The sequence below is a fragment of the Calonectris borealis genome, chromosome 5 (genome assembly GCF_964195595.1).
Source record: "Calonectris borealis chromosome 5, bCalBor7.hap1.2, whole genome shotgun sequence".
Lineage (NCBI taxonomy): Eukaryota > Metazoa > Chordata > Aves > Procellariiformes > Procellariidae > Calonectris > Calonectris borealis.
This window is the reverse complement of record NC_134316.1, coordinates 7326395-7614752: the sequence shown is the minus strand read 5'-3', so window position 1 is coordinate 7614752 and position 288358 is coordinate 7326395. Positions and strand designations below refer to the sequence as shown.

The 288358-nt window shown below is 42.9% G+C and overlaps 5 protein-coding genes and 1 long non-coding RNA gene across 17 annotated transcripts; 3 read left to right on the top strand and 3 right to left on the bottom strand.

The window, feature by feature from the left end:
- Nucleotides 1–54656: 54656 nt before the first annotated feature.
- Nucleotides 54657–60511, bottom strand: LOC142083237 (uncharacterized). Its single transcript, XR_012674000.1, has 3 exons — nucleotides 60469–60511; nucleotides 56842–57216; nucleotides 54657–55596 (listed from the first exon to the last, which is right to left on the bottom strand). It is a non-coding gene; the product is annotated as an uncharacterized LOC142083237 (long non-coding RNA).
- A 3738-nt stretch (nucleotides 60512–64249) lies between these two features.
- On the bottom strand, nucleotides 64250–108927 carry SLC38A6 (solute carrier family 38 member 6). Its single transcript, XM_075150868.1, has 16 exons — nucleotides 108772–108927; nucleotides 107845–107966; nucleotides 107012–107085; nucleotides 102726–102778; nucleotides 99583–99622; nucleotides 88667–88745; nucleotides 83790–83872; nucleotides 83264–83322; nucleotides 78398–78463; nucleotides 78150–78203; nucleotides 76527–76606; nucleotides 75731–75831; nucleotides 72281–72405; nucleotides 71278–71422; nucleotides 71057–71151; nucleotides 64250–69907 (listed from the first exon to the last, which is right to left on the bottom strand). The coding sequence occupies exons 1-16, from the start codon at nucleotides 108910–108912 to the stop codon at nucleotides 69827–69829; spliced, it is 1398 nt and encodes a 465-aa protein (XP_075006969.1). The 5' UTR covers nucleotides 108913–108927; the 3' UTR covers nucleotides 64250–69826.
- A 77-nt stretch (nucleotides 108928–109004) lies between these two features.
- TRMT5 (tRNA methyltransferase 5) lies at nucleotides 109005–115547 on the top strand. Of its 3 annotated transcripts, XM_075150867.1 has the most exons (6): nucleotides 109462–109787; nucleotides 110288–110289; nucleotides 110861–111513; nucleotides 111902–112026; nucleotides 113579–114233; nucleotides 115215–115547. In XM_075150867.1, the coding sequence occupies exons 1-6, from the start codon at nucleotides 109710–109712 to the stop codon at nucleotides 115277–115279; spliced, it is 1578 nt and encodes a 525-aa protein (XP_075006968.1). In that variant the 5' UTR covers nucleotides 109462–109709; the 3' UTR covers nucleotides 115280–115547. The 3 variants fall into 3 exon arrangements, with proteins under 3 accessions (XP_075006966.1, XP_075006968.1, XP_075006967.1); XM_075150865.1 differs by lacking the exons at nucleotides 109462–109787; nucleotides 110288–110289 and adding an exon at nucleotides 109005–109082 and having other exon boundaries at nucleotides 115215–115546; XM_075150866.1 differs by lacking the exon at nucleotides 110288–110289 and having other exon boundaries at nucleotides 109467–109782.
- A 2475-nt stretch (nucleotides 115548–118022) lies between these two features.
- Nucleotides 118023–247037, bottom strand: MNAT1 (MNAT1 component of CDK activating kinase). 10 transcript variants are annotated; one of them, XR_012673769.1, is made up of 10 exons: nucleotides 246899–247037; nucleotides 209741–209893; nucleotides 208008–208081; nucleotides 199119–199222; nucleotides 194699–194839; nucleotides 188935–189060; nucleotides 178926–179039; nucleotides 175019–175151; nucleotides 158512–158633; nucleotides 118751–119239 (listed from the first exon to the last, which is right to left on the bottom strand). XR_012673769.1 is itself a non-coding variant. In XM_075150872.1 (9 exons), exons 1-8 carry the CDS (start codon nucleotides 246985–246987, stop codon nucleotides 138594–138596), a joined length of 822 nt encoding a protein of 273 aa, XP_075006973.1. In that variant the 5' UTR covers nucleotides 246988–247037; the 3' UTR covers nucleotides 119150–119239; nucleotides 138564–138593. The 10 variants fall into 10 exon arrangements, 6 of the variants coding, with proteins under 6 accessions (XP_075006972.1, XP_075006970.1, XP_075006973.1 ...); XR_012673770.1 differs by lacking the exons at nucleotides 175019–175151; nucleotides 178926–179039 and adding an exon at nucleotides 118023–118257 and having other exon boundaries at nucleotides 119053–119239; XR_012673772.1 differs by lacking the exon at nucleotides 178926–179039.
- A 685-nt stretch (nucleotides 247038–247722) lies between these two features.
- Nucleotides 247723–259588, top strand: LOC142082639 (homeobox protein SIX4-like). The gene is made up of 3 exons (XM_075150864.1): nucleotides 247723–248864; nucleotides 250539–251227; nucleotides 253693–259588. Exons 1-3 carry the CDS (start codon nucleotides 247987–247989, stop codon nucleotides 254487–254489), a joined length of 2364 nt encoding a protein of 787 aa, XP_075006965.1. The 5' UTR covers nucleotides 247723–247986; the 3' UTR covers nucleotides 254490–259588.
- Nucleotides 259589–281509: 21921 nt separating this feature from the next.
- Nucleotides 281510–283653, top strand: SIX1 (SIX homeobox 1). The gene is made up of 2 exons (XM_075152476.1): nucleotides 281510–282069; nucleotides 283077–283653. Exons 1-2 carry the CDS (start codon nucleotides 281510–281512, stop codon nucleotides 283363–283365), a joined length of 849 nt encoding a protein of 282 aa, XP_075008577.1. The 3' UTR covers nucleotides 283366–283653.
- Nucleotides 283654–288358: the final 4705 nt, after the last annotated feature.

Sequence of the window (288358 nt, the reverse complement as noted above, 5' to 3'; positions counted from 1 at the left end):
CCCTTTTCCTGAAGTTGACAGAGATCCTATCTATAGAGCATGACCAGACCTAAATCCACTAAAACTTAGGGAAATGCTGAGATCATGTGAGGATCTTTTCAGTAATAGAGGCTAGGAAAATACCAGGAGAATTGCCATAGTTTGCTTTGTCACCTTTATGTTTAGAGAAGTTTATACAAGTTGTAAGCCTGTGTCATTGACTTTTGCTTTCAGAAAATGCTAAAGATTTAAGCAAGCTTCTTTCTAGAAGGGTAATCACATGCCTCCAAAGGTCACTTGTCCTTATGTTTATTTAATAGCAGCCTATGTTTGCCATGTCCTGTACCACATAGTTATCTGTGGCCTGTTTTTCAGGCCAGCAATGTCACTGCAACTCCACCATGTCTTATTAGTACTGCTGCTGGTCTGCCCATGAATGCCAGCTTTGAGAGATTTCCCTATTTATACAGCAGCTGGTATCTGTTCTAAAGGCTATGCCAGTATCCACAGCTCACAGGCATACTCAGTAGCAAGTAACACCAATCCTGTCATTTTCTCTGAACCACGTTGTCTAATTTATTCTAAATTATAAAGGTAAGTGACTTAAGACCCATAATAAAGAGGTATCAAACCTTAATGATCCTCTTTTCATATGAAAGTTTCTGTGGATAAAGAGTCTGCTTGTGCCCAGGTCAGACTAACTTTTTATAGTTTGAATTTAAGGGCAGGAAGCAACTTGCGCAGCATGTTGCCTCATGGGGGACCTTAGCCACTTGACAGACCTGTCCAAGGGCCACCCGGCATGGGACACTGGAAGTTATAAAAAGAATGTCTTACCAGCCGTTTTAGGGAGGGACAGGTACTGACTTCATTTTCTGGAGGAGAAGACAAGGGGATTTATCCTAGAATTAGAAGGCTCTGAGCGAAGAGTATGTGAGAGGGGTGAGGAAACTTAAAAAAGCAAATATGCAAGAAGTGTTTATTTTTTTAAAAATCTAAATTTCTCTCAGAAGCTGATGTAGATTAGTACCATTATTAATTAACAAAATTTAAAAACTTTATTCATCAATTGTCTGTGTTTCAGCTACTATGTGCCTCTGAAAATATGACCTCTAAGAATAGAGAACGTGAAAGCTTGGGTCTCTGCAGAGGATATTCGTACTAGCTGGAGTGTCTTCGAGGCTTTGTGGAGATTTCAAGTGAACAATAAGGTCCATTTTTGCAAGAGACAAGATAGAAAAGGCACCTTAGGAAGCATGCCAAATAGAGGAGGACTGAGGTCACGTTATGCCCAATCCATACCAAGGGAAGATTAAGGCCTTTTGTGGTGAGACCCACACATAGGAGCCCGTTGTCTGTCCAGCTGGAGAAACTCTACCAGGGCCATGTGACACACAATGTTCAGTTTTTGTTAACATCTGTGTGGTCTAATTTTCTATTACTGTCAGCAAGTTATTTCTAGGAGTGCCAGGTTATTTTGTCCATAAACATTGTCCCCATCACACATTTCTAATTTTAACCCTATTTGTCTCCAGTTGATTTACATTTGGCCAGAAGCAAATTACCTATTGGAAGCATTTATTGAAAATTAATTAGGTGGCTAAAATACCTCCAGCAGATTCTGTTAACAGTGTCTGTTCCTTGTGGCTCTCCAGAATTCAGCATTTTCCAGTTAAAACACCTAGCAATTAAAAAAAATCCATAAAGTAAATTATATAATTAGTTCCAGAATGGAACTTAGTCTCTTTGAAATCAGATGCTTTCTTCTAAGGCTACAGTGCCATACAATAGCAAGGGGTTTATAGTGCCAGGGGATTTTTGATAGAGGAGAAAGTAAGCAAGAAAGAAAAGCTAAGTCACTGCATGAAGCAAAATGAAGGTGTCCTTGCTACCTTAAAATCGGCCAGGCATACAGGATAACTGTGCAAATACTAAAGCGGGGAATAGGAGAGCAGACAAGATGTATGAAGTGAGATTAAAAGGAAAAATAGAGGATTAAATCAGAGGCAATCACAGCACCCAAGAACATGGAAAAACACACTGCATCTCTCTAAAGAAAAGCCAGGATGTTAACATGATTTACTGCAAATAGTTCCACAACATTAAAATGAGTTTTTATTTTCTGTGTGTGCTGCTTCAAAGAACAACTCTGTGGGCTCATAAAAATGCAGAGAACAAATAGGGGCCTCTAAGACCAATTTATATGCCATGCCCACTGTGCACTGAGACACATATAATCTGTAAAATGTCAGCTTCAAAGTTCCACAGAGATTGGTGTTAACCCTGACCCTCGACCTTGCCGACTCTAGCTGGGCCCTCATGCTCTCTTAACCAGCTGTTTTAGATAAATGTGCTCCATTTTTAAAGAGATTGTCTCAGAGTTTTACGTGAATAGTAGTAATATTATTAACTCTCGCTGAAAAAACCACCTTAACCGAGAGTCTTTACAGATGGGCCAATCAAAGTCTTACCCCATGCAGAGAGTGGTGGGTTAATAAATATGTCATTGGACTGAAAATATTTAAACAACACCGGGAGAAAAGAGCAAGGCATACGACAAAAGGAAAGCATATTAGTACTGTTTCCTGTCAAAATACACAGAGGAAGCACTTTACTTTGACCATTTTCCTCATAAAGAGACACGGTAGGCCAAAACAAACAAAGCTAAGGAATCTGGTTTATCCCACTGTTGGATACCGAGGACTATCAACTTAAATGAAGTAAGGTTGAGTGACCAAAACCAGGTTCTCCTTGACAAGACTGTTAATTGAACATATCAGCAAAGGTAATCACACAAACTGTGGCCCCATCGATCAATACTTCATTTTATAAGGCCTTGTATATGTTTTTCATATTTTACTTCATGTATCTCTCTAAAGGTAGATGCGGGATTAGCCACTCGTGGTCTGTCGGAAGTCCAAAAGTATGATACAGCCTGCTGATTTGGCAAACCATGGACAAAGTCTAAATCATCCTTTTGGAAGGAAAATGTCAAAGTTCAAGGGCAGACAGTATATTTTAGACAACAAAGAAGCAGCTGGTGTCCACTCATAATAAATAAAAATAAGTTGGGGTCAGAAATACAAGTCAACTGGCTCCCCATTCACTGAACATGAGCCAAAGACAACTGGAGTCAAAGGGAAAGCCCAGAATGATTTCACAAGGTTTTGATTCAGACCCACTGTGAATCCAGACCATGCTTTTCATGTAGATGAGGTGAGAATATATCCACAGATTTCCATGGGACTTGGGTCTGGCTCTTCAGCATTGCATTCAGAAACCACCCACCCTTCTTTTTTTGAAACTGATGTGTTCAAAAACTTTCTGAATACATAAAAGAATACAATGTAACTCCTTAGAAGCCACAACAAACACAAAAATACTGCATGTAGGTTAAAAAAATAGAAGATTTACAAATATTCCTGTTCTTTAATAAATAAAAAATTCTTTCAATTCAAGCCACTGTTTAAAACATTGCAGCCAAATTGTTTTCACACTGTTTACTTTCAGGGACCACAGTACAAACCGATCTTCTCACTGCGCTTCTATACCCTCATTATAGTTTTTCTGGGTTAGCAGATAACCACAATGTTGAGAAATCAAATACACAACTGTCAGAACATGGAAAGTTAGAACTGAAAGCTCAAATTTTGCTTTTCCCTTCAGTACCTTATGACTCAAAAAAAGAAAACCTCCGTATCGTTACCAGTTTTTTGGTTGTTACTGTAATACAAACAAGAATCTTATTCACTCACATTCACAGTACGCTGCCTGCAAAACTGACTCAGTTTTAAGCATCAAAATGAGATTAACAAGAAAGGGGAGTTTGAAGAATAACTCACGATCATCCAAGCTTTAGCATATTTAAACATTTGCTTTCTCAGCTGTCTTTACCTTAAAGTTTGAAGTTTTCCAAATTCTTTGACAATGCCAATAAATTAGGTTTGAAAGTTATTTTCCACATTATTGGATTCATGTTTTCTAAACAGAGCATAACCTCCCACTAGAAAATGCAACACACACACACACACATGCACTGGTGCGAGAAGTTGACAGAGACACAACAAATGGAAAGGGAGAGAAACAAAGTCTTCAATAGATATAATAAATACAAACAAAAATACAGATAAATACAAACAATAAATATAATAAATACAAACCTATAATTATTGTTATTTCATTTATATAATATATGATTTAATATTTAATGTAACATAAAAATCTAAAATATTTTCCAACAGAGGAAATATTGCGAAGTCTGAGGACAGGACATAGAGAAATCCTTTACATAGGACTGATCTGTGGCTGTTTTTCTTTTGTCAGCCTTCTTTAATACATAAATTGGCTCCCTAGAAAATCTGTTTGTTTTTGAAATGTAATCTCCTTAAACAGCATAGGAGAGAAAATGAGTTTAAATTACAGGCAAAACAAGTTTGTGAAGGTAAACGTTTTGTTTTCTAAATCCCCAGAATAGGTTAATAGCTTTGATTTCTGTGAACTTCAGGAGGTTTGCCTTTCCCCACATGAAATACTTACTTCCTCTTCCCACTTGTGTCAACAGAAATTCTGTTGACTAACAGGGAAGCAAAAAAGGACATGAACACGTGAACCAACCTAAATAAGAAACATGTTTCTCAATGCTTGTTTATGGTAAAAATCCAATTACGGTTCCTCAGGATGTCTGAACAGTATGACAAAGCCCTTGGGAAGTAGCAGATTGTCTTGATTTCAATACAGCTCTTTCGAGGAATAAGAAGCTGTTCATCCTTGAAGTTGATCCATTTTTTTAAACCAAATATTGTTTCTACTAGAACCATGAACCCATCTTTGCCTCTCAATAGGATGCTATGAACTCTATATGGAAATCCAACAGGAAGCACATCATGGAGCAGCAGTAACCCTCTTTGTTTGTGAACCCCCCACGGATTTGTAAATCTAACCTTACATTTCTTTCTGCACCACCTCTATACTTTGCACATCCAACACAGGACTTTGTCCTCCCCCTCTTCCCCCTTGGCACAGCCTGCTTGTTGGTAGCACTCCCATGTTAGTAGTTCCCTTTTAAAACTCTCTGTGGGAAAAAAAAGCTTCTCTTGCTCACCTTTAATGTGGTCATTGCCTCTCTTGTGTTAATAAAGACATCACAGCCCTGTGGTTAAGGTACTGGCCTCGTATTTGGGGAACTCGGGCTCACATCCTTTCTTTACCAAGGACCTCCTGTGTGGCCTTGGGTGAATCACAAAAGGCTTAATCATAAAGCATCTTTTGGTGCCCAACTCACAAACACAGATCTTCAGCACCCTAGATGCAGTGCCACTTGGGCCTATATATCTAGATTACCACTCTCACAGTCTCTTGTTGTTGGGCATGTGTACAACTGAGGGGTATTGGTCAACAGCCGGCTGAATATGAGACGGCAGTGTGCCCAGGTGGCCAAGAAGGCCAACACCATCCTGGCCTGTATCAGAAATAGCATGGCCAGCAGGAACAGGGAGGTGATCGTGCCCCTGTACTCGGCACTGGTGAGGCCGCACCTCGAATACTGTGTTCGGTTTTGGGCCCCTCACTACAAGAAGGACATGGAGGTGCTGGAGCATGTCCAGAGAAGGGCAACGAAGCTGGTGAAGGGCCTGGAGCACAAGTCTTGTGAGGAGCGGCTGAGGGAACTGGGGCTGTTTAGTCTGGAGAAGAGGAGGCTGAGGGGAGACCTCATCGCGCTCTACAACTACCTGAAAGGAGGTTGTAGCGAGGTGGGGATCGGTCTCTTCTCCCAAGTAACGATAGGACAAGAGGAAATGGCCTCAAGTTGGACCAGGGGAGGTTTAGATTGGATATTAGGAAAAATTTCTTCACTGAAAGGGTTGTCAAGCATTGGAACAGGCTGCCCAGGGAAGTGGTTGGGTCACCATGCGTGGAGGTATTTAAAAGATGTGTAGATGTGGTGCTTAGGGACGTGGTTTAGTGGTGGAGTTGGCAGTGCTAGGTTAACGGTTGGACTTGATGATCTTAAAGGTCTTTTCCAACCTAAACGATTCTATGATTCTAAGCACTCCAACACTGAGCACATGTACACCACCTCTGACTGCTCAGCCACAAGGAAACATTTACCAGATCCCATGCAGCACAAAACATCAAGAAGAGAGATGTATGGAAAGGTGTTGCTTTTATGTATCCAGTAGAGAGAAGGTGGCAACTTTCCCCACAGATGTGCTAAGCTTCACATTTTTTCCTGCCCAATTCAAACCCCTCACCTTCCTAGAGATTTTCCTAATTACTCCACTATAGGATATTCAGAGGTAGGACTTTTTCAGTCTCTCCTGTTTGTACAAAATAATGAAATGCTTACTGGAGCAACTGCTGTTGCCTGAGTGATTGTGCTAGCCACCAAGCTAGAATAAGTCACCCTCTGACCCTTCACACATAAGCGTTTAGAAAAATTACTCCTTGTAACATTATGGAGCTGCAGTTTTCAACAGTTTTCAATTTACAAGCCCCCTAATTTTTTTTTCCAAAAGAGGTATGTATCCTTGTATAGAGAATTTAAACCAACTGACAATAGGCTTGCTTCTGTTAATTGTTTTTCATGGATCTCTTGGGGTATTCTACAGAATCCCAGAGGTACATAGACCACAGGCTGAAAAACACTATTGCAAAGGACAAAAAGCACAGGTTTAATAACATTGGCTCATTCTCCTGAGGCCTTAAGACTGCTGCTTTCATAATGCATGTTCTGCAGACCTTGGCTCTGAGAAGACGGAATATGAGACACAATCTAGATGTTCACCTGCCAAGTGAGGAAAACCCTTTCCCTTCCCAATGAGACACAAGTATTGGCACAGGAGGTCACTAAAACCAAGTGTTTGCTGTTGTGGTGATGTGAGTTCGAAAAAGACATATGTGTGTGAAACAAGATCCTCCGTTCCATAAGATCCCACTGTACTATAAGAAAGTCATACGGGAACAATTGTGTGAGGTTCAACAAGGCCAAGTGCCGGGTCCCGCACTTGAGTCACAACAACCCCATGCAACGCTACAGGCTCGGGGAAGAGTGGCTGGAAAGCTGCCCAGAAGAAAAGGACCTGGGGGTGTTGGTCGACAGCCGGCTGAACATGAGCCGGCAACGTGCCCAGGTGGCCAAGAAGGCCAACACCATCCTGGCCTGTATCAGAAACAGAGTGCCCAGCGGGACTAGGGAGGTGATCGTGGCCCCGTACTCGGCACTGGTGAGGCCGCACCTCGAATACTGTGTTCAGTTTTGGGCCCCTCACTGCAAGAAGGCCATTGAGGTGCTGAAGTGTGTCCAGAGAAGGGCAACGAAGCTGGTGAAGGGCCTGGAGCACAAGTCTTGTGAGGAGCGGCTGAGGGAACTGGGGTTGTTTAGCCTGGAGAAAAGGAGGCTGAGGGGAGACCTCATCGCGCTCTACAACTACCTGAAAGGAGGTTGTAGTGAGGTGGGGATCAGTCTCTTCTCCCAAGTAACAAGCAATAGGACCAGGGGAAATGGCCTCAAGTTGGACCAGGGGAGGTTTAGTTTGGATATTAGGAAAAATTTCTTCACTGAAAGGGTTGTCAAGCATTGGAATAGGCTGCCCAGGGAAGTGGTGGAGTCACCATGCGTGGAGGTATTTAAAAGATGTGTAGATGTGGTGCTTAGGGACGTGGTTTAGTGGTGGAGTTGGCAGTGCTAGGTTAACGGTTGGACTTGATGATCTTAAAGGTCTTTTCCAACCTAAACGCTTCTATGATTCTATGAACTCTGACACAAGTGGAGACTGTTAAGTTTTGAATTGCAAAAGACAGGATTTGCTCCCCTTCCCGCTCCCTGCAAACAAAAAGGAATGGCAGGAGACATGTCCCTACCTGATGTCGATAGAAAGCACACTTCAGCTAATCTGGAGGCATTTCTGAGCTACAGCTTACGGTAATAATGTCACAGCTGCAAGACCTGATTTTTAGAATCGCCCTAAGATATTCATGACGAGTAGGAGCTCAGCCTGAACATGGTGAAAAAAATGCAATAACGAAATCAACAAAGTTGCAGACATTCTGACATTTTATTTCTCTAAGGAGTTAGACTGGATTTTGCACTTAAAGGTCTGTTTTGTAATCACTTTATGCTCCCTTTAATCACCGGAGGGAATGAAGACGAACTAGACCACTTCCAGGTCTAGTTCATCTGAATTGCTTCAGACATCTTTAATAAGATAAATCACACACTCCATGTGCCTCTCTCTCCATGGACTATAAAGAAATGCAGCATATTAGCACAGTGCAGAGGATTACACTGTAGGCAGTTCCATTTGGACAAATGAAACCCACCCCTCACATTTAACTACTGCTTCAAACTTTCTGGTGGAATAGCAAAAATGCAATGTCTTCAGCAAAGAAAATATCCATTTCTGTAATCAACTTTGTAGACACATTTTTATTTTCCTGTTAGGAGCCTGGGATATTTACCTTTGGTCAATATTCATTTCTGCACACATGACTTACCAAAATAGGGGCTGCAGGCCAAGTACCTCAAGGCCCTGTAGATTGCCATGTGTAGCTGGACTATGTTTCCTGTGATGGACTGTGGCAGTTTTGGCAACTGGGAGAGAAAAATCCAGCTACTATTTATCTGGAGCTGGAACAAACTCCTGTAATCTGGGCTTGCATATGAAGGGGATTGGGATGAAAATGCTGAAGAACTGGAAGCCAGATGGCTGAGGAGCAGAGACTGAGCTTATTCAAAAGAAAGCCTCCTGGAAGCAAGCAGGGAACTGAAGCAGCTCAAGAGTCCAGTGACTGTGGTATAATCGAAACAAAATCCTGCTTCAAATCAATTACTTAAGTACTTTGCCTCGGGCAAAAAATATAGGCATTTTAATCAATTCCAGTGTACTTCTGCAGCACATAGACTACAGAAGAGTAATTAAGACCATAATTAAATTTTCAGTAAAAGGCTAAAGCGGGAATATGAGGAATAATGTAGGTATTGGTGGACATTGCATTGCTGTGTTTTTCCATTGCATTGGTTATGGTAGGTGTTTGCCAGTTGGCACTAAGCAGAACAGTGGTCAGTTGTCAGCTGATTACCAACCATGACATTGTCAGGTTTCCTGATTTCTAACTGCAGAACAACTTGCCCTACAGTAATCACAGTTATACTGTCTATGGAAGGGGAAATCCATGTGCTCATACTTTATAATTTTTTTCTACCTGAAGTAACACATCTTCCCAAAATAGTATTTTGAGCATAAGTTCTTCCTTAGCTACATTCCATAGCATAGTGCAGAGTTAGGAGAATGAAAGCAGTATGCTGATGGCCATAATGCGAGTATAACATAAGGTGGAAACAACCAGTTATTTGGGGCAGAGAGCTTGTCTTCCTCTTCTGGGTTTGTGCAGCTTCAACAAGGGTAGGAATAAGGACAACAACAGACAGTTACAGGGATAGCGAACAAGAAATAATAGCAGGGACTTAAGATCCTCCTGGCCATTCAAGATGCAAGTCCTGAAACTCCACAGAGGTCCAGAAACATGACATCCAAACCAGAATCAGAGTGTCTTTGTTGCCAGCTGTGGCTCTGAAAAACAATCAGTTGGAACAGAATTGAAGATTACCAGTCCATTGCAACAGAAGCAGGAACCAAGGCTGTGTTTCTCAATGCCAAAGAGAAAGAACCACATACAAAATACATCTGAAAACCAAGAACTTTCTGGTCTCAAAAGCTCCATTTCAACAATAACCTGTTTCTTCAGTAGCCAAAGCTCAGGCAGTGATACATTAACAGATTTTTAGGCCATAAGGAATCATTGTGATAACCAAATGAGATCTGCATAACACAAGCACAGAACTTTTCCCTGACACTCCCATATCCAGAACAATGACATGCAATTCACCTATATCTCAGTAATGCTATTTTGCGATTTTAAAAAGTGAGAAGGATGCACAAATCTAATGAAAAGCAAGCTAGACATATAATAAAGCTGTTAAGTGTTCATAGAAACACTACCTCTTGCATTGAACAGTATCCAGTACCAACTTCAGAGTTGGTACGAGGAGTCCAAGTGATGGAGGTTTAAGCATCCTTAGGCAATGCTTTTGGTGTGATTATCTCCTCAGGACTATTGTATTCTTTGCCATGACTTCCCCGCTTTTTTACATGGTAATTTGAATTTTTTGTTAAAGTTCTTATGCTTGGCTCTACATTTGAAAGCTTGATGTAGTTGCAAAACCACTTTGCTCTGTCTGCCCCCTTCGTTATTCTTGCAAAAAAGAAATATCTCTTTGTGTAAGTTAGGGTTGCTGGAAAAACAAATCTTCATGTTTTGACCATTGGTTTTATATTTATTCTTCCTTTGCTAGATATCAAACCCACCACCTTTTTATAGATAATTTTAGCTTTATTTCATTAAGAAAGAAGGGTTGTGCTCTCACAGTGTCTGTGGCTGTAGTTCAGTGTGCATTTAAAGCAGGCACTGACAGTGTAAAGAAAAAATACTTGCACCCCCTCACCCCACTCCTCCTGGCCACCCACTTCTGCCTCCGCAGGAAGTGTTTGTGCAGCCTTGCAGCAATCAGATGAGGGAATGGTGTTGGCTGAAAAAAAGATAAGCCATGCAGTCTTATTAACCCAAACCTAATATCCAAACCCAATCATTCACACATTTTTAAGTGAGATCAGTTCACCACCCAGCTGTGTAAATGGCTGTGCCAAGAACACTCAGAGAGGAGCAATGGGCAGCCTGCAGTGAGCACAGAGGGAGAGGGGCGCTGCATTTTTCAGTGGCCAGCTTAAAGGCTAGTCACCAAACTGCTCCATGTGTGCATGTGTGTGCGTGCACATATGTTCATCAGTCTTTGCTATTCCCTCCCTCTCCCTGTATAGCTCTTAAATCTGTCTGGCAATCTCAACCAAACCTTACAGCAGGGCTGAGGACTCAAATACGTCAAGTTCCTACTTCTTACATAGACATCGGAGTAGGGGAGAGATCGAAGCCAGAAACTCCTCAGAGGAGAAGAACCACAGTGTGAGCTCACCTCTTATCAGCCATCAGAGAATCCACATGTGCAACCACTTCAGAGACACTGGTGTTATTAGACACCAAAGCATCCACACTGGAGAGGCACAGGAAGCCTGGCTTCACAAGTTCCACTGCTCAGTGAGCAACTTGTTAGATTTACTATTTATTTAACTGTTTTGGGGTCTCCAAAGAATCTGCAGTGCTGACTGTACAAGAACAACTCACTCTGGCACCGGCAAGTAATTAGAAGGAAAAGAACCAGAACAGCCATTAAAACAGTCAAGGCAACTTTTTGATCAAGGACCCCTAAAAAAAAAAAAAAAGAGAGAGAAGAAAAAAGACTTAAACAAGGTTGCAGCATGTAGGAGGAGAAACACTTCCCAATCTGCCACACACACACACCCTGTCCCCCATCTCAGGTTTGGTCCTAGGGAGCTTGGAAAAATGTTAATAACCTTTTCAGTGTTAGGCTGAGTTTCACCATCATGTAACCTTTCAAATTCATAGCAAAGCATGGCCTGTCCTAGGGCCCAACAACCACTTTGCAAGGAGCTTTTCACCCTGAATAAAAGTAGTGGCAAGAGTTTATTACCCTTCACAACCATTCTGCACATCAGTGGGAGCAAATAAAACCCTCTTTGAGGAGGGCCGGAGCTTACACAAAAATTTCACCTGCCCCTTTCTGTAAACATACACTATAAGTTTGCCTCAAGGAAATAGGGAAAGAGGAAAGACTTTCTCCAAAAAATGGGAGAACGCTTACTTTTTATTGCTACTACTGCAAGCCACGGTTTCACTCACTCTAGTTTTCCTTAGACTTGTTTCACTTTGTCCTGTAGAGGTCGGTCTTGCCTGCAACACTCTGCAAAGCAGCAAGCTCTCTTGCTCTCCAAACAGCAGGTCTATTCCACTCTCCTAAAACACTTCAGGGATAAGGAGAATCAAAATTTGGGAAAGTTTCATCCCCAAAAAAAAAACTTTGTTGGAGTTTCTCTGTACAACAGAGATGCGTTGTTTTTACAAGAATTTATGTTCCCCTCCAAAAAAGTGATGATGATCCTCCTAAATTATATCATCTATCCCAAGAAAAGCAAAGAGCAAAGGATAAATCTTATTTCCCCCAAAACTGTGATAACTGAATAATAAACTAGTCACAGTTGATGAGTTTTGATATAAATATGCTGAATCAAGGCTTTTTATTGCCTTTTTCAGCCCTATGTTTGCACTTGCACTAGCCAAGATCTCTGGACATAAGACACGAAGTATAGCAAGCCCCTAATGCAATCAACTTTTCTTCCCTTGTCATGAACACGCACATTCCCACGTTGGGATGCAATCTTGCTCCTGAAGCGGTACCAGAACACAGTCTCAGAGACTACAGCACGCTTTAAATCCCACTCTGACTCCACAATTCTCAAATGTATGACTCTAGACATCTTTTCCTGACATTGCACCCCTTGGGTATACTGCACAAAATGGACTATCATCCTTCAGGAGGAGAAAAAAAACATCCCAGTTCCAAAGCAATGAAGCACTTGCAATTTTGCTTATTTACCCTACACAAGATTTGATGTATCAAGTGCTAAAAGCTCCTTGCCTCTGCACTGTGAGGGGGGTTTCTTATCTCCTCTGTGCCACTGAAACATGAGCTGAGTGGCAGCTCTCTGCTAAGCTGGTTTCGAAGGCGATTTCACTAACATTTTCCAAACCAATTCAACTTTCCCACCAACTCAGGACCGATCCCCAGCTAGAAGTATTTAGTGTGGCAGCTGCTTCCTGAGACATTTGGCCTCCTGAATGCATTCCTTTGGGACTAGGAAAAGGATTTGAAGGAAGCCGGAGGTAGTTCACTTTTCAGCATTTTGTGGTCAGCCTCCTTTCCTCATCTGCAGCCCTGTCAGTAGGGATCCTCTGATTAGAAGGAAAGAGAAATCCCTGTCAGCTTAAGTAACCTGGAAAGAAGCGGGGGCTCAGAAGAGAGACAAATCTTCAGCTTGCATTTGTGTGAGGGCCAATTAAGTCACGAAACTTGTTTAAGACCCAATTGCTGTCAGAGAGAGGACAATGTCTTTGCTTTTTAGTAGGAAGATTAAGAATTCATGAGTAGGAATGAAGGCAAAAGTTCACCTGAGGAAACAAGGGGGTTGTCTGGAAGGCGGCAGGGTCCTTTATTTAGACTTTATCCTGCCTTGTACATTCCTATCTATTGCTTCATATTGTCATGTGCTGGTTTGGATGAGCAGCTGGCCTGATTTAAGCAACAGCTTGAGATTACCTTCAAACCAAGCAGTCGAAATTTGTGCTACTGTAGATGTGGATGTAGACAACCTGACTCCTACCTACGACTTCTATTAACAGGCAGGATTTCCTTATAACCTCTCAATACTTTCCAGGTGAAATCACTGAATCCCTATTGGGGATTACATATAGGATGGATCACAGAGAAGAAGATTTTTGTCCATAGTTATTACGTCTCATTATTCTTGTCTGGCAAATGTATACTCTCACCTTTATTTGTCACCTTTCCTGCTCTTACACTTGTAAATGCTCCCCACAAGTTAAAAATATTTCTAAAGTGACTAGTCAAATATATAAAACAGATGCACAATTGCAACTTGGGATGAATTAATTCTGTCTGTGTGTGAGCAAGAGAATAAATGTGTGGGTAGATCAGGGAATACATTGGACTAAGCACAGCAGCTGATTTTTAAATCTCTAGATCTTGATCACTGTTTCTTTGTGTCTGTTTTTCTCCCCTCTTATTTAGAGGGGGAATCAAACAAGGACATTTTAAGAGGTAATCCCATGTCGAGTATCACATTTTAATTTAAATCAAACTACCTTAAGATAAGGCCAAAATGTATCCAACACTTTTAATTCCTGTGTTTCTGTCATTTGAAGTATAAGTTTAAAACAGCCAAATTGGCAGGAATTTTCCTCTAAACCAGTAAGGCAAGGAGCCAGCTCTGCAGGCCTTCTTTCAGATCAGTTTCTGTAACCTTCACTATCAGCAGGCAGTACAAACACTTACTGGGATTTGTAGGTGTAAATTAGGCTACCACATACACTGTGGCAGACATTCACATGCGGAGATGCAGGTTACCCCGGTGTATTTTGAACAACTGTTCTTTGTCTGAGAGTTTGACAACCTGGCTCTATGTCTCAAGTGTCAGGGCTACAGTGAGTTTTATGGCTAGGCTCAGATCTTCTCAATTACATATATCATCCTGTATTGAGAGAGACAGTTGGACATTGCTCTTTTGAGAAGGCAAGCAACATTTGTACAATTAAATCCTCACCTCTGAAAATCTGCATTATATATTCACATCCTCCATAGACAGTACTTCTTGACAGAAATACTAACAAATATATATAGCACCCAACAAAGCTATAATTAATGGCAAAAGGTATGGCTAGTGAAGGAGGTTCTGCATAACCATATGACCATCTAGGAAACTCGATGAGGCATTTGGATCACTGAATCTAATTTGGGGTACCATAAGCAAACCTGTCATCAACTTTTCCAAAAATTAAAAGCCATGTGCCCAGGACAACAGCCACTAGCCACTTTCATTAACTATGGAGCACGGCTTGCTTTCACATCATCTGCTTTGTTACCTTTAGTAGAACAAGTGTTAAAATAAATGATGGTTTGTGTGCACGGTATTGGTTTGACTCTTGAGAGAACTGAATTCATTACCTGATACCTCCTCATACAGCCTTGGGCCTGGGAAGCCCAGATCCATCAGGTAGGTAGTTAGTCCATTTATGTCAATGGAAATCGTGCACTGAACTATTTTGAGGTGGTTCAGTTTTTCAGTTTTTGGTGATTCAGTTTTCAACTTATAAAATTCCCTGGTTTTTTATTAACCGTGATCTATTTTCATGGAAGATTGGGGGGATGAATGTATGTTTTGACATATTTCATGTACGTATATTTTGCTCACATGTTATGCTGATGAGGCCAGGACAGACAAACATCTAGAAAAGTAGCAATAGCCATACTGAACAGGCAAGATCTGGTCCTCTTTGTTTATACTGTTTCTTCTGTGTTCTGTGTTAAAAAGGAGATGTGAAAGGGCCAAATCCAGTTTATTTTCTCACACGCTTATTATATAGTTGTGTGTAAATATCCAGACTCATGCAATCTAAAATAATGCATTAATGCCCTTGTAAAAATTCAGCCCTTCTACTTTTCTAAGGAGCCTGCTAAAAGAAACAGCTACAGGGTCAGTCTCAGGTATAATAGATTTTTCTTTTAGGCTTCAACAATAAAATAGTTGGTGGTCTCTAATGCTACTGCCTTTAAAACATTCCTGGGTTTTATTAGGATAACCCATAAGTCTGGAAAGTCCCACCCTAAGAGCAGCAGCAGCTTTTATTCAGAGAACACAAGTTTCTTCTTGTACAATGTTGGACTCAAGGGTGTTTGAACTATGAATGGGTGGCTAAGGGCATAATAGGCAACAGGTTTCAGACTTTTATGAGGGGGGGAGAAAGGCAGCCCTACATTGTGGTGCTAATGTATAACACTACCTGAAACATGAAAGGACTTCATCCAGCTCCTGTTATACATGGTCAGATCCTCAACGGGTATAACATAATGAAGCTCCATTGATCTCCAGGGAGCTGTGCTGATTTACATTCCCAGATCTGGCCATATATCTACACACCATATGTTGTCCTTAAGCAATCAGAGAACGCACAGTTTTCTTCAGGAAACATTTCTATGAAACCACATGCAAATGAATGTGGCTTCTGAAGTGCGTGAAACATACCTGTGCAGAGCTAAAAGACAATTTCTGAGATACACAGTCATTTGTTCCACTGCAAATGACCAAGTTGTTCCTTTTCTTTCTAAAATGCCTGGAAAATAATGCCGTGGCTCACTGTTTTTATGAAACTGCATTTCTTCTTGGTTTATTATTGCTGACTGACCTCATGAGCTAACTTTTCAGAGGAGCACATGTGAATTTATTTACATACGTGCCAATTATATTAATAGAAGTTGCAATGACTCATCACTGCACATTGCTAAAAATCCTCCCTCATCTCATCTTCACAGTGAGCTTTCTGTTCCACGTGAATTTCCTCAGCTTACCTTGCTAGAAGTTCATACATCCTTACTCTCTTGGGAAGAAAAGTTCCCTTTTCTTCCTGAGATGGCAGGCACTTAGCCTGCCGTCCCAGCGAACAGACCTGCAGCACCTTACTTTGTTGCAAGGGCCACTGTAAACTATAATCCTATTTGGTATTCAAATCCCAGCTATCTTCTCGGCAGAGAACAGCTGCTCGCTCTATCTCTCGGTCCTTGTTCAGTGATGCTTTAAGACCACACACACATACAAGCAATAAGAACATATCATTCAAATTTGAAACTCTTTTGCAGTATCATTATCATAACATTTATATAAGATCAGGCAGCTTCATAAGGCTGGCTGGACTGTTATATACTTCATATAGACAATATTTGTTAATTAATAGTTTTTCTGTATCCCTGTTTTTCTCTATCCTCGTTTTTCTCTTTCATAGCTCCCACATCTTTGTTTTTTCTCAATCTTCCTGCCTTCCTCTTTCTCAAGCCCACTTGATTTTTCTCCCTGTTCTTTCTTCTCATGGCCTCACCTTTACAAAATACAAATCCAACCACAATCACACTGAACCTGATAACCTTACAGTGTTTGCATACATAAAAGATTAAGCAAGATGCTCAGTATATGTAAACACCTGCAGGTAAGTGGGCAGCACGACTCAAAGTACTTATGGTGGGCTTTACAAAACTGCTCTGCGTTGGCCCAACACAGCTTCCAAAGAGGGCTTTTGAAAATCCCACTGCAATATTTTGAAATCCTGATCTAAAAATCAGAAAAGATTCCTAAAGAACACTGTGTTCCTTGAAAAACATAGCTGATGGTGGTGGTTTATAGGCCAGAGTCCAAACAGGGCATTCTTCATGAGGACTATGAATGTGTTCACAATTTAGACTGTCAGTCTGTCTGAGTGAAAGACAGAACTGGAGTAGCTGAGTTGTTTTGCATAAAACTGTCTTTACAGTTGTATTTTAGATATGCAGCTATGTGGGCAGCTATTTCGGTGCCCTCCTTTTAGTTAAGTAACTGCAGGTAACCTTAGAGGGTAAGAGCAGTGTTTCTCAAGTGAGTTTTGGCAAGAATTCATTGATTAGAGCTAATAGATGTTAACTGTATGGTACATCAATAATCAGATTTTTTGATGGCACTGCTGTTGACAGAACATTTCATACAATATTACTTTCGTGTAGAAAGGAATCAAATGAAAAAGTGGTCCCTGCCCCAAAGAACTGGCATTCATGTCAGACCACAATAATCATCGTTTCCACTTCTGTAGTGATGCAAAGGGGCAGATGACGGTGTGACTTTTTAGCACAAAACCAGAGGAAAGAGTGTTAAGTGTTGCAACCCAGGACCATTGTGGAGCACAGCCATGGAGCCTGAGAGAGTGTAAGCAAACTTCCCCCAAGAGCTCACAGGTCACGTCACAGAGCTGAACTGAACTGAACTGAACCCAAGTCTGTCAAGTCCCAAGCCAGTGCTTTAACCATCCTTCCACTTAGGCAGCTTTACCCAGGTAGCCTCAGAGGTCCAAGTTCTGCCCTGGGGTACATGTTGGCCTCATTAACTTACTCTAAATAAGAGCTGTGAGCAGAACTTAGCCCACAGCAAGCAAGATTTATGGACTGAAAATGCCACATACTTTGCTTTTTATTCAGTGAGAAAAAAAAGCTTGAAACAAGCCGAGCAAAGTAAATGAATCAAGACGGCATATTTTTCATTCTGCAAACAAGAAAATATATACCTGTGAACATAAAAAACACAGGTGCCCAAATACTGCAGTTGCCTCCTAAATCTGCTATAAAGCACCAATGGCTATGTTATACCTGTCTCCAGACAGATACGTAAATTACTTTTTTTTTTTGAGGGGGAAAAAATAATCTTAAATAAGCTGGGGTTTTGCATCTTTTCCCCTAAGGCCCTGTGGCCCTTTTACTTGAACTGTGTATAGGTGCCATGCTCTTTGAACATAAACTGCACAACAGTTTATTCTCAACAGGAAAAGGCAAAGCTTTGGTTATGCTGCATTCCTAATATTTTTTGCAGTTTATGGAAAACTCCCATAAACAGAGTACAACACAGTAAGCTTTCTCTGCTAATATGCTGTCTAGACTGCTTAAAATATGAGTTCTGCTTGCCTACCATGTATCATGGCTTAAACTTTTGACCTTGTTTCTTTTGCCTTTGACCACTTCATAGGTTTTGACCCTTTTCAAGTATTTAATACCCAAATGGCATGTCACCCAAGCTGCTGGGGATATAAGAACATGAACTCTTAAAACCTCTCCTTTATTGTGAAGTTGAGAAAACTGACTGCAATCTAACATAAAAAAGTTAGAAAATGTCTTCCACCTTCATACAGCCTCCAACATACGGCACCTTCCCATGCTGGGTGACATTGATGCATTATAGAAGTGACAGCAGACTATTCTGCAACACCACCACATACGTGCTAGAAGGGGCAGAGGGTTTGTCGTGGAACCATACAAACACTGGGGCATTGCTAATGCATGCCTTTGATTTCTGTTTATGGCCCCCAAGTTGAGTGATCTGTCTTGTTGGCACCAACCTGACTATTTTTAAATGATCTAGCAGCTGGCTCAACACATACTTCAAAGATTTATGTTCATGTCACAAGCCCTCTTGCTGAAAGGGAAACTCTGGAGCAGCTTCTACTAGCTTACCCCATATGCAGATATAGTCTACATTCTTTATCCCAGGCCATCATAGCATACATTTTAACTAAAAGCAAGCAGTGAGAGATATAAGGGAAGGCAAATATGGAACAACAAAGGCAACAATGAAACATTTGAGGGTTTACAAACCTTGAAGTTCCTGAATTACAAGGCATAATTCCGGAGTTCTCATGCTGCAGAGTCAGACAAACCCTTGATGGGCATTAAGTGAAAGAAATTGGTCCTTCCTATGAAATGAAAGACAGAAATGGAGTTAATTCCCACACTTGCAGAAGTACATGGATAGACACACACCCACATGAACTTAGATGTGCTAGTATTTCAGTAACAGAACAAAACAGCCACATTGGAGATCACTGTGCTGATTATTATAATCAGGTGTCAGTTTATGGAGGACATCTAGCAACCCCCATGTCTGATGCAGAGCTACAGAATATTTCATCTAAGCTTTTCACGTGCTAGCACTAACAATTACTAAAGACACTCTTTTGCATGAAGGCACTTAATATGATATTTGGCCTACAATGCCTCTCCATTACAAATAGTCTGAGTGAAATCCTGTGGTTAACGGTCGTTCCAGAAGTAGCCTTGCCTTTGCAGAGGCCTAGAAATCCAAGGGCCCATAAGGGAATATTTTTCACTACTGACTAGAAAAATGTATGTAACTCCTGGCACTATTTTCCTAGCTAACTTGAGGTGGACACTTGTATGAACCGGAGATCTGCAAAAGTGTTAACAGTGTCCCTACACAAAGGCGGGAAGCCGTCCCAGTACAATCTGTATATTTAGGCCTGTTGTGATGGGACAGGCACTTACCAAACAAGCTTGAGATGTGAATCCCATCGTAAGAGACCCATGTTGATGGGCGGGGGGTGGGGGGGTGTTCTACTGCTGTTGACTGTCACAAATTGCCCTGAGTTTATTGCAGTTCTGACACTACAAGGGAGGACGTCCCTGCCCCTACAACCTGAAGGAAGAGAAACAACGATCCCATCTGACTTGTGTATGGGTTAGCTTCGATTCAGCTGTGTCTGTTAAAAGTCACTTTTAACATAAGGTAACAAAACATGGCTACCTTTATTTGGAGAGCAAAAACTAAATGATTGAATGAAATCATGACAACCCGACCCTTTCCCCCACATTACCACACAGCCGAACTTGTAACACTGACATAAGAAAGCTGCACAGACCATGAGGCAAATTCCTGAGCCCGAGAGAGTTTAAGTGAGACAGAAGTGTGGTGTGCGGTCTCTCATCTCATTTCTGAATCCTCCCAGCAGGTGTAGACAAGGCAATAAGCTCTCCGTCCAGTTTACTGCGAGGAGATTTCAGCGCTTTGGAGCCTGCCATCGCCCTGCCTCCTCCCCACCCTCCCAATCCATCCTTCGCACCCCCCACACCCCAGTCCCTATCAGTTTTGCCCATCCCCAGCTCACACCTCTGAGCTTTGCTCCTGAGCCCACCTGGGCAGCACAGAGGGCAGCGGACAACGCCACAGGCCGAGAGCTGTGCTAGAGGCAGCTGGGAACCTCGCTCTCCCTCTCAACGGTTTGGATTGGCTGCTCTGACCGCCTGGGGGTGGGCCTGTGTGTTGGGCAGCCAATCAGGGGAGCTGTTCCTTGCTCTTCCTCCCCTCTCAGCACAGGCGGACTCTCCTCATGGCAGGCGTTGCTGGGCAGGGGCCCGGCTGCGCTGCGAGGCACGAAGCTCCCCCAGCACCGGGGGCGGACAAGGTGGCAGCAGGAGGCTGTGACTTTGCACATCCTGTTAAATCCATGCAATGTCTGCAAAGCTGCAGTTGGAAGACCTGGCAAGAGCCGCACACACAGAGGAGAAGGAACAAATCGCCATGACTCTTCTCAGGGGGGAGTCTCCTCTTTGCCCCTGAAGCCCATCCTCTCCCAAACCCCAAGCTAGACAAGCTGTAGGAGGCCGTATAGTCCTTTTTCTCCCTTAGCCTCTCCGTGTCATTAACATGGCAGCAGGGTTTAATCCTTTTTGCTCCATTTGAGAACTGAGAGGGGCTGTAAGTGGAGGGGGAGCTCCGTCCATGCCGGGACGGGGGCATCCTGAATTCAGAAATTCGCTCTGCACCGAGTCTCGCCGTGGAGGTAGCACTATGACTGCATCTAATTTTGCTCCTTCAGCTGCTCTCTAGTTGTTTCCTGTGCTGTCTGGTTTACCATCCTAAAATAAGTCACTTTTAAGGAATATTTCATAAAAATGTCCAAAATCAACTGGTGTTCAAACACTTGGATTATGGAAAAATTTTAACAGTATAAAAATTTAAACCACAGGGAACATATGCTAGGAGATTTTTTCTCCCTCTCTCAGTCTTATTATAAAGTTGGTATTGGACCCATTTGGACCTTGTGGTGAATTCCTCACCCAAGCGATCTACAGGATTTCTCAGGCACCTATGCCGGTGATCACAACTCAGCATTACTGGGTGGTGTGTACCTGAAGCTGTATTCTCTGTCCAGGCTCTTCCCCTGCTCCAAAAGCACTTCAGTTTACTCACAGGAGGTTTCTGTTAGCAGGACTAACACTGAAAGATTCCTACATACATTAGCCAAGCCCTCAGTCTGCCAGTCAGCCATAGCTTTCTCTCCTTCATTAGTGCCTAATTAATCTTTCTTTTCCACAACTGTTCAAATCTCACTGTCCTAATAACTAATCTTTGACAATATGAGCAAATAAATCTTTAGTTTCTGTTCTTCCCTGGCCACAGTTTGCACCAGGCTTTTCCTGTGGTAGAAAGGGAAATCCAGCTCCTCTCCTTTCTCATGAACTATTTTTCAGGGGCTTTATACCCTATGCAGGGACTTCTTTTTTCTTTTACAGTTTAGGAGGTCCCATATCTGAGAAGTCAAACAAGCCACAGCTCCTCATCGAAGTACCACCAGATGAGGCAACTTTCGTCCCCCGTGCCTAAATGGGCATTTAGCTCCTCCTCGGCAGCCTAGGGACCAGAAGAACACCAAGCCCATCACCCTTACTTGGGGCTGGCCGCTTGTGGGACTGGAGCACGCTTCTCCCAGGCTTCATTTCTGAAATAGAGTCTCTGGTCACATAAAATTAGAGCTAAAAAATCAAGCAATGGCAGTTTATTGGAAGGGATGGTGAGGTGATTGACAGGAAATGAACTTCATCCAAACTGGAAAATCCAGAGAGTAAGTCCGTAAAACCTACACTAAACATAGAGAGAGAAAGAGAGATGCACACACTTACGCACACACACATACACACACACTTATCATCCATAAGTGTCTGTCTCTCAGCTTCATTCAGGCCTAAGCAAAAATCCTTTTAATCTGTATCAGGCACTGTGGCTGTCACCCCTGATATTTCAGTCCCTCGCTGCCGCTAATGTTTTTTAGCTAATATTAGGAAATATTAGCCAAAAGCCTTTGAGAACAATAGGAATCTTTCCATCAGCCCCCTTGGGTTTCAGATCAGGACCTGAATTCCTGGTTTAAGCCAAAATCTGTACATTGTCCTCTCTCTTTTCACTCTGACTTTCCCATGTCTGCCACAATTCCCTGTCTTTCTTACAACATCTGGTAGAGTTTTTTATGCATCTATATCTGAGGGCTGAATTAGACACATGACTTTTAAATTGCTTAAAATATTTTGACATCTTCCAACCTACTCCTAAATCCTACAGATGGGTCAAATTATCTGCTAAGATCTGCTCAGTGGGTCTCACTCTAGTGTTTTCTTGTCCCTAAATGTGCAAAACAATTATGTGAAAAGGAAAAAAGCTTTAATTATAATTAAATTATAATTAAAGCTTAAATTTATGGTGCTGAGCTGCGGAGATAAGTTCGGCTAAACATTTTGTCAGCATGTAGCAAACCAAATGTGAATAAGGAATTTATATTCTCTGTACGTCTTTTTGGTGTTCTTGTATGCATTTTTACTTGTACACCTCAAGAGCTAACATTGTAGTGATACAGATTTCAGACATATATTGAATATGCGCACACCATAATATTGATACATTTATAATGGTCTTCATATGGAAAATTCTAGCAAGTTCAAATGATTCACTAAGGTTTTGTTTAGGTATTCATGTCTGAACCAGAAACTCTCCAGAGGGTCATTTGCTTGTTTGATAAATCAGAAAAGAACACATTTTTATACAAGTATTTTAATACAGGAAATATGAGTCTAGTCAGTATCTTTCCAAATACATGTGTCTGAGTGCTTTTTGATGTGAAATGCTGCTTAATGTCTTTTAAAGTACAATTTAAACAACTTCACATGAGCAACTACCAATCAATATGTCTCCCATTTTCTAACACTAAAAGACCAATGCTAAATAAATGCTTTTTAGAATCACATATAATGAATAAAACAGAAAGAAATTAGAAAAGGAAGAAAAGAAGACAGCAACAAGGCATTATTTAGAATATGTATTACCCCAAAAATGTAAATGGTCACCCCTAGTTTGGCTCTCTAATGGAAAAGAAATAACATGAAATTGGGCAATTACAGACCTTTTGCTGAGGTATGACTCAGCCGGCTGCATTTTGTGAGGGCTGGCAGGAATGGCACTGGGAGTACTGAGCAGTGTCCAGGCAGGCCAGAAGCGACTGATTTATGACATAAAGAAGGGTGTAGCCAGAGAATAACTTCTAACAAATGCATCTAAAAATGAGCTGTAAAGAAATGATGGATTGATAGCAAAGAGCAGGCCCCCAGGAAATGCTGGGGTTTGAAAGCTCCCATTTAACTCTGGTTTAATTCTGGGACAGGAGGCTTTTCCCAGAAACCATATTTTTATATTGTAAAGTGTAGAGCGATTCAGACAAAGAGTCCCTAGCATCTCAACAGAGGAAATGGAAGACAAAGCTGCTTGCCAAACATGCACTAGCTATGTTTGCAGAGCTTTCCTTTCAGAAAAATTAAATCTAAGCCTTTTGGTAGTATGGCTTATCAGAAGGGTTTCTGAAGAAGCATCCCTGTGTGGGATGGGAAGTGTGATCTATAATACAGTAAGCCACATGAATGGGACCAGTCACTCAATGTTTTGGATGTTGAGTTTTTGTGCACCAAAAATGCTGATCAAAGGCTGGAGAAAATGATGGAGACACTTAAACAGCTCGGACTGTTTCGATCATCAAAAACAAACAGAAGACTGAGAAGTGACTTAATGATAGTATATAAGTCTCCCCATCAAAGTGCCAAGTACTGAAGGCTCTCTAACCCAAAGAAGAATGGCGTCACAAAAACCCATAGATGGAAGAAAGAGTTAACTCTTGGAAGGAAATATTGAACAGATAGTTAGTTGCAGGGACTCATCACCAAGGAAAGTGAGAGGCTTTCTGTCTCTTTATGTGTTCAGATCAGGACACGATGCCTTTCTGGAAAAGAGGTTTCAGCCAAACCCAGTTTAGTCTTGTCCAAACTCAAATTACTGGTCTCAAAAGACAGTTACCCTTAGTAAGTGGATTACTTTTTGCTAAACTAGACTAGATAATCTAATGGTCCACTCTGACCCTAAATTATCTCAGTCTTTTAAGTCTTTATCTACCCACTTCAATGATCGTTGGTACAAATGGTAATGTAAAATTAACATGTCTATTGAGATTTGTATTAGCATATGATTTCTGGGTTGGAAAAGCCGCAATCCAGTTTAAGGGAGCACTTAAGCATATATTAAAGTTCCACCAGGACCCAATCTCACGCCCTAACGTGCATTCCTGAAGCACACTGTAGAAAATAAAGATATCCATGTAAAGTGAAATACATAATGCTTGGTAACATAGCATCCATTTTTTCCACTTTTCCAGTGTTCTTAGTGTATACACTTCTTGTTTTAGAACTTCTCTCTTCCCAAGCACAGGTGGTTCCAAAGTAAGAAAAAAAAAAGCATAATGATGTTGATGTTAATTGTGGTACATGCGGGACCAATTGCACTGCCTTTTATTACAATTGCTCAGTATTTGCCATTGTAATGTCCTGATTTTGATTGCTTATAATTTATGAAAATGCAATTGCATGCACTGAGATTTCTCATATATTTCAGAAGCCTCAGGTTGAATGTTTGGGACTTTTAAAAAGATGCATTTGTTCAAAATAAAGGAGTTGCCTCTTTCAAAAAAACAGGATTGGGAGAAACATACCGTTTTATCTATGTTAAAACAATTCTAGTGCCTTTTCTATGAATAGCTGTTGTGCTTCTTACCTTCTGAGTGAAGAACTCAAGAGCTGATAAGTTGTTGGAAGGTGACTTTTGCTGTGCCTATGAAAATCTCCTCATACAGCACAAGCAAGAAGCTTCTGAAAAACTCACAGTTCTCACATGCTCAGAAAACACTTTTATACGTCTGCTAAAAAAAAGCCCAAAACAACACTTTTACTGAGCATGTTCAACTACCTTACAGCTCCTAGTGCTGCTCAGACTGGACTGGGACCTCCCCACAGAGCAGTTACGGATGCCTGTGGGGACTCAGAAGGACTGTCTCTGTAATTATTGCTCTGTCATTTGGGTGTGAGGACATGGGCACTGAGAACAGGTCGTTGGCTCTTCTGTGGCTTCTTCCCTGGTGTTCAACCAGCACAAAGTAGAGAGCAGCCTTATTCAAATGTAGAAGGTGAAAGCTGCTCTGGGCAAGGGCAGAGGAAACGAGATGTGTGGGTTAATTTTGTGAAAAGGATATAGTTGAGTAATTAAACCATAAAGAACAATAGAATTAAGATTGCACAGGCAGCCCTGGTTTGGTCAGTTTCGGAGTTTTGTGGACCCCATTTTGCATCTGTGATGTTGTTCCTCCACTTTATTTTCATATGAGATGTGTAATGCCTCAGCACAACCAGTGTGCAGTAATGAACTGTCCCGAAGCAATATCATTCTGCTTGGCAGACAAACAGCAGACCTTACTTCCCTGAGTATTTCTCCCCCCTCATTTTACTTTATCTTTTTTTCTCTCCAGCAGTTTCCAATCCCAATGGTCCTCATTCCCACCTGCATGTACCTTTGTGGCTTTCTCCCCTTTTTCTTCACATCTTCTTTGGTCTGTGTCCCTGTACCTTCCATGTGTATTTTACAACTCTTCTTACACAACTTGCAAGTGCAAGTAGTCCCTTTCCAGATCAGTTCTTCTGTCTCCCCAGTGTCTTGTCTCATCTCACCTGCCCTTTTCCTTTGCTATTCTCTTCCTCTCTAGATCTTTTTTCTAATTTTTCTAGTTTTGCTTTTCTCTGGCAGTATTTTCTCTAGTTCCTATCTCCTGATTCCCTAATCTATTAATCTCTTCTAAATTCTCATCCATTCTCCCCTTGAAACCGCTAAACTTCTTGAATCCATAACATCCTCTGGTAGGGATTTCCACGGTTCTGTTACCACCGTGTGAAGAAACACCTCTTCTTGTTTTTAGCCTGCCTCTTAGTAGCTCCATGTCATGCCCCCTAGTTCTTGTGTTGGAAAAGACAGTGAACAGTCGATCCCTGCTCAACCTCTCCTTACCATTTGTGGCGCTGTAGATCTCCGTCATAACCCCACCCCCAATCTGTCTCTTTTCCAGATTCAATCATTTCTCATATGGAAGTCATTCCAAACCTTTGATCATCCTTTTTGTCCTTTTTTGAACCTTTTCCAGTTTACTATATCCTTTTTTTCAGATGAGGGGACAGAACAACACACATTATTTGAGGTGTGGATGAACCATGGCTGTAGAGAGTGATGAAGAGATTTTTGTTTTGCTTTCTATTCCTTTCCTAATCATTCCTAACATTCAATTTGCTTTTTTTCTGGTGGCTTCTGAGCCCTAAGCTGATGTTTTCATTCAAGGTTCACTTCTTACTGGTAATAGTCAGCTCAGACATCAATTTAGAATGAATCTAGGATTGTTTTTCCCCAAATGCATCGCTTTATGTTTATATACACCGAATTTCATCTGTCATTTTATTGCCCAGTCACTCAGCCTCATAAGGACCTTCTGCAGTTCCTCACCCTTCACAATCCCACTGTTAAAAACCAACAGGAAGCCTGTCGCTCCTTTTTCTCAGGAAAGGTTAGCAGGGTCTGAGCAATGCAGAGAGACTCATCTCTGTGCAAAGTCATCCGGACGAGCTGCTGTTATACTTTTCTCAGGACAAACTGGACACTCTCAGGGAGGCTGGGCAAGAGCCTGCAGGCAAACAAGAAGACTACCTAGCACGCCTCCACGAATGCACTGCAGTCTTCGCCTAAACAGGGCCTGAAAGCATGGGTATATGAGCATGGGGAGGAGCAAGGCAGGCTTACGCTGTACAGCTGCACATGTTGCTTGGGAGTTAGACTGGCTATGGTACAGCCACACGTCTGCTAATGTCAGCTCATAAAAGAAAAAAAAAAGAAATCGCCTTTGGTTTAAAGTTTGCCCCCTCTGTGCCCCCCTTTTTTTTCCCCTCTCTGCTTCAAAAGAAAGACAGGTTTAAGTCTGACTCTGAAGCACCCTCTGCTACAGTATGTGCCATTTACTTTAGTAAGGCTGATTAAGTCATGCATTTACAAGTAGACCTTCCATCAGAGCTAATTTAAAGCAGATGTTCTGGGTTCCACAGCCAGGGAGGCATCAATCTGAGAATTGCAAGGGTCTCTGTAAGAGCACTGTTTTTACTGCACTTTATAGTGCACTGGGAGGAGGTTAATTGGTGTAAAAGTTTAATTTCAAATAAGGATCCCCTTTTAAAGTTGCATATATGCATATACTTTTTATGGAGCGTTATATTACAAAGTCAAAGTGGGGGAGAAAAATCATCCAAAAACATTTCAGGATCAAAGACACCCAACCTGTCAAATGCTAAGATATTTTTATGAGGAAATAGGACTCACATTTTCTCCAGAAGACGCAGAGAGAAGTAAGGAGTGGAAAAATATTTAACTAGATTCCATGGTATATTAGGAGAAGGAGAAAAAAACCACCCATGCCAATATGTTGGTTTCAGAACCTTCTGGCTTGGCTTCCACTGCTGAAAATATTGGCAAGAAAATGCTCTGCGCTGGGATTATTTATTAGAAAAGCAATAGATTCGTACAGTTTAACAATAGAGGGAGGATTCAGAATCGTCCATTTGCTCCGTGTTCTAACTTTCAACTACTTTTGTTTTTTATTTGCGAGCCAGAATAACTATACTTATCCCTTGAAATTATCATCAGCGCTGGCTTAGCATAATTTTATTATTTGATTAATTGTATTGCCTATGGAGGGGTTAGGGCCTGTTTCCTACACTGAAAACCGCACCGGCTACTCCCAGATGGGAGACCAGTTTTCTTATGAATCTTAAGTCATTTGGGTTTACCTTTTATATTTATCAGAAGTTACCAGATTTTTGCCTTTAGTAAAGACAACAGCAAAAGAAACTGTCTTTACCCTGAACTTCAGTCTAGTTTTGCAGGCAAACCAGACTATGGCAGTATTCAGCTCTAGAAAGGCGCTCTCTCCATCCCTCCTGAGGAAGAATCTCATTAAATTTTGCTGCTCTTCCTGCCTTGTATTACAGTAGCACCTACGGGCCTCAACCAATCTTGCTTAGCACTTTCCAAACCATGGTCTTGACAGAGCACCTTCAAGACTACCAGGGTAAGACAGATAAAGACAGGCCTACAGTCCCTTTCTGCAAATGAGAAATGAGTGATTTGCTCAAGACTGTAGGAAAACTATGCCTGGAGACTTCATACACACTTCTTACATCCCAGCCTAGAGGCCCAATCACAGCAGGTTCAGGTTGTGTTCCTGGTGAAGACTTCTCATCAAACAGCAGCAAAACATGGCAGCAAAGCTCTCCTCTGTTACTTCTCCTTTCCCACCTGTTCAACGCACAGAGCCATTTCAGACTTGTATGACTGAGGGAGATTTTTGTGGAGTTCAGTGTAGAGGATCACTTCCGACTTTCTGGGCTGAGGGTGATTTCTGTAACCTACAGATTGAGCTCAGTCAAGTCTTGTGCCCTGAGTGTAAGACACGTACCCCTGGCCCTATTTCATGCTTCTCCTCTTCTCCTTGACAAGGACTGTATTTCAGGCACCTGTAGTGTTGTGCTACAGCAAGACCTCCGTGGTGATGTTCAGCCTCGTGTTTGAATCTGCTACATGGGATCCATAGCACGTTAGCCAAAGTGCCCATCGAGTTCCTCACCTCTGTCCATGGGTCCATAACTGGCACTGTCAGCTGCTATGGGGAGGGCACTGTCTGAGCTCTGTGCAGCTAAGGAACAAGGAATGTGTGGCACCTGAGAACGGGAAGGGAGGAGTTTACTTTGGAGAATTCCCAACAGGAGCTGAACACTGGGCAAGCTGGAGGTGCAGACATGCAGGACATTTCCCAGACAGCAGAACAGTGCAGGTGTGTAACTACACCAGCTGAATGGGCACTTTTATCATGGGCAATGTGGTGAAGGGATTGGCAGGATTTCATTGTTTTTGAAAAATTCTTTTCCCAAAATTAAGGGTGGCAGTGTAGAAGGACTCAATCCTCAGAGCTTTCATGACTAGGCAGGGCACACCAAGCCCATCACTAAATATGTTATTTCAAAGGGCAACTCAAAAAGGTATTGACATGATCAGTGAAGTTCCTGTGCAGGGTTTGCACCTATTCTTTATAGTCTAGTGGTACACAGAGACCTGAGTGGGCTTTGTGCCCAAGGAAGAATATCCTTCAAGGGATATGGAACTAACAATCCCATAATATATTGGAACCAAAACAGGTAGAGCACACTGGGCCAAATGCATCCTGACTGGAAATCCCACGATTTGAGAAAGCTACAACACAGATGAATTTGACCCAATGCACTTTGAATTCAGAATAGATGCCAGGTAGTAACTGTTCCCATGTGGAAATAGTAACACATCTCTTGGAGACTGACATGTTCCAATGAAGTGCATGAACTTATGGATTTTTTTTCTTTCCAGGTGAACAATGCAAGAATAATTAAAAGCAGGAAATCCTGATAAGTGCTACAAGGATATCCATGCTACAAAAACATCGGTCCCCATCTTTCGGGCTCCCTTTTTCAACACCTTCTTCCTCATTAATCTCACTTTCAAAGTTCTGAAACAAGTTGCTGCCAAGCCTGGTATCTGAGGCCAGGTGAAGTTTTTTATACTACAGCCGTTTGGAATATGTATTGCAGCTTTGTTAAAATACAGGGAGACTGCCCAAAAAGCAATTACTACCCAGTTTATACAAGACAACAGTGGGCTTCAGGTTCTTCACATTTGTATTGTCTTTGAAAAATTCACCTCTGAAAAGATTGCTTCCAAATGCCGTGCAGCCCCAAAAACACAAACTGTGAGGTCTTCCAGTTAGAAAATACTGAAATCTGGAGTCAGCTTTTCCAAAAGGTCTTCTGGAGCACATTACAGTCCTTCCGACTTTAATAGGGCCTTTTGTTTTAGCCTTTATTGACATCAGTATGTCCCTAGTAACTCGGGATCTCTTCATCTTTTAAGCCCTGGACTTGCAGTTCTCCAAATATCTCTTTTCCCAGATAAAACATGAATACTTACCAAGACTTTTGAGAGATTTGGCAGTTGCATCTAAATCCAGACTTGAGATGCCCAAACTCCTGTTCATAAACTTCACACCCTGCAAGTGCCTAGGATCCCCAGTGCCCACCAGCAAAGTTCCCTGGACACCTAAATTCATGCCTCAGATTAGGTGCCCCCTCCTCCTTCCAGATGGTGTTAGACATGACCAGCATCACCAAAGGAACACAGCCTGAGCTGGGAATGGTAGACAGAGGAAGGTGCTTCTCTGACGCCAGGTTATTATCAAATATTAATTATCAAATCAGAGGAGAGAGTACTGCTACAACCTCATCTCAGGTTCTTCTATTGACCAGTCTATGCACCTTCCAGCTTGATAAACTTCTTGCTTTGTACATCCCATTTGCGGGTGCATATGTTTCCTCTTGAGTTGTCAAGGAAAGAAAGTTAGTAACTAACTTTGCTTTATGGCTTTTTCTATGTACTTTCAAGTATTGTAATGTCAACCTAAGCTTTACTGCCTCCCTGAAATGGAGGAGAAAAACTGACAAATGTTGATCCATCTTTCAAATATTAATACTATGTTGATAAAGGCCAAAGCTAATAATTCCTCTATTAGATACCTTCGATACGGAATTATCCTGCAGAGGCTATAGATGACCTAGTACTGTGACTTTCCCAAAAGCATGGAAAACTAAAGATGGGTGTAAGCCAGATGTTCTTTCTTTATGCTGCAGCAAAGGCTCCAAGTTGCCAGGAGCTGGTCAAATCTGCCCAGCTGGAAGATGTCTCCATCAGGAGTGAAAGATGATGTCCTGAGACAGCTTTCAGCCATGACATTCACTGCTCACTAGGCACAACTTGTGTTTTATCCTAATTTTCAGCTGCTCAAATGTCCATGGGGGACCGAAAACATCTGATCTGCTTGTGTCTAAGCCAAAACTTTAAGATCTGAATGCAAGAGTGAGGCTGACCCTGGAGGTCTAACATGATCATTTCCATCAGCTACATCTTTTTCCTTTCTTTGTGTACCTGTTACTTGTCTCTAACATCGGTGGGGAACTGCTTGCCTAGAAATACCAGCATGGGTAGGATTTCACAGATGGTGAGATAATTCTTAAATCACTCAACTTTTATAGTGAAACATGCTAAATAATCAGAAATGTCACCAGGCTACAGATGTATGTTTTCCTCCATTTCTAAACACACCAATCAGTTTGATGTTCATAAAAACAGGAGACAAGATGCAAGACTGTGTCCTTGGATGCATCTCCGTGGATCCTGGAGTCTGGCTGCTGGTGCCAAATGGACTCTGTGCACAGCACCCCATTCAGCTCTGCCAACACATTTCTTGCTCCCCACTAACTTATGATGTCACTTGGAGCAAAACTCATCTCAATATCTTACTTTTATTACGGTAACTGTGTTGCGAAGCTGGAAATAAAAGCAGCGGTACCCTGGCTTCTCAGCTGGTATAAAAAAAGAGAGCTGCATCAGTTTATGCCAGCTAAGGATGTGGTTCAAGCTGTTTGGGGAGTTTGGGTTTTTTCCCCCTGCAAGCTGTTTGCCGTAATCTCTAGGACATTAGAAAAATGTTAACATCAGCCAGTTGGGGGCAGGAGTAAAAAAAACCCTGAAAATTTAATATAGTTGCAGAGCACTTTTTGTTTTTTCCATTAGCTGATATTCTCAGGTTACCAGAAAGGAATTCATTGTGCTTCTCCACATTCACTGCTAGTGAAACAAGAGATTGAAAGATTTTAGAATAAATGGCCAGGCTGAAAACTAGCAGTGCTTGTGCTGGGGTTTGGGTAAGGGCCTTTACTAATTCAAGGCTGATTAGGCATCTATTTCCTGGTCCTCTGCAATATGACTAGGAAGTGCAGGAAATTCATTGTCTTCAGTTTGCCACTGCTGGCTTGCTCCAATAGCTATACATCACACAAAGGACCGACAAGCTCAAAATGTCCATGCCAATCTGCAGCTGCCTTTAATCATATACAGATTTATGAGACACCCCCCATGCCCCCTGTGGAGATCTAGAAACTGTGCTTTGTTTTGACTTCACATACATTTTTCCATTTAGGATTAAGAAGTATGAGCCCTATTAGACTGCACTGCAGCTAGGAAGCAGAAGGGGTAAAGCTCTGTCTGAAATGGAGGAAATGGTGATGTAATTTTGAACCGTTAAGGACTGATGGGATTAAAAGATTTGGAGGAGGATTTGGAAAGTCTCTGGTGTTGCGTACAGTAGGGCTGTATTGCCTGCCTCACCATCTGGACAGAGAAGGCCTTTTTCCTATTTACCGGTTTGGGGGTTGTTGTTATAGCTGTGCAGCTCACGAGCACCACTGCACTTAATACTCCATCATCATTTCCATCATAAACCCTTTTTTCTCTTGAGGGACTACAACGTCACAGTAAATATTTGCTGCAGGGTAAAGCTTGCCACTAAGGTCTGGTCTCAGGCCTAAGAGCAGCAGGGGCATAAGGCAGGATCAGGCTTGGAAGCTTTCCACCTTATAGTAACATTACACTTACCTCATTTTCTAAAATGAACATTTCTAGCCATTATCAACAACCATGGACCAAAGGCTGATGCTCCTTTTCCATGGATTTGGACAGCTTGCTGTCCAGTCCGTGCAAGGATTTATAACCTGACCAGTTTGGTGGTAGGGCATGTGCCCTGGGTGATGCTGGCCAGCCACATCTCGCAGGAGGGGCTATGTAAAACCTCAGCAGGCTCAGCAGCATGCCGGCTCAGCAGTGCTGTTGACTCCAGGCAGCTGGCCTCTTGATTCAGTTTTGTGCTTTCTGATGCACCAAGCAGGAGCTGTATGGAGAGGGAAGTGGCTGTTTTTCCCTCAGCCTCCCCTCGCCATTCTGCTCTTACAAAAGAGGTCCAAGAGAACAGGGATGAAGTCATCGCGTGCTATAGAAATTACGCTGTTGTTCTGTGCTGCTGAAGTCCTATAGCTGGTCCTTGCAGTGTTATCTTCCAGCAGCTCAATAGTATTCGAGATCTCACTAGTTGTTTCCATTAAGAGAAGAAATTCACTTTAATTTTTTTTTAGCTCCATAATCAAAACCTCTTTATGAACTCTAATCCTCTTTATTAACCAAATCTAGTTTCTCTGAGCAGAACAGGAATCAAATAACACATGGGGCAACACCTGGTCCTATTGCAAACAACTGCTCATCCATATTCTCTCTCCCTTTCTGTGTTCTTTTCTCAAGGTTGGGCTCTAAGCACAGCTCCGGCTGCAGCTCAGGTCCCTTGCTAACTTTTCTGTTTGTTCCCTTGCCCATTCTGCTGCTCCTCTCATGTACAGACACATGATCACCATCAGAGCTATATACTGTCCTGCTTGTATTGTCAGAAATGCTTTTGTTAAGTTTTTCAGGGAAATTTTAATTTTCCAGTTACAAATATGTTCATATCAAGTACATGACATGGATATCAAGCTAAGAATAAATTAACAAATGGCAAGACAATACATTATTCCTTAGCCTCTAAGAGCAGAAGTGGTAGTTTGACAAGTGTTCTTGCCAGGCTTTGAAGAATGAACAAACACCATCAATGCTCTAAACACATGGAGAGCGAGTATACATGTAAAAAAGTGAGCATATCCCCCAGTAAAAATGTGATTGAGAAACTGCATTGCAAATATATTTTCAAAGCCTGTTCTGTAATACTCTGCTATATGGAAACACAGCATGAATTTGTGGTCTGCTCCTATTAGTTTTAATCACCAAGCAAGCAAATAAAATCAGCCATTTAGACATACTGAAATAACTTTAAGGGCCTGATAAATTTGCAAGAGCAATTACAGTTGCAAATCAGAAGTATTTTAAAATCAAAGTGCATCAGTCTAATTTAAGAGGCTTCCAAAGACCTGCTTTCTTATCTGCCTCCAAAGTCAGAAAAAATTGAGTGTAATATGCTCTGATAACAATTTTCACGATTTCCTTATCTGAACAGAAATAGCACAGGGACTGTCTCACTAAGGTGACTGTAAATCAAAAATGAAACAACAGTTTTAGTGGAGCCTCTGGGATTTATATCAGCTGAAGACCGGGCCATACCATTATAGCATACAGGCTGGCCATAAAGACAGCGTTAAATGAATCTTTAAAACTTTAAGAGAGATCCCATTTACTTTCAGAAATAGTCAGTGATTTACAGGATTCATATTCCTGTATTATTTTTATTATTATTTTATTACACGGTTCATCCAGGGTCAACTGAGACTCCAGAGCTCTCCGAAGCTGAGCTGTGCCTGTTGCAATGGCTAATACAAGACCTAATACTGCGGAAGGGAAGTAATTTCTATCTGTCCCATACCTGGGCATACATTTATGCTGGGGAGTGGGGTGCTGCTTGGTAGGGAAGAGGGTATAGCACTGTGCTGCAGGCAGGCAGGTCTGGGGATAACTTCGCTAAAGCATAACAAACTTTGTGGGTCCTAGCAGAGGAGCACTGAGATTGCCCAAACAGAACCGTTTTCAGCAGCATAAGACACTCTTAGCAGGTACATCCTGCTTGGTTCCTGAGGTACTGCTCTGTGGTAACAGAAAATGATCCTATGTAAGCTAGAGGACAGCTTGTGGGCATTGTCCCACATTTCTGCTTGGGTTCATATGAGTCTGGTGATCCTCTTAATTAAAAAAAGAAGGACTGAGTGACACAAGTACACACATGGATATAGTATTCTCTTTTAGAAAGGCCAGAAAACCATAATTACCCAGAAGAAAAATATTGGGCCAAATCCAAAAGTCCTCTTCGCTCAAAACTATTCCACAAAGACAAAAAGAGTGTCTGTCGAAGGATCACAAACCATATCCCTTAGCAAAGCTGAAATAATATGGCAAAGTAGTTTTATAGGCTGCCCCACTCCATGCAGTTAGGGAATAAATGTACACAACCAAAACCAAAATTGCCTGCCAGTGGCTAAGATACAGTTTTGACTCTTTTTTTCTTCTCTTTCTCTCTCTGTGCCATCTTCAGAGCAGTTACAGATAGCCATCCAGCAGAAGATCTCAATGCTCAGACTGAGTTCTGCAGCATTTTTGCCAATCAGTTGTGCTCATTTCTCAAGATACTTCTGATACTTCGACAAGTACTTCAAGATACCTTGTAAGAAGTGATGCTTTCACGATTATAAGCAGCAGTTGACTGGTAGGCTGAAAACAACAACCTGTTTTACCCAAACTGTGGTTTTGACCCACAGTTGTCGCCTGGATAGATATACTGCACCATCAGTTATTCCTTATGCCTGGAAAGAGTTTGGTCCCTCCTTCCCCAAGCCCTGACAGACAGGTGGACTTTTGCCATCAACCTGGGGGGAAGCTCCCCTTCAATTCCAGATGCATGAAATTAAATCTGTAAGTTCTGGTCAGTATTGCCATTGCTGGCTTTCACAGCGTTGTTTAAAAGGGCTTTTTCCCATTGTTTTTCCAAGGACCTGCCCAAAAATGTTTCCATCCAAACCACCATCACGCAAGACTCCAGCAGAGGAGCTAAGAACAATAGCACACAAGGTTCCAAGTTCAATAGCAATTTCAAGGATTTCAGCTGTCACAGTTAATTAGTGGCAGTTTCTCTCAGGCCTCCTTTGCTTAACCCCTGAAGGACAAGGCTTGGAAAACTGCTGGTTGAGAGGGCAAGAGAGGTGAAAAGACCAGTTTTGTAGCAGCCAGGAATTATTAAGGAAGCAACACTAAAGAATGGAATGTGTTGTGAATTGAAAATTTCAGACAAAATGAGATTTAACTTCTATTTCCACTTTTGCTAAAGAAAGAGGCATGAGCCTGGAGGGTGGGGTCCGGAGTCTGGATTTTGGGCAGGGTTATTTTAGAAAGCTGAATACAGTCCAACTGTTGTTCTAGGGCAAGCACTTTTCAACTTTAGGGTATTTTAAAAAAATCTGGATCCTGATCTGAAATCTGTGGCTTGGGCTTGTTTCTAAACATTTCTTTTTCTTTAAAAAAAGAAAAGGCATCATATGGTAAACCACTGTAGAAAAACACTGGAGCTCTGCTTGCTTACAGGAAACTACCTTGGCATGCCTCCCCTTCCAAAAGGTGCGGCGTGGTTGCTAGATACTAGACTGAAAGTCACAAAAATTGAGAAATCCAGTGTTCCCAAACACTGATGCACAAACCACTTCTAAACGATACACCGGAGCAGTTCCCGACTCCTCTGTGTGAAGACCCCCGACATCCTGAGCAGGCACCTCCACGCAGACTGCGTCAGAGGATGCCGTCTGGGCACAGCCTCTTCCCTCGCAGCTCAGGGAACCAGTTCTTCACCAGCAGCTACCAACCTGCACCATGAGGACTGTTGGCCTCCAAAATAATAAGGCCCAGGACACGATACTCTTGCCCCAGTCCATAGCAGGTCTCATGACAAGGGGCAATCCCCATCATGTGGGCTGACACAGAACAAGCATCACCTGAGCCAGTCCAGGTCTCTGAGAGGGCCACGTCCCCTTGGTTGGATCAGGTGGTCATGGGGATGCCCCTTATTTCAGGTTTTATCACGCAGTGCACGTGTCAGGATTAAAACTTGTCCCCTGACGCAGCCAGGGGATTGTGAGAGCTCCCCAGGCCAGAGCTTGAGAGAGAAAACATGGCACAGGGATTTCAACCTGCAATATGAGAAGGCCCATATTTTATGGGAGGTTAGCAGCCCTGCCAGGCATTGCTTGCTATATGCAACCCTCTGAGCCAGTTTGTTTCTCCTGCAGCAGAGGGGTGGATTAAACCTGTGGGACAAGGGGAGCATCTGAGCAAGCGAGATGCCGCAAGACTTAGTGCCTCTGCCTCTCCCAACACCGAGCACAGCCTCTTGCATCATTTAGTCTCCAGACATGCTGCTACCCCTGCCCATGGGCTTGTCCAGCCTCTGCAGCTACTGGCAGGACCTGTCCTGCAGCAGCCTCCTCCATGGCTGCCCCCTTTTTTGCCCATGCTCACACACAACTCGTGGGCAGAAGCAGCAGCTCAGCTCAGCACAGGGCATCAGTACAATTCTCTGGCCCAGCGAGATGGAGGCCTGAGTCCTAGTTTGTCACCAGTCCCCTACCAGAGTGGGATCAGGCGAGTTCCTTTGCCTGGTTAGTGAAATGGGGCACTCTGCCCCCGTCTCGTTCTGCTGCTTGTGCGGTGCGTTGCAGAGCAGGAATCCATCAACCCACAGACAGCACTGGCTCTCCAAGAAGCAGCCTCAACTGGCTCTTAGCCCAGCTTGCTTTTATCCTGAACACACAGGAGGGCAGGGGCTGTCCCTTCTAACATGCTTCTGCCACACTTCCCTGCACCCCACCGGGGTCTCAGTCCCAGCAGTGCCCAGTCTTTGCTGACCCCATACAACACGGTACTTTGCTTCCTCTGTCTCCATTTTAATGCATTCATGTCCTGTGAGTGTGAATGGTGCCACAGATGGGAACAGACCAAAATTAGGGATTGTCCTGCAGGACACAGCAAAGGTAGGTCAGTAGAAATCAAGGGCCTATTCAGAATATCTACACTTTGGTGTTACCTGAGATACATCATTTGTAGTTGCTGGTGGTATTCCTAAGCCTTCTGTCCATCTTGCAAACAGCAACAGCATGGGTAAATCCTCCAGTACATCTCCAGAGAAACAAGAGGCCCTCACATTCAAGGAGAATGCTTGCCACAGTCTCTCTGAGACAGCTCAGCATTTTATATGGGGGGGGGGGGGGGGGGGGGGGGGGGGGGGAGCTGACAGCAGGTGGAGATCTTCAGGCTAATTACCTTGAATAATTTGCCTGCAGGTGCTGTGCAGGTGGTCTAAGCCCTTAGGCGTTGACCTGGGAAAAGCGATGGGAATCCTGCATCCACCACCGCTCCTGTCTCAGCTGGAGGCCTGGGATGCTGAAAAAATCGAGATTCTACATTTTAATCCACGGTTAACAGTTTAGGGTTGTTTCCCTGACTGTTTTGAAGGAGGAGAAAAAAGTTTGATCCCATGGAAAAGTTTAACTCTGTTCACTTTAGTAGCTTGCTACATGTCAGCTTTAAAATAATCCCGAAGTGGAGAACTTGCTTGCAGATTAGAAGAGCATTCAGCAGCTAAACCCAGTACGCGTTTAAAAAACAAACCAAAACACACATTCTTTCCTGAGGCTGGCAAGGCAGCTGGTGGGAGTCACACCCTCTTGAACAACTGCCCTCTGATGTTTTAAGATATTCTGGGGTTTTAGTTAGTGACAAACGCTCTGCTTCCTCGCGAAATGTGCTCAAATTCTTCTCCAGACCGCTGACTTGAGGGCTGCTGTGACTGCGTTAAGTTTTACAGCGATTTAACAGCTCTTTATTTTAAGCCAATTTCTCAGGACCTATGAACCTTGAGAGTCACAGTGATTTCTAAGGTGAAGTAGTAATTTATACCAGTGAGAGCTAGACTCTTGGATTATGAGAAAAATCTCATTTCTAGAAACAAAAAAACTACACCAGTATTCTGTGCTTTGACATACAGGAATACGTTATGAAATAAGGTTATTAGTTTATGTTACATGCTCTACTGGTCTCTAAAATCAGATACATCATGTATTTTTTAATGTTGCATGTGCAATGCTTGGGTTTTATCCCAAGAAGCAATTATAAGCCTTTCCACACCCAGGGAAAACGTTGGTCAAGACTCAGTATAGGCTGATCCCAAATTTACCAAGAAACTAAAGGCTTTGCTCACATGCTCAGGGCCAAGCTGCTGGGTGGGGGTAGACAAATACTTCCTGGGGAGTTCTCATTCAGATTGCAGAGGATTGCCTTAAACCCAGCATGGATTGAGGATGTGAATGTGCCCCCATGAATTTTAGGGTGAAGAAATTGCAACTATTCAGAGTCTACTTCAAAATTCACTTTTTTCACAAAAGTTGTCCTCTGGTATCAAAAGCCAAAATGCAACAAGGAGGTACAGAAAAGGATCAAAAGGAATGACTGTTCAAAGAAGGAAAGAGCAGGAGTATGGAAACCAAAGGAATTCCAGGCTGTTCAGCATATCTGAAACTCATGTTCTTCCTTTACAACTGGGAACCTGCCTTACCATAAAAGAAACCATTATTTTAGCACCCTTTTTGTGATATAAGGGACACCTCGTGCACACAACAGGCTCGATCAGACACAAGAGGCGATTGATTTTTAAGTTCTTTTGGAGAGGAGCTGAAAGCAAACAGGTTTGTCTTTTGGTGCAGTTGCAGGACAATTCTGTAGCATATAACTTTTTTAATAATAAATATGTAGAGACCTGTAACTGCTAATGTAGGTACACGTGAGTGTCTTGTCACCTTCCTCGACCCAGATGGTTTCAGAGAGTTTCCACGAGGAGAATACATATGCTGAGTTGTAGTCAGATGCCACTTCACTGCCGTTCTGTTTATTTTTAGGAAATGCAAACTGATCCCCATGTGCCAGGACACGGTGGGATCAAACAGCAGGAGGCCGTTCCTTTGCTCACCCTTTAGGCCTTGTGCTCGCTACCACGCTGCCCCAAAGCTTTTGTTCTTTGTTCTTTTTCAGGATGTGCCTTATGTTTGCTTTATCCCTTGCTGTTCTTGCCCACTCTGCTCTATCGAATAGCATCAGCCCCTTTATTATAGGAAACAGAAATGTCCTGGGAATGTCTTGATATCCCTCTAGCCTCACAACGCGGTTTTTAACCATTTGCCCTATGTTCTGCTCTGTTTTTTTCAGCTGCCACTAAATAAAGGAGCTGTTTCACAGGAGAGAAGACAGCAGTTACGCCACTAACCTGAGACCAAACACATTCTTCGGGAGCCTGTATTCAGGGGAACAGTATGCTCTGCCCATCTTCTCCTGCCTCTTGCGGGGTCCACACCAAGCAGAGAAAAGGACAGGTTACAAATGCCACAAGCATAATCAGGCAGCCACTACTTTTTTTCATGATGTTTTCATACCTTGAGCTCAGTCCGAGCTCTCTCCTATACAAACCTCCTGGGGGATTTTTAATCTTCCTGCTTGTTTTTATTCCATCTGTCTTTTCAGAGAGTCCCTGAGGAATATTTATTCTTTCTTTGGAATCTGCTGTTTCTTTCATAAACTCTTTCTCACTTCTCCTATAAAAACATATCCAGGACAGAACTCCTTCCAGTTTCCAATTTAATTTTATTCCTGGGCAGTTTATACCCAGTTGTTTCCATGCTGTGGTTGTGCCTTAACTTGAGTAGCTCTTTTCCATCGCTGGTGTTCTCCCCCACAATGTGTGAAAGGTAAATTATTTCTTTTCAGGGCTCCTCACATTTCTTTTTGTTTCAGATGGGCTGCCTTGAGCTTATCACAGACCACTTATAAACAGTTTATGAGTTCCCCTTCAAAGACTTTGGCATGCGTCAGGATATCGGCTAGATACAACACACTGGACAAAAGACACGTACCACACAGAAGCCTCTTTATTAGTGGATGGTGCATTTTCAAGCTGAAAGCCATCTCTTTAAAGCCTTGTCTCGCACTAAGGGCAGGGCTTTTCTCTTCCTGTCTTTTGTATCCACCACTACTTTTCCAGATCTAATCAGGAAAGCCCAGCCGAATCTGCTACAGCATTCTGAACGCCATCTCTTCATGCAAGCAATAGCCATCTTTTAAAATGATTGAATTTAACTTTCCAGCATTGACTCAGAAACTGGTGCTGTCATCTCATTTCATAGTAAGAACTAGATGAAGGTCAGGGCTCGACTGCAGGTTTAACTATGCTTAGTTAATCCATTTTCTCAGTAGTGCATAAAGCCTTTTCTCCTTTTGTTACTAGTAAGTGGTAGAGTGATTGCTTAATGAGCCTGTTTCTGCCAGTACCTGAACCAGTTTTAACACCTATATCTCTATGAGATCTGGAAAATAAATCCTGATTCCTTTTCAGAAAGTGTCTTAAACTGTTGTTTTCCTCCATTTAGAGGTACTGCACTGTGCTGGCACTAGTCCAAGGACAATTCTGAGAACTTACTTGCACTCCACCTTTGCCTTCAGCCCTTTGCCCCTCTACACACATATCTATGATAGTCATGTTTTGCAGTCATTCCTCATTTTAAAATATTCTGCTGTTTATCGAAAATGCTCAGTAGGCAAGTGGGAATCCATACTTGCTCCAGAAGAGCCCAGATTCCCCAAATCTCTATGCAGGTCTCAACCATGCTGCACTTTTCCTCTCTTGGAAACCTATCACAGGATGAAGTTGTTATGATTGTTTCTGTCCCTGGAGGCGAAAGGAGTCATGCACGGCAAATGAGGTGCATGTACCTGCCCTCCCAACCCTGAACCACACGTTAAAAAGGGAATTTCCACCATATTGTTGTGAACGCCTTTCCTCACTCTGGCCTAATGAAATTCAGAGTGGTCAGTAATTCCTTTGCTACCTTGGCTAACCAGTCTTTGGGCTCAAACCCCAAAGATTCAGTTTTTAATCCCTGATTAAGCCCTTTTTGGACAGATTCCCCCATCACTGACACCAATCAAAGACTCGGTTTTGGATCCCTTGTTCTCTACCTGTTTTCACATGCCTACGTCCACTGTCTGTGCGTGCTCCCAGCGGTTACGTTCAGCTGCCAGCCTACCTCCTCTCCTGCTGTTTGACTGCCATGACCTAAACCCCCATGAGCTGACTCTGCAGCTTTGTGTCACCTCCTTCTCTAGCCCGTGTTGGGGGAGAAGCTTGTATTGGGCACTTCTGAAATTCTGTTCTGGATTATTTTGTATGGTTAAAGGCTTTTTCTGCAGCCAGGATTTTTTTTCTTTAATTGCAAACTGAAAGACTGCAACACCACTATTTTTCCTGCTTTTTATGCCAGTGCAATTTTTCTTGTTTTACGGGGATTGAACAATGTTTCAACTCACAAGCCACCAAGTAGCCCCTCTCAGCAGCACTACATTCAGAATGATCTACTTGCATATTCCTCTGTAAAAGCTGCTGCTGCTTCTAATGAATAGCTGCAAAGACCAAGTCATGTTCTGTAAACCATTTCCACAGCCTCTTGGAGTGGCTTTTTTTCTTTTGCTGATACTGAATGTCAAAGCCCACTTGTGAATTTATAAATAGATCCATTGCCAATTCATCCTGGAAGACCTCACTGTGCCAGGAACACACATTTCCTCTGCTTCTCTACCCTTTCAAGCAGGGCATCTCCCTTCCCTCCACTCCAAGATTTTGACTCCTCGCAGGCCAGCTTATGTTAGTGGCTGGTGCCAAACTATACACCAAGGACTTGTACAAAGTCTAGATAATTCAGCTTTTTTTTTTTTTTCCCCAATCTGGCAGTAAATCTTGCAGCAGCATCAAAGCTGGGCTACTCGGGTTCATGCTTACAAACCCATCTGTGTTCATCCTTCCCAGTCAGCCTTTTAGACTATAAGGTTGAGCTAAGTTGAAAAACCTTTAAGGAGTCTTCCCCTCCCAGTGCAATTTTGCATTATTTGAGAAAATAAAACCTCCCTTATTCACACTTCTCAGAGTTACTGATGGGCACAGAAAAGTGCTACAAATGTCTTGTTTTAGCCAAATTCTTTAGCTGGCCCAGCTCCCACACCAAGAAGCCTGACTTTCACTGTCCTCTGTGACCCTTCTGTCACCTTAGTCAGGCAATTTTCCAGCTCCCAAAAAGCAATTGCAGAATCAGGAATTAATTTGCTGCATCATCATCTTCTGCATCATCAAGCACTATGTAACTGGAGGAATATAAGAAAATACATCAGCCTTTTTTTATACTACATTTTTAGTTTTTTTCAGGTTATATCTATCTATTTTTAGACTGAATAACTAACCTTTTCACTCACCTTCTGCTGGCTAGTCCTGACAGCAGGAGGATTGTTGAAAGAGATGTATGTAGTCTACGTTGAGAAGTGACCGTACAGGGCAGCCTCTCGTCCTCTGTTCCGGCTGCCAGTACTCTTTGTGCCGAAGATGTGCATGGGGAAAGGGCATAATGGAAAAAGCGTATCTGGCCATAGCAAAGGGAGGAGAGGACCAGCAACCACCACATTTCCTTCCACGTAAAGTTAAAGTAAAAAATGTAGCAGATAGGTGAGTTTAAATGTGTGCTGCCATTCACTTGTCAAGAAGGACCACAGTGCTTTATAAGATCCGGCAGTTCTTGTAATGCAGCACGATCTGAGATGAGTTTGAGTTTTGTTTCAAAGTCTGAGTTTGTTTTTTGGAAAGAAAAAAAAAACACTCTAAAGAAGTCAGTAATGCAGCTTTGTTTTATGGTGTAAAATGTCTGAGCAGATGAAGTGATGGCATTTTAAATAGTAATTTAACATAGAAAAAGCCACAGTGAGAAGCAGGGACTAGACATGAAAGCCAAGCAAATCCACATGAGCAGCTCTGCACACATGTTTAAGTGGGGGCCCTTAATCATTGGAGCAATCCCCGGAGGGCAGGGGTGGAGAGGTTTGTATCTTGTCATCTCTTCAGATGAAGGGATGGAGCTTGGGGTGGGGGTAGGGGACAGTTATGTATTAGGCAAACACAACATAAGCTTTAGTCAAATGTAACCTATTTAACTCAGAAAGGAGGTAAAAGTGATGAAATTTAATATCCAAGACATTAGAGTAGATGTTAAAGTCCCTCTGGACTTCAGCCTCTCTGTTCATATATAGTCAAGGATTTTCTGGGTTAGAGCCAGTTTTTCCAGTGGAGCACCTTGCTTGAAAATCTTTTGGGTCTTTTACTCCTTTGGGACATGACCCAAACACTGATTATCTGAACTCGTCCACCTTGCTCTTTTTTTTTGAGAACCTGCCAGGGAACATATGACCCGGTAAAAGCATTGTGGGGTGTTGGGGCTCTCCCCGTTCCTGTCACAGATAGCCTATTACATATCCCCCCCCAAAAAAAAAAAATCAGTGCAAAGGAAGATGAGCACTTTATAATTAAGACCCCTTAAATAGTTTTCCTGGCTCCATTTTACAAAATCTGAGTCACCCTGGCTCAAGTTGGGAGGAATCAGTGTTCAAACCTGCAAAGATGTTATCTGCCTTTGAAATACTTAGGAAAACTCTCAGTCTTATTTGGAGAAGTGAAATCTGCCGTGATAACCAAGGCCTTGATTTACTGGGAGAAGGGTCCTAAACACCTTTGCCCTCCAGATTAACTCCTGCTTTGTCTGTGTGGCACCCTGTGGGGCTGCTGGCACCTCAGATATCTCACACTTGTTTCCAGAGGACCCACAATGTCTCAGGCAACCTCCCCAAGGGCTAAAGCCCTCTTTCCCCTATTAATGCAAGACCACGTAACACATGTCCTACATCAGTGATATACGCAGAGATGCACAGCCCTTCTCCCGTGCCTCCCCTCCAGGACCAGGGCCACAGTGCCGGGTTCAGGCTGTGGGAGGGAGAGAGGGAACACAGATATTCCCCTTACCAGCCATAGGGTATCAATCACTACCCTATAGCCAGCATTCTCCGATGTCTTGGTCTCCAGCACACAGGACAGGATGAGAGCTGGGCTGGCAAGTCACATGCGGGGATAAAGGACACTTCGGGTCTTCTAGCAGGGACAGGGCTGGAGTGGGGTGTGTGCCTTCTCCTGGGACACCTTTGGCCATAGGGGTTTTGTTGGTGGCATGATCTCATCCTCCCTAGAAGCACAGTGCCACCACCTTGCTCTTTGCTGAGGACCCCAAACACCAGTGGTCCCCCAACAGCACGAGGTGCCAGCAGGATTATGGTGCTGGATGTATGGGGCAGAATAGACCCTGTGGTGCTGTGCTGTGACAGCAGGAAAGCCACCCTGGGCAGCCGGGGCTGGGAGCTGGCTGTGCTCACAAGAGCCGGCGGGGTGTGCATAATGGTTCTGCATCCAGAAAACCGGCAACATATCACTTACATTTACATAGTCACCAGTAACACAAGACCTGGCAGCTCCTCAAAGATGAGCAGAGGATTGGAAATCAAAGATATTTTTCATTCCCAAGCATTTCCATCATACCCACTGGGCGTCTTTGATTGTATTCTGCAAGCAGAATAAGGCAACGAGAAGGATGTAAAAACGGTGGGAAAAAATCACCCTCCTCAATTTGACACAAATTTTTCACCATTTGCTAGAGGATGGCTACACCCCCCCCTTAAAATGTGAGTTTCCTTCATTATAGAAATACTTTTTTTTTTCCTTTAAAAACCAATGGAATGTGGACAATGAACAATTTCACATTTAGAAGCCAACTTTTCATCAGCGTTTATCCTTTTGAGTTGGAAACTGCCTCATTTAAGCTGGAAAATTCTGTGAAATGTTGCAATAAAAGAGGCTCTATTTTTGCATTAGCTAAAATATGCACACACAGAAACCCAAGCAATACAAAAGCAAGCAAACAAAGAAGTCCCCAGCCCGTAAGCTCCGAGTTGCTTAAAATTTCTTATTTCAAGTACAAATGCCACATAGATCCTTGCCATCTCTAATAATAATGCAAGCTGCCACCCAACAACAGCACACTATTTCCACTAGGCAGTATATTTTTCCCTGTGAAACATAACTTAGCGAATGTGGCTTCAGCTGCCTAAATGTCATCTCAGTCTGTGGCAGTCTGCTGTAAACTTTCAAGATACGAGTCATATGTCAGAGACTCACAACAGTTTCTGGATTTGCTTTAGGACTGAAATGTTCCTGGGCAAAAACAATTCACTAAGGAAGAAATCCTATCCTCTGGGGTTTTTTTCCTGATTCCCTAGAAGTAGCTTCTTACTGATTTTTTTTCCCCTTTCTTGCCTACTTCTGTGCATGCCATTTTACTTTATAAATCAGATCCATCCCAGTTCCAGCCATCAGAAATGGGAGTATCTTGCTTTTCTGTATTGCAAAGTAGAGCAGTAATTGCACATGCTGTGTGAGAAAAAAAAAGGAGAATCCAAATCCAGGATAGGCTCCTGGCCAAAGCGGCTCAGATTTTCCATCTCATCTGCAACTGAGACATGAAAAGCGCAGGTTAGGACTGGGCAGCAGCCTCCAACAGCAGAAGCCCCATTTCTGGCAATCTTCTTTGCAAAGTTTGTGCGTGTGACTCAAGTTATGGGCTTTTAGACCAAATACGGTAAAACTAGGTACAAGGAGGACACATTCAGACACTGAATCAAAGTTTGAGGGAAGGGTAGGTTTTTTACATTCATATGAAGCCCACATATACTTGCTGGCAGATATTTATAGAGCATGACTGTATGAACTCTGATCGACAGTCAAGAAGTGGGATAGGTTACATGAATTCAGTGCTGCCAGTTCAACATAATTTCCTTTCAACACCATGACCAAATTGCCTTGATTTTCGCACCTGTAAAATGGGGATAATACTTATCCCTTTTACAAGGGATAGTGTTATAAACATTAGTTAAATTATTTGGAGAAGCACCGACTTCATACTGTAAAATAACTTTATCTGTACTAGCTGGTATTACACAGGAGGAGCTGAAATCTAAACCAGGAAAGTGAGGGAGAAAGGAAGTGTAATTTCCTGCCGGTATGATGTACCCTGCAAGTGCGACTAAGAATATAAAACCGAGGGACCTTGCGAGAAAAGGTTTTTTCAGCCTGCTTTCCCCCCTTTCACCCGGTTGTGCTCATGCAATGCCACCGTCCTCAGTAAAGGCATTCCTCATTTAGCCAGTGTGTGAGGAGAACCCAGTCCTTTCACCTAAAATCAATTTTCCTTAGATTCCAGAGCAGCTATGGTGCTCTGTGCCAGCAACGCTCCCCTATCTCGCATGCCCATGCTGTGCACAGTTGTCCCCTCTGGTTGCAGAATAAAAAATTAGAGGAGCCACCACGGTACAGCTGAGAAAGCAATGGAAAATCCAGCCAGCCAGGAAGCTTTTTCTTCTTGACTTCTGTGAAGTTCTCCACGTTTGGCAAGCTTTGTAAACTCAGTAGTGGGAACTGAAAAGGAAAAACCATCACGTACAATTTTTCTGTGGCTTGCAAAAGTGAAATAAATCAAGAGATAAAACAGCAAGGCATCTGTGATACAAGATTTGGTTCGTGAATGTTTAAAGCATCTAACCTCTGTCCCTCTGGCTTCCAATTCTGGTTGCTGGGACTTTATTATTTTACCTATTTTGTAAGGTATAATCACTTATTTCTCAAGAATTTTCTGGCTGTGTTCCATATTCCCCTTTGCATGACTTGGATAAATCTCCATAACGCTGTCCATCTGTCCCTCTTTTCTGCCTTCTGATTTATCAAATTTTTCCACGTGACACCAATGAAGTCCCTGTTGTCACCAGTGGGGCCAGCCGTGCCGCCTTGTTATTTCCACCCCTTTGCTGCCTCGTCCGAGCTAGGCCAGGTGTCTCCATCGGAGCCACGGTCCCTCTGCTCAGCCAGACGGGCACCCCCACATCCCCCCATCCAAGGGGCAGGCGCGAGGTCAGCTTACCGTTGCCACCACGGTCCTGCCCATCCATCCACTGCGCCACAGTACATCCCCTTTTCCATCTCTTCACCCCGAGTGATGACAAGTAGCGTAGCTTAGGTTAGCGTGGGAGACCTGGGGAGCCACCACAACCCCAGCACGGAGCTGAGACTTTACCAACAGCCCCTGGCCCTGGCAGCCTGCGCAGAGGAGACAAGCAAAGGGTGAAAGAGGGGTCAGCAAACAGCCCAGCGTGTATTTGCAAATTGGTGGAAGACCTGAAGATAGACCCTGCTGCCTCGCCTTATTCAGTCCCACAGGGACTCCCCTCTGTCTCCAAATTTTAGCTATCCCAGGGGCCGTGCAGGGACCCTTGCCCCCAGCAGGTCTCTGTCGTGCCCGTTGTTAGATCTTAGCTACGGCTCCTTAATTCTCATTAAATAACCAAGCTTCTTTTCATCTTCTTCCAAAAGAAGGAGCTTAAGCCTTACAACAACATCTCCTAGGAACATTCAGCTCTCCTTTGGGGAGATATTTCTTTCTATTGAAGGGAAAATTTCCCAATAACTCTCTTCTGCTGCCAGGCACCGAGACCAGAGGCAGCGCCGTGCCGCTCCCTCATCATTTCCTAAGGGACTCATACATCCCAGGCTGTGCCCTCTACCTTTAGTTTCCCGTTCTCGTTCCAGCCTGTCTGCTTGAATTCATTCAAAGGTGTAAGAAAAAAAACCTCTTGGGACAGTCTGTCCTGCGCTGCACCCACCGCCGTAAAACCTCGGCTGCCGTACTACTGGTTCTTATCAGCCATCACACCTTAAAGTATAGAAGGTGTGTCTAATATTAGCCAGGAAACGTCGCGGTGAAGACCTGGACTTTTTCAGCTAATCGGTATTAATAACTTCCTATGTTTGAAGACAGCCCATAGGAAATGCAGCCTGACTCATCTACCCTGTAATTAGATGAACTCCTCGAAAAAGTGCAGGTGGCTGCACCACAAAGGCACATTAGCCAAGGTGCAGAATATGCTTCTGACCAAAGGGCAGATAATAGCAGCAATAATTTCCTTCCACTGATATAATATAAAAAAGCCGTATTTCTGACAGATTTGGCATCTGGCTGAGGCTGGAAACTCAAGCAGTCATTTTCTTTCTCTCTTATCTCACTCAAGGGAAATCTGTAATATGCACAAAGCCTTGATTTATTTTTTACACTCGCACAAATTACTGGAAAACAATTATGCAGTGAAATTTCATGAAAAACAGAAGATATTCAGGCCTATTTGCTATATAGGTTATACCTAGACTGTGATTCTTACCAAAGATCTTTGTTTCCTGTGTTCTTTTTTCCTGCCAAGTTCAGCCATATATCACTTTTATGTATCTGAAGGCTACGGTGTAATGCAATATGAAGCTATGAATGGGATAAAGTTACATATTCTCCATTGATTTTCCATTGTGTCCATTATCTTTAATGCTGGAATGCAAGTTAGTGCGAGGGCCGGAAGCCTCCGCACCTCCGCGCTGACTGCTGCCTTATGAAAACCATCCCCCGGGGGCAGATAAAATCAGCTGCAAGTTGCAGAGAGGAGACAGGAGTCCCCCAAAGTGTCCGGCTTAATGGGGGAAGTGGGTGGCTCGCCCGTCTGTAGGAAAGAGAGGAGAAGGTGGACTCAGGGAGGGGGACGTGAGGGGCTGGGAGGAAACCAGAGAAGGGCTGGAAGCGAAGGCAGGCGAAGGAGAAGAGAGAGGAAGGGAGCATGACAGATCTGCCCCAAGGCTTCTTAGCCGTGGAGAAATGCTTTTTGCATGCGTAACAAAGGAGGAAAAGAAAGAGATTTGTGGTCCGTGATGCTGCTGTGATGCTGTTGTTCCCTGCTGCACGGGCCCCCAGGCACCACCAGCATCACTGCCCGGGAGAGCAGCAGGGCGGCAGCCAAGGGTGCTCAAAAGCCATTGCTCCCCAATCCCGGTACTTGTGGAAAGCAAGCTGAGGGCTCACTGCCGTTGCTGCTCAGCCCCACGGGTCAGGATGAGCAGGGAGGGTGTTTTCAGGCAGCACCGGAGCTTGCCTCCGTGGCAGCTCAAGCCAAGGGCTGAGCATCGGCGCTCAGGAGCGAGGAAGATGAGCGGGCTGGGAGGATGCAGCTGCATGGGGAAAGCAGGATGCTCGGGAGGCTTGCCGCCCAGATGGGCCCAATTGCGCTGGGACTAGATGTTAACACTAGCTCTCTAACAAGCTTCTCAAATCGCATTTTTTAAGGCCACGTATTAACAGAAAACAACTGTTCAAATTTAGCAAGTTCCAGCACCACTTTCACCCTCGTTACGTCTGGGCCGCAGGAGTGAGGAACACCACTGCCACTTAATTTTTCATTCCTCTCGCAAAGGGTTAGAGCAGTTAGTCATGGCAGTGGTTGCCTTGGTCGATCCCACGCAAGCAATCCCAGCAGGGTTTCTCCGTGTGTGACTAATTGCTCCGCTCAGGAGGCCGGAGCTGCCCATTGGGAAGGCAAAGGACTCCCCGTTTTAGCAGCAGAGCTGTCTGTAATCTTCACTCCGCAGTCACCGCTGCTGCCCCTGTAATGTATTTTTAAGATCAAAATTCTTCTGCAGGACTAGTGATCTGCTCGTCTTCGTCCGGCCTTTACCGCTCTGGCTACTCTTGTTGACATCTGTGACTAATTTGTGATCTATGACACCGAGCTGTGACCAATACAAAAAAATCTTTATTAGAACCCTGCCAGGTTGATCAGCAGGCATTTCTCAGGAAAGCTGCTCAAGAAGAGCCAGCTCGGAGTAACTCCACGGGACGACATTTCTGGAACGAGCATCTCATCCCAGCTTACCTTGAAGCACATCAGCTCGCAGCCGTGGCCGAGCCGCCTTGCTTCACCTATAACCCTGGGGACAGAGCTCGGGGACCTTCACGCAGATTTTGCTTCAGTTATTTGGCCTGGTAGAGAGGAGGCTCAAGCCGACTCAGAGCAAAACCTTTCCAGCTAACGCAAGAAAAACCCGGTACCTTGTTTTGCTATTTTAGCAGGGGGAGAGCGCGAGCCAGGCTCCTTCCCGCCTGCCCCCTCGCTATATGTGTGTGTACGTGCATGTGCTGCGCAGCAGGACCCCTTTTCTCATTTAAACAGCCAATTAAAGCCTACTTTGGCACTTAGCACATGACATCAACTTGCAGTACTTAAGCTGCCTAGCACAGTGTGAATTTAATTTGATAAAGGGGCAACTAATAAAGATCTTGGAAGGCTGGTTAAAGTTCATTAAGCCTTTCCTTTCAAGGTACACTTCCCTCCAGTGCAAAAGCTTGCGTCTATTTTTTTTTTTTTTTTTTTAAAGCTGTGTTATATCCTGCCACCAGAAAAAGGTGCCTGTGTCACATCCCGACAGGGTATATTTAAAGTCTCACTGTCAAAGTCATGTCAGGCCTTGGTTCTTTGCCCAGAAATGTGCAGAAAGAAAAATAAAAGCCCCTTTCCCTGAGCGCGGGGCGAGGAGTGCAACGCGGGTTGGTGCAGGCAGGCTCCTGAGAGGGGAATTGGGCTTCTGTCACACTGAGCTGCATTCATCCTCCTCCTCTTGAGCCATCCGTAATTCCAGATGGCTTTCATAAACAGATGAGGAGGCTCCTCTGAGTTCACCGGTTTAATGAAGCCCGTATGGCTGACTCATGTAATAAGTATTTAATCATGCTGATGAAAATAATTTTAAAAACTTCCACCACACACAGTGCTGTTCCCTGCGCAGCCGTGGAGCTGATAACACAACATCACAGCCAAGGAACCTCCGTTTTCCAGAGCGTCTCCAGGTGCCTGCCTTGACTTTCATCACGGGGTTATAAACGTGCACACACGTTTTTGCATTGCCACCCTCTAACAAGGACCCGTTCATCTTTGAAAATACTCATCAAATCACCTACAGAAGTGCCACAAATGGAATTTTTTTTAAGCTCCACATTCCCCGTGCAGCTGTTTCAGAGGTCACTCAAGGGTTAACACTGCAGTGTTTATATCTTCTCATCAGTTTCTGCTTGTGCTCTCAAATGCCCATGCTTTAAAAATTTGCAGAGCTTAAGTGGTCTCCATTTGTAAACAGAGAAATGCCACCATACCTTGCAAATACTGAGTCATCTTAGGCGGAAATTGTTCCTTTTGTCAGCAGAAGTCATCATCAATGCCATGAAGGACAGGGGCCTTCATCTGTTCAAGAGCATGGATCTAAATGAATGCATGTAAGTCCATCACGTGGCAACTGGTAGTCCACATGATTTCAGTACATTTTAAGCTAGCTCCGGTCAGTCCTCCTCCTCTCCTCCAGAGAAAACCCACAGTTGATGGTCCCTTCAGAGCAGGCTCCATGCAGAGGGTGGAGGTGACCCTCCCTGGGGCAAGGCTGGGGGCCTTAGACCTGTTCTCATGTGCTGTTGTCACCCAAATAGTCCCATGCAGGCTGGAAGACTCAATGTCAAGGTTTGAACTTATTCCTTGGGGGACAAGGTCCACAAGTCACTCCCTTGGAGGGTCCGGAAGGGCTGGAAAAGTCAATGAGGGCTGAGAACAAGAGGGGCCACCTTGCATGGGCTGTAGCACTGAGAAAGTTCAAGGCGCCCTGCCGGGTTTGTTTCCATGAAAGACTGAAAGAAGAAACATTCACTCTAGGGCTGGATTCATGTTGTCGTGTTTGGCCTCAGCTTTACAAGTGGCTCATCACCGTTCAGCAGGTCCAGCCACTTCTTCTGAGAGCTCTGGGAAAAGGAAGACAATGAATCCCATCCTGTTCTGCAGAGGCTCCCGGCCACAGACAGAGAGAGGTACCCCTGGGTTTATCTACATGGAATTTTGTGGATCAGTCCAAATTTTGATGGGCAGGTATTTTTTATCATCAGTTGAATTAGATTTAATTTTAACAGTTGGGGGCAAGCCCATTTGAAGAGCTTTGATTTGTAAGATTATCTTTTCCAAATTCTAGAAATGTTGAAAGCTGAAGGTGTGTTTGCGGTATGTTATCAGTTACAAGATTGCTTACATCCTGGTGGGGAAAAGGCTTATTTTCTGACATGAGATCAAACAAAATCTCCACTTTGTGTCATTAACAGTTAGTTTCCTTTTGTAAGCAATTTATTGTTCAAATCACTGAAATGTAGCACAGCGTTCATGGCTTTAGAAACTGGGTTTATTTTAATTTCCCTCACTTGATTTTACAATAGACATTTTTTCACTTCTAAACATGCCTATCTGTTGAAAAGATACCAGTACAGGCTGAACAGAAAGCTGACTCTGATCCTGTCTCATCCACGTATAAACAGTGTGCCCAGTACCCCGTGCTTTCTGATCGACTGAGATGCCCTTCGTGCATAGTAGGTGCTGCTATAAATAGTTGTTCCTTGGTGGTTAATGTCTAAGTCTTTAAGATTGAGAAGTCTTCAAGATTGGGAAGTCTTCTGGTTAACTTTGAATCATATTGCTGTAGCACCTCGATATACGCAGCTCCAAATAACTGGAGCATTACGGTCTTTAGAGGCTTGATAATGAAATCCAGAGTTCACTTTATACAAGTGCTTCATCCTCCCATTTCATGAGCTTATGAATTTTGGAGCTGCAGGATCAAACTCTGCAAGTGCAGGAATTCTGCACCCCTTCTTGTATCTCACTTCAGAGCACCTAATTAAGATGTCATCGTGACTTTTCAGAAGAGCACCTTAAATAGAAAAACACTGGAACAGCGGAGAGGTCTCAATTTCCTTGGTTATGACTTCGAACTCCAGAGCTAAAGGACACCAAAAAGAGAGCTTAATGCCTATAAATCTTGCAATGTGAACTGATTCACGACTCAAAGTGCCCAAGCCCCTAAGAGTCAGGAGAACAACCCTTTAAAATACAGTTCCCTACTATCGCTGGAAACTTTAACCCACTGGCTTCACACTCAGAAGGTTTAAGCTGCGAATGGCAGGCGAGGATTTATGTGTTCCTCTGAAGAAAATACGTCAGGGTAGGAAAACTTGACCCGACAGTTTTGAGACATGCCTGCCGTAAATAACCAAGTGATTGGCTGACTCGCAAAGCCATTAGCAGGCGTGAGGTGCCTGCTGAGATTCAGACACCGCATAAAATGCTGGAGGTGCCAGCAAAATGGACACGGCAATTGGTTATGCAGTCGTCTTCCAGCAGACCGCTCAGGAGGGCTCGTGAAAAATGGAGCGGCTTTCATCTCGCTCGTTTGACACCGTAACTCTGGAAGGGGATTGTTTGACATCACAGCTCTGGAAGGGGATCCAGTCTGTCGTGGGCAAAGGGGGAAGAAAAGAGAGATAAAATGACCACCTTGTGCTTGAGCAGTAAATCATCTGGAGGAGTAAAAGTATTTCAAATGAAGTTGGAGATCCTGCCTTGACAGTTGCAGACGACGAGGCTTTTCTGCTGTAAATCACCACAGCTGCCAAGTGGCACTGGTAGGTCTGAGCTAATGGGGCTTTCCACCCCCTGAAAAGTGGCAGCAGCAGTTATAGGAGAAGGGAATTTGATGACTCAGACCACAGGCTGTCAGCTGAGAGGACCAGAGGTTATGTTTTACTGTCTTGAGAATGGGTCATTTTTACCTTTTCCCTCCATCCCTTTTCCCTCCCGCAGAATGCACGCGATGCACCCATCTTCACTCTGACTGCTGCAGCCACGCTTTCTGGACTTGGCTTGATCTTTCTGCACTGTCCCACCCTGATGGCAAGGGGAAAGATAAGAGCAGTGGAAGTCCCCTGGAGCTCTGCCTACCAAGTCTTTCATTCTGGAGAAGAGCAGGCAGTTGGAAGTAGAACAGACGTGATGCTGCTCTACTCCAGACGCTCATTTATACCAATCTGAGACATATGCATCGTGCAATTGAGTAGGAATCTGGGTGTAAATGGCTACATAAACAGCAGCGTAATGATGAACCAGAGCCAGCTCCTCAGGGAGGCTGCGGCTGCGGGCATCAGCCTTGAACAAGCAAAGACGGGGCCTTTTTCCAGTATCAAACATGAGATGAGAAGTGACGGCTGGAAGATAAAAGGCAGGTAGGAAGAATGTGGGTATGTGAAATTACATTCAATCTGATCCTGCTCAGAGTCTCACGTTCTTTCCAACCTGTTCCTGCTCAAGGAGATAGTGGGCCAGCTCACAAGGACCAGCTCCCTTGGTGAGTATCTCCTGCTGTGTTAGCCAGACTGCCTCTTGTACTGGCTTTGACAGGAGTGAGAAGGTCCTCAGTCCTGGCTCTGCCACCACTCAAACCCATTGGCTCTTTCCGAACCAGAGGATTCCTCCACTATGTAGGACTTGGTTCCCCCAGACAGTTTTTCATTTGATGGATTAGATTCAACAGCTTTTTTTTTTTTTTTCCTCTCCAGGGAGCGAAGGCCCGCAAGGGAAGAATTGGTTCCAAATAATTGCATTTACACAGTATTCAAATATGCACTGGCCGAGTATTGACATGCTGCTGCCCAGGTGGTTTCCTGGTGGCTCCTAAAATATCAGCAACAGTGAGCACCAGCAGAGGATCCATCTGCTTACAGGAATCTGGCCCTATTCCTATGAACTACAAGACCGTACAAGCGTGACTGTGCCTAAAGTCTCACTAGTGCCTAAAGTCTCACTAATCTCAGGTTTTATTATAGTACTCTGCTATCCCAGCAACGGCTTTCAAAGAGGCAAAAATATCTCAATCTCCCCACCCAGCTCTAGTCCCCCCATTTTAATGCCACGAAGATACATACTTGCATGCAGCGCTGTCAGAAAAAGCATCTGCTTGAACAAACCTTCCAGCAGAGCAATCTCCAGGACAACAAGCATCGCTGGAGTGAAAACCTCATCCACGCTCAAAGCACTGTCCCCAGAACTCGTGGCATCGCTTTAGTCAATGCATTCAAAACACTGCGGGTTGGCATTGCCGGAGACTGGTATTCATGACTCCTTTTCACACTGGTTTGGCCTGTGGTCTCTAAAAGTGGACGCACGGGAAAAAAAGAGATCAGTTAAATATTTCCCATCTCTGGAATGTGGAAAGATGAGGGGTTCCCAGGTTGGATGGGATGCTATCAGGAAGCAAAGGGAAGAGAAGGTCAAGGGAGAAGGACTTTGTGTCTGGAAAACACAGAGGAAACTGCTGCCCAATACTTTGAATTTATTCTCTGTTTATTCTTTTTTTGAACTGAAATCAGCCTTAGGCAAGGGATTGGAGGCAAGAAGCTGTTGGGGTCTTGCTTCTGTTTTGCAGGCAGTAGTTCCTTTGCATTCATGGGCTTTTCATATAAATTAGGGAGGTAAGAATGATAGTATTTAATAAGAACAGGAGCTCAGCATCTCATTTCTGACAGTAGTCAGTAATAAATGCTTTGGAAACAAATATCAGAAAGGAAAAAGCAGTTGTCCCACACCCACCCAGCCTCTAGCGCACAGTAGTTTAGGGTCTTCTGAAGACAGATGTTGTATCCATACGGCTTCTGTCTGTGCTGTTTTCCATGAGTTTAATCCTACCCTTTAAGCTTTAGCCACCACAACATCACTAGCGAGGCCACGAAGCCTTAGAAAACTAGTTCGTTTTGCTTCCTTTAACCTTGCTGTTGGGCAATTTTTTAGGCACCATCTAGTCCTGGTTTTATGGGATAAAGTGAATAACGGCTGCGTGTTCACTTTGTAACTACCGAGGGCTCAGTCCATGTCCCCTCCTTGCTAGCTTCTTTCCAAGAAATGTCTTACTCTCTTTGAACTGCCCATTTTTCGGAAACCTAACACTACGTTTTGTACAAGTATTTTGCTACGGGAGAGAAAGCACTTGATTTTGGAAGTGTCATTTTAATACACGCAGCGCAAATGTTTATAAATACATACCTGCACACAGACACGGTGCTTGTCAAAACACATTCAAAGGATACCTAGGTTCTTTCATGTATTACATACTCGGAGTGAAAATAACCAGCTATATTTAACCCAGATCCAAGCCCAAACTAAATTATTTTAAAGGTCAATTAAAGAACAGAAAATCTCACTAGCTAAGAGATAAAAAGCTCCCATTCATCTGCAATTCCAAGAGCTTTAAGAGAACTAAAGCACAGAACGAGAAATTATAATTAAGTACGATTTCATATAAAAATCATTGACAACTCCAAGTTTCTATACCTGCCAAGACCTGAATTCAGATGACCGCATTTGGCCTACAGCAGTTGATGGAAACTCCATCACTCACCGCGCTGATGTAGTTGTTTGGAAACCAACGGCTCTTGGCAGACAAAACACATTTCAGCTTCTGTTGAATGACTGCACATATGATGCGCAGAAGACGAGACAGACCAATAGCCGGTGCTCAAATTTGAATTATGTTTTGGCTGGTGCTTAAAGTTCAGGTCTGAGGCCAAGCGAAGGCTAGAATTTAGCCTGCAATGTAATCCTGAAATCACATGGACTCTTCTCCTCAGGTATTGGACTCGGTGGCAGAAACCTGGGGGTATTTTCTCCCTTGCGATTCCGAGTCCGTCAGTTTGGCAGGCGCCGCTGAGCTTGCTGCATTCCTGTTCTCCGGCCCTATGTGAGTCAGTTCTGGAAAACTCTTATTTGACCACAACTGGAAAAGAAAGAGAGAAAAAAAACTGAGCCAAAACCCACAGATCAAATACGCAAGACAGGTTTGAACCACAAAGTCCAGTCTTCTACCCTGACAGCCTGCATGATCTCAGCTCAGAGGTCCCGGTGCAGTCCCCGCAACAGCCACAAAAAGGAAGCGCTCGCGGAGCCGAGACCCCGCTGCAATCACCCAAGCTGAGCCGGGCAGGCGACAGCAGTCCAACCGGGAGAGCCACGAACGCGGCGAGCCAAACCCCTGAAGAAACACCGGGATTTGTTCTCTCTGGCTGCTTGGAAAAGCTATTTCCAGAACTTAACTCAACACCTTCCTTCAACCTCAGAACACCTCCTTGGGTAAACATAATCACCTTCCAGGTTTGGGCCTTACACAGAAAGGGATCAGTCCACACAGGGATGATATTTAGCACAGGTCACAGTTTAAAATGCCATCAAAAATATCTGGAAGGCTGTTCATGTTTCGGCTTTGCCATCAGCCCTAAGGTGAGGACACCTCGGTGCGTCTGCTCGAGGCGTGGATTTGTGATGTGCACCAGAACATTTGTGCAATAAGCAGAAATGACGGCCCAGCTCCGTTTCTTGCGTAGTCTGCAATTTCTTAACGTGTCCGACACACTGGGAACCCATTCGAAAAGCAGTGATGGAAAACTTAGAAAGCAAATGGAAGTGAAGAAAAGCCCTCGGTGTAATTTTACAGCGTGTGAAAGACTTAAAGCAAGAAACACAACCAGATGCCACAAGGAAACTACTTTCAATTAGTTCTGCTTTGTGTTATACCTACTGATGAAAAATAAAAACAAATTCATTCTGTCAACAGCTCTATCTATAGCATAATCCTTAAATGAACTCATCCGTCAAACTGGTCTCCTCTGGCAAAACATATTACAATCCCTGTTTCTCAGCTGTGTGAATCAATCATCTGTTTCCCAAACCCATTGGTCAACATCTTAGGAACCCAATATATTTTTATTGCGCTAAACAAGCCAGTTGCAGGGCACCAACTTCACCACATCACCTATGTACAAAGTGTTCATCTATTAGCAAACTCTGCGATTTCAGGGTTACATGGTAAATGCGCCTGACCTGGAATAAAAGCAAACCTCAGCCCTCGTGCCCCAGCAGAGTTCGTGGGATGTGCTGCTGCTCACGGCTGGACAAAGCAAGAGCACCGAAGAACAAACCAGATTTTTTTTCTAGGTGGACAGTTCAGAAAATGATGTTTGAACTAGAAGATATAGAGGTATATATACGCATTTTTAAGACAAAGCTCATGGCTCACATTGAAGTCGCAGCAGCAGAACCCCTCCGAGCAGCACAGACACCACTGGCAGGATTCAGTCCCATTTGCAATACTCCTCAGGGGCGCATGTTCCCCCTCCTTGATGCAGGAGCACCTCATCACTCAAGACCCTGGCACCCCAGCAGTGGCCGCAGCAGCCCACGGAGCAACCCGCAGCCCCGGGCCGGCGCGGGGGCACCACCTGCTTCCCCCTCCCAGCGGGATGCCTGCGGATGCTCCAAGCCCCGGGGGGGGACGGGACATCCCAGCAGGCTCTCCCAGAGACACCGGCAGATTAGCGGCTCTATTTTTCAAGTTGATCCTCTCCCACCCCCTCCAACTTTCATTCAACTTACAAGAATTTAAGACAACTTGGCAGGACAGGCAGGGTCTATATATAAATCCCAGTGGCCATTTCGGCAAACAAACCCCGATGAGCAAATGGCCTCTGTACCTGGAATGCGGGTTTATGCAAGTGGCAGGTCAGCAAAGCAGCTGCCCTCTTTCCTCGCAGCACAATGGGGATAGCAGAGATGCCATCAGCACTATTTTTTTCCTACCCTGCTGCGCACTAAAAAAATTTATTCTAGGAACATTATGGAGCAGGGGAGTAAAAATAGATATGCAGGTTCAGCAAATGGCTCTCTCCACTCCTTGTGTTTCAACCTTTTTTTGCAGAGAATAGAAGCAAAAAGAGTTGCGCTACCCTATTAAACTCTGTGTGTTTGCTCAGCAGCTCCTGGTAATGACACTCGCTGCTTTCTGGGCTCATTTTAAAAATGTTTCCAGCAACCTGGGCATTTCTGCGGTTCTGTTTAAACCAGAAAAGATGGGTCTTTAAAAAGATCAGCCTGGGTGGGAAGTGTCAAAACGTTTGCTGCAATGGCCCCAGGTGAAGCTAATTTTTGCTTATCGCTATTGGCAGTGACTAACGTTAACCACATGGTAAAGAAAGTTAAAAATAAGCTTTAATTTGCTCCAAGACCTCTTGCCCGGGGGTGAGCAGGCTGCAGAGCCGTCCTGGGCACCAGCCCCAGTCCCTCGTGCTCTCGCCACCCCGACCCTGCGCCCCGCAGGGGTCCCAAGGCCGAGGCCGGGCGGGAGGCAGCTCCCACAGCCGCTCGCTGAAGTTCTGGCTCAGTGAAGCTCGGTGGAGAGCAAACCGGCTGGAGCTGCTGGGATGCAGCGACAAACCCTGTGGCTGCCGTGCCCGTGCAACGCGCCCGTCGCAGAGGGCTGCGATGGCCAACTGTGCCCGGTCCCCAGAGAAGTGTTAGTGGTTAAATAATCCCAGCGTTAACGCTGGTGGAGGCGTTTTGGTGAAGCAGCCTGGGAGGTGCCACACTGGGGCTGGGAGCGTCTCCCACCCGCTGAGTCACCCACTGTGGCTTTTTTAGACCCTTGGGGACAGGCGAGCGTGTTTATGGCCAGCTTAGAAGAGGCAGAGTGACAGGCTTTGACCTCGGGCTCTCCTCTGGTTTCCTTGAAAGTGGAGGATGAGGCTAGAAGATGGGTCACCACAATAGGACCACCGCGGGGGGTGAGGGCAGAGCAGACAACTGTGGCAGGGAGGTGCAGGCAGCTGAGGCACGGAGGGTGACAGAAGCAGCGGGGCTGATGTCCCCATCCCAGCCCCGCAGACCCCCTGCACAGTGGGGCCGATGCTTTTGATCACACGCTCTGCTCTGGGTTGGTAAAACACCACAGTTGCAAGAGGCAACCCAGCAAATCCTTCCTTCCCCCTTGCTCCTTCCTCCCCTCCGCTCTCGGCCACCTTCCTCCTGCCCCGGGGACGGCAGGGACAGGGAATCCCTTTGCAGGATGACGCCAGAAAAGGGGACTGACCCTTGGGCGCCCATGTCACCCGCTCGTGCCCTTTATCATCACCCAAAGCCCCTGGGTGGCATGGGACAACAAAGAGCTTTTAAATTCACCAAATTACCAACAAAACCTCACCTGTTTTTACAGGCAACATCCATCGGACTCTGCTTTTTAGATCTTCTGAGTCAAGCGCGTTCCCTCTGCAGCGCAGAAAGGGACTTCAAGCCCCGGCTTCCCAAGAGCTCATTTAACAGCAAGCTGTAGGGGCTGGAGGGACGACAAGGAATTTTAATAGAAGGCAAATTAAGCACTTTATAACTCACTTCCAAATTGATTTATATGGCCAAGGCTGCTCCGCTACCCTTTCACAGAGGAAAGATCCCTAAAGAAAACCCCTTCAAAGGACTGATCCAACTCTCCTTCAAGTCAGGAGAGGCAAAGCCTGCAAGTCAAAGCTGGGGCTAAAATGTGCACAAAACCCCCAAACCCCTCCACATCTCCAGGTGATAGATCGCTTCAGCCACCCCCTGAATCCCAGACGCTGGACCCTAACGGATAACGCTGAGCTATCAAAACACTAACGTACGTGGAGTTTCTTTACGCCTAGCAAAACGCTGTGCTTAGCATTACATTTTTAAAAGACTCAATTTCTCGGCATTAAGGTTCATTTCAAAGTAAGGAATTTCACTCGGTCTCTCCCGGGACCCCTAAAGCCCTCATGTTTGTATTCCACCCCCGCAGAGGGAGCGAGGGGTGGCGGGGAAGTGCTCAAGCCAAATATTTCCCCCTTCGCAGTGCGCTGGAGAATGTGCGGTGACACCTCTGCTCAAAGGGAAAGGCCTTGTTTAGACAAGACGTGGCAAACACGTGGACCTTTCTCCCTAATCCCATCTGGCGATCACGTTGTGCAAGAGGTTGCCCTTGACGGTATCACTGCTTGTGTAACAGCCGAGGCTGTTCTTATGCACCCCCACGTCGAACCCTTTCTGAGCCTTGGGAAGGGATGTGCTGCAGTAACAGCCGCGGGAATGACTCCCACCAAATCTCAGCACCCGCCAATTCTGCAGCAGCCCACTTTCATGCAACAGAGTTTATGGATAAATATCCATTGATACAATAAAAGGGCTTTTAGCTCTTCTCTCCACCTTTCCTTACCACTAGTGCCTGCCAAGCCGCAGTCTGCAAGCAGGACCTCGCTGTGCTGCATCGCTCCGGAGAAGAGCACGCGTCCAGGAGGGGTAAAAGGACCAACGTCCTGAAGATGCAGCAATGTTTGGAGTATAAATTCCACATATCTTTGTTGAGAAAAATATGCACGGTGACCCTGTACTGAAACATGTAGACAACATCAAAAGGGCAGTGAAGGCTATACCCCGCCTCTGCAGCTCGGGCAGAGGAATGGACTATGGAAAAGTTGAGTCTCAGACCCTTTCTAGTGACCTCAACTCTCCCCGTTTGAGCAAAGTCACCTCCACGCAGATCTTCCATCTACATCCCTTACCTGCCACATGTGATTTCACCTATAGCTCTCCGCACCGCCAAACTCCAAGCCCTGAAGAACTTGGTCAGCACTCGGTCCGCGAGCAATAGTGGAAATCCCCCTGCACCCCTACCCAAATGTCAGGGGTGAGTGAGCCTCCAGACGGGCTCCTATGACCGCGCAATGACTGGCAATTAAAACGAAGCACGAGGAGGAGAAGGTCGGTGTTATTTCAGAAGTTGGCCCCAATGCCATACAGACACAGGTTAACACGTACCCCCTCGGCACAGCTTCTGCCCAGACGTCCCTGCGTCCGCATCTGGTACCCACCAACACGAAGCTGATTCTGTCTCACTGCTCAGGCTCTTCAAAGCTTAGGCCTGAAGGATCAAATATAGATTTGTATATTTGGAGAAAAAGAAGTGAATTGCAGACAATAAAAAGCATGAATTCAGCCATTTCTCCCTTTAACAGGGATGGAAGCTGTTCATCAAAATTCCCAAGCCAAAATCTAAAGACGCATCCCACGAGCTATGCCCAGTGCCAGACCTGTAAGAAGCTATAAAATACACAGGCTACTTAAACCCTTCCCACAGGAGATTCACAGCCACGAGCTGCACAAACCCAGCTGGGGAAACGCGACGCTAAAGCCCCGCTTCCGGGCCGACGCACGAAATGGAACAGCAGAGCGTGACTGGAGGAGGCGACAATAGGGCCCGAGATTTTCATGGCCTTGACTCCAGCCCTACGGGTTCTGCACCGTCATAACCACATCCCAAATCTTTTCTCCATCCCTGCGTGTAAATCCCATTATCAAGCAGAGCTACCTGGGAGGGTGGAGAGACAGGGCTCCCGGGAACGCCGTCCCACTCCGGTCGATGGAGCGGCGAGACTGGGCTCCTGAAAGGCAACAGCCTGTAACAACCACCCCGAGCTTCCAGGGCTCGTTAACTCTCCTCTGGCCAGATCCCTGATTTGCTACATGATGCGTGGAGCAATCATTTCCACCCTTGGTCTCCAGAAAAGTAGTTCTGCAACCCGGGCTGATTAGCCACCGCACCAGCCTCCCCGTTCGTCGTATAAATCTAGTGCCTTCGATTACATCATGCCAGAAAACTGAAATGTAAGTCAGATGGCGAAGGCATTAATGGCAGCACTGTAAAGGCTCAACAATGCAAACCTTCCCAAAATGAACTGTCTTGACCTTCGCCGGGCTGACAATAAAAGTGTGACATCATGTGCAAACGAGCTTTAAATTTAAACCAGGTGCAGAGAGCTGCCTGGCGTCGTGTGGCTGCTGTACAAACCACTAACATGCGAGCAGCGATGCTGGAGGCAAGAGAAATGCCAAGCATGGACAGGACCCACTCAGCAACAAAACCAGGTACGAGCAGCTGGTGCGGTGCAAGACCAAATTCAAATTGTGCTACTTGGTACCAGTTCTAGTTGGGGCAAACGTTATCAAGTAAACACAAATTTTCTGATATTCATTTCCACGTGTGTGAGCATTCATACAGCTCTGGAATTGAGCCAGCAGCATGATAATGCGGGTTTTTTTTCCATTTTTTGCTTCTATTCAGGACTCCCTTAGACCTTGCAAAGCGCTTGGAGCTGTGCTCACAGGTTGTCAATCACTTATTGCAGAGCACCGTGATTTACAAACAAAAAGCACATCCCTGCTCCAGAGCCCTTCCGCAGCAGCCGTCATCCCTCTCGCTACTACCCCGTAACGCCATGGTCTGCCTTCCCTGGCTGCCCCGCACCTCGCTGCACAAGAAGGCCCTTCCCAAAGGGGTTTCCACGAGCAGTTTTTCACCCCGCTTTGCACTGCCAGGCCAGCCGGGCACCCACTGTCCGCGGGCTGGAGGCAGCGCTGGCACGGGGCAGAAGGCTGCACGGCTACAGCCTCCGGGATCTCTTCTGCTGCCTCTGGTTTTATAGCGAGGAGCAGAACAGCGCAGAAGAAGCAGGTTTGCTGTCGATGAAACCAATACCTCTGAGGATGTCTAATGCAATTCTTGCTGGACAAGTTATTTTCTGCATCCTTTACATTTTGGAGAGCATAGTTCAAAGAGTACAATCAAGCACTGTGCTGAGAGTAGACAGGTCTGGGAGGAGCAATTCGTAACAGCTTCCCGGACCACGTCTCACATCCATCTCAAGCTGGGTGCTGCAAGATACCGCCTGCCACAGAGCAGGGATCACACACAACTACGCAGAGGAAGGAGAGCACGTGTGAGCGCACAAATGCGCTACCACCACCAAACCAGGAATGACTTTTAAGAACGACGCCCTTCCTTGGCGAGAGTAATGCTACAGCCTGGGCTGGGGCCAGCAGCACCACCACTGCACGTCAGGAACGAACTGCAGAGACGACAACGCTTCGTTATTTCTCTAAGCAGGCACGTTGCGCACAAAGCAAAGATGACAATCGCCTGAGTTACGCAAGTACTGTTCTTTATTTTCTGGTTTTTTTGGAACATGCCCTGGCTGTTCCACAAGGAATCTGAGGGAGGGAGAACTCAAAACAGGAAATCTGTTGTACAACGTACAGGTTTGACATGAGCTATTATTACATACAGATAATCATTAATTTCTTTTAAGAATTCCAATTCCACATGAAGCGTGGTTGGATGATCAATACTGAAACACAAATACCAAAAACACCACCACAAACTGTAGAAATTAGGCGGCACTTTTGTAATACTGACAATTCTCTCCCACCGGCAGTCATTAGGAAGTAGCAGTAATCGTGTCCAAAGGTTTTCAGTATGCAGAGCAACTACAGCCAATGCTTTCACAATGTGGAAGTCAACAATTTCAGGTGAAGTGTTAAATTAAATCTAATTGGGGAAGGAGTTCTACAACAATCAACGTTACTTTAGCTCCTGGACTGATCTGAATTTCAATCTTTAACTAGAGAGCACATTAGGATGCCCATTATAGAAATAAGAAGATTAATTTTCGTCTCCTTAAGTAGGGACATTTGGGAACAACTTGATTAATCTTCAAGTATTTGTAGTGACACATTGGTAAATATGTCCATCTCTTTCTGGTTTTTATAGAAGTATCAGTGTAAGGCACATGAAGACCCCAGGCTGCTGAACTGGCAGGACTCTGAATTCTGACCCTCCCTTTGGCTCAGTACGGGCCGGGAGCTGGCCCGCAAGAGAGGTACGCCTCCGCAGTAATGGGGACATCACTGGTATTTCTACCCAGAACAGACACACTTCTGTCCTCACCTACCACATGTAATGCTGAATGCACACGGCTGATGCTAATGAAAGCATTTCATATTCTTCACAAATAATCCTCAAAATTAATTTTAGGAATTTATTTTAAATGAGACTGGCCATATTGGGTCAGGCAAAATACCCACCTAGGTCCATAACCCAGCTCTACTTCTGTCCAAAGGAGATGCCTGTGGAGCCTCAAAACAGGCACGTGTGGACTGGCTCCCCAGCTCCTCGCAGCCTCCCTGGACTACAGCTGTTGGAGCACTGACTTCCAGATCCATACCAAAATTATACTTTGTGCAGCATGAGAAATACAGTAATAAAGTACAAGCCCATGTTCTCTCTCATGCAAACAATGCCCTTATGAGGTGCTCAAGGATTTAACATTTGCCCTAGCAGCTCAATCAGACAGATCCCATTGCACCATCATGTTTTCATCCTCATTAGGATTGCAAAGGTAGGAAATCTGGCACCTCGACTACATTACACGTGACATAAATGACTTAAGAACTCGAAACCAGCACAGTGTTCCGATGTTGCAAAGTTAAGATGTCTCCATGTTTCAAAAAGACAAATTCTTACAAGAACAGACATAATGGGCAACCAAACAGGCCTGCCTACATGTAGCATTGACCTTCAGTGATGAGCAGTGGTGGGCACTTAGTGAAAATCAAGCCTGCAGGGCATGGATGAAGCGGTGCCCTCCCCGATCCATACCTTTCTCCCAGGCTGCTCTCCCCTAATGATCGCTCGGACTGTTCAACAGCACGTTCCTGCTCAGTGCCATCTAACTGGCATTAATGCAGAACTGAAGTGAAAGGAGGGACAGAGAGGGGATAGGACAGTTTCACAGCGTCTCAGTTTTCACCATACAGGGACACAAGAGAGCATTTTAAACAAACTTATTGCCATGATGTATTAAGATACAAACTGCTTAGCTGGGAATAAAACACGAATAAAACATGGGAATAAACCACGAGCATTTGCCACAATATAAAGGCAGGTTTAGAGTGCTTTTGTTTGCAGTACTCCTTCCTGCAATGCTGTTTACAAGAGACACTCTCCACACCCAGCTTACCACAGTCCATCTGAAATTTGAGCAGCCTTCAAATGGACAAGGAATGGAAATAGGAGAATGAGAGAAAACAAATCAAAGGCTACCAATTAATTTTCATCTCTTACATTGTTCTTGTTCAGCTGGTGAAAGGCAACCTTTCCAAGCGAGTTCAAAAATGCTGCGGGCCCCTTCATCCATTCCTGTCAAGTCCTCAGAAAAGAAGGTTGGAAAATGCTAACAACAGATAATAAAGCAGAACCACTAAAATTTATAAATCTGGAAATTCAGGGAAAAAAAATCTGTACACAAGAATAAAGAAAAAACATATTTAGCAACACGTGAGTGAGCAGAGAGTTCCAGATTGGAGGCCTGTTTTGCTCAAAAAATTCATGCTAGTGTACAACTATGGTGAAACCCTTACACAGACACAACAAACAGAATAGCTTGGGTTTTTTTTTTTTCAGATGAAAGATAACACACGTTCTGTAACCCCCAGTGCTGCTATCCTTTCTGCACCGCAGCCAAAACGTAGTAACAGATCTCCAGCAGAGGTGTGAATTGCTTCCATTCATCCTCACCGAGTATTAACTTCATACACTGGTATTCATCATTCCAAAGTCCACCTATTAGGATAGTGAGTTAATAGCCAGGCTAGTTCGGATAATACTCAAGGATTAAAAACAATAATGTAGTGATTTCCATAGCATTACAGGAATCACCTGTAAAATTAATACTGTATTTCAGTTATTTTCTCAGTCACATTTTTAAGATGATGCACTCAAACCCAACTGCCTGTGTACGAACAGACTATTACAGTGCACAGCAAGACTCAGCTTTTTCAGGGGGAGGAGGAAAAAGCAAAAGCTTAGCAAAACTTTGCCAACTTTCTGCACCTTCACAGATACTCTAAGTCTTCAGAGTTAAGTCTTGCTGCTTAGAGTTTAAAATAAAGTGACTGCAATGATTACAAGTATTACTCAATAGCATGCTACAAGAGCGAATGATAAATGAGGAACAATTTCTATAAAATTTCTAATAGATGTTCCTCCCAAATTCTAGTGTCTCAAAAAATGCTACAGTTCATTCACATGAATGTAAGGTCTCCCGTTTTCCTAAAAAGTTTTGGTTCAGACAGATAAAAAAAAAAATCACTTCCTAATGTACAGCTGTCATTGCTTTCTCAAGGTACACTTTTATAAGGTAAATACTGAGCTTTTTCCACTACTGCCAGAGGTACACTGAGTGGCTGAATCCCTATAGTGTAAGGAAGCCTGTGAAACACAGCTATTAGAGGGTAGCCACAGGGACGAAGGCAGCTACGTCTGGTTATCAATGGTTAAACAAGCTGGGAGAACTGCAAGAATAAAGGCAAGATGGGGAGCCTCAACCCTTAATACTCACACAATGCGAGATTTTATGAGAAAAATGTGCTATCTAATGGCTGCTACTGCTCCAAAAGACAGTCCCACTCCTGCCACCCCCCTCACTTTTCTTGTCCCCTAAGTGAGCTCACTCAGCTCATTTTTTTGAATGAACACATCTCGCGGTCATGTTGGTTTTCTGCTAGTTAAGCACGCTGATCAGGAGCCACTGCCAGTGCCACCGAAGTAGTTGTGAACTTCTGGCCAAGAGTGGACATGCCGCTTTTGGTACTGACAAACTGTTAGATGTCTCACCTTGTGTCGTGAAACCTCTGCTAGAAACCTTATGATAAAAATAACTGTAGTCTTTTCCAGGGATCCTTTTATTTGGGATCCTACCAAAGCTTCTGAGTTAGTTCCCAGGTCTCACCACACCTCTATTTCTATATTAAACTCGTAAGAAGAAGAATATTCCCCAGGCAAAAAGGATTCCTGAAACAGTACCAAGCTGCACCACCTGCGTGCCTTCAGGCCATCTATCACAAATGAAAAGTATCTTACGGATCCTGAGAGAGCCGAGTGATCCGTTGGCATGAGAAATCCTAGTTTGTCAGCTCAGGAATACAGAAGGTGATTCCAACTCTGCTATTTGCTGTTCGTCCCTATTAGACAGGTGAGGATCAAGCCCATTCAATCGGGGTTATGTTAAAGTTGGCACATCAATCAGCATTTTCCAAATCCAATGTGACATAATTAAAAAGGTTAATAGCACAGACCCACTGCTACGAAGTTAGAAATGCCAGGCTCTGGGGCATCTCCCCTCTCTCAACTGGTAAAACGTAAGTCAACATATTAACAGAACTGTCTCAGCAGGACTTTCTAGCAATAGTCAACTAATTTGCTAACTGTGCATCTTATGGACAGAAAAATTTATTTAAATGTCACTTACTAGCTGCTTTCATATTACATAAATGTATTACTTTGCTATGATTCACTTGTGTCTTATTCTACTTCTCAGATGTAAAAGTGCTAAGCTAAATTAAAAGAAATATTGCATCTGGAAATAATGAAGAACTTCCCCACTCTCTAAATCTTGCCATTTGAGGCTGAGGTCCAATTTCTTAACTTTACACAAGCCATTTCTGTGGAGGTTTAGCTTCCTTAGGGCATAAAGTCTCTGAAGAGATTAGGCTATTTTAAAGACATCAGATCCCATCTGATAGAAACAGATTTTAAAAACCTTACCACGGTATCAGCCATTGCTTTCATTCTACTTATATGACGAACTTTTGTGGTGGGCACTCAATACCATATTTAACAGAGCCCAGTTGGTGTTGCAAATTGCATTCACATTTCATTTAGGCAAAAAAAAAGGAATTATAAAAGGGTACATTATAGAGATCAGAGGTAAAATTAGGGTTCCATAAATGTAAAATTTCCTTTGTCTTTAACTGAGGCAGAATTTCACCTTTCAAGCCCAAACCTTCTCTGACACACAACAGTACATAAAAAATAGAAACACTCTATTTCAAATATGAAACACTTGTGAAAATGGCAATAAGAGAGAAAAAGAAAAAAGTCTTTCACTGGGAGTAATACTGAGGTACATTGAATAATATTCAAAAGCAGGTATTAATTGAAAAATGTCTACTATCAACTGCAAAATGGAAATACTTCCTCATGCTACTAAAAGCTATTAGGCTAGATGGGCAAAGCCTTCTAATTTAAAAATTACTTCAGTATGATTCAAGTACACTGAGGTATAAAAATTGTATTTAAAAAAACAATTAGCAAATATTCTTATGATGTGCCCATTAAACTGGGCTAAGGCAGTTGGTTTCTGGATCCATGTCAGGATAAATTAGGGTAAACATTTGGAATCAGGAAGTTCTTAATATGAACTGGCTGAAATTTTGGAAATTATTCAAGCAATGGAAGTCTTCCACTGTTTAGGATAATGTGTGCACACACCACGAGTGCATATCATGATTGATGCAATATCTATCCATCTCGTTGTCTTTAAAAGAGAAGTTATTTCAAGGTTCTGCTTTTGTTCACCATGTGCACTAAACCATTTTTGCATTGCAAAATTCTCAAGAGATCTTTTTACCTGTCATAATTACATCATTAAAAACTATTATTTTAGAATGACAAAGACTAATTGTCCAATAACTGAAGAGAGTGCCTCAAGATTAAAGAAGGGACATCAGTAACGCAGTGAAAAAGAGCATTATTTCTTCCATAGACAGCTTTGGTCAGTGTTTTCTTTAGGATGTCCAGCATTCATTTCAGTAGTTTTGATACGTCTCTGGTTCTTGCTGTCCTTCTGAAGCTCAGTTCAGACAGTGACAATAGGCTTTTATTGATCAATCCAATTGAAAATTATTAGAACTAAACTGAAAAGGCCAACACAAATGCCAAAAACAACCAAACCACATGCCTGTGAAGAAAGAAAAGCAAAAATTAATGTTTTACCAAAGGAAGCATTTTACATTTCTAAGGCTTATAACTAATGATGAAAAAACCTGTAAGAACAGGTTTAAATAGTGTCTTTTAAAATAATCTTTAATGTTTCAAATTGCTCTGTTTTCAAACACAAGGTATCTGCTTAGGGCGAAATTAAACTAAGCCTGCTCTGGGATAGTCTCATTGGGAACTCTCAGAGCAGTCTGGTTTGCTTGCACACACTATCCATCTGCAAAAATAAAAAAAAATCATTTGCCCTTTACAACTCTGAACGACTTAAGAAATTGAACTTGTATTTTACTCAAAATATAATTCAAACTACAATGGATTCTTTACATGTTTGAATAGCCAGATGATAATAAAACCACAGTTCAAGAGACAGTAGATTGCCGATTTATAACAAGGCCCCAAATCTGCTGGAACTAGTCAAGACTTTAAATAGTCAGAGAGCATCATTATTAGATTTTCTTTCAAAGTCCTTATTTTGTCAATACAAAAGCAGCCCTATGAATCATAAGAATGGCAGAAGGACTATGTAAGAACAGTCTGTCAGCATTTTAGCCACTGTCATGAAGTTGCTCTGCTGAGCAGAGGTTAAAATGAAGACAAACAGTTACAGTGCAAAAAGCTGGCTGCTGCACAACTTCCAGCTAGGACTTAACCTACTACACCAAAAGAGAAACCATGAAGAGGAGAAAAAAAAAGGAAGAGGGGGGGGAAAAAAAAAAAGATGTTTTTGAGAAGGCTTACATAGAAAACAAGCATAAACACTGTTTCACTTAAATGCAGTTTGGCTTTGTCCCAGCTGCCCAGACAACATCAGAGTAATGCGTAAAAACTGAGGAGAAATTGGATTAAAAGTCAACATCTGAAAACTATAGGGAAAAGCATGTATTCAGATCAACGGCCCGGCATATGGACATACTGCTAGTCAAAAATTTCTTGTGAAGAAGGAGTTTCAGAAAGAGCTATCATGAAGGGTAAAAGAAAATGCTCACAGATTTTGTGAACTGCAATGAAAACAAGAACTTTGCCCCTTGGATTACGTGTTCTACAGTGTATTAAGATGCATCTAAAATGAGCCTGTTTAAATATAATTAGCACATATGGAAAAAATGCATACCCCAAGTTTCTGTGGTGATAAAAAGTCCTCTCTGCTAAGTTTAAGATAAAATAGTCCAGGATATACAAAAAGCAAACATGTTGATGTGGTTGAACCTTTAAAAAACAGAAAGTAAGATTTTACTTAGAGCAACATTGAAGTATATTAGCTTATCATAATACTGAATTTTTTGAAGAAAAGTTAAAAGAAAAAAAAAACAAACAACAACCGCAACAACTTACCAACTACTCCAAATACATTTTTAATGTCTGGCACGTACATTGCAAACAAAACAACAATTGTATTCAGTGTTAAAGTGACAAGGATATGACAAATCCACGACACAGGAAGATGAGAGAAAAATACCATCAATACAGCTTTCCTTGCCTACAAGATATGAAGAGAAACACTGCATGGGTAAATACATACAGATACATATATTTTAATCTTATCCCAATTTCATAAACTTAAGAATTACATCATTCCAGATGTTAAAGAGCATTTTAAAAATCAAAATGCAAAAAATTTAGTAATAGTTAAATGTTTTGTCTTTCTGTAGCATAGAGTTTACTTTAGTATTAAAGCAGTATTTATCACATGGCCATTAGTCTTAAGGAAGTACTCCTTTTTTGCAGGGACAAAAGAAGGTCTGGGGGATAACGCTTTGTCTCTTTGAGCATGCTTGGTAGCAAATGTCAGCATGTCGCCAACTGATATGTAATCTATACAGTACTTCTATATACACAGTTTTGCATGCACAATTTTTTTTGGTCATAACTGAATGAATTTTCAGTTCTACCATGGTACTGATAAACTAAAGTAGGGTTTTTTGGTGAAATAGGTCAATATGTGTTTTTAATTTACAATTAAATTGAGTTTTCAAGTATAAGTGTGTTTGTGTGTGGGTGCGTGCATGCAGAAAGGAAAAACCAAGTCAGCAAAACTCAATTTAAGAGGGAAAAAAAAAGCAAACTAAATAAACTTTAGAAGTTCTGAATTCTCTTAATTAAAAACAATGCTGTGGGCTAGTTTTAATCTGAAATCTGTCTCAAGAGCACAAATTAGCTTAGTGGTTAGTTGTTATTTTGGAGCTCTCATGGAACATATGCAAATATGTGGTCTTTGATCAATCACTTGACAAGTGAATAAGATATACAAGACTAGATGTGACTCAAATATTGCAGTCTGCAAAGCATTAGCGTTACCATCGCTTATGCCAGCCTCAAAACGTTTAGGAGTACTTACTGGGAAATGGATTAGAGGGACTGTCAAAAGCACAGCAAACAGTATGGCTACTTTAACAGTCATGATGACAATATCATGTGGCAGGTACCTGCTGTAACCTTGTAGCAATTCAGAGTCCACTTTGTCTGAAAACCAGAAAAATTAATTGCTTTGTTGATCATTTGAGAACTAAGTTAATTAGCAATGCCTATTAAGCCTATTCAAATTGATCAATTTGCTTGTGGCTAATGCGGAGTGGAAGGGGGTTGCAGATACACATCACTTTGGCATTACTGATATACTTGCTCTAGCAGATACGCAACCTCAAGAAAAACTGAAAAAACCCTTGAAGAGGCAAGCCCCTGTAGAGCCTCTGCTGAAGCCAAAGCTACCTAAAGAGAAGATACAAATACGGAGGAGAAAGCATTAAAAAGAAAGATGACCTTGTCATGAAGCCAAGTACACAGTACTGTAAAACTTGTTCTATGTGTCTGAAACAGTCAACACCAGATTCTTTTGGTTCAACTAAAAGACAGAAACAAATCGATTTTGCTAAACTGGCTGAATTGCATTTCCGTTTTTTTCCCAAAACCATTAGGTGATTATGCAAGGTGAAAATTTCATTATTTGAAAGAAAAGCTACAATTCTAATTTAAAGGAAGAAAGAAATGTTCAAAACTATGCTAGTGTATGTGCTTTTACTGGCTATAGTTAGCAATGTATGGCTATAGTTAGCAATATATTGCTGGATGACATGGAGAAGGATAACTAGCATCAGTTATACTTCTAAAAAATACTTCTTATTTAAAAAAAAAAAAAAAGAACAAAACTATTGACAACTGACACTGATTTTTCCCTATGCCAAATGAGTAGACAAGTGCAGCACAAGGACACCTGAAGGCTGTCATTTTGAATTCTTGTATACGCAAAGAACAACAGAGGACTGCGCTGGCAACGCGCCCGACCAGGCCAAACACTTTCAAATGACAGTTCTGTTTTCTCCAGCAGTAACAATCTCATGTGCTACCCAACACAGGCATATTCAGCTTTGCAAAACCGACTCTACTGTGGAATTACTATAGTATCGTATACCATGGATACACCATCATGAGTGTTACTTTTGTACTATTCAAGGCAGAAATGGGGCAAAAAGCGATGAATCGGGATGAATCCTGTACCTTTAACTTTTACCCTTTTAAGTTGAAAAGTTTCACTAGTTAACAGCAAAAGTCAGAGCCCTGAAAGTGGTCTGCTACCCTGACTCTATGCTTTTTTGGACTTCAGAATTTCCACCCATGTCCAGTCACTGTACGATGTTTCAAATTCACAGAAAACAGAATAAACCATCTGAACCACAGAAAGATGAAGCATGTCTCATTTCAAAGAGGGAACTCTTTTTTTGTTTTCAATTTAAAATAAAATGTTTTACATTTTCTCGAACTGGTGTTTTAGGAACAGGGAACAGATCCTCTTTATTTAAAGAAATAAGTTAATTAAACAAGACAACCAAAAAGTGAAAAAAGGAGAAGCAGCTCGCAAGGGGGGGGAGGGGGGGGAAATTTCTTACAGACATCCACTGTTTGTTCCAGTGTTTTAGGCTCTTGAGTCTAAGAGTTACTAAAAGAAATCAGGCTTGCAGAAAACCAGAAATGTTCCCAGTGAAACAGACTAAAAGACTACAGTCAAGACAGGGTCTTGTCCCAAAGAAATCATGACAGTCAAGGTAACAGGAACGGGGATGGTTTTTAGGACAACTACCATTTTTCTTTTTTGCCTGTTTTTTGGGTGTGTTTTTGTTTTTGTTTTGTTTTTTGTTTTGTTTGGGGTTTTTTTGTTGGTTTTTGTTTGTTTGTTTTGTTGTTGTTTTTTTTTACTTCTTGTTGAGATCTCATCTGGAGACAGGTGGTTATCCCGCACTGCTGAATCTCTCAGACTCTCAAAGTGGCACTCAAAACTATATTTTCCTATAAACCACATGGAGACAGTTAGGAAACAGTAATAGTGGCCTATATGCTACTAGGGGTTTCATGACTCCCCATATAATTTTTCAAAGGATACTGAGTGTCAAAGGAACATTTTCAGACAGTTATGGTGAGACATACACTTATACTTAGGGAAAAAAGGTGCAAAATTCCTTAGAAATTTGGAATTATTAGCTGTTGAAAGCCAACATTCTTGGTGCTTTGTCAGACACTATCTCAACCCCATGATCAAGAAATATAAACACTCTGAAAGGAGAGGAAATCCTAATCAGAACACTTTTGTCTTACTGCCTTACTCTCCCTTATAAGAACTTTTATTCATTATAATCAACACAGGTTAGCACGTGGTCATCTCATAAAAAGGGTGAGGTTTCAGAAGACATTAGAAGAGTCCTCACAGGTGACTGTAATGCATTTATGTGATGGTATTTGTATGGTACTACTCCAGAAGACAGATCACCAAGTAGAGGTGATTCAATTTGACAATATGTGCTACGTGAGCAAAACACACCGTAACACAAATTTAAAGCAGGGTACAGAGACCCAAATGTCATTTCTTAGAAAAGGCATCACACTGTGATGTTTTATGACAGGATACTAAAATTGTTGTACGAAATAGACACTCACCTACTTCTGCCAAGGTTATGATGGACCTTTAAAAAAAGGACACTATGTAGATAAGGGTTCTGAAACCTTTCTGTGTATTTGGGAAATGCAAGACAGACAAAGACATCTATGTTTACACTCAACTAAAAAACTGTACCCAAAATTATTCAAGAGTCCAAATGGAGAGTTATTAAAATGGTACTGAAGCACATTGCCACATAAGCTCTACAGCAAATGGAATTGAAAGATGTCTGTAGAATTTCGTAGGGCAAGTTTCATACCCTGCTTTTCTGTTTGGTAAATAAAAAGGTACTTTTACTTCATCAAGCACTATGTCGACAACATCTCTTAAGAAATGTGCGTTTCTTGGTTCAGTTCATGTATCAAACAGGTATCACCTCTGGCTCAGGAACTGCACACAACACAAATTACTGAAGACAGGAAGCATGTGCTAGGAAGCCCAACTCAAAGCTTATCCTTTTAAATTTTTAAATCCTTCCCTAGTCTTTTGTCATTGCTCTCCACTGAAGTCAAGGCACAAAAATAGATGGGCGCTTTCTCTGATTCAGACCTTCTAATTTTCTTATGTTCCTTGTCAACTTTTTTCCGGAGTCCTCTAGTTTGTCTTTACATTACACGTAAAAAAAGGTATCATGAAGAAGTCACTTTGTGCAATCCTTTAAGTAAAGCTTTCCTAAATTGGATGATTCATGGTACTGTAATACTTTGCAGTGTTAGGCATATTCTTAAATCTTCACAGGAGTAAGATTTCTGAGGATTCAAGAGTATCAATGCACAAACAAGCCTGAAGTACTCCAGACAGAATGCATTTATCATTTATTATTAGCCTTCATTCTAAAGAATACTTGAAGAATATACTTACCATAAAATGTCAGGTATCCAAATAGAGCAGACATAAAGTAAATTAGGAAACTCAGACCAATTCCTACCACAGTTACATTCTGCATTCTACTTTTCGATGGACTAAAACGCAAAAAAACCAGAAAATTAGTGTTGCTTAGTCTGTATTGTGGACTATTAAACACAATGCATTAAAAAAACATCTACATTAAAAAAAAAATTAGCAGCTTGCCTTTCATAAGAAAGCATCCTCTTAATTTATGGCCACAGACTATTTGCTGAGGTCTATGCTGTCAGTAACATTTAGGGGTTTTAAAAGTATTTTTAATCTGGTAATTAAAGGGCACTTTTCATGCAGAAAACTAACGTTGTCCCCAATTGTAGGTAATTTAGACATACCAGAGTAATTTTTAAATCAAAATTTTGATTTATACAGGATGATATATATTCAGAGCCAGGAACAGAATCTGGGTCAAAAACCCCACTGAATCAGATGTGGCCAAATGCAGATTCAGTTACAGCAATAAAAATTAACTAGTAAGTACCTTAGCAAATGACTTTTTTTCTCCAGATTGTCCAGGCCAGGACAATGTACTGACATTGATGATGGAACCATATTTGCTACTTTTCTCTCCTGTAAGAGAGGAAAAGCCAGTACAGACTAAAACTGTACATTTCCCAAAAACATGAAAGCTACTTAATTTGCATTGTTTGATGGCACTGACTTGAAAATAAAAATTATTCAAGATTAATTTAGGGAAAATATTACAGAAATATTACCACTGTATTTTAATATTGCATGTGTTTTCATACATTACCTTCGGAGCTCACAATAGATGGGTAAGACTGAGGTATGGCAGAGAAAAGAGAAGGCCATAGTTGGTATTGCATAAGCACTCTAAAATAGAAGAAAAACATCTTGTAGGTTGTTTGTTATTACAGATGGTTGGAAAAATATCTGGGTGAATTCAGAAGTCAGTTCAAGCATTGGAAGTCAGTGGAAATCTTTCCACATTAATGCTTTGAGATAAATCTCCACAACACAGAATGGCATCTCTGAATCATTCCACAAAAAATGGACCTTTTCAACTAGTATCTCTTCAAGTCGTGGTCATAGTTTACCATTTCATGATCAGGAGAGGTCATGCTGTCTATAAGCCAACAACTGCAAGATTCTTTTTTAGCTATTTTGAGGCCAAGTACTTACGTAAAAAGAGTAAGATTTGCCCCAGAGTCAGTGTATCATTCATTAAATTTTCTAAGAAGTTTTCTAAATTCTAATATCCATAGCTACCTGTCAAATTACTGATTCCTTCATTCTGACTTCACTATTTTCTTATTACTCCTTCACAATAATTTGGGTACAGCATCCAGAAAATACAACATGCTTTGGCATCTAAAGTTTTTAAATAGTTATATAATTAAAGTTGCAACCACACAATTAGTGGTATATTATTCCAAAAACTTGTAATAGAAGAGATGAATCATCTAGTAAAGCTTACTTCAATTGCCAAGTGGAATAAGCTGAACTATAACAAACACTTTTGTGCTGACATAATCAGGCCCGTACTGGTAAAAATATGCCACTTTCTACCGATAAAGTTAAAATTTAAAAAAAAGTAGAGATGAGTCCCAAGATTCTTCAAAGCACAAAAGGCCAGACAAAAGGCCAGAATCTCATGGTAGATGTTTCTGGTCAAAACAAAATTTCTTCTTTGATCTCATGTTTGCATTGCCCAAGCTTTTTTTTTAACTCTCTTTTTCTTGGGAGGGTGGGGGTGGATTTTGCTTTTTCAGACAAATGCAACCAACTGTGTCCCTCCTAAATTCCACTACGCTACAGGCCTATCCCAGATTTATTCTTCCCTTTTTCCCTTCCTCTTCACCCCACAGAGACTAGAGTTCTACATGATACGTCCTCTCCTGCAAGCCTTGATGGGTGGTGACATGATTTAAATGCCACATTAATTAACAAATACCAGAGCTGGCATCCAATGAAATGCACAAGATTGCGTTAGGCCTGAAGAATTAGCTTCAGGTAAGAAAAAACTAAGGTTAGGTCCAGGCAGTTTCAAGAAACCTGTTCTACCTCGCCAGGAACTAGAAGTGTGCATACAGCCAAGTAGCACTGACTTCCAGCTGAGGGCATATTAAGTTGGCTTGATCCGACTGCATCGTGAAGCTGACCACTGCGGCATCTGTTATACTTTATACTTTAGTCATATTTGCAAAATGTTTTCATAAATGCTAACTTGGACAGCCAGCCTTCATATAAAAAAGAAAGAGTGAGACTGGATAACACTTGGCAGCAGGTATAGGAAATATTTCAGCAGCCTATAACTAGTTTTACAGAAGAATAGCTTACCCTGGATAGAGTTTAAACCCCAATTCTTTAAAAACCACCACCCCCTTTAAGTTTGCGTATTGTTAATAGAGATTACCTCTTTTGAAAGATGAAAGAGCCTTGCTTTACAATCCCCAGTAGAATTTGAAACCTGTAAGACATACATGCAAAAAAATGGCATAATGAAAGAATAAGCCCAAACCACAGACATGAAACTTTTTAGTTTCTGTGATGATTAAGAAAAGAAGGAATTTAAATTACAAGTAATTCTGAAAGCGTTAATGTAAAAAAAGCATTACAGTTACTAATAAAATTAGAACAACTTCAAAACAGCATGCACTTTACCTGTAAAGTCTCTATGGCACTACTTAGAGGTAGAGGACAAGGGATCGACCATTTTTTTATCATAATCTGCAAAGATAGCATATTTAATGTATGAATGATACCCTAAAAATCAGATTAAATTTAGGTATACGTAGCTAAAATATCAGACTGTTGGTATACAAAGCAGGGAGCTACACCCATAGTAAATTAACAGGCTTGACCAGTAGATAGTTAGGCCACAAGAAGGAAATTTGACAGAAAAACTTGTCAGTGCCATTCCATACAGCTGCTTACTATGCACAGCTGGCAGCCTTATGGCGTGCCTCTCTGGAGGTGGTGCGCTGAAATGAGCTCTGACATTAACTGAAATACAACCAGCACTCCGCATTCACTCTCTCTGTGCTCCACGCTCACTGCCGCCCATACAGAATAGCTGCTGTGTTAGCTATCCCAGGCTCTTTCCCTAAGTAGACAAGCCCTTAACAGAGATAGAGCAGAGCCTAGGGCTAATCTTAACAGGCAGAAACATATGGTTTGGACTAGAAAGCAAAGGAAAAACAATAAATGCAATTATTGTCCCAGAATGTCATTGGGGCTTTAGCTACACCCTGCTGGTTTAGGGACTGCCAAGTAACAGGGCTGAAAATCAAAGGGAAATTAAAATAAGAAATGTTACCTCCTTTTTCAGGAGCCTACTTTAAAATGATAGTTGCATTGCTCTCCTCACCCTAATTAATTTCCTATTGTAGTTGCCTGGCTTTAGAGGTTATAATTCTTTTGAAGCCTAGAGCAAATAATTAAAAACTTAATTAAAGACTCAGATTCACGAGAAGAATAACATGGGAGAGGGCGCTTCTCCTGGCTCAGAGAACTACTTTTTGCTTGCAGCCAAGTGGTGTTTCCCAGAGGATAAGGATTAGATGCTCCCTCTTGTCACCAGTGCCAGGAGAAGCAAACAAATGCTACCTCCGGACAAACTGTGGGGAAAGGAAACTGCGGGTACACAGCACGCTGAGTCCATCGTGGCAATAATACATGTCTTAAATTGCATGACTAAGAACAACTCACAACAACTCAAGGTATGGAACTAGGTAGTAGCTTGCTCAACAGCAGTCCACAAACTTTATGAAAAAGGATTGTCATGGTTGGAAATCCACCAACCATGTTTCTGACACTAAACTGGCACTGCTTTATACCAGGAGATCTGTTCTTACCTGCTTATCGATTGGCTAAACTGCCTCCCCTGTGCAACGTGAACTGCAACCTCACAGTTGTGAGGTGTAAGAAGGGGCAAGAACATGCTGGTAGTAGATCAAGAAGTTCAACCGAAGAGAGAGCAAGGGAGAAAGAGGAAAGGACCAAACACTAAAATATAACTTGGGCCTGCATTGTACATATGCATGACTCTGTCACATGGGTCATCCCTGCTTCACCTCTTTCTTGTGCACTAAGCAGCGAGAAGCTACGAGCTGAAACACAGATGCAGACTGCTGCTGCAGTAGTACCACAACTGTGGATGCATGTCTGTGCTACCTCCCCAGGAAGCCCAAGCTTGTTGGCTAGCTGAAGACAATTATGAGGCTGAGCAAGAAGACAAAATATTTTTTCAAGGAGATCTCTGTATTTAAATGCACCCAGATAGGGGAGAATAAAGGAGACGCTTTGAAGGCTCCAAAGCAGGCGGCTTTGTGGGAACTCTGGCTGAGGCTGGAATAGGCTTCCTGAGCAATGAAAAGGGGCATGAAGCTAAAGGGCAAGCTTTGGGGAAAGTAAAGTGTGCCTGGCAGTAGTGGGGCCAGGGTTTCCTGCAAGCTAAAGAGCAAAGATATCTATAAACATTGCAGAGGGGGGACAAGACAAGCCAAACATAAAAAGCTGAAGAACATTTTTCTAAAACGAAATTAATACAGATTAAGAACAGATTGAAATGGAAATAAAAGGAGACGAAATAAAACACACTAGGTGCATTTAAAATCTGTAATTGTATTTGCCCACCTGCTTAATTATTCAAATCTGTTTGGGTCTCCAATTGAAGTTTACTCCGTATTTCTAATGAGGTCCCCCCCAAGAGGAAGAGATTTTTAAGGTGGCAGCACAGCCCAGTTAGCTGAGCAGTCATGCAGGCAGCACAGACAATCTTCCTCTGGAACTTTAAGCCTATTTCATATAAACGCTGTCTTTTGAGTATAACAAACATTTGGTTTTAAGTGAAAAAAACCCTAAAACCTAAAGAGAGATTCTAGTGGAAATAGGGTATTTTAAACCCACACCAAAAACATTGCTAAAAAATAAAGTTAGAGGCTCGAAATGTTCTAGTATTCTCAGTGATGTTGCTTTTTTGTATCCTGCGGAGGGAAAACAAGAATCCCTTTATTCCAACAGTACTGACAGCACTCAGCAAAGAGGGGATCTCTGTGCATAACATCATTCATTACATATGGCAGGTTCCAAATCTACATCACATTTTGTTCTGGGAACATAAACATGAGATTTAGAAAAATACCATCAGGAATCATTAACACCTTTGTTGAACAAGCTACCAATAGGGCTGTCTCCACAAAAAAAAAAGAAAAATCTGTCTTTACTCTTCACCAATATTCAACATAGCAAAAGGGGAGGCAATTAAAAAAAAAATTAATGATCACATTTAATTTCTTTTCACTTAGGATTCAAGTCAGGAAAGCATTCAACAATCAGAAACAAAAGTGCTCAGGACCTCACAGAATCTGGCTTTGAATTAATAGTTACATACATTTGTTTTTCTCCCAGATCAGCTCATCCCAGTGTTTTCACTTTTTTCCAAGTGAGGACTATAACCAGTATATTAACTTTAAAGGAAAAGATACTGAAGCACAGAGAGGAGATACATGACCTTCCAAAGCCCCACAACAGAGCACAGAGAACAAAGAGTAGTCTCTAGACCTTTTGCTCAGTGCACTCACTAGACCATACTGACCAAGACATATGCTGTCTATTGTGCCTATCTTTTCTGCAGGCTGTATTAAAACTGTGGCTTGCTGGCAAAAAGCTGAACAGATGGTATGCACTTGAAAATGCACAGAATTATTGTATATGCAAAATATAAATGTATTACTTCCATATGACGAACACAGTTTTCTTCTGGAACAAATTAAAACATATCTGCCATACAGAAATTAACATTGTGCAAACTAAAACACCATTTCAACAGCACATATCACCCATTTCAAAGCATTAGATATGAAAACTAAACTGCAGTTAGTGCCTTTGAGTTTCAGTGCCTAAAGAAGTCTTCTGTGAAGAGTATTAGTTTTCTTTAAATATCCATAACGGATATTTAAGTTTTAAAACTTTTTAAAAAAAAACTTTTAAAAATTTTGACCTCAATTAGATTTACTGTGGCTGCTTCTTTGTCATTTAACAACAAAAAGTAAGCATATAAATTTAACCATTTCATAACAAATCCAGTAGTCTGCGTACTCCTTCATTAGTACTTTCTACCTACTTTTTTGACAGAGAATCAAAACTAAACCCTAGCTTAAATCATCCCAGCTTGACATGTCTGCATGCCAGTCTTGCTTACACACTTGCCTCTTCTGAGCCCAAAATTGTTTTCAAATGCATCCACCCATTACAACTGCTTTCTTCAGAGATGCATACACATTCCCATTGAAATCCAGGAGCTGAACTTGTTTTAAAACTCTTGCAACTAGCTTCAGCCGAAGGCCTATTTCAGCATTATAGTTAGTGCTTTTTCTTTTTTTTTTTTAAGATAAATTTTAGGAGAGAGGTCAAAAGTTAACGTAATTTATAAATATTACAAATGAATTTCCATTAGCTCTGGAGAGGCTGTAGCTGCTCCTCAACGCTCAGCTTAGGAAGAATACTTCCCAAGGTCCTACAAACACTGCAATTCTCCAGGGATACCCTAGGGAGATGTTTTGACAGCTTTGAAGTTTGGTTTTATCACATGGTTTAGTTCCTAATGGATTGCCTTGGTCTCCTGGATGGCATGTTTGTTCAACTTGCCTTCAACTCTTGTTTATCCCTTTGTAAAACAGGTATTAAATGCAAGTCAATGCAAGCCAGAATGACAGCGGAGAGGGGGAACGTTTTTCCAGGCTCCCAAATAAGATTCTTGTTTCTATATCTAGATGACAAGAGTGCGAGTTGCTTGCTTGTACTACGTATTACACACGTGCATTAACATACTTCTTCCCTGTAAAAAGAAACATAGTGCAACTTAGAGGCACATTTTCCCTCTTAGATCTGCCTAGCAGGTCTCACTTTTGATATTTGGAAACATCTACCTCACAGGGGCCTTGAGAGGGTGAACATCAGGGTCAAAAACCCCCATATGGCTCAGAGAAAAGAACTTTTCCTTTCAGTGGGAAAGAAGAATAAGGTCATTGACGTATTAACGAATCTTGTAAACTGCCTTAATGAAGTTCTAGTTTTCTTTGCCTTTTTTTGAACTCTGTCACTCCATTATACATGTAAATTTAATTTATTTGGAGTATATTAAATTTTCTTCTGCACTAGTTGCAGTAAGTAATAGTTAGAAGCTAAGAAAACAGAATTCCATTCCACTACTAGTAGGGAAACAAAAGTATATGTGCCAGCTCTCTCCACCGCACCGTCAGCAAAACAAAAATATTGTTACATTTACCAGTCCAAAATATAATTATTTTAAATCTTTTCACATGCTTTAGTTCATATACATTTCCATGCCTCAGCAAAACAAATGTAATCTGTCCAAGGAAGCACATACTGAACTTAACGTTTTATGTGAAACATAGAGTTTTCCTTAAGGGGGGAGGGGAAGACAATTCATTTCAAAACAGGCTTATGAAAACATTCAAACAATAAGAAAAAAACAGATAAGCTGTGCACAGATTTTTAACTTACCACAAGAGCAAAGTACACCATAAAGAAAAATGATAAACTACTTGTGTAGCCAAGAAAGCCTGTAAAATAACAGTAAAAATAAAAGAGAATTTATAAGGAAAGTGATCCTAATGTACAGCTAAAGCTTTACATTTTAGGCATGTTTTCTATTAGAGTGCTTGGTATCTGGGGCTTAGGACTCAGAATAACAACATTCCAACTGCCTGTCACAGATCATTTATGTAGTTTTGTAGGGCAGAATTAGAACTGGCTTACCACTAATGGCACGCTGTAAGTAAATGCAGCTCTTTAATGTTCTGCTGTAAAGATTTTATTTTAGTATTGCAGACAAAATACTACTGCAACCCAAGTAATAGGTTAACTAGGCAGGGCTGGAAGGCAGAACACGCTACAACTTAAGTAATCCCCACCATCACCAGCCCCCTGCCAGTTAAAATAAATAAATAACCCATTAAGGTTTTAAAGTCTTCAATTGTAATTGCTACTAAAGTAGAATAATATTCGCTTCTCTCCTTTAATTACTCACCAATTTTAGGAAGAAGGGCAAGAGGAAAAACAATGCAGACTGAAGTAATCAGTAGAAGCAGCCTCCCATCAAGGTACCACGACCTGTTGGAATATCTATTTATGACTGATACAAAGCTCAAGAGTCCTAAAATACATGTTCTACTTTAAAACTGTGATTTTAAGACAAAATAACCACTACGACAAGAAAAATAAATAAGTTCCAGTCTCACATGAATTTATATTCCTAGTTTCTATATTGTGATATAAAACAGATAATGAGGAAGCAGAGCACTATCCCGTAACGAACCAGCATTGCAGGCAAAGTTCCACAGGCAAGTGTCTGCATGGATCAGAGGTCTGATGCATGTAAAGTTATTTCTCAGCAGCACAATATGCAAATCCCTGCCTTTATTCAAAGCGCTGATCAGAGGGAAGGGTATTTCATACTCTACAGATTTCCAACAGAAGTACTTATATAGTACGCTACATGTATCTTGAATTGGATTACACCGAGTTGCATATTTACACCACTGGAAGAAACAGCAACATTAATTCCCACTTACTGCTGAACTTCCCTTCCAGTTTATTACTCCTACATGACCTTAGTTCCTTACCATTCCAAGAGGTCTGCAATAGAAAGCTAAGCTACCCAACCTATTTGTTTGGAAATTCAGTTATGTTTTCTAAACATACCAACTTTCTCTTCTGCCCAAGTTTCATTACACGTATCATCACAGCGTTCAAATAATTGAAGAAAACAACAAGTAAATCAACTTCCAGTTAACTTGAAATGATGTTTGCTGTCCTGAGGTGATATAAGAAAGAACAGCCATAAAGAGAACTTTCTTATCTTTAACTTTGCACAAAGCGATCACTCATTCTTTGCATACATCCATCCACACAAAAATTAAAGGACAGAAGGAATGGAAATTATGCCAATGCAATATGCTATAATGTTTATACATGAAACTATACATACAAAAAAAGCACTGGAAAGGCATATGAAGTCTTAATCCATTTAAAATCTATTCAAAGTATCAAAATCTCATCTCCGAATTGACGAAAGTACAGATGTCTAAGTTGTTAAGAAACAGAAACATCTTGAGGGTGGCTCCCCCTAACTTGGTAATAACTATATCCTGTACTGATAAACATCTTGCACATCAGCCTCCGACTTTACTACCTATAAACACCTTGGCCTTTGACCTTCAAGTTTATTTAGTCCAGGATATGGTTAGCACCTAATAAACAGGCAGCACCTCAAGTTATCATAAGGAAAGTAGCATAACACCTGTGTTAAAGAAAAATTACCATATACATATATTAACTACTGTCATACATCATGGACAACCATTTGTGTCACTCGTTTGAAAAAATATGTAATATAAATGAACAGAGAAATTTCAAGGTTGAGGGCATCTTCGCCACATCAAAAATCAAAGTAACCCTTAAGTAACAATGTCTATATTAAAAATTACTCAAAATACATCATTATTCAAAAAAATGTACCACTAGCTTAGGTCTGCTACTGCTACAGTGAAAAAGCAACTTTGCCAAGATCAGCGCCCTGCTGTAGTATTTCATGTTGTTAACATTTAGCATTCACATATTTTTAAACTTTTTCTTTCTAGTATGGTGCATGTTTACATTAGGAGGAACAGTATCATAGCAGTAGGCAAAAGTATAATGAATGCTGCACTGTGTGTACAAGTGGGACCTCTGTTTTAAGTCTCCGGATTCTAAGCATGCAGCAAATCCACAGTTGCCATCGTAGCTCACAAGCTCAGCAGGCCAGAGTAAAAATTACCTTGGTTACTTTATGGTAAATGAAAAAACATTTATGGGGGAGATGATGGGAAGGAGAAAAAATTATTTTGTAAACCGCTTAATTTTGGAATACCAATTCTTTTATTTAAAAAGATCTCAAAAAACTGAATAGTGGATCATTTACTGGTTATCAAAAAATGTGTCCTTTTTTTCCCCCAAAATACTGTTGTAGAAATACACTCATTTTCCAAAGGCAGAATAAATATTTTGATATTGCCTTTAAAATCAGTTTGATCTGCAAATTTAATCCTATATGATAAAAGCGTTCCCAGTACGAAATGCGAAATATAAATCCTTGACTCTACTGAAAATGGTTTGGCATGCAGATGTTCCTCCTCCCTCCCCCATATTTTAACTAAAAGCAGACATTTATAAACCGCTTTAATTTCATTCCTGAATGCAACAGGACAAGAGATTCATATGTTCTAAATTAGAATCTTACTCTCAGTCCATATCAATTATATAACACACAAGCAAGACAACTTAATTGCATCAATCATATCCTCCTGACAGGGTCATTAAATGTTAACAGAGGGCTCACAAATTACAACTTTTTAACACAATCCTCATTTGAAACTATGTTCATGTCATCAAAACTGTGTGGAATTCTTGTTATGCAGACAGACTGAAACATCTCAACTTGCAATTAACAAGTGTTCAGATTGTATGTTTTTGTTTTTTAATAAAGACATGAAGATGTATTACACACTGGCTCTGAGCCTTTCAAACACATGCACACCTGCTCACCTTGATCTATAAAAATAATTCAATGAGTAAAACATTCTTTAAATGGCTTTCCCAAAAGTATGTTTTAGGATGGTATATGCATATAAGATATTTTTCACAGATAGTTTAACTGACAGTTTTGACACATTCTAACTACAGTTAAAGACAAATTCTGCACCCAAATGAAAGCATATCAGATGCTATAATGACTTAACAAGACCAGAACAGTGTGCAACCACATCTGGAAACAAGTGGTCCCGTTAAAGAAGTTTAATCAAACTAGTCAGTATTTATGCCCTTTGCATAAATAAGCTGCTACTTAGGCTTGGTATTTGATTACCTATTTTTGTTGAATTATTTCCTACAATTTAAAAACTTTGTTAGTAAAAAAACTACTCTTAACATCTGCGAAGAAATACACAGAAGCAAAAGATTATGATCCACCATGGCAATTAATATGGCAAAATATATGAAATATAGATGTGGGCATACAGAGAAGGTCAGCTGTGTGCATGCACCTGGAATACTGCTTGACCACTGCATTTGAAATATTTGCTTGGGCAAAGAATAGAGGAGTCAAATTGTGTCAAATATATTTATCAATGGAAGAACTCCCAATAACAGAGGCAGAAACAGGATGAGACCCAAGCTGACAACCAACTTACCACTTAAGCTGTGGTTAGTATTCCTATGGACAATTTCAGCTCTTTCTAAATGCAAAATTTAGCTTCACTCCCATCTCAAGCTGTAATTTCACCTAAGGAAGCAGTATGGATGGTGGCAGCGCTGACAGCACACTGAGAACTACTACCATGGCTCAGATGATTTGTAATAACCAGTTCACCCGCTGTAACCTGTCTGAGTGTTCACTAGCATTCACATCCAGAAGATCTGCACTAGGATCCTGAAAAACAGCTAAAGCTGGTGGGAGTGTTATCAAATAGGCAGCTTAATAAATAAGTTGTTTATACTGCCTTTTTTAGACAGAGCAATCCTTTGAGCAGTATGCATGCATGCGGGACCTCCAGATTCTGCCTATTACGAGTTTTCACAAGCTGTCTGTTTAAAAGTGTATCTTTGTTGGGAAAAGTCACTTCGCATAAACAGAGCTGACATAAAATTAACAACAATAGTAAATGATGTTATATGCTAAATTTGGGGACAGACAGACTGGAACACACATGGAGCAGATACAGTAGTAGGCTCAACGCCACTGTGTATGAAGAGTGGAGTTAAAAGTACTATCTTGAAGAAGGTGATAGCACCCAAATGAAAAGCTGATGACTATCACAGCTGGAAAAGACACATTAGCAGACTAAAAATGACACATACACATAAAACATAATAGTTTAAAAAAAAAGGCCCCTTACTAAAAACATATTATTGCAAGGGCCAGGAGGGCAGAAAAGCAGAAAGCAAGATTACCACCACACTTCATTTCTCAAAATGTTCGTTATAAAATGGAAAAAGTTATAAATGACAAAATATAAAATGAACTAAAGTACTTTTTAAAAAAATAATTTCAAACTTAAAATTCACCCACAACATTCAGGAATAATACAAGCATCACACAGCATTGAGACAATTTCACGACATTTCAATCCAGAGAAAGTTTTAAGCTCAAAACATCTGAAAATAGCAGTTTAGAAAAACAGCCATAACACAATCTAAGATACACTGTTATGAATGACAGCAGCACTGGAACAACTCAAACAAGATATTTCAGTGCTGAAGCTGCAATGTTTGTCTTAGCACAGGCACAGATCTCTTGCAACAGTTCTGGTAGAAATCTGAGGGACACACTCCTTACATACAGCTTTATAGCTCAATTGCGAAGAATAATTTCTTTACTGGGAGCCAAGTTACGGAATTACAAACCAAGTCTGGAAACCTGGCATTTTTCCCAAGACAAGTCCAATTACTGGAGTAAGACAACAAAATATTTAAATTCAAATGTCTGCCGGTTTTTGTAGTGTGGTTTTGAAATATGTGAAGTGATAACATGACAGCAGTTTAAATGTTTCTCCTCCTCTTCCTCCTGTCCCCTCCTGCTTCCCCTTTTAAATTTTTACAGAAGGAAGATTTCTGTAGATGGAGTTTTGCCACTGACTTTAAGGTCGTCTGATGGGAAATTGCTATGAGGAAAGAATCACGCTCTCTGTGTGCGCTGCAGAAGGCCTGCACATGCCAAATACATTTCATATTCCAAGAACTCCTGTAAATAACCAATTTTTTTAGCATGTGAGATCAGAGGGAAGTGTCAGTACCCATCTTCTTCAGCAGTCCTGAACCACTTTCTTCTTTGAGACAAATACACAACATGTATGAAGCATTCTTCCTTACCCACTCTCGTCTCCACTTAAGAACCCCGCAACAGCACCAGGAAGTTCAGACTTAACAATTAAAAGATAAGATGACATAGCTGCAAACAGAAGCAGAACAGATTTAGTAGAGGAATACTAATATCTCTGGTTGTAACAACTAGCATGGCTTAACCAGAGTGGTTACAATTGGAACATCTCAGCTAGATATTAGACACCATGGCACCAGAATCAGAATTTATTTTCTCATATAGTTCCTTTAAAAATAGCTGCAAATCCCTCAGTATTGTACTGATGTTAGCTAATGTCTCCAAAGAGACTGTTACGATGTGAGTCTTGAAACAAGGAAAACATAATCCAAAGGACTAAAAGGCAAAACAACATAAAATATAAGCCTGACCTTTTACCTGGGAATACGAACCTACAGGCTAGAGACAGACTACAAGGCTGCAGCACTTCTCCTTCCTCTTTACTCTTCGTAAGACATTGGTAATGACGAGAGTAAATAATAAGATTTGTTTCTATCAATACAATAGTTTTTTTTAAGACTCAGTTTTTATTGTTGCTCAATTGCTGTTGCACTAAATAAATCTATGACAGAAATTTAAAGGACTTGAAAGGTTCTTTATATACTGGATGGTTTGGCCCTCGGACGTAAGAGGATTATCAGTGATGGATCTCCGTCTCTCATGCTGAACCCACCACCAAGAAGATCACAACAACAACATAAAACGCAAAACTATACAGGAACTGCGAATCAGAAGAGAAATCGTTAGTGACTCTTATAGGAGTGTCGACTTGAAATTATGCGTTTATAATTCTATTCAGAAGAAAGCAATGATGCATACACATAAATCCAAAAGCTACTTCACTGTATCACTTTTATCCTTTACTATATAAAATGATCAAAGGCATAAATGAAAGGTTTTTCAAATTACAACTTCCACTAACCTGAAACCTTCACATACTCTTCGTGTCACTTTTTTCTTTTACATGAGCAGCAAGTATTTATATGAATCAAAAAACAGCAGAGAATTACTCAGAAAAATCACTCTTTACAAACAGCTTCAACGAATATCAAAGCCTATATGAAACTAATTTCCATCCTTCAGCAGCAAGTAATTTTAGTAACGTGCCAACAAAAGTTGTTACATTTAAAGCCTGACAAAAATTCATCTGTTGTAAAATTCAAATTTTACTGTTCTGTATTTATTAATTCTTTAGATTTACCGTGGTGTATTTATTAATGCTTTAAAATTAAAGCATAAATTTTAAAAAGGCAAACCAGCAAACTTCCATAAGCTGATCTTTGAATAAGTTTGTGGGTTTTGTTTTTTTTTTAAAGGAATGTTTTGAACTTTAAAAAAATGTGTGGACTCAGACACTGCTGCACTACAGCAGTTAATGTTAAATTTTGCAGAAAGGTAATGTGGTCTCTATAAAGAAAGTGAATTCTATAAATACAAAGTGACATCTACCTACCGCAAGGTTAAATCAAAACCATTTGGTAGGTCACTAAATAAGGAACTATTCACTTCTTCATAATTAAAAGCTCTGTTTTTTTCAATATTCAAGTATATTTCCCTGTTGACATGTAGCTGCTGATTGTGTCTGGTGAGGTATTTATCTGCTGTCCTGATTTTAGTCTCCTATTTGCATACAACAGATTGTAGATTCAACCACAAGAGAACCTTACAGCACGCGTATTTCTAAATCACCAGAATTTGTAAGTAAATTAAATTTCTCACGCTAAGCTACAGGCAGATGCGTATTTCAGCCTAAGCAAAGACAGATTTTTAAAAAATTAAGAGGGGGGGGTAATGCCTCTAAATTATAATTCAACTTTATTTATCCATTAGCCTTCCTTCTTGTATTATACAATACTTGATACACAAGCAAGTCAGAATTTTCATATATTTATGTCCTTCAGAAAGATTTTAAAATTAGTTCTTTTGCAGCCTCAGCTGCAGAAAGCTTCAAATTAATTTGCAGATCAAATTTCCTCCTAATATGCAATCTGTCACTCTTCCCTTGCATTCCTATTAGCCTCTGGCTAATCATTTGATCACTTATCCTTTGTTGTGCGCTTGCTCTTTGTTTTTAAAAGAGGAGTCCGATTTCACTGAATTCCACTCCTAAGTAGGGAACCAATCATGCACCAAGAAACTTGCACATGCTAAACATTTGTATGCATCTTTCTTCCTTTCTCTGGGCATATGGGAAACAATCTCACATAGCAGGATTTCCCTCCCCCCCCCAGTTTATATTCTCTTGTTTGTTCTGAAGATGAAGATAATAAATAATTTTATTTATATCCTGATGCTTAGATACGACGATAAATCTCGTACATATTCCTGAGCGGACACCCACGCTAAATACAGGTTTAAAAGTCAAATCCTGCTTTTTCTTCACTTACAAACACAGTTGCAATTCTCTGCATGAGCAACAGCTCCTTGTAGCTTTACTCAGCGTGAAAGAAGTAAGAGACACTAACCACTGTGTAACTCTCTGAAACACACTACAAAGTGAACAAAGAACATTGCTTATTTGTTTTTTAAAGCTGAAACCAAAACAGCAAAGTATCTTCAAAAAGGGCACAGCAACCTGAAAAAATTATCTCAAGTAGGAATAAAGTGCATACAGTATGACAGACAAAAAGTCATGTATCCTTTGCTCCAAATAAGAAATTTTACTTAGCTCCCCTGACACCCACCACAACCGAAGGCATGTCAAGTTATATTGTACAAATTAAATGTCAGCTATCCTTGGCAGTCTTAATGTATAACGGAAGGAAGAGATTACACAGTCACAAGGCTAAACTGTGACATAAGTGAACACAACAAAAAGCGTACCTTGTGCTTTGATTTATTCCACTTTTGAAGTATTGGACTTCCTCTGTAATTTTGAAAATCATTTCAATGTTTTAATGACTAACTTTTAAGGCACCTTTTATCACATACAAAAATTACAATAAACATACATTCATCTTTAGAAGTCAAGCGTTCAAAAAAATTGAGCAAATGTCAGAAGCAACATTCCCTTCAGAGTTCACCCCCCTTGTATGCACATAGTATGAGAGAGGAGAACTTACTGCTCCTGCAACCCAGTCTCATCCCCTAAATTAAAAAAGAATGTTGTGTTTTCTTCATGTCACCTTCTCTTTGCAACATGAGACATCTATCTTTAGCACTGAATGAGACAGGTTTCCTGCAGAACGAATGATGTACAATGACGTAGTTTGAGGCTTTAGCAATACGCAGATGCAACAAGTGCTGAACTATAACTATGTGAGCAACCTTCACTTAGTTGCTTCCCAATTATTAGGTCATAAATTTGCATATATTATATTTAAATGATTTTCAGTATGCACCAAGAGCTACTTAATGGAAAACTAAGCAGGTTTGAAATTCTCAATAGGCCTTGACACAGAAATGACATAAAACAATATTCAGCAGAAATCAAAATTATATTACTACTTTATTATTTAATAGGCTTACCACTGTCTTGAAAGTTGCAAGAAATCAAATTCATAAATAAGTATCACTTTGCCATGTTCTGAAAACTTGGTATTAGCTCTTTGACAGAAAAAAAGATGTTTGTAAAATATAAAAGAGGTACTTGCTTTAAACTTTATTATAATCTGCAGGGTGCCATCAAATATGACCCTCATACCATGCATACATTATTCAGAATGACCTTATTGTGCTACAATATTGTTTAACACTGAGCATATGTGCCCTACCTGAAAAAAAATTAGTTGCTGGAAAAAAGGGAAGCTTTTTTTAAAGCTGTTTTTAAAATAGTCCCCTACCTCTCCTGAGGTAGCGCAATCTTAAAATCAAGTATGTAAGTGGCTTTTTGGTTCCCAGAAAAGGTAGTGTAACTTTTCCTTATTATCCTACCCAAAAAAGATCAATTGCTGAAGTCCACAGCAATGATGCAAAACAATATGTACATTAAACTTATGTGTAAACATATAATTTATTCCTTCCTTAGAAAATAGCTGGTGATAAATCCCTTCAAATCACTTTATTGAAGGGACTGAATCTAACTCTTCTGGTTAGTTTTTCCTAATCTACCACTGTAGCCGTTCATATTAGAGCGCTATAAAGATGTCTTACACTATTAAGCACTGTGCAAAAATGGAACCAAGCTGCCCTCCAAACTTCAAACAGGAGAAGATAGGGGGCTGGGGAAAAATAGACTGTATCAATGCAGCCGCACTGGCTCTTCAGCTCCCACTTAAAAAAAGAGGGGTGCTGATCTGGGAGTCAAGACAAGGAGACAGAACAATCTTGATTCTCATCTGGGCAAATACCAGATAAGGCAGAGATTCCTCACAAATGCCTATAGATAATTAAGATAAATGAAAATTTCTCATTCTCTGCAGAGTTCAGTCAGTAAGATTCCTATTTTTCCCAAAATACTGAAAAGACTAGAGGCTGAAAGACAGAAATAGTAGAATAAACACTACCGGTCGCTGCACGCTCCAGCCCAACCGAGCTGGATCTTTCACAGCAACTGCATGTGACAAACCCCTTTGGGCTTGTGTCTCCCTTTGCTAGTATGGAGGTTTGTTTAAAACTGAATCTGTCCTAATCCAAACAATGTGACAAAGTTAAAACAGAAAGCAGGGAAAGATTTCAAGAAAGAAAGTGAAACTAGAGAGGATTTTGGGCAAGCTCCCATTTTTCCTGTCAAAGAATTAGAATGGAATAGCAAGATAGGAAGTACTTCAGTATTGCACTGAATTCCTAGTAAGTAATTCGAATTGTGGAAACATCAGGAATGATGCATGGATGCCACTGAAAACCATTAACTATTTTAGCCCTCACATCATATGGCCTTAAAAGCATGCTCTTTTGTTTTCTTTTTGCAATTAATCCCCCACATACTCGATTTTAAGAAGTCTCCCAATTACTTGATGTATTGTTTTTAATATTTGCTCTTAGTGGAAGCTTAAAAACTGAAAAAATTTGTCGAGATCGTTAGTTTGTTTTTAAATACAGATGTAGAATAGAGTGTGTGAAAGGAGATGTAATGCTTGTTCATATGGAGAAGTTCTGAGAATAGAAACAGGTTGTCAACTTCCTTCCTAGTCTTCATGTTATGGGCACTCATCCTGATGAACTTCCGATGCCCCTTCCTTCTAACTTCAGCTTTTACCTGAATTACTCTGGAACTTACCTATGGCAAGCTTTAAAAAAAAAAAAGGAAGAAGAAAAAATATCCTTATTCCACAGGGAACACATGGGCAGCAGATTTATTTTGGTAAAACTTCCTTAGTTTAATTGTATTTGTACAGTTATGCTAATGAAACTGAAATGTTTTCTACATAGCTCATCATACATTCCATTCTGAAGTGTAGCTGCAGATTGGGATTTTTGTTTTTTTTTTTTTTTTTTTATTTGAAGCAAGCTTAATATTCTTTACAGTATCAAACCTTCCAACAACTATTCACTGCAATACAAAAACACAAGAGCATGGGTCATCAATTGTTAAATTAGTACAGGAGCTGACAAACCTGTCCTTAATTAAGGCAGCTCTGCACTGGAAATCCTCACTTTGAATCAGTAAGGATAATTAGGCTTTCAGGTCAAAAGCAAACCGCACTGTGAAAACAAACATTCAAGTTTGTTTGAAAACAGAATTAGATTTCCCATACTTAAAGGAAGCTCAGTAATTTCTTAAGGTATTAACGACTGCAGGTCTCAGCACGTAACAAGCTGTATTTTATTCTTCCGTGATTTGCACCATTCATTTATTTTCAAAGTTTGTAGAGTATTGTACTCTGATGACAAAAAGGATATTCCCACCCACCCCCCCATTCTCAACAAATATTTGCTCCATTTAAATTTGAGAAAAATTTTGTAAATACTTTTAAAACTAAATTTCAGAATGGATGGACTCTGGGGATAAAAAAAAACCAATTCGGCTGGAGGTTCCCGAGGCGCCCAGCTGCCCGGCAGCTCCCCGGGAAGGCGGCCCGGGGTGTGCGAGGCCGGGCGAGGCCAGCAGATGGTGGTGCGAGAGCACGGCTGCTGCCGCCGCCGCTGCTGCCGCTCACCACCGCGCTCTCACCGGGACTGAAATACATGCTTTTTCCAGTGGTCACGCCTCTTGATTTACTTCGGGGAGCTTGAAAAATACGAACTATCCAAATGTAAATACATATTTAGCATGTATGACGTTCATAGAGGGTTTCTGTGTATTGTCCATCACGCTGACTGAACTGAATCTCCCATCAGAACTAATCCGGTAACTTCTATTTACTGCCTACAGCCTTCAGGCAGACCCGAGGACAAAACAGCGCTCCAGGGATACAGAACAATCTTTTTTCCTCATTACTAATTCTTACAAAGAAGAAAAACGTGTACCTTTGAGGACATGTCAACGGCAGAATATTGAAACAAAACCCGCAAGCACCAGTTACAGAAATTACACTTAATTAAACTGTATTTATATTAGAAAGCAAACAATTCTTTGTAAAATTAAAGATAGCTGTCTGGAAAGCTTAGTTCCAAAAAGCGACTGCAATGACCATTTGGGTACGAGCCAAAGCAGGCTAGTTACTCATACTGATCCTCAGCACGAGAATTCCCCTGTGTATCTCAGCCTATCGAAAGAAATTGAAAAAATAAGAAAAGGCTGTCGCAAAAAATCTTCATACAGACCACCTACGCTACATGGCTGTACTGCAGGTTCTGCTGTTGCACTTAATCCCACTGCTAATAAATTTTAAATAATTAAACTCATGTTCTCAACGGTTTCAATTTATGTTTCTGTGCATCACAGCTACCAGGCCCTCTGGGACCGGTCGTATCTCCCTCCAGCAGTGACCTTCAGCTGATACCAGCCCGCAGCCCAGAGAAGTATGCTGTAAAACTCTCCGCATACTTCGTGCTAGACCTCAATGCTGAAGATTTGTTAGTGTTGGCAACAGACTGAGAGCTGCTCTTGTGCAATACTTTATTGTGTTTGTCTCCATTTTTCCACCAGCCTTGCTAAAGTAATTCCTTCTCTAACTTTGTTACATATGCTTTAAGATTCCTACCGATTTTCTCTCAGACGCATGGCTGTGGACTGTCCTCCTTTTCAGTCACGTCCACAGAGAGGACAATTCCAGGACGAGAGATTCCCGTCTTCCTTCCCCCCCTTTGGAAAGCATCTAGGAAGCTCGCAGAAGTTCCCTGGCAGGAGAGGGGGAAGGGCTGCGTGACGCTGAGCCACGGCTTCGGCCCACTGTGCCTCATCCATCACTTCCTAGAAGCACAACGCTATTAAAACAATAGCGGGGACGCCGTCCAACTCCAGTCGCTCCTGGGAAAGATTACATAAAGAGCCAACAGAGCCATGTAACTTAGTGTTTTCCATAGCAGCCTCCCTCGCTCCTTCTACACCTCCAGGCGTACAACTACCCCAAGGGCCCTCTCTCATCTCAGAGGGCACGTGACAAGGTCTGAAATCCTTCAAGATCTTCTGCGTGGCAGGCAAGAAATGGACATTTGGAAGACATGGGTGAAAGGAAAGGGTCGGGAGGAATGGATGAAGAAACTAACAGCCTGGTGGCATGCAATTTGGTAGTGCCCTTTCTAGTGTCCACTTTGCGACCCCGTAGACACACTAACTGGATCTTTAAGAGCAAGGCAGTTCCCATGTAACTAATCACTAGTTATTTACGTTAAAGGGCTGCTGGATTGGGCCAAAATACTGACAAATAGAACAATATAAAAATGAGTAGCTCTGGCCATCCTATTCAATCTTTTGGTTTCACTTTATTAACAAACACCTATATTGCCAGAACAAGTACATATTGATATAAGGAAAGCTAAGCAAATATTCTCAAAGTTTAGTCGCCCTAAGCTAAGAATTTGTATATGTTCTATAAAGTCTTTAAGTATTTATGATTATCTTAATTTACATTTGGAAATTGCAAAGTTAACGCATTATACCGATGCATCCTTAGTTAATTGTTGGTACTTAAATGGATTTTGGTATTTGATTGGTGTTACTTGGATTGACATAACAAAGTGTTACAAGAGACAATTCAAAATCTGCAGGGAAGTTGAGCACTCAAGTTAGAGATACATGTTAAAATTCCAAGCAATATACTTGAAATCAATTTTTTTTAACCTTTTAAATTCCGGATTTGAACAACCCGTGCTCTCCTGTAGCTGTACAAAAATCTTTTTCTTTTTCCTTTGGGTATTCTGCCTCCCCTATCTACACAAATCCATAAGTGTATGCAATTAGGATGTCAAATTCAAATTTGCACCTTAAGCTTTCTTTTTAAAAAAGCGAAGATGACAAATTAGAAAGCGTAACTATATTAAAATGATTACTAAAAAGCTCTCTCCACCGTAAATGAATGTAAATCACTTCCGCACTTAAATTATTTTTAGAAGTGATCAGCAAACTTTCGAAAAGCCCAGACTAGATGCTGATGGTGACAATAACCCTAGTAAAGTTGCTTATTTTAATCACAAACCATCGTTCATTATCTCATGCTCTCCAATCGCTTTTGAAATAAGATACCGTATGATGCAATGTACCCAGGTCTGATGATGGCGGAGGTAACAGAAAACAATTTTATTTTTAGCCTTACTCTGAAATTAAAGATGTTGACAGAGTCTGGATGTCTGCCCAACAGGCACGGTGCTGCTGATTCCTTCAAACGGACAAAAAAAACAAAGAGAGGGGAACACCTACCAAAGTGCACTAAGGGGAAAGAGTAAGTTTTACACTTAATTCCAGCATGGCTCCCATTCAGGACAAACTACACCACACAGTTTCACTACTCCCATTTAAAATCTGTAGATGGACCAGAAAGACAAGAAAATTTCCTTTCTTTCTACGCATTTCTTCAAGAGTCAAGGCTTGGTGAGAGGCGAAGAGAGCTCCTCATCCCTCCTATTTTTAAGAGCCCGTTAGCCTGCAGTATAGTCATCTTCAAAGACGATTCCTGACACAGTGCTGCTGACTTGGACTGCAGCATCACAGGACTCTGCCAAAGGCAGTTGTTAAGGAGAGAAATAACACAGCCAGGAGCTCTGTTCCCAAACAGAAATCTAAATACTAAACAGAAGCTGTGATAGCTCCTTGCAATGACAGCACAATACATCTTCTGTATGGGAGAAGGTGCCAAGAAGGTCCAACTTGCAACCCATGTTTCCACAGATCACCCTTCCTCACAGTTTGGGGCATGCTTGGGCACTACTGACACTAACTGATTCGGAGAAGGAAAGTCAGCTTTCTCTTTTCAGTGCATTTGAAACTAAGTGATCTGTGCAAACAAACATACCGGATCCATGAACTACTACCATTCTCTTACTTGAAAGATATTGCCCTTGGAACCAGAAGAACCAAAACAGCGTTTTGAAAGCTTCCATCAAAATGAGGTCACTAAAAATATTTGAAAGAAGAGTTTCAACTTGCAAAAACCTACTTTTGAACTAGTTAAGCACAAAACCACTGGCTGGCATACCAGGCCCAACTTGTTGGCAGAGAAGGCCACTGCAGAAGTCAGAATGAGTAGTTTGATAATATCCAGCACGCAATAGTTGGGGCTCTAGAGTTACTGAGATGAATTTTATTAAAAATGACACAGAGAAGGTTATGAACTGCTATGAGGAAAAAAAATGAGAGTCATATTTCCTTTGACCACAGAGTCTTGTACACAATCCCAGAATCTCCAGAACCTGTACTGTGTATCCCTCCTTCCCCAGTGCTGTTTATTTAGAGGTCCACTCAAACGGGAAAGGAAATTAAGAAATTTGTTCACTGCTACAGAACACCCTCTAAAACCTGTATGAATAAATAATCCTTGATCTTGGAATTAATATGTTCACTCCTGTCTGAAATTAATGCTTGGGTTTTTAAGGCCATTTCAATTAGGCAGTTTTTATTACTGGAGCTTTTAGCACAAGAATAAGATTCCAATTTTATCATAAAAGCAGTTACTTGGTCTAGTTCTAGGTCTCTACATAGTGACAAAAACCAGCAATCACTGAATTGTCTGGACTCGACAGGTAATCCTAAAGGAAAAAAGCACTGGAACGCTGTTTCCTTCTGTCAATGTATGTGAACATGTGTATCTTCTTGGGGGTAAGGGACGGAAAGGAGGGAGCTTTCACATAATTCCCTCATCTCTCAAAGTATCCAAAACATTTTATAAATAATTGTTCTGCTAAACACTGTCTACTTTCAGACAATTAATTTCTAAGGGCACTACTACTTAGTAACTGTCAAGTGTGTGAACATGCCCAAGTAAGAGTTTAAATGCTTAGGCGATTATTTTAATACAAAGACAGCTAGTGTTATTTTATTATGTCATGCACCAAGGAAAACAAAATAAGAATAATGTAACTGGACAGCCCAGCATACGACAACATAGATTATCAGCCCACATGATGAAAGTCAGCAAACTAAACACCCCCCCCCAAAAAAAACAAGGTGTTGAACTAACAAAAAAAAAAAAGCTACTTAATAAAGAACATGTGAAACTTCATGGCTAAGTAAACATTCAGTTGTTACACAAATCACTAAAATGCATAAGCAAGTTCCAACTTCCAACAGCAAAAACCAAAACATATGATATGATAAAATGTAGCTACCAGATGCAAATGTACGGAACAACGGAGAGGAGATTATGCTTCCTCAGCCACTTCCAATTAGCAATGCCAGCTATAATGGATGCGCTCCACATCCTGTGATGCAGTATCAGGCATACAGTCCAACCCCCATAAGTCTCCCCATCTACCCCACGATTACAGCACTTCACTTCGCGTGATCACATAAGCCTTTTCTTTAAGTTTTCTGTCTTTTTAATCAGTCCCTTAAGAACACTTTAATTAAATTACTGCCTTTGGTGTTTGTGGAGCTTTGTAGACTGTAGAGGTTATATTCCACTTGGTTAATATTGAGCATATGAAGTCTTACCTCCAATATTCTGGATAATTATTGTAGTTGCAACAAGGACCTATAAAAAAAATTGATTTCTTTAGAAAGGGTAAGGATAACGAAAATCGTATGTCTATAGCAGTCATAAAACACATATGTATTATCTTAAACAGACCAGATGTAGAAGCGATAACTAGTACTGAAAGGAAGGGCATCTTCTCTTTACTGAAGAGTTTAACACATGGAAACCACCACAATCTAAAGTGAATATAAAAGCAAAAAATCTCCCTGAAAATACTGCATTTTCATTCTGAGATGAGAAAACAAGAGAAGTCTGTTCTGCAGAAGATGAGGTTTTTAAATCACTGAAAACATGTAAGTGCATTCTAATTGACATCAGGTGAGTACAAATGAAAAATGATCATTCACCTCTGAAAAGACAATCAGACAGCAGAGATTTGTACAAGCTACCTCCTCACTCCAAAAACCTGAAAATTGTTAACTGCCATGAACGTCATTATTCTTTTAAACTTGTAAACTAGGTAAGACACTTCTTTAGCATTTGTGATTATTCATACTGGACTGATATGGAAGTAGAAATGATCACAGACTATTAAAATATTTGTCTGAATCCAAAGAATTAACTTCCAACTGAAAACACCCTAAAAGTGTCTGAAGTTTTCCCAGTGTTTTCTTTTCAGTTCAGTTCTAAAATAGTACAATCATCTAGCACAGTTTTTCTTTTTACCCACTGCTCTTCTTGATGTAGCAGGACCTTCCTACATGAGTGCTACCATTAAGTCAACTTGTAAAAAATTAAGCCACAGTTATGAGAAGAAAACCAAATTTGTACTTTTGAATAAAATCTGAAAGCAGAGTTGCCATTTTTTCAATTGATCAGCTAGAAAATCATATCAGATTTTAAAGGAATTCAAAGTCAGTTCAAAAGTCACCAGGAGAACAAAAAAAAAAAAAAAAAAAGAAAAAAAAGTATGATATCTTGGAATTTGTCATAGATGGAAACAAATACTTCATGCCTTTGGAAAGGGGGAATCAGCAATCTTCCAATAGCAGAAAATCTCCATTCTCACAAATCTCAAAAAAAAAATGTTTGACAGGAAATCACACTAAGGTTGAATAACTGCTCTACTTCAAGAGCAGTTAACCAGTAGTTTGCTGCCAACCTAAGGTGCCAGTTCAAGCAAGGTCCTACAGCCGTCTGTCTGTATCATCAGCAAATGACTGGGGCAAGGGAAGAGTAAGTACTACTTTAAAGAAAAAAAAAAAGCCACCTGTGCCTGACTGAAGTGAGGCGCGTTCAGGGACAGGATTAGAATTCAGAATGGTTGTGGTAAACTAGAAAAGTCTAAAAATCAACAAGATCCGTTACAAGCACCGCATTCAGGAAGTAGATCTCAAATATATGACTTAAGAGTTATTAGTTTGCAAACACAGAAAATAATCTGAGATAACACAATCAGTAGCATGAAGCACCCACAGAAACAGCAAATCTTGGTTTGGGACGTAGTACCAGCCATGTTCTAGCTAAAATATAGGTAATAATTACATTTCTTGTCACTGTCAAGTTCTCAGCGAGCTTACTGTGTTCCGTTTTGCAGGCAAGTTTTAAGAAAGGTGTATAAGTATCGAAGATACTTCAAGACAGAAAGATAAGCATTCCCGAAAACGTCAGTTCATCAGGAAAGGTTGGTGAACTTTGGTTAATTTTTTTATCAAAACAACAATTTCCCAACCTGGAAATATTCCAGTGCTCTCCATGCATACCGAAAATAAACAACCAGATGATTTTTAGCACAAATTCTTTAAAATGAAAATTATGAAAAAGTGTATTAGGGAGAAGAAAAGAATTACGGATGTTGACTACATAGTGAAGATGTGAAATCTCCTTTATTTAAGCTTTTAAATAGCAGATTAGACAAACATCTGCCAAGAACGGTTTATGTATGTTTAGCCCTGCTTCAGAGCAAAGGCAGACTAAGTCACATTTTAGTATCTCCTTAAGCTCTATATTTCTATGACTTCTGCATCTAATGGCTTGTGGTTAATGTGTACAGAACAGCTCCTGTAAAAAATAATTCTATTTCATACCTTGCTAATATCAAGGTTTATTTTCTCTTGAGGTTGATCACATCTTAACTTTGATCGATAAATATCGATCCTCACAGACTACACTCATATCTGCTTATTAACGCTAATGGAAATCTTACAAACACCTAATAGTTCAGATTTAATTCTCAGCTACATTGAAACAGAAGAAATTAGACTCTAGTCTGTTAAGCAGAATTCATTTTTTAAAAAAATTACATTGTTTCAGTAAACCATTAAAATCACACTTCTCTGTGGTAAAATCTGCTTTTAGTATCGTGTAACTGAAACATGGAGCATAGAAGTCATAATATTGAATGTGCAGTATTCACAAGTAGTATTTCCTGTGCACCCAGTATGACTGGACAACGTCGTCTATTAGGAAAAAGATATTCAGTACACACTACTAAAAAGGCATGGCTTACATGTTGATTACTCTTATACCAAAAATGGTTAGTTTGCTGGTGTTTTGTTTTTTTGTTTTTTGGGTTTTTTTGGGTTTTTGGGGAGCTTGGGGGTTTTTTGGTTTTTTTTTTTAATCATGAGATAACAAGTAAGAAACATTAATCTGAAGAGTTTATTAAACAAAAGAAAAAAATTAACATGCATTAAACGTACTCTTATTTGTTCCTATTGTGGAAACTACATGAAAGGCAAACACTTATCTTAGATCTCTACTAAATGCTAGACCATCAACAGTAAATCACTTACCTGTCTCTTAACAGTTTACAGCAGAGGTACGATGGGACTGTAACAAACCTGAAACGGACTGCTGAGCCAACTTGACAACAATGCCAATGAGCAAATATTCGTACATACAACTAAAAAATGAACACACTGACAGGAAAGTAGCATAAAAGGAATGTCTGTTTTACTAAAGTTTGGGATTCCACAGTCCAGACACACTAACTGAAACGTAGCGAAAAGCTTCAGGACGTAACGGATTTTTTAGTATACTAGGATGTCAGTAATTATACTACTTATTTCATTTATATCTCTTTACTATGCAAAGAACAGCTGTATATCAGAAGCATGAGACCAAGAAGAAAAATACACAGGTAAAAATAAATACTCACCTTTCCAGTTGATCCGAATGCAAACAGGCCAAGGTCTTCATAAGAAGTGACAGCTGTTAGTAAGGAAAAAAAAGCTAAAATATTTCTAACTTCAAAATCACTTGAAAGCTCTAGCTTTGCCTTTTTTCCCTTTTTAAATGAACATAATTCAGGACAGAATTAAAAGAGTATTTTATAGTATTTTTTATTTACAAAATAGCTTTTATATATACCTGTACTCCTGCTACAAAATACAGCTATACGCTCAACCATTCAGAAACTCTCCAGAAACTCAATTTAATATTAAAAATAGTAATATTTAAAAAATAGTAATAATACATTAATGGCAAATTGCCTTCTCCCAAAGATTTTTGCAAGTGATACTATAGGTGAAGAATTCTGAAATTAGCCTCAACAATTAGATATAAGATATTCCCCGTATTTTATTTATTAAAAGGGTACTTTTTTTTTTTAAATGAAGACAACAACAGAGGATCCATTTCCATCATTCTACGAATATAAACATCGATCACCCTCTTGCCAGCTTTAAAAAACTCGGCACTATTTATTTTCAAAAGAACTGAAGGTAAACACCTTCCTTGGTTGAAATCTATTATTAAAAAAAACAAACAAAACACACAAAGCAAAACCAAAAACAAAACAAAAATCCTGCCCTTACCTGCACCTGACTTACATAATCACATTAAAATAGCCTATGGTTTCCTGTATGCTTTTGTTGAGTTTTAGCTGAAGCTCACTTCTAATATTGCTGGTAACTCAAACCAATCCCTTCTCAGAAAGAAGGAAGTCATATTAAAGTCTTTCATTGTTGCTCTATATTTTGTTATTAGAAACTCAAGCGATAGCAAAAAGATGAAAGTTTTCCGAGAAATACCACTCACTTTCTCGGTATATAATAAAACAGTCCGCAGTTGTAAATGCCTCAAAGGGTGAAATTAATCTCAAAACCACATAATTTTATTGTCACAACACTTGCTTTCTCTTCCTTGGTTCTACTTGGTACACTACTGCTTCTACTCCTGTCACATCTTAGTTTAGGGCCCAGCCCTGCAATTTGAGCTGCTGGGGGCAGACCTTCACACCTGAGTGAAGTCCCACTGAAGTAAATGAAACAAGACTTGGGAGACACAGGCGGTTCACAGAGATCGGATCTGGAGGGGACTGGAGCCTCAGACTGCCAACTGCCCAAGCTGAGGCGTTTTTATTTCACTAAAGTTCTGCACACAATCAGATCAATGCTCCAGAGGGGGGAAAAAAAAAAAACAAAACCCAAAAAAACTTCATTAATTTTCTCATATGGTTTTCTCAAGGGCGATGTTTCACATTCTGCTCTACTACTGACACCAATATGCTATGACAAAATAAATGAAATGACAAAATTAAATGAGCCAGAGTCAGCTCTCAGCATAAACCTGGACTAATCTCTTACATCTGCCGTTACACTGATAAAAGTTATATACAGATATAATTAAACAAGAAGTATGTCTTACTAGATTTCATCCTGTATTTTTCTTAGATTCCTATTTATAAAGCTGTTGATCACAAAAAAAAAAAAAAAAAGAGCCTTTTACAAGGCCATCTCCAATGGCATCAAAAAAAAATCAGTAAAATGTTAAACATACTTAGGAGAGAGTTGTTTTTACCACATGGGAACAAATACACGGCACACACATATGAGGAGTTACCAACAAAGAGAACAAAATTTTCCACACAATTCCAAAACAGCAATATGAAACCTTAGAATATTTTCTATAGTAACTCTTTTTCTGTAATCAATTTAGTCCTGTGAACACTGGGAAGCCCTAATACTAAATCACATTACTTTTGTAATTTCAAGAATATATGGAACAAAATATTAAGCACAATTGATATAAACAAGTTCTGCCTGGTTGGCTTGATTTCTATTATGTTATTAACACTAAATGGAAATTATCCATTTAAATGCAAAGTGAAATTGGCAAGTATAGTACGAGCAATACTCGTGACTAACTCATAAAATGAAAAGAAAAAAAAAGCCACAGAACTTCGAAGTACAGCCCACTTAAACTCCCAATTCCTCTGCTTTACAGAGTAAGCTTAGCCTTTGTCAGCCCAAACCCCAAAACAATGTAGGTTGTACTGAATTAACACCAGGGAAAAACTTTGAAAAAAATCCAAATCTAACACTTAACACTTGGCAATGTGTTTTTGCTAAGCCTTTTGGTCTACACAAATCATTTGATTTTGTCAAAGTCTAGACCAATGTAATTTAAAAATCGAAGACGTTTCTTTATTTTTAAAATACAACTAAAATGCCTGTGCTTAATAAATCCTGGTCTCTGTTTAAAATAGAATAATATTAGAGCTTCCTTTTCAGAAGGTATTTTACAGGTCAGCTCTTTCCTCGGATTACTTTCATGATTTGTATACCTGAATAAATAGTTTACAAACACTTTCAGAGGTTTTTCTTCTCCATCCTTTAAATTTTTCTAGCTCATTTTTTAATACAAAACTACTAAAATTTATTTTCCATTCCTTGCCAGGGATTAAGCCTAACACTATAACACTGTTTACAAATGCGTGTAGGTTTTATAAAGAAAAATGTTCAATTCTCTACTTTGGAAGCAAACAATTACACTGATTTTACTTTGTCAAGGCACAACAGGTCATATTTCTCACTTTTTAGTGACAACGTTCCAAGGAAAAGCTCTGAATTCTATGTAACATGAAATTACTACAATAGTTTACAGGAATTATAGTAAATATAATCTGAGAGAAATCTTATTAAAAAATAAAAAAAAAATCAAAACACAGAAGGCCGTAAATCCAGCAAACTTATCTAGACATAGTTCTGGTGCTAGTATTATCTGTCAACATTATGTGATAACTAATTATAAACTGTAAAGTGCTAGTTTCAGACAAGAGAAATACTTCATCCTGTCATTTCAGGGGTATTCCTTGCTTTCAGTTGTGTGTATTTAAAAAATGCTTTCTTGAGGTGGAATGTTGCCTTTGGACAATAACTGAGGAGTTAAACCATTCTTGTATATTAGGTCTCTACGTTCATAACACGGAAACTTTTCTTACTTCAAAAAGCTTAAATCCTTAGTTTTCCCCTTTCCCAAGTAGCTCTTTTACAAGGATCTCTTTAATGATTATTTTACCAGACAACAACATAATACCACTTAGTGCCTATATAATACAGAACTTTTCAGTCTCAAATAAGAGGTAAACAAAGATCATAAAAAATTATCTCAAATTCCCTCTTTTTTGCTTCTTATGTATCTTTCTAGCTACTTAGTTCAGGTTCTGATTCCCTTCTAATAAGCAGAGCTCCAAAAGGAGAAAAAAATTACCAAAGACTTAGTCCCAAATCATTAAGCGGCCAACAATATCAACCATAAAAGTGACCCTACCTCTGAAGAATATTTTTTAAGAATGTTTGAAGAAGATCACTGAACAGGTGAAGACAGGAGCAGCAGATCTAAGAAGAATCAGGAAGCAATCATCTGAGAGACCAAAGCTAGCTATAGAAAACAAAGCCAATAAGGAAAGAAACGGAAGCCTTCTCCCACCACCTTTGAAAAGAGAGGAAAACAGATGAGAGGGAAACAGGTGACTGAAAGAGACGAAGAGTTCCTGCTGTAACGTGATCTTTGTGTACGAGAACTCAAGGAACTAGTCAGTTGTTTCAATAACAATTAAAAGCAGCAAGAATTAAAACATTGCAGAATAGATTGCAGATATCAGAATCTACTGTTTGAACATTCTCAAAGCAGTGCAATTTCTAAGGACTGCAATGTGACTTCTCATTCAGTATCAAAATTGCTGTAAATACCTGCATCTATAAAGTGCCATGAGAATTACGATAATCCAATAGATTACAAAACCTGAAAGGCATCCATTTCAAACTGTAAACAAAATATATATTACAAGTAGAAGAATGAAAGTCCACTGAAAGCAACAGTACACACTGAAGTAGCGCGATCCAGCCAGCACCAAAATAATCTTGCTACAGAAATACAGGACCTATCTTTTTCGGAAGATGAGAGGCATTTCGAAAAAATTAAAACTGAAAATCTAGAAACTAGTCAGTTTGGCATTACCTTTTCATAAGAAGTTTCAAAATTGTATTTTTAAATGGCAAACAGTAATCATTAAAAATGTTAAATATTCCAGACACAGCTGACAGACACAGCTAACTGTTAACATGCTGTTAATTATAATAATTATACTGGGTCATGTCTTTGTGATACAGGTGAGGAAGTATTTCAGAGATCACTGTTAGATAAATCCTTTTCACTTACCAGTCTGAGTGCACATACTGAGCAGAAGAAATACAGAGTAAGAAGCAAGGCTGGCAACAATCAGCAACAAGATACTAAAAAACACAAAATATCTACGATTAAAGCACTTATAGAGTACAATGCACTTTCTATCTTTAAAAATGCTACTTTTGCAAGAAGTAAACTACCACAAGACAAGATTTCCTCATTTTGTGGCTTATATCTGCTGATTATGGTTCATACGGTCTCTGACCTTCCCAATACTTGCTAAGTTCCACTGCTTCTTATATTGTCCACTAAAGTGTATCACATACTATACAGGGTAAAGACATGATATATGAATTACAAAGAGGACATAAACATCAGAGTGTCTGTACACAGACAAATATGTATCTTCTAATGAAGTGAATCTAATGCTACAGAATGATAAAAGTGACAATTCTGGCGACTTTGGCCCTGTAAGCCATAGGTTAGAATGTACAACAAGCAGAAGTGCCAACAAAAGCACAAGCTGATGCACATTTTTCAGATGCGTAGCCATACCACTCCAGAAGGCCCATTTCTGGAACTAAAGGAGACAGCAGCTTTAAAATGTAAATATCAATCTATTAGGAGTAATGGCCAAGAAATTGCCACCATGTGGCAATTTAATGCAATTTCTGGGCAGTACTTCTGTTAGGCCAGATTTGAATGACTAAACCAAAGCAGGAAGATCTTATTCAACAATGCTGAAAAGCACAAGCTATTTATTTCTTACTCAGTTTTTGCACAGGAGTCTTAGTAATCAAGTTTTGTTCCACTTAAAACTGCAAGCTGAGTTTAAAAATAAGTGTACGTAAAAACTGAAAACTTACCTAAACCCCATGATCCCTGTGTTGGCCATAGCATAGGATAAGCCAAGTATGCCACTTCCCATGATTGCATTCATTAAATTAAATACTGAGAAACCAAAGGAAGAGCCACTATTCGGAGGATTCTGTGAAAAGGGCAAAACAAAGTACAATTAGTGCGAGAGATGTTTTGGTCTTTCATTTCAGGAGGAATTTTAAGGGAGGGAGAGAGCCAGTCCACTTCTCCTTCCGTAATCTAAATCAGAAAATCTCTTTCCTCATTCTGAGACCACGCAAACCCTCGTGCGTATAAAGTAACACGATGCTGTCCCATAAGGATCTCAGGACGACTACAGCCTTTGAGTACAGTGATACCAAAGCGCAAAAAGAGTGCAGCAAGGTTTACGCTTAAAAGCAGGCTATCCCTGCGTGCTCCAACAGGAGCGCGGGGCAGAGCAGCGGCAGCACTTCCAAGCGCGGTGCCATCAAAGCATCAAACGGACCAGAAGAAGCGCCAGGACCAGAGGTTCAGCTTCACAGGCCCGGTGCTGCCCCGTGCTCCCGCGCCCCTGCCCGGCCCTCTCCAGGTGTCACCCCCTCAGGAGCTGCCCGCACTGCCCGGTCCACCCTCCGCCTCCCCCGTCCGCCGCGCTGCATCGATCCGCCCGACCTTTGAGCCCGAGGTCCCGCTCCCTCCCCTCGCCCGGGTCGCGCTCCCCGAACTTCTCCCCAAAACCAAGCACGGCCGGGGCAGCCGCCCAGCCGCGGGGACGGGGACCGCCCTGACAGACAGCACCCGGGGGAAGCAAGTAAAGTAAAGCCAAGCCGGCGCCCGCCGCCCCCCATTGGAGCGGGCCGGGCAGCCCCGCGGCCGCAGCCCCCTCAGGGCGCTCCCCCCAGCGCCCCTCAGAGCCGCTCCTCCCCACCGCCGAGCCGCCCCCTCACACGCACGCTGCCCGACGGCGGCGGCAGCAGCAGCGGGGCGGTCTCCTCGTCCTCGTCCACCTCCTCCTCCTCTTGCTGCTCGCGGGCGGACAGGTACCAGCCCCGCTCGGCAAGGAGCCGCCCGGCCCCCCGCGGCGGCGGCGCCATGACACCCCGCGCCCCACCGCCTCGCCTCTGAGGGGAGCGCCGCCGGGGGGCGGGCCGGGGGGCGGGGCCGCCGCTCCAGCCCCGCCCTCCCCCTCGGCGCCGCCACACGGAACGGCGCGGCGGCGATGACGTGCCAGGGCGCCGGCGCACGCGGCGGGGCTCGGCATGAGGTGAGGGCGGTGGGGGCCGGGGGAGCGGTAGCCGTGGCAACGGCGCGGCCCCGGTCCCGGCTGCGGCCTGCGGGCGGGGGGTCCCGCGGCGGCCCCGGCCCCGCAGCCCCCGGCCGGGCTGGCTCACCTCACCCCCCCCACCTCCAGCGGCGGGCGGCCCAGGCCGCGGTGGGCCTGAGGCGGCGGCTGCCAGCGAGGCTCTCCTCAGGGAGGGGCGGTGACCCCGGAGAGGCCCCCGCCCTGCGGCACCCCCCGCCGTGGCGAGGGTCCCTTCCCCGGGTGTGGCCTGGCCCCGGACCCGCCCGGGGGTCCCTGTGCTCGGGGTCCGGTGTTGCTCGGGCCGGGCGGAGCGGGCAGCAGCCCTCCAGCAGCACCCCCCACCCCCGATTCACCTCAGGTTACTCTGAGGGAAGAATGGGGCAAAGGGGGATCATGGCGGGCCCTTGGTTACGGGGGAAAGGCAGGTCCTTCCAGAGACGACGTTGGGAAGATGTTAGTCCTCTTGCGACAGGATGGCTGCAGGGACCTCCAACCGGGCCCGGCGAGGGGGCTTTTATCTTGCGGCCTATCTAATGCCGAGAAGCCTATGCGAACCAGGCCAGCAGTTTCCAGCTAGGGAGATGGGGAATGCCTAAGAAAAACACTGGGATGCTCTGGCCTCTGGATGAAGTCTTTCTCCTCTGTAGCAGACGTGAAGAATGTAATGTTTATTTTTGAGTCAACAGGGAAAGGAGGTGTGCTTTGCCAAAAACTTGGTTTAGGGAAATGAGCTGGCTTGGAGATGTAGGGAGCCCCAGCGAGGACTGGGATTTGTTGGAGAGGGAGGATGGGAGCAGGGCCAGCTTCGCTAAGGCTTGGGCGCAGCTCCTTTTTTGAAGAAGAGACCACATGGCCTGTTACCCTGAAGGAGGGCAGCAGTCCTGTACGTCGGGGTGTAGATGTCTGAGGCAGGCAAGGGAATCTGTTTCCTTTCAGAGCTAGTTTGCATCTCTCCTATCAGTCCCCCAATCTCAAAACAAACTTCCCAAGAGGGCGGGAGAAATGTCAGCCTTACACACTACCTAAATCATTGGTTCCTGCCTAGGAGCAGCCGATGCAGAGTCAGGAAAGTTGGGTCCCTTTGGACTGTCTTTAGTGGAGGAAACCATGTAGAGAAGCGTAAAGCTACTTTTCAAGTCCCCATCCTATGAATGAACTGTGGAGAGGGGTTCAGTCACTTGAATAGACATTACTAATGTTTCCCTGTACCTCTAGGGGAATTCTGCATTTAATTCTTGGTCTTTCTGGCACGCAACACATAGAGCAAAGACACTATGGAGTGTGTAACCCCTTACCACTAGGGTATAGGAGGCAGAAATTGCTGAAGAGAGATTATGACCACTATTGCTAATAACTGTTTTCTAGCAACCACTGCTTGGTAATGAATTTTATCAGAGAGAGAAGGGATCCAACGGTAGGATCAAGACAGTAGAAATTTTTCCATTTGGCTTACTGGGATTAATAATACATTTATTAGAACTAAGAGAGGTCATTGTATTTTGGCAGGGGGGGATTATCTCACTGCTTAAAGTTAGTTAATGTTTAAGTCTAAAAATACATTTGCAAAAGGACAGAAATTTGTAGTATATAATTCATAATAAAGAGCTTTACTAAACTATTGTGGATTGTTTGGTACAGATGGAAATTCTAGTTTAAGAGAACAGCAAATCCATGTGATTTGCAGCCTTTTTAATGGAATGATTACATAATGTCTATAAAATGAATAATTTCTCTTCTAGGACTTTATGGAGATTTGGATACTCTGCCAGACTACTGAAAACTAATCATTTTAGGACAGCTGCATCAAATACATCATTTCCAGCAGTTTGGATGCTATTGGCGCAATATTCTGGCAGAATACCTGGGCTTTTTGTAGTAGTAAAAAAAAAAAATACGTTTTTTACAATGCCTGAAACTGTGGAGGATAAAGCTAATCTAGAACTGTATTCACCGCATCCGGAAGTGCGTGGGATGACACTACTCAACAGAGAAGCTTTTAAAAGGACAGTTGTTGTTCCAGTTCTTAAAGTCAAGAAAGAAATTGTAAATACTTTGCTAAAGTCCCTAAAACATACGGTACTCCAGCGTCCTGGTCTAAAGCGAGTGGTTGAGCATCCTGAAGATGAGGACAGTAGACTTGTTATTTTGGATCCTCATAAAATACCAGAATTCTCATTGGGAGAATCGGAGCAAGAGGTATTAAAACAGCTTAACGTTCGTCCTGAGGTGTCCAAGTATAACTTAGAGCTGACTTATGAGAATTTCAAGTTGGAGGAGATCCTACGAGCAGTCCTTCCTGAAGGTCAAGAAGTCACCTCTGGATTTAGCCGTGTTGGTCACATAGCTCATTTGAATCTTAGAGATCATCAGCTACCATACAGACATTTGATTGGTAGGTAAAACAACTCTTATGAAAAAAGTAATTTGTGTATTTTGCATGTTGTTAAAAAGATGTTTTAACCATTATTGTACCGATAAATTACTTGTACAAGGAAAACTTCTGAGCACTTTTCATTGCTTTATGTTTTGACTTTAAATAGCCTTGTGCTGATGCTGTGCACAGAAGGCACAGTTCTCTCCTCTTACAGTAACTGTGGTCTCACTTCACTGAGCATTGGGTCAGGGTAAAGAATGTGCCTTAGAAAGATGTCATATCTGCAACCCTGAATCATTAGAGGAAGGCTGTTCTAATACATGCTTACTTTTGTTAACTTAACTGTAAACAGCAGTGTTTGTAGTTGTAGTTCCTTAACCGGAATATCCTTTGCCCTCTCTTTCAGGCCAGGTTATAATTGACAAGAATCCGGGAATCACCTGTGTAGTGAATAAAACCAATATTATTGACAGCACATACAGAAATTTCCAAATGGAAGTGCTCGCTGGAGAGAGCAAACTAGTAACCAAGGTACAGGTTTTTTTCCTGTTATTTTAAATTTAATATGCTAAAGCCCAAAGACATCTACTGGAAAGATGTGATGAGGAGGTGCTATTAAGACCATTCCTTTGCACAGTGCCCTTTCCTGACACTCCTTTTAGAGTGTAAGAGTTGGCAGTTACTTCTACGTTCATTTGTCCTGGTCTGCCAAGAGCAAACTCACAACCATAGGGATCATGAAGATACGTATTCTTTCAAGTTCACAGCCTAGATGTTAATGGTACGTAAAAGCAGCTGAAGTAAAGGTTTCTTACAGAGATACTAATTATAAACTTGAAGTGAGGGGTGTTTCTCACCTAAAGCCATATGTAGGTGGATTTGATGTAACAAAACGCTGTTTCTTAATTTCACCAAGCCTTGTACAGTGGCTGGTACAGAATGTAAGACTGTGTTTTTAAATCTCACTGGCTTTGCAACTCAGGCAAGATTTTGCCTATGCCTTTTCCTTTTCCGTCAGCAGCGAGACAAGCCTTGTCTCTCCTCTGTTTTGACATTTTTCAGGTGCAAAGCACTATGTAACTGCCAAGTATTCTTCACGTAGGTTTTCCTGTCTTTAGCTGGAAACTTGGCCATGAGTTTGCCCAAAAAATATTTTTCCTAACTGTTAGCATTTTTATACTTTTAGAAGAGAAAACATCAGATTACTGAATAAAAAAGTTGAATAGCTTGGTAGAACATCCTGTACACGCAGAGAGAAAGCATTTGAATCATCAAGGCAGAAGCGATAATCAAATATTATGCAGATGGTATTAGCTCATTAAGCATACATCTAGCATACCACTGAGCTGCACACCAAGGAGTGCAGATACACTTCAGTGTGTTTCTTGCTGGCAAAGCAAATGATGCAGTGATTTGGATCCGAAATTACTTTACTTCGGAGTCACACAATTCAAGTGTGGTGGTGCAAAGTGACTATTATCTTGCATCCCACTTTCATCTGAATAAATACTGTTTCTTTTCAGGTCTGTTCTTAAGGTAGTGGTCATCCCAAAGTCTGGGTTTGGATCAGTTTCCAGATTCTGTCACCTTGAGAGATAAAATACAGTATTTTTTCAAACTGCAGAATATCTCCCAATGGTTTTGAATTTGGCTGACTGTTGCCGTTCTTGTGCTGCATCATTCTCAGACGCTTATTTACTATGTGGACTCTGCTAAGGAGGGCTTGAGGCATCTTCCCAAGGTCTGCTTTCAATAAAGGAGTTGTCAGCCAGCCACAAAGCTCTTGAAAAGCCTCAGATTTTTTTTTTATGGTCATTTTAAGTTGCTGCTTTATTTCCACCTGGTGATTGAGACATGCATAAGCCAGCCATCTGGATTGACAGTTGGAACATTCCTTATGGCTATTTCTGATGAGTAGATCTGTTTACACAAGATTCATGTGTACTACTAATGGGACAAATGTCAATGTACACATTACCTTTTGATAAAGCACCTTGGTTTTTAGCTGTCTTAATTACTGATAATGCTTAAACACATCTGGAATTTGAACACAGAGGCTTAACCAAATGTTCTGAACTTTCAGGTCAAAGAAAATAATATTGCGTATGAATTGGACTTTTCTAAAGTCTACTGGAACCCACGTCTTTCCACAGAACACGGCCGTATCATTGAGCTTTTGAAGCCCGGTGATGTTCTTTTTGATGTCTTTGCTGGGATTGGACCTTTTGCTATTCCAGCAGCAAAGAAAAAGTGCCACGTATTTGCAAACGATCTCAATCCCGAATCCTACAACTGGCTCCTGCACAACTGCAAACTAAACAAAGTAGACAACAAAATAAAAGTGTTCAACATGGATGGCAGGGACTTCCTCCTGGGGCCAGTAAGAGAAGAACTAAGTAAAGAGCTCCCACTTCTGAAAGAAGAACAGAAAACCTCTTTTCATATAGTCATGAATTTGCCAGCTTTGGCTATTGAATTTCTAGATGTTTTCAGGCATCTCTTAGTCGGAGAGCCATGCAGCACTGCCAGCCTTCCCACGGTGCACTGCTACAGTTTCTCCAAACATGACGACCCCGCCAAAGATGTTCAAGAACGAGCTGAAGCTTCGCTGGGAACCTCCTTAGATGGACGCTGTTCTACCTACCTGGTTAGAAACGTTGCACCGAATAAGGAGATGCTGTGCATTAGTTTCCAGATTCCAGCGGACGTGCTGTACAAGAGGCCCTGCCCTGGTGAAGGTAAGGAACAAGCCTCCTATGTGGCACTTGGATTTCAGGCCACACCTCTTGCTGTCTCAGGCTGGTCCCACCTTGTCAGCCCTGTGGGCCACTTCAGCCGTGTGACAGCGATGCTGTACGCCGCATGAGCGTGGAGGTAGCCGGCAGGACTGAGCGCCTGCACGTGCGCAGCAGCTGCAGGGCTTCACGCGCTCTCGGTAACAGCGGTCCGCTCCTCTGATCCCAGCATGAGCCTCCACAGAAAAAATGGTGGACTGGATAGGATCATCCCACAGGCCATAAACCAGATCTTTATGCCTTAGATTGCGTACTGGGGGAGGGTGGGGTGTCTAACACCAAGCACGTGTTTCTATTAGCTAGACACTTAAGAACGGGAGCTTCATTTTCACCCAGGGTAGAATGGCGTACTTCCAAGAGACGGGTCCCAGTTCTGACCTCCTCCCTTACGCTTGCATGGACTCAGTTTAGGTCTGGAGTCACTACATCCACAGAATCCAGTTCTGTACAATTTAATTGAGAAATAGATATCTTTAGAGATCTTTAATGTTGAAATTTTTTTTATAATTGGTCATTTGTTTCTTGAAGTATTTGCAAAAGCTGGTTGGTTTCAGTGATCTTGGGCTTTGCACTACATGACAAGGGGGGAGAGGAGGAGGCTTTCGGTCTGCAGTTACATGAACTGGAGGAAGGGAGATTTTGATAAAGCTTTAATGCTTTATTTTTAAACTTATTTTTACGCTGGTGTTGGGTAGCACTGAGATGTAGGTCAAAATGTAGCTCAATACAGGTTTTTTGAAAGTCCTTTCTGGCATTTAGTAAAGACCCCCCATTATTGCTGTAACAGTTCTCATTTGTGACTGTTAATCCTGTTTTTAACTCTCATCTCTTCCTGTTAAATCCCTTAAGTGTTACATGGCTTGTGGTTTAGTTCAGTCTGTTCACTGTACATTAAATAACTCACTTTTTCTAACCTTCTTCCAGCAACACCAGCCTCTAAACGTCTGTGTACCAGCAAAGATTTTTCTGAAGAAAAGTTACTGAGCTGAAGACTGGAGTTACGGTAACTACCTTAGTAGGTTGCGTAGGGTATACTTAGGTTACCTCTGGTTTACCTCTTGAATTATTTGAAGCATACTGTGTTACCCATCTCAGGTGCCGAGACATGTAGTGCATGTTGCAGCTTTCCTTTGTGAGCCTTGCTTCCTGCATTTACCTTTTTTTTAATTGTGGGATCAATAAGCAGATTGAAATTGTTGTCACTATAAAAAAATAAAACTTCGCTTTTTTGTAATAACTGTGTTTTGGTACTCCTCTGCTCTTGTTTCACACCCTGTGGTAATTCAGTGACACAGACTGGGATGGTTTTCTGCTGTGTTATTCTGATAATGTGCAGTTTGTGGCGAAAACAGATTTTTATATTTTCTCAGGTCTAGCAAGATGACTTCTATAACCCTTACATTGGATTCTCTTTGACAAATGGTTTTGGTGTTTAAGCATATTGGATTACTGTTAGCAGATGCACAAACAGCTCTTGTGTAAGCAAGATAACCTTTCAAAAACTTAACCCAAGATACAAAAGCCATATACACTCGTTCCTAGGCTTTTGAGTAATACAAGCTTTTTAACACTGAGATTTAGTTAGGGGTTAGTTGACTCCTAACTTAGTCTTTGCCCACTGTTAAAGCAGGAAAGACTAATGCCGTTTGCACAGTTGCAGATGAAGTACACGCTTGCGTTAAAGCACTGTACCTGGCTGAACAGTCCTCTCGCCTCGAAACCGTGTCCTCCTGTGGCTCTTGTGCCTCTGCCATCTCCCAGCTCTCCCCTACCTCCCCGACTGCTCCTCTGCCGCAGTCCCTGGACGATCCCTCTGACTGGCTGCCTGTATTCTGCAGGGATTCGAAAAGCCTCTGCCTTTGATTTCCTGTTCTTACCCATCCAAGCTATTGTTGGGCAACGTCAACCACAAATAGTTCATTTGGACAGAGAAACTCAAATCACCCTCTCGGTTTCAGATATTTTCCTTCAGTCCAAGCCCAGCGCTCACGCCTAGCAACTCGGTGACCAGATGTCCGTCACCCTCCCTGGCTCTGCTGCTGTGGCTCCATCACTGGGGCCTGTAACCTGATGTCCTGGTTCTCACCCAAACGACCGCTAAGGCCTGTAGATTTGTTTTGCTCAGCGGCTCTATGTTACAGCCTTTCCCTTGGCCAGTGCTTTTGAGCAAGCCTTCACAGCTTGGTTACCGCTAGATTGCATTTATCAAACCAGGGGAAAAACATCATCATGACTCACTCGTACTACCCTGGAAGCTGCTGTACAGATTACTTCCCTGGCCTGCCACTCCAGCCCGAGCATTCCTCCACTGGCCTTTAAAATGGTGTCACAACAGCTTTAAGCTATTTGTCCTCGCTGTCAATGACAGGCACATCGTATCCTCTCCCTGCCAGTCACTGCTCCTCTAAGAGCAAGCGCTGGACTCTCGCCTCCAGCCTGTGATGCTATCTCTGCTGTCTGTTACATGTTCGAACACCACTGCATGCTCTCCTACCGCTGCCCTGTGGGTTTCCCACAGACATTTGAAAGCTGCTCTTGTTCCTCAGAGCCCTCCACAAACACTGCTGTAGCGATAAGGCCCTCGACCATTCTGGAACGATGCAGTCACCCTGCGATCAGCTCTAACGCGCCTGTCAGTACTGCTGGAGACCGCAGGTGCCTTTGACTGTGCGCATCGCCTCACAGTCCAAATTTAGGGCTTCTTGGCTCTACTGCACTAACAGAAACCTGGCTTTGATCACCATTTTTGTATGAAGCAAGTCTGATTTTCAGCATGTAACTAAAGTATCCCAGGGCAGGGAAGGATTTTAGTTCTTAAAAGTTTTGTCCATTTAAGGATTAAATGCCATTGTTATTTTAGCAGCATATCTTTAGTTTAGATGCAAGTCAATGGATTATGTGTAGCTATACTCGTAACCAGGGGTTCTTCCATATTTCTGTGCAGTTGCCACTTTTGCATATAAACCTTCCACACGAAATAGCAAACGATAGCCAATGTACACACACATTGCATGAGTGTATTTAAATGATACATGTTAAAATGCACATGCAGTTCTGCATTCATTAGGGCAATGACCTGAGGCTTTACAAACGGAATATAAAGCAGATCATCAGTGAGGTGTATCTTTACCAGTCTGGGTGAGCCCGGAATAGTACAGACTCCCCCTGGTTGCTGCTACTCCCTCCCAGGGTCCCGAGCTGAATCCCAGAAGGACTGCTGCTATCTTGTTTGTCCTGGGAACAGGAGACAGGCTGTCGGGCATCTGCGACAGAGGGAACGAGCTCCCACAGCTTCTGGCTGCTAGGAAAACAATCCGCCAGGCCCAGCGGTGGCGGCAGCCATCTACCACGAGCGAGGGAATGGATAAATAAAGGGCACATCAACTTTCAGGCCCTACCGCTGAGAGGAAAGGAGGAAGGGCCGCAGGCGGAAAGCAGCACTCGTCCCAGGGCTAGACTGCAACCCAAGTGCAAGGAGTGGTCTCTAACGTGCGCTGCACGGCCGAGTCCTACAACAGCCGGCCACAGGCCTTCTGTCTGAGGCCAGGCCACCTGCCCCTGGCAGGGAGCAGAGCTCCGCAGGCTACCACCTTTTCTATGCCTCCGCCTGGTGTGTAACGTTACCTGTCGGCAATTATTCTGGGCACAAACAACAGGATTTCAGAGAAAGGGCAATGGAAATTTTGGCATCTCCCTCCACTTTCCTTAATAAAGGAAGCACCGAGTCTGGAATAGAGCTTATTCTTCTCTTTATTACAACATAGAAGAAATACGTTCATTTAGTACACTCCTTAGAGCAGTATTCAACAACTGTTAATGGATGACCCATAAAACGTGGTCCAGGCTTTACTCTAGAGGCACTCGCTGTCCCGAGCGGTTTCCAGTCTCCTGCAGTTTATACACACTCATGGCAAAGACCAGTCCCGCCACAGGAAGCCCATCTCTGCTGCAATTAGTCTACGTTCCACTGCAAGGAGAGGGGAAGGAATAGGTAAAAGCAGCAGATCAAGTAGCAAGGATCATCCCAAAAGCCAGACAAAGGGATGTTCCTGCCAAAAGAAGCTCCTGAACATGTGACAAAAAAGTTGCAAACGGAGCTAAGCAAGAAAAAAAAAACAAACAATTTTGACTACTTTAATGACCTAGCCTTGCATCAAGGCTTCTTAGATTGCTTCTAGAGGAACTCAGCTGAAAGACTTTCAGCCAAAGATTTGTTTTCCAGACAAAGGTAAGAACCAAGTGACATCGGGAAAGATCCTGCATAAGAGTTGTGTCAGCATAGTTCCAGGGTTTCTCATCTCATCCAGCTGGCAGGAGGAGAAACCCACTTGTCTGAACGGGGGAAACTAGTTTTATGGGAAGAAAATGTAGGCTTGAATATTGACACTAAATGTTATAATCAAAATGGCATTTAAATGCTTGTGCAAATAAAACCCTGCAATAAGAGTAAAACCACAAACTTTAATAAAAAAGTCTGGCTTTATTTAAAAAAAATTTACAAGTGTATTTCTTTAAACCTCAAACATACACAGCTGAGTTATTCACATCTTCCATTAGATGTGGCTTATTGCTTCAGCCTCCCTCAGCAAAGTGCCACATGACTAACGAGTTTCCCCCTCCACAAAAATGTATCTACCATTTTACAAAGCTCTCGTGCAGACTTTTTTTTTTTTCTTCCCTTTAACACTTAAACACAGCTGGTTTGACACAGAAAAGCAACTGCAGCTTAGCCGTTGTGCAGATGGCAGCAATTTTACCCAACCTTTGCTGGCTTGATTTGCTTCTCACTCTGTTTGGTGTCCCTTGATCACAGGCTGGTGCACACTGGCTAACTGGGGTGCCAGAAAAGACCACTGAAAGCATCCTGTAAGGCTCTGTGACAAGCCAGAGAAGAAGTGTAGCCTCCAGCAAGATCCTGCGGAGAGGCGGCTCGTACATGGTTGAGATACCTAAAACAAAGACAAGCATTATTTTCGAGCAGAAATAAACACATCAAACACCTGCGTAGTTCACAGTGCAGTGAGGTCGAGGCTGGTTTTTGGGAGAAAGCAAGGAGATGGAGCTGCCTGCTGCTTGCCACCTATGAACATATCGGTATAAAACTTCCATTAGTTAAAACAACGATGAGGCTGATGCACCTTCAGACAAGCTGCCCAACCAGCACACTGAAAAAACTTGGCTCTTTGCAATAGGTTAAGTACACTCACTGGTTTGTATTTTCTGTGCTTGCTCTGGGGGGAGGGTTGCACTTTCCCCCCTTTGGTAGTTCCTTCTAAAACGATGACAACACAAGCTTTCCTGCACTCCCACAGGAATCAGAGGGTTTCAGCCCTGTCCAGTTAATGCTGGGCGCTCCCAAGAGCCGACTGTGCCGGTTGCTCTGATGACAACAGGGCTGAACTTTCTGCTCTTGGGCCTATCTGTATCTGGAGTAAGTCCACCGACACCAGGGAATTGGATCTGTAGGAGGCTGTCATCAACATTTTAGCTAAAGAAGCCTCTAAACTTCACCGTTAATTAAGCATCATCACCCATTTGCAGAGCCATCTAACTTTACAGCAAACCAGCCAGACCGATGAGTTGACATTGAAACGCGCTACCTACGCTGGCACTGCCGCAGGCTCTTGGCTCCCCTTAGCTCCTTCTGAGGGCTCAAACCCAGTCGTGCACGCCAAGAGCTCCCATTAAAGGTGTCTGCTCAGTGGGGCTTGAATGGTTTCATTCAATGCTGTAACCCTAGAGTTCTTGCACCCCACATAAGACAGATGCAAGACCAGATTCTCAGCTAGTCTTGCACCCAAACCCCATCAAATACAAAGACAGACCCAGGCTGTAGCCTAGCACGATCAGCACAATGACTGTCTCAAATTCTGAACACCAGATAAAATACCATAAAGGAGAACTGCTTCTCACAGTTGCCCTGTAAGCCACAGAGCTTCAGCTAGCTGTTTTGATTCATCGCTTGGTACATGTTGCTCCTGGGAAGGTTGAGTCATTCCACCTCTGGCTTGGCAATTCAAGCATAAACTTGCAAAACGCATACAGCCTTTTATAATGTTATCCCGAGAAACCTAAAACAGCTGCACTTTTGGCAGGAAAATACAGGACCACCAGTAAAATATCCAAAACAGTTGCATCTTTTAATTTATGACTGTACACTGTTTCCATAAAGAGTATATAAAACAGGTCAGATTTTATAGGTAAGACATAATAAACAGTCATACCCATTGATGCCATAAACGTGTAGAAAAAGAGGTTACTTAGAAATTATTAATTACAGTTTTAAAACTCTATTTCTGGCACCTAATAACCACAATGCACAGACATGAGCAACATTTCTGAGTGATTGTTGGTGAGATGCTCAAGTTAAGGGACTGAATTTGCCTCCTGTGGCCAAGTAGAGGTGAGCTCTGCCGCTTTGTACCAACTTGTGATGGAGTCCGGTCCTCGCTGCTGGACACTGGTTCTCATCAGCACAGGCACAGACATTAGGGCACAAACCCTTTTAGCAGTGTTTGGTCCAAAGGGCATCCACAAACACAGCAGCAAAGCTGGTCCCGTCTCTTAATTTGCAAGGGAAGATGGTCTGCAGAGAGCTCCTCTTTTGTGGGAGAATGCATTTAATAGATCTTTTTTTTTAAACATTCTTGTTACTTGTCCCTTAATATTTTAGGAGGAAAATCTCATCCTTCCCAAAGGCCTTTTACAACTGCTGTGGGAAACAGGAGCTCCTTCCCCCAGCCAGGAATGATGAAGGGATACTGACAACGACAAATAATTTCCTTCAAAACGCTGGTGTGAAACTACCTCCACCCTCCAAACTGGAGAGTCTCATAAAAATCAATTCCCATCTCAGATTTTACTTCTATCATGCTTATTTCGTTGCACAAACTTCATTTTCCACTCATGCATAGATCAATCTGGAGAAAACGGGGGATTATTTCACATTTCTGTATTAACAAAGGTTGGTTGTGTGGTTTTCATTATTTTTCTTACCTTTCGTTACTTTTCTTATATCACTAAAGGAAAGAGGAAGTCTATTGTTTCCCTTTTTTTAGGTCACCTGAAATTGGGGCAGTAGTTTCATAAGGCGGCCTGATTTACAGCTATTACAGCATTTATAGTTAATTGGCATGTGATCTCTGAAGCAGTACAAAACCATTGCCAAAAAGGCTCAGATCAACTTTTACTACGGCAACCTGCATTAATTCTCCTTACTCCTGTGAAACAAGCACGACACGCTGCTGGCTGTCAAGTGAGGTCTTTATTTTCTTGTTAAGTATCTAAACTTACTGCTCTTGAACCATTTAATTACTGTGGTACACCAGGCAATTGCAAAGAATCTGCCACGCTGAAGCCACACAATGAGAAGCGAGTGTTTCACTGGCTTTTTCCACACCGATCCCCATCTGTGCTGCCTGAATCCGGCTGTGCCCTTCGCAGGAGTATCTCTCTGAACTGGATTCCTGGGGTTTCTGGCAGAGGTCAGCACATCTTTTCATGTACACCTTCACAACAGCGGCAGGAAGAAGCGCTTGCCAAGTCTTATTTCCAAAAAGTCAAGCTCCGTTAGGTCTTGGGACCTGGAGGTAATTGCTCTCACTAGTTAGCAAATTCCAGCACACTAGGTCTGTTTTTCATAGGTTTATTTTAAGTACCTGTAAATCTTATAAGCAGAAACCAGGAAAAAGAGGTTTGCTTTTTCTGGTGCACAGTTTTTTAATGTAACTTGTTTTTACTGAGGGCAGACTAAACTCTGAAGTTAAAAAAAGCCTGCACTATTATTTTTGAGCAGGGCTAAAGGGCTGTGTGTTCTCTGCCCCACGGTTTCACACTTCCCGTTCACCGTAATGCCTATGCTCCGCTTCGGGCTCTGCCCAAACAAGCCCCCTTTCCTTCGCTGCAGCCATTGGATGTTGATCTTCCCCATTAACCTTTCGCGTCAGTTAAAACACATCGTATTTTGTTCTTCATGAGCCTTGAGGGGGCTCATTCCTGACCTTGAGTTTCTCATCACCATGTGAAAAAAAAAAAAAAAAAGCCTCCTGTTTTCAAGGAAAGAGGTGTAATTCACACTTGGTGCAGAGGCTCAGAATCAAGCTGGTCATTCCTGGGGGTGGGTTTCCATCACGTTTTCTCTTTTCCGAAGGCCGTGTCACCATCACTTCATCAGCAATGACTGGGACGGTTGGAGAACCACGCAGCGGCGCTCAGCGTGGCAGCAGGCGCGATCCCCCGTGCCCGTCCACCCGCCGCCCAGGCAGCCTCAGCACCACTGGCCATTGCTGTTCCTGAGAGCCAGAGGACCCAACACCAGCTCGTCAGATGGTAACGCCCGAGACCACTGGCAAATGTCCCCTCATCGCTCAACAGGGCGGTCTCGTTTCAGAGAAATTCAGGAAAGACTTCAGAAACAATCAGAGAGGATGGAGAAACAGCACAACCAAACAAGCAAACAAGGCTAAAAAATAAAACCCAAACAACCCCCAAAACATCCAACCAACAAGCCAAAAAAACCCCACAGTACTTCCCTCCATCCACCCAACTGAAAGTATCAGTGCTTGGGATTATTTCACATAATCTTCCCTCGTCTACCCAAGATAAATACAGTCCCACTGGTGTTTCTGCAGATGCATTACTGGAGGTAGATGTGCAGTACTGTGTATTTGGCATGTAGATTTTACTTTTTTTGCTCTATTAGGTATTTTATGTGGGTGAAGAGAAAAAAAATCACTCACAAGTTGTTTGACAAAAAAAAAAAGTAATGTAATTCTATTCCACAGAATAGATTTACTGCTCATCTGATTATCCACAGTATCCAAGACAGAAAGTAATGGGGCAGACACTAAATCTGGGAAATCTTCCAGATTTATCATTTAAATAATAAATAGTGGTTGCATGAAAGCAAGCAAAATACTCCAGTCTGGAAAATTGTGTAAAGCATTAGTAACGCAGTAGCATACGCTGCATTCCTGAACCTTTCTAGAGACAATATTTTCATTAGATTTACCAAGTCTTTAAGATGAGCTATCGATGCATTATTCAGAGTATCCTTGCAGACACTGGGTCTCACCAGATGAGAGAGGCACATAAGAAACTGGATTTTCTCTGGCCTGTTTTTCATTGAGGAATGCGTGGCCTGGGTTACTCTATAGCCCCTGAGCAGGTAAAAACAGCTCCTCCAAGCCACTGTGTTTTTGTTTGAACCAGTTCTACCACACAGTCAGTCCATGCAGCCAAAGCAGAATTTGCTTATAAAATGAGCTGAGTTCATTGCTGTTCTTCATTAAATAGCCCTGGGAAATTCATTTGGGAACAGGTCTTCGCTAGGTGTTATTCAGATACGGTATGGCTCTCCCCTTCTCAGAAACTGTAACGTTTAAGTTAGGACAAAAACACAACACACAGCTGGTAATCAAAGAAGTCATCCAGAATAGCAATTCATCCCCCCACGGACTAGCTACAAGCCTGATCCCAGGTCCTCAAAAGTGAAAAAGCAGTCCTTCATCTATTTTAACAGACAGTCTTTGGACACTATCATCATATTCAGATCTTAACAAACCAACCAGCTATTACTGGTGTCAGAAATTCCCACCGAACACCAGCCAGCACAGCCTGTTCCAACATATAATACAACTTTAACAGAACCATGAACTCAGCAAAGGCTCCTCACGGCCCAGCTCAGCACCTCCTGCAGGCCTTGCACCACGCCTGAGGTCACGCTTCCAGCCCCGACGGCAGCGAGGCACCTATCATCCGCCGCTCTTCCCCTCCGCCCTCCAGAACAACAAGGACTAAATGGGAGAAATCTATTTAATAGCCGAATGGGGAAAACTGTTCCCTGGAAAGCAATAGGTCCATGGCTGCCTCAAGGGACCAAGACGTCATTTGGTTGATAAATCCAGCGTAACAGTTTTAATTACTTTAATCTGAATGTGACCAGGAAGTCAATAAAATGGATAACAAATTATGACGGTGCGGGGTTTGCTGCAAGCACCAGCAAACGGGCAGGCAGCTGCCCACTGCAATAGCTGAGGGGGGTTGGTGGTTGTTTTGGTGGTCGTGTTCTGTTGGTTTTTTTAAAGCCTCTGTGTATACAATTGCAACAATCAGTGTGAATGTCAAAAAACTGCTAAGCATGACGAGGTCTCAATACGACAGATACCAAGGCAGACAGAAAAAGAATATATTTTTAACCTGATTATGTCACCTGTTAGTCTTGCAGCAGGACAAGACCAAATACATCCCATAGCGCAGGGTGACAAGGAAAAGTCAATCGAAATACCACAGCAGAAGAATCCTGCCAAAGATGACAATAGAGCCTACCAGAAACACCACCCTTGAAACCCCTGCAATCCCACTTGCACACAGCATTTCCACCGGTTCAGATTCAGCTTAATAAGCCAGTCTATTTTATTATTAATAATACTGTTTAGCTATGCTAGTTTTCTGAGGGCTTAGTGAGCAGAAATTGCTCACCAAGGTGTCAGATGAGTGCCAGACCCCAGCACAAAGGAAGGAATACTACAGACATTGCCTTTTCTTTGCCACAAACTTGCTCAGCCCATTTCACATATCCATGCCCCAAGAGACTGCCACAGAACTGTCACTTACTCGTCACGATTTGCAGAGCTGTGCCTGGAGTTCCTCTCATTCAAACCAGCGTGTGATCGGGTGTAGAAGCTTACAGCATGCTTGTAAAACCACCACCTATGCCTCCAACGCAGAGGACACAGTAGCGATTCTCTCATTTAGGGGCTGAAGTTGCCAGAATTGACTGCTGAACGCACAGCTGGTATTAGGAGCAAATCCTCTGGTTCCAACTGACCTCACCTTTGATGACATTTCCAGGAGCTCGCTTGAATTGCTTGGAAATAAACACATCTATACTTAGATGACATTTGAGTGGTTTTCCCCCCTTTTACTTCAGAGGGAAACTTCAACCAACTTTCCAATAAGGAAAAGTTAAAGTCTTCATCTTGCAATAAATTCTTCAAAATTAGATGCCTACTGACTCTAATGGGTCTCTATTCATTACAATGAAGATTCAAGAAAAAAATTCTTAATTGGGAGTTTGAGTTCATGGCTCCTAGAACTTTTATTTCTCAGTTTTAGGTCTTCTAAGTGAAGAACTCCGTTCTACCAGAAACAACTTTTCCCAGTAGAAAAGCCAAGAAAACCCCAACCCACCAAATCAATAAAAGAAATCTAAGACCTCTAGTGATTCTTTTTAGCCTCCTCCACCTGCTTTTTCTAAATAGCAATTTGTTTCAAACGCTGTCGGAGTGTCCCTGGGTAGGAGCACATGTCAACTGCGTGCGGTGAAACAAAGTTCTTTAAAATTAAAATAAAACAGGTCTGCCACAGCACGCTTCAGGTAAGATGGAACAGCACAGAGGTCTGCTACTGGACACTGAAGGAGGAAAAAAAAAAAGCCTAGAAAAGTAGTATTAGCCATGAAACAGCTGTCTCTGATAAAGCCAGTTCTGACTCCAAAGGTAGAAAACAGTGATGAGTTATTCCTCCCTCTCTTCCCCCATTCCTCTTCTCCCTTATATCAAAGGGCAAACATTTCAGATCCTGGCAGCCCAAAGTCACACGTGCCCTGCTGCAACAGCAACCCGGCAGCACCTCGGGGCTCAGTGCTCCCGCTCCGAAAGCGGCAGCTTCGCTTCTTGCCATTCAGCTACTGCAGTGACCAATAAAAGAATCTCCAGAGTGTTTAACATAAGAAGTAAGGCACTTTTATTTGATGTTTCACATAAACTGTTTCCTCCTTTAATGGTGAAATACATACATAAACTGTAAGATATATCTAATTCCCTATATCAGAGATTTTATTACAAATTACCTATGACATTGGTGACTACAATTGTGAACCTCGCTGTAGAAAAAATCTTTAAATGCAAAGATACAAAGTCAAAGAAGCCATCCTTGGTGGAAGGAAGAGAAGAGAATCAAATTTTCCCATACTACTTTCCCTGAAAACTTCCTCTTTTCGTGATGAAATCCAGACTCCAGAGACCAAACTTTTCCACTGAAAAGCTAGTGCATTGGGGGATGGAATGGAGGGAAATTTTCTTGTGACAGCTATCTCAAAATACATCTTCAGCACTCCTAAATGAATGCGTCATTAAAAAAAAAAAACTCTTTTACTAGTTAAAAAAGTTTAAAGGAAGAAAAGTTTTAAAGAGCATCTGGTTCTCCAGCATTTTCCTAGAGCTACAATTCTACTGCTGCTCTAGTTTTTAAATAGATGTGAGAATCAGGTACCCACGTTTATTTAACACATAGATAAACATTTGCCTTTGGAGTAACTGAGAGTAACTTTAGGCTATTGCCTAAAGGTAAGATGAAAAAGCATGGAGAAACGAAGATCAAAGAACAAGGAGAAATGCCTTCTGCCCCACAGACATCTGACATAATTTTAAAAGAAGTGGATGTTTTAAAGTGTAAAGACAGGAAACTAATGATGAAAAAGATTTTATAGAATAAAGGAAGCTTTGTATTACTCTGACCTAATATGCGTTTTCTACATTTTCTATGCCGCAGGCTGAATGACAGTCCTGGGATACCACTTGCAGGCTGTGCATACAGGTTTCTGCAGGTACTACCATAACAACAATTTTTAGACAATTCCAGTCCTGCTGCAGGGTCCTACCTACGAAGGCACCAGCCTTGATACAATTATTTCATGCGGAGAAAGACTATAGACTCAAAGTGCTATGGACTATAGACTTAAAAGACTACCCACCTAACTCACTGTAGACTACAGACGTAAAGACTACAGACTTAAAGCACTCTGAAATGGGACATAAACCCCTTAAATGTGCAAACTGACCTATACCCATCTTCGAAGGAACTGCAAATCCAATTACGCCTGTAGACAATATGTTAAAAATGTTAACAAGTTAAATAAACCTCTTTCTTCACTGAGGAATTATGCGAACTAGAGATTTACATTTAACAAGAACTCAGGTGTGTAAATCCAGTGCATGCTTGATAAACACACTTTGCACCTCATGTGAGCCCAGAATTCACAATGGGTGTCTGCATACTTATGTTAATAATAATCAAATGCTACATTTAATCAGGTTCTTTTAACATTTGACCAGGCAGCATTACTTCAGATGAGGTGTAACAGTTTCCACCTTAGAAAATACAAGTACCAGTGCAAGAGAGCAGCCATTCCTGTCTTTGCAGTAGATTCAGTGATCCAAGCTAATCCAGGAAATCTTGAATGCACTTTCAAAAGTTAAAGCAGTGACAGAGGTCATACTCTTTTGTTGGTTTTTTTTAGTTTTTTTTTAAAACAAAACAAAACAAAACCAAACCTGAAGCTGCTAGAGTACACCATAATCCCCAATAGTCAAACTTCAGAGAAAGGAGGCATATTCTCAGCTGGTATAAGTCAACATGGTTTATAGATTTCTGCGCTGTTACAGAGCAGATTCAAGACAATTATTATCTGAAAGTTCTCCTCATTTTAGCACGTGACTGCCTGTTTTAAAATAAAAATGGGAAATGGAAAGCAGAACCTGCAAACACATTAATCCTTTGCAAGCAAAGGAAAACTAAAGGCTACTCAATTTCTTTTCATTCATGTGTTTAAATTCTATAAAGGATACTATATACAAGTTTATGTTGACTTTTCTTTCTTCAGTTGTTTGGGGGTTTCCTCACGTCCCACTTTCCTCCCAGTAATATATTGAGTCGTTTTAATGGCTCCATACATGTCAGTCAAGAATCATCACCGATTATGCTGTGTAAACAATTTGCTTGTCGCTCACGGCACATCTCTGCACCACACATTCCTGCCGGTGTTCCAGATGCCGTCTCCAAAATATGCGCAACCGCTACCATTTGGATGATTTTTTTTTTTTTCTCCTTCAAACTGCAAGAATTTCTGCTTAAACTCTTTCCCAAACAGCTGCTTGAATTCACTATCCCTGCGTACTTAGCTGGTAACAAAAGGTTAATGTTTATTTCTAGAAACCGTGCTCGCAGGAAGCCTTCCTTCAGCGCAAGTGACTTCCGTAACTCGCGCCTCTGCGAGCAGAGGGGCTGGGAGCGCTCTTGGATGAGCGGGGGCACCTGGGCCCCCATTTGTCATCTTCCCGAGGTCACCCGCCAGCTGTCTGTCCTCTCAACACCCAGCCTCGCCACCGCGGCGAAGGCATTCTCCCTCGCTCAGATTTCCAGGTCTGAACTTCCAGATAGAGTAAATCAATCAGCCATCGCAGAAACTGCTCAAACAACTGCAAGTAAGCATTTTAGCACCCTTGAGCAGCCTCGCTGCGTAACAAGGACACTGCAGTCCTAGCTGGAATCCAGCAAAGCACTCGCTCTGCATGACTAGTATAGATTACACTTCGGAGGACTGCAAAACTGCAGCTACATTTAGTCTATGACTAAATCAGCCTCCACTCGTACTTGACCCTGAGAAGAACGTCACTGAACACATGGGCCTTTTCTCAGCTATGATCTCGTATTTTTTTCTTTTCAATGGCAAAAAAGACGATTAAGCTATCACTTCTGTAACTGCAAAGGAGCTCTCTTTTTAACATGTTGTGGAAAAGTTTTGGCATGGCTTGGTCTTCAAATTTTTCACCTTTCCCCCTGCCCTCCAGCTCCACTCTTCCTCCCACACACTACGTTTAGGACAAAGGCCACCAGAAGAACGTGGATATGTTTAAATAATTATTATTACTCTGAGGAAGTTAACCATTGTTTTCTAACTTACTACCTGAGTCAGGATTGTTTTCACAGGCTTCTCTTTTTTTAAAGATAGGGCTTGTTCAGTCTTAAAGACATCACTGTGTCTTTCCCCACGGCTAGGGGAACATTTCCCTGGGTTCCACTTCGGGAATACAGCACCTCTTCTGCAGGCAAAAAGAGGGAACACAACTTTTATTCTGTAGGACGGTTCTTTTGGACACACGAATTCTTCTTTTAGGAAAAAAATTCCCGACAGTTCCTCACTCTTTGCCTTTTTCTCTGACTTCCGCACACCCCACCGCGTACCTTAAATCCCCCAGTTCACGGCAAGCAATCCATATTGATGAACTGGGGCTTTGAGCAAGCTACATGAAAGAGATTCCTCCTGGACCAGCTTCCATGTAAATTATGCAGCTGTGAAGCAAACGGAGCCCTTTCTGAACAGAGCGCTCAGTCAGGAACACCTACAGAAAGAGGACGAAGATGCACAGACTTTTTCCCCCCTTCTTCAGTACTTTTGCTTGATGCGCAGTTCTGTGGCAACAGACCACAAGGACGGTCACAGCTGTACCACGACTGCAGAGTACAGGATGGCCTGCCACAAGCAGAGAGGAATATTTTTGCCCCAGGCACTCTGGTAAGGACCTTGACTTTGGGCCCGAGGCTGGAAAATGGACTGGCTGGCACACTTTTAGAGTTTTTTTCACATTGAAGGACTGGGTTTTAGTCCCAGTAGGGGAGGCAGAGCCCCTGGGTGACTCGGGTGTCAGGCATTGTCACAGCCAGGCTGCAGACTAATGGAGGTCAACAGCCTCCTTCGCCCCTATGCCCTCCCCCAGTTTGCCTCCTCCAGCTACCTGCCCTGTTGCACAGCTCTGAAATGCCACTGCAGGGCACCGATCTCAGTAAGAACGATGAGACTGGACCTAAGGGGAAAGAAACACCTTCTCCCCCCACCAGCATAAAGGACTGAGAGGAGGAAAATAACACCAGAAATGCACTTACCACAGCACAGGCTTTGCCCCCAAATCACTTCTGATGGAAAACACATCATCTGAACAAAGAAAAAGCTGTATATAACCACAGCTTTGAAAATACTGTCTCCCCAGGTCAGCCAGTCTACTCTGTTTTCATTGTGACACAGCATCCTCCGCTCTGACAGAGTAGCAATGAATTCATACTATATGGTAATTCCAGTTTAATATGACTCAGAAACAAAATAGCACAAGATGCACAAGAATTTCTAGAGGGTTTTTAACCTTTGATACTGATCAGATAAGTAAGCTGCCAAACCTAATAATTATCTCAAATGAAGAGATAGTTATTCATTTGAGATAATAAGAACCCAAAGTTATTTTCTTTAGGCAGTATTTGAAAAGCGTAATTGTCGAAAGCAGAAAGACTGCAGTTTGAACGACACTATTTAAAGAAGATGAAACTGTTCAGGTCAAAACAAGGTGAAAAAACCAGCCTGCCTGGTATCGCAGCTGACTAATGCTCTAATGCATCAGACCCTCCGCTTCTTCAGGTTCTGGTTGCTGTTGATCAGGTCAGCATTTCAGTCTGATGTTGAGGATCAAGTTTACAAGCTCTCAGCCGTGCTGGCATTTGCTCCTCAGAAGGCCTGGAAGAGGTGGGAGGGGGAAAAGAGAGGAGGGCAGGAGCCAGGAGTGAGGGCTTCTCCTCAAAACCATGGCTGGGCTAAGAACTAGAAGCATCTGCCCAAGTCATGTGCAGCCTTTTGGCTGAGCTCTCAAACACCAACCTGCAAAGGAACCGTTTAGCCCCACTCTGTGTCACAGAGCAGTCAAAGACAGCTCACAGAGGTGGAGGGGAGAGGGGGAAAGAATTGCTCTGTTCTCTTGAAAATATTTTTATAGGGGAATGAAGGAAAAAAACCACTCCTTCAATCCTAAGAAGTTTCCTCCTGTCAGTCAACATATGGTAGGAGCTATTATTATTTGGCTTAAATATAAAGTATCATTCTAAGCCTATTTTTCTATTTTAACAGTTTGACATTTCTATTGTGAAATCTGAATGTAATTCTCTGGATTTTATTGTCCTTCTCTATTGTGCCCTGGTGGAATTTCTAGAGGGAGAAAAAGCAGTGATGATGGGAGATTTTCATTTTACTCTTCCAACAAGACAATGAGTTAAGTGTCTAAATGGAATCGTTCTTTATTTTATATAATTTCTGTTAAATTAATTTTTATTCTCTGCTGCTTTCAGTCTAATACAATTTCCTGAACCAGCAGGAGCACAGATACCAAAGCAGAAGTGTGCCGAGTTAGGCAGAATCCCTTAGTTTCACCTGGGGGAGAAAAGTGCTAACAGAGTTGTTACAGAGGAGTGACATTCACAGTTACTGAATTTCTCCATGGATTATTTGTATAAAAACTTGACCCACCTTGCAAACTGCATCCTCAATAAATGTATCCCAAGAAGTTGTGCCTACCAATTGAATTGATTCTGAAACCCTCTGGTGCAGAAACTGCATTTTCCAACGTTCACAGAGAGTGCCTAGCAATTCTGGGGAGGATTATCATTAATAAATAATGACATTTAATAAATTATCTGTGATATCCTGCTGAGGAGAGAACTCACATTAACACTAGGTGGCAGAAGGCTCTGTCACATTGAAGACACCTGCAAACAGATACATTCATAGACATAGACTTAAGCTTGATAGCCCATTTCAAAAAAGCTAAGGGAAAACCAGTTGAAAGCAAAATAGCCATAAAATACCATTTTCCATCCACTCTTCCAGTTCTAATTCTGGCTCTGATATCTTTAGCGCACATCATTTCACCGTTTAAAAGATCATTGGCTATCCCTGAATCTGAATACACCTTCTAAACTTGAACCTTAAATCACCTCTCATTCAATTCAGGTGAAATTCTGTATGTGACAAGTGATTCTATGAAGCTTTCATTTACGTAAAAGAAGAATTCACAGTTTAAAGAAATAAATGGCCATTAGGGCAAGTAAACAATAAAAACATATGCTGCTAGTTACCTTGACAGATACTTGAAACCAAGCTTGGAGTGCTATAGCAAGCACATTTCTGCAGCTGAAAGAAAACCAACAACCTACAAGCAAAACTCACTGAAAACTCCTCAAGACTCACTGTGGAAGGGGTCTCCTAAAAATGGCAGCTGCTCCTTCATGGAGATGCATTTTCAGGAGATACTTTTGTAATTACATAGAAAATTCCATGGTGTCAACTGGTTTCTTCTAGTTTTACATATTTAACCCTTTACAAAGTGTTTATGCTTGATTTTCTTCTAGTCTGGCCACTCTATTTTCATCTACTCTAAGCTTCTCTCTCATCTAGTCTACATCAAATTAAAATCAGGAAACAAAACATTTAACTTCCAGTAAAAAAAGGTAAGTGAAAAAATATCAGCAATCACAACTCAAAGACAGCATATGAAGAAGAATTTGCTGCGTGAGCTCTAACAACCTGGATAGAAAAGAAAGCAAACGGCAACTTCAGATGTAAGGAGGAAGCCATAAACAGAGAGGAGAAGTAGAAGATAAGCAATGTCTAGATGCTGAAAAATAAAAGGGGGTGGGGGAAAACAACACGCTATTTCCTTAGACAAGTAAGTTAGAGTTGACAGCAAAGATTTCTTCTAGATCACTGTGGCTCCACTGCTTTTACACTTGCCAACCAGTAATGTTGCAGATTTACAACGCTTGAGGGCTGGGTTCTACAAGGGTAGCTGGGGCCAGCGAAGAGCTCAGTAGCCTTGTGGTGGGTTATTTTGCACTTCTAGACATGGAGGCTTTTTGTGTTTAAATATAGCATATTTTATCATTCACAGTTGTCAGCAGTGGAAATTGTCATCTAAGCAGTAAAAGATGCTGTTGAAGAAACAGGAGGGATTGGTTAGAAAGTAAAAATTATTTTGGCCGTGACAACTCATCTCACTGCCCATTTTGAGGGCAAGGGATCAAGCCACCCATTGCAAATTGCTGCCTGAGAGTCGGAAAAATCAATAGTAGGTAGGAAAGCCTACTTGCCAAGGCTACAGCCACTGCCAGCAGATTATTAATGCATCTGTCTGCATTCTTTAATGTTTCCTAAGAAGCAACTATGTTAACTGAAAAGGTGCGATATGTCACCAGCCCTTCTCTTCTCTCCTCTTCATTTTCTTTCTATATTAAAACCTTGGCTACCAAAGAAAACAATCATGTTTCACCTCATCTTTTCCCAGCTTTTCTGAAGTTCAGTTCCTGCTCTATAGCAATATATACAGTCTAAGTACTATCCCTGACAAGCTGTTTGACAGCCCTAAGTTGCACATCTATTTTACTCCCAGAGCTTTGGAGTTGGTAGGGCTTAGATGGGAAATGGAGGCCAATTAAAATAAACACAGACAATATCAATGAATTCTTCAGAAACACACAAGACAAGCAAAATGAAACACTACTGGCTTTTGCCCACAATTAGAATTCAGCCCATCTCGCAGGCTGAACGCTCTGGCTGAGGTCCAGAAAGACACTTAAGCACATGTCTTATTTTAAGCATGTGAGTAGTCTCATTGATTTTTCACTCATGCCAGTAAGAATATTCAATGCGCTTAAAATTAAGCACATTGTTAAGTGCCTTCCTGGATCAAGGCCAGGCTATTTAGCCCTTGCAAGAGTTGGTCTACAGAATATTTACCATTATTTTAACTTCTCAAGACTTTCTTTGAGATAAAGTTTTATGGTGTATGGAAATATTTCATTCATCGAGTATCATACGAGCAATGACTGGTTTACAGCAACCTTCAGGGAACAAGTATTCCTCCCCTCCCCGTATCTTCTAAAGCAGTAACTGGAAGGATTATCAAGATGGATAAGCAAATACACTGATAAAGAAAATTAGTTTTGAAATGGAAGCCAGCAGTCTTACTGATCTGGAAAGCAAAACTAGCCCCATAGTGAAAAGCTGACAGACATATTAATTTTCAGTGAAAAAGTCATTCGCCAATATGCCATTCCAATACCAAGTCCTGTACAACAACTTTGAAAAACAAGCTAATTGTTGACTGAAATGAATTATCACAATAAGCACATATTCAATTCCATTTTTCCTTCTTCCTTTTACATTGAGTTGAACGCAAAATCCAAGGAAAGACCTGTTAGTGCTTCCTCAAGATGATCTCACCACATCAGAGCACTTTATAGAGATCAAAGGCACAAGAAATGCTATTGCTTTTTTGCTACAAAGCAGCAAATGCCATTCGCTTTGCTACAGACAATTGGACTAATTATCTGGTTGGCATTATCCAAGTTCAGTATTGTACCCTGAATAAGAACTAGAGAAAGGCATTTAACATAAGGAAACCTGTACTCGGTCAGACCCAGCATGCTCCCTCCACTTCAGCAGTCCCTCCCCAGGAGCAGGAAAGGGAGCGCATGGGAGCCTGACCACACCAGTGAGACCAGCAGGACAATATGACAATTTGCTTCTATTTTACAAACAGATGCAGCTTTTCATTTCAGTACTTGTTTCTTCCTGAAATGTTTAAACTCAGTAGTGAAAGTATATAACTGACAGGGCAATATATGAACAGAAAGCCAATTTAAAACTAGATCATCTCTTTGAAACCTCAGGTTGACTTATAGCTGTATTACTCATCATGCCTTACACCAATGCAACTCCACTCATTTCATGTTAGCAAGCCCACACCTGATGGCGACTCAAGCCTCAGCATCTAAGACACCACTTTAAAAACTGGTGGACTACCCTCATGGACAACCTCTGAGACCTCTACAAAAAGTAACTAAGATGATAAAGATAGCCTGCTGGCAAAGAGACACTTTCTAGTGGATTCCGGTTTAGAAGTCCTCAATTTGAAAGAAACAGTCTCTCTCTTTTTTATACACGAGTTATTTTACGAATCTTGATTCTGAGATTATTTGATGAAATTTTATCATCTTGTCATGCAGAGTCAGAGCAGACAGACATAAAGGCCATAAAGCGGAGAAGCGTTGAGGCTGGAAGGCACATCTGGAGACCATTCCATCCAGTCCACCTGCTCAAAGCAGGGTCAGCTCAAGCAGGTTGCTCAGGGCCGTGTCCAGTCAAGTTTTGAGTATCTCCAAGAAGGAAGACTTCACAAACTCTCTGGACAACCCGTTCCAGTGATTGACCTCCCGCACCGTAAACATGTTTTAACGGAATTCTCTATATTTCAGTTTCGTCCGACTGCCTCTTGTCCTCTCACTGGGCACCACTGAGAAGAGTCTGGCTCTGTCCCTTTTACTCCCTGCCCTCCCCCAGGTATTAACACACATTGACAAGATCCCTCTGAGCCTTCTCTTCTCCAGATTAAACAGTTCCAGCTCCCTCAATCTCACCTCACACGACAGACAGCCCAAGTCCTTACTCACTCTAGTGTGTCCATGTCTCTTGCACCGGGGAGCCCGGGACTAGAGCCAGCACTCCAGATGCGTCTCAGCAGTGCTGAGCAGAGAGGAAGGATCACCTCCCTCGACCTGCTGGTAACATTCTGCCTGACGCAGCCCAAGAGGCTGTTGGCCTTCTTTCCCACAAGGACACATTGCTGGCTCATGGACAACTTGTTGTGCCCCAAGGTCTTCTGTGCAAAGCTGCTTTCCAGCCGGTCGGTCCCCAGCCTGCACCGGTGCATGGGGTTATTCCTCCCCAGGTGCAGGACTTTGCATTTCTCTTTCTTGAGCTTCACGAGGTTGCCGTCAGACCACTTCTCCAGCCTGTCAAGGTCCCTTTGAAGGGCAGCACAACCATCTGGTGCACGAGCTGCTCCTCTGAATTTTATATTGCCTGCAAACTTGCTGAGCATGGACTCTTTCCCATCAGCCAGGCAGTAATGAAGAGAACTGATCCCAATATTGACCCCTGGGGTATACCACTAGGTCCTGTTTTGCTTTAAAATCCACAACACAACAGGTATGTTAACGTCACTAGATTGCATTGATTTAACTAGTTCCCATTTTTAAATTAAGATGGTTAAATGAGAGCAATATTTTAATATATGCAAGAATCAAGTCTGTTTCTGTAAAGTATCTGCTGGCTTAACTCATTCTTAAAAGTGAATTTACTTTAAGAAAAGTTCAAAAATCATTTATGACTTCAGAGGGAAAGACAGACTTTTCTTTCTGAACTGCTTTAGTATGTAACTAACCCAAATGGTGGACTTTATTAAGAAATCATTTCTGTGGACAAAATTGCACCTTCACTTGAAGAAACAAGAGCAACAAGAAAGCTGTATTCCAAAACTGGGATTATAGTCAGCTTATGATGGAAAAACATTGAATGCTTATGGCATAATTATAATGTTACAGCATTTGCTGCCAGAATTACAAAAATTATTCTTAAAATTATGCCCTAAATAGAATGTTGTTTAGCTAAACTGAAAGCACATTCCAAGAAATGTGAAAAAACAAACTTACCATGATTCTAGTGATCTAAATTATGCATACTAAGGGCTTGTTTTAATAAAAGTACATTTAGTGGCTGAATAAAGTTTCTCGAAAATGATTTTAAAGATAATGAATGCCTGATGTCCAAAAGAGTGTCACATGAAATTTCATCATTGACTCATGTAAACTAACCTCAAATTTAACCAAATGCAACTGTGATCAATATTGTGTCAATCTGAAAATATCTGGGTTTTAAAGCAACAAAACCAGATGCAAGGATGAGTAAAAAGTTGGAATCCACAAACTGAATGGAGTTCTTTGCCACTGAAAGATCTGGAACAGCTATACTGACAGGGAGAAGCCAAAAGAATGAAAAGTTTTGATAGTATTGCCACATTTAGCAAGAGGAGAGTCAAGTGCAGGAGAAATAAAAAGGAGCTAGTTTGTTACTGTTGCGTGTTATTTAATTTTTTTCTTTTAAAGACGGCATCCTCCACTTCTAGGCAGTTTGGGGCATGGACTGTTCCTCCACACACCTCTAAATCACTGTACAGTGTCTAGTACGATGGACTTGTGTTATATGTTCCTAGGCACTTTTGTAAAGCAAACACTACCAATAAATAACAAGAACCCCAACCACACAAAATATAAACACTGTCAGATTTACCAACATACTCTTGAAAAAACCTTAAGAGTTACTGAACAGTAAGTCCCAAAAAGGCCAGCTATATATAGTAGAGTTGTGCTACAAAAGAAAAGGACATTGGAAGCAGATTCTACCTTCACTGTGAAAAAAACCTGAAGACAGGGTTGTGATTTCTTTTGTTCTTTCTTCCCCAAAAAATGCTCATCACCTTGCAGCCATAATTAAAAGCAACCATCCCCAGCCTTGATGACTTAAAGGGCTCATCCAGTGAGAAAGAAACCCATCCAGTGGACAGAAACCTAACATTTGCCAGCCAGGCAGGTCTTCCTAGCCTGTAAAAAATAACTGCTGGAACAGTTTTATCTTTGTTCTGTTGCAACATGCGACCACCTGTAGTACTTACTGGAGAGAGGGAATGCAGTCTGGTTACCCAGTCTCACTAGAGATGAACTTTAATATATAGAGATATAGACTCTTTTAATCGTAATACAGATACCCTGTTGGGGATGCTAACTGATTGTATAAATGTGTGCATACACAAACATGCATGTGCATGTATTGCCCACCACTGTGCTCTGTCACGCATCCCAACCTCAGAAGCAGGTGATATAGAACAAAAAGTTGCCTATAACAATCCCTTTTTATTGTCTTTATAATTTCTTGGCAATAATATTTATTGTGAGTTGCAGTAGAAAACCCCACGAACGAAAACCAAAAACTGAGCTGAGGGAGGAAAAGGTGTCAGAGTGGAGAAAATGGAGTTTTATTCCTCAAAACAATAACCCCCACCATGACAGCCTTGCTGGCTCCTTCTCCACTGACAGGAAATTTCTGTAAAAGAATCATGTGGTGCTGGAACACAAAACTACAGAACTTCATATATGAGACAGGCTATAGTCCTGACCAGGGATTAACGAACAAAGCAAAAAGCCCAGTCCTCTCTCCTTTGCCTTCCAAATACAAAAAACTTAGAATGTGACAGAAACCCATTGACTTTGACAGGGTTTAAGTTATACCAATATGAAGTCAAAGAAGCAGAACAGCTAAAATTGGCAGAAAAATAAAAAGTCTACGACTTCAATGCCTCACAGAGTATCCTGCAAGATTCTACCTTCACAAAAATAGGCAGAAAATCCTAGAGGACCACAGAAGGGCAATGGATTTATGAGGTCTGAGAATCCCAAAACAAAGATGCAATTGAGCTAGTTGATTTTATTACTTTATCCCTGAAAGCTTAAATTAAAAAAAAAAAAAGTAAAAATAAAAATAAAGCACAGAAAGCACCTACTAGAAAAACAGTCAGTATTGTCGTTTAGGCATGTTTCCCTCCCCACCTCTGAAAAGTTGTCTGGCATTTGACATAATTGGAAAGAAGAATTTTCTCCCCTGGCGAAGTCAATTAACTTCACTGTATTTGTATCATCTGTCAGAGCCAAATCTGCTATCTTCTTTGTGTCTGACACAAGCTTCTACACCTACTTGACAGATCAAATGGGTTTTAAAGAAATTACCGTGCTTTAAAGGGAAGTTCCATGGCTACATCAAGTCAAAAAGCTGCAAGACAAGAGGTGAGTGATTATTATATTGTCTGTACACGATACACTCCCCTAGAATACTGAAATACAGTGTATCTTTGTACTGAAGTTTAACTTCTTTCATGCAATTTGCTATTTCATTATGATACTCCTTTAGTCTTCAATCACCATAAACGTGTAGAAAATTAAAGAAGGTAATTTTCCTGCTTTGTGCTCTTGAACTGCTTAATTTCTCATATTATTAAGATATAAAAACTCCTTGCTGTAACAAGAAATTTAAGAAACAGTGTGGGCCACTGCTTTAACATACAGCCATAAACAGGTAGATGCATGTTTGTGCACAAACATGCACTGAATGTTATAACCAAGCTTTTTTCTTTTTTTAAGACTACATAAAATATTAGTGCTTTATGCAACACTGTACAATGGGATGTCATTAGATTACATGTCATGCCACCCTTTGGCATCATTAAACCAAGTGCCAGATCTCATCACATTTTATGGTCACTGTAACTCAAGTCCAAACTTATTTCCCATTAGCCCCAAATTAATGTTTGTGTTTGTTGCACATCAGTGTATAAACCTCCTAATTAAAGGCAGCAGAGCAAAGAAAGATAATGCATACAATGTGCTTAATGCAGTTCTTCAGTTAAAACGTAAATTAATACATAGCAGCATGGTGGGTAATGCAGGTGTTGAAAAAACTCCTCTATCGAAATACATTTCCTCGTAATCGACCATTAAAAGCAACTGGACCAGTACTCCAGCTCTTCCATATGGCAGCCAAGAACTGGGAGCACTCACTGGATGCATAATTGGGAAGCAATGTCAGGGTCTCTGCGGACCTATACTTCTCAGTTTTTAAGTCCCTGAGCAGCACGGAAGAGCATATCACAGAAGAAAACTAGTCATTTTTATTTGGGCATGGATCTATTCTGAAGCAAAAAGCTATATTCTACTCACCAAAGGCACTCTGACATTCTGGTGAGAAACAGGGCTTGGTCAAATAAAATTTCTTTACTAACTAAAATAAAGCTAATAATTTCTAGTGAGTTGGTCAAGCACAGTGCATCACATCCGACAGACTGCTGATGTGATTTAAGGGAAGAGAGCAAAGGACCGTATTGATGTCCCCCATCAGTAGGACAAGCACTCTAATAAGTTGACTTTAAAGTAGCTACATGGAAGTATTGCACTATCTGTCACACAAGTGCTAAGGAGGTTTTCAAAGACTTAAATAATATTTTGGCACATAAATCTACTATGAGCTAATGAGATGCCCTTCATGACTGAGAACTTCTTGTACTACAAAGGTTCTATCAGCTGGAGCCACAGAACAGCAAATACCACAGGAGAAGCAGAGCCGGCTCTTCCCAGACCACCTCTGTGCTATTCCAGCACACACGGGAGCGCACGCAAGTCCAAGCTGCCCTAGAAGCCGTCTCAAACGTAGCCCCCACACACACTTTACCACAAGTGCAGCTTTACACAACTTCCCTATAACTCTTTACGAGGGTTAAAGCTGTATCAATGCAAATTCCTGACTTTTTGTACAAAAAGCACATTCCATTTTTTCAAGGAAAAAAAGATTTGGTGAGGTTTCCACAGGAATGCTATGGGTCTTCTTCCTGAGTTAGTTCTCTTTTTGCATCAGAGTTATTATCCTTTAATCCCACTGGAGTGCAAAAGCTCCCACTATATGCTCTGTCCATTTAATGCACCCACACTGACCTACGGATTTGTTTGACCAACACTGGTCTCAAATTTCTCCACCCCAAGAACTAAAACATCCCTCAGTGAGTCACCTCAATGAAAAGGAAAGATCAAGCTCACCTTTACGTTTATAACAAAAACAGGCAGTAATTTTTTTTTCTTAAAGTACCACATTCAAATTAGTTTCATAGGAGCTATACCAAAAAATATTTAAAGCACAATTTACCCTGACAGATTTCAAGAAATAAGTGTAAATGGGGATTCATCATCCGATGAGGTATTTTCCCTGCAGGGATCTCATTTTATCCCAGTGATACTCAACAACTTTCATCTACGATTTAAAAGAAAATATAAAAGTCACTCCTTGTAAAATGCACAGCTGTCAAAAAATCTGAGGGGGCTGGGAAAAGAGATAAATTATTCAGGCTAATCTGTAGCACTTACTCATACGGACTTCTTCCAACTAGAGACAGCTTAATAGCAAAGGTCATGCAAAGAACACAGGTCACACAAGACACAGCACCACATAAATTAATTAATACTGGAAACAACATAGAGCTAATGGTGGCCAACTTACAAAACATCAGCTCTGGTTACTTCTGTAGCTAAGGAGGTGGATACATACACAAAGTAATATCAAGCAGGGGAACGGGGAGAAAAAAAAAAAAAAAGAGAAGGATTTCCATATTTGGCCTGAAGCCAAACTCCAAAGGTATTTTGGTGCTTAACTGCCTTTGAGGATTTTAGTCTACCTGATTTAACAAAGGCTATAGAAGAGTCTGTGGTAGGATCAGATCTGATCCATCTCTCTGCACAGTCTCTTCCTCTGCGGCTCTGCAAGCACCTTTCCAAACAGCACACGCTGCCCCATGCGCCGATACATCCTTTTACACTAACGCCGTGTTTCCAGCACCTTTCCTTCTCTAGTCTGATTATCCTAAGCTAGTACGTGTTCTTAATCAATTCAGAGCCTACAGTTCATTAAAACTAGCAAGACAGACTCTTCATTCAATTAGTTGCTCTAGAAAATGTTACCTTTGTCCATTCAGTATTCAACCTGTTTTTCTGCAGGAAGTTCTCTGAGCATTAGCTTCTCTCTTCTGGGGCAAAACACCTATCTTCAGCTGTAGTTGCTAAAACAATCAGTGCATTGATATACCTACAGAAACACCTAATAATACGACAGCGGTAACAACAAGGAGTTATTACATTGTAAATGTAAAATTATATATAATGAATATGCATATACACATATGTACACACACAAACATATATATCAATAAAATCATTCCAGTAGAAATTACAGCCTTTCTGGGTGCACACAGCATGCCCTCAAAGCAGTTAGTCTTGATGCCCTAAGTTCCTACCCTCTTCTTGGAAGAACTAATGGTACCACTGCAGTTTCTTCACCGCTTTGCAAGGAAGTACATCCCCCCACTACGTTTACCTTCACCATGTGGCAGCTATTCTTCTGGGAGCATCCAAACCTTTTACCAGAGGAAAAGCAAAATTTTTGGAAACAGCTCATTAAGAGAAAATGTAATCAATGAGTTTATGTGTGGGTTGGAGAAAAGGGGGGAGGAAAGAAGGTGAAGGGACTCAAGGAGCACACATGCTTATTTCGATGTCTTTTTCCTAGAAATTTTGCTAAATTTAGCATGTCTCCTGAACCTTTTTTATTTAGTTTGATTTTTTTTTTTTACATCGTAAGTATTTTAAAGCCTCTCCTTTATTTGTATTTCTTGCTTTTCATATTGTTTTTGCTTTCTTAAGGAAACTGGCAGCTGAAACATTTAGCAGTGTTGCCATTTCAAACACCAGACTCAGCTGAAACTGCCGTGTGGCAAGATGATGCTGTTTCAGCTGTTGGAGCCCTCAGGAAGGGCAAAAAATGCTGAATAAAACCAAAATGTAAGTCATGAGTCAACAAAACCTCTGGGATTTCTTGCAAATAACCAGCCTTCAAAGCAGCCCAAAATAGAGGAGGCACTATTCTTTGAAAACACCATTTTTGAAAATGCCTGTATTATCACCTCCACCAGCCATTCCAGCTTATGTGGTCCTCTCTACTCTAAGTAGCAAGTACTTCCCAGTGCCTGAGAATTAATATTTCAAAACAGATAATCCTATTTTTCAGACAATGAACCAAAGCATCAATGGAAAAAAAAAAAAAAAAAGAGGGAAGAAGAAAAAAGAAATAATAAAATCGAAGGACAGGCCCATAAGGAGCTTAGATGTATAACTACCATAGATTTCAGAAATCTGACCCTACTAGCCTTCCCAAGCTCACCCAAAGACAGCAACATAGTGGGGAAATCAGCTCCTTCTCCGGAGGTCCACACTAGAGCCCTGCTGTACTCACCTGTCGTCTCTCAGCAGGGCTGCTGGGCAGATGCTGACACTTAATTAAACTCCATTATGGCTCCGCTACTCCCACGGAAACAAGAGGTGCGCACGTGCATGAGGAAGGCGTGAAATAGACCCATATATGAGCACTTAAATCTCACGTATTTGCTATGCCCATTCACAAAGTATTTTTCTAAGAGGATAAAAATAGCATTAAAAGACATTGATTTTCCTTTCTTTTCTGATCTTAAATTCTCAGGGCAGTAAATTCTCAATCTGTAAAACCTGCTGCTGTAGAACACACGGGCAGTTGATATTAGCAGATAGTTCCAGATGGTTTTTCAGCATTTCTGTTTTGAAATACAGGAAAGTCAACCAGCAGCCAGTAGCTCCCAGTAAAGCCAAATACCTACTAACTCGGCCAAGCTATTACCTCGACAAACAGCCTGCAGCACTAGCACATTGCTTCAGTGCCACGGCTCTCTGTCATACAGGTAGCCACATTCCTTTGCTCCATTTGCAAACATCCCTGAGCCATGTCGAGCACACTCCTCAATTATACGAAAGTGCCCGTGAGCACACACAGTTCATCCACTGTGTTGCAAAAGAAAGTATATCCACACATACTGCCCAAGGGCAGGAACATTAAAGGCACTTCTGTAGGCCTAATTCTGTTGCCACTGAAGCCACTACAAATCCCCTGTGCAAGGCCCAGGAGCAGAACTGGACCTATGTTGAGCTTTTATTTATTTTTAAACTTGCCGCCCTCAGCACCCGAGCAAGTTCAATGGGAATTTTTCAGAATAATATTTTGACACTAGAGCCAAAAACAAGTCAGGGAACATATGAACTTCCTACAGCTCTTGGGAGAAGGCAGGGAAGGAGTCTGGCGGCGTTAGCTGCGAGCACTGGCTGCGAGACCTCATGAAAACGGTGAGGAGGGCAGTTGCACTGAATTATCATTGCTGTCATCTCCAGGGTCAGTACCAGCTGTTACAACACTATTGATTGCTCAGGTGCTTGTAGAATTGGACACCACTTGTATACGTTCTTCTGCTGGTCCATGTTTTTCCAAGCAGATTTAAGGGCTGGATGAATTGATTGAATTCGGTAGACCTAAGGAGTCTACAGATCACTTCTGGGTGAGCAAGAATGGGAGAGCAGCCTCACAAAAATAGTTACTTCAGTGACTGCTCTTCGACAAAACCAAAAGATCAAGAAGGAGGATCCTATGGCCTAGACTCCTCGAGGCACAGTACCACTCGTCCACAGCAGGCTCTTGAAAGCAAACTCCCCTATTGTACTCACACTTTCCCAACAATACTTGCTTCTCTTCTGCTGAGGAAAAAAAAAAAAGCAGGATGCACCAACATCACGGAATAAGAAATTTAAAAAAGGTAAGATTTTCATTCCATATTTCAGATTTTTTGCAGACTCTGTATCTGTGGGACTTTTCATTCCAAAATTAACTGTGTGCTGAAGAGAATCTGGAACAGCAGAGCCTTTATCCTTCCAAGTTTTGAGAAGGCCTCAGAGTGCAGACCTCCTCTTCTCTCTCATTTCTGGAATACTTTTTGACGATTAACAGAATCAATGACAACAGAGCAAGAAGTCTGCGCAATCCATCAGGGCCTAAATGTGAAAAGAGGAGGAGGAGAGAGGGAACCTTCTAATGACAGGAAGGGGAGAAGAGGTGTAGATTTTTTTTGGCTTTATTCATGAGCATTTCCTCATGAATTCTGGAAGAGAGTCAGGAAATAAAGATAGCAGCCAGAACTCACCTTCTGCATTTTTTTAAGGGAGAACTAGACAAATGCAGCGATAGCAAATAAAGGAAATACACAAGTAACCTTCTCTATGCAAGGCAGATGCTACCCCAGAACACGGAGTTGGCATAAAATCATGGTATAGAGGTTGTTTGGGAAATTCTTAATAAATATTAAAAACACAAGTATGCTGTTATCTGCATTTTTTCCAAAGTTCATGGAAAAATTAAAGCATGGGTCGATGCTCCTGAGAACAGACATGTCAGCAAGATTCCCAGGTTTAGGGGGAAAGAACAAAGACGTGGAGAAACTACCTGTTATCTTGAAGCTCTATTAATGTCAACAGACTCCAGAGAAGAGAGAAGAGCATTGGAGCCAGGACCACAGCACCTTTTCTATCCTTCCAGAAAGGCTCACCTGACTTTTTGTAATGACAGAGCAGAGGTGCCTGGACACATGCTTAGCGGACTAATGCCAGCAATAGCCAAGACATGGGACCTCCTCTTCTACAGGGTTTGCCCTCTGCTTTCTCCTCCTCACAGGTCTATGCATTGCTACTATCCAGCCTACAAGGACAGAGGAGAAGGAAAGAAAAGAGACTACTTTCTTTTCAACAGAAGGTAGTCCTCGTGCTCTGCAGTTACGCAGAGGAATAGCCAAGAGCAAGTGAGCAACCACCACTTGATATTAGTAGGGCATTAAGAGGATAGAGAATGCGCTCACCTTAAGCAGCATCTTAGAGGAAACACCATCTCTCCATCAGCAGCAGCTGAGTGGATCCCTAAGCAAAAAACCTATCCCTGCAACAAATCTGGATTGATGGGTCATTAAAAAGAGTGACTAAAAGAGACCTTTTTTTTTGGTAGAAATATTTAAAATATAGAAAAACACAACCACTTCCAGTACAAAAGTAACCAAGCATGTAACAAGTGTATTACATCAACTTAAATAATAAATCTAACCTGCTAATATTTTCAACACCATACTTTGTTCTCGCACACTTTTGAATTACTCTAACACTATTTTTAAACAAATCCTTTCTCTGAAGAAAACATCAATATATCAAAACTATTTTTTAAACTCATGAGTTTCCTCTTTTGCAAAGCAATTATTTTCAGTACTGTAAAGGTTTCCACGGCACCGTCCACTTCCAAATGACAAATATCAGCAATAGCTGGATTTAAAACAAACAAACTGAAAACCCCAAATCAGCAGCATTTGACTCAAGGAAAAACATTAAGTATTTTCAAGCAGAAGAATTGAAAAACTTATTCTTACTTAAAAAAAAAAGTATGTACGCACACCTGCTGTTCTATCAATCTAAGCAGGAAACCATTTCACTGCTGCATCATAAGTAGAAGAAAAGTGCTTATTAAAACATTAATCACAGTCCATTATATTCTGACTCCATGCCAGAAGTTCCCATTACATCACTGAAAATATCTATTAACCAAAACCTGATTCTGACAAGTTACAGAAGTGTAGTGTTTAGGATTTAGTAATGTAAAAGTCAGTTTTAGAAGAACAGTTACACAATTGATTTTGCAGTGGCAAGCAAGTATAATTAATTGTTTTTGTGACATTTATTACTGCAATGGGGTTGATTTAACTGGTGTTTCTACTGTAAAATTATTCAAAAATTATTTCAAACTTCATCTACTTTTATTAAACACATTTATTGTGAAGGTATTTAATACCCGGGGCTGGCTAAACAATTTTAAAATGTGCTGGATATACTAGTACATGTAAAACTGTGTTGTCTTGTGTAAATATGGGCCTTGTTTAGAACTACGTCTCACAGGAAATTGTGCCAAATGAAAACCATCTCCCCTTCTCCTCTCCCACTGAAAAGGATTTATGTTTTTACATTTAATACCAGTTAGGTAAAGAAACAAAAATATGGTGGCGTTACCTTCAAGCCTGAGCAATAGCTCATCTGTGAAGTCCGATTATGTTCAAACCCCCATTTTGTTATTAGAAATGTGGCCTAACTCAAATGCCCCAATTTGGAAGAGAGAGAAATGAACAACTCAATTCTTTCTGGAAGCCTGGCATACACAGTTGTTTACCTAGAACAGTTTTTAACTAACTATTAGCAAGGCTGTAAAACCAAAGCCATGAAAATCAGTTCCTAAATGTGTATATATAATCTCCAGCCAACCAACTTAATTGCAGGTACTTTCCTCAACCCCCTGTAAGCAGCCCCACTCAAAAAAAATAATCAAAGCCATAGAGCGTGATACGAAACACATATTATGTCCCTAATCCAAGGGAGGAAAAAAAGGGCATATTTTAAAAGAATGCTAAATTCATAATCGCCACTGCAGCTGTACGTTTAGTGCCACCAACCTTCACAAGACCACTGTCCATTCAGGGGCCAGCCCTCCCTTTCTCAGCTCAAGTGAGTGTGGGTGCGCACAGAGTTACCGGGCACCAAGGCCAGCTCAGGTGGGGTCACTGCTGCACTTGCTTGTCCTCCGTTGGTTCAGGTGGTTCCTGCTGTAGTAATTCCCATGACATGCAACTGAAATCATGGGTTACAACAATTTAAAGGTATTTCCATTACAATCTCCACCCCTGGTCCCTTTGGGCCAGGTTATAGGGTTTAACATTGCCATGAACTCCTCCCCTTGCTCCTAGCCTGGCTAGCAACAAGGGGTTCCTGCTACAGTAATTCCCATTACATGCAACTCAAATCCCGGGTTACAACAATTTAAAGGTATTTCCATTACAATCTCCACCCCTGGTTCCTTTGGACCAGACCATCGAGTTTAACATTGCAATGAACTCCTCCCCTTGCCCCTGCTCCGGCTTGGACTTACCCACAGACTGCAGTCCCTCAGAGTGTACCTGCTCCAAGTGGAGCCTCATCTATGAGCCACAGTCTCTCCAGGGGTGTACCTGCTGCGGCATAGACTTACCCACAGCCACAGTCGCTTTGAGGTGCACCTGTTCCAGTGTGGCCTTCTCCATGGGCCACAATGCCTTCAGAGATGGACCTGCTCCAGCGTGCCCTTACCCACAGCCACAGACTCTTCAGAAGTAAACCTGCTCCAGCATGGCCTCAACTCATGGCTGCAGTCCCTCCAGGGGTGTACCTGCTCTGTCATGGGCTTATCCATGGCCACACACTTTGAGGTGCTCCAGCATGACCTCATGCACAACCACTGATGCTTCAAGGTGTACCTGCTGCAGCATGGACTTATCCACAGCCACAGATGCTTCAAGGTGTACCTTCTCCAGTGTGGACTTATCCTTGGGCCACAATCCCTTCAGAGGTATACCTGCTGCGGCATGCACAGACATAACCATGGCCACAGACCCTTTGAGATATACCTGCTCTGGCATGGGCTTATCCACAGCCACAGACACTTCGGAATGTCCTCTCCCGCGAGGACTCATGCACAGGTCACAGTCCCTTCAACTCGAGTTCACACTGGAGTTCCAGCCTGTCCCGTACAGCAGCACAGAAACAGCAGCGATGCCCTGGCCACCATCCAGCCCAGGCGCATCCCCATTGCTGTTATCAGGCTGTTCCCAGGCACAGCACAGTGAGGTGATCAGCAGCACAGCAAGCAGAGAAAGCAAAAAGCAGCCGCTAACGAGCACTAGACTCTAATATACAGTAAGGCAAGCAAGCCCCATGGCAAGCACAGGAGCCTGCCAATTAATACCTAAACAGCAGTAACAGCTATAAATCTGATCTAGTACATTCCAATCAAATCTGTCGTTATCTCGAACAACAAGCCCCATGTTGGTCACCAAAAAGGACTGTCGTGGTGCAACACCAGCCAGCAACTAAGCACCACCCAGCCGCTCGCTCACTCCCCCCGGTGGGATGGGGGAGAGAATCAGAAGGGTAAATGTCAGAAAACTCGTGGGTTGAAATACAGACAGTTTAACAGGTAAAGCAAAAGCCGCGCACACAAGCAAAGCAAAACAAGGAATTCATTCACCACTTCCCATCGGCAGGCAGGTGTTCAGCCATCGCCAGGAAAGCAGGGCTCCATCACACGTAACGGTTACTTTGGAAGACGAACACTGTAAGTCCAAATGTGCCCCCCTTCTTTCTTCTTCCCCCAGCTTCGTATGACGAACATGACGTTATATGGTGTGGAATATTCCTTTGGTCAGTTGGGGTCAGCTGTCCCAGCTGTGTCCCCTCCCAACTTCTCTCTGGCAGAGCATGGGAAGTTGAAAAGCCCTTGGCTAGCATAAGCACTACTTAGCAACAACTAAAACATCAGTGTGTTATCAACATTATTCTCAAACTAAATCCAAAACACAGCATTATACCAGCTACTAGGAAAAAAATTAACTCTATCCCAGCCGAAACCAGGACACACATGCTCTGCGTGTGTAAATGGGCAGGTTTACTGGCCTTGTCATGGGGTGTGCTGGCTGAGGCACTGCAAACCAGCTTCAGCATTGCCAGTGACCTTATTGTGGGTGTCAAGCAACCGGGTAACATCTCACTCATTTGATACAGAGGCTGATGTGAAATGAAAGCATTAGATGCTTATAAATGACTAGTATGTAGAAAACTCATTGATTATACCCACATCCTGGCATTTAAAAGACTCTGAATTCAAAGTATCTCATGTCATTAGTGTTCATGATGAATAAAAGGTGTCTGAAACACACAAACTGAAGAACAGCTGTGCTTTTTTGGGTTTTGTTTGTTTGTTTTTAAAAGGCTTGGGTTCCTATTTTGCCCCCTTGACCCAAGATACACGAGTCTCTAGCTACAAAACACGCCTGAGCTAATAACCTTTTACCTGTCCTTGGACATCTTCCAATTTCCAACATCAAAAGAGCTCCAGTTTTCCTCTCCTTTCTTTTTAAGTAGTGCCATAAGCACCAAAACTATAACACAGCCTGGCTTCCCACGGCTTGGTCTTGCGGGTGCTTGCAAGCTCTGACTGAAGCTCTTCTCAGGCAGTTAGGACATGTATGAGGTGTCTCACTCCCATGCAGCTTCTCTGGTGGCTAATAAGACACAAACTTACCAGGCACCCCTTTTTGTCAGTCAAGGTACTTTTAGGGTCCCCCTCCACATCCAACCACTCTTCTTCATGCAGCAGTTAGGGTCTTAGTTACCCCTAAAATCTCTGCCGTCCACGAAGCGTGACTGCAATCAGTGAAGAGATGCACAAACTGCTGGAATGGAAGGAGCTATAACCTCTAATTCTTGTGGGTGTGTAAGACTTGGATTTTTTTTATTTTTTAAAGGAAACTAGAAAAAATAAAGAAGTGAACATATGTGATCAGATACCATTAACTCTAAAGAAAGTTCTCCAGTTCCACTTTTCCAGAAAGTTCCTCCAGTGTGATCTAATCTGGAGGATATCAGGGTAATTATCAAAACAAGAAACCACAGACTATCAGCCCAATGCTTAAAAATCCTGCCATCCATCATATCAGATGTGAGATCCGTTACATACATAGGATCAAATTTATGAATGGAATTACTGACTTCGGCAAACGGCATGCTCCTCCAGGAAGTGATCCCTCACTCCTACCACTTAGCACTCTTCAGAGAAGCTTTAAACATAGTTGACTCCTGATCACTGTGAGAAATACTACTCATCAAGAATAAAGCTGCAACAGAGCTAACTCAAGGGGGTTCAAGAATCACGAGCAACAGCTTGATAAGCTGCAAAAAGTTTCAAGCAAGACTCCCCCATGCTTCCCTCTGCCATTTCAGGAAACTTGTAATTCACCTTTTCAGCTATTTGATACCTGAACAAACAATTTACCTTTGGAAAGCTGCTTTACAACTATGTTTGTCAGTGTCAGAGTCAAGAAGATACATCACTTCTGGCTTTATTTTCCTCTTTAGGGGTCTATTTTGCTGGCTGTCCCACGCAGTCTAAATATTTTCATTATACATAACTCCCCCTTCTTGAAACAATAGTGTTGAAGGGTCTAGGAAGCCACGCTCTCTTCCTCTTTTCCTTCTTGCATTTTTATTACAATGGATTTTTAGAAATGCCTTTGAGGGCAAATTCAAAACAGAATGCTCCTCACCTTTCTACTTCAACTACATCTGAGACTAAATAAATAATTTAAAAGATTAGTCCATCCAAACAGACCCTCCAGAAAACCATGATAGCGTTTGCCCAGCTTGCCTCAGAGCAACTCCCTGTCATGACATCTCTCTGCCATTCCTTGCAGCCAAGTACAAAGCATGAGCGATGCTCAGATGTTGATCAAGAGGAGGAGCTCTTCCTCTCAGCAGTGGTCCTCAATGAGCTCCCATATCCTCCATGACCGTCATCGGACAGACTTTGCTCCTCATCGCTAAGGTGTTCCTGCCTCTGTGGTCTAACACTGGGCTTAAAGAAAGCATTTTGGGTCTCTGTCCCGGGAAGAACTACAAAAACTGAGGACGCTGAGGTCCTTCTATTGCTGAAGTGAGAGATAAGCAGGAAAGATCACTCCTGCACGTGCAAAACGTATCGTTTTTCTTGTGGCAACTACACAATTCCCAATGCAATTATGCAGCTGGCTGAGGAGTCAGAGAAAGACTCAAAAAGGGCAATACAATGGAGTGCAGGAGAGGCAAAAAAAGGGAAAAAAAAAGTAAAGGAAAAGAAAACATTGAGCACAAAAACTACTGACCTCAAACTTACCACATAATTTCAGAGAAGCAACAGAAGATCTAAAACTTAACTTCTACAAAAATATATTTTTCTAAGCTGATGGAGGACAACTAAGGAGTAAAGTCTGTGGACATATAAAGTCACAGGAGAACCATACATCCATAGTTATATCAATGCAGGGGACGAAGGGAAGGATGAAAGCCGAGAAACGCTTTCAATAACAGATAAGAACTACCACAGACGATCAGATATTTTTGTGTGCCTGGTAGTAACAAGGCTTTGATTTGGTGAGACACAAAAGAGTGCAGAAAATAGGGCATTTGGCCCACACAATTGCTGGATGCCTCCTGCCCCATTATAATCCATCAGCAGACAGCTACGCCTGACACTTTCAGCTGCCTACTTAGCAGCGTTGCCTCTACACCTGCAGAGACAGTTCAGGGTTCACCTCCTACCAATTTTCAATAATAAAGCCAATATTACCATCCTGATTTTTGGAAGAAATTGTAAACATTTACTGGTTAATCCTGTAGTACGGTTTGCCAGACAATTCTGCACTCCTTATGTTAAGACTGATTTTTTTTTTCTTCACGTTATATGTATTTTAATAAATGCATGATTTAGTATTCTGCAAGCCCACACTACAAAAAGACTATTCTGGAATAAATGGTATAATTACATTTCCTACAGCGACCTCGTAATCTCTCGAGTATTTATTCTAGACTAAACAGCCTTACTCAGCTGCCCTGTGTCTGATTGTCGATGAAAGAAGCTTGTTTGACAACTGCTTCGAGCAGAAACATATTTTTTCCATGATTGCATGAAAAAGTAAAAAACATTACCAGACCAGTATTCTGAGTACAGAGACTCATGTTAGATCGATGAGTTAATTTTGAAGCCAAACGCCAACAAAAACAATTACTATGGACATTCTGCTGTCAGGGCCAGCTTTTGAGGTTAATTTAGTGGTACATATACAACTACAGCCAACTTTACATATAAGAAACTACATGGTGTATGCAGGCTTCCTTCTTTGTTTCTTTATATATTTTCCATATTCTCTGCTTTTATAACCCTCCCGAGACCTTTTACAGTTACAGAACCCACACTATACCCACAGGTGGGCGGGCAGGAAGCAAAACTCTCCATTTCATAAGCAGTCCACTTTTAATATATTCAATTGCTAATGACCTTGACAGAAGAGCTCCATGCAAAACACCATATACTACAGGGTGTCGTTTGAAATGTTCATAGGCATTTTTGCCAGAAAGCTGATTTCTTAAACAGTAAGATTTCAGACTTACTAAAGGCTGCACTCCTTTCCTCGATTTCCATTCAGCTGGAAAAATTGGTGCTAATCTACCTCCTCAATATTAAATTTGCATCCTTCCAAGATCCTACGACGAAACTTGCAGGATTTCTGTAGTATGCTAAAGCAATACAAGACTGTTTCTACATCAAACCAAATTAAGATGGTTTACACACAGATCTGTTTCCTTGTTCCATCCTCTCTTCAAGACAGCATACTTCGCCATATTCACTATTCCAAAAAAGCGTACCCACCTAGTACTTCTATTGTCACCAATAGGATTTTATTCAATTATTCGTGATAAAATGAAGAAAAAATACTTCACTTTAAAAGGCTGTATGCAAATGCAGCGGTGTCTTTAAAGCAACGATTACTTCTTACCTGCCAATTCTCGTTCATTAGGTGCCTGATTCAAAACGCATTGCAGCCAACAGAAATCTTTCTATTGAGGATCAGGCCCTGCAACAGGAGACACTGGGAAATTCAGACCATATGCCTTCGTAGCCAAGAGAATTCCTGCAAGGAGTGCAGCCCTCTATATGCTCTCCAAAGCAAGACAAGCTTTCCTTGCTCTTACTCAATCTTTTGACTCTGACCACTGAGCTTATTGGGAAACTATATTCTATTCAAAGGAACAGAATGAATTCAGTGTTCAAAATCAATGAGCCAAAGCAGATCAAATAAGCCCTTCATTTGCGGCTTTTCCCCTTTTCCAAGATTCAAGAAATATCTGCATACCCCAATGACAAAGAGAGCAGATGTGAAAAATCACCTGCTACAACTTCTAAAGCCCAGCGGTCCTGTCACCCATTCAAAATCAATTCTCAGTTATTTCACCATCTTGAACTCAACATAGACACTGACAGGGTTTTAGCAAAAACTAATCTGGCCAAAGACCAGATCAACTATGGTTTAAGAATAGTTTGGAGAGCATCCTTACTATTGCCTCACTTTAAAAAAAAAAAATCACTATGATTGACAGCAAAGAAGTTACACGAGTCATTTCTAGATTAAGTGCCAGAACTCTACATGTGTTTCAAATTACACTACAACACTGTACAACAAAGAAATATGCAGAAATTTTCCACTTGAAATGAAGGTTAAAAATTAAAGGCTAACAAAGCTCTAACAGATACGAAATCCAACCTCCTCATCTTAATCCGAAATTTGAAATGACTGAGCTGTCCTACACTAGGAAAAAAAAGGAACAAATCAATGCAGTTGTTCGTTATAAAAAGCACAGTGGGCTAAAACACGTTCATTGTACCTACAGACTTCCACAGCGCTCTGATTGGTACTTACCCTCAACTCTTAAAATGACATTTTGCTTAGATTTAACTTTTACATTATAAAAGTGTATTACCTATCCTCATTAGATTAGCATTCACCATTGAACTTTATTTTTGCATCATATTTAAACAAACCACTAATTAACTGGAGTGCTCCTAACAATGTGGTTATACGGGAAAACAAGTTGATAAATCAAAGGGAAGTCACATTTTTCCCTAAAGAAAAGCAAAGATTTTTGGAGCAAACGCAATTTTTTATATACACATGTATATATTCAGGGTATATCTCTCCAGACAAACTTAAGTAGGCAAACACAATTTTATTTTAAGCAGCCCAGGCTGCTTGATTACAAGGTCTGCACAAAAGTTCTCTGTTAAGGCAAAGAATTTTTAAGTGGAGCACAAATAGAAATTTTTAATCTTACTTGTAAACTACCTCCATTTTGTCAGAATAGCGAGAATAGGACTGGCGCTGTGTTAAGAGTACGATCCATTTTGGATTACAAGAGACTGTTTGTAAACTTTGAGACATGGAGTTCACACATCTTTACCCAAAATGTTAATCACATAAGCAGATTTTCGATTTATAGTCAGTTTTTAAGTAGCTTGTGTATGGCTCTTCCACAGCTGTAAATACTTGGTGTGAGAACGTTGTGTGGCCATTCCTGCTAGCCGTACATACTTAAAATTAATGCCAAGAATGTCTTTACATTTTTCAGGACCTCAAACAAACATCATTTTGATCCTCAGGGTTTGTTGGGGTTTTTTTGTTGTTTTGTTTTGTTTTTTAAATCAAAACTACATAACAAACATACATTTTTAAAACAACAAACTAATTTCCATCCCCATCCTGTTTTGGTCTTTCACTACTTGGCATATCAGAGTTTGTTATATTTTTAATTTCTTTTGTTTTGCAGTAAGAAAAATCCAGACCTCCAACCACACATATTCAGTGTGCTCAGCTAAAACATTAGAAAAAGAAAAGGGAAAAGGGAAAAGGGAAAAGGGAAAAGGGAAAAGGGAAAAGGGAAAAGGGAAAAGGGAAAAGGGAAAAGGGAAAAGGGAAAAGGGAAAAGGGAAAAGGGAAAAGGGAAAAGGGAAAAGGGAAAAGGGAAAAGGGAAAAGGGAAAAGGGAAAAGGGAAAAGGGAAAAGGGAAAAGGGAAAAGGGAAAAGAAGACAAGCTTTTTTTACCCCTCTAAGAAAACCTCAAAGTAAAGTAATGGCAGCGAGTGCCTGAGCACGCAGGCGCTCATGCTCTCCCTCTCAACCACACATCTCCTCTCCCGGAAAGCCATGGTAGGTCACACAGCCTTGCAATGACTTTGGCAGTTCAACAGATCTGGACTGATTTGAACCAAAAGATGACACTCCCCAACCTACTCAAACTACATCAACCTAACCATGTCTGGTGACCACAGAAGTGCTAGTAGGGCCTTTGATAAGACAGGGCTCTCCAAACACGACTCCCATCAGCAGGTTGCCTTCAGCTCCACCCAGAAACCAACAATTTCCCAATGCACTTCACTGAACACTTCAGTAATGTAGAGTAGTGACCCAGGACTATCAGACATCATGGAGGGACAGGCAGCTATAGAGCATGCCTCCAGGACGGGTACGTTACGGTGATCCAAGACCCCACTTTTCTCCAAGGACAGCATCACAGGTTTGGGAGACGCTCTCATCCTTCTCCCCTTCTTCCTTCCAAGTCACATTTCCATTTGACAGCTGAGACAGACATGAGCTGGCCTCACAGGCTGAACATCCAAAGTGACCTTTGCCACCCAGATCAAACTGTCACCAACCTGGCATGTTCAGTGTGTATTCATGGGACTACCAGCCACTGAGACTTCCTTGCAGGAACCCCACAGACATGTAGTCAAGGGAACCTCTATCAGAGGCTGGCTCTGAGAAAGCTTCACTCCCCCTGCCAGAAGGTTAAATACTGTCTAGAAGTTAGTGTAATATTGCTCCCAGAAAGCTATGTAATTCAGGATTATTGCCTATATGTCATTACTTCCAGAAAATTTTCCTCCATTAAAAAATATTGGGGGGGCCCCCTGAAGGACACAAACCCCTACACATTATACCAATCATTTGTGTTGGGGGGAAAAAAAAAAAACAAACAAACAATTTCTTCATTATTCTCAGACTTCCAACACAAAGCAAAAAATGCATTATAAGGATGTTAATGCTTTTCTGCAGTACACAGAAAAAAGAAAATTTACAGCCCCAAGAGAAACTGAAAACAAATTTCTAAAAACAGTTTGAACATAAATTTCCTTTTTTGCAAAACTTACAAAATCCATACAGAAGAGCAGTGGGAGGATGCAGAATCAAGTTTATTGGACTGCAGGCAAAGTTTTTTGTAAAGCCTAATAAGAAAATAATACAAGTCATCTTAAAAAGCATTTTTTTTTTTAATTATAAAAGATCCCTAACAAATATTCTAAATGATCCTTTAAGGATTCACCCTTTTTCTTGCTCTTTGCTAGAAACCTTCTTGCCAGCTGTCTCCTTCATTACAGCAGTTACTAAGAAAGAAAAGCAATACTCATGGTGAAACCTAAAATGAGTCTTGCAGAAGGTAAGAGGTTAAGATGTGAACATTCAAAAAACCCATTCTACTGAGTGTTTTGAAGATAATAAACCGTATGTTGTAAAAAAAAAAAAAAGTCAATAAATTACGCTACCAGAAGTGAATTCAAAGTCTCCAGGTTGGCATTGTCTTTGCAATAATTCTGGCTCCAGAAACTCAGATGGTAACAGCCTGCACATTTGAGGGAACTATTTAGCAGCAATAAATAGCCACACTGCAAAATTATTAACAAGAACATGAAAAGAGGGAGACACACCAAAAAAATTAAATAAATTTAGATTTAACCTGTCCTTATATGAGTCCAAACAAAGAGGAAACTAAAAATCTTTAGGAGGAGTGGATAACATTGTGCCCAGCTCTTCTGCCTCACCCAGGCAGCTGTATGCAGCTGCCTGAAAAAACCCAATGCAGGGACCGAGGCACATTAGTTAAGCATTCATCATCAACAGGAAATGCGCACGAGTTCATACAAACACAGAAACACAAATATATAAACGAACAGCCTTCCATGGTTTAAGGTATTTCAGACACCCCATGGAATAGGGTTAGAGTTGTACCGGCTGGGAACCCACAGCATCGATATATTTGTTTTGGAATTGCAAACAGCCTCAGGACTCAGAAGAACTCTTCTGGTGGGCACCACCGACCCACCCACGCACCTCCCCTTGCTACCACAGCCACCCAGCACCCCTGCTGCTCTTAACTCTTTCATCACCTCCAGAGCCAAGCCAACAGCCCTGGCTGTTTACGCTTGGAGAAGTAAAATGACGCGTGCGTCGAAGCGTCTCCAAGAAAAGACTGTGAGCATTGTTCGCTAACCCTGCTCCAAATACGCTCGCGTACAGACTTTGCAATGCAACTGCAGTATTTAAAGGATTTTGTTTTGCAAGGTGTTGGGTTGCCTTCGAACCAGTGAAACAGGCGGTTAGATGCGATGGACACGGATAGCACAGGGTTCCTGCCAGATCTGGACACCAGTACTCACCTTATGGGGGCACATGCGAAGGGACAGGGACTGGGAGTCCTCCCTACACAAGTCATCTTTCTTTTTCCCCGAGCATTTTCATTTGTGATGAGGCTTAGGGCTGAGAGGGCCTCAAAGTTCCCCTCGCGTTGGAGGTCCCTCACAGCTGTGCTCCATCCAAACAGGTGGTGAAGGCTGAGTCTGGCTTTGCCCAAGTTTAAACTACTAATTAATATTTGGTCTCAGAAGCTTGATATCAAATAATAAAAATTATAGGCATCAGGAGGACATAGAAACAATAAAAATGGAGACAACCTCAATTCCAGACAGCCTTGAATTTTCTGAAGCACCATTAGGCTTGCTTATTTACTTTAAAAAGTCTATCTACCTCTATCATTTTCTGGATGAGATACAATTTCTCCTGTGCCAGTGAATTAGATGGGATTCCTGTTTGGATTTCAGTGGTCTCTGAAACTGCATACTAAAGTGTCTCAACTTTGTTCAGTACTTTGTGGCTTCAGTTTTCCCATACTGCACAGTCAAACATAAACTGTTATTTTTTAAACTCTTTCTTGCCTTGCCAGTCTGCACGTTCATTCTACCACGTCGTTTTCCAACCACTGTAAGTGCTGGTGACCTTGAGAGTTAGGCCACGACGAGCTGGGTGACACTCACTATCCCAGTAGCTACACGTTTTCAGGTGGCGTTTCAGCTACAAACACGTCTCTAGAGAGCACGCACGTCACTTTTGGACTTCCCAGCCTCCATTACCTGGGCACAGCAGGCTCCCAAACTCCCTTCCAAACATGGCTGCACACCACGATGCCGCCAAGCTGCTGGACCAGCCCTGTATTATATTTTTGACAAAGTTAAGCTCTGTACTTCATTTCTCACAAACGCAGTTTGACTGTAGACAGCAGTCGACAAGTAAATCTACCCTTTTCCATGGCAAACAGCCCAACTTTAATATTTTTACTGGCTTACAGCTGGGTAAATTAAGCCCCAGATTTTTATTTATTTATTTTTTAATACCGTGCAACTGAAAATGAACAGCTACTTCACTACGACTGCCAAGGACAACCTTAAAAACACTAATGCAATCCAGTCCAGCTCTCAATAGATCTATAAAGGCTAGAGGACCAAAAATTTCAGCTTATCCACCCAAACAAAATGTTGGTTGGGCAGGAAGTCTAATATTTCGCTAAGATCCTTTTAAAAAAGAAAAAAAAAAAAAAGAAAAAGAAAAAAACCCCCCATGCGCTGGCAAACTGAAGATGGGTACAGTCCCAGCTACAATGCTGTGAAATGGGAATTAAAACTTGCTGTGTTACTTACCCCAGCCTTCCCAGCATTTCAAGCTCTGGAACTTGTGGTCCATATGTCTCCACTTGCAGAGGCTGATACTCATACAAAGCTTCCTCTAGCTTTTGAATAGGAGCTAGTGAAATATGCTGACCCTGATTTAAAGAAAAAAAAAAAAAAAAACAAAACAGTAAAACATTTCTACATAACGGGTCAAGGTTTTGTTTTTACTTTTTTAAAATGCAATGCAGGAACAAGCTTACACCATTAACCTGGTCCAGATAAAGACCATCCCATTAAGAACATACTATCTACTGTATCACTCGTTTCTTCATGATTTAAATTTTTTACTGGGATCTACAGTTTGGAAGTAATGTTTCATTAGCTATAAGTGTTCGGACAAGGTAGGAAGGAAAGGGGAAAGTTTTATTGAAGGCAGGCTTACCATTAGAGAGTGCAGCTGCTTCCAGTGTCACTAGTAAAATTATTATTAGGTAAAAATTTCGTTTATCAGAAGTAATATCAAACAAATGTCTCTGAGCAACCCTATTTGATTCTGTAATCAATGATTTCCTGAAAGTCCTAATTAGAAAGGGAAGCCGCTTTCATTTCTCTCTGCAGGCTTTGTAAGCTCCTATATATAATGGCTCTCAAGATAGACTTTTACAACGTAATACAATTAATTCATTCAGCAAATTCCCATTTGTTTCATAACTAAAATATAGAAACACACAAACATAAAATTTTCATTCCAGATGGTACTTTTGCAAGCCCTTCAGACCACTGAGAAATAGCTAGACATTTTCACCCCCCTCCAAGTCCCTATCACTCTGAGCTCTCACAAAATAGGAGACTTGTGGCTGGAAAGGAGGGGTCAGGAGGATGTGAGATAGAGCCAAAGTTAACAGATGTTGCTGCGTGACATTCTACACTGATTTGTTGATCTTTCACACAGTTTCAATTTTCTACTGTATTCTATGGTGCTCACAAAAATTAGCAGCAGCAGCAAAAAGACAGAGCACTATGAGCTCCCCCAAAACAGCCTGGCTTCCCCTGCAGAAACTGAGCTTCACATCTGCAAAACGCAGGAATTTAGGAAAGTAGTAGTATTGTTTTTGTAGACATTTTGTCTGCAACAGGAGATCGGAAGCTTTCCACGGTGTAATGCCGTGTATAACCCTGGCTCCCGCTGGTGATCACTTACTGAGCTTCACTTCCCTGAGGCCACTCATGCACACATCTACTCCCTCATTTGGAAACTAAAGGCTCCTAACATGGGACACAGGGTTAAAATTAACTAAAGAGACAAAAAAAAGTCAGTAGAAGGGACAAGCTGTTAACTGAATTTGTGGTCGTGGACAGTAACCTTTTGAATTTGGAGCATGGATATTTTTGTTTAGAGAGTTGCAGAAAATGGCTAAGAAAATTGAAGACATAAGTCCTTGAGAGGTACTGTCATGGATCTAGGCCGATTTCTATGGAAATATCAGCAGCTCAAGTTTTTGACTGAAACAGCTCTGTGTGTGTGATGAGAACAGACAGTTCAGGTCTTTTTCTGCACTGCCCGGGAGCCTGGCAGTGCTGCTGCCAACACTGTTACGGTGACAGTGTCTTGAAGGCAAAACGTGGTGAAGAAAGTTCTCAGGTTAGCCATGAGTCGCTCTAACTTTCACAGTTAGCATACTGTTATTTCTGTGCCGCAAACTATTGCTGCAACATTAAAACCAGGCAACCACACACTTAAAAAAAAAAAAGTAGGAAAAGAAAGGTTAAAAATTCCGCTTTAATCCCACTTCATGATATCTTAAGATACAAATGAAAGGTCTTTTTTATATTGCTAGAAGTTGTCAATTTACAATCTATTCAAGTTCATGAAAATATTATACTTTGTAACTACATTCATATGGGTATGTTACACCCGTTGTAAGAGATTAATGTTTAAGTAAGACTTTCAGATTTGAATTTTTAACAATGTCTTTGTCTCTAACCAAACCAAAGGGAAAGACATGTCGACATTTTACATGCATACACTCAGTGAAAAGTACCAGTCTTTCCAAATCCAAAGCAATTTTATTCCAGCCATAGAAAAGAAAATTCAGTTTCAGGCAAACATCAAAACCATGATAAATATTTTGGGAAATTACTTGTGTGTGGAAAAAAGGGGCAGCTCAGATTGCAGGAGCTACATCTCTGGAGGGCATCACCAGAACAGCTGCTCGCTGTTAGCAGAGTTGCCACTGGTGCATTCCTAACACTTTTTTAATGAGAGTGACTTTCTGCCAACATTGGCCAAGAGACACAAGGAAGGCTCCCAACAAACTGACCGGGCTCATCACAAGCCTCTTTCCCCACCACTATTTATGCTGCTATAGATGCCCATCTCTGTCTGGGGACTCCTGGGAGGATAGGATGAAAATGTTTCGCTTGTCTTCCTCTCTCTGTGGGGTTCCCCAGGTGCCAGGGGTCAGAAGGGATCATGATGGTCATTTACTCTCAGATGGTCAATCGATAACCGCAAGGGAGCTGCCTGTGAACCGTGGGGTGGCTGACTGTTCAGCACACCAGCTGTATGGTGGGCACTGGTGAACGTGTCATGGGGAAGCCACCAAGCCATGCCAGGACCTTTCTGTGAGGTGTGGTATTGCAAAAACAACACACTGCGGTGGCCAGAGAGCAGAAGTAGAATATCGGAAGAGGAGAAGCATATAGAAACTGTCCATGCTTGAGCCGGTCTGACCTCATGTCCAGCACAGGCCAGGACATTTTGTGTTCCTGTACGAAGCCCAAGGACTGGCAGTTCAGCCAATGCACCTTCTTTTGAAAGGCGTCCAATCTAGACAAAGATTTCAGATCATAAAGGTCCAGGCACAGCCCCTAGGTAAGTTGTTCCAATAGTTAATTATTTTCACCATTAAATATTGGCAGCTCATTTCTAGTTCATCAAGATCAGTTTCAAAGCACTGGCTCTCTCCTACATCTTTCTCACCTATATACTGGGCCAAGGTGCAAGTGTTAGGAACCAGTACGTACTTTTGCATGGCAAAACGACTGCATTGGTTTGTGTCCAGCCAGCAGATCTGCACCTCAAGGAGACTGTGCAGCTGTATGACACAGCTCATTTGTTTTCGTTTCCCAAAATCACAACTTTAGCTGATGGGCTTTGGCAACATGGATTACATTCCACTCAGCAATGGGAAAAAAAACCACGACCGGCTGTTGTTCCTGCCCTATAGCTGTCTGGCCTTTAGGTAAAGGCTTTTTCCTATAAACTGGATTTTAGTCTGCCTTGATTTGGGAAAGGGTTAGATGGAATCATAAGAGTTACACCATACATTCCCACCTGAAAGCAGCTGAAGCCTGGTGAAGCCCTGCAACCACAGCAGCTCTTTAGATGTTTTGGATATGAACAGGCTCTATCTACACTGCCGACTCCTTGCAATGCAAGTACAGCAGCGCGGCCACGCAGGATCCTGAGCTCACGGGCTTCCAACTCGTTTAGCCCTGCGCAGATTACAGCATGATCGCAACACTGGGTATGGCACAGATCCGTGCAAAAAGGCTGGGACGGAAACCTAGGAAAACTTAACAGTGAAAAGCATTGCCTTTCCTATTTCCACTGATGTTGCGATATTGGGATAAGTTGCATTTCAAAAAATCTTGTTGAAGTTAAAAGGCTCAATTTGACAAATATTACCTCAATTAAAAGCCATTTGACCAGTAGTATCTCAGTTGTGTCTCTCTGTCCTGAGTGGCCCCTAGCCATTTCATAAAAGACTGGTATAAAAGGGAAGCTGTTGTGTAACTTCAGATATCACAAGAGACAGCAACTGTTACTTAGGACTTACACAGCACTTTTACAGATCCAAAAAACATTTCACACCTATGAGGTAAGATTTTTAAATTTCCTGTATTCCACCTAGACAGCCAGCCTTACCTCTTTCAAGCATTAGGAGACATTTATCAGCATGCTAAAGCCAAAATGAAAGCAGCGGGTCCAAGATCCTGCTTTTGCTTTGCTTTCTCCTGACAAACCCAAGATCTGACGTTGTGGTCATGGGTAAGTATTTCTAATTCCCATTGGATGCTGTAATGTTTGTGTAAAAGAAGCTGACAGTATCCAAATGGAGATAGAAAAGGCTTCCAAGAACACAGACAACAGATTTTCCTGCCTCCTCTCCCTCCCACCCCTATCTTCATGGCATATGAGTGTTTTCTCTGGGATTATTTTAGGCACCGTAGCTGTCTATTATGTTTTGGAATGTATGGAACCACAAAACACACTGCTAATTAGAAGGAAGGCATTTGCTTATCCCTATGACTTTGTTTATGTAAAAGACTGCACAGCAATGGGTTTGTGAGCAACTGACTTTCCATTCATGTACTCTATAGTTTTAGATGCGAGAAATACAGGATTAAATTAGGAAGGGGCTTTAAATAATGTTGTTGCATTACAAATAAAACTGACTGGCTGATTTACTTTTCACTGTCCTAGATACACTGTTTGAGACATCTCACAGTTCAAATAATAAGAAACAAAAGCAGCAGCCAATTTTTGTTTCACACTGTGATACAACATGACATTAAGAAAAAAAAAAAAAGGCCATGGATTATATACAGAGAAGAGCTGCCCTTGCAGTGACAAGGAGCTTATTTTAAACAGAAAACAATGTCCTTTTAAGACAGGTCACAGCTATAAGAGCATCAAAATTATAGTTTATCAGTGCACATAGGGGTTTGGGGAGGGACTCTTGGCAAATGCCAGGTATATCAGTATTTGCCTGCTAGCAGAAAGAGGTTATTTTAGCACACAGAGTCCAGAAATACCAGCTCAAGGTGCAGCGTTCACACTTCCCACCTTGTCATCCCTCCATTTCCCTGTCTCCAAAATGACATTGCCTTCCTTCACCTCCTTCCCTCGGCAGCAAAAAGAAATAACAACTGACAGTCTTCTCAGAAATCTCTCAAGTGCAAAGGAGGAGGAGAAAGGAGACTGACACCAAAAATGCACTAGTAGGGGAAAGAGGAGCAACAGCTATGCCACAAAAACATCCCCAGGCAAGAGACAGAAGCCAGAGATTGGGGTCATTAAAACTTGTCCAGACAAAGCATGTTTCTGTACTAGAAGCAGCTGGACTAGATGATGTAGCCAATCTATTTGCTTTTTTAATTTCTCTCTGCTTAGGAACTTACTTATCACCACACTACCAGAACACAGCACACGTCAGATAACAGAAATAGTAATATTTATGTGCTAAGTTTCATTAAGTCAGTTTGCAGCAATGTTATTTTTATTTAATTCTTTTCACCATCGGGTCGCCCTCCCCAGTGCAGCCAGCCTGGCGTAAGGAACTCACGGCTAGTTGAAAATAAACCGAGCACTGTGGGATGCCAGGGCATGACGCTGCTAAACCACGTCCTGAGCATCGCTTCGATTGTATGCAGCACGACAGAAAGGTTAACAAAGACCCTTTTTGATACACCATCATCTGAATGTGTAATTATCCAAATGCTTTCAAGTGAATGTTAAAACAAAACTATAAGTTCCTTGAATTCTTCAGTATAAGCAGTCTTGGGAAATGATTTTACTGTTAAGCTCACAACAGAATTCAGGTTTTGGAAAGATTTCATGTTAACAGAAATTCTTACAGAACAATATTAATGCAAATATCTTAGGCAATGTGATCTGAGCCAGAAGCTGGGTGTTTTGGTGTTTGGTTTTCCCCCCCGCCCCCAGTTTTCATTCTCCCAATTCACTATTGACAAATCCATGTCAGCAATGCTAATATGGCTTTCTGATTCTGATTAATTACTTACTTTGACTACAGTAATACTCAGGAAAAGGAGAACGAAACTGATAGATTTGGAGGGCTCAGTTAATATTATTTTAACCTTTACCCTCCCTGTCTTCCACAGCTTTTTTAAATAAACACAAAGAATGTCAAACTAAAATGCATAATTCCATTCTTTAGCCTAAAATTCCTATGCCAGTGAGGCTTTTCCAAAGACTTAAATACCTGAAATCAACTGCTCTTTCTTCTGTTCTTGAAAATCAACAACAAATCTAATTTTTTTACTCTATTATGAAAAGTGCTATGGGGGTATCACAGTACCGAAACAGAAAGAGAACAAATGATGTGACAGAAACCAACAAAATCAATGTAAGTTTTCCTGTTGATCTCAAAAACAGAATCTGATCACACGTGGCAGGACAAAAGACAGAGGATTGACACACACACCCCCGGGGTAGAAGATTTCAAATGCCTAGTAACAATCTGACCAAGTTTAGACTTTTTTTTTCCCCTCTACAGTAACTTAATTTGATTTTTGAATGCCAAAACAGATTTAAAAGATGTGCTTTCTTTAGGAATGGCAGAAATACAGCAAGAGATCAACAGCACCAAAGCAGCTATTAACACAGTCACATATATGTGATTTGTTACACACAAACAGGTACCTGGGAAATTAACCACGGAGCGACATGGGCTAAATCACCCTATCAGTTCTGCTTGCCTCCAAAGTTTTCCTTTACAACTTTCTGACATAAGTAATTACCTAACCAGACATATTTTTAAGCTCCTGCCAAAAAGCCCCATTTCTCTAATCTCTCAAAAGAAAGCCCATGTCCATCTAACGTGCCGAAATACAATTCTTCTGGGTCAGCGCCAGTACCAGGAATTAGCGACTACTCTTTTCACAGAAACGCCTGGTGCCCTTTCTTCACATCAATGGATCGCGGTGCCTGTTTGGTACTGTCCTCTCTAGCGCTGGCTGCTGAAGCTCAGTTAGGATTCAGGGGATAGTCTGGATGTTTGCTGCAACGAGTCACTTGCTTGTTTTCAATGGAGACTCCAGAGTTCTGGCAGGAACTGCCAAGCTTTCCTCAAAATCTCCGGCACTGTTCAAAGGACAGCCCGGTACACAAGACAGCATTGTTTTTGCAACAAAGAATTAAAACATAACAGCATTTTCATGTAACTAATAAGCCCACAGGTCACCCTCTTGGTTTTCAGCACTTGTTTCTCAATCTTGCTCCCAACTGGGTCTCAGCTCCTAAGCACTTACTTGCTTTTGTGCAATGCACCGTACTGTACGCAGAAGTTCAACTGCTTCTGCACCTTTTGCTCTGGTTCCCAGGACGCAATATCTGTTTGGCCACTTACAGCTAGATTGAAGAGTCATGCCATGAACTGGCTGCTGTGTGGTATTCGGACACCCTGGGAGAACCAACTGCATTTGCAAACCTCACTATCAGCTCACGCATTCTTCTTCCTACTGTGGCTTTCACGGGGCTCAACGTGGCCCTTCTCAGTGTACAACCGCAGGTTCTTCCCATTTTTCAGTGATAAACTTTCACTACTGGTGACTCAAAATCAATGTTCTGTTCAGTTTGTTACGCCAGTTCCCAATGTGCTATGTCAGTAATATAGCATTAAGCAGAATTAAGCAAACTTTTGTTGCGTCTCTATCATCAGACTTCTGGAGCCTTGATCATTTTGATTTGGCTATCCACAAAGCACAACCTCTGCAGTAGCCAGTCTAATCATAGGATTAAAGGCTTTAATATAATATTGTTTTAAATACCCACATTAAGAGCCTAATTTTTCAAGGGATGTGAAGTAGAAATCAATTTGACGAATGCCACTTTGTGTATCATGACATAACGTTAAGAGAGGGACAGACACACTAGTGGAGGTCAGAGCACAGCAACAGCTAAATATGAGCCGGCAGTGTGCCCAAGTAGCCAGGAAGGCCAACGGCATCCTGGCTTGTATCAGAAATGGTGTGGCCAGCGGCACTAGGGAAGTGACTGTCCCCCTGTACTCGTCACTGGTGAGGCGGCACCTCGAATGCTGTGTTCAGTTTTGGGCCCCTCACTACAAGAAGGACATGGAGGTGCTGGAGCGTGTCCAGAGAAGGGCAACGAAGCTGGTGAAGGGCCTGGAGCACAAGTCTTGTGAGGAGCGGCTGAGGGAACTGGGGTTGTTTAGCCTGGAGAAGAGGAGGCTGAGGGGAGACCTCATCGCTCTCTACAACTGCCTGAAAGGAGGTTGTAGCGAGGTGGGGGTCCGTCTCTTCTCCCAGGTAACAAGCTCCCAAGGACAAGAGGAAACGGCCTCACGTTGTGCCAGGGGAGGTTTAGATTGGATATTAGGAAAAATTTCTTCATTGAAAGGGTTGTCAAGCATTGGAACAGGCTGCCCAGGGAAGTGGTTGAGTCACCATCCCTGGGGGTATTTAAAAGACGTGTAGATGTGGTGCTTAGGGACATGGTTTAGTGGTGGACTTGGCAGTGCTAGGTTAATGGTTGGACTTGATGATCTTAAAGGTCCTTTCCAATCTAAATGATTCTATGATTCTGCCACTCACCGACCAGTGACAATTGTTTGAGTCTTGGTACAGCTGAATCTACTGGTGTTCCTATTTTGTTGCAGTAAAGCTAATATGATCCCTCCATTATGCAAGAAAATTATTTAGGATTTCCTGGAGAACAGTGGAACCTGCAAAAATTAGCTGCTTTATTAGTAGAACAGAAGCTGATAAACAACCATATATTGCTGTACTCCACTATCTGCTCTTTCCTGGGATCCTCTGAAGCAGCTCCCCACCATCCAAATAGCCACAGCTATACAGTTTTTTTTTTTTAAGTAATGTAGAGTCTGATGGATGATTTAAAAAGAAAGACTGCTTAAAATAACAAAACTGAACAGAAAGCTGACCTCAGTCAGTGGAAGATGAAAAACTCTGTGTGTGTGTGAAAATCAGAGACATATTCCCTGTTTTACTGAGCCTATAGCCTAGACCCAGATAAATGTTGATCAAGATGCAGAACACCACATTCAGCATGGCTTATGTCTGTCTGATAAAGAAAAGAAATAAAGTGAGATTCCTTGAATAGCTATGTTTTAAGGAGGGATTTAAAGGTTGATAACTTTCTGGCAAAAGAAAGCAGGGAAGTTTTCATAGCAACAGGGACAAAAAAAGGAATAAAATATGAAGAAAAGGACAATAAAGGCAGATGAAAGGAAGAGTATGAACAGAATAGGAAAAACAGGAAGAAAGAACATCAGAGTGAATTATTAGAAACAGGCAAAAAGATAAAAAGGAGGAATTTAGAAAAACTGAAGTTTAAAGTAGAAAAATGAAGAAAGCGTCATCAGGCATTAGCAGTACATGATACACCTTCACAATATTTGTGGACTACATTTACATTTGTGGACAAATTTTAAATGAAAACTGAAACCTGTTAGCAATGTATTTAGAAATTACTGCTTTTAACATAAAGTGGAAAGTAGTTTATTTCTAGGCTTTTTTCCTCATTTGGATGCAGAGCATGCACGTAGACATTAGCCGTTTATTCTGGGGACAGGAAGAGACACACTGCAAACGTAACACAGTTCACGGCACTCTTTTGAAAACACACATTAATTTTGTCAAAGTAAACAAAAACTCCCTGGGGCAGAAGCAACTGTATTTTTAATCTGCACAAAACATACTCTTTTGTCCTTCCAGAGAGGTTTAGCTTCTTTCCGTGCAAGTTTCCATCTATGTTTTAAGTGCCTATATCAAAATGATGCTTAAATCTGAACCACAGACACGACAGCTTTCAAAGTAGCATATACTTCCAACGGCACCTGAATTTTTGCAGCACTTTGGACAGGATTCACAGAACTTCACAAGATCAGAAACACTATTTGTAAGCCCTGTCTGATCCCAAGAGCATTGCAGAAAGAGTCCCTCCAAGTACCCAAGAACTACCACAGCCTACCGCATTACTCTGCTTTCAGTGGCTACGGCTTTGTAGCTCCTTGAAGCACAATAACCAGAAACAACTATGGCATCCTTAGAACAAGGAAAAAGGAATGGTTCCTGCCATGAAAAAAATCTACAATCTCACTCGGAGAAACAAAAGCTGGCAGCAAAACAGTGATACAATCACATGGTAATTTTACTTAGTCCTAGAAAAATGCTATTTCTCCATTTATAAAATAAAGAGATGCTTCATCTGTTTTATCTTGTTCACTGGCTCCTTTGTGAACCCTTTTGCTAAAATACTTGTATTCAAATAAAAAAAAAAGCAAATGTCGCCACAGATTCTGAAAGAGGAGACTGCTGTGAAAGCAACTGCAGCACAAACATCAGATTTCGAGCAAGTTAGAGAGGCTGCCCAAGTATTTCCTGCTATAGGCTTAAAAAAGACAGTTTTGCCTTAAAAACACCACTTCCATTGTAGAAAGGAAGATTACTATATGCTCTGACATAAGTAGTGGATAAACCCACATCAGCAGAATGCCCTGAAGTTTAGTAATACACAACACAAGGAAAGAAATCACTCAAATGCGGTGTGCTGAAGATCAGGGCTTATACTGACATCGCATGCCATAGCTACTTTCTGCTTCTTGGGAAACACCACAAACAAGCTGTAATCCAAGAAAAAGGAAGCCCCAAGAACAAGTATTAAGAACATGTGTTAATCAAAGGATTAAACATATAGCAAGGTTTTCATTTCTTTGACTTTCATATATTATTTCCATACAGTAAAATACGTACTAAGCTCTCCACAGATGATGCAAATGTCTTACCCCGGCTCGGGGCAGCTGCTGCTCTGAGAAACAAACCAAAATGAGCTGATCATTTGAATTCCCTTAAAACTCATAATATTCGGCCAAATAAAGCAAAGTAGAGCTTACTATATAGTTTAACAAGCCATGCCCAACATCTTTGTGCACTTAAATACTATAATTTAATTAACTTTACCTGTAAGCTTGGGGGGAGCTTGAGGGAGAAAAAAAAAAATAAACTACAAACTCATTTTCTCCTCAACTCTGAATATAGTTCAGGGTCCAAATCCCTATACAAGAAGTAATAAAAATAGTTTGGTTTCTGGTAGCAGTAACAAAAACGAGGGCAAAATTAATTCTTACACTTTTATGGCAAACAATCTAAAGCAGATGTTCGAGAATAAAAGCGAGATGTCAAAGTAGTTAATAAGAGCTTTTCAAAACCAAACACAACAAGACAACTTGCAGCTTTATGTGCTTATATAAAACTCTAAATCATCTCAGTCAGCTTCCACCCTTAGCCCTTCTCTATTCTATAAAACTTCACAATCACCAAAAATGTTATATTCAAGTCTAAACCACCACAGATCGGTGTCTTCTGAACGAACACACATGCAAGTGAGCTTTGCTCATCAGAGATCAGCTGCTGAATCAGGGCCCTTGTGAACAGAAATGCATTTCCATGGTTTGAATACCCAGGATCTCTGGAATAAAGTCCCTGTCTTTAAGAGACAGAACACATTTTAAAGGTATCTAAAAAAAGTTCAGACTGTATTTACACTTCCGCTAGAATACTGCAGTTTTGAGACAGAGATCAAACTTCACATTGTAAGGTCAAAACCAACATAAGCATTCCTTAGAATCAGACTTCAAATAGATATTTGAAGTTATCCACACTTTCTTGTTTGGGAGTTCAAAGAATTGCTGATCATAAAGCAAACTTGAAGATATTAAATCTTCTAAGTACAAATTTCTCAAAGACGATGTGTGCATGCAGGAGAATTGAGTCCTTCCATGTTTAATATGGCAAAAAGTTTGTATAAGGTAACCATAAGCACATCCTTTTCAAATGAAACTAGCTTTTATTGTGAACACGAAAGACACTGTGTTAACTTAAAACACCGTTCACTTAGATGTGCTTTCCAAAAGGCCTTAAGCCGGATTATATTGATTTAAATAAAGTAAATTAGGCAAGTTTTTGCACTCAAGCTTCCCACACAAGTAAGATTTGCCAAGCCTTTTGAGTCTAATCAGTGGTACAATCATACAGGTACACAGGTGACTGACTAAGCGCACACACACACATACTTCTAGACTCACCAGCAAGAGCTGATTTTTGGCTGACCACAAAGAATCGCCTCCTAAGCCAGTCAGCCCAAGTCTCCATCTACCTGGAAGCCATGCATCCAGCAACACTGAGCTACTGAGCATCCGCATCGCCGTTCCACTTCATTACATGAAACACAAACCCGTCGCTACAGGCATTGGGGTAACTGATACCGTATCACTGAACTCAGTGGGAGCAAATCAGAAACTCTAGAGTACGTATGAATAATAATAGGTTTTTGTGTTTCCTTTCCCACGTCCTGATGGTTTGGAGGGGTGTCATCCCCCCCTCCTTTGCTGGACTATAATCACATTAATTTCATTGTGCCAAGGCAAGCTGTTCAAGAAGCTTTCACAGCTCGTTTGGCTTAATAATCCACGGTGGGGTTTTTGGGTTTTGTTTTGAACTGTCCAAGATTTGACAAGAAAAAGAAAGTGAAGGCAAGATGTATAACTCTCAGGAAAATTATATTTTCAGCAAAAGATGACAAGGCTGTATCTAAAAGCTTTAACAAATCACCAAACCCTTTAAATCACCAGCAGCCTAAATAACTTTGCTCTAGCTCTGGACAAAAGCTTTTATCAATTGGTAATATAGGGAAAAAAACATGTTTTGTCCTTTGGTTTCACATTAATCTTGGGTCACAGTTAAAACATGACACTGCATCAACTGTTCTCTCCCCTGTCTCCTTTTCACAGCCGTTGCTGCGTCAGCTGAAACATTCATTGCTAGGACTGAGCATTGATAGCCGGCGTGTCTAAGAGACCTACAAGGAAAAAAGCCTGCCAGAGCCTAAAAGCAGCTCACCTTACGAAATCGCCTCCCCCAGCAGCTATGCTGGTCCGCTCTAGGGCATTAGCAAAAGTAGGGAGTTGCAGTGACTGTTTGCTGCTATCAAGTCAAGGAAATTCAGACTTTGTTTAATCTTTCATATCTTAGATTTAGACCAATACTAAAAGGCAACCCTCAAGCGCTACAAAGAGCACCCTGTAATTCATAGAAGTAGTTGAGTCACAGCAAACCAGGAGCCCAGCCAGGATAATGCATCGCTGAATGTACCTACATTTGTTTCTGTCAAGGGCTAAAGTTTGCTTTTAATTATTCATAATGCTTTGTAATGTACTTGGATGCATATATATTGTACATACACACAGCAGATTCAGTTTTACAAAAAAAAAAAAAAACAAGTCTCATTAATTAGAGCGCTGACTGCTGTGCTCAAATACTGTGTTTTTAAATGAGATGCTTTTTGTGTGCATAAGTTTTTCTGTTATGTATGTATACACACACAGACACACACGCACAAATAATCAAAGGCATGAGTTAAATAGTTTTTAACAAATACTATCACTGAACATTTTGCAAGACCCTGTAATGCCCCAGTCCTATGCAGATTTACACACAGAATTCATTTAAAGGCACGCCAAGGTAACAAATCTATTTGCTATCAGGAAATTTTATCATACACTTACTTGGGGCTTAGACCCAGATTCAGCAACACTGATTCAGTTTAGAAAACTACAAATGATTCAGCTTTAATCACACAAAGAGCCTCGCAAAGTCAAAGCGGCAGTCACATACCGATTACTTTGTTCTGGATTGTGGCCTACAAGTCCAGTCCAACAAAGCCAAGCAAGCCTGAACCTGATTGCGTAAACTGAGCCCATCCGCTTCCCTGCAATTACCTATGGCAATAAACACAATGGTCTAGGAAGCAGAGGCTTGCAGAAACAGGCCTCCAGAGAAACAACCAGCACCCTGACGACTCCACTCTCTGCTCCTCGTCCTTCCGTAGACTATTCCAACAGCTCAGAAGTCGAGCAGCTCACAACCAGGTATTAGACGCCAGCATCTCCTGTTGCCTGGTCCACAGATCTGCCAGGATACATCGATGGGCCCTACGGACTGAAATGCAACGAGGACAAAGTAACAGAGCTGAGAGTTAAGCCAAGAGGAGTACATGCTTGCTTAATTTTAAAGCACGTGCTTAAAAGTTTTCTGCGTCAAAGCCAGGATGATCCATATCTTATGATATCAAGCACCTCTGCCAATTTTAGATCAAAAATTTTATATGACTATTTCAGTGATGTCATTAACTAATCCACAAGGGCAGACTTTTGCTCAATACTCAGGATACATATAGTAAGATTAATTTTACCAGGCTAGTCAAGATGCATGGACCATTTTTGAAGCAAAGACCCACTGGTATCGGTGTGAGTTTTCTTACTGATTTAAAAGGATACTTGACCATGCCTTTCTAATTGAAGGTGGGCATCAAGAGACTAATACAATAATATTAAGAGAGATTTTAACAAGTATATAGGGCTTCCGAGTAACCTCTCAAAAGTAGTTATTTATTACATAAATCAACTTAATTTTATTATCTGGGCCCCAATCCCATGGCATACACACATTGATGAAAATAGTCCCACTAGGGACTATGAGTAATGGGATCCATTACTCATACTAAATAGATCAAGCATCCTTAGAAAGCTAATTTACAGAGAAAGTTTCCATATTTCTCTAATCATGTATTTAAAACCTTAAAAGGAAGAGAGTAAGCAATTATAAATCATGCAAACACACATACTCAGTAATCCATGTAATTTTAAAAAGTAGACTAGAATTCTACGAAATGGCTTACTGCAATAGCCATTGAATTAATCGTATTTACTTCAGTGTCTTTTTTGAATAATTCCTAACTCAGCATTTGACACTACACTTGACATTTGTCTTCCTAGTTAAAAAAATTGCAAAACGCACTGCAGACAAACCACAATCCTTTGTAAATTGATGTTCAGGGGCGTCATTGTTTATTGATAGGGTGCACCTAATCACATCAAAACAATAAAAGAAAACTTGCTTTCTTTCCAAATGCACATCAGATTTCTTTAATCTGTGCATAAATAGAAAACTGGTGGTTTGATGCAATCCGCACGGTGCCATTTAAAGCATAGCACATCACAGCACTCAAGTCTTTTTGGAAATACCTCTGCTGCTCAGCAGCACTAGCTTTCCACCAGTTGCTGCTCCACATGCTATTGCCAATCAGCTGCATTTGCTGTAGCGCATTCCAAAGTTTACTAATTAATCTCTGCACTAAACCCCACTGATGGCCGGTTGCCATTTGAAATGATCATCATCTTTTATTTAAAGACATAGTGACCCTATGGTCAAACTCAGACCTTATTTGTTTAAAAACAAAAAAAGTGTGCGAAATTTCAGGTAATCCACTTCAGTATCAATGAGAGTTTTTTTAAACTGGATAGCGAGGCAATTGTTAATGCTTTGAGAGTGTTTATATTAGATACACTAAGTTATTTCAATGTTAATTGTCAGGAATCGAGCAAGCTCTTTTGACCCAGGAGCTACATTCAGCAGAGAGTACGAGACGCAAACTTCTGGAAAAGAGACCATTCATTTCTTGCAAAACAGCATACATGCTTTGAAGTCATGTGTTTTAACGATTCCAGCTTATTGCTACATTTCATATGAGGTTTTAAATATTGATTTCACCCAGTCCAACCTCTCACACCATTGTTACAGGCTGCTCTCATTCAGTGGTGCACACTGGCTCCGTGACCTTCACAATGACCTCTACAAAAGCAGTTGTGCATTTTACTGTGGTGTAAATCCTCACAGACAAGTCGAACCTGTTCTTTTTGGCATCCAGCCCTTCAGATGAATACTCTGCGGAGATTTATTATGAAAGGGGAATGAAGGGGCATTATTGCACAACATTCATCCCTCGCATACGGCTAAGTTCCATCTTTTACAACTTCTGAAGACTTTTAAATAAACAGATGATCTTAATTACACAAATCGTTCTTGCTTCTCACCAATTTTCTATAATTAAAATTCACTGTTATTTCGAAAAGGTAGACATGCCCAGAAAAAAGCATATGTGCTAAGGTGTTTTATGTTATTATTAATAAGTAATATTCATACTTCCTGTTACTATACACGAGGGATTAGCGTTTCCTAGCACACCATTCACTTACAACACCGAAGTATTATTCCACATTGTAGCAACACACACTGCCCTAAAAGGGTCCATTAATTATTTTTGTAATGCCATTAAGTTGCTGCAGGATATTAGACTGTCTCCATAAGAAATACACTCCTATGGTAAAATGATTAATGACGAAGTTTGCAGATTTTTAATTAGATTTCAGAACAGTAAGAAAGTATTTACAAAGTTATTTTCCGTGGCCTTAGCTTAATACTTTGTGTGCCCTTACGCAAATAATTAAAAAAAAAAATTTTCAAGATTAACCAAATCAAAAAATATAAAAGCATAAAGAATTGTGAAAGGGGCAGATTTTATAAATTCAATTAATCTGCCAAAGCGGTCAGAGTAGTAATCCCATCATTCACATTATCCACATTCCTTCGGGTTTTCTTCAGCAAAACGTGCCCTGCTAGGGAAGGTGAGGAAACCAAAATAAAAAACACTCAAACAAAGTTGCATTGATACTCCAGTCCGAAAATCATGTTCAAACTGGCTTTATCTGATAGTCACTTGGTATTAACCGGAAATGAAGTATTTTGATTGAAGCAGATATTCCCTGATCTAAATCTCTGAATTCCTCTAAAAAGCTCCCTCCCCCCAACGTCAGCTGTCACGGACAATTGACAATGCACACACACATACCTCCAACTGCAAAAATAAAGAACTGCTGTGTGTGTCTCTCCCTGTCACCCACAGGCGATGTCAGGTATGGGTTCTCTCTCCCCTTCCTAAAAGTCTCAGCTGGCCATTCCTCAGCTTTCCTGCTCCTCCTTTTCTGCCAGCAAAATCAAAGATAACAGAATGCACAACAGAGAAAATTTCCCCACACAAAAATATAAGAAAATACACTCTCCTCCCACCTTTCCCAGGTCCATACTGCACTTTCACAGCTCCAGAGCTGCAGACAGAGGTTTCCCCAAACACAATATGCAGCAGTGGTTTTTACCGTCTAAATTCACTTCCCACCTGTAGATCCTTCTCTCCTACCTCCAGCATAGCCCAGTCCTTCATGTCTAAGCCTGATGCTACCAGTGAGATGGAGCAGAGATGGGCTGAAGATAACAGAAGGTAAACCAGCATGGTCATGTAGTGTTGTATTTAACAAAGATAAAGTATCCTGAGTTCACGTTTTGAAAAGCTGCAGTTGCTGTGTACTTTGCCTCTTCGTAAATAAAAACAAACTAAATAAAAATTAATTAAAAGTGCAGCCACATTTATACTTTGTTCTTCATGACAAACAAATGATACCACCACTATTTTATTCAGGGTCCTTTATTTAAAAAAAAAATCCAAAGGTTTTCAATTAGGAGATAAAACAGACTCAATGCCAAAGTTATACCTCAGCATCTCAGCTGCAGCTGGAGTTTAAAAGCAACCAACAGTTAAATGGGTACAGCACTCTTCAAGAGTATTTCTGTTACCTTAAAAGTGACATATCTGTTTAATTTTTTATTTCAAATTCACTTACCTAACCAGACACAAAATAGTTAAAAATTAGCATAAAGCAGGTGCTGTACACAACACTTTTAATGAAACTGAACTGATACAATATTAAGCTTAAGTATAAACTGCACCTTAAGGGTTGGTTGTTTTTTTACCCCTTATTCCAAACTGATTTTAGAATTGCCTGATTTGAGATAAATTCTTGGCCTAATCCTCTCTAGGCTTCAGATCCTATGTAAATTAAAATGGGAATTTAAGCTCAAGGCATCATCCCACAAAGAGGCAGATTAGGGTGAATAAGTGAAAACTGAATGGGTGAAGACAAAGGAAGCATGAAGTTCCCATTGCAATCCCCTCTAAATCCTCCCATCAGCTCTCAAGCCAAGCCTTCTTCCTCCCCCCGCCCCCCGCAATGAAAGAAAACCCTAATCATGTTTTACTGGGAACAACCACAAAGGGGAATCCTTGCTGTGCAGGCACGGCCAACATAGTGCCAAAAGACCTTGAGCACCAGGATCTAGACGTCAAAGATCTGTGCCAGGATCTCCTCTCTCAAGCAGACAACACTGAAGCCCTCCAACTCCATCCATATCAGAGTTTGTGTGTGGCTGCTGGAAAATCCAACAATAAAACTCCACAGGTTATCCCTTTTCTGAACTTGCAGTCATGATCTGGCTCAAATCCTACTCCAGATCGAAGTGGAGAAAAACGCTGCCACTCCCAGTGTCATTACTGTCACGCTCTTACAGAAACTGCCACCTTTTTGGAAAGGCAGTAAATTCTTCAAATAATTACTAATCGATTGTTCAAACTTTGCTCGTCTGAACTCAAAGGGCATATCGCAGGGCAGCATTACAAGCTGGACATCTTTATATATATTCTTGGATGTATGTGGCTTGCGTTTTTATGCTAGCCATGTACACATGCCCACAGGTACACAAACATCGGCAGCCCTAAGCCCCGGTGCCAAAGACTGCTTAACGATGGCGAGGATCAGATCAGCCTACATCCATCCCTTGTAGATCTGTCAGCACGTCTACACGGCACAGACCAGCAGCTCTTGTTTACTTGAGCACTGCCTCTGACAGTCTTGCAGAGATCACATTTCTGTGATTCTCTTTTATGCTTTGGAGAAGAGAGCAGCACTGTATTTATTTATGCCTCTCTTTCAAGAGATGAAACAGGAGAATGGACCTCAGACCTAAAAATATATGCTGCTTTCCTCTTGTGCACAGCCCTCAGAGTTTTAAATAGTTCCTCCCTCCAATCTACTTACCTTTCTACTGTCTTCCAATTCCACATGTACCACCTTTAAGCGTACCATCTGTCTCCTGCAGGATCTACCTCACCGTCCCAGAATAATACAAGAATCGTTATTCTTGCACAAACCCATCACTTCATTTTCTACTAATCATTGCAAATGTTGCAAGTTCCAGTTTCCTGGCCCCCATCCAGCTAATTTAGATAGATGGTTCCACATGTGCTCTCTGTCCTTCCATTTCCTGCCCATACCACTACACACATTTGTTTAAGTGAGTCAAAGCAGGTTTCTTTGTAGTCATAATATTCTTATGTATTTTGTATTTTTTTAAAAAGAGACTGCATAAAATACAACCTATTACCATGCTATTATCCGCTTTGCAAGAGGCGGAGGATTTTACTGCTCTGCCACACATTCTGCTGAACTATAACATAACACGTCACAAACTACACCTGAGCCTTGCACTTCCCTACAATACAAGAGTTACCTGTGTGGCAACTATGTTCAGGTAAAGCAGAACAATAAACTAAAATAGTCAATTCTCCACTTTGATGTAGCCCATTACCCAGGTTTTTCTTCTTTAAAAAAAAAATTAAGAGGAATAAAGATAAGTCAAACTTTCAGAGACCAAGGCACTTCTTCATGAGCATGATTTCTCTTTCATTAGTAGCCAATGCTGTCAATATTCCTTTCCAGCGACACCTTGACTGACACACTGAGTCCAGACTAGGTATATATGGGGAAATTTACCTTTTGATTTACCTTTTGATGTCCAACGCTGATTGCCTAAAACAATATTCCTTTCTCCCACCCTCTGCACCTGAACAAACATTCTTGAGGAAAATTACTTTTGAAGTCTCCTTGGTACAGAACATTGTCTCTTTGATCCAAAACATCTTTTGCTGCAAGTACCCTAGCACAATGCGAGTGCGTCTTGGATGAGTACTGACTATTGAAAACTAAGGCCCCCAACAGCTCCTTTGAAATACATCTTTATTTTTAAATGTATTTTTAAATGTATTTTTAATTTACAAATGTGCTCTTTTAAAGCTCAAAATTCGACTCCTCTAAGACTCCATAGCAAACATTCACTTATCTGCTGTGTTCACGTAGGCACGAGTTAAGGTGTGGAAAGGTGGTACACACACAGACGCACAGCACGGCCTCAATCAACACGCTGAAGATTTTTTTCCTTGTAGGGAATTAAAGTATTAGTAAGGCTGGTGTACCTTGTAACAGAGATTAACACAGAACAGAAGAGGCTGTGGGAAACACAAGTCCTGCATGTACACCCCTGCCTACAGCCAGAACCCGTGTTCACACATTGGGGGTGTTACACCATCCCCTGCTGGCCTCGGAGACCAGACTTCTTACGCTGGAACTGTTCCAGAGAGATGAGCACCAGAACCCCGAATTCCCCAAATCTTTCTGTCCCAGATCTCTCCTATAACTCCCAATCCCATGCAGGAGCCTCTTAGTCCTTCCTAGAAACTCGCCTCTCCCACTCATTCCCACCTTTCTGCCAAATTCTGCCCCAACTCTCCCCCCTCAGAGCGATGGCCCCACGTCCCCCCATGTTCTCTCCAAAGCACCTCACATGCAGGTCCCCACCTGTCCCCCCTCCATCTCACCTGCTGCCCTATGCTTCCCCATCCCTACAACCCCCCGCCCCACCATGACACCACCGCTGCTGCTGCCAGCACTTGATACTGACTTCCCTGCCGCACTTCTTCCAGCGATTACCTTCCACTACGGCCACCCCTCTCGTCCTCCTCTTGGCTCCCCTTACATGACTTTTTAAGTCTGGCAAGAATTTCAGAAAAGCCAGATGTAGGCTGTACTTACCCAAAATTTGTCTGAAGAAGGTCCTGAGAAGAGGCAAGGAAGAAAATATAGGCATATGGGAGATCTTTTAACTGCGCTGCAAGGTGAATCTACTCCACAACATCGGCAAATAGACTATAGTTCATTGAGAAATGGAATAACCAGGAATAAAACTAGTCTGTGAGGTAAGTCTGCACACACGTGCCTAATTGGCAAGTCTCTCAAAACCAAACAGACACGACCCAACTGACCACTGTCTCGGAGGAATCTATGAAGCCATTAGCCCCGCTCTGCCGTTCCAGGTAAACAATAGAGAAGATGAAGGAATGACACTAGACTACTTTGGTCAGCAGTCATAGAAGAAAGGATTAGAAGAAAACACGTAGTGTTCTCACAAATGCAGACAAGTGCTAAGAAAAAGGGATCATGGCAGAAAGATCACACATTCTTCCATGCACATACACAAATTTACGACTTTAGCTTGCCTAAATGGCTTCAAACCCTTCATTGCTCTTACTACAATTCTTTATGTGTTCTTACTGCTCTCTTTAGAAGATTTTTCCTCTCTAAAGAGTCCTCCTCTCAGCTGATGAATGTCATTTCACATCTAGTCTGTAGAGTGGAGACAGTCTATCAACCATTTGCAGATGAAATCAATGCTTTTATTGTTAAGTAACAATTCAGGCATCTGAACTATGTTTTAAAGATCTAAATTCTAAAATATTTAGTTCTGTGAAGTCCTCTTTACACAGTCATCTTCAAGTACATGAAAAGTTCCTACAAAGAGGCAGAGAACAACCTGCTTTTGGCATCTACCCAGACAGAAAATGAACTTGCATGGGCTCAAGGAAACGCACAGTTACAAAGTTTCCCCTAAAATGTAAAAGCAAGGGCAGTAAGTGCTACCAGAGGCTGCCTGGGAGACTGCAGAATCTCCATCTCCGGAGGTATTTTAGAACAGGTTAGACAGGTACCTGTCATGAAGTACCCCCGACTCTGCCTCATAGCAGGGGGAAGGAGCCCAGGACCTCTCAAGACCCCCGCCCAGCATTATGATTATACAATTCCACAAATACCCACTGCAATTTTGGCACCAAAGCTTCTTATTTTACTCATTTTTCTTCCCCGACTTAAAATTCCACCCTTACAGAGACACTTTGTCCGCTCTCATTTTTTTGTATCATCTCTATCAAGACATAGTGAGACTGCTTATACTCACACTTTTAGACAAGCTATTTATTTCTGTTTCACCCTAGCACTACTTTCTGGTATGTTTACTTTTAAACAGTGCATCAAGCAGCACTATTTAACAACTTTTTGCATTAAAAATGTGGCTCAATAACTTTGCACTGCTCATTTAGCACAAACTCTAATATTTAATATTTATGATGTTTGCAACTCTTGGCCAAAGCATAGCATCAAAAGAGCATATATGCACTAAATTGTATCTTGTTAAAAAGATCAGCAGCACTGAAAAAAGTTATATTGGAACAATCTATAAATGTGTTTACATTATATGAATGATTTGCTGTTCCTTCACAAGGCATGTAGGAAGTCAGCACTTCTCAAATGTGTAAAGTATTTCCATGTGCTTAAAGCATGATCTTTCCAAAACAAACAATGATTGAGAAATTTTTTATTATTCTTGATTTCCCTGCCAGCTGTTTTTTTGGACTCTCCTCTCAGCCACCTTCTTTCTTTCAGTCAGAGCTCTCCTTATTGCTCACAGTAACACCTACTCAAGCAATAGCATATTCAGAGCTATGAGACTCAGAAATAAGAAGATCTCTGGCTGATTTAAACAGCATTTTCCTTAGATCACTTTACAACGTGTCTTTGTGCTATCGTAGCCAGTGGCAGGTCTGGCTGTTGCTTAGGATGGAATTTGGGCATCCTACATTAGGACCTAAAGCCCAGTTCCTGCTGCTCTGTCCCAGTGCCTGCTGCCTTACGGGCAGGGGAGCAGGCAACAGCCTGGCTGAACCCTTCCAGCAGCCTCCTCCCGACGAACCTCGTCCTATGCAGCATCTTTTCATGGGACCAAAACAACATGCTGCATGACAGACAGATGTACTTCTGAAATTTGATGGCAAAGAGTCAGGCAAGCAAGCTCTTGGGCAACTCCATAAATCAAACAGGAGATTAAAAAACCCAAACAAACAAACCCCCCAAAAATAAAAAAAAAACCACCCAAAAACCCCAAACCCTAAAAACAGTCACATTCCAAAAAGTGACAGCTAAAGGGTAGACCTGCTCCACTGCTGGCTACAGCCACTTTACTAACAAGTACATTTGTCCTGCTGTTCACTCCTGTACAATTAACAGTGTTGGCACTATTTCATTTACTAAATTCCAGTCATTACAGCTGTGCAAACTTATGGGCCTGATTTGTATTTATACTAATATGTGTACATAAACATGCACTGCTTTAGCCATGCAAAGGAGCCTTAAAGCAAATGAACAAATATTTATTCTAACAGAGCAGTATAAGGGAGCCCAACCGTAAAACAGAATCAGGTCAAGCAGTTCTGATTATGTCTGTCCACCAAACAGTTTAATTTCAATGATGGCATCTTTCCTAAGGCATTCCAAACAGAAATCCTGCAAAGAGACACAGGGAGACGTAGAACTGCATTTTCAAAATCCAGTCTCCTTTCCCAAGGCCAGCATTGTGTAAATGAGGGGAGGAGAAATGACAAATACCGTGATTTACTTTGGTTTTTTTCCCCAAAACATTTCTTACCTATGTTAGGAAAAAAATTCATTAAGTCAACATAATGTGCTTAATGTTTATACACTTTGATATAATAGTAATTACTTAGTAAGGCCAGAACCCAATTAAATGTTCTGGACTTCAGTCTGTGGGCTGGAGTGTACAGGAAGCGTTCTGATGATAGATCACTTAAATAAAGTTTATCTGGCATACACTTCAAAACCAGAATTCAAAAACTTCAAGCACAGTTCTGCATGTACGTGCTTGACTCTTAACAAAACATCTTTATTTAAATAGAGGGCTAGAGATTTAGTACGACAAATGTATTTACTACTGCTAATCATTCTCCATCATGCTACTCGGAAGTTGCAGGCATGTTGTGTATGTAATCCTATGAGATTTAAGTGAGCAATATGTGGATCACAGGACTCTAGATCACTGTTAAAATCCAGCATGTTAACCCTACACAGAATTATAACATTCAGCATTTTTGGTGTCCCTTAGTTCATGCATTTGAATTCCGTATCCATGTATGGTCAGAGATGGTGGAGATCCAGCAGCTGCAATTTTTTCCTCCTTTTTGCTTTTCAGAAACAGGTACCCTTCTCGGCGGATCAATGCAATGCTTATTGTCAAAAACAAGATATTGTTATTGATGACAAAAATTCAAGGTTAAAGCAAATCACAATATATATTCTTACTAGGAATCATGAGAGGGTGCTTAGCAACTGCAGAATCCCACTAGCAGAGTTGGTGTTACAGGGCCACGTGCACCTGCTCTCCAAACGAGCAGCTCCTGTGAATCTCCACTCCAGTGAAGCTGCTTGGCCAGCAGCGCTGGTTCTCTGAGCATCTTCATTCAGAGATCTGCAGGAAAACACTGCGACTCCCCTCTCACCGGCACATTTGGTTTTCCTCTGCAATGGGACCCCTGCTTCATGGGACTGATGCCCAGCCCAGTACGCCTGAGCACTGAGCTGGGATACGCAGACACCAAGGCTGCAAGGGCAATGCAGCAGCCTCGCATAGACTCAGCCAGACTCCTGCTGGAGGTCTAGATAATGCTCAGTGCAACTGAAAATTTTACCATTACATGCACGCTTTCTAAAACAAATACATCTATTCTGAGAGCATCTATATGCCTAAACACACTACTTCCTCTTGAAAATATGCATTGTGATTTTGTTGTGATTCTAAACTATGAAGTGTTGTGAAAAGGGAGATATTCTACCCAGCTGCAAAAAAGAAACGTGCGTAGTATGAGCCAAATGAAGATTAAAAACAAAACACCAATTAAACTCAGGCTGGCATACATCTCAAAGAAATCAATTCCATCTGAAGCATTTCAGCCTGAAGACAGACCAGCTGAGCTAACCGTGAAGGAAGGAATAGGCTTGGGGTTTTTATTTATTTATTTTTTAACTTTAGGCAAATACTAGAAGCACTTAAAAAACAAAAAACCCCCAAACAAACAAAAAAAGAAACAACAAAAAAAAAACCAACAATGACAAAAAAAACCAAACCAAAACAACAACAAAAAAAAACCCAAAACAAAACCCCAAAAAAACCAAACACCACACCAAAACCAACAAACAAACCAACCAAGCCAGAGCAGTAAGAATTGGCAAAGCAAGGCTGGAAGGGTTCTCAGTCACACAGACAGGGTGACAAAGCACTCTCAGGAGCTGCAGAATAGTTGTAGTCTAAACCATAGAGCGACATGCACTTCGCTTACCTCAGAGTACCTGGCATATGTCTAAGCAACTTTGAAGGAGCACAATTGATTAAAAAGGTACTTTGACAGACTTTTTTGTGTTTGGAACAGGATTTTGGATAATTGCTCCACAAGCTATAAAAGAAACAGACTGAAAAACAGGAGCAGCCACTGAGCAGTTGTTTGCACAGGAAGCAATATTGTAGGAAAAGGCAATAATGAAGAACAGTTAATTTGACCTGAGCTGATGAGGTCAATGTTTTAAAAGAAATAGCTCCACATAACGTAAAATAAAAACGTTATTTCCCATTAGAATAATACTGCAAGTGTAACGCTGCACAAAAACTATTCCCTAACACTTGTTATCCTCAGCTTACTGCTAACGCGCATTCCTGAGGTGTCCTGTGTCTGACACAGATCCATTCCTCTGAAATACTGATTCGACTGCTCCCTCCTGCAAGCTCCGGCTGCTTCAGACTGCACATTGCTCTCCCCAGCATTCAGTTACGAATGGCCTGAAACTACAAGAACCGGAATAAAATCCTGGTAATATTCAGACATATAGAAAGTTAAATGTAACATTGCTGCTGTGATTTGGACAGGGAAGCAGAAGTTGAAGCAGATATTTCACCCTTAATTCGCAGCCATTCAGGGGTGCTGTTGACAGGAGATGGAGCCCAGCTCAGCAGAAGAGACACGAGGTTAGGAATTTAGTAGGGCTGGATCCTATTCCTCCTTCCGCTGCTGCTCTGCTGTCTAATCCTGGGCAAGTACATCCCCTCCGGGCATCTGGTTCCCCTCCTTCCCTGACACATCTATTTAAACTGCAAATTCAGAGAGGTAGTGACCATCTTGGTAATGACGAAGCATGTACAACACTCTGCACTAATATTTCTATTATTAAATATTCCCACTGCTATTAAGTAATAAAACAAAAACCATGATAGAAATTAAACGGTCAATGATGCATTATATTAGTTTTGAGGTATTTGGGTATAAAATGTAAAAGGCAAACTCTCCCAAGTGGTAGCAGGCCAGAAGACACCTATGCTCTTTTCCTGCATATTTGGGCAATCCAATTAGAGGTAATTGAGTTTTTAACTACATGAAATTACTTCAAGAATACCATCACTAGAGGCTAAGTCTCCTGCGAGGCTGGGGGAAGGGAGCTAAGAAACATTATAAAACTGGAAGGAACAGAAAAGGGACAGGGCATGCAGTCTGAAACACACTGAAGAGAGCACGCAGCTGAGCCAGTCTAAAGCATTCATATGTTTTACAAACATGTAAATAGCTGGGCCGCAGACTCAAAGGTTTGCATGTTCCCAGTTCAATGAATTAAAGAGGAGTTAAATACATCCACACTTCTATGCGTTTTTAACCACAATGGTAATGTAAAGCACAAATCTACAAGCACCAAAAGGCTCCTACAGTCCTGTAAACACCAGACATAAAAAGAAAGCTAAATTACTGTAATGAAATGAATTCCTGCTGCATTTGCAAACTGCCATTCATGTGCAATGCATATGAGCACCTCTTTTACATGTTAAAATCAGCTTCACATTAAAGCCACCTCCCAACCAGAAATGGTCACTATATTCACCAGGAAACAGAACAACAGTTCTATGGCCAGACCTTAGATTTGTTTTGCACACCCCGATAAGCCCTAAAAATGCTAGAAACATCATTCCTTTCCGACAACCTTTACTCTTTTTGATGGCTACTAAAATCTAAAAAATAAGCATTGACAGGAAACAGTATTTTTAGCACTACTGCAACAATTGAGATTGCCACAGTTTCTTTTGTAGCTTTACACTGATTTGAGATTAGATTTAATAAGACTGTTTTAAATATTCAGATATGCTGAGAGCTTATTTCTTAATACAATGAGCATGATAAGCAGAAAACTGAAGCACCTTTTCCCCCCACTTAGAGGTAAATCGAACTGATTGACTAGGAAGGTATGCTTCAAGCACAGAACACAATTTACTGAAATAAAATTTAAAAGTTAATGAGCAGACTGGAAAGAAAAAACAGCTTCCACTTGAAAGGAGCAAAAACCCCAATTTAACAAAAGGAAAAGCAAAGGAGACCCTATCCCCATGAGCTAATTGTCTGTCTTGTGCTATAGGGGATGCTCTTGCTTAGCTTACAAGTGAAAGACACTCCCTCCTCCCCCTGCAAGTATAGCACCACAGAACTAATATGACACCTTCAATGAGCCAACTTCCTTGAGCATTGCCCAGGAGACTAGAATGGGCATGCCTCTTAATTCAGAAACTGAGAAACATGTCCAATTATCAGTCAGGCTGAAGAACATCTCTGACCAAGACCATCCCAGGAAAAACACTCATGTTCAAGCTGGAAAAAAAAAACATGGATTGCCAAAACTGGCATATTTTTATAGCCTTTGTGTAAACACAAGCTCCGGGTTAGCCAGCATCTCAGCTAGCTCTATCTGGATTCCCTTCTTTTGAAACAAAAATAAGGAAAACACCCACCAGAAAAGGTCAGCAGCCAAACCATCAGGAAAAAAGAAAAGCACAGGGGAAGAACGTACACAGTGATTCATTAAATGTGTGCTGCCGAAACGCTAACAGTGAGCACAAAAGACTTTCTACGGAAACTATACTTAATTTGCAGAACAGTTGAGCCAAACAGACAATTCTAATTAATGCTATCTTTTAAGAAATTCTCAGTACTCCCCTAGAACTGCCCCCACCAATAAAAGTGGTGTGAAGCCCATGGCTTAGAAAGGAACAAAACTAAAGCAATTATAAAGAGTGCTGCCCTTGAAGGGCGGCGCAACAAAAGTTCTACCTATTTCAAGTACACCTATGCAAAACAAATGGGCTGAGCATCTCAGGTTTTTAGAAAAACACTCAACCTGGAAAATAAGCATGTTACAAGGTGAGTGCTCAGGTGGGAATTCACCTCACACTATCACTAGAATACACTGTCACGGATCATCAGCCACACCAAATCATGTACAGTGAGCAGTATTGCTTTTTACAAAAACTAACTCCGTTCTGAGCTGAACAATTTGCATTTGACTACAGTAACTTTCCAAGACGCATCCCAGACCTAATCTGAAAACACCAAGAATTAGAGACTTCATTGCATTCCAGAGTCAATTTTAACAGTGAGGCCAATTAACCAGTGGAACATTGTGAACTTTAGGTCTTATTTGTTCCTTCAGTTCCTATTTAGATCCTATTTGCTTAACTGAAGTTACTGATTCTTGCTACGTTTACTGTTGCACTGTTCCGATTTGGCATGTTCTGTGTTAAGGAGGTACTTACTGTAAATTGAGTCATATCTTAACCTTCTCTTCAACTAGAGGCAGAACGCAGTACAAAGCATGTCCTTCTGCCTTTGAATGGACCTTTGTGACTCCTCTTTGCGTTCTTTCCGATTTTTGCATTCAAAATCCAAATCGGCAGAACTCTTCAGTCCATGAGTCTTCCCAATATTGCATTCAGAAGGAAAAGTCCTTTCCTATTTATTGCTGTACTATTCACATACCCAAGGCCCCCCACACACACGCTGTGGCCAAGGGTCAAATTGGTTTACTTGCTTAGCTAAACTTCCAAATCCTCTTCACGGAGCCCGTTATTTACTCTTCTATTTACAATTTTGCATTTAGCCATATTAAAACACATTTCATTCAAGTGAGGCCAGCTTGAAAAAGCGGCCCTGTAAACTGCCAATTTGTATGTCATCCATAGAAATTCAACATCTGCTTCCAAACACTGAACTGTGTCCTAACAGAACATTCACAGAAATATTCCCATGCTGTGGTAACCAACAACTACTTTAGAAATTACAAGTTAGCCAGTTAATTCATTTATTGTGCAGAATCTCAATATTGTTATTATTGTGTAATGTAATTTCTACATAATTCTAAAAATCAATGTCATGTAATAACTAAATCAAGCACCCTATAAAAAAAAATATGGAAACATTCATCTTTCTCAACAAAACCTGTAATTTTAGCGGTGTAAAATCTGTTTTGCTTGATGTAATCCATTTTCCGTAAATAGTAGTTACCAACTTCAAATATTCCTATCCTTAACTTTATTGTTAACTGTACTTATTCCTAATTTTTTTTTTTTTAATCTAGGACCAAGATCAGTCAGGGTGAGGGGTTTTTTTTGTCTGGGACTGAATAAATTAAATTAGTCATCTACTCACACTTTCTGAACAATAAAGTACCAATCAGTTATCTGGAGTATCCCCTATTATTCCAAACATTAAGATTTAAATGTCATAATGCTAGAAATCTCCTCATCCAAGTCTTTCACCATTCCTGGACAAAGTTTACTTAGGGCTGCAGATCTGAAATATCCACTACCACATACTGCATTTATTATCTATTTACAAATGCATTAGAAAGTACTTCCATTGTCCTCATCATGTAGCATAGCTTATCTTCTTCCTTTTCCCAGAAGACAGGCCAACAGCTTTAAGAAATTCTGACAATATATTTTAACAGCAAGAAAAAGTACAGGCATTCAGTTAGAATATTGTTTAAACAGAACAAGAAACATTTTCTGTCCACTAGCTTTTCTACACAAACAGAAAATATCACAACAAAAAAAAAAAACAAAGCATATCAATCTCCCCCAGACTCTTAGATTTTAAAAGAAAAAGAAAGAAGATATGGTTTACACTACAGGAAAACAAGAAAACAATCTGCACAGCTTTGCACAAGCTGACACTACTTTTGGAAAAATAAGCTGCAAATGCTTCAACATTGTGAACTCTTTGGGGGATAATGAACACAACACAGATATCCCTGACAAAATAAATTGATTAATTAATGGGAGACTAGTTTGATGCAAAGGTTTTTGCTTTGCTGACTTGGTTTGTTGAGGAGCGTGTAGAGTGTGTTGGTTATTTTCAAGACATAATTTACCATTATCAATTTTAAAATACAAAGTCTAAAAAAAGTGCAGAGATTTAAAACAAAACAAAACAGGAAACCCGTTAGGTGCAAAAAAGATCAGTAACTCATGCTCCCACTCCTAAAACCCCCCCACAAAACTTTACATTTCCACAAACAGGCTGATGCATACTTGAACCATGTCATGATAAAGAACAGGAATGCTGACAGATCTTTAGCTGTCACCGTAGCAGTAACATGTTTGCAAAAATACTTGTTGCTTCCTAGAGACCAATAACAATGAAAATAGCATCCTTAACCACTTAGCACCATTTTCTAAATTGTCCATCTCATACTCACAGATTATTCCAGTGCTTAAAGTAAATCTGAAGAAAGTGCAGCCTACTCTTGAACTTCTAAAATTTCATCATCCAGAATTGGTACACAAATGAGACAAATACAATTCAAAGTACACCACAACTTTTCAGGGAAAGAGGGATAGCTTGTTTTTTGACACCTATGCAATGAAAATATTTCATATATTCCAACTAGCAGAATGATGAAATTCTTAGATTAATTCCCAATTACTTATTTAATTGGAAAGGAACAGTCTATTTCATATAATATGCATCTCAGGTTTAAATAACCTCTAAATTTCATATAAGGAAATCCTCAGTCTTTTGAAAGGCATTAAAAAAAAGAAAGAAGCAAGCCTTACCATTTTGATGCCAGTGGAAAATGTGACTGGTTTGACAGGTTTGGGTTTTTCCAGTTGCATTTCTAGCTGAGTAGATCTGTCCTTATGCTGAGCTAAAAGCAATGAAGCAGGAAGATTGGAGCTCTCCTGTAAACATAAAAGGAACAAATTTGAATGCTAAAATAAAACAAACCTTAATTAACACGGCATATTCTTCAAAACTGCAAGCTGTGTCTGAAAGGCCATCACTAGCAGAGCAGCATAATGCTAAATATCCTCTCTATGTGAGAGTTTACAGAAAACAATCATTTTCAGTAATAAGAAAAAGCTGCAGCAACCTCATAAATCAGAGTAACCTGCAAACAACCATTTTTATAGAATCCACATTAAAGACAATATAACAGGCTCCTTATTCCAACTGGCCAATGCAACTATATTTATTAAAATAAAAAAAAAATTAGAACTTAATCAGAGAAGGAATAATACCAAGTAGTGTAACTTGGATCAGATGTTTATCTAAGACACATTCTTTCTACCAATGAACTCAGACCAGTTTGAAATTGTTTCCCATTAGATTTCACCTGAGGCCGTTTGGAAGTGATCCTTGCTCTGCTTTGCACAATGGCACTATTGTAAGTGCAACCAACAGCATATTTATTTTCTCCTTCACCAACTTATTTTTAGGGAAGCCAGCCAATTTTAAAAAAAAATATAAAAAGTAATAAAATGAATAGTTAAGCAAATGAACTACTTAAACTCTCAGAACAGAATTATTATTAACATACATATATGTAACTGCATTCTTGAGAGAGTCTGAAAATTATTGGCCAAGTAATTTTCTAATAAACTAATGTGACTATTCACACGCACACGAAAATCCTTGAGAGACTTCCTAGCTAGAAAAACCGTAAAGTTGAGAGCAGGGAAGAAGTTCAGACGGATTCTTCCCAGACTGCTCTAGCGCAGTATTTTATTCCTAAGGCCCTCAAACGTCACGTATACTTCTGTTTCACAGAACAGCAAATACTGAACTAGGAACCATATTTGCTACGCACAAAACCAAACAAACTTTAATAAACAGGACTGTGATTTTGTTTTTTTTTTACTTATAACAGTTCAGGGTAAGAAGATGGAAGTTTTTAATGCCGCAAAATGCCTTGCTGTTCATGGTATCCTAGAGAAATCTTCTGAAGTGATCATGAAGAAAAGTCATGTTGTACACTGACTTTTCACATCACTCTCCAGTCTGCCTTCCTCTCTATTTTTTGTTACACTCACTTTGTCTTATGACTAGATTGCAAGTGCTGAAAGCAGAAAAATCTCACATGATGAGATCTGGTCCAGAGTCACAAATACAACAACTAAGGCACAAGATCCTACTCACATTTCTGTGATTAACCTGGACGAGGAGAGGGAAGAGGTTAAAAACCTAAATTGTAGTAATAAGAGACGTCTAATTTCTGTACAACTGGGAGAAAATTTGGACCATGAATGCACTAGTTTACAGTCTGCATCTTCAAAGTGTTGCACATGTCTGTAACCACCATGCAGCAGCATGTGCTGCTAGCTGTCAGCAGAGTTTAAGGATGTTGGATTCTTTTAGTCATCAGATTTAATATGCTGGGGGAGAAAGGAAGAGCGTGAAGCGTTCTCTGGTTGGTTTTGCCCTCTCATATTCCTTAAACGTTCACTGCATTTCTAATACAATAACTAAAGGAAGCCAATTTTTGTACCAACTTCTCAAGAGTTCGCACAATGACTGGTAACCAGATTACACAACTGTGGGAAACCCACACCGTGCCAGCAAGCCACCACATCCGTGATTGTTTGTCCTTTCTAACATGCACATAGCCCTTCTGTTAACTATTAACACACATGAAAGGTCCAATCCCGTAAGCAGTTATCCATACTGGCAATTTTCTGTATGGGAAAACAAACGGTTTAACAGTGTGAACAAAGCTAGTTATATCCAAAAATTTCTGCAAGATTTGTCTCAAAAACCCTGAGATTCTGGTAAAAATGGGGACATTTGATGTCTTTACGGCACCTTGTCCTTTGCTTGGCTCCAAGCTGTGCCATGGCCCAGGGAAAACCTGCCTCTTTGCCATGTGCTGCACTGCCATTTCGCTCACGCCTGGAAAGTATGGGCTCTTGAAGAGGAGAGTGTAAGTCCCACAACAGAGAAGACATCTAAGAGCAGATCTATAATCCTCTGTATAGAGGTGAGAGAGTTTATACAGTAAATAAAGGAAGTGCTTTAATATTTTACTCAGCCCCGATTATCCATGTCTAGAAGGTTAAAAAAAAAAAAACAAAACAAAAAATACACATACAACTCTTCCAATAATATGTAAAATGCATTCAAGACTACAAGTCTAAATTACAACAAGGTGGTGTGCTTTTAAAGTGAGAGGTTTTATTGTAAAAGAGGTCACTTACAATGAAGGTAATATAAAATCTGCCTAATTTAGTATTGCGAGGCAAAACAGGCAACAGCCTAGGCAAAGCACCTGATTGCTCTTCCAGCAGCCCTTGCTCACCTTTCCAGCAAGTGACACTGGCCTTCCCCTCCCTGCTCCCAGCGAAGGACGGGTTCATGGAGCCTTGGCCCCAGGTTCAGTCCTTTCTGCATGACCCACTTTGCTCCTCAGGCTGACCAGGAACCAGAGCCCGCTGCATGACATTTTAAATACCAAACATTTCTGCGCCTTTTTCCCTGCCTGGACTATCTAAACTATAAGCTCTTTGAAAGTGCAACAGTATTCTTGTACCCTTTTGTAAACAACTGAGACCTTTACTTAATATGATAATACCATAAATAATACACATAAGAAACTGTGAATCTCTTCGGTCATTAGAATTTTACCCCTGGTGCTTAAATCCTCTTTTTGGAAGAGGACAGACCCGACATCTCTACCTGCACCACAAAAAAATTTGTCTTAAATTTTCTCTTGCTGCCCAGTAGGGTGGGGGGGAAGGGGAAATCTTGAAAAAAATGACCAAGACCCAGGTCAAGTGGGCTGCAGGTTCCCAACACCAGGTGATGCATCCAAAAGAGAGAATTCAAAACCATCAGGTGAAATGTCAGCTTCCCACCTTCCTCTACACTCACAATCCTGCCGAGTCAGTAGTTTTGCCGCTAGTATTACTGTAGCCAGAACTTAATCCTTGTTGTTTTAGCACAGTCCCAGCAACCACAGATATAAGATTATTTTTTAATATAATTTTTTTACACTGCTACTGCTTATGGTTGGTTTTGCTGCATTTCTGAATTAAGTTTTACTTATGATCAGCTTCATTTTCAGATTTGCAGCACAGCATTAAAAGGATTTCAGAGACCATAGGAAATGTTTATTTGTTTAACAACTGCTGGTTTTCTAGAGACTTTGTAAGTCATTACACAAATACTTCAGTGCTGGTTTTATAAACCTTTAGTATTACAAAACAAGTTTTGGCTCAAATTTAAGTTGACAGTGCCCCTTCATAAACACATGCACAACTTAAAATTGCCTGGTTTCCTTCCTCGGCCTTTAAAAAAATCACCTTTCTGTTGTTTTTAGAATATTAAGATATATTTTAATAGCACTACATATGCAATCACAGTTAAAACTACCTATTTTGGTCATGTTTTAAGGATTATTTATAACCATTCTTTCCTCAAGCCATCTGGTGAAGTAGGTTTCCAGTAAAACCAACTGCTTTGTAAAAAAGAAAAAAAAAAGGGGGGAGGGAGGGGGAAAACAAACCCAAAACCAACAAACCAAAACACACACTGGTCTCTAGTAAATTAAGAGTGTGTTTTAGCACAGGATTGAAATAAGTCGGAAACCAGTTAAAAATCCTATTCTAAGCTCAAAGTTCATTCTAAACTCAAGTTCATAGTGGAACTTTTATTAATTGATCCACTATTCAAACTATTCCTAATTGTGTGGATTGTAAGCACTTTTACCTTTAAAGTGAAAAGAGACTGCTGGATGCAAAGTTATAGACTTGAGGGATTTTCAAAGAACCTTTCTGCTCATCTCTGCTTTTGTCTGGAAAAAACACAAAACACCAGCTCCTTTCAGCAAAACCAATGACAGGTTGCCAGGACTCCTGGCTTAGGAAAAGGCAACTCTTCAGGAGAGCCCCTGAAGCTCCTAAATTGCACATTCATGCTCTCTCTTCATGCCAATGCCTTCTGCACTGGTTCAAAGAGGTACTCTACTTTTCCATGAAAGGCAGAAAAGCATCTGTATCTTGAATAAGAACTGAGAATAAAAAGCAGGAGTTATGCTATATTAATGTGAGATAAACTGAAATAAGAGAGAAATTCTGATTTAAATCTGCCAAGCAGCTTTAAACCACATTGACATAGCTGCACACATGTATGCATGCATACACACTTCCCCTTTTTCCTGATATTCTTCAAGGTTACACACAGACTGTTCTTATGGATGTTAGAGCATGCGAATATGTGTGCATGCATGTCTGTACACACATATGTATTAAAAAAATTGAGATGTGACTCTTGTGTAAATAACACATTTATTGAGCTTCTCTATGCCCACACATCATCATTGCATTTCAGATGCAGAATCAGTAGTAAATTCAGCCAAAGACAAGATTAACATAATTTCCAGAAGTAGCCCGAGTTTTTCTTCAGTTGTCTGTAAATCCCTCAAATGAATCCAAGCTTTCTTCACTTCAAAAGGAGCAACTCATACACAATAGATTTGCAGTAAGAGAACATGACACACTCAAGGCAAGAAATCTTTTTCTTTTAGCAGTTTTCGAATACAAAGGGACCACCTATCATTTAGTGCTCTGACTCAAAAAGGGTTGACTAATGCTCAAATAACTCATGAGGTTACTGTCCCCCGTTCTCCACCATCTCCCCATTGCAGAGGTGGCTGAGCTCCTGATTACCACTTTGCTTCAACACACCAAATCATCAACCACTATTCAGGACTGAATTAACAAACGAACAGTGGCAGGATTTCAGATTATGGCTGACCCAATTAGTACCTTCTCTCTACCCCCCTCACAAATTGCATGATCAGACACGCACCAAAGCAGATGCAACTGTCATCAGCTGAAGGCAATACAAGCAGGCAGTTACAGGGCCTCAGACATGACAGAACCTCACCTATCGCACATCAGGTTCAAGGTGGAGAAGTCACCATATCAGCTATGCTAACGCAAGCCACCCTGGATCACTGTCAATGAATTCAGTAGAAATCTAGACTTTTATACTAGCTCTTCTTCAGATATGAATGTCAACTAATAAGTAAACTGGTAGAGTGACTGGACTCACTAAAGCAATTTCTGAAATATACCTCCACATGTCAATTAGCAACAAGAAAAGAGCTTTCAACAGAAGCTCACTAGGAAAAGAAATGAACAAAAAAATCAAAACCGGTAGAACCAGGAAAATAGCCACCTTCAAAAACCCAAAAAACCTTCTGCATTTTTCTTTACTAGAATCTTACCCAGGATTAATTTTGTGTTGAAACAGCCAAGAATGCTCTCCTAGAATTAATTTCTAACCAGCACCGGACATTCTGGACAATGAGTCCAATTGAGTCTACAAATCCCAGAAGCACTCTCCTTCCAGTCCTGAATTGTTTGTAACGTTGAAATGAATGATAGGTGAGAGAACAGTAACACAAAACATGAAAGACAGGGAAACAGAAAGGGGCAGATGCGTTAATTCCACACAGTTAACCGTGGTAGAGATGAATGTCAACGTACTTGCTGTTTCCTCTGCTATTGAGCATTCAAAGCCTCTGGTTTTGTTACTCACCAGATCATCCAAGAGTGCCTGCTTATTCTTCCTTTTTATAATCTGTTGTAGTTGTTCTTCTTTCTGTATGAGCAGTCGCCTTTGTTCGTTTTCCTGTCGCTCTACCTCTAAAGCTTCCTCCAGCTCTTCCTGCTCCCGCGTCTGAAATGGAAATTAGAAATCAACTCATAGCAATCCTCCTCCTTGGGTGGACAGAGCTCACCCACAGCTCTACTGCCTACCAAAGGACCTAGGACAGACCAAGCAATGGGAATGCAGCCAAACTCCACCTTTTGAGGTAGAATTCTAAGTAGAATTTTAGGTAGAAGATAATATGATAATATAATATGATAATAATCATAATCGCTTCAAGGCGATTATGATGATTCTACCTCCTCTTATTGTCCAGTGCAAAGCTAGATTTTTTTTTTTCCTTGCTGGCCTCTGCAGTAGGAAGTTACCATTTGGATCTTGGCTCTTTAAATGTTGGAGAATGACAATAGGTTTTTCTTACACCTCCACTCTAAAATGAAGGCACCCACTCTGCCCCCACACATCCTACTTCTCAAGTGATGTAAGTGGGTGACCAAAAATATACTGCCACAATACTGTTCCTGATCGTCCCCCTGATCAGCTGCATCTTGTGTGCAAAGTACGCTGTGTGCTTCTTAACAGTGGTGTAGGAGAAAAATAAGGAATTACAAATGTGTGAATATTAATAGAGAAGCTTATAAGCTAAAACATATTTAAGTAAGAACTGGGAAAAAAGTCACATTCCCAGAAAATGAGGAATTTTGCCTATAACTTGGATTGAAGTCATATGCCACAAGTGAAGAATAGAAAGAAATAGCTAGTACATAATGACTAGTTTTTGTTTCAGGATTTACTTGTTGAGAAGTCTTTTAACCTGTAAACTATTAAGTCATCTGTATTTGAACATCATAGTGGAAGAAAAAAGAGGAGGGCTGAAAGATCGGGGCAGGGAAAGGATTACAGCTAAACAACTTAATGCAGAAGAGGGAATCAAAAGAACCTTAGTTTGGTGGTAAGAAGGTATAGGACAATAACATACAGAAAACATTTTCCAAATCTTCCCCACCAAAAACACTAAAGCAAAGGGAGATTCAGTAAAAACGCAGAGATAATTAAAATTTTATAAAACTTAAATGGACGATTAATCCATGGAAGCAGTTTAAGCAAAATATTATTGCAGCCAAGAGCTTAGTAAAATCTGTTCTTGTAACAAAAAGACCTAAAGTTACATCATAAAGCATAGCAGCCTGATATATGCCAGAATATGCTGAAAAACATTCCTTCACCAGGCAGATCACACCAATGGGTCCCAGTGAGGCCCAGTTACTCCTGGATGCAAGAGCTGACAGATCTCATCACCTGCCACCAAGCCAACAGAAGCTGCTTTCATTCTGTAACTAGCAGTGACACTGGTAAAGAGCTGTCACCAACCAGTGACCACCTGCAACTGGATTCTCTTTGCATTTAACGAAAAGAAGGAAGCAACAAAAAACTCCAAGTTGCTAATTGAGGTTATTTTTGAGAATTAAGGGATCTAGTTAGTACAGTCAACAGAACTGAAGAGCTCAGGGTCTTTAAGACATTCCAAGCCTCTTCCACGTTTATGTACAAAGACTGCCTGGAATTTGCATTGAAACAGAAGAAAACTTGTAAGGCTGACAGACCCAGTCTGAAGAACCAGCCCAGAAACATTATAGTCAGAAATAAGTAAACTGATATACAAACCTAAACCAGATCAGACTACAGGAAAAAGGAAGAATTATCACAAGTCAGATCAAATTCTTTCTGAAATGAAGACCAAACAAAATAGTAAAACAGAAGAGAAACGAGCTTAATAGGCAGCAAGGGTTGTGTCAAGCTTAGAAATAATCTAGACACAGTCCCAACACCTAAAGAAATAAAGATGATCACGGTGAAGCCTGGAGTAAACTCAAGAAGACAAGTGGAAGAAGTAAATAGAAGGTGTAATAATGTTTCTCCACATTCAAGAAAGGACAATCAAGAAAACTTAAACACATCTACATCGCGGAGTTCAAAACTATTTCAAGACTGAACAAAGCAGCAAGTGAAATTAAACATACAGTAACAAAGTAGGAAGTAACAAGTCACCCTATGACTGGAGAATAGCAGACATTTAAGGAAAAAGACACATTTCGGAAAACTGTAGTCCACTCAGAAGGCAAGGCTATATGTTGACTGAACTACCTATAATAAAAATAAACCCCTTCTCCAAGAGTTCTTTACCTTTTTGTCCAAACTTGTGAACTTAAACACTGCATCAAATCCAGAGATCTAAGAGATGGGTTAGTACACGAGTAGCAAGGTCATTAGGAACTGGCTACAAAGATAAGAAATATGCCTTGTATTGACAGAACAAGCAGTTATTCAAATCCTGAGGGGACAGGTTCAGTAACTTAGTATTTTGATTTGTAAGAAAGAATGACATACTCATGAGGATAGAAGTAGCAAAAGTGAGATGAAAATAACTTACAAGGCCATAGATTTAGAAACATTAATTTATCAGTTAGAAACCAAAGAGGAAAAATCATGATGCACTACTTGACCACTACTGATTCTGAACCTCCTGTATGACAGTGCTACAAGAGAAGAACAGTCTTAGGATCTCGCATCTCAGCATACTTCCAGTAGAGATGGGAAAACAGTGTTCTTTTGTAAGAGCTGTTAAGATGTCAGCTACAATACTGCATTCAATTCTGGTCCCTTCTGCCTGCAAAACACAAATTCAAACTGCAAGAGGCAAAGGGTAGCAAAAACACCAAGAGGGACAGAGAATATCTATATTTCCTCAGAAGTAAACTATTACAGTGGTCAGAAACATTTACGTCAGGCCAAGAATGAAGGGACAATGACTGTCCATAAGAAGTTTAAGCAAGAAATTAGGACACCTTTTACCACTTAAGGAGTAAAGACAGTCCAATAAAGAGCTAGAGAGAGAAAGCACCCTTTCAGCTTTTGGGAGAGGACTAAATTTATGGGCAAGATCATGCAGTTTTTGTAATAGCAACTGCATCAAGTCTATTGTTATGTTTTAATTGTTGAAAAAGAGATGTTGAATGTTTCAAATGTTAAAAAAAGAAATAAAAAAGAAATGTCTCCAGATGTCCAGTAAGTATGGATTCACCCAGGCTTGTCCAGCTTCCACCAGACAACGTCTAGCACAGCAAGACCATACAGTACAGAAAACAGAAGGCCCAGGGGGCTTGGGTGGGTACAGGGTATTACTGTGCTGCTTGACACGATCACACAGCTAGTGCACAGCCTGCCTGCGAGTCACTTACACGAACGGAAGGTGGGCTGCAGGCAAAGCACGCTATTCTCATGGTGACTCTAGAGGTTGCACCTACATTGTAAAATAAGACATGCAGCCAAAGATTTGGCAGGTCTCTTCAAGCTCTGAAGCATAGGATATTGCACAGTGTCAGAGACAGGATAACAGATCAGAGGTGGACCTCTGGGGAAATTTCCTTGCCTTTAAAAGGAAGAGGTTCAAACAAACATTTTTCAGATTCCAGTCTCCTCCTGTGAAATCCTAGAGCTAAAGAAATCACTGGGAGTTTTGCCACAGACTTCAGGGGAGTGAGGATTTCACCCCTACTGATTTGAAAGCAAGTCCTTAGTGCAACTGGAATACAAACACAAAACCTTGTTATGTCACATTCTGGGCAGACATTTTCCTTCAAGAACTGATAACAATGTGTATTTTTATACTGAAAAAATATTTAACAGATTAAACTTTTCTTACAGAAAGAAATGCTTGCAAGTTTATTTTTAAAGAACAAAATTATATCTGAGGCATGTTTTAAATTAATAAATCTTCAAAGAACCATGCGTTTTGCATACAGATCATGTATACAATACTCCTGATGTTATTGTTATCAGCTCTCGAACAAAAGTTTTAATGTTTGTTTCAACATCTTTCATTTTAAATTTTGTATAAACCAGACTTGTGCTTTCCCTCAATTTTACAACTCTCTCCTGGGACCTTCATAATGTCTGCGTCTGGATTCCTTTTTTCCTTCGGATGAGAAAGGAATGATTGTCCTGGTATAGGAATGAACTTGGTCTCTCCTGGATATTGTCCAACGACACTACCAGCACGCATGCAGTGGTGATGTATTAGATGCAGACTTTACTGCCTGGCCCGCTTTTTAAGCCCTTCCCAAAATAAAGCATAACTACATTTCAACTACCGATTTAATCTCTTTAAGCAGCACTAAATATCAGTATCGCAGAATATTAGCATATTATGGTTTTTGAATACAAAGTGAAGTCTGCATTGTGCCTTCAGCTTTGACTTGTTTTTAAGATATTACAGAAAGTACTCCACTTCAAAAATCTAATTCTTTAACTAATGAATAAAAATTGTAGGGGAGAGAAGTTAACTAACCAGTTTTATCTTATTTTTCTGAATGACTTCTTTGTTATCCTTCTGGTACAGCTCCATTTTCCTTTTGGTGTTTTCCAGATCCACATTGTTGGTCAAGTTAAATACTGCATAAATATTAGAAAGACAGAAGGTAAAAGTATTAGGCTGGCATGCATGACTATGACAAAGAAATAGTACTCTTATGTTCCCTAGCCCTTCTAGCACCAGATATAAACATCGCAATAACAGAATTTATTTAAATATGCCCTGTAAAGCAAGACATAATCTGCTAAATCACTGCAAACTTCAACAGAAGCCAGCAGAGTTCCTTTAGGTTTATACATCTGTAGGAGATGAAAATTTGAGTTTTGCATCCTATTTTGTGATACTGATAATGATACACATGAATAATCATAATATTATTCATAAAACACTGATCTTTTCAAGTAGCAGTTACAGTTAAGAACACAGTGATTCCTATAAAATTAAAATTAGACTAAACACATACATATTAAGATAAGGTTAGAAATTAAGTCATTCCATTTCATAAGAGTATCTAATGCGCAAAGATTACAGAGACTGTTTGAATTCTCAGGTACACAAAAGTTTTCACATCATTTGATAACTTAAAAGGCACCAATGTACAACTACCTTTATTATGAGGAATCTGCAGATGCAGATTAATAGGTTAAGTGACATTCTTTTTATGTCTCTCGATAGTGACAGACTGACTATATCTCACGTAATTATGAGCAGGGTTGGCCAGCAAGCTCCATAGTTTAGCACAACATTCTCGATTATCTACACATGGCATGGAAGATACCTCAAGAAATTCAACAGTTTCTATAATCAACAGCTTGAAAGATGTAGATGGTTTGGATGATTAGTAATTTAATACAACGCCTGAGCCTTTCACTTCTAGGTCACTAGTTCAATTGTGGGTCAAGTGAATTCCAGCTGAAAGCCCTTATCACTGGGAAGTCGCCTGGTGATCACCATCCAGAGTGGATGCTGCGCTCATGCCCCTGGCCTTAAAGCTATTGAAGACTGCCAACATACAGCACTCAAAGCCTCAAAGAGCTTTGTCACATGGCTACAAGTAAATTCACAAGAGCAGCAGAGAAATTTGCACTGCCACTGATAAATCCTTCGCAAGAAAACAATAGCATAGTGATTGAGCTAAGTCAAACCCTGAGGGGGGGAAGGAGGTTCTAGTGGAAATGCCAGCACGGGACTCAGAAGATTTTGGTTCAGTTCTTTCTTCCTAGGTTCTCAAGCGACTAGGGCCAATGGGCACTGGGCACATGCACCACTGCCAAGGCATTTGAATAAGTAAGCTGCTAGAGAGAAACAGAAGGAAGAAGCATGAAACCTGTTCTTACTCATCAGGATAGCACACGTCTCAGTTTGGTAAAGATTATATCCCTTCTTTCATCCTCTCCACAAGTAACATGGCAGAAATGAACTTTTAAGAGGGTTCTAGGTAAACCAAACGATTAACAGCCTAGACTGGCAAACCAGTTGACAGCAGCAAAGGAAACAGCAAGAAATCAAAGCAGGGAGCAAATGGGGGCAGGGGAGAAAACAGGGAAGGTCCAAAATGCAAGAGTTGTGGGATACAGCTCAGTTCTACAAACCCAGCTGTATAGCAGCTCACTACTACCAAAAAGGGGCAGCCCTGCTCTTACATCCCTCTTCCCAGGCAAAGGTCTCACCCTTTCCCCTGTTCTGACTCCAGGACTCCCTGGATGCTTTGCAGTGTCAGGAGAAACCCTCCAGTAACCTGAACGGGCTCAACAAAGGGGCCGGACAAGTGCCAGAGATGGTATAAGGGAAGTAATAAAAATGTACAGATGGGAATAGGAATACTCTCTTTCCAGGAGTACTGAACACCACATCATCTTGCTCTTATCAAAAGTATTCAGTCCTTCCTTGAACTGCAACAAAAAGGGCTAGGCAAGACACAGCTGAAGACATTCCTAACCTTAAGCAAAGAAACAAAATGCTGTATTTATTCCCCCCCCCCCCCTTTTCCAAATAATGAGCAATATCAAGAGGACTGACATTTTAATTCAGCCTGGCTCCTAAATCAGCTGAACTCTTCCATCCCCACGCCATCACCCTCACTTCAGAAGGAAGATCTGAGATGGAGGCTGGTTTTGTGGTTTAAGCATTTGATTGGGAATCAACACCTGAGTTTAATTTCCAACTTTGCTACTGTTCCTGGGCAGATTGCTGGGCCTTTATACTGGAGGTCTCCCACCGGTAAGAACCAGGAGTAGGGGAATAAAGCTTCCTTTCTCCTATACATCGTCTGATGTATCTCCATCCTCTAGCTATATGCAGTACTAATCTCCGTATTTCTTGATCTCATCTCAGGTGGAACCTCTGGGCACTGCTATAACGCAAACAAGCCATTCACAGTTCACCTCCTTGGGTTTTGGAAGCAAGTTACCCATTTCAAATGTATTTATTATTTTTGTCTCCAAAAGGCATAACAACATTTTCCAATTTCATACAAACATACACTTTCTAGTTGTAGCAACATTTCTTTAGTAAAACACATTATTTTAGTCTAAATTTTTAGTATTTTAATGGAGACTTGACCTCCAAATTTCTAGCCTACAGCTGCCAGCTGACAAGCAGCTTAATATTTGAGCATTACGGCAGAGAAGAATTGTCATGTGAAAATGCTGGCATACAATCAGACCAGGGCTCTGCAATGACAGCAGCTGGATGGGAATGTCAGCACTTCCTACAACTTAAATCCACACACCAGCTCTCTAAACTCTTCAATGACGACACAAGAAAGAAATAGCGTATGAGACATGCTGTGCTAGCAGGATGCCCAGATGCCACCTTCAGGTGCAAGAGGAGGAGCAAGATGATGTGCCAAATGCCTTTAGGCTCCTGAACATCTTGGGTATTTCTCTAAAAATAATCCAGCAATAAGCTGATGATCTAGGTTTTGCAACTATTGCTTCTTGAAAGATTCAGGGGTTTTTTTTCCCCCCCTTCTTTCTCAGTTATCTTTAATAGGTTCAACTAGTCACAACCTAGGTTTGTAAAACAAAAACTGTAAGATTTAAAACTCATACTGGGGACAGTAGGCAAATTTTAGACATATGCAGATGCCTGCTTTTATTTAGAACTACTTACAAAAGCGGATTTATTTTGCTACTTGCTATGAAGTAACATTTCTGTGTAAGAGATGTTTCTGCATCAATGTTTAGGAAATCTTCAATATCCACCTGCATAGCCACCTTAAACGCCCACTGCTCTGCTCGCAGCAAGGTGAAAGATGGTTTATTCCCCATTCTGTTTTCCTGCTGTGGCTGGAACCAAACCACAGGTAAAACCCTCTCAACGGTCAGATCTATTCATACCATGCCAATTTTGCTCTGCCAGTTTTGCTCTACTCTGTCACTTGAGGATATAGTAGGACACCAGCAATCAGGAAGACTCATACTTCCAGCACCCTCAAAGGCCAGAGCAGATTTCTCCCACTGAATATGGATTCACAGTCATTGAACAGGAACATTATCTTGGTCCTAAGCATCTGCTCCTCAACACTAAGTTGTCCACATTTCAAGACTTAAAATACTGAAGAGCTACATTTTGTTGCAACAGTGTTAAGACCTGGATGTCTCTATATCAACATCAGTGTCAATAGTTGTCCTTTAATAAATTAAAAGAATAGCTTTCCTCCTACAATAAACACTCTAGCAGCAAAACAAACTATGCTCTTTGACATTGCATGGTTATCAGTGGCCAATCAGCCAGCCAAAACATCTTCCAACATATTTTCTAATATATTTTTCATGAGCTTCAAATGGCTTTTCATCAGTATTCAGACAATACAAATTCTTGCCATTGTATCCTCGCAATTACAGCTGACAAGTCCATTTTGTAAGGGGCATTAGGTCACAAAAAATAATTAAGACATTATTTCTTTCTCTTCTCCCTTGTCCCCTCCACAAGTCATTTGGCATCTAAAAACCAAAAAGTATCAAATCAAAGAACAGTCACTAATACTCAACATCTTACCTTTTACACAGCTAGGACTATGCAGTATTTTTTTTATTTGGTCTGCTTTGAGTTTTGCCAGAAATTTATTTTAAATATAATTCTTCCAAATGTTCCCTTTTTAAAAAATACAACAAATCATAAAACTAGAAGAACTAGAAAGAGTTAAAAAAACCTAACTCATATGCTACACCTATCCTGAAAAAATATTGGTGTACATCTGAATATGACTGGCAAAGCAGATGGCTAGTTTGAAAAGGTTTCAAAGAAAAGCTAGACTTATTTTTGTCCATGTTGAAATATAGCATAAGCTGATATAAGAGGCCTGAAACCCTTCAGGGAAAAGAAACAGAAGCTGTTTTGTATGCAACAATTATTTATCTACTTATCCATCTCACATTGGTTGGTTTATAAAATGACTTGCCTTGAGACATCTGTTGAAGTATAACAGGAAGACTATTGTGTTTTTCTGAAACATTTCATTCTATTTAGGTAAAACTCCCTACTTCTGACATTCAGCCTCTACAGGGAGACTTTCGCTGCTTTTCAAAACAACAACATTCATTATGCAATACTACAACAAATGGAAAAATATTTTCCTCGTTATAAAAGAAAAAAGAAAATGAGACAAAAATTTTAATTATATGGCACAATAACTTGTCCAGAGACAGAGCAGCATGAATGAATGTCACTCCACTGCAGGACTTCAAGTCCACCAAAATCTCCCTGTTTTAGTCTGAGATATTGCAAATTTTCTGAGACTCTTCCTCCTAGTTCCTTAAGAGACAGTAATGTTACCATGTAAAAATATTTGCTATTCAACTATTAAGAACATTCCCTCTCTGGCAAGACAGCAGATGATTACTCTGATGACAGTGTTTGATCTGCATTGCTGGTATGAGCCCGCTGAAAATTTTTAAATTAGTAAGTATTAGTTTGTTGTAAACAATATTCCTCCCACCCTGCTACAAACAACTCCTTGATCATCATCATCATAAATCACCAGCTAGAGACCAGGAATTTTAGAAGAGCAACTGCTTTGGGCAGAGCGCTATGAAGGGAGACACAACCACCTCCTCAGTCTGGCCGGGGACTCCAAAGCCACTGCGGCACCTTCTGTTGGTGCTTTCGACGCCTGGGCCAACCTCTGCCCCTGTACTTTTAAGAGGGGTAGGAGCGGGGTGAGGGGGAGAAAAGACGGAATAGATCTTAACAGGTCCCTTCCTACCAACATTTCTGTGTTTATAACAAAACAATTATCAGAGACAAAAGAAAACCCACAGCTAAGCCAGAAAAATCTAGTTAGGTATTCATAATTATTTCTGTTTATCCTCAGTTGTCTTTTATTGGGACAATAATTTTCCAGAAAAATACCTTAGCGTAGTAATAAATGATTGAAATCACTCAGCCCCGTCGGTCTAAGAAAGATCATTTTGGCTGGAACAGCGTGGTACTGAAATCTTTGTTCAGATGAGATGACTGAAAAGGATCTTTGATAAAGCTGCCCAATTTCCAGTTGGGTTACTCCCATTGTCAGGACCAGCCATACCATCCTCGTGCACACACACACAGGAAAAAACCACAGAACAATAAACAACACAACCCACAAGTGATCATAGATACCAAAATCCTCTCTTTCCAAAGATGACTTGTGAGATAAACATTCTGAGCAAGACAAGTCACTAGGCAGCTGGTATTGCATAAAGTCTTAGAGGAGTAACGAGATACAGGAATCCGAAGGGCACAAATACAGTAGTCTCTTTCCAAGTTGAATGTACTGCATGTTTTTAAAAAGCAATAATTACTATTAACAATTGTGTTGCGGTCATGCCTAGAGGCCTCATACAGGTATCAGGAGAATGGTGCCAGGCAGTGTGTATACGCATGCTAGGAGGCGGGCCCTGCTCTGGAGAGCTTACACACCGGGTTTTGAAAAACTAGCTACAAAGGTATGCTGGGGAAGCAGAAAATCTTGCAGAAAGAGCAAGCAAAATTTGCATGATGTCCAGAGGTTGTAACTTGTAGCAACACTCTAAGCTTTAACCTTGCCCCTCTCATCATATGGGCATAGACCTGACTTATTCCGATAGATGTTTCCACACTTTTCCCAAAGGCAGGTTTTAACCCTTTCACTTTATTTTTCTTCGTAGTGTTAATGACAACAAACTGTGTTTACAATGTTCTCAAATTGTCCAACTGATTTTTCTTCTAGGGAAAACTTGCTTTAAAATGTGGTTTCTATTTAAAGCCTTGTATAACACATTTTAGCCCAAAGCATTATTTAGTGGCTACATTATAAACCACTTCAAAAATGTGTTTTTTATAAAAGAAATCTTAAGAGGTGACTACCCTAATGTTTGTTTGACCTTCCTCTCTCACACTTTGGCTGTACCGCCCAACTCTTTTCTTTAAATAGAAAAAGTCTGTAGGTATGACAATCCTGATATGAAGGGGGAAAATGTGTTTCAAGTGAGGTCATATACCACATCAATGGAATAAAGACAGTGCAGTTGCTGCAAATGTTGGAGCTGACCTACCTGAAACATTTGGAAAAACTACCAGAATTGTGGCAGGGTCACATGAAGTATACTTATAGAGGATGTTTACATTTTGTCTCTGCCAAGCAACTACGTCATTTAATCCCCCACAACAACTTAGAACACAAAACTTACCAGCAAAAAGAAAACAGGGTAAAGCTACACTTTGACCATCCCACAGAAAAACTGAAAATCTGGGGCAGGGGGAGAAATGGGAAATGCAGTTCTCTGGCTCCCTATCTTCCTAACCTGGCAGCTTGAACAACCACCACCAGCTACTGCCAGCCTGCTGTACATTGGCCCCACAAGGCAAAACTTTGCTCTGCATGACTACATCCGTTCCCTTCTTGCAGTCTAGTTTTTCCACGTGCACCAACGAACAGTGAATTCACACACACACAAAAAACGAAATAACTACTCTCAGCAGTAACGTGTGAAGTAACCAGAGTCAAAGACACCTTTAACACATTGTTCAGCCATGCCACACACAACATGCACAGCAAAAACACTGGAAGAAGTCACACTACTGCTACATACCAGACAAATGTCAGGTGAAGAACTCTGCCCAGGAATGCAGGCAGGGAAGGGCTTGGGGAGATGGCAACAATCTACTAAGTTTGAAAGCAAGATGTGTGCAAGGAGCTTTGTCACCAGGGAACGGAGAACAGGGCTTGAATTCTTACCCAAGGTGGTGTTCTTGAACCTAACCAGCCCTCCAGCTTCTGGATCTGCCTAAAGTTAGTAGATCATAAGTGACCTCTTCGACGGTGAAAATTAAGAGCCTTCTGACTGCATCCCTTCTTTCCTCTCATCACCCTGGCTGTTACATGAAGAAATTAGTCATACTTTCTATTCCTTTTAGTATTTTAGGTGTCCTTTTTGGGCAACTAACTCCAATTCCTAACAACTCTATCTGTTGAGCTTCTACATTATACATTTGCAGGACCAGTCCAGTTACCCACAAATTCACTCTTCTTCACAAGGTTATGAAGACCAGCCATGAACTCTGCTGCTTCTAAACCAAGTTACCAGTGCAGGCTCTGGAACCATTTGAAATGTAACAACCTAATCCCAAGAGCTGGAGAACCATAACCTTGTGCAAAAGTTGATGAGATTCAGGCAACTTCAGGCAGAACTTCCAACTCCCTTGTTGCAGACGCCGAAAACCCCTGTAACAGCAGTTAAGTAGGAAACCTGTATTTAATACTACATAAATAAAAAGCAGTTTTCCTTTCCATGAGCACACAGATTCTTCCAGGATGCTCTGGCTAAGATGCAACCATTCTTTCTACTCATTCCCTCCTTCCCCTGCACTATCCAAAAAAATATACAAACAGAACAACACCCACATAGTCTCTTCCAGATATTTGGACCCGCACGAGTGTGCCTGGTGTTTCCCAGTCACACGATACAGCTCTCCAGCCTCAGCCTTCTAATGCCAACAAAAACATGATACATTACTCAGAGCAGTAAGTGTACTGGATACATTTCTACAAAACACCACAGTGCAAAGAGGAGCAAGGGCTCCTTTGAGAAACCAAAGGGGAGTAGCATCTCCATGTTATCCTTCAAATCACATTCCCTGCCCCTCCTGCATGTTCTAAGCCACCTCTTCTTCCTCCAGGAGAAAAAAAGAAAAGCCTCAGCAGCTCATAAAACCCAAGAAACAAACCATTTAGGAGTCACTCCTTTGAACACATCCTTGTTTTTCTAAGCAAAATCAATCACTCCACCGTAAATCACAAGTCACTCTAACTAAGAAGAAAATAAACTCTGTTGATAACATAGTCCCTTCCCAAAGGGCAAAGTTCTGCTTCAGCTAATCCAAAGAGAAAGAAATCAACGTCTGTTCCTAAACCTTCTCCTTCTGCAAAGCAACATAAAATGCTACCACAGTGGTATGTAAGGTCATCAGCTTCAAAGCAGCTTCAACTACTGTACTTGCAGAAGCAAAAATGATGAAAGACACCATATGGCTTCTGTCATGGTAGATAAAGCTAATGGAGGCAAATAATGAAAATTTCAATTTCTCCTCTCTTTGTTTAATCTTTCCCAGTGCAGCACCAACAATCCCCTGCAAGCCTTTCTTTTCCAGCTATAAAGCACCACTTCCTCTTTGAATCATGTTTCTTCTTTGGCAGATAAAATGTTTTACTTAATGATGTTCTACAGTTCAGCAAATATGATTAAAAATGTACAGAAAAAAGTAATTAGATAAACATCTGATACTATGATAAATCCTATTACAGAAACCCAACTTAGACATTCTCATAGGCAGCTGAATCAGAAGATAAAAGCCTACGGTCTCATGAGCACAGCACATCAAAATACAAGCATTAAGACTTACCAATTTCTTCTATTTCTTCCAGGAAATCATTATATTCACTTAGACTGGGAAAGTCATCCTCTCTTTTATTGTATCTTTGAGAGAAGAGAAACAAGCATTTATATAACACACAAAGATGCAATTTCAATTCAACAAGGCTCTTGATGCAAGTGTATTAAGTATTGACCTAGTTTTATCAACTATGTGCTTTGTGGCTCCCACAACTGACCAATGTACGGGATCTTTAAAAGGAGACAGAAGCACTTGTTTCAAAGGAAAGGAGCCAGCCTGGCGTAAATTGGTGCTATCTTTGCCTACTCTTTGCCAATTCCTTTTCCAAGGTTACAGGTAAACAGGAGCACTGAGGCTAGGATATACTAATTCCAAGCCAGTCCTTCAGCATGAGAAACCTGTTAACAAAGGCAGAGACAACAGTAACACCCACAAGAAAAGCTTTTCTAGAAGTTATCAGAAAATGGAGTTTGGCTTTGTGCCACAACAGAAAGCATGTCACCAGCAAACTGAAAATTCTACACAATTGTTTTATTTCATACCAATAGACCATTCCAGAACTCATTTATCCAACTCTTGATAGCTGGAAAAAGTTAAAAAGATGAAGGGACAACTGGCTAGAACATGGTAAGCCTCATTCTTCCCAAAGCTTTCTTCCCAAGAAAACATAAAGCTGAGATTCTGCCAGCTCTGTGGACCAAGATACACGACACCCAGGAGTATAAAAATGTAATCCCGAGAACTCAGGCCAAATTCCAATTTGGGGACATTTTTATTGCCTACCAAAAACTTATCTGGCAAACCCAAGTGGGCCAAGCATTTTACAATGTTTTCTGTTCTCACTATACTTCATTCCGTGTTTAGTCAACTAAGTTGACTTCATTCCAGTTTGACTTTTGTTAACTTCAGTAGACTTTATAATTAAACATCAAAATTATTACTACTTTCCACATCAGCATCTTGGTATTTAACGATGCAATTCCCCCACATCTCAGCAACATCATATGATTCATTTAGTATTGTACTAAGTCTTAGATAAAGGCTGCCAAACTTACAATTTACCTGTATATTCATTTTTGCACACACAACTCTCTCCAGGTTTGTTAGGTTCCATCAGACCCTCTCCTACCAAAACATCAACTGGCTTGCTTATTTTCCCTATAAAGTGCTGTTTCTTGGCCACAAGGAGTGAGATGCAATTTTAGACCTCATTTATCTCAATTCCAAGAGCTCTCAAATCTTACAGACTAGTAACACAAGGCTTGTGAGGAAGCATTTCCACTAACAATTGCTGTGTGAAGTAGAAAACAATGTGAACATAGCTTCTCTTCTGTCCATTTTCATTTTGAAGGGAACTGGCCTTCAACTGTCAGAACAGATCCCCAGGGAACAAAACAATCAAGGTCCTGTTTCTTGCCCCACTCCCATGTTCACCCCCTCAAAGGGAAAACAGCTGCAGTCCTCCGTATCTAGTCATCTTCACTTAGGAGGCAAGTCTTTGCCAAAGGAAGCCACAAAGAAACACCTAGTATTTTCTAATGCTAAGCTGGAATCCCTCAAGGCTAAACTGCGAATTCAGCTCTCAGTTGTTGCATAAAATCAGATTCTCTGAAATCCCTCCACGTTAAATGGAGTCAAGTTTTATGGGTTGTCACTTAAAAAAAAAAAAAAAATAATAATTTTTTTAAAATGGTGATCCACAAAATACATCCACCTTCTGTTATTTAACTTGTGACACTCACATTTTCAGCACTTTCTTCCGAATTTCCACTTCCTTGTCAACGGCAGGATCCTCAAAGAGCTGTACCCTGAAGTTACTCTTCCGCAGGGGGGTATCGCACTCCTGGCAATTCCCAGCCCCTCTCACAAACAGCAGTTCCACACAGCTCTCACATCTGCAGGAGAAAGGAAGGGGGTATAAAGGCAGATACATGTTAAACAGTAACTGAAACACAGGATTGTCCCCCTTTTTTGCTGTTTATACACACACACGCTATAAATACACAGTGCATCTCTCCTTGAATTCACTATTTCTTCAGCACCCAACAGTGACAAGGAGGCAAGCGCTCTTTACCATGGCTGAAAGGAAACAATCTCAGCAGCACAAATGCATTTATTCTCCCTGCCCAAACAACTCTGCCTCTTTGCTGAGACTGAAAGTTGATTCAAACGCAATGATGGGTTTTGTATCAAGGGGAAGCTTGTTTATTGACCCCATCAAACTGATTTCGCATGGACCAGACTGCAATATCCTTATTTACTCTGAGCAGTACCTTGCTGCACAAAAAGCCCTGTTTATTTTCTTGATGCCATTCATAGCGCAAGGTGCTATTCAGCACAAGCAGGGATACAAATCTTGCCCACAGCCTTCCAAGCATCTACCAATATTACCATGGAGGAACAGCTATAACAAACCTGAGCTAAACTCCAGCCCAACACAGCTAAAAGAATCGAAATACCATTTTTAGCAGCGACCAGCATTATGCAGCTCTCCTGTGCTTTCTGTTAATACTTTTAAAATTGCACATAAAATACACTTCACACAGAGCTTGCACAGAAATAAATCAAAAATGCCCTTCTGGTTTTATTTTTGCCTTAATGAAGATTTCAGATTTTATAAGATGCTTGCTGACCAGTCAGTTAGCATTTAATAAAGGAAGAACACACAACAAGAAAGCCAATTTTTAAAAAAAGTAGTTGGGTACTAATAATGTGCAAATTTCTAGCAGAGGACAACACCTGCTGCAGTCATTTCCTACTGCTGGGGAGGCAAGGGGGCATCTATTTATAGCTTTGCTATATTGAAGCCAAAACAGTTGAACATTAAGGGCTAAGCTGTATTGTACCTTCACAAACCCAGCACAAAAGCTAAACAAGTTAAGAGAAACAATACTGACATGATTGCAAAGGATCTTAAACAAAACTTTCACCCTGCTGACCTACCCCGAACTAAACGGGTTCCAGTACTTACAGAGGCAGAGCTGGCTAGAGCCAACCAGTTTTATCCAGCTTCTGTTTTCAAGATTAGAAAGTACAAGACAAATGCAATTGTATCTTACAATTAAAAAAAAAAAATTAGAGCAATTTTTTTTTTGTTAACACAAGTAGAACTACAGTTTCAAAATGCATCGTGCACAGCAGCTGCCAACATTAAAGAGCAAACCTTGAATTTACTTGGACATTTTCCTGTTCCGGAATCCCTCTAGTTAGAAAACCAAGCACATTTAAAGACAATTTATCTGGGAAGGGAAAGATCAAACCTTTTAGCACACTAGACCTGAAATTCAGAAGTTACTGGGACATCAACTCAAGAAGTATGCTTCTTTATGGAAAAATTATGAAAATATTTTAGCTCACTACTATGGTAGAAGGAACACTAAATACACGAGAGAAGGCAAGGCAGGGAAAGGGTTTTCTCCTTCCTCCCCAACCTGTCTATGCATGCAACAGCCCAGTACATAAGGACAGTTTCACAGTCTCCTTCATTTTGGCAGCTCGTGCTGTTTGTATGTCTCTCTCAACACAGCAACCGAAGCGCAGCAAGAAAACCTGCCTCCTCTTTCCTATTTTTAAGTTATAGAAAAGGGAGTGTAAAGCTACAGAACTTGGCAGGTGGATCCAAGTGCAGGTGTTTGTATTGTTTTTTTATCTTGGTATTGCCTAAGGACCAACAGAACCGGGCCCCCATGTGCAAGGTATTATGCACAGACAGTAGCACCTGAAACTACTTCACTTCCCTCCCCCCCTTCCCTAAATCAAAGACATTTCAAGTTTACACAGGACTTGACTACAGAAAAAAATCCCTCCTTGGAAAAGCACTTCGTACAAGTGCTTCAGTGCCTTCCCAAACTGGAACCAGTGTTTCTAAGGCTGGAAAATAGCTTTCCATACAAAAAAAAAAAGAGGTGAGTCAACACCTCACTATGGGAATCCCATATCAGGTGATCAAGTCCTTTTTCACTCACTCATGCACATCCACCCTTATTATTTATTCATAGATAATTCCTTCTGAATTCAAAAGGCGTTATATAGGACAAGTCAAGGGCAGAGCTGGACTCTGTCCAAATTCTGCCTCCTCTCCATCTCCAGATAGTTTTAATATGCACAGTTGGATCCCAAGCTTACTTCCTAGCAGGTCTGTCATTCTTGCCCCCACAAAACGCAGCCGATTTCCCAGCGATGGCAAACATTTTTGGTCACACATTTCCATCTCATTCTTGAAGAAGGAAAAAAGCCATCTCCTGAATCCCTCTCAAACGAGTTCCTTTTGGTTTCGCTGCAGACCACTAAAGTCCAAGCACATGCAAACACCAGGAAGGCAGATCTCAATAAAGGTAGATTTAATAAATTATTTAACATCTTGAAATAAAGATTTCAAAACCTGTCTTGACAAAATTTTATCTCACACTAAAATATAAAAATACAGCATGACTTTTTTTTTAAAAAAAAAAGAGATGCAGCAATTTATGTGCCTTCACCTGAGGTACCCAGCCCATGCAACAGCCAGACATCCCGGGCAGCACAGGGGGACACCCCAACACCACAGCTGGCATTACAGAGCTCCCTCATGGCACATAGATGACATCAATTCAGGTGATCCTTCCATTTCTTTAAAAAATGGAAACGCTTCTCCATTTGCCTTAGTGTAAGGACAGTGTGACTATGGAAGCAGGACATCATTCAGTGCATCTTTTATTGGCCAACACATCATACATGGCTTTCCCCAAATGAGCAAAGCACAGAAACACCTGCTTAACTCCCCTTCAAACCATGGCCAAAACAGGTGGCCACATGTTTTCTTAAATTAGGAGCCTTAAATTAGCAATTTTTAATATGCATAAATGTATTATGTATGCATACATGCTACATATATAAACTATTGATGACAAATGTTCATGCTTAAAAGTCAGGTCTATACATTTGTTCAAAACCGAGTATGTCTGAAAACAGCTTCACATGAGGTCTAAACAAACACTCAGGGTGTGATATTGCCAATTCTCCTCTTCACACTGAGGTTGTACAGCCTCTGTGATCTGTATTCTATTTCACACATTCACTAAAATCTTTCATTACCTTTTGGATTTAAGTTTGTATCCTGAGAATAGGTCATCTGGATTAAGACATCAATAGAAAATGCCCAGGGAGCTACATATGTGCAGATGACAGGGAAAGACTATTAGTAATGTCACCAACAAAAGCAATCACAGCACCCCCAGGAATAACAGTGTCCTGGTCTTCCACACGAGGATAATAACCATCAGTACACTCACTTTCATTTCCATGGACACTGGTTTCATCTGACTTGTTCTTCCCTTTCATCCCCATGAAATATTAAACAAATGGCTCAGTCTCTACGCAGTCTAGAAGGACGCCACATTTTTGAGTAAAGCAAATAATAAAGCATCTAGATGGTTTGGCACCATCAATGCACAAATAGCACTACATGCCTTCACGTCAGTGTTCAAGGACTTCAGGATCAGGATCGTACTAAAAATGCTTTTAGTACATTGCAAAAAACAAGCAGAGGTTCCTCTCCAGAAAACTCTTAGATATTTATCAACTAAATTACACTTACTGGAACCGAGTGTTTGTTTTGGACAGTGTCTTTAAAGGGTACAGGATTTCTGCCCTGTACTGCATTCCCCACACATGCACACATACACTTCATGGAGGGATGATGGCAGATAAGGAATCAAACCTCTTGGACACTGAACGGATGAAAATGGCTTACAACATTAACATAGCTTGATGGTGCTCCTTACTTTTCTAGCTTGGCTGGCAAGAGAGCAAACAAAACAGAGTAAAGGAAGAGCTGTTCTCACAAGTAGGAGTACAAGATATTCTTTCTTTTAAAATTTTAGATTCTGCTGAGCATAGCAAAAATTTGCAGGACTTCAGATATGCAGATATTAATCATTTCAGAGGAAAAAAAAATCTTTATGGCTTTTGATGTTGACTAGGAATTATTACACAATGAGTTACTACCGTTCTTTACAAGGCTATTTTTAGTAGATATAATTATTAAACAGTATCAAATATTTAGAATCTCTAAGCCCCTCTTCAGCTTTTATAACCAAGATGTTTCTGTTATTTAAACTAACATGCAAAACAAATGATCCTCTCTACTATGGAAAAAACAGTTTAGATTAAAAAATAATAATACAGCCTTCAACATATAGCCAAGACCTGAACCACAAACAAATGGAATTGAAAGAATCAGCAAAAAAAAAGATGTGTTTTCACTTGCTCCTCAATTCTGACGTCAGAGGGAAATTTGATGGCAAGGGAACATTAAAAACCAACGGAAAAAACCCACACGTGAGAAAGCTTACAGAAAGACATCTAGGTTTTTAAATCAAAGATGCTTCCAGAAACATTCACAGGCTTTTTGCTTAGCTTGGGTTAGACAATTTTGTGTTCTTGTACAGAGATCCTTGAACTGAGACAAGAGCGGCCTAATGTGGAACATGCAGGTGTCAAACCTGTTTATTTTGCAACCTCTAGTACATTTAGCAAGTCCTTATAACCCACAGTGGTTTCTGCTACATAGCCAAGAGTTCATCTACTATTTGCAGTCAGCCATTGCAGGTTTATTTTCTAGGCTGGTGGACTAATAGGCACAGCCTAGAAGGCAGGTTCTTCCTAGAGTCTGCAGCAATGATGACCTCTGTGATCCAAAAAGCTAAAGGATCTGAGCAAAAGCAATTTTTTTCCCATGTTACAGCTTAGGGATCAAAAGCAGAGGAAAGAGAAAGAGCGTGACTGCAATGACACCAAACACTTCTGAGCACCTCGGAATAACGGAGCTTTTAAGATCAGTAGCTCCCCGATGAGAAGGGTGTTTGGGACAAAAATAAGTTTTTTCCTTTTCACACCTCAGCTTCAGGAATCCTTATTCAAATACTTGCAGAAGCAGCTGCCTATGTGTTTTGGGCCATCTCTTCCCTGCCCACCAAATACAAGAGGGAGTTGGGAGAAGAAGACACCAATTACTCTTTCCTTTTTCCTCTGTTCAGATTCTGTGAAGTCCTACCGATGGGGATTTTGCTGTTCTCACCTTGTAAGCAGACAACAACAGAATGCTCTCAAAACCTTATTTGGCTGAAAAACCCACCATGGGTCTGCCTTCAGCTAGTAAATAAACGGGTCTCACAAGCAGCCCATGCGCCATGTAGAGATTACAGCTCGTTATGGCAATAAAACACATCTTGGATTTCAGGCAGAAATCACAACTCTATCAATCAACAGATGAGAATTTTTGGTTTTTAAACACTGTTGATAGGCTATCTTCAGTTGTCTGCAGTTCCCCTCTGTTCAGCCCACAGTATCATGCACTGCAAGACAAAATCTCAAGACATTACTTTGCTTTAATTTAATTTTTTTTCAAAAGTATTGAGACTCCAGAGAGCTGATCTTAACCCCTCCTTTAAACAACAAAGCAAAACCAAAAAAAAGACTCCGATACTCTGCCTATATCTGTATTATGTCAATTCTCAGCATCATCTGCCAAGCTGCTGAGCATACAATCCTTCTTTTAGACTATTTATATCTTTTGGGAAAAAAGGATGCACACACACACTTTTGTTTCATTTTTGTTTTGTCAGACGAGTTCTGCTTCATATTGCAGAAAGGAGGAGGTTAAATGAGCCCAGACATCTCAAAAATTTAGGAGACACTCAGCCACAGTTAACCCTATTTTCCAAACACCCATATACATACTCTGATATACAGACCAGTTCATCTCAACTGCACTCACAAGAAACAAAGCAGACCAGGTAGTTGTTGAACTACAGCCTTGAATGACTGGCATTTTAAGCAAAAGAGAGACATACTGAGTCAATTAATAATAAACAGAAACATTTCCACCACCCATTGTGTTTCAACATCTCCATTACAAAACCATTTCAAGTGGCTTGGACCTGACAAGAGAGTTTGCAGCAAGCTGAAACTTAACTCACATTTATCCAGTACAGATGAGCCTTTTTTTTTCCTAGGGGGAAAAAAAAAATATTAAAGAACCTTATATGGTATTAACTCTGGATAGTATAGAGAAAATATTTCTATAGGTGGTTCTTTATGAGATACTGCCGCCTAGGCAATTAAGCACACAATCATAAAAAACATGTCTTACAGCACAATTATGTCAATTTGGTCAAACAACAGGCCAATACTTGATACGCCAATTCTTGACACTTCAAGAGCAGCTGTGCAGCATTGAGAAATAAGTGTTTTCACAATGACTAGGCATACCAAAATCAACCGAGAATTTACCCAATGTACCAGAACAACTACTTCAAATCCATTACAGTCTACTGGGCAAACACATGCACTAAAATAATAATTCAACTATGTCAATAACCCCTTTATTATGCTTTATTCTCTTTGAATAAGAACTTCTGCGAGTTTTCAGGGTTCTCAACAAACAACACATTGGGTAGCTATCAGGATTAGCAGCGGCCCACAGCACACCTGAACTTAAAACACAATTACGAAATTTTCTGTGCCTGCCCAAAATGCAGAAACTACACCTTTTTTAGACATGATCCAGTTTAATATTGTCCATTGTCTCATAAGACAAACATACTTATCATTAACAAGTTCAAGATCTCACACTGAACTCCATACAAGACACGTTGCTCCCTTCTCCTTCCGTATCCATTTGTTACCTCGTGAGAAAGTCCTACGCCATGGTGTGGCTTGAACTGCCCCCAAGGCTGACAGGTCTTACTAACTCAAGTATTTTCAGCATTCACTTACTCAGTCTTACGAAACACCTGCATATGCCAGAAATCACACTGGGAAAAACTAAAACACAGACAACAGAAAATAAACGCTTTGGGGACCCAAAATAGTCACAACGAATCTTTTACTTGATACAAAACGAGGCTTCTACCTTCTGTTCTGTACTTTCAACGCATTTCACAGTGCAACAACGGCATGTGGATGCAAGACAAGGAAATACGGCTATACAGTAAAAGGGAAAAAACATTATGGCATGATGGGATATCCTGACCACATTACTGTGGGCTTGTCACAAGACACTCCCATATTTCATGTCTAATCTCAGAAAGTAAGAAGATAAAGTTGATAAGACACACATCTGTAAGAGAACCAGGCATACGACCAAGGTTTTCCATAAAAACAACGGTGGTTTGGGGTCTCAATGGGAAACATGCAAGTGTTTAAAACTCGCTCAAAAATCAAAACCTTTACTGATCTCTTGCAAACATACCTGCTGAATGATCTGCATATGTTGGCTCATCTCTCCCAGCTTTTGGGAGGAACTAAGCCAAATTTCTGCCAAGAGCATCAGCTTGTATTTCACTCAAAGCATAAAAAGTACACAGTCCAGTTTCCTTAAGCTATTCAAATACAGAGAGGCAGTGTGGGTGTATGTATACACATTTAAAAACAACTGAAAAAAACAGCCTGTTGGAGCAATAACTGTATTAACCATGTTCTGGATAGCTCTGAAAACAGTGTCAGTGCTCGAAAAGCAATTTGTAACGAAGAACTGTCCTCTCTACCATCAAGCTTGCTTGGTTTGGAAAGACTGAAAGAACAATCTGCTATGACAAAATCTAACTTGGAAGCTCCTGCATAAATCTTGTTTTACAATACAAGAAGATCAACTGTTTCCTTTTATGTAATTTGTCAGAAATGAGTGACCAAACTCAAAGATTAGGACACCAACTCTCATTCTCATGAGTAGCAAAAGTCCTAACAAGCTTGAGTTTATATATGCGGCCTAGGAACACCAAAACTGTATTTCTACATATTAAGTCAGCACCAATGCCAAAAAAAGCTGCTGTAACGTGCCTTCACACTGCCATACACTGTTCTTCCCCTGCTGTCCTCTCCCGCAGGCCAGAAACAAACATTCGCGCAGCCGCATGGTTATTTTTCAGCTAGATGAACTCTCCCATTTGGTTCACCACACAGTTCACAAATGCTTGTACCAGCACATAGCAATGGGCAAAGTGAAGGTAGGAACGAGCAACCAGGGCAAGAAAGCTTAAGCAGGATGTTGCCAAATATGAAATCCCAGGCAACGCAAGCATATCACACCACTATCATGAAAGTCTTGAAAGCCAGACATGTTTAAGACTCATTCATTAGGGAAGCTGAAGCATGAAGAGAACAGGGAACAGGGACTGTGTTTAGTACCAGACAATGCAGTTAGGTGCCCAGCAGCATGGGCAGGCACCTTTGTAAACACCACCACATACCTACACAGCTTTGCAGATCTGCTCTCGAAGCGGAACTAGGAGAACCCTCAAGTGAACTCCAGGTCCCAACAAGTTCAGCAGTCAAACTTCCTGCAGACTTCAGACAGGTTAGGGCATCCCACAAACAATGCTCCCATTCAGGCAGCTTCCCGTGTACTGACACTGAGAGGGCTTTGACAAAGGGAGATACCCCAACTGCAGAGATGCCTGTGACATGAGCACCAGCGCCAGTGCAGCTGGGCTGCAAAGCAAGGGAAGAGGATGGCACCACAGCAGGCAACCTCCGGACAGCTTAAGCTGATGTAGGATCACATCCTCAAAAACTCTGGCAATAGAAGACCCTCCCCAGCATTCAGCACACTCTTTACAAACTGTGTAATAACATCTGAGGCAAGACAACTCAACTCTAGGAGAAACACTTCCCCTGGAAGAGGGCTCCTCACCAGCGTCGATGGAAGTAACCACAGCAAATCAAACCTGTGGAGATGCCCAGCATGGCCAGAGATCCCCAGAAAGGTCCTTTCAGTCTGAACAAGACCCCAGAACTAAGTTACCGGGGATAGCCACTGGGTAGGAGAGCATAAAAAGCTGTTCCTCTCTTCCCAATCCCTGAATTCAACAGCACCCAGTGATGTTAATTAAAATTTGTCCTTCCCTTCCCTCTTACAAAGCTTTTATGGCATAGCCAGCTATTTTAGCTTGATCCAAAAGTATAAGGAGAGGGAACACGACCCAAAGAGTGTCCATCATTATTTCAGAGTACTTTAAGCTGCTTGATCAACACACCTCTAGAAAGGTGAGTTGAAGCAGTTACAACACAACCAATACAAGAACGGGTGGGGTAGCAGACAGAGGATAAGTATTTTTCAGAATTGCTAAAAATAAAAGAGCCAAAAAGTATGTCACATTATTTCAGAATATTTTAAACAAAGCATGCAAGATTACTTTACAGGCAAGCCCTTCCTGTAGAAGGCAACACAACTGAACAAAACAAATCCATGCATTTGAAACAAGTCACAAAGTCACTGGGAGCTCATCATTTAAAGAGCACCAAGGAGAGGAAGAGACATCCCTATACCAATTAAATAGTAGCTCATGGTCCCTCTGCAACGTGACACAATCATGAAAATGTTTGTTGCAGATGCAACCCAAGGATGTATCAGAAGAGCTGCTGCTGTCAAAAAGACAGAATCACCAGCAGGATGTGAGAAGATTTCACCTGAAATGACATATGCAGTTCTGGTCACTCACACTCAAAGCAGATGAGCTCACTGTATAAATGCAGAAAAGGGCAACTAGGATGATCACAAGATTGGCAAGACTGGCTTATCAGAGGAGTAACAGCAGAAAAAGCTACTTAAACTAAAACAAAGAGATCCAACTAGTAGAGTAAAAATTTATACTGGAAATTGTAGTTTTCACCAGCCACCATAGAGAGAGTCTGGAACCACATCCAATAGAAGTTACAGGGCAAAAATTAGTTTCAAAATGAAGTTTTATAAGCTCCTGAGGAAGATTTGATGACCTGATTGTCTTCAACAGGTAACTAGATTTGATAACCAAGAAAGTGCCACCAGTCCTATCTATGGTCCTAGCGACGTGCTCTGAATTCTGAAACCCCGAGACAACAACTCAGGAAGAAAAACAAAAAAGCAGAGAGAAAAGCTAATTTTGGTGAAGATATTGAAATATTATCTGCATCTTTGAATACTGAAAATTTTTTTTAAAGGACAACATGCATGGCACAGATGTTCTACACCTCCTCCTTCTGCTCATTAACAGAAATAACTCCTAACCATCAGCCTAAAGCAGTCTTTCATAAATTACACAGATTTGTATTATTTTATCAATAACCAATTAATTTATCATATCTGGCATAAATCATAAAACGCATATATCTCAGAGATCAAAACTTGATTCATTTGAATCGATTTTTTTCACCTTGTGGAAAAAGAGAGAAGGTAAGATTATACCATCCTGCTTGCCTTTCTTTAATAGATGATACAATAGCACAGAAGAAAACTAGAGAGGAAGATTCTCAGCTTATTTCAGATAGCACATGTAATTTAACATGAATATATATTCTACTAGCATGTAAAAAATCTTCTGATAGCAAGCACATATTAGCTGATGTGTACTTCTGTACACCTTGCACTACACCATGCCTAGCTCACAAGTAAAACAAGTTTAGATGAAACGACTTCTGTGCAGCAAAAAGTGGTGGTCATGACTCAACAAATCATCATTCCCACCTCTTCATCAGTCCGATACGGCCTTAGGGAACAAACTGCTTCCCAAGATTGCTGCCTTTTCAGTGAGACAGACCAAAAGCACCAGTAGCCTTTGAATACTAAGGACTCAGCAGTATTTTTGTTGTTGAGAGCACTCCGGTTTCCCAGACTAGTGTAGGTAATTTTACATCATATCCCAACTCCCTACTGGAATTTCAATTGATTGGGGCATTCTTTATTTGCTGCCCTAAAGCACCGTTTAGAATGACTTGCTAAATCTCTGTTGCCTTTACTATTACAATTTCAATAGCTGGATGTCAGAGACGGAATAATGATCTCTATGCAGTCCTTAAACACCTTACAGAGCAGAGTCTGAATTATTCTTAACATTAAGTTGCAGAAAATCTCATCAGAAGAAAGAAAAACAAACAAAAAACCCAACTCAATAACATTTTATTGCCATCTTTCATCCAAACACAGGCTTAATCCTTAAAGAAATAAGCCTGGGCAAGTATCTTTTAAAAGCAAAGACTGGCATCTTAAAAAAAGAAAAATCCACTTGCAGAGAGTGTAAGGTTTATGTACTTGTTTTTGAAAATGTAGAAAAAATATTAAAAATATATATATCTTTGACATGCAAGATACATGTAATAATAATAATTAAAAAAAAAAAATCTAAGCCCCGTTCAGGGCTTGCTGAACAAGTTCACTTCAACATAATCACACACAGAAACAGGGGTGCAAGGGACCCCCGGGGTCATTCCCTGCATTTCTACAGAGCCATGCATTAGACTGTCCAGAGAAATCGGCAGAACATTTGTCCCTGAACATGCCACAGGCCATACAGAGCTCTGCAACCCAGCGGTAAGGTTTTGACAAATCTACTTGTTTTGTAACCTAAAAAAGTTAAAGGAGATGTAAAGAATGAACCCAAAACCAAGTTAAGGCATCTCTTGTTGCAAGGGATCGCTTATTTAGGAGAGTCTGTGCTAGCCTTGTGCCTAAAGCTCATTGGTGTCCTATCACTTCCCAGAGCCAGCACTTTTGATCCATCAATGATCTTCAGCATCACAAGCACCTTATCACGCTCTGTGGCTGCAGTCTCTGAAACTGCAGCACTAATAAGGCAAGTTAATAGAGTTTCAGGTTTAGTTCTAGTTTCTGTAACCCAACAGATTTTATTGCATTTTCTTGAAGAAGCTTCTTTATCTCACCAATCTTCATTTTCCCCAGTATAAGTGCAAAGGAGATATTCATTACAAAGTCCCAACAGTAGCAATTCAAACAGCTTCCCTGCCTCCCCAGTCTCATTTGGGAATCTCCTACTTCCTACCAATTTTTAAGGGTCATTCCTCACTTCATTTTCACATAATCCCTAAACAACCATTATCACATCTTTTCTCAGCATGAGATAAAATATAGACTGTGCTTCATAAACAGTGGAGACCTTAAGATTACATTCTTGGTGGGACACAGCATGATAAATATTTCAGGGATGTCTTGAAATACCCTACAATATACAACACGTGGCCAGTGAAACAATCTCAAAAACAAGCATGTTTTGATTTATTAAAAAAAGAAGGAAAAACACACCAAAACCTCCTCCCCTCATCCCACGCTGGCCATTGAGCAGGTCAGATTGCAATTTCCTTTTTAAGGGTGGCAGAGATCGTGACCTACTTAAAGCCTGGTAGGGAACATTTTTTTTGCACTGTAAATTTAATCATTCGAAAAAACCGTTTTTTCCTCAAGCTTAAAAATAAACAGCAATTACTATTTTAGTACATTAAACCAGTTGGCGAACATCACGCGAACTTTTTGAAGCTAAACTGTAAGGTCACATTCAATGCAACTACTTTTAGAGGAAGGTATTAAACAAAAGTAAGGGGGACATGTCAAACCTTCATTAGCTATGCTGACATCTCAACCATTTCCTACAGTTTGTAGGGAATAAAAACCCAGCCCTATTTCAGTGAAGTTGGAAAAGTAGCTTCACAGATTATCAAACAGGACTAAGTAAGCAAATACATTACTCACCATACCAAAGAGGTAACACAAACTGTTCTCTCAAAGTTGCAGCACATTTCAAACAATTTTATCATGATGAAAATTTGTGATGCATATTCATTCTTTTAATATTTGTCAGTAGAAGAGACAAGGAGAATCAGTTGCACAATGTGGGAGCAAGAAGCAAAACAACATGTATTAACAGAGGATCAAAAAGACAAAAGCAAAAAAAAATTGTATTTTAGCAAAATACATTATACCCTTGTTTGTATTTATATCAGTACCTGTTATGCCACAAACCACACAAAACAGAACACCCCAGTGTAGTTACTCAGCAGTGGATGCAGGCACCGGGACAACAGACTGCAGAGAATACGGGGAGGACAACACACAGCTGTCTCCCCACACTGATAAACTGATCACGATTGAATTGTTGTCAAACCATTTGAAGTCAGATAAAGATCCACAAATCTGTTCTTCATTATGCGCAGTTCCTCCCATGCATAAACACCAAACTCTGAGCACAGATTTGTTGGGCATTTGTGTGTAGCTCATTATTTCTGTGTGGAAATGGCTTGGAAGAAGTATTTTTGAATGCCTGTTTTAGCATAAACCCCACCTGCCACCCTTTGTAGGGCTGGTCTAACTTACTCGTTTTGCAGAATATTTTTGTTCATTCCTATCTCTGCATAATGTTAATTGAAAAAAAAAAGTTCTCAAAATTTCCATTCACTACTCCAGCTGTGAATATCATGCAGACAACCAAAACCCACCATTATCCACGGCTACAGCCTTATGCTGCGTGGCACCATAGACCACTAGTCCCACTGATTAAGTAAAGAGCCATTGAAAACAAGTAAGGAAATGGAAATCTGGCCCAAGATTCAGATGACCAGTTCCAGACAATATTTGAGCTTATCTATTTTATCCAAACATCAGCTGAGAACCATTCAACAATGCTGCAGGTTCTCTCATAAACACCACACTGCTCCATAATTATACAGGACCTGCACGCGTATTCAAAAGCAGTATTTATTTAGGCTCACAACAGCTGTATTAAAGCCATGTGTAAAGAACATTGTTCCTGGTCTGAGAAACAGCGAGTAGTATTTTTCTTATCCATATAAATCATACACAATAAATGCTTGATATTATCTAGTGCCACCAAAGCAGTCAAATTAAAACAAATAGGGAGAGTATACCCTTGAGTACATAACTCTAGGAATATTAAAAGCCTTTAAACACAAGATTTTATGGTTTTTATATGCTCCTAGCCTCATTCAAATAATAAGCTTATACACAATAATGAAAAGGATTTCTTCATCCACCACCACCCACTCAAAAAAAAAAAATCAACACATCTATTTTACATGTGAATTTTTGATCCTGCAGACCCTCCAAGAAAGCAACAGCCACTAGCAAATTCCATGATGACCAACAGATTGGGGGACCCAGTGTAAAGAAACCCAAAAAAGCAAAGGATCAGTTTTTCAGAAAGCAATGACCCCTCCAATTGCTGACATTTTGGAGGTGCCAACTTAACACCGACCGCCTTTAACCTTCTTAGCCAAAGCAAACTGCGTATGCACAAAAGATAAAATTCTCTCTACTCAAAAATGAATCTCGAAGGAGATCCCAGACTGTGAATTATCTACTCTCACCATTTTATGGAATTATACATTACTATGAATTATTGGGCTCAATCCTGCAAACTTAATGCACAAACTGTCTTTGATGTCCAACAGGGATAAACTGGGCAAACAAGGCTCCTTCCACCAGGGCTTAGGCACCAGTTTTCCGAACAGTTGTGTGAAATCTGCATTTTTCAGATTTGAAAGCATGAGGCTTAGCGCTGTGGCACACATTTGGGTAGGTGATTACTTGTGTGCTGAGGACCATGACTGTTCTGTAACATGCTTACACAGACAACTTCTCCCATGTAAGGGTTCACTCCCCCTCTTTATAGATAAAACTAGCATCTAAAAAAAAAAATTAAGGTCCTTCTCTGATTCAGTTTAACTGCTGTTACTCGTGAGTGCAAGAAAGACCTTTTGCCACAGTCCATCCTTGCAAAATGAAGTCCTTCAACTCATCACCAGTACCTATGATTAGCAGTCTACTTCATTTAAATCCACACTCCTGCTATCTATAATACAATTTCAGTGAGTTCTCTAAAGCTTTCAGATCCCCATGAACTTAAGCTCCTCCTTAACTTTGGAACTTTTATCTAAAGGGCAATCCAAGCTGCTTCGACTCCCTAAAACCACATGCAACATTTTGGATAGAGGTATAAGGTGTTCTACTGCTTACCAGCATTTTCTCCAAGAAATATTATGATGCTACAGAAAAGTGATCATCTTACCTACTTCCACAAAGGACATAAGCCAAGTTTACTAGTCAAAAATAAAAAAAAGGATGCAATGATAAGGAACAGATGGGTTGTTTGTAGATACTGAAGAGTGCACCCTCACTAGTGGAGCCATCATGCACTCAACAATTAAACCCTGAAAAGAATCCAGTTACCAGCACAGTTCACGACTGATGGTGCCATTGCGCAACAGAAGTATTTGAAAAGCAACTAGAGCCTTTTGCATTTACAGCCTATCAGCCTACCCAGGGCAGAAAACACCATACTGGGTGTTTTCCTTGGAAAACCCTGTAAAACAAGTTTGGCGACACCCACTGCAGCATGACCTGAATCCAATGTACAAAGTTAACCAGTCTAACAAAATTCCCCAGTAAAAAACATGCTATGCTTGGTCGTGAGAATCATAAATATCAGGCCACATTCCCAAGATGACTGAACCCAACATAGAAAGAAACACACCTCTGTCTGTACTGGTGAAGCATAACCATTACCTGCTGCCCTACCATTACCACCTTCCCTCAGCAATCTAGTTAACTGGGGCAGGGGAGATGTCAGCCCCAGAACCACCACCATCACCTTACCCTATTTAGCTTGCCAACAGGGATTGACAGGGCCATTAAAAATAAACAAACATGTAAATTAATTCAGTGATCCTAGGGATGTACATAAGATTCCCCCTTCTTTTCCCTCCTTTTAGGAGGCCTTTACATGTCACCTTATGCTTTGTGCTGTATCACCACCACCACCACATGCTGAGTTTTCCCAACCATTTTTTGTTAAAAAATAGAATATATGACTCAGATAGTTTAAAGACATATATGCTTACTCAAAAAAATACTCCACCCCAAAATATCACCTCTAATAGCAATTTATATTATAGTTTCCAGAACTAAGTACTTGGCTGCAAAACTTTCAAGTGATAGAACCGAGGCACCTGTGAAATACTGGGTTTTCTTTAAGAACTGCAGAAATGAGCATTATTAAACACCCCAAGGGAACCTCCTTGATGATTGGCCCTTATGTAAATTTAATGCAACCGAATACCAAGACGATCAATTTTCACCTTTTATCTGAAAGTGCTCCCATGGAAGAAAGTCTCTCTCCCCCACAAAGGGGTATTTCCTGCTGGTCATTCCCTCTTATCTGGTTGCTGAAGACCTTAACAATACTGATTTGCACACACTCGCTTCTCAGGGCAGGTGCCCTCAACTCGTACAGATACAATCACACTCAACTGCTACCCAGACTGTATACGTGGAATTAAATCTCAGTCAAATTCTCATAGGCTTTAAACGATAAAGTGTTAAAACTGTGGGAATGTGCATAGTAGAGGTAGTTTAAATATAATGTGGTTTAATTGCATAAAGATGTGAACGCACTAATAAGATAATAATATGTTTTGGTTCTGCTAGCTAGGCAGCAATTCTCACTTCGGGCACAGAGTCAAACAGCTCAAACTGTCACCAGCACCTGCATCGTACCCCCACCTACACAGCAAACAGCTGACAGTGAAAGATAAACCCATGTGATTTCTGCTCAGCAGCTTTTAGCAAAACCAGATTCAAGTGAAGCTTAATGGTCCATTAAATGGCCATGCCAAAATAAGTTTGTTTTTGGCAATATACAATTAAGTCACTTTTTCCATCCCCAAGACACCCATTTAAGAGGCATGTTAAAACTCAATACTTCATCATAGGTAAGTTAAAAACGTGTGTATAAACTGTAAACTGTTGCTTAGCCAGTCTCAGACATAACATGTCAAAATGTGAATATGTTCAGGTCTTTTTTTACTATGAAAAAAATCTGGCCTAATCCTTCAGGTAGCTACTACTGGAGAGGTGAGCTGGCTTCACAGCCCTCTGGGAATAAAGGTGTCAAGGAAGGAGGGGGAAACAAAACCTCAGTATTTGGTGGTCTTCAAGGAGGTCTTGGATTCAGCTCCATATACTTATTTGAACAGTCCCACAGGTATCACCAGTAAACAAAAACTCTGTTCATTACTGTTTGCAAGATTAGGCCCCTCAAGACAATGGCCTATTGAAAGCAAACAAACAAAAAAACACTACACAGAAAGGAGAAAAGAAAATCAAAAGACAGATCCAGACATCTGAGAAAATGCTTATTACATGCATTGGATAATTCCCATATAAATGGAGTTTTTGCTTTCCCTAGCAACACAATGTGGATCTAGAACTGCCCAACGTTCCCCTCTGCAAGCAGCCCTAGCAGCAAGGCCATACTTACACCAAATATTGTGGAAAACCCATCAGGAACTACTTTTCACTTGTTCTTTGCTACAGACAAATACTCTCGAGTCTTTGTTCAAAAACAAAGGCTATAAAGGAGTAATAGATTATTAAAGGGAAATTTGAACGCTCTTTCAGAAAAGTGAGAGCCTAAACTTGACATAAAACTCAGCACAACAGACTACAACTCTGCTCTGTTCCCCTCAGCAATACCAGCAAGGATCTTTCCACCACTAAAAAAAGTTTTTTCCTGTCCTGCAGGAATGACTTGTCAACCATCAAATTCACATATAGCAGAAAAACGAGGACAAGAACTGCATTGCCCAAAGGACTGGTCCAAGACACGCAGCCTTTCATTGCCTGTTCTGGAGTCGAAAGTGTACATATTTGTATTTTTGGTACTTTGCCCAAAGACACTCACCCTTGGTTGTCCTTCCGGAAGGTCACCCTGCTGTAAAGGTCACACAGCAGAAATGCCTCCTCTGTATTTCATAGGCTGCTGATGCCACCTGCGGAAAATGCATCAAGCCAGTCACTCCCAGAGCATTAAGGAAAACCGGTTACAAGACAAAAGCCTTCCTCAACTTTGAGGAGTGTTTACAAATGTGATGAATGCCAGAGTGTGTCCTAGCATGCCAGCTTGAAAATAAGTCAAGCACCTGGCCCTCAGCACAAAAGGCTGACTCACCTGTACGGCATCTATTATCCTTTGAAAAGACCCCAAGTTTAGCACTCCAGGGACACAAAGTACTTTCAGGAGGCTAACGGGAGCATGACTTTTCCTCGTCCTTCTCTCCACCTGCACACACCACAGATCAAAGTTGTGGGATGGCTTCCCAAGCCAGGGGACAAAGATGACTTGCACATATGCGATCACTTTCTGATACTGCACGAACACCTCCTGACACCAGCCCACCTGCTCTACTCCAAGGGGGAAAAGAAAAACAGCATAGAGATTAAGAGCCACAAATACAATCACCGATTGCTTAAACCATGAAGCTGTAACATCGATGTTACTCCCCTATCCCATCCTGCAGTTCCACCAAAAAATAATGCATAAAACTGAGCAAGCACTTCAGCACAAGACACTCTGTATCAACTAAGACTGGAGGAAATAGTGCTTTTCTTGTTCCCACCTCCCCTGCTCAAATTTGTTTGCTATTACACTACAGCTAATTCAAGGGTTTTTCCTTTCCCTGCACAGAACTACGAGTTGGGACTCACGAAAGGTCTTCTGGCTACTACCAATGTGATAACTGTTAAAAAATAAAAATAAAAATTAAAAAAAAAAAAAAAAAAGAGAGAGATAAGAGAAAAAGCAGCTTGGTGATGACAGTTGTGATGTATCAAATATCAAACTTGCTTCATTGTCAATCCCACTACCGTCCAAACAGATTTTGCTTTGTATTACCTTCACTGTAATTTATTTAGAGAAGAAAAATATGCAAAATGAAAACCATCACTTTTACGAAGTACCATATCATTCAGTGCTCATCCTCCTGAGTCGTACCTCACACCAGCTTTTCATTCAATGCTAGAAGGCCACTGTAAACTAAATCCCCCGCTCAAGCTTTGAAGGGACCATCAAAAGATCTGAATGAGAAGAGATCTGAAAACTCTCCCCACTTCAAGGGGAAAGCTGTTTCCTCCCCAGCACAGCTCTTTTGAAACTGCAACACTTCCAGTAATCCACAAGTGATCCTTTTACTCTCAGGAACATAAACCTTACAAAACATGAAGAGACAGTTTCTTGCGATTTGTTTAAGCTAAATCCAAATCCAAGCTACACAGTGTTTGAGCAAAAGAAAAACGGAGTCTCTGCATGCTCAGGCTGTCAACTAAAACAAACATATTAACTCCCACAGTATGTGTTGGGGAAATTGCATGGGATCATCTGAGATCAAAGTTTTTTTCTGCATGGCTGCCACACACCTACATGGCCACTTTATGCTGTAGGAATGCTACCAAAGACAGCTGCTCTCCTGGCACAGCGCTGAAGCTATCAACAAAGAAGCATAAAAGCACCCAATACAGAGATTCAATTATTTATTTATTTTTACTGGCATGGTACATGGCTACTACGAGTGCAAGGTAGAGTCTAGACCTGCAGCAGCTTATCCTACTTTTAAATCTGGGCTGCCATAGTTTTCCACCCCACATTTAAATCCTAGTGCCTGTACAACAGCATGCGTGCCCGGGAGCTAATTTAGCTGGTAACTAGTCTAAAACCCTAAAATGGATCGCCTCCCTGAACTCCCTGGCTTACCATTCAGTGCAAAAAAAAAAAGGGTAGGAACACAAGGATGGGACAGGCATGTGACATAGGGAACATCTGGACTTCAGTTAGCTGGAGTGACCACGGAGACTCAAGTGGAAGTCAACACAAACATGTAGCTGGTATTTTTTTTTTTTTTTCTTTTTCTAACCACACCACTGCTCATCTTTTCTTCCTGTCACCTTTATACGTAAAAGGCACAACTAGTGATGTCTGATGTCTTCACGTACAAAGCATAAAAATATTTTACACCAAGGCCAGTCACAAAGCTCACACGTGCTAGAAGCAGAGTGCGGGAAGTCATAACGTTTTGAGAACAAGCAATAACAGTACCACTGAAAGGGCACGATCACAGGTGCTTGGCAAAGTGCAACCCTTCTGTTCATGATTCAGCTTAAAAATGCATAAATAAAACCTGCATGAAGAGGCACGGCTGCCAAAGTATCTCAGAAAACACACAGAGGACCCACAGAAAACACACACAGAGGGGGCAGTTACACAATAGGTTTTCTCTGGTGGCAAAACAGGCCTTGCTGCTGCGTATCCCCATCCCCTTCCTGTACCTGCACTGGCATCGCAGCTTGCTGCCCCTCAGATGTGCTGATACAACCGTGTGTGAGGCTGGGCAATAAAGCATAACAGAAAAATGAATCAAGTGGGGAAAAAAAAAAACAAAGCAAAAAAACCCCATGCCCCTAATAACCCCACTTCTGTTGAAACTCTACTGTTTCTTTTTATACCCAGTTTCCTTTCCCCAGGACCAAAGCTTCAGTTTTAATCTTGCCCAGTAGCACTGAGATGATCCAGTGGATTATCTGCCCAAAACACTAGGTTGCACAAATCACCAGCTGTCTACGTGCTCAATGATGTAAAACAAAATAAAACCTCTAAAAAACTCCAAAACTATACTGCAGAGCAAAGCTGAAACATAACTACCTTAACTAACACAAATACCCTTTTCTGGAATGCCCAACAGCTATTCATAGGATTGGCACAGTCACTTTTCATTACAAGGCTCTCAAAAGGCTATTTTTGTTTGTTGTGGAAGCAGGTTGTGTGTTTGAAGATGAAGAGTAGATGGGAAAGAAGTTCTAACATTTTCCTTATAGCACAGTTCAAAATTTAGAGATCCTGTAAAATCATGATGATTTTTCTCATCAGTAAGATAGAGGCAGCAATGCTTCTGTATCACAGGAAAAATACGTTTTATATCCAGAGACACTAAGCGCTATAGAAAAGGAAGACATCAATGATCCTCTTATTCATTACATGTGCTTGATAATATCCAGAAAATAACTGATTAAAATATTCCTTGAATATGGTACAAAACAGGTCCTGCAAGATGAAAAATAGCATTCTACATCAATAATAGTACACTACCATATATACAAAGGAACCAAGCTAAGACTGAACAAGGAATCCTTTTTTTGGCAATTTCTAACTTCTGGGTGCTAAACTCCAAAACAAAGCTTGGAATGTAGCTTTTATGGGCAATTTATACATACCTCAAGAGACTGCAGTAAAAATACTCAAATTATCTTTAAAGAATCTGAAAAAAAAATCTGCAGAAATTAGGAAAGGAAAATAAGCAGAGTTTTATTAAAGTAGTCCCTCCAAAACTACACAAAAAAAATGCTTTCTCATCATGAAATGAAGTTGGACTGGGATATTTATTACAATCCCTAGTCGAAAGCTGACCTAGTCAAAAGAGGTCAATGCTTAAGACTGGCAAGTAAAATATCTGATGTCACTCAGGAGAAGATGAGGGACAGCAATTTAAGACCTTTGAACTGGTAATATTAAAAAAAAAAAAAAAAAACACACAAACAACCCACACCTCTCCCTCATTTCAACCACCTTCAGCTTCTACTGTAAATAGTCCAAGCCAAATATGAAAAGTGACTGCATTAGGACAAACTCCAAATCTATTGCTATCAACTTATCTTAAATAAACTGTTTGTCTGTGTAAAGTAAACTATTTGGCAGAAAAACAACTGTCAGAAAAACTGATGTACATTTTTTAGAAGTGAAAATAAATAGTACGGTTTTGATCCTAAAAATAATCATCACATGAGGAGTCTCACTGTTTCTATGGGCTACCTGCATGAGTGAGGCTACGCTGGCATTCAAGCACCTGATGAACCGAGCTAGTCTTTTGAAACAACAGTCTTGTTAACACGGTTCTTTCATCCATTCCACTGTTGTACTGTTCTGCATCCCAAATGGCTAGGAAACAAGAATTTAATTAGAAATTTGTATTTTTAATTAGTCATCATAAATTCAGTAAATATAGAAGTCACTACACAGTGGAAGCGTCTATCACTGATACATATCTGACATTGCCCAGCATGAAATGCCTAGAACAGACTGGTACAGCAAGTTAATTCACTTTCCTACATCACGAGATGTCAGATTTACTTGCCCACACCAGATCTTTTCTAGTAAGGAAAGAGTCTCCAAAAGCCTTAAAAATCAGGTAGGGAAGAATTCAGAAGGTAAAAAAAGCGGTGTTCTTGCAGGGACATGCGCTAGGGACTGGGGAACCCTCAGGACCAGGGATTACAATCCAGCCTGCCGCAGTGACTGCAGGCTGCACTGCATTTGCTACAGCTTCCCCTGGGCAAGGGCTCAAATCACAGCAGGACAGAGCTGACTGAGGAGACAAAAGGCAGATCACTCCTGCCCCATCCTAGCTGGCTGCGTACGACCGCTCTCACAGACTCCCCGCAAGCCTGTGCCAGTGGCACTCGGAGGGCTGCACGCTGGCAGCTCCTCGGATGCCAGCTCCAGAGCTGCACCTCCCAAGAGATGCCAGTCCGACAACTTCTCTTGCTCTGCTCCGAGAGGAAACCATGAAGGTCAAGTGTTAAGTCTTGCTAAAGATTGAATAAAATTCTGAGGCTGCTACACATACCTGAAACAGTAAGAATATCCATATAGTATGCTCAGTAGAGTGTCCTGTTTCATTTGTGAGGCTGCTAAAACGTGCATAAAAAGTTGGATTAAAAAAATATGTGGGGAAAAAAATCCTGATTAGCCCTGCTAGTGTAATGCTCCAAGTAAATTAAGGCAAGAAAATAAGAACAGTCAAAAGCAACCAGGATACTAACATGTGCCATGCAAGTGCAGCTTTCTCTTGATACTATATTACGATTTCTTTTTAAAAAACTTCTTAATAGATTAAATAGAAAATTGCATACTGCCAAGAAAGGGGATGGAGTGAATACCATTCTCTACGTTGCCTTTTGTATTATTACAAAGGCAATACTACGTGTAGTAGAGAGTGTTTCCGGTTATTAAATTTTATGTTTCTATATTCAGTGGCATCACATTATATGTGGCCTTTTTCTGCAATTAACCTACAAAACACAAATTAAATATTAATGGATAAATGTCAATTATGATTATGAGAAACAATAAAAGGACCATAAATTAAATAATGCAGATAGAACAATAAAGTATTTTCACATGATCAAGACAATGTTTTAGTGCTACTCTTTTCTTATTCTAATTGAAAATGCAATTATGTACTTATAGGTGTTGTTATTGCATAAAATTTGGTAAATACCACCATATTTTCAGCATTACCATTCACTCCCAGTAAGAAGGAGCAAAACAAGCCTTGCTGCTTCTTCCAGCCAAGCCTAACAGCGCAACATTATTTGATGCTTCACAGAAATCTTCAGTTTGAGACTGTCCAGAGTGCAGTAGGATATTTTCACAGTTATTCCTAGACTATTTCCATCTTCTGTAATTAATTATACACAATTCTATATTTTGTTCAGAATTACCAGCTCTTCCACACACCCAAAATATTTTCCCACTATTGTACTTTTTAACTAAGGAACTAACCTTACGCTTGCTAAGAATTAAAAAAGCGGGGGGGGGGGGCCGACCACAAACCATGAAACAGAAATACTCAAATATGACACTCGGACAACAACCTTGTTGCTTTAAGGTCATTGCTTCCGTTTCCTGAGGCTGATTTTTATGAAAAAAAATAAAGGTCTGAGACAAAACATTTTTAACAAACTGCCAAATGCAGTCCAAAGCCGATTTAAATAGCAGCCGCTTGATATTCAGACATACATACAACACACAGCTTTACCACACTGGTCATCAATGACTACTTTACGAATTGTAAATGACACGGGACACGCTGTTCACAAACAAATCAGATTTATGGTTATATTCAGTTGTTCCTGTTACCTGAAATTAGAATTAGAAGCTCATTAAATATGAATATGTTTCAGAGAATGTAGAGGCACTGCATTATATTGATGAAAGCTTCATTAAATTTTCAATGATATAGCTGCTTCTATATTTGTGAAGGAAAGACGCAAGGTAGAAATAAGTTGGGGGAATTCTCCTTCAGGCAACTTTGCATCTTTTTACTCTCTCTAAAAAAACATATGGATTTTAAACTAAAATGTTGGATTAATCAGGTGTAAGAGAAAGTGATTAGGGTCCATTATATTCAATGAATGATTACCTTCAGATCAGCATTTGTCTTGTATGTGTTTGCCAATTATACAATTGATGCTCAAGAAGAGGAGAATTGGTAGAAAGCTAGAAACGAGGTTTGAACAATCAAGCTCATAGAAAATACAGACTCTATACGGGTTCTGAACTCAATGACAGTCATCTTTTTAAAATATTCACTTAAAAAGACATAACGAGTATTGGAAACAAAGTCTTATCTAGCAAACAGTAAGACATAACTTTCTGTGCAAGTAGAAATATAAAACTATCTATTAAAGTCATGAAGTAATACAGCCTTATTTTTACTGCAGAGGCTGAAACCAAGAAAAATATCTGTGACAGAGAAAAACTAGACACAAGCCCACTATTCAACTAGATTTCTAGTATTGTTATCGGCGAGTCAATTAAAATCTCCATATGTAAAACACCCGTAGCCAAGCTACATGAAAGAAGGCAGAATCAAAAAACGCAAAAGTGAGAATTCAGGTGGGCTGATCCCTCTTGTGGTCATGCTCTACGACATAAATTTATTACATCGCCACATTACGTTAGCCCGGTTTCCTTTGGAAAAAAGGCTTATGCAATCAGGCTGTTACTCAGCTCCTCCCCATCCACTCCCCTCGATATCCATTACCTTATGTCAACCAAGTCAGGCAGCGGGGTAGAGGCCTCAATGTCATGTTATTCCTCTAACAAGCCTGCACAATATATAGCCTGGGCTTTACATGTTTTCCTTACAGTTAACATGCATGGCCTGCCAGGAACTGAGATGTAGCGTTGCTCTTTCCAACTTGTTAGGACTGCCACCTCTTTCAGCCCTCTGGATAGTCAATGCCCAACTAACATATGTGCAGACAATGCCGGTTTATCCTCAGACCTTGTTTATTCTGCCCTGTTCAAATCCTGCTTCGACAAGTTTACTTCCCCCCCCCCCCCTTCCAGATTTCTTCGGCATGCATAGTCAGCATTAAATAACTGACCTTCTCAAAACCACCATGAGGTAGTCTTATCCCCACATTACCAGATAAGGAAATTAAGCTGCTATAATTAATGCCTGAAGCATGCCCAAATTTCACATTCCTGATTTGAGAGTGATTAGCATTAGTGCTATATAGGATTTCCTCTGCTGGAAGCAGAGCTCCTGGGGAGCATGGGAGCAGTTGCACACAGCCTGCACTTCTGCAGGGAAGTCCGACGGGCACAGCCGGGAGCCCCTGGGAAGCGCTGGGCTCCAGGAACTTGGCCAGCCCCACCCCAGGGCTCTGTAAAGCAACTCAAACAGTCCAGGTGCTGCTCCAGCCCAATGAGGGAAGGCAAGATATGAGAGTGCCAACCCCTTCTGCGTCCTTCCTTTTTCCCCTGACCAAGACTTTTTGATCCAGGCACAGACTCCTTGCTCAGCTCATTTCCATTCAGACATTTTACCCCTTCACCACACATGCGTGCACACACACAAACACAGGTGCTCACCATCCTTACCTCTGATCTTCCCATAGCCACCGGCTCCCCAGGCATTCATCCTCCCAGAACCTCACATCTTCCTCTATGGCTCTTTAACTCCAATTTTTCCTCAGTCTTCCCAGGTAGTCCTAAATGCTTCTCTAGCCCAGTCATCACTCCTCCTCTCAAGTCCTCATGCAGTCATACCCCTTTCTCCAAGCAAGTCCCCCTCATGACCTTTGCTGTTTCATTTACTGCCACACAGTAAGACTGGGAGTTCCACCTCCCCTTTTGACTCCACGACAGCATTTCAGAGTTTCCCCAGAGCCACGAGATGTTTCCCAGTCACGCGCTCCTTGCAAAACAGGCGGCTTCTTTCCAAAATGTCAGTTGGCAGAAAAGGTTCCCACACGAATCCCATGCAATTTGAGTTCCCTAACCTCATCCCAAGGAACAAATCTCCAAGAGGGGCTGTTTCACTCCTACATCACTGAGATGCTGCCCACGTGGAGACAGCTAACTCTGGCCACATCTGCTGCTCCATCCTGTATTACCTTTCCCCAAAACCAAGCCGAAAAAACAGAAATCAAGGATTTGTTTAGAAAAATTTTAGGCCAGGTTTTGTTGCAAGACTGGGGAAAAAAAGGTTCAAACAAATACAGTAATTCTAGACTAAGCTCAACAGACCAGTATTTCTCCAGCTCCTAAATTCCTCCAACCCTGCCCAGCTGACAACGTTCACAGCAACATCACATCATCCTGGCATTGCCCTCAGTCCTGTTAACCTCCCTCTCTCCCTTTACAGAACACAATCATACCCCAAAACTAAAGATAACTTTTCTTTTTTTTGCTGGAACAAGGGGATCTTGGGGATTTAAAGGCAGCCTCCCATCTCCAGTTCACAGCACATCAGTCAAAGGCTTATCAAACTACACAACTGCCACCGACAGTCCTTCCTGATGCCGTCCAGGGTGTGTAAGGACTATTTTTTTGGTTTTTCTAAGCCTGCAGACAGCTACTCCCAGAAGAACCTGAACTCTTCTATTTACATGTACTCACACTAAAGATTATCTAGCCATTAGTTACACCTACAGATTGTTCAGCTCCTAATCCCCACAAACATAGCAATTTTTTTTTGTTTGTTTTGTTTGGGTTGTTTTTGTTTTTGTTTTTTTTTTACAGAAAACACTTAAGTAAGGATGACAAAGATAAAAATTTGTCTGTCCGTACTTGTCTGGGACCAGACATCTTCCTTCTTCACCCTGGCTCTGCCAGCAGCTCTTGCGATACATCTAACCCCAGTGCCAAACTTTCCTGCCCAGTTAGACCTAACACTTCCCATTCTGGCTCAGCAGTCTGAAGGTGTCAACATTAGCCAAACCACTCCCTTGCCTTTTGCTGTCTAGGAACATCAGTCCTTTGCCACCCTGGCAAAAGGACTGACAGCCTGGCCGCATTGCTTGGCACTAATAAAAATGCGGGAGCAGAACATTCTTAGGGCTTGGGAACTTTTACCTCAACATTTCTTTAAAAAAAACTGTCTTCGCTCTGCCCCATCCCACCGTTTCCTAACTCTCAGCAGAACCACCTATCTTCCTCTATAATGTTAAAGAAGCTGCCATGCTGACATTAAGCCCAGGATTCTGCAAATGCTTAGACATATATTTAACCTTAGTGCCAATCATTGAGGCAGGACTGTGGGAACAGCAAAAATCATTATCTACATGTTTCCCAATTCAAAGCCAAAATATTTATCAGACCAGATGACTTGCTCATCATTCATTTGTGGCAAAGGCATCCTGTTCTCACCTCTCTGACCTTACCTGTATTCCACACGAAAAAACCTGCAAGAATTTCCTAATACATTCTCTCCCCCCGTATGTGTTATATTCAAAGGAAGAACAACTTAGAATATCATTTTCAGAGCATCAAAAATGTTCTTAGCTACAACAATTAATGTCTAATTTTGTCACATATAGCAACAGTTCCTGCTCAGGTCTTTTCTCAGATCTGGTCTTGTCAAATATAATTCTTGCAAAACATTTTTTAAAAAAAGAAAAACCAAGTAGGTGTCATTACAAAATTCAGTTCACTCTTAGGACTAATACTTATGACTTATTACAGCCAGAATGGCCTTTCTGTGAAGAAACATCCACTGTTTCCTGCATATCATTAAAACAAAGAGGGAACTGGCAAGATGAAACTTAAGTGTCCACAACGCAAGCTCAGCACCCTGTCTGTCCCATATCCTGTTACTATCAAGAAAGATTTTTTTATTTCTTCATTTCCTAACCAGATCTGAACCCCAGAGTACTCAATTCAATTTCCAAAATGCTGACCTAGCTTTTCTTCAAACTTCACCTTCAGTTGTCCTGGGAAAAAAAAAAAAAACAAACAACAAAACAACCAAAGCCTCAAACAAAGAGCACACAAACAAATGCAACTTCTGAGTGCTCCAAGAGGGCACTTTCAGATCCACTCTGCGGAGAATTTACAATTACCAAGACATGCTTTTTAAAATGACTCAGGAATACGTTTGCTTAATTTCATTAATATTAAACCTATGCATATCACTTATTAGCATTTGGGAGCTAAGGCAACCACATAGAAGCAAGTCAAATGTCCTTCTTCCTCACAAACCCGCAGAATTATTAACTTGAATTATAATGCAGCAGATGCAATTAAAATAAAAAAAGGCCTAACATCAAATTGTTTAAAAGATTATTGTGTTTGCCTTCTTTTTGAGAAGGACTTGTTTTAACCGTAGAGATTTACCACACCTGTGTTGGACCATTACCATACTGGATATTTACCATGTTCAACCTTACCATGGGAAGCATTTACCCAACAAAAAGGGTCAAGCATGTTTGAAGACTCCTCAAGCTGGGCACCCAAACCCATTAGCCATTTCCAGGATCCCAGGCTGCAGATTTAGCCAGACAATTTTCAGAACCAAGGAAAAAGAATTTATTTTTCAATTGCCTGATTGGAGATCCAGGATATAAACAATAGCTTTCCTTTTGCCAAGGTTACATCTCAGAGCAGAACCACAACTTAAATTTTTGAAAAGTACTTACAAGGAATGAAGAGTAGAGCTCTGCAAGCTTCGCTAAGCAGAGAAGTCATCTTACTAAGCAGACCTGCCAATTGATAGCTCAGAGAAAAGAGAAGATTTTCTAAATATGCCAGTTTTAAAACAGAAGAATAATGTAACTGAAGCATTAATACCACTACATCAGAAATATTAAGACCATGATGCAGAGCCAAATTTAAAAGCAAATATTCATTGTCAAAACTGGATGGCAGAAGGAAATAACCTCTTGGGTATTTCAGCAATGATTTAATCACCTCCCATGACTAATTCAGAGAGACTTTGGAAGAGTAATGGGATGGAACAGAGTCCAGAGAGCATCTAATCCCAATTAATAAAACCAGGAATAACTCCAAAAAGACAAAGAAGAAAGATGACCTAGATTTTTATTCCCTAAGAAGTCAGGAAAAAGCTTTCTTTCTGAGGGAATATATTCCACTTTAAAAAAAAAAAATTTTGCTTCTTCCTTTGAGAATGCAGACAGGCTATGATTGTGCAACTATTTTAAATAAGCACCAGTTAACTTAACTTCCCATGGTACATCTGACGAACGTGAGTAAAAACTTCCCTGATGTGTCTCCCAACTCACCCAGAAAAAACCAAGAAAATTCTCTCAGATATAAATTGTTGGAAATGAAATACATTACCTAGTTTTCATTACTTACCTCCCCAAAGCAAAGCAGGCATTTTTAGGACCACACAAAGATCTGGTTGAGATTTTTAGCTATATGTAGTCCCGATTTGCTTTAGTCCACCAAGACTACTTACGCTTTTCATGCAAATAAGGATCTACCACTCAGGAATCTAATTTGAGATGTGATATGGCAAGGATAGCAAGAAAACAAGCCTAAAAGACAAAATGGAGCGCTTGTTCTCCCAGATAAGCCAGCTTGTTAAGCATGCAGCCTCACAAAATGGCACAAGCTAAACTAATGTTGCCACAAAAAGGACTTTCCTTCAACTGTATTCCTACCTTACTTGTGGATACACATTCCTACAGATTGCCTTGCACCACCTCTGATGCCTGCCTAACCATCCACAAGTCACGTCAACTCACTAATCCTGTACAAATACCATCGCATTAACCTATCAAAAAAGCGTCTAAATTTCTGCCAGCTTAGCAAACTGGATCAACTCCTACACGGTTCCAGTAAGTACCAGACTCTGGTGGCTCTTCTCCTTGTGCCTGCTGCCTATTCACGAGTCCCGCACCCACGTGCACATTTTGATTGTTCAACCAGCACCACTCACATAGATTGCACTCATGAGCCTGCACCTCAGCTTCCGTATTAATAGAAATCTGGTGGCCTAAAAATCACATACATCACAGCCAACCCTTACGTTACAAATGACAGGCCTGAACACAGTATCATCGCCCTTGTATATCTTGTATTCATGATGCTTTCTTTAGGAAAAAAGCTCGCTGAATAAAATTCAAATATGAATTTAAGCACCTAATTCCCACATGCTCAAGTTAAAAGTTACAGGTCTGACAAATCCTCACTGCCTACCTCTAGTTAGGCTTCTGCACTCAAACTCACTTGGCTGAAATACAGTTTTATGTTATTTTCCACAATCTCCAGGGCTTCCCCCTCATCTTGAAAGAAAGGCATTTTCTTGAACCACACTGCAGAGAAGAATGCAGCAGGAAGCCAAGCAATCCTTTCACTTGGAAGGAGTTTAAACAAGAAGATTCCAAACTTTTTTCCAATGACTCCAGCCCCACGCACTGGCATAAGACCCCACTCCCCCAAATTCACCAGGGATGTTCCTACTTCCAATTCCTAGGGAATTTGACAGCCGCAAAACTCCAAATGCTTCCAACGTTAAAATAAATACGCAAATAATGAAACCTCTGTTTCTTCATTTTAGCAGCCGTTAGTACCGCAATTAGAGTTCTCGGAGGATGCACTTACCCCCTAATGAATCCCTGGAACAGCCATAACAGGGTGCAGGGCAGATTACAGAATCCCCACAACACAACTCTGTGAATTGATGTCTCCCCTGAGCAACACAAAGCTGGGCCTAGAGATAGTAGGCGTTGTTATGCTGTCTTCACTTTGAAGCCTTATTAACAAATTAAACGAGAAATAAACACATCTCCCCCTGGGAAAAGGAGAAAAAAAGAATTAAATTTTAATAAGGAGCCTAGACACCTTTCCATAAGTCTCTTGAAAACAGAAAAAAGACACCAGAAAAGCTTATAATAGAGCAAGTTCATTAACTACCATCTAAGATTGCAGCAGTACACGAACAAATCCAAAAACACTACAATGGCAGCATCTGAAATCAAACCTATCAGTTTTCCGTGGAAGGTGCTCTGATACCTGGGCCCCTGTCTCGTAGAGATGTCAAGCATGGGAAGGACACTTTGCAGAGACAGCACAACAGCTGGCATGATGCTGGGGAGGAAAAGGAGCTTCTTTGCTTTCGTTTGTCTGCAGACATCCTCTCCCTACAAGTCAAGATGGGTCACAGGTAGCTGGAGCAGCAGGACTGACTCCTAAGAAACAGCTTTACATATCAGTTTCCCTCCTCCTCCCTACAGCAGGCAGTGGGACAACAAAGCTGAAGAAGCAGCCCAATTAATTATCTTTTTTACTTAAGACTTTTGCGTCTGATTGTTGGAGACCATACGGTCCAAGTTTACAGCCAAAAGTAAATTTCTTTACCCAGTCCTGTTTGCAGTAACAACCTTAACATTCTTTCAATGCAGTTTTCAGGGGATGCATTTCCTTTCTTCTTTATGAAAGTAAATCAGTGGGATACGCTTAACCTACCTCCTAAAACTCAACACAGGCAATGAAATCCAAGCAGGCGGAATAAAAGATAATTCATGGTCTCAAATGGAGCCAGGTGGATTACAACTCCATTGGCAAGCACGCACCCAGCATCTGTACATTCAGAAAAGACATTAGGAATCGTCTGAATAATCAAAATTGTCATGCATGCACAAAGGCTTTTGAATATAATTCTTGAGAGCGAACTTTTAAAAGAAGGCAAAGCCATCAGTGCACCTTAGAAACTAAGGCGCTGCAGAACTTTAATCAAGCATTGCTCCGTAATTAGACACACTTTCCCCTGCACAAAAGCATCTTTAAAGCCAAGTATCTGATGCCTTCAACCTCTGTTATACTTAAGAAAATAAACTTTAGAAGACATTCATTATTCTTGAACTGAGCATTTCCATACTAAGTCCCATCCTAGAACAACTTTTAACTCCTAATTTATCATCCTCCCTCCCAGTGACAGGGAAGATTTATAGTGGAAAAGGCTTATTTAACATTACTCTAATGCCAAAAACACATGGTATTACACTTTTGGTGATATTGGTCAAGAAGCAATAACCAAGGAAAACAAAATCCTAAGAAATAACCCCCCCAAAAAAAACATTCCCATAATTGTAAGGCTTGGCACGGTTCCATTGGAATGAACTGCAAGGGAAGCCAAACTTGAAGGACGTTTACAGCCAAGACTCAATGTCCGATTTCACCCTCTCGCACTCATCTGCCTATCCCTTATCTCCACTGCAGCACTGCTGTGCTTATCAGCACGCTGACCCCTGCTCTGCCACAAGTGGACACGAACACATTCCAGAGCCCGACTGACCACAGGGGAACTGAACACGGCAAACATGCAGCGTTAGAGAAAGCCGCTGTGAGTTGTTCTAACGTAGGGTTAAGTACACTGACACAGGAAGACACGCAAAGGACAAGGGAGGAGAAATGCTATCTGCATATGTTGGTGCTAAGATCCAGAATGAATTTGTTGGCAGGATCAAGGTCACAGTAAAAGAGAGATGGAAGGCCAACACAGGTACCCTAACATGTAGTATCTACCCCAGATGAGAGAGATTTAAATTAATGAAGTGGGGAAGAGGAGAAGAATGAATAGTTAAACCTCCAAAGCACAAGACTTCATAGCAAGAGGAAACTTCACTGCAGGCATCTGTCAAAAAAGAAGGAACAAACAGGACACACATTGCCCAACAAGTTCTCAAATACTTTGAGATTAACTTTGTTTATATAGGAGGTAAAAAGAAAAAAAACAAAAAACACCCACGATAAAAGGAAGGCTCTTCTAGTTTCATTCTAACCAAAGGGGAGGAACTGGCTAAGAACGTGAAAGTGAAAACAACTTGGCTGACAGAAGGCATAAGAAGGCAACTCTCGCAATTCTTCAGAAGGGCAAAACAGAGCACCACAAAATAAAGAAAATTAACTAATGGTAAAACCACAAGCTGTCTGAAACCCAGAAGAAAGATCTGAAGCTTACTGAGAAATCATCTCAGCTAAGTATAGGTTCTTTAATGATTTGAAATTCGAGAGATGTTGTACAAGTGCAAATCAAATCACTGAAGGTCACTTAAAATGAACAGCACAAACAGTTAACAAAATAAGAAAGGTCAAAGCATTAGGAAAGAAACTACTGGGAGGCAACACTGAAGGTAACATGAAAATATTCCTTCAGAACGCCTGCAATGGAAGAAAGTGCAGTTAAAGTAGAAGTGCGTTAACCCACTATTCAATGGGAAGGAAAATCTCTAACAGATGATGCCAAATCACTTGGGGCGTTTTCTGCATCGATCTTCATTCACTAAGACGGATTAACCAACTAATGTAACTCATATCGCAGGAGAAGGAGCAAGAACACAAGCTAGAACCAGGAAACAAGTTAGAGCAATTGCTCCAAACCTCCCAAGCCAACAAAGCCAATTTCCCATGCATATTTATCAGCAGACTTCAAACAGAAAGCATGATAAAGGCAACATGCTTCTGCAGACAACTTAATAAGCTTCCATAAACCTATGGACTATATTTAGGGGTTACAGCATTAAAAGAGTACTTCAGGGTTTTCAAATCTGGTAGACATAATATTTATCCTGACAAAGGCAGTTATCAAAGGTCATCTCTGCTCTTTGCATTAAGTTCCAGCAGCCTGAAGAAGGGCAAAAGCACCTGCCTCTAAGGGCAGGAAATGGAATACACAGGGAAACAGGAACCAGTCAGGGTTACCGTCCATCCCTGGGAAGATGCTGAAATAAATAATCAGACAAACGACCTACCTCCTGCACACCTCAGATAATGAAGCAGATAACATCCAGCACACAATTTGTTCAGAACAAATCATATCAAACAAATTTCCTCCAATGACATGTTAACAATGTAGGTAGCAAAATGGCAACTAGAGGCAATACAGTTTTGGTTTAACTGGACTTCTGACACTCTTAAATTGACAGTCATATAATCTAAACAAACACAGTACATACTGAAGTTCTGAGAGATGACTAGAAACCCATACCCATCATTATTTCAGTCAGAGAGAAAATAGGTAGCAAGTCCATTCACATGGCTCTAATCTTTTATCATTCTCCACTATTACAAAAAATAACTTGTGGGGAGGGAAGGCTATTTAGCAAGAAACTTACTGCAGGCAACTCCATATTTTGCTCTGCCTCAGTTTGATTTCTTATGGTCACAAGCAACAACTTCGAAGATCTCCCAGACAACATCTTGTCCACAAATTACACATTGGAAAATACCAGCACAGAAAGGTCATTTTTTTAAGTTAACAGAGGATAAACTGGACAGTTACAAGCACTTTGATGGAGGGGCTCAGAATCCAAAGTCACTTGAAGCAAGTGCAAAAGTCACCTGAAGTAATATGCAGTTTGACACAGCAAATAGGTAAGAATAATCAGCTGCATAACATGGAAGGCAAGGTTACATTCTGTTCTGCCCAGAGATACGTTGAGTGGTAAAGTGCTAAAGAATCTGGGGATTATGCTGAACATAAATCACACATATCACCGCAAAAAATAAAAAATACGTACAGACTCATCGTCCTACTGAGATGTATGAAATGCAGGTATCATATGAAAAGCACGTGAAATAATTTTGACACTGCCTGTTGTACTAAGGACTCAGATGGAGCACTGTGTCCAATTCCAGTATTCCAGAAAAATGCAAGCCAAAAGCAGTGAGAATAGCCCACAGATGTATATAAAAAAAAAAAATTTAAAAGATCACTGAAGGAATGGGATTTCTTAAGTGTGGAAAACACCAAAGAGAAAGCCCCCAAAACATGTGACACATTCCTGCAGAAGAGGTGAAACAAAGAGTTCACAAGGTATATAAAATGCATGTTAGAATTCTTAAATGCTTAAATTACAGCAAATAAATTTAGATTAGAAATTAGGAGAAGTATTTTCAATGGTAAGAACAGCAAACTATCAGAATAGATTGCTTAAGAAGGGTAAGTCTCCATCAGAAACTTAAGTTAGCTCATTTGCTTTGAGAACTAGTTAGACATTCCTTCCTTGTGCCTGAAACGCGGTGAACTTATTAAAGAACAAATGTCAATTACCTCCCCTTTTTCCCCCATACTTCATTCACAGATGCCTCACTTGAGCTTCCAGCTTCTACATCAGTTATTACAATAATTTAGTAACCATTACTAAGAAACAACTTCCAGCATGAAGGCTTTGTAACATCATATGGAAATAATAATAAAAACACAACCTTAAAGGGGTTATTGGAAGGATATTATAGAGGAAGAGTGATCCACTTGAACCATATCAAGAGGGAGAGTCCTTAATTACAACAAAAACAAAGAAATCCAGAGATCCTACTTACACAGTGACTTCAACTTTACCCTCACACAATATGCTTTAAAGCAGTGGCACCCAGCTCCAGAGACACCCTTTGCTGGGAAGGTAAAGTGGGACTAACAGACCTTGCTGGGTCCAGGTAAGGTCAGTCTGGGTGGGTCTGCACAGCCCTCTCCTGGCAAGTACCCTGCAGAGATACCCGGCTGGCTCAGCCCAGGGCCAAACGGGTTCAGACTACTGATCTGGGCTCCGATAAAACACTTGCCAAATGCAGAAGTGCGAACAACGAGCTGGGGAAAGCAGAGGTAGTCCTTGTGCAGCTGGGAAGAAACAAGGAAAGCAAGACAGGGACATCAACGCCAAATAAGGTGTCAGCAGCTGGACCCAGTAAAGCACAAAACATGACTAATTTTCTCAAGTGAAGCTCAGCTACAAAAAAAATATTGAGAACCAAAGCGGGAGAGCAAACTGAAACATGCTGTCCTCTGCTGGAAGTGGCTCTGGAGGAGCTTGAAAGCAGAAGATGATCAAGACCACTCGTCCTTTGATCTTCACTGGAATAGAAGATAGAAACATCATTTTAAAGCTGCACAGCCTTGCCTAAACATGGCTGTTACCTTTTGAACTCCAGCTAACACTGCACTTTTACACAGCCAGCATCACTGTCACCAAAGGGGCACTCCTGCTGCCTGTCTCTCCTACACCACCACTACCAGGAGATCATCTGCTGCTCTCCCACACGCCTTCCCTCATTGCAACAGAAGTGCTTGCGTGGCCGTAGAGAACAGGATCAGGGAACCAGATGAAAGCTAACACTTTTTTCTTTAAAAAAAAAAAAAAAAATCCTTTTTGCAACCAGTTCCTTCACCCTGTTCACTTACAACACTATATCAAGTTAAGTAAAGCTTTCAAGCTGCATCTTTTGAATGTAATTCACGTGTAGTTTAAAAATATAAAACAGCTCAATATACATATCACAGAAAAGATGAAAAGACGCAAAAAACAAACAAACAAAAACCCAAACCCAAAAGGGCTGCTACAGCAGTATGAGGCTTCTATCATCTGTACCTAGAAAGAATTTACACTACAGCCTTTAAAACTTCCACACTAAGGAGGATCTCCAGATCTTAAAGTGAATTAGTTCAGACTATGTATGACTTAAACCAGCTAGAGCCAGCGGTGGGAATTATCTAAGTGTTCATCTTTGGGGGAAAAGAAAAAAAATCATGACTCTTGTTGCAAAAAAATACCGATTGAGTAAACAGCACCATCAGCACAGGTTCACAAGAGGATTCTTCAACATTTAAAACAGCATGAAACCTTCAGACAAAGCATTCCCCATTCAGGAGAATTAACACTCCAAAACAATAAACCAAATCACTTTTTTTTTTTCTTAATTATCCAAGCACATTATTAAATACAAGTGAGAAGTGTTTAAGTTGATGAGAAACGTATTTTCCCCTACGCTCCCCGTTCCATACCCCGAGGCCTCACCCCCTTCGGGACAGGAGCCGGTACCGAACACTACACCGCACACGCCAAGTCCCGTGTGCTTCCCCCCGAGCATTTCACAGGGGAAAAGCAGCCGAAAGCAGCGCTTCAGACCCACACCGCGATCCAGCCCCTGGCCTGAAACGGAACCGCTGGCTGCAGCGTTGCCGCCGGGAGAGGCAACCGGGGGACATGCGGGGGTCCGGAGCCACCTCGAAACGCCCGCACGGGTCTGGCGGAGCCCCGCTGGGCCGAGCCGGGCGGCCGGGGTCGCCCCCACCCCCGGACCGGCCGGGGGAGCGACCGTTCCCCTCAGGCCCGGCCGCCCGGTCTCCCCGCAGAGGAGCAGCCCCGGGCCGGAGCGCCTCTCCCCTCACCGCGTCCGGCCCCCACCCCGCCCCCCCCAGGGCGGGGCGGCGGCCCCACTCACAGCGTGTGCCCGCAGACGTTGACCATCAGCTTCAAGGAGGGGTTGCGGTACTTGGTGGTCTTGCACCGCGGGCAGCCCTGGTCATCCATGGCCGCCGTCGCCGCCTCCCCCTCCTTTCCTCCCTCCCTCCCTCCGCGCATTCCGCCTTCCGCCGCGCGGTGCCGCCGCCAAAGGGGCCCGCCGGCGTCGCCCGCCGCCTCGCGCGTTCCGCTCGCCGTGGGGCCCGGCCCGGCTCGCTCCGCACCCGTCCCGGCCCCGACCACCACCAGGCAGAGCCAGCCGGCGGTGGGGAGGGCCGGGGCGGCCGGGCTGAGCAGGTACGAGCCGCCCCGGGCAGCACCTGCCTGGCGTTGGGGCGGGGCGGGGGGAGCAGGCTGCCCCGGCCCGAGAGCTCCGGTTGTAACGGGGGGCCACTCCCGCCTAATGAATAATCAACAGGAGGCTGTTGCGGGGCGGTAGCTCCCTCGCGGGGCTCCCCGCGCCCCGCTGCCGCCCCGGCCGAGGCGCGGTACCTCACCGCAGGCAGCTGCCGCCTGCACCGCCTCACACCCTGAGAGTTTTAATTCCTCCCTCCCCGCCCGGGGAAAGGCGCTTGGCGGCGGCGCAGGTGAGGGGAGCCGCCGCCTCCCGCCGCCCGCGGGGGCGTCCCTGCGGCGGGGCGCCGCGCTCCAGGTGGAGGTGGGGAGGGAAGGGGGGGGGGGGGGAGAGAGGAGAGGAGCGGGGCCGCTTGATTGACGGTTGCCCTGGAGACGCTGGAGCCCCCGCCCCCCCGGCGCGGCGCAGCCAATGGGCGGGCGCGGCCGAGCCAGCAGGCTGCGGTGCCATATAGTATTGCAGCGGGGCTGGGAGTCACGTTGGGGGGAGCCGCGGAGAGGAGCCCGTTTACACTACTTTGCTATAGCAGCTATCTTTAATGGTTATTGCGTGGCCGGGAGGAAACCTGATCGGCTAGAGCCGGCCGAGAGCGAGAGTAGGAGGAGGAGGAGTGGACTTTCCAGAGAGATAGGAAGGGGGGAGAGGAGGAGAAGGGGACGGGGGGAAGGGGAGAAAAAAAAAAAGAAAAAAAAAAAAGGAAAACAAACCGAAACATGTCTTCTGCCTCCCCCACGGACGAGATCACGAGCGCGGTGGAGATCAAGCAGGAAAATGTGATGGAAATCCTCTCTGAAGCCAGCAAGGTGCCCCCCGACGGGGCCGCGGCGGGAGCCCTCAACCCTGCGCCGCCGCCCCCTCCCGCCGCTGCCCCGTTCCCCATGGAGCACGCAGGCTCCGCCGCCGCCGCGGAGGAGGGAGCCGCGGACCAGGTACTGCTCCACACGGAACTCCTGGCCAGGAATCACCACGCTGCCTCCTCTCCCTCCTCCTCCTCCTCCTCCTCCTCTTCTTCTTCTTCTTCCTCCTCCTCCTCGCAGACCCCCCTGGCTTTCTCCCCGGACCACGTCGCCTGCGTCTGCGAGGCGCTGCAGCAAGGTGGGAACCTGGACCGCCTGGCCAGGTTCCTGTGGTCTTTGCCCCCGAGCGATCTGCTACGTGGCAACGAGAGCCTGATGAAAGCCCGGGCGCTGGTGGCTTTCCACCAGGGCATCTACGCCGAGCTCTACAGCATCCTGGAGAGCCACAACTTCGACTCCTCCAACCACCCGCTGCTGCAGGAGCTGTGGTACAAGGCTCGCTACACCGAGGCGGAGCGAGCCCGGGGCAGACCCTTGGGGGCGGTGGACAAGTACAGGCTGCGGAGGAAATACCCTCTGCCCAGGACGATCTGGGACGGCGAGGAGACGGTCTACTGCTTCAAAGAGAAGTCCCGCAACGCGCTGAAGGAGCTCTACAAGCAGAACCGGTACCCCTCGCCGGCCGAGAAGCGCAACCTGGCCAAGATCACCGGGCTGTCCCTCACCCAGGTCAGCAACTGGTTCAAGAACCGCAGGCAGCGGGACCGCAACCCTTCCGAGACCCAGTCCAAAAGGTGAGGGCAAACTTTCCTCCCCGCCCCCTCTCCCGCCTGCCTGCCTTCCCTCTCCCGGCTCTTTCTTCCCTTGCAAACATGGCGCTTACCTTCGGTGCGCCTCGTCCTCCCCTCCTTCCCCCTCCCCGCTCCCTCGCTCCCAACACACACCCACCCGGCCCGGGCACGCAGGCATGCGAGCCGCGGCGAGGCAGCGCGGGGGAACTTCCCGGCCCCCGCCGCCCCCTTCCACCTCCCCTCGCTCCCCGCTCCCGCCGCGCCCGGCCCGCGCCGCCACCCCTTCCCCGCGGGCCGGGGGAGCCGCCGGGCGCCCCGCGGACACCGGCGGCGCGGCGAGCTCCGAGGAAGGGACGGGAGGGGAGGGGGGGCGTTGTTTGTTCCCCCCCCCCGCCTTGTTTTTATTTAATTGTCGCGCCTGACAGAGTTAATCATTGACGGCGGCCGGAGGACGCGCGGGGGTGTGGGGTCCCGCCGCTCGCTCTGTTTTGAAACCTGACTCGGGAGCGGGCCGGGCTCGGGTTTCAGCGGGGGAGCGGGGCCGGCCGCGCCGGGCCTCAGCGGCGGCACCGCCGGGCTCGGCCCGCCGCAGGCCTCCGCCTCCAGCCCCACGGCCGTTTGCTCCCCGCGGGGCGAGAGAGCCTCCCCCGCCCGGCCCCGCTCCGCCTGCGCCCGGCCCGGGGCTCTGCCTCGCCCCCCCGCTCCCTGCGGGCGGAGGGGCCGCGGCGGGGGCTCGGCGCCGCGAGGCGGGCAGGTGGAGGTGACCTCCCCGCTGCCGCCCCCCTTCTTCCTCCCGGGGCAGGGACGGGAAGGGAGGGGAGAGGCGAGGGGGGGAGAAGGAGCGGGGAGAGGGGGAGGAAGGGAGAAGGGAGGAAAGGAGGGAAAAAAGCGGCGGCCGGCGGAGGGCCCCAAGGCATTTCTCAACCAAGGGCGCGATTGTGCCGCTGCGGCCCCTCTCCGCGGGACACATCAAAGGGCGAGCGGCCGAGGGGGGAGGGAGGGAGGGAGCGACCGAAAAATGCAGTCGAGGGCGGACCAGTCAGCAAAAAAACGCGGCGCAGCTCCCGGCGGAGGGGCTCGGCCGGGCCGGGGCGGCGGCGGCCCCGCGGGGCGCGGCACAAAGGCCGGCCTCCCCGTCCTCCCTCCCCTGGCCTCCGGGCACAGCCTGAGGTGGCTCCGCCGGCACCTGGGGGCAGCGCGGGGCCTCCCCCCTTCCCCCGGGCCGGGGGTGGCGGGGGGCCTGGGGGCGGCAGGCAGAGGCCGGGAGGGTCGGGCGGCGCTTCCCGGCCTGCTCTCACCTCCCGCAGCTGCCGCCCAGCGATTTGCCAAATGGCTGCGGCCGGTCTCACACTTGTGGGCACCCTGGGCCGACGGAGAGGGGCCAGGCAGCCCCCTTCGGTCACCCGGGTCGGATGGCCAGGGAGAGGGGGTTTATTTACACGTCCGTAACCCAAGTCTGTAAAGTTTCTCCTCAGCGAACGGCTGGTTTGATGCGTCCTTTTCTAAGAAACATCCCCCTTGACTTGAAATTCGCTTAAAGTGCCTTGTAAAGGCAAAACACAGAAAAAATTATTCGGGAAAACTCTCGCAAACTGTATCAAAGCAAGGCGGCCCCCTTGGTGCAGAGCTCGCTGGCACGCCATAGTAATGCAATGTCATCTCTGTCTTTTCTCATAGCGAGTCAGACGGCAACCCTAGCACAGAAGATGAATCCAGTAAGGGGCAGGAGGATTTATCTCCCCATCCGCTCTCCAGCTCATCCGACGGCGTTACCAGCCTCAGCCTTCCCGGCCACATGGAGCCCGTCTACATGCAGCAGCTCGGAAACACTAAAATAGCCTTGAGCTCATCTGGTGTCTTGTTGAATGGAAACCTCGTGCCTGCCAGTACCTCTCCCGTCTTTCTCAATGGTAGCTCTTTTCTTCAGGGACCCAACGGTGTCATTCTCAATGGACTCAGCGTGGGGGCTTCGCAGACAGTTACCTTGAATTCGCCCAAAACCACATCGAGTGTTGTGAGCAACGGGGTGTCCATTACAGACATACTGTCGTCTTCGTCAGAAGATGTTAAGGACTTCAAACTCCTTCAGGCTTCAGTCCCCAATGCCGCAGCAGCCACCTTCAGCCCCAGCAACATCCCGGTCTCATTCCCGGGATTGATACCGAGCTCAGAGGTGAAAAGGGAAAGCGTACAAACTGCAGCTTCCCAAGATGGAGGCTCCGTAGTTACTTTTACTGCTCCTGTCCAAATAAACCAGTATGGCATTGTCCAGATCCCCAATTCAGGAACAAATGGCCAGCTGCTGAACGGAAGCATCGGTTTTTCTTCTCTGCAGCTGCCTCCTGTTTCTGTGGCAGCTTCACAAGGTAAAAGTTTTGTCTGTTACAGTAAGAGGTACAAGGAAGAATTGGGATTGGGCAGACTTGCGTTTTAGAAGCTCTGGTACTTTTTCCTCTGAGGTACCAGCATTGTATCTCAGTCACAGCCACATGCAGTACATCAAATAATGCCTTTTGCCTTCCTTTATAACGGGTTATGCTCGTGGGCAGACTGTTACATGAGGCTGAGCTCCTCTGCTGAGAGCAGAGAAGGAGGTCTGGTATTTTACACCCCTTTCATCTCATGCTGTTCTCAGAAGTCTGTGAGACTAGTGTTCACAAATATCTGTAAATTTTACACGTTTCAGTAATTCAAAATATTCCCCATTTGCCATTGAATTCTTTTAATGAGAAGGTTCATAAAAATGGAAATTGCGGCAGCTGGAAATTGTTACCGTTGTTGTTCTTGTGGTGGATGTTTTGTTTTTTTGTTTTTTTAACCAAAGCATTTCATAAAAATAAATTTTAAATGACTATAGACACAACAAGACGAAGCAGTTATGCTCGTACATTTTCTGTCCTATAATTAAGAAAGATTAAACTGCAGGGAAACAATAGGAATATGCAATAGCTCGTAGATAGAAAACGTGAGGGTATTTGGATAAACTGCCCTCAGTCCAAGGGAAATATGTCATCGCAGGTTCACGTGCCAAGTGTGCAGGCTCCTCCCCAAGTTTGCTTTAGAGTTTGTCTTAACATACCGTAGACTGAAACTTGTGGCCAGCCGGGAAGAATCCCAGGGAGCACAAGCCTAGTTCTGGATCCTTGTTTTGAAGCAGGTCAGTTATAAAGCACAACTGAACAGCTTTGTTACTCATCAGCCACTGTATTCTGGTTATGAAAATGATTAAACTTGAATGAATCTTTCTAGTTTCAGGAGCCATGAGTACATGTGCTCATGTTAGCTTATTTGAATTAAGCGTGTATAGGGAGTGAATTATTCTTGCTGTTAAATATGGGGAGGAACACTGAAGCCGTACGAACACATTCCAAATGGGTGTACAATTATAAGATCCTAAAACGTGGCACTTGCAGTCACTGGAAGTTAGTGGTACGTAGTTTAACCAAGGTGAAAAAGAGAAGACATTTAGTCTGAATACCACCTGTAATTACAAGAGCCATTTAATCCACATGCTCCAAGGCATAAACTGACAGCCAGCAAAGGCGAGAAGGTTCTATCCCTTAAGTAGTGTGGGACTATTGTATTTGAAAGTCCTAAGATTCATAACATTTCCCCCATTGTTAAAAATACCAATTTCCACTGCAGAGTGATCCGCCATATGTCTAGTCTGGTGCAGAGAAAAGTCAAGATCCGTATTTGCTGCTTTGATTTCTTTTTGTTTTTCTTAACACAAGAAGGATGGATAGCTGACTGCCTATTCAGAGTGAAGTGTGCTGCAGGCTGTTTTAAGTAAGCTACTGTAAATGATATCTTATTGCCAGGTAACTTCAAGTTACCTCGCTTTATTCTTCTAGTTTACACATATAAGTAACTTCTTCCAAAAAATCGTCATTGATTAATGGAAATGAATAGGGAGCTAAAATATTCCCCAGGTGAGAAATGCATCTTCAGTGCTGTTCTAAAAAAATTCAGGTGCCTCCAGCTGTAGCCTCTTAAAATGATAATTAAACTGCTTTTGAGAAAGAGGTGTTTGAAGTGGCATCCAGTCCTTGGAGCCAGTATATCTTATTTTAGGAATGATTATATGGCATGTCCAGTACAACCAACTTCAGGTCGCCTCTGGCCCCTGCTTCTTGCTCTGGCTAGCTACAACATCACGCAAGCGGTGCCGTGGCTTTCAGCGAGGGTAGGCAGTTGCTAGGTGACTTTACATGGTGTGGTGGATGTGGTAGGGTTAGGCTTTTAGAAATACGTGATAAAGCAAGGTGAAAGACAATACATCGGAATGCTTGACGGACTACCCAATTAACCTGGTAGAAGTTACTGGTTTTTGATGTTTTCTCTGCAGCTTGACTCTGCAGGTAGGTTCTGCTCAGCAGTAGTGGATTTCATGTGACGTGTCTCCAGTTTCCCACACACAAGCTGTAGTCTGTCACTGAACTATCTTTAATAGCTTTTCATGCTTCTATTCTTAGATAGAAATTGAGTGGTGGCAACTAGTGAAGGCCAAAGCACATTCATTTTAATCACATGGCCAGGGACTGTTTGCCCCTTAATGAGAGTCTGAAAGATACCTAATGTACCAGAACCTTTTTTTTTTCTTCTTTCTCTTTTCTTTCTTTCTTGAAGCAGTTTCTATTAACGGCTTTTATTTCTTCATACCAAATTTTCTCTCACCTGTTACAAACAACGCTGTTCTGTGTTGCACAAAATATTAGCATATGTGCGTACTGCAAACATAAAAAAGACCAAAACATCTTAACAAAATGCCTGCACAACTCTCTGCCAACTATAATCCGTATTTTTCTTTCTTTTGCTTCCCTTTCTCTAGGTAATGTTTCAGTAAATCCCAGCACATCTGATGGAGGAACTTTTACGACTGAGTCGTCAACAGTGCAGCAAGGAAAGGTTTTCTTCAGCCCCCTCACTCCGAGTGCAGTTGTTTATACGGTTCCCAATTCAGGCCAGGCAGTAGGCTCTGTCAAGCAAGAAGGACTGGAAAGAAGCCTTGTGTTTTCTCAGTTGATGCCAGTCGGTCAGAACACGCAACTAAATGTAAACATGTCTTCTGAAAATATATCCAGCGGAGGACTCCAGTCCCTGGCCTCCTCATTAGTGAATGTAACACCCTCACATAATTTTTCCCTCACACCACCAACTCTTTTAAATGCTGCAGAACTGAACTCTGGTATCTCGGAGAGCCAGTCCATGTCATCGCCCGTGACCAGTACTTCTACCGTGATATCTATCAGCAACACTAACTATGCAACCCTTCAGAATTGTTCCCTCATTACCAGTCAAGATCTCTTGTCCATTTCTACAGCACAGCCCGCGCTTGGAGAAATAGTTTCTACAAGCGGAGACCGTGTCAGCCACTCCTCTGCACAAGTACATCAAGATTTTGTCAGAGAGCACAGGTTAGTTCTGCAAGCCGTACCTGACGTCAAAGAGAATTTCTTACCTAATTCGGAGAGTAAGTCAACTGGCAATTTAATGATGCTGGATTCGAAATCCAAGTATGTTATGAGTAACATGGTTGACACGGTTTGTGAAGAACTGGAAACGGACAAAAAAGAACTTGCCAAACTGCAGACAGTTCAGATGGATGAAGATATGCAAGACTTGTAACTTTTTTTTTTCTTGCTTTCTGTTTTAATAGATAAGTCTCCTGTCGAGGCCCTAATGAGCACCAAGTGGTTTTTTTTTTGTTTGGTGGTTTTTTTTTTTTTCATTTAAAGAAAACAGAAGAACATTTAAATGGTCTGAATCGATGTACAGAGGAATCTCCGGCAATGGAATTAGGTTGCCACACTTGGTTTGCATGCAGTATTCTCTTTTAAGCAGATTAAAGGAGAAAGGAAAGGCCAGGGCAAGTACCGAGCGAATGGGTGCAGGTTTGGCTAAGAGATACTACCCTAATAATTTAACTAGACTCTCCATAGTACAACATACTCTCAACAGTAAGTATACACTCCTAACTTTAGATAGAACACAAAAATCTCGCTCCGAAAAGGTAGAAACAATGCAGTCATTTTTGCTGTTTACTTCTAGTCCATGGGCATTGAGAAATTTTTAAGGAACTCTAGACGATACCTCACCGGCTACTTTTATGTTGTTTGAGGTTAAGAAACAAAACAAAATCATAAATAATGTTGTTACTGGTGTGTTTGCTTTTTTCCAGCAGACTTGTGTTCAAACCAAAAATCTCGCATCAAACATTTACAGGTTTCTAAATGCTACAGCTAGCATTTGTCAGTGCACCAGAAAAAGCATCATTTGAAACTCTAATTATGCAACTCAGAAGCTTTCTCTCCAGTATGAATGTAAATATTGTTTCAGTTCTTATAAAGGAGACTTTTTTAAAATTAGTACAATGGATTTTATTTATGGTTTATGTTCCCTTTCACTTTAGACACAATGCATTGAAAAGGAAAACGTTTTCTGGCTGTTTTAATTTATTTTTATTGTTTGAGCAGGAAGTATACGTAGTTATTTCTGACAAGGTTTTCTTTTTTGTAGTTTTTCAAGCAATAGACTGTAAAAGTAAAATGTTAATCACACTGAAACTAGAAAATGAACTCCCAGTCTCACAAACCCAGGAGGTCCCTGTCTCTACCCCCTCTGTTTTTGTGTTCAGGGGTTTTTTGTTTGTTTTGTTAGTAATTTGCAAATTAGTTGAACCTTTTTGTGTATTTTTTACAGAATTCCATGTGCCTTTCTTCCTAGTGGCCTTATCTTTGTTACTAAAGCACAGTGGCAGGAGGAATAAAAACACTGATTTGCAAATATCCGTCCTCAGGGCCAAATCCTGATGCCTTACTTCTGCAGGTAGACCCGCTGACTTCGGTGCCCCTACTTGCACGAGTAAGAAGAGTTTTAAGTCTTTTGGTCATCGTGGGTGACATTTACTAGCGGTGCAGAGAGCCAAAGATAGGTCCTTCCGTACCACGTCAGCAGGGCAGGAGGAGCCCAGAGAGCCGTCGTGCCGAGGTCTCGACGAGCCAGGGGCTTGTGTCTTGGCTCCAGCCTCAGGCAGATGAGCAGGAAAGGTTGGATGGGCAGGCCACGGAAGGGAGCCCCATGTTTACACGGACCCATTGGCCAAATAGCCCCTGTGGGAGGGCTTCAGCTGCTGCTCAAGCAAGCAGGCCCCCATCCAGGAGTGCACTTAAAGGTGTATTTATATATATCCTTCCAGAATAAGCAGTGTGGGGGCTGATGGTGGGAACTGCAGCTGCCCGAAGGGCTCGTGGGAGCAGTGTGGTCTCTGCTTGGCTGGAGATGGGTCTCCTCTCCCTTCGCCCCTTTGTGCTGTGCCGTGGACAGCAGAAGCGGGCGGGCTCTGGGCAGGTGGAACAGATCTTAACCTTTCCTCCAGAGGAGTTTTTGTAGCATGGAAAAGCACATCCTTAAGCTTTAAAATAATAATAAGAATGCAGATGTATAAAAATGACATGCTGTTAATCTTTGTGGTTTTGTTTTGTTAGTTTTTATTCTAATGTGAATATATACAGTAACTAAAGCATGTATTCATCCTCATCAGGGGCCTGGTCCGAAGCCTTTGGAAGGCGATGGGAAATGTTTTCATAAGCTTCTGTGGGCTCCGAATCAGGCTCAGGACAAAACAAGATCACTTGTAAAGGACAAAAAAACGGAAAGGAAAGAGAATAGATGTAGCACATCCCAGTCTGTTTCTGTCTTGGTTGTTAACTGGTTCTGTGGAAAGCCTTTGAGGAATGAAGGTTTTTTCTGTGCGCCGTGAGCATGGCATAGGCATCCTCGCTATTGTTTTGCACTATATTGAATACAGCATGTTTTGCAAGGTATTCTGTGGAACCTCAAAGCTGAGCTCTGTCGGTAAGCACTGGAATCCACGCTGCGAGCCAGAGTCTCTAGGGCTGCAGGGAAAAAGTGCAGGGAAAGGGAAGAGCAAGTGTGCAAGGCATGAACTTTGCAGCTGTACCAAGTCACTGATGCTCTGCAAACCGAAGCAGCCCATAAGCAGTTGGCTGTCCCCACGTGCTTCCAAGCAAAAAGGGTGTTTAAGGCAAGTGCTTTAAAGTGGAGATTATCACAAGCAGAACGTGGAGTTATATGTTCCCATGGCATTGACATTCAGGGGATCTCCACGTGAGCAGCGAATCAGATAGTCCAGAGTTTTTCTCTCTGCTCTACTTGTTTATCTGTTTGCTGGGCGCCAGCGTGAGCAATCTGCTTCCCACCTCTTCTTTGCCCATAAAACCAAGATGATGATGACAATAACAGTAGCTCTATCTGCTTTGCGTGAATTTGTTCGACTTTGGAAAATCAGAAGGACCCTGTATCATTGTCATATTAATGGAGAACGTGTGCGTGGCTCTGAAGGAATTGTTTGGGGCTTAACATTTCATCTGTGAAGCTCAGACTATATTTGGAGGCAAGCTAGAGAGTATTTCAGAGCACTCTCAGTTGTTGACGCGATCAGGTCTCATAACTGAAAAGACTGTGGTGTTACGCCAGTACCTGTTAGGTTTTTTTTTAAATTTTTCCTCCTTTGCATTTGTTGTGTTACTGAGGCTCTGAATTCCATGGCTTTGCAGCACAGTTGATGTGAAAACTGTGTGTGTTGTTACAGTGGCGCGTATCTTGGAGTGTCTGGTACTTCTAATAGGAGACTTCCCACTCTTCAGTGGGAGCGGAGGATGTACATAAAAGCAGTGGTTTGGGACAAAGTAAGATTAATCTATTCTAGTCTTCCAGATATCAAGTAACTTATTTTATTATTATGTTTTACTCTTTCTTTCTCCCATTGAAAATAAGTGTCATTCCCTCCAGATAACGTAGTTATAACCTCATGTTTTCTGCAGGTACATATGCACAATATAAAGACTCATTGCACGGTACAGTGTTTTTAAAATAGATATTTAAATAGTAGTTTTACTCCTACTGTAAAAGAAGGGTCAGTTTTTATTATGTGGCCCTCAAGCAAGCAGGCTAACTGCTCTAAATAGACAGTACACAAAGCCCCGAAAAGCGTCTAGGGCCGGATCTTCGGCTGCTGTAAATAAGGCATTGCTCCACTGATTCCCAAACTGAGGATTTTACACGGTGTTTAGGGCATATGGATGCTCATGTCCCACACACGTGAATGGCAGGGAGTGTCCAAGCCCCACAGACAGTCCTTATTATCACATTCTGTTGTTTAAATGGAAGGTATGTCTATCTGGCATACATGTTCCTTCTCCTCCCTCCCTCTCTGTTACGGATGAGAATAAAGGATCGTTTCAACTTCACATGTGTTTGTAACTTGTAAGTCCACTGGAAATTTTACAGGAAACATTGCCAAATTCTACTACTTTTCTGGTCCCAGACTCAGCTTTGAAAAATACGCTTAAAGTTTAAGCAAATTCCTACAAAGCATGATGTTAAAAAACCCTTTGTTCTTTATGACTTTTAATTAAAGCTGCCTCTGTTTTGCCCAGAGTTTTGCAGAGAACCAGAAATACGTTAAATTGAATGCTCTGTCTGGACTATTTGCAGCATTATTCCTGTGGTCTTACCTAAAAGAACATTTCAGCCACATAAATCACAGACATCTATCGGCCAGGTCCTCGGCTGGGCTAAACTAGCACAGTTCTGTTGATTTTAATGTCCTTTCACACCAGCCGAGAATATGGTCCATTCATTTCACTGGAGTTGGATCAGGGACGGATTTGGCCCGGTATATGGTGGCAGGATGAACCAGTGCACAAGGTTGACACTCAGTTATAGCCGAACGGTCACAGTCTATCGAAGCATATACCTCTTTCCATTTACTGCTTTATCCTGCCTGTGGATTCAGGAAGACACATTCAGAAAGCTACTTTACCCAGAAGTAAGGCCAGAAACATCTTTATTGTTATTACTATCAATCTGAGATTAATGACAGTAATGGGCAAATTCTGACTTCAAATCCTGCAAGATCACCTCAATAACTATTTTCTGTTAAATTAAGCAGGGCAGAACTTGGCCCTGTGTGCACAGGAGCTTTTCCCGTATGTAGATTTCCAGTGCCTGTGCACTTTTCTTATCAAGGGCAGGTGAACAACCAAGAGAGTGCATCCCTTCAGTTCCGTATGAAACACGTGTGCAGGACTCCCGGGGGCATGAATTGCCTAGTGCTTGTGGTCGAGAACCATCTCAAATCACAAAAAGAATAGTAATTTTATAACTCTGGAAACAAAAGTACTGACATTTTACAAGCAAGGAGACCTGAAGTCTTCCTGTATCTCCTAGCAGTTATTATCTTGAAGGATATTTTATACCTGACTTGTATGTTTCATATAATTTAAAACTAGCTTCTTACATTTCTGAACTCAAGGAGGGGGTGAATCTTCTGACTTTCAGGATTCACATTCAGAGGATGTTTGTTCTTTTGCTGCATGTACTGTTTGTCCAGAACTAACCAGTTATTTCTGCGATATGGGTTTATTGTGCCTTACAACAAATATGAAACTTAAGCGGAATGTACACATTAGAGGAGGGAATAATCAGAAGTCTTTACTGCACTGTTAGATGATGCCGCCCCAGAGTGTATCATCAAACATATCTGTGCTTAATTACCCAACCAAAGAGATCTAAAGTATGTATGTTTGTTGTACTGTAATAGGGGTTTGTGCCTGGACAATTAAGTGTTTTATTTGTATTCTGAGATGATGTGAACTTATTTTTCTAAACACTATACTGAATAAACTTTATATTTATACACATCTTGTGTAAATACTTCTATTTGGATATAATGCGAGGGCTTTGAATTTTGTGTTAGAAAAGCAATCTAAAGTAGAAACTCGGCTTTTAATGACTCATCATGAAGGTGGTGGCAACTGTGCTCACCAGGGAATTGATTGAAAGCCTACTTAGCTAGAATGAGACTTTCTGTTGACTTGAGTGGGTGTTGTCAGACCCTAACTTTGCTTCTAAAATACTAAATTAAAAACCATGAATCTTCTATTTTGTGTCAAACCTAGCTATTAAATCTGTGTCTCAAACCAAATATATGCCATAATTAGATAGATACTATTGAAATATATTTCCTACTAGTTAAGACTAATCAGTATTTACTCGTGGCTCCCATGGCATTGGGATGCTTTCTATGTCAGGGTTTCTTTTTGGGTAGGTAAATTTCTATTTGCTAAACTTATGTTTGTTGAAATTTTTCTTCAAAATGTTGCACTTGATATCAGACCTGTTTTTGGCAGACTTTCAAGAACAGCCTGAAATTTTTGTTCCCTTGGTATTAAGGGATTTAAACACATTACCATATTACTTTAGATCTGTGTTCCAAGTACCAGGATTGCCTAGTTACAGTTCATTCATTACCAAAATGAATGACAGTTCAAGCAGACTAACCTGTACAGGTGAAATAGTTTCCCTCACTGAAGGTCTGTGAGATTCAATTTTTTAAATAGTCAGATCCATTTGTATATACCTATTGTATTTTAAATCACTAAGACATTAGCTTTCCTCACCGTTACTCACCATTCCTCCATCTTTCCCCTTTATCGCAGCCGCGTCCTGCTCGCTCCACGCAGTGCTGCTGACGGCAGTCCCGGTGGCAAAGCGCAGCGAGCCGCCTCCCAGCCCTGGGAGCATCTCTCCCCTCTCTGCCTGGGGGTGAGCCGCCTCGCACCCTGCAGCTGCCGAAGTAAATCCAGTTACCCGGGAGCAGCCCTAAGGTAGAGAGAAACAATTGCCTTGTTGCCCAACTCCTTCCCAGAAGCAGCGCGCCTGACTCAGTCCTGTTTCTAGCGCTTGCCTTTGCCATGCTTTGGTTTTGCCTGAGCAGTAGGACTGTGATAGTATTTTCCTGCCCTGCAGATACCAAATTCCTGATCGATCCCTGGGTGGCAGCTCTGTCCCACCTTTGCTTGGAGCAGGGACTGGGGGTCTAAAGCCATCCTTCAACCTGGCTGTGAGCAGCTTCTCTCATTTCTGCCCCGTGACGCAGCCGGGGGAGGGGAACCACCACTGCTGGGTTGGCTCCAGCTGGGGGAGATGCCCTCCGGGAGGGGGTTTCTGGCTGCGCAGCCCCCATGTGCTCGACCAGACAAAGTGCAGGGATTCGAGGGCAACCGAGAAGCGGAAAGTCTCAGCGTATGCAAATGTCAAAATTCTCCCTGAGCAGCCACCCATGCGGTATGCAGGATGAATCATGTCCTAACGGAGCGCATTCCTGCTACTTTGGAGGGCTTTGCAGATGTGTTCCAGGTCACCCTGGGCGAGAAAACCACACACAGCCACGTTACTTCTTCCCTGGCAGCTTGTGCGCAGATGGAGAAAAGGGGGACAGCACCTTCGGAAGGGTGAGCAGCTGGCTCCCCAAGCCCCCGCCTTTCACACTGGGCCTGGGGATGCTGGAGAGAGGACTGGGGGCTGCCAAGGTAGTAGCTGGGATACAGCTGATAGTAGGGAGGCTCGGCAAGACGGGCGGTTGCTCTTGATCTAGCAGGGAGACGAGCTGGGAAGGGAGGCAACATTGGAAGACAGCGCTTTTTATCCTCTGTTTCTGGCTGGATTTTCCCCGGTGCCAGATCAGAAGAGAATTTTCCTGCTCCAAGAGGCAGAGTTTGGGTCAGTAAAACAAAATCTTAATAAATGCTCATGGCTTGGAAAGCAGAGGTCTCCTTACAGGACTGCATCGCCCAATGTGATCTCTGGCTGCAGAAATCTTTGGGCTGGAGTGTTAGGACAGTATATCTCGGTTATGGATACAGATCACATTTTTAATATAAAAATACATTTTAGAAGGAAAATGATTCCCAGAAATAGGGAATCATTTGCCAAACAATGTGCACATAACTGACTTTACACTTAGAGGTGCCAGAAAGTTCAGGAATGAGACCAACAATAAAAAACCAACACACGTGTGAAAAACCTACTACATTAAAGCCAGATTCAATAAAAATAGCACCTAGTTTATATGCTGCAGAAGCTGGCACACGCCTGCGAAAGCCGAAGGAAAAAGATAAAATGTTCAGAAGTTGCATGCAGTCCAGAGGAACTGAGCAGTGCTGGAGCAGAGCTGATGGTTACTCAATAACTCATGTACAATATTCTCCTGTGTAAGTACTTTAATTCTTTACCCTGCTACTTCTTGGGCAGAAAGACCCAATTTGGAATACTTCAGGCTAATCAATAAGCTTTGTTGTTGCAGCCAAAGTGCTTTTCAATAGATCTTCTATTACCCAAAAGGACTCCAGAATGTTACACCGCACCATTTTCTTTTCTACTCTGCAAACTGACAGCCAATTATTTCGGTGTTAGTGATGTCCCTTATACCGCTTGCAGCTGTAAAACGCAGCCCCTCCCCTGAGGAGCTTACAGTATACAGAAATAAAAACAATCCAAGCTGGGAGGGGAGAGGAGCGCAGCGAGAAGAGGTGATTTGCCCAGGGTGATGGTGGCGGTGTGTGGCAGAGGCAGGTTGCAAAGCCAGGTCTCTGACTCCCCCTGTTGCTTTGCCCACTGGCTCCTGCCGCCTCCCCAGGAGCCCGATCCGGCTCTGATGCAATGCCCCCTGACAGCAGCAGGAGGACTTGCTGCTTACGCCAAAGCTGAGTTTGCTTCATTCATTTATTTACTGTGCTTACAGCCGCCCTTCTGATGCCGACCGATAGCAACATCAGCCCCCAGCAAAGCCTTGTCGAGAAATAGACTGGCCCTGGGCTGGGATCACTGAGCCTGCAAACACTCAGGCTCCAGAGAAACTGCTCCTGCCTGAATCACCCCACCTGGGTGATGCACACGCGGGCCCTGAAGGACTCCAAAGCTACCCACTTCCAGACCAAGGCAATTTGAGAGAGATGTGACTCATCTCCCACCAAGTCTGAGGAGCTGAGGGAGAGAGATGCTCGTGGGAGGTGAGGATGGGTTAATCCAGAGCCTGAGCTGTGCATGCTTTTGCATGTCCTAAGCCAGTGGTTTCTTAAAATAATAAATCAAGAGCAAATTACAACTAAGAGCCTACCCATGTCCTAGGAAGATGCTGGGGATTTTAATATTTACTGCTGCCTAAGCAAACAAGGGCAGGCAGGGGAATCAGAAGGCGGTTTTGGTTGGCAATGTTTTCTATACCAACCCAAGCACATTTGCAATGGACATACAAATATATATGTCTGTGTTAAAAAACATTATCTGTTATGTTGTGTGCATGCAGGTGGAAGTGAGCACTGACCAGATTAACACTCTCAAAAAAAAAAAAAATTTGTTTTTTTGAGGTACGCTATGAAGTTGCAGAAAAGGCAGCCTCTGCTCCCTCTTGCAGCAACATATAATAAAGCCCGGTCCCAAAACTCCATGAGCAAACCAGGCTGAGGCTTAAGATCCCTAGACGGGTGCAGATTCCTGGCCTGCTGCTAAACAGCGCAAGAGCATGTTGTCTCCTCGCTTAGAGCTTGTGGCAGAACAGCAGCAGAGGCAGCAGGGGTTAACTGCCCTATTAGTGCCGTGCTTGGAGGAGAAGCATGCTCAAGCAATATCAGTAAGAGAGCTGCAAACTCTAGGGGCGTGATATCATCTGCATGTGGAGGGATTTACGCGCATAACACCCCTACGTAGGGAATGACATTATCTTCCTGAAGGCTACTATAGCCCTTCTCCTCCTCTTGCCTATAAATGTAATAATGTTCTTCCCAGAGCTTCAAAACTGATTGTTCACGGCGTTTCTGCTTCTTATGTCCCCTGCAGGGCTTGGTCTCCCCCAGATTTGGCAAGAAGGCAGCCAACACCAGGCCAGAGAAATAAGGCATGCGAGGACGAGGGCTGGGTGAAGAACCACAGCAGGTTCAGCCTCCAGGTCAGCGAGCACTGAGGTGCTTCAGCTGAGCCCCCATGGCATCTTCCCCACGGCTTCTTTTTCTTGGGACCCCTGAGGACCCCCCAGATAAATTCCCAGGGGGGCATTTAGGGGCTGCTCTCATTTGCCATCTTCCCCATAGCGCCTCAGCCCTGAAAACCTCTGCGATAAAAGTGAGTGGGACCCAGGACTCCCAAAAACAACGGTACCTGGAAGCAGGCTGCCGATAGCAGCCTATTTCCAGGTATTGCTTTATCAAGAAGAGCCCAGCCTGCCTGGAAGCGCTCCCGGGAGCACGGGGCATGCTGCACATACCGGGCAGTCGCCTTGCACCAGCCGGCAGCGCTGCAGGATGGCGGGTCCCAGGACGGAGATCGGACCGTGCCAGCCAGCCCTCCCCGGGCTCGGCCGGGGCAACGCCGACAATTTACTGGCCTGGTAGAGGGGTGCCAGGCGGACATTTGGCACCTCCTGCTACACACGGCATCAGGGCTGGTGGTCTCAGTAAACCCCTTCTGGCCTTAGCTTCTAGGAATAGCTTCTTACAGCTACTGGGGCTTTTTTTGTGCAAACCAAAGACCAAACCCGAGTATGAAGCCAGGAGAACTTCATCCCGTTCCTTTGGAAATGTCAGCCCCTGCAAATGAGACTACTTGACCAGTTGCTCTTGGTTTATGTTTGTTACCCAGTAATGGCAGCAAGTATTGCTAAAATATACTCGGCTCAGAAGTGCTCCTGTTCCTTCCAAATTCCCCCCCAAAGATCTGAATCTTTACAGGTTAGGTTACAAAAGCAAGACTTGTTCAGGTGAACCATGCTCACACGAACAAGGAGTAGTCGTTTGCCGATGGACTGGAGGATTAACCCCTCACAGATTAAAGTACAGTTTAGAGCATATTTCTGTTCATTTCTTAACTATTCTCAATATTTAGGATCTTTTTGAAAGCCATAATAAATTAAATACCCCTGAGAAATAAGCATCTGCTATTAACATAGACTTAGAAGATTGGAAGGCAATAGGAGAGCCATACCAATACTCCCATTTAGGTTTTACCAGAGCCAAGTCCAGTGGAAGAAGTGCCTCCCGCCCGGTAAGCTCTACTTCCATTATAGACACCACAGTCCGTGTTTCAGGACCCAGGTCTCCACCCTGTGTAACTCGTGCAGAATCACCAGCTTGTCTTCCAGTTTTTCTCACCTTGGTGTATTTTCTGTATTTAATAAGCACACCTTCTTCCAACATCCAGGATGTTCCTGAAAATACTGACTAGTACTGTGCTGAGTAGAAACGCTTGCTCAAGAGATCGTGGTATTTTGACCTGGAACCACAAGGTAATCACTGTTCCAGAACAATTTCCCACCCATCCTACAGGGGCTTTGCCCAGATCGCATTTCCTCAGTTCATCAGGGCATGGAACAGCATCAAAAGGCTGACAGATGCCAAGTTGTGTCACATCTAATGGCTCTTCCCTTTCCAAACGGCGTATCATGTCATCAAAGGCAACTAGGCTGGCATGACATAATTTGAGAATCCCAGCGAGTCTGTCAGTAATGATATATTCCAGGTAATACAGGATTGAGATCTCCTGGCCCCTTAAGCAATGTTCTGATTTGCCAACTTTCACAATTTATGAGCTTCGCAATATTTAGTAGCTGGCGAGAGAGGGGAAGTAGGCAGGGGGGTTGTGGCCACAGCTTCCTGCTCAACTTCATTCTTAAGTTCCTGGGTTTAAAAAAAAATAAATAAATTCGGAGGTGCTGAAGGTCTCCAAACCAGAATACATATAAATATGGGTAAATCACATTTATCTATCTAACTGTGTATAAGCATTTTATCTCAAAGCTGGTGTCGCGATTTTAGGGCTAGCCTCACGCTTTCCAAACCTTTGGGTCTGATAACACTGTGTGCAACAAGACGCTTCAAGAGAATAAACCAGGGTATCAAAAAGGAATGATTTTAGCAATAAAATAAGTAAATGGTCTTCAAATTCAGGAGAATATTTGTTGAAGCTGTCTTTGATCCAAATTTCCATAAACTTAAAATTAGACTTCTGGGTTAAGTTACTAGACTATTGCAGTCTAATCAGTAAAGGTAATAGCTGATTTTTGAAAAACCTCTGTATAACTCAAGTTAAGGAAACATTTCACTGACCTAAAAACAAACCCCCCAAAATAGTATACAAATGCATTTCTTAAAATCAGCACTTGTAAGACCAGTTTTGTTTTTAAGGAATACAAGCAAATTCTTTTTATATCCCTGTATAACTCCGGCAGGATTTCCAGAGTATCCGGTGCCTGGCAGCTCCCACCAAGACTGGCAGCACAAGCAGTCCCGTGCCAGGTTACTCGAGGCCCTAATTCAACACCACACCTAAATACACGTCTGCATACAAACCTGCATTTCAATGTAGCCATAATTATCATAAGCAGATGGCTCCCAGTTGTAACAAACAGTCGTCAGCTGAGTTATCACCTTTAGCAAAGAGAAGACAAACCTCAAGGGCTGGGGGAAAGAAGGCAGGCTAATAGGGGGAGAGACATTCATCATGTGTTTTGTATTAGCTACCACTTCCAGCCCTGGTCCAGGAAAACTCTGAAGCGCTTGTTCTCCCAGACAAATCAAATCGGCTTCGGGATTTTTATTTGCTGCAACGTAACAAGATGCTGCAAAAAGAAAAAGCACTGGGCTGCTCAGCTCACTCTGAGTTTTAAAGCTTTGGCCTACAACAGTAATTTGTAAGGGTAATGATGTTTTTCCTCTGGCCCTGACTATAATGGGGGTTGAAATGTTCCAAATGCTTGTATTTTTGCAAAATAAGAGGGAGCACAAAGAGAAAGATGGGTTATTCTTTATTTTTCAATCCTGTCTCAGAGGCAACCTGAACTGTAACTATCTCCCAAGATTAGCTGATGTTAACCACTGGGGACCAAAACTCCAGTTCCTAAACATCTGGATTTCCACCTCCCCATCAGCACAACTGAAGTAACAGCACTTCCCTCCCTCGTGAGGAGAGGTACAGCCGGGCTGAGATTCACCCAGGTGGGATGGCACAGTCGAAATACTGAGGCTAGACCCTACTGATGGAAGAGATTATATATATAAAATATATTTAAATATATATAATATGTAATATATAATATATATAAAATATATATAATGCTGTTAACTGCTAGGATACTGTTAAACTTACCCCTTACACAGATGAGTTCTCACAATTGGCCTGGGTGCTCGGTCCCTCCATCAGCTGCGCTAATGCCGCCCACCTCCTATTCCTGCCCACCTCCTGCACGCTGGCACCAGGAGGAGCGGGAGCAGGGCACAGAAATCGCACTCTGTCCTTAGGCCTTCTCCTTCCCATTTCAATAACGTTTGCCCAATTCTGCTCCTCTCCAGGCCTCGTACAGAGAAGGGAAAGTTATTTATGAGCCCTTCTTCACATCTCTCTTCCCCATTCATTTTAGCTGGGTCAGGAGGAGCGCTCTGCACCAGCGGTGATGGAGCCAAGCCTGGGTACTGCCTTACTGCCTGGTAGTGTATTTTAAGAGCCATCGCTCGCACAAGAGTGCAGCGCTGCTCCTTTCATCGTCTGCCTCACGAAATCCGCCAGCACAGCTCTGCAGCCTACAACGTGCTCTCCCCTCCTGGGTTCCCAGTGGGTGTCACCGACCCACCCGATGGAGCTGCCACAACTTTGCTGAGCAGCCACTTCCACCATCAAATAGATCACACTCACAAATCATTGCCTGGAAAGTCTGCTTGGTATGTGGCTTCATTTTCTTTTCCAAAATATGAAATCCAATCTGAAATGCACAGATTAGTTTACTGATCTGTGTAAATCCTATTAATAGCACTTATGCCGCTGCACTCCCATTCACGTTCTAACAAATCTGTTTAGACTGGGTCGGTTTTCCCTCATCTCCTGCAAGATCTTCACACCTGGTTGCAGTCACATCTTCACAAAATAGCTGGCCACAAATAGAAACTTACGCTTTACAGTCATCTCTCATATTTTAATACATGTCCCACGGTCCAACATGTTCTGGATCAAAGCATTAGTGCTGTAAATCACCACGGTGCCATCGAAGCTAAAGGGATTATACAAAGGGTCACACAGCTTCAGTGGGGAACGGCAGAGCCCATACTCCTCCTCTCCTCCGGCATTGCTGGCTTCTGCTCCGGCTCCCGCTGCAACGTGCCACGCGCAGCTCCCATCGCACCGCAGCAACTCCATCCCGCCCCGGGCACCTCACTCAAAACCGAGCCCAAGCACAACCAAAGGACCTGCCTGCGGGAAGGAGGCGATGAACAGTCTCTGGAGCCACTGGATGTGTTCACCCCAGCCCCACACACATCCCCCTGTCACCTCTGGGTTTAAGGTGGCACGCCTGGCACCAGGGCTTGCGACTATTGGAAAGAGCAGGGTTGCTGGCAGCTGTGTGGGCTATGATCTCCCCCGAGCTCGGTGTGGCCTCTCAAAGAGAAGGCACCCTCTGTTCTGGTAAGAATAAACCATCCTCTATTTGAAACGACAATATTTACTTTTCCTATAGTGGACTCCAGCAGCTTCCTACATCGCAGTCACGGCAAGAGGGGTCAGCACCAGGAACGGGAGAAGAGGAGAGCAGCGCTCACATGCCTGGCTCCGGCTTCCTAATCAAGCTGTGCATTAATTAGCTAATCCCCTTCCACATTGCTTTCCCTCTGCGCTTCATTCCACCACTGCCCCAGAGTCCTTGTAACCGAGCACCTTTCAGCACGGCCGCAGCCTCAGCCCGTTCTGAGCTGTCTTCATGTGGCCAGGACCACGCTGTGCCCTTGGGATGAGGAGTTCTCCGTGCCCTTGGGCCAGGCTGGCATCTGCCAAAACCAGCCCTTGGGAAGGGCTCTGTGCTGCGGTCACTCCCGACCTGCCCTTGCAGGCTTCCAGCACCTGCTAACGCATCCCACCCCGTGTGCCAGGCAGGAAAGGATGGATGCAGGAGGAAAAGACACCCTGCCGGGTGAGCAGCTCCCCAGACTTACCAGCTGAAAAGCTTTAATGGAGAATGGGAGAACATGGGAACTGTACCCCCGCAAAAATCCTCTCAGGTGAGGGAGGGAAAAAAATCTACTCTAAATCACCAGAAGGTTAAAAAAGTTAAAACTTCATTTACAAAAGTCCACAGTAGGACAAACCCACTCCTGGTCTCCCTGCCAAGGGATCCCTGCTCCTCACACCAGTCTGTGGCTGCGCAGTCCCGACCATCCAGCTCTGTCCCCGTCCCAGGACCCAGCACGGCTCTGAAGTGCTTTCACTGAGCTCGATAAAAAGGCCGGGACTGTGGTGCCGAGCCAGGTCCAGCGCAGCCCCGACCACATTTCCAATGGCTTTTCTACTAGAGGGCTAAGCAAATAGCTTAAAGGATTTGGGGCTCCTCTCTTTCCTTCCCCGTAGCTGAACTGCATCCACTCCCCATCCAAAAGCGTATGGATTTTCTCTCATCGCTGTAGAAACTTTTCGAGGTCAATACAGCTTCACTCCTAGTTTCTCCTAAAATGGTTTTAAGTCTTTAATTACCTGAATAATTCCTGCTGGTTTGCATGAATGCTCAGGAATTGTTTGTAATTCCTCAGGGTTGTGGAAGAAATGTTTTAAAAGTGTAACCCGCACTCGGGAAATTCTCCCCAAATTCTCTTTTACAAGGGGTTCTTACTTGTTACCTGTGTTAAAGCTTGCCTATGAAGCAGCCGTTTGTTTTTAGACCTTTAATCTCTTTGCAAAGGTGCCTGTTGTGAGATATTAAAATGCCACAGAGAAAAAAAAAAAGCCAAAAAGAAAAAAGAGGAATTTTTAGAGAGAGCCAACCAGCCAAATACAATATGTGGCCAGACAGAATCAGAAGCGCTGGCTGCAGTACAAACCCAAGAGGCATCAGACAAACCGCCCCAGCCACAACGGTAACGGTTCACCAGCAAAAGGAATGTAGAAAACAAAATGGGGGGAAGACCCGCCCCCCTTCCTCCTCCGCCTTCCCCGTGAAAGATTGTCTGACATGGCTGATGCCTCCGGTGCATTCAAATGTGCCACTCTGGAAGGGCAAATAAGGACTTGCTGGCCAGAAAGTTCTGCCTTCAGTGTTGTGCCTGCTTGACCCTGTGCAGGCAGACCTCATGAAAAGTGATGCTTAAATCCCAAGGGCCAGAGCAGGGGAACACCCCATCTCAGCCCTTTCATACATGTGCTGAGCTCCTTTGTAAAACTAGCGCGATTTCTATCACCCTTGCTGCAGAGCATCACGTACCGATGGCTGGAGACCTTGTTCCAACGTCCAGCTCGTGCGTGCTCACAGCCAGCCCACGCTCATCTGTCCTGCACCCGTTTTATCCTTCCCCTTAAATAGCTCTTTCCTCTCGGACATGATTATAGGGGACAGTCGTATTCCCCTCTCTCTCCTCTGCCTTTACTGGGCTGCTTAACCAAACTCTGCCAGAGGTTGGCTTGCAAAGAGTTCCTTGCCCTGGCATCAAAACCTGTGTCACAGCCCGCCGTGAGCTGAGGTGTAGCGTACCCTGGAAGAGCCCCGCTGGTTTTGCACAGCCTGCTACCCAGGGAGCTCGTAAGCCACTTTCTTCTCCCTGTTGCTCGCAGTCCTTGAACGAACACGCAGGAGAGCTCAGCTCACCGTCTGCCAGGAGGGTACGGCCGAAAGGTGAGCTTACCTCACAGCTATTCTTCAAACCCTGCCCGAGGACGGAGTCAGGAGCTCCGGCTGCTCGTGCTGGGGCGGTGTCGGGGCTCACTGCCTGTCCCCAGGCTGGAGGCTGCTGCCCTGCTGTGGTCTTGGCAGAAGTAGCGGTGTGTCCCCTCCATGGTCATCACAGAGTACCTCCTAGTGTAGTAACATACTCTGCAGTAGCTGGTGATTTCAGCTAGTACATCAGGTTGCTAGACTTTGTTCTCATGTCTTTGCTATGGGGGACAAAGATCTTTTGGAAGGATAAGATGGACAGGCAAGAGAAGTCACCTCTTAAACCTCATGAAGGCTAGTAGGGGGGGCTGAAAGCCTAGATCACAAAGAGTTTTGGAGCCTGGCTCATCCCAGCATTTGGCTTCAGAAATTCAGGGTTCAATTTCTGCTACAAAGTTTGGTTTGATTCCTGCAACTCACTGCAGCATCTCAGGCTTCCACCCAGCACTGGCCAGGGAGGTGCAGTGGTGCTTCGCGGTCCAGGGGCAAAGCTTCTGGGAGGTGGAGGTGTCTCAGGGAATATCAGCATCATCTGGTATAGGTGTGCTCTGGGGCTAGTGACAGAAAGTTTCCTTCACACCAGCCCTGCAAAACCCTTTTTCACCTACCTGGAGTAGAAGCTTTCTATCATGGAACAGCCTCTCCTCTCTCTCCAATGCTGAGTTGCACAGGATGCCCTCTTTAGGGGAACCTCCATGTGTCACAGTGATAAAACTCGCTTTCAAATGAATTTTAATAGAAGAATTTAAAGTTGGCTCCTGTGTAAAGGACCCTTGGTAACTCCCAGTCCTCCATGCATAAACACAAATAAGCTGCCAACGCACTCCTCAAACGCAGCTGCGGCTCCAGTGGTCCTGCTGAGGGTTGCATGCTTGCAAAGAGGTTATAGGGGTTGCCAGCAGTGGCCGTGACCATGTTGTCTTTAAAGCACAAGGATGCTTTGGAAAGTGATCGCGTACAAAAATAATAATAAAAAACCCCAAATCTTTCATGCCGTCCTCTTGCTCAGCCAAACATCTTCTCCAGGCACCCATCTATTGCATCTAGTAATAAAGATAAGTTTCTACTACCATGACCTTATCTCAAGAAGTGTAACCCCAAATGGGCTCACAGATGCGCTTTGGGAGTAAGTGGAATCACCGAAAAGGTGCCAGAATTGAAGGGACTTCACTGGATATGAAAAGACCTGAAGAAAAGGGGACGGGAGAAAAATATAGCTGGTAGATTAAAGATTGTGATCTGATCCACTCGAGGCAGAAAGGACATTAAATTAAATGGAACTGAAACTCAAATTTAATGAAACCGAGAGACAGTGAACCTATGTATAATTAGCCCACAGGATTCACTGCCGCAAAATATCACGGAGGGCAAGAGCTTTTCACCGAAAGTTTGGAAATATCGACATGTATATACACACACACAAAAATATATACACCTACACACATGCAGGTATATGTATATACCTGTGGTCTCTCAGGGCTGGAAAGGACTCGACAAGACCATTCAGTCTTTTCTCCAGCTCCAAGACAGGATCAAATACACGTCGGTATTTTCTGACAGATGTTTGTCTAGACCTGTTTTTAACAGAGAATCTCCCACCTCCCCAGGCAATTTATTCCAACGCTTCCTTTTCTTCTTCAGCTTTATACACACACGCACACGTATATTTATCTCAGAAGGTGAACGGAGCAGTCTCTGATGACTTGCACATCAAAAGGCTTGTGAACTCATTTCTCATGGCAAGATCTTTATTGCGAATGATGTACGAGCCTGAAAGATCCCAACTTGACCTGAGATGACAGGCTGAGCTTGGGGGACCTGCAGATGGGGTAAGGGGGGCAAATGGGAAAGTAGGGGAAAATCATTCCTTTCCTTATTAACCATCAGATTTGGTCTGCTGATAAAAGAAAGACCAACTTTTGTATACTCCATTTTTAGACTCAAACATGAAGTTCCTCTGGTTTCAGTAAAATAAATACACATTTGGCTTCCTCAGCAGCCATCTCGAAAGAGATGCCGTCCTGTCAAACTTAAGTACGGCAAAGGAGGGGATGAGGAATGAGGCTGCGCAGCTGGAATATGCAAATGGCAGGATGGAGAGTAGCACTTTTCCAGCCCGCCCTGGATATCTATTACCTCCACTTTTGGACTGACAATGCACCAAATGTTTCATTGCCTGGGGCCTTACAAAGCCAACCGGCTTTTTTAGCTGAAAGCACTAATGTAGAAAGGCAATTGGGAATTAATAATTTAATGTGGTTCTCATTGGTAGAAAGCTTCTACCCCTCCTGCATCTCAGCTACCATTATACATATGTTGCTTTCTTCAGACTACAGCGAGTAGACAGCAGTGGAAAATTATGGCTAAATCCCGTTCCCACTTGCATTTAAATCGACAGATTTGCACTCAATAACTAAGAGCACGGTTTAGCCCCGTGCTATGAAAACATCGTTTGTGACAAAAACTGTAGACAGATCTCAGCATCTCCATTTCTGAAAATAAGCTGTCTCAATACCTCCGCTCCCAGCCGCTCTCTTTGACAGGCAGCGGAAGACTATTCCTGTTTAAAAATTAAAATCCACGCAAGTAGCCCTATTAGTAGGAAATCGGAACGAGCTCGCTTTAATGTGGCTGTTTGGATGCCTCGCTGGAGCACGCAGAAAGGTGTATCCTGAATCTGCACCGCATGTTGGTTCAGCTCCAGCTTCTCAGGGATTCCCAAGATAAGCATCTATTTCATTTAGAGCCTTTTTAGTGATGACCTGCGTAGAAGCAAACTGTCCTTTTGAAGATCTCTCTGAAACAGCTGCATGCCAGAAACTCCCGTCCAAGTTACTTTAAGAGCTTAAGAATCAGGCCCCCTGTATTTAAAAAATAAAGTTTGCAAAAAAAGATTCTGCAGTGAGGCTGAGAAGGGGCATGAACTTACGCTGTCAGCCGTCACACATGGGAAAATGGTAACTTCCCCGCAGTCACCACCTCCGGAATCATTCCGGCTGAAGCCCAGACAGGATCCTACCGAAATTCAACATAGTGAATTACACCACGAATTAATTTATCGTAACGTGTCGTATATTTCCAAACACAAAATATATTGGGTTTGCTTTTTTCCGGCTCTTCAGATGAAAGAAATACGACTGTACAGATGTGCTTTTCTAAGATCCAGTGGCATGAAACCTGAAATACCCCAGCAAGATTCAGGAGCGAGAAGTTTTAATCACCATGGAAGCACGACACTTTTGAAGGTCTGTGAAATTATATACTCAGGTCTGAGAAGGGTAAACTTATCCGTCTGGGCAGATCTGCTGATAAACAGAGACAACTCGTTTTCTCCTGGAAAGCTGCATTATATGTTCTTTGAAAAAATAATCAGTTGTTAGAGACAGGTTTATGATGGGAAGATAAAGGAGAAAAAAAAAAACAACCAATGCTGGGAGAGACTTTCTGTAAGGGAAAAGGAAAGGCAGCGTGAAAGTGTTCCCTTCATTTAAGTGGTTCCCTGCAAATTCAGGAGGCAGAAGAGAAGACGGGCTGAGCATCTCTCAGGGCCAGACAGAGCGAGGCTGGCGACGATGGAGGCATATGGAGACCCACCCAGGGCGCAGACAGAGCGGAGGACCCCCAGACCTCGGCTTACGCAAGGTGACCTTTCCCCTCTCTAAAATTTCAAAGCTGGCGTTGCCGGCGCTGAACAGACTGTGTGCCATATGTAACATGACCTCAGCTCCGCTCTGCCAAGCCACTGATGGCATCACTAATGAGAGGTGAAAGGTCCCTTTCTTGCAGCTCGCTCAGAAACCCACCGAGGCGGCGGGTGCGGGACAGTTCCCCCCGACCCCTTATCCCCGCAGGCAGTCACCCGCTGCCCCACTGCAGGGCCCCGCCGCCCTCCCGAAATCACACGCGCCCCCATCCAAGGGGTTGACGGTGCCTCTTCCCTTGGCCCAACCGCAACCAGCAGAGTCCCCCGGCAATGAAAATATTTGTTCAGTGCCCGAACGCAAAGCACGTAGGTAAACAGAGCCCTGTATGTAAATCCTGTCCCCACTGCCGCCCCACCAGCCCAGGGCAGCAGAGAGCAGATTATGCATCGGCCGGGTGGGGGAGATGGATTTGGGCTTGAAGATGGCGCAGAGGGAGGGGGGACGAGATGCACCGAAAAGGGCCGGGTTTGCACCCCCCCCATCACACCGCAGCCGCGGGGATGAGGTGCCCGGGCCTCAGCAGGGGCCCTGCAGGAGGGCGGGGGGGGGCCGCTAGGGCCACCTTGGTCCCCCCCCCAGGCAGCGCCGCCCCCGGGCTGCCCCTCTCGGCCCGGGGGGGCCCCTTCCCGGGCCGGGCGGTGCCGGCAGGAGCGGCGGGGGGAGCCTGGCAGCCCCCTTCCAAATCGCTCTTTTTTTCCCCGAAAATTTAATTTTTAAAATATTTTTTGCAGCGTTTTGCACAAAAACCATTGCAATGTCTTGCAGAAAAAATCAATCACCGCACACCCCCTCCTTTTTTTTTTGCAAAAATAGGAGGATTGGGGGGTTTTTTGCAAGTTTCCCGGTGTCCAGCGTCCCCCTGCCCCAGCCATCACCTAAGGAAGGGATGGAGAGGATCCGCTCGCACGCCACTCCTGAGCACCCGGTTCCTGCCGCGGACACGCGTGGGGGAGGCCCGTGTGCGTGCGGGGGGGTGTCACTGATGCGTGTGGGTGGTGCACGCGCGGCTGGGGTGCGGACACGTGGGTGGGTATGTGCACACACAGAGCCGTGGGAGTGTTCACATGGCTCAGTGTGTGTGCACACGGGTGTATGTCTACACGTGAGTGGGGGTGTGCACACGGGTGTATGTCTACACGTGAGTGGGGGTGTGCAGAGGGGGCTGGGCGTGTGCACACGGGTGTACAGAGAGAGATGCGTACGCATACAGGGAGGGACTGTGCACACGAATGTCTATGCACACGGGAGCGGGTGGGCACATTGGTGGGTGAGTGTGCGCACACGTGGGTGGGTGGATGCACCTGGGTGGATGCTGGCGTGTCAGCACGCGGGGGGCACACAGGTGTGGGTGCGCACAGGGGGGTGGCCGGGTGCACACCAGCGTGTGCACGGCGCGCCTGCAGGCGGGGGCTGCAGTGCCGCTGTCCCGAGGCCCCCGCCGCCTCCCCCCGCCCCGAAGAGCCCCGTCCCCCCCCCGCGACCCTCAGCTGCGAGCAGCGCGCAGGCTTCCGCGGGCGGCCCCTCCGCGCCTGCGCTGTGGGCTGGAGCCGCCACCGCGGGCGCGGAGGGGGCGCGCACCGGCCCCGCCCGGGCGCACGGCGGGGAGAGGGCGTCCTTGGTTTGTTTCGGTTTTGCGAATGACTCGCCTATGGCATATGTGGCACTGCTGAGGTATAGCGAGGACCTACACACACGCGCAGTACATTTATCCCACCCGCGGCCGTGCTCCTGCCTCCCCACGCAGGGCCAAACCCGCAGGAGAAGGGGCTGTCTTTAAGCCTCGCTGCTTTTCTGCTGGAGATTAATTTTTACATCGCATCCCGGCGCAGAGAAATTAAATTATTCGTTTCAAATACTTATTCCGCCGCCCCGCTCCGGAACACCCTCATTTCATAGGAGCGCAGACAAAGCTGCCCACGCGTGTTGGGTTGCGCTGGGGCATATTCCGCTGCCGGCCGCAGAGTGGCTGCAGAGGGGGGCAGCCGGGGCGTGTTTTTCTCCCACGGAGGAGCCGCACCTCGGGGGAACCTCCCGCCGGTGCGGGGAAGCTTGTGCTCTGGGGAAGCAGGGACCGATCCGGCCGCAGCCCAGCGCCCATTTCGGCCGCAGCCTAATTCGAGCCGCATTATCTTATTTAAAAAAAAAAAAAAAAAGGTCCCAGAAATTGCAATTATCATTGTCTCGGGTTACGGCAAATGCCATTATGCTGAGAAATGGGAAGGAAAACAATGCCGCGAAAATGCGAATCGCCTTGCTAATAACGCGCTGCTGCTGCGCGGTCCCTGCGCGCCCGCGGGGGGGGGGCCCACCCCCCACCCCCCACCCCCCTCCGCGGCGCGGGGGGAGCGGATTCTCCCGGCGGCACCGCGGGGTTGGGGAGGTGTGAGCGGCTAGGGATGGGGAGGGGGGTGTCCCCCTTTGCGTGGGGGGACCGCAACTGATGGGGGGAGCTACACAGCCCGGAGGTGTGTGGGTACCCAGGGGTGTCGTGTCACGCACACGAACATGCAGGGGAGATGCAGCGTAAGCCGGTGCCGGCTGGAAGGCAAGCCGGCAGGCTTCCGTGCAGAAAAGGAGTTAAACCCCGCCGTTGTCCTTTGATTTAGGAAACGGCTCATCCAATTCAGTTCCAGATTATTCAGGGGCAGACTGCCTCGCTCGCTCCCTCTCTCCCCACACCAGCCCAAACATCTTGAAGTAATCAGCAGCTGAGAACGGAGACGTCCCCCTGGCATCTCAGGTTAAAGAAGGAGGTCCAGGAAAATGTGGTAGAGCCATTACAAGAAACCTGAGATGCATTCATCAGAGACTCCAATTGCCATCGCATTAGGATTGATTAGAGACCAGCAGTACCGTAATGACCCGGAAAGAGGGGCATACGGGGATTATTAATATCAGACTTCTTAAAAAAAAAAAAAAAAAAAAGAGGAGAAAAAGAAGGAAGGAGGAGGGAAAATTTAAAAAACAAAAGCGCATCGCGGGGCTGCTGCTCGTATGCAGACTTACCTGAGGAGCACAGGCACCGGCCAGCCGCACAGATGAGAATTTATCTAACTTCTGGGGAAGAAAAAGCAAACAAACATGGGAAAAAACCCACCTCTGGACTCCCTGAAATCGCCTGCTCCCATGCACGGCTCGCACCGAACCCCCCAGCGCCGCGGCCCCGGGGCTGCGCGGGCGGCGGCTCGGGGGGGCCCAGCCGGGTCCCCGGCCCGTTGCCGGGCCGGGCCAAAGGAAGCTGGTCCCCGGGCCGGTGACAGCAAGGACAAGTTAAGGAGCCTCCAAAGAGGAGCAAGGAGACCTCGGTGGCTCGTCTCCTTCTCAGTTCCCTGCGCCAAAACAAATCAGCCCCTCCTGGTCTCGGTTTAAATGTAGCTCACTGGATAATTAACTCCATCTTTCCAGCCCTGCTTTAACTGTTTATTTAGTGTCACCCCGTATTACCATCACTAGCACTTTCTTCTGAACAGGAGGAGCTGGAGGGTTTCACCTCCCAAAAGGAAATTCTTCGTAGCTTAAAAGAATCAGCATCCAGGAGGTACATTAGCGAGCAGGAAAGGGGGGAGGACAGCGCGGGGGGAGTCCCACGGCAAAGGCAGGAGAAAATAAGGGTGTGGGGGGGACAGGGACAGAAGGACGTATCGGCCCTCGGAGAGAAAAAGCCAAGGCGTGATCACCTCTAACCCTGTGAAAAATGTCCCGGTAAGTGCGCGAAGAAAGAGCCCTTTGTGCCCTGGGGATCGCCCCCGCCGGGGCCACGCCGGGGAGGCCTTACCCTGCCCCTCGCCCGGCCGTCCCCGTCCCGTCCCGTCCCGTCCCTCCTCCGGCAGCCCCGGCCCGGCCTGACCCCGCTCGGTGCGGGGGGACCCTCGCCGCCGGGCACCCCCGGGGCGCGGGGGGGGGGGGACAGCGGGCAGGGACACGGCCCCCGCCCCGCGGACACCGGCTTTGTTTTTACAGGTGTCTGGAGGGCAATTTACTAACAAGTAATTAGAGGTTGCACCGGTTTGCAGGCGCGTCGGGCCAAAGGCTCCTGCAAGAGAAGAGCGATGCATATGGAGGGGTGCTTGTCCTTCCTCATTAAAAAATAGAATAATAAAGGCAGGGGAAGAGAGGGAGAGAAAGAAAATACAAATCCTTTATTGTTTAGGAATAAGCCGGGGAAGCTGGCTGTCTCCCCTGCGCCTCGCATTCGGCAGGGAAGGCAGCGCGGATCCGGTATCACGTTGCAGATCCTCACTCGAGATAACGAAATGCGATCTATTTTTCAGAACAGCAAGTGGATGGGAAAGGAGCCCTCTACAACACAAACCTCATTGACTTAATGGGTCGGTTTTGGATTTCGCCTTCGAAAGGTTCGGAAAGCGGCAGCGTTGTGTTACTGCCCCGCCGGCTCCCAGCCTCCAGCCCCGGGCATCATCGCGTCGAGACGGGGCTCCGAAAAAAATGCCGCTGATTTTATTTTGTCGCGCTATTTGTTTCCCCCAGACCCTCACACTTAAAGAAAAAAAAAATTAAATTTATTTTCGGTTGCGGAAGAGCTTTATTTCTAAGGTCCGGGGGAGGGAGATGGGAGTCGTATTTGCGTTATTTTTTCTGCTTTGTTTTGGTTTTCTGGCGAAATCGAGGAAAACGCGCAGAGCGTTGCATGGGATCCGTCTTCATCCCCGCTCTGCGCTGTATAACGCTGCATCGAATAAATAAGCGAATAAATTAATTTCCCGTACAAACGGAGCCGATGGGTGCCCCGGCAAGCGGGGCGAAGCGCGGAGGCCCCCGCGGCCGCGCACCGGCCCCCTCGGCCGACCGCCTCCTCTCCGCGGGCGCGGAGGTGCCAGGCCCCGGCGGCGGAGGAAACGCCGCGGGGGGGGCGAAGTCAAGCGATTTGCCCGGGGTGGAAGCGGGGTGAGCCCGCCGGGTGCCCCTTTTCTGCCGAAAAATAAAAGACAGAGAAGCAGCCGGCAGCAGCTCCGTGCCGTTGTGTTGTTATTTAGTTATTTAGTTATTTGCATCTGCCTTATTTTTTTCTTGGAGTGGCTCGAAACTATTTTTTCTGGGTGATTTTCAAGGGCTAAGTGGGATGGGGTGGTTTGGGAATTCATTTACCTCTTTCCGTCGTTTAAAGTTTCCGATTTTTAGGAAAACCAACCCCGGGCAATAATTAACATTGATGCTGACCAGTTCTTGTCTGCAGAGTGTAACTCCCAGGTAGAGCCCGGCGAGACTGTCCCCTCCTTGTGTGAATTTTGGTGACACGGAAGAATAAAGTCCCGCTCGGAAATCGCGGGGAAGCCTCGGCTCAGCCCTCGCCCGTCCCTGTCAGCTCCGCCGCCGGCCGCACCGGCATCATTTGCTTATTCCCAGCAAGAGCGGTGTTTGTTTTGGTCGGCCTTTTAATGAGAAAAACAAAAAAAAAAAAAAAAAAAGGGAGAAATGTGAGGGCAAGAGAAAACCGCTCTCGTTAAAATGGCAAGGAGCTTCCTCAGCCCCGCTTTGCATTTCTCTCCTCCTCATCCTGAAGGTGTAAGCCCTCAGGTCCGTGATTTTCCTGAACTGAGCACCTTACTAGAAATAAAAAAAAATTTAAAAAATTAGTACAATAAAAAGGAGGGATGGGGGAGCCCATCTCCCAGGCTGGGCAGGGCACTGCTCCCCCAGGACGCGGCCGCGGGCGGCTGCGAGCCCATGCGCTATAATTCTGCGCACTTGCTCCAGACTTTAGGGTATTAGTTGATTTTAGAGCCGGGTTTAAGGCTCCGTTCCGGTCCCCACACAGCTGCCTTGTCAATAAGGATCTGTTCCAAGCAGACATTCCTTCTGGGAGGACATTGCAGCTCTTTAAGACTTCATCTGCAACATCATAAGTACTAAAATAAAATAGCAAGGGAAAATTACCAGACACATGGTCATGAGATATAGAAGCGCCCTGACTCCAGCGTACATAGTAAAGTCACTGTACAGACTGGGTGGCAGGGGCTTATTTTAAACAGCCCCGAGACGCGAAGTACATGGGAAAAAACAACAATCCGGATTTAGGAAAATATCGGGACCGGCCTTTCCCATATCGTATCGCGGGCAGAGGCTGCGGGCAGGGAGCGGGCAGCGGGAGGGCCGCCGGCCCCGGCTCGGAGCCCTTCGCCGCCTCGGCCACAAACGCGCTACTCTTAACTTTGAGCATTTAAAGTCAAATAAATCCGAACGTCTTTAGTGAAGACAAACAGGTTTTAAAGAGCCTCGCGATGGTTATTAGCACCCGCGGAGCGAACTCGTTCTTGAATCAAAAGCGTTCTGGAGTGTGCTTAAAATACTGGTTTCGACTTATCTAGTCAAAGATAAATAGAGTCATAAAGATACCCTCTTCCCACCGCTCCCCTGCCCTTATCTCACCGCATTGTCCTCATCTCCCAGCCTGTCCCGGCTACTGACAATAGATTATCTTTGCTCAGGGAGCCTAATTGTTTTCTAATTTTTTAAATAATTGCTTTTGAGCGAGGTGTGCAAATGAGGATTAGGCTAATTAAAGCGCCGCCGGTCGGTGCAGTTTTGCTGCCCGCCGCCTGCACGGCTTCCCCGGGGGCTCCGCGGGGCTGCCCCCGCCCCCGCCGGGGACTCCCCCGTGGCCGAGCGGGGCAGAGCGGGGGGCAGGGGGACCGCAGGGGCGGGAGGAGGGGGCGCACGGGCCCCGGGTATTATTTAGCTAGTCACTAAAGCATTATTTATTCATCCCCAGTATTAAGGTAATTAAATACGGGCTGGCTTAGCAGGGGACGGGGAGCGGGCGGGGGGGGGGCAGGAGTTTGGGGGATAAAAAAAAAGAAGGGTGGAAGAAAGAAAGACAAAGTCCGGCGGGAGCGGCTTCTCCAGAGATGCGCCCGGGGGGCGCGGGGCGGCGGGGCTCCCCCCGCAGCCGCCGGGGCCGGGGCCGCACCCGCGCAGAGGCGGCGGCGGGAAGCGCAGCCGCGGCGGCCGGGGCCGGGGCCGGGGCCGGGTCCCCGCCGCCAGGCCCCGCCCGCCCGTGCCGAGGCTCTGCCCGCCGGGCCGGGCTGGGCTGGGCTGGGCTGGGCCGGGCCGGGCCGGGCCCGCCGCGGCGGGGGCCGAGCCGCGGGCGCCCAATCAGCGCGGCGCGGGGGCTCGGGCGCTTTAAGCGCGGCGGCGGCGGAGCGGGGACAAAGTCCCCCCGGCGCCGCGACGAGCATCCCCGCTCGACCGCCCGACCGCCCCCGGCTGCCGCCGCGCCTCCGCGCTCTAGGGTCGGGACCGGGACCAGGACCAGGACCAGGACCGGGACTGGGCCCGGCGGGCGGCTCTCCGCCGCCCCGCTCCCGCGGGGTGCCCGCCGCCACCGCCTCCTCCTCCTCCTCCTCCTCCTCCTCCTCCTCCTCCTGCCGCCGCCGCGCCCGGCCATGTCGATGCTGCCGTCGTTTGGCTTCACGCAGGAGCAGGTCGCCTGCGTCTGCGAGGTGCTGCAGCAAGGGGGGAACCTGGAGAGGTTGGGCCGGTTCCTCTGGTCGCTGCCGGCCTGCGACCACCTGCACAAGAACGAGAGCGTCCTGAAGGCCAAGGCGGTGGTGGCCTTCCACCGCGGCAACTTCCGCGAGCTCTACAAGATCCTGGAGAGCCACCAGTTCTCCCCCCACAACCACCCCAAGCTGCAGCAGCTCTGGCTGAAGGCTCACTACGTGGAAGCCGAAAAACTGCGGGGCAGACCCTTGGGCGCCGTCGGCAAATACCGCGTCCGCCGAAAATTCCCTTTGCCCCGCACCATCTGGGACGGCGAGGAAACCAGTTACTGCTTCAAGGAGAAATCCCGGGGCGTGCTGCGGGAATGGTACGCCCACAACCCCTACCCGTCCCCCCGGGAGAAGCGGGAGTTGGCGGAAGCCACCGGTCTCACCACCACCCAGGTCAGCAACTGGTTCAAGAACCGGAGGCAGCGGGACCGAGCGGCGGAGGCGAAGGAAAGGTACTTGCCACCCCCCCCCCCCCAGTCCTCCCCGTACCCCCTTTTCTCCCCGCTCCCCGTGCGAGGGGCGACCGGGAGCCCGGGGGGCGACCGGGAGCCCCGGGAGCGCGGCGAGCACCCGGCGGCAGATGGGATGGGAACAGCGAAAATACCTTTTTTTTCCCCCTAAACCGCGTTGCGTTCCCCCCCCCACCCCCCCGCCAATCCCCCGTGGAAAGCCAAGTGGGTTTTCCACCCGAGATCCACCGGACCCCGCTCCTCGCCTCCCGACCCCACCTGCCCGGGGGGGAGCAGCGAGCCCCTCACCGGCCTCTCCAGGCCGCTCCGCCGCCTTTGTTTGCTGCCTACCGCCCCGAGTAAACCGGGAACGACGCTGTCCCGGAGCCTCCGGGGAAGCGTCGGGATGCCGGGTCGGGTATTGCCGGGGATCGGAGGAGCTCCGAAGCCCGGAGGAGGAGAGAGATGCAGCCCGGGGATGGAGAGGGGAAGAACCGGAGGGAGACCGGGATGGGGAAGCGCTGGCCGGGCCGAGCCGCCGCCCCGCACCGAGGCCACCCCGGGCGGCGCCGCCCGGGGTGGCCTCGGTGCTGGGCGGCGGCTCGGCCCGGCGAAGCAGACAGCCACGGAAGGCATCGCCCCACTTTTCGTCTCCTCCAGCAACCTCCCCACCGAACCTCCTAGAGAAAATCCCGCACCCTGCTCGTCCCCGGGCCGCGCTTTCATTTTTAATTAAAAAGAGAAAATTCGCCCCCCAAAATCCCCCCTCTCTTCCTCCAACTTTTCCTCTCGGGCTCTGCGGTGTACACCTATTTATAGGAGGGTAAAAAGAAATGGGGACGGTCCGTTATGAAAATATTAGGTGCTTTTTTTTTTTCCGGGGAGAGGCATCTGCTCCCACGATGAAATAAAACGCAAAGGATTTACTGGGGGCATTAGCACAGCGCCCATCCCCAGCGCCTCCCGCCCGCTGTAACATCCCCGTTGTGGGTTTTTTTGCCTTTCCGCAGGGAAAACACGGAAAACAACAACGCGGCCACCAACAAACCGAACCAACTCTCGCCTCTGGATGGGAGCAAACCCCTCATGTCCAGCTCCGAGGAAGAGTTTTCTCCTCCCCAAAGCCCGGATCAGAACTCGGTCCTGCTCTTGCAGGGGAACCTCAGCCACGCCAGGAGCTCCGGCTACTCCCTGAGCGGCTTAGCCGCATCCCAGACCCCTCACAGCCTCCAAGGCCACCAGCTCCAGGACTCGCTGCTGGGACCCCTCACGTCCAGCCTGGTGGATCTGGGATCCTAAAGGCCCGAGGCCGGAGGATCGGGAGAGAAGGTTCTGCTCGGGGACAGAGGCTCTGGGTTGTACATAGAGGACAGCACCCGGTTTTACAGCTCACCCGCTGATTCTTGACGGGACTCTCGGCTCTTTCACACAATCCCACATCGGCTCCTGGTCCAGTTCCTCCCCAGCGTCTCCCACTATCACCATGATTTTTTTTTTTTCTTTTTCCACGTAGCCAAACGCAGAGAGCGGCAGAAACCCTCAGCCCTTCGAGTTCAAACGAGCTGGTCCCAGCGGGAATTACAAAGGAAAAAAAAAAGAGGAAAAAAATGAAAAAAAAAAAATCAAACCCCAACCCCAGCTGGATCCGATTCCACCCAAATAAATCCCAGCCCCGCAGGCGCGGTGGGGCAGGGGCGGCCGGTGCACCCCTGCTGCTGCCCGGCCGGGTCCCCGCGGGGCCGGCGAGGAGCTGGGACGGAGGCAGAGGGAGCGAATCGCTGTACCGAGCCCTGTGTTGTAGCGAGAGGAGAGAGGGGAAGTTACGTTTACATTTTTCATATTTAGCCTTACCAGAAAGATTTCGATGTAGTTTAAATTAAAAAAAAAAAAAAAAAAAAGGAAAAAAAAAAGGCAAGAGCTGCAGTATTAGAGTTTTAACAAGTGCCTATGTCTTATTGCGGCTGTGCGAGGCGGTTAGCGAGCGAGCTCCCGTGGGCCCGCACCCCCCGGCTTCCTTCTCCTCCGTGGTGAAATGCATCGATGTGGCTAAAAATTAGGATAACAATAATAAAAGTCGACGGCCGTTTCCTCCTGAACGAGTATTTCTCAGGCTGCCCCGCCAGCTCCGCGTTGCCTTCTCCTGTCCGTCCCCGCTCACCGCCTTCCTCCTCCGGCTTGCAGAGAGCCCGCGGACGACGCTGTCTGTCTCGAGTATTCGTTACCAAAAATCGCATGTGCTTTCAGGTTTATTTTCTATTGTACCTAAACAGTCTAAATTAAACAACGCTGATGGCAGAACATCCAGGCTGCGCTTTTCTTTGCGGGGGCGAGCCCCTGTCCCTCTGCCCACCCTTTCCCCCCACCCGACGGGCTGCATCGGAGGCGCTTCGGGCTGCGGGGGGGGACAGCCGGTGCCTTCGAAACCGAGGAAGGAAGGGGAGAGGGGACCCACTGGAGCGGCTTGCGTGGGGTCGCCCCGTGGGAGGCGGGCGCCCTGCCGGAGGGGAGCGGCTCGCCCCCGCCACCCGCCCTGTCGGGGCCTCGCTGCGGCGAGGCCGCTGGTGCCGGTCCCCCCTGTTAGCGTTTTGCATCATTAAGTGCGTGTTTGTTTAAGTCGCTGCCGTGTTTATTCTCGGGGTCTTGGGCCATGGAGAAATGTCACCCTCTGCAGGAGGGTCTTGCCCGGCCGCAGCGCTCCGCGTCCCTTCCGTTCACTCCCCAAACGGGCCCGCCGCCCCCGGCACCCGGACACGCTCCAGAGCCCCCCGCAGAACCCCCACCCGCGCCGGGACGAGGCGGTGGATCCGTCCCCCCCCTCGCTCTCCTCGGCTCCGGCTACGGCTGCGGGGGAGCCGGGGGCCCAGTGCCCGGGCTGCTGAGACCGTTTTCCTCCGCCCTCCGGCCTGGTACCGGCCGCCCCTCGGGGCGCCCAGCCCAGACCCCGCCGAGCTTCCCGCGCCCACGGCCCTTTAGGGGGACACGGCCGGGGCAGTGGGGGACCCCCGCCCCCCGGGCAGTACCCAACGCGGCTCCGTGGGAGCAGGGCGGAGGGCGCAAATCCCGCGCTTGCGCGCGCAAGCCGCGCGGGTGGGCGCGTACCTGAGTGTCTGCGCGCATCCACGACCGCGGGTGGAGCCAGGGCAAAACCCGACGTCGGGTGGGCGCACGGAGCCCCCCTCCGTGCGCAGCGACCCCGGCCCCGGTAGCCCGGCCCGGGAGGGGGCCTGGAGCCGGGCCCCGCTGCGCGCCACGCTGGGACCTTGGGGGACGGGACGGTCCGTGCCCCCCGGTCCAGCCTCGCCCTCTGCCCCACCCGCGGACCCTCATCGCCCTTCAGGGGGACTCATCCAGCCCCGCCGTGATCCGCCACAAAGCAGCGCAGCCCCCCCCCAGCCCCTCGGGCAGAAAGGGGGGAACCCCCAGGGAAATGAGGGAGATTTTTAGGGTGAGCAGCCGCGGGCTCTGCGCCCCGAGGATCGATAAGCTCCAGCTCCGTTTTTTTTCCAAGCCACGGGCTCGGTGAAGAGGAAGGATAAACATTGCCCGGGGCTCCAGCCCTGCGCGGCGGGAAAGCCAAGCAGGGACTCGCAAACCAGGGGTTATTTTCAAAGCAAACAGCGCAGAGGCGCTTCATGCGCGCAGGCAGCAGCAAGGCTGACTTTCGGGGAAGGGGGGGAAGCTGCCGGGGGGTGTCCCCCTCGCCCAAACCTGCCCCTCCCCTGCACAGACCTGCGGGCCGGGGCTGCTCTCAGGCCCGATGGCTGCGGAGCGGGACCGCGCAGCACCGCGCAGCACCGCCCAGGGCCGCGCACGTTGCGCCCCATCGCCCCCCCCGACCGCGGAGCCCTGCCCACACCCCGACCCTCCATTTTCCCAACAGGGAGAGGGACGAGGTTGCCAACGGGCGGATGGTGGCAGGGAGGGATGGAGGATGCTGAGGGAACCCCTCTGAAAATACCCCTCCAGCTGGGGAAGGGGCCGGCGGGCAGGTAGGACCAGGGAGGCCCTGGAGCTGAGCCAGGCGCAGGTTGCTGAGCTCTCCTCGGTTAGGCTTGACCTCGCAGCAAGTTTTTCACAGCAAAGTCAGCCTGGGGAGGTAGCCCGGGACTGTTTCTCACCTCGCTCTGCTTTGTATTTCCACCGGCAGGAAGGAGTTAATTTGCCCCCCCAGCTCCCGCGCACCCCCCAGGACAGATTTCACACTGTGTCCAGGTCAGCCAAAAAAGGGGAGGAAATGGAGAACAGCGGAATGATTAATTCTACCTGCTTTTCCCATGAGTGATCACCTGCTCTCGGGGTCATGAATAGCAGGTAGCTCTCTCCGTCTCCAGCTCTGAGAGGCTCATTTGTTTGGTGACAGCTGAGTGACAAGACCTGAAATCCGAGCCCTCAACTTTGCCTGATGTGTGGATAAAACCCTGGATGTTCCCTCAAACATTTCAGGAAATGAAAGTTGTAACGCGATCCCTTGTGCGCCCACATCTCCCCCAGCAACACACAAAAGCTCAAAGGAACCTTCTCGGATTAAATTCAGCCTGGAGAGGATGGAAGGAAAATGGAGAGCAGGCTGAGAAAGCTGGAACTGGCAGGCTTTTCTTCAGCACTTATTGGAAATGTCTGTCCCAAGCAGGGATTTAGAAAGGTCACCTCTACCGTAAGCGCCTCTTCCTCCGGCGGAGTCAGACGGGCAGCCCGCTTCTCCCCAGCCTGCCTCCACGTTGCGGGCAGCCCCGAGGAGGGGGTTTACAGTTAGATTCCCTGAGCAGGAAATTCAGTGTATAAAAACAAACGCCCAAGGAGAAAGCCAGCCCCCCCCCCCTCCTCATTTCATTTCCCAGGTCACACCGGTTCCCAGCGTTGTCCCGTGCACGAGCCGCACGCCTGCTCTGCCCCTGCCCCACGCTGCCAGCCCCTGCCCGGCTCCCCTTCCCCACTGCCCCCCGGCCCGGCAGAGGGGCAGGTACGACCCCGCTTTCAGCCCCCACAACCCTGGGCCACGTGCTGGCAAATCCTCCACAGAGGCCCGCGGTGAGGAGCGGATGCTCGCTCAGCCGAGGGATTTAAACGCAACATTTCCAGGCCTGGTTCCCTAAAGCTCCTGCATCCCCAGCTGCAACGCAAGCAGCCCAGAGCCGCGATGCCGTTAGGAGACCTTTGTGCTCTGGATCTTTGCAAACCAGGCCTGCTCAGCTGACATTAGAGCTTCGTTTTGAGCACACAGGTTTGGAAACATCAGCACCTGGAACGAGGCAGGGTGTGCGGTACAGGCAGCATTGGGCCAAGGCATCCGGATAGTTTTATCGAGCTGCCTGTCACTAGGCAGCCAGCGCCTGCTTGCGCTGTTATCCGGCCTGAAGATAAAGTACTATTTAACAATTGTTTAACTATTATTGAAGTGCTTCGGACTCTGCAGGCCTGTAAAGAAAACAGCACATGCCCCGAGATAACTCTTCACCTTTGCGCTTCTCCCTTACTCCTGCTTTTCTCCAGAGAGCAGCTCACGGACACTGCACGGGCACAGGTGCAGCCTCTGCCCGCACGGGCACTGTCTGCCTACCCGGTACGCTTCGCTCTCAGTAATTTTGCATCCGAGGAACAGCTCGCTATGGGGTGACACTGCTGGGGACTGGGTGTCTGTATACGCTGCCTTCAGAGGCAGGTGCTTTACCCTGCGCGATGCATGCGGATGTCATTAACAGCAGCAGAAGCAATAAAAGTACAGCCAACGCAACGCTTGGCCGACCTGGCTGGAGCAATCCATCTTCAAGGGTGGATTTGGCTATTCCTGCTGGGGCCAAAACCATCAGATTATCTGAGGGCACCAGGTGCTGTGTGGGGAGGGCAGAGGTGGCAGAGGCCGGATCTACAGGAGCTTTGATTCAGCTCAAGTGGACAAAGTAACCTGAGACACCGTCAGCTTTCCCAGCTGGACATGGACACAATTTTAAATATGGAAATGGAGGAAAATTTGCTTTGATCTTCACGCAGAGAGAGGAAATTACCAGGCTCCCCAGAGGTTATCAGTGCTCCCCCAACAGCAGCCCAATGCAAGCTGGAAGGAGGGCTCCAGGCTGAACCCCCATCCATGCTCGTGCCACCCCATCTTTCCTTCCAGCTGGACTTTTCCGCAGGAACATTTCCTCTCTCCCCGTGGTTTCTAGCATTTGCTCCCACCTCCCCAAATTTTAAACAGAGGTTGAACTTTCTCTGAGGCATATAATCCCAATCCTAATAATGAGGTTAAAGAGGCAGATTTAGTTCAATTAGGATTTCCTGTTTTCACTTGTCCAGT

Bases quoted from the DNA above. Each gene is read 5' to 3' on its own strand.
- SLC38A6 (XM_075150868.1), bottom strand. From the start codon at position 108,912: ATGGCGCCGCCGCCGCGGGGGGCCGGGCGGCTCCTTGCCGAGCGGGGC. The intron at 107,086-107,844 runs GTAAGTTTTCAG...TGTGTTTTTTAG, and splicing joins ACAGGGATCATGGGGTTTAG to TATCTTGTTGCTGATTGTTG. The intron at 76,607-78,149 runs GTAATCTCTATT...CTTCTATTTTAG, and splicing joins TCTTTCATCTTTCAAAAGAG to AGTGCTTATGCAATACCAAC.
- TRMT5 (XM_075150867.1), top strand. From the start codon at position 109,710: ATGCCTAAGAAAAACACTGGGATGCTCTGGCCTCTGGATGAAGTCTTT. The intron at 111,514-111,901 runs GTAGGTAAAACA...CCTCTCTTTCAG, and splicing joins ACCATACAGACATTTGATTG to GCCAGGTTATAATTGACAAG. The intron at 112,027-113,578 runs GTACAGGTTTTT...CTGAACTTTCAG, and splicing joins AGAGCAAACTAGTAACCAAG to GTCAAAGAAAATAATATTGC.
- MNAT1 (XM_075150869.1), bottom strand. From the start codon at position 246,987: ATGGATGACCAGGGCTGCCCGCGGTGCAAGACCACCAAGTACCGCAAC. The intron at 194,840-199,118 runs GTTAGTTAACTT...TTTCCATTTCAG, and splicing joins AGAAAAATAAGATAAAACTG to ACGCGGGAGCAGGAAGAGCT. The intron at 158,634-188,934 runs GTAAGGCTTGCT...TCTTTAAATCAG, and splicing joins TTTCCACTGGCATCAAAATG to GGTCAGCATATTTCACTAGC.
- LOC142082639 (XM_075150864.1), top strand. From the start codon at position 247,987: ATGTCTTCTGCCTCCCCCACGGACGAGATCACGAGCGCGGTGGAGATC. The intron at 248,865-250,538 runs GTGAGGGCAAAC...CTTTTCTCATAG, and splicing joins TCCGAGACCCAGTCCAAAAG to CGAGTCAGACGGCAACCCTA. The intron at 251,228-253,692 runs GTAAAAGTTTTG...CCCTTTCTCTAG, and splicing joins TTCTGTGGCAGCTTCACAAG to GTAATGTTTCAGTAAATCCC.
- SIX1 (XM_075152476.1), top strand. From the start codon at position 281,510: ATGTCGATGCTGCCGTCGTTTGGCTTCACGCAGGAGCAGGTCGCCTGC. The intron at 282,070-283,076 runs GTACTTGCCACC...GCCTTTCCGCAG, and splicing joins GCGGCGGAGGCGAAGGAAAG to GGAAAACACGGAAAACAACA.